At 40.5% G+C, this 288,358-nt stretch overlaps 5 protein-coding genes and 1 long non-coding RNA gene across 8 annotated transcripts; 1 reads left to right on the forward strand and 5 right to left on the reverse strand.

The window, feature by feature from the left end:
- The first annotated feature begins 2,498 nt into the window (after positions 1-2,498).
- LOC124267803 lies at positions 2,499-10,211 on the forward strand. The gene has a single exon (XM_046702791.1). It carries the CDS (start codon positions 2,555-2,557, stop codon positions 3,662-3,664), a length of 1,110 nt encoding a protein of 369 aa, XP_046558747.1. The 5' UTR covers positions 2,499-2,554; the 3' UTR covers positions 3,665-10,211.
- A 2,395-nt stretch (positions 10,212-12,606) lies between these two features.
- On the reverse strand, positions 12,607-93,911 carry LOC124267806 (tensin-3-like). Its single transcript, XM_046702796.1, is given in 6 exon segments — positions 12,607-16,182; positions 19,399-19,485; positions 19,487-19,571; positions 20,669-20,755; positions 75,515-76,050; positions 93,632-93,911. Coding segments are annotated over 6 exon segments (1,128 nt in total). The 5' UTR covers positions 93,761-93,911; the 3' UTR covers positions 12,607-15,978.
- LOC124267805 lies at positions 93,793-194,807 on the reverse strand. Of its 3 annotated transcripts, none has more exons than XM_046702792.1 (8): positions 194,462-194,807; positions 150,909-150,989; positions 145,729-145,803; positions 133,296-133,442; positions 103,488-103,636; positions 101,998-102,181; positions 100,999-101,022; positions 93,793-94,068 (listed from the first exon to the last, which is right to left on the reverse strand). In XM_046702792.1, the coding sequence occupies exons 1-8, from the start codon at positions 194,702-194,704 to the stop codon at positions 93,793-93,795; spliced, it is 1,179 nt and encodes a 392-aa protein (XP_046558748.1). In that variant the 5' UTR covers positions 194,705-194,807. The 3 variants fall into 3 exon arrangements, with proteins under 3 accessions (XP_046558748.1, XP_046558750.1, XP_046558749.1); XM_046702794.1 differs by lacking the exon at positions 194,462-194,807 and adding an exon at positions 154,185-154,457; XM_046702793.1 differs by lacking the exon at positions 100,999-101,022 and having other exon boundaries at positions 194,462-194,806.
- Positions 194,808-199,130: 4,323 nt separating this feature from the next.
- On the reverse strand, positions 199,131-239,107 carry LOC124267807 (phosphatidylinositol 4,5-bisphosphate 3-kinase catalytic subunit alpha isoform-like). Its single transcript, XM_046702797.1, is given in 24 exon segments — positions 199,131-199,729; positions 199,731-199,824; positions 200,382-200,491; positions 200,493-200,534; positions 201,224-201,341; positions 201,958-202,125; positions 202,622-202,700; positions 205,258-205,379; positions 206,654-206,763; positions 207,469-207,628; positions 208,957-209,060; positions 209,832-209,996; positions 212,160-212,241; positions 212,484-212,596; positions 215,242-215,372; positions 215,724-215,859; positions 216,381-216,566; positions 217,142-217,260; positions 218,844-218,928; positions 218,930-218,962; positions 226,835-227,085; positions 234,387-234,599; positions 235,839-236,162; positions 238,805-239,107. Coding segments are annotated over 24 exon segments (3,150 nt in total). The 5' UTR covers positions 238,839-239,107; the 3' UTR covers positions 199,131-199,558.
- A 4,667-nt stretch (positions 239,108-243,774) lies between these two features.
- On the reverse strand, positions 243,775-246,553 carry LOC124267809. Its single transcript, XR_006896131.1, has 2 exons — positions 243,931-246,553; positions 243,775-243,850 (listed from the first exon to the last, which is right to left on the reverse strand). It is a non-coding gene; the product is annotated as an uncharacterized LOC124267809 (long non-coding RNA).
- Positions 246,554-251,584: 5,031 nt separating this feature from the next.
- LOC124267808 (phosphatidylinositol 4,5-bisphosphate 3-kinase catalytic subunit alpha isoform-like) lies at positions 251,585-283,093 on the reverse strand. The gene is given in 22 exon segments (XM_046702798.1): positions 251,585-252,084; positions 253,032-253,081; positions 253,084-253,185; positions 257,643-257,760; positions 258,303-258,470; positions 258,862-258,940; positions 259,770-259,891; positions 260,307-260,416; positions 261,240-261,399; positions 261,768-261,871; positions 262,840-263,004; positions 263,316-263,397; positions 263,950-264,062; positions 264,520-264,653; positions 265,315-265,450; positions 267,805-267,990; positions 268,262-268,380; positions 274,980-275,097; positions 277,095-277,345; positions 278,666-278,884; positions 279,136-279,528; positions 282,961-283,093. Coding segments are annotated over 21 exon segments (3,147 nt in total). The 5' UTR covers positions 279,482-279,528; positions 282,961-283,093; the 3' UTR covers positions 251,585-251,819.
- Between the last annotated feature and the right edge of the window lie 5,265 nt (positions 283,094-288,358).

Below are 288,358 nucleotides of genomic sequence, written 5' to 3' on the forward strand. Positions count from 1 at the left end.
GAAGGTAGTGTAGTCATCTGTTTCCTGGAAGTCTTTATATGCTCTAATCACAATACTCCTGCCACATAGGTCATACCTCCATCAGCTTCTACCATCGGAGTTTTATCAAATACTCTACCATCCATCCATCCATCCATGACATGCTCTACCATACATCATGTACTCTACCATCCATCTATTCTACTGTACCATCCATTCATTTTACTTTTACCATCCATCATCTACTCTTATCTGCTCTAATCCATTCTACCACCCATCCTATACTACCATACATCCATCTGCTCTATCATCCATCCATCTATTTACCATCATCTATTCTGCTCTACATCGATGATTCTCTACCATTCATCCTATTCTATCAACCATCCATTTACTCTCCCATCCATCATGTGCTCTACCATTCTATTCTCTCCACCATCCATTCGATTTCCTCTACTACCATTATCTACTCATCATCCATTTATTCTAACATTCCACCATTCATTTGTTTACTTTACCATCCATCTATTCTGCTCTACCACATGCATCTACTCTACCATCATCCACTCTACCATCCATCATCTCTCTGCCATCCATGATGTGCTCTACCATCCATCCATCTACTCTACCATCAATCCATCCTATTCCACCATCATCTTCCCTACTCTACCATCGATCATCCTCTCTACCAAATCTATTAATTTACTCTACCATCCATCCATCCTATTCTACCATCATCTTCTCTCTACTCTACCATTGAAGATCCGGGTGGGTCTTCGGCAATGTGTGCTTGTCTTGTCGTGGGGATCAGGGATGGTCCAGTTCCATGGCTTCAGTTGGCCATGTCCTTCAGTTCCTGGGTCGGTCTCTTCCACTGGGATTGTTGGTCCATTAGTGTGTTCCTGGGTCCTGTTTACCCACTCTGTACTCTGTGTCCATCTACTCACCATCCATCTATTCCTCCACCATCCATCCATTCCTACTCACTGTCTACTCACCTGTCCATTTGTCCATCCTGCTCCTGCTGGTCTATCCTTCCTATGGTCTGGTCCGTCCCTCCATCTGCGTTGTCTGTTCTCGTATTCTTACTCCACCTTGTACATCCTCTGTGTGTCCATATCTCTCCATCCATCTGATCCTGCTCACTATCTGTCCTTTCTACTCTACTCTGTGTCCGTTTGTCCGTCCGTCTGCTCTGTCCATCCATTCAGTTTGTCCATCTGATTCATCCGTCCATCTGATTCTGTCATTCCTCACCATCCTGTCTGTCCATCTATCAACTGTCATGATCCTATCCATCTGATTCTCCTACTCTGTCCATCTGATCCATCCGTCTGTCTGTCCATCCGTCCATCTACTCTCATTCCATCAATCTGATCGTCGATCCTCTGTCCGTCTGATTCTGATCTATCATTCCATCTATCCATCTCATCCTCCATCTACCATCTGTCCATATCTGCTCTGTCATTCCATCTATCGTCCATCCATCCATCTGATCTCTGTCTGATCTGATTCTACATTCCATTCCATCTGATCCTGTCTCATCTCCTGATCCATTCCGTCTGATTCTGTCCATCCTGATTCTGTCCTTCCATCTGATTCTGTCCATCTACCATCCTTCCATTTGATTCTACCATCCTTCCATCTAATCTACCATCTATTCTACCATCCTTCCATCTAATCTACCATCTATCCATCTATTCCATCTGATCTATCCATCTATTCTACCATCCTTCCATCTAATCTACCATCCTTCCATCTATTCTACCATCCTTCCATCTAATCTACCATTTATCCTCCATCCATCATTCTACAATCCTTCCATCTAATCTACCATCTATTCCATCCACTCTATCCATCTATCCATCCATCTATCTACCATCCATCCATCAAATCTACCATCCTTCCATCTAATTCTACCATCCATTTCCATCTGATCTACCATCCATCCATCTGATTCTACAATCTATCCATCTATTTCTACCAATCCTTCCATCTAATCTACCATCCATCCATCTAATCTACCATCCTTCCATCTGATCTACCATCTATCCATCCATCTATTCTATCATCCTTCCATCTAATCTACCATCTATCCATCCATCTATACTACCATCCTTCCATCTAATCTGCCATCTATCCATCCATCCATCTATTCTACCATCTGTCCATCTATTCTACAATCTGTCCATCTAATCTACCATCTATCCATCTTGGGGCGTTGGGGTAGCCTAATGGTTAAAGCGTTGGCTCGTCACGCCGAAGACCCGGGTTCGAATCCCCACATGGGTACAATGTGTGAAGCCCATTTCTGGTGTCCCCCGCCGTGATGTTGCTGGAATATTGCTAAAAGCGATGTAAAACCAAACTCAGTCAGTCAGTCTATCCATCTAATCTACCATCCTTCCATCTAATCTACCATCCTTCCATCTAATCTACCATCTATCCATACATCTACTCCTCTATCCATCATCTACATCCTTACCCGAGACGCTGTGTTCAGCTGCTGGTATCAACCTGTTGCTCCCCGCTACTATAACGTGTGTTTGTTTCTCCAGAGAGGAAGAGCAAGGTGATGACTGACGACCAGCCGGACGGATACAGCAGCTGTTTCATCACCAGTTTGTCAGCCAGCAAGGGACTGCTTTGGATTGGGACCAATCACGGCTTTGTTCTCACCCTACCTCTACCTCGCTTGAAGGATGGTGTCCCACTGGCCAGTGGGCGGCCCAAAATATCACACCATTCTCATCGGGGACCAGTCAAGTTTCTGATTCCAATTTACTACTCTAGCAGTGTCGCTGAACTGAACCGTAGCAGCTCCTTGTGGTCATCACTTCGGCCAAAGCGCCCCAGTCTCAATGATAAGTTAACCTTGAATAAAAACAAAAGTGAAGAGATTACCTCCCCTGTTAGTGACAGTGGAATAGATGGAGTTATGTCCCCTGATGGAAAGTCCCATACTGAGGCTTGGCAGGCAGAAATTGATGAGCTCTCAGTGACTGGTGGAAATAACACAGTAGTTGGTCAGACCGACACAGAATCAAATCCTGTCCTTCAACCAATCGCTGAAGTGGATTCATCTAGTACTACTGATCAGTCAAAGAGTGCCAAGACAGCTCAGAGTGCTAAGCGGAGGAAAAGTGATAAAGACAGTGAAAGTTTCAAGAGGGAGAAACCAAGACTGAAATCAAAAACACTCTCATTCAGGAGTGAACTCGCAAACAAGATTGCAAAACGAAACTTTGAAAGTTCTGACTCTGAGTTAGCGGAGGAAGAAGAAGATGAGGTCCGCATGTTGTACGAGAATTTGATGGAGACTGACGATGACATTGATAAAGAGAGTGAGGATGATAGTTTCCAAGATGCGACCTCCTCGTTTGAAGAGCTTCCTAGTGACTTAGGATCACCAGAAAATGCTTTGTCAGCACGGAAGGATGGTCAGACTGTTAAATGGGGGTCTGGGGTGAGGCTGAGAGCAACGAGTAGGTCTGTGCGCAGTCGGCACGGGACACTGCATCGTGGGGGATCTGCCCAGACACACAGGACGGCGACAATGAGGAAGAGTCCATGCAATGCTGTGATCGTTGTGGCAGGCGGGGATGGATACGTCGACTGGAACAAAAAGACCAAACAGAGGACATCCGAGGATGCAAGTCTGTTGTTATGGATTTACAAGTTATAGCTCTACTTGTTCCATTGTCATGAAATGGCACATTGAATGGATCACGGATAGCAGATAAACATTATTTTTGAAAATTTGCTGATGTGCTGACATTGTAAACTGAACAATCGCGTCAAATATGTGTAATGAATTTCCATTTAAAACTATTCTATCATCAGACATAAGTGAGAACATATCAGTCTCTGTTGTTGTTGATTTCTGTCATTGCTTTGTAAAATGTTCTGGATTTAGTGTGAATTCTGTGAATTCTCAAAGCATTTTCATATGAAATGTGATGAAATATTTTGTCGCCACAACATCCAGAACAGACTAATGAAAACAAATCAGTGATTGTTGTTATTTACTATTTACATTGTACAGAAAAGTCTTTCACATTTATACATGTTACCATGGTTACCAGTGCTGTTGTTATGCTTTGTTACCAAGGTTACCAGTGCTGTTGTTATGCTTGTAAATCATTCTATACTGGCAATGTGTGTGATGAGAAATGATTACCTATTCTGGTTAAGAGTTATATGTTAGATTATTCTTGTTAATATTATTTGAAGAATTTACTTTCAAATGTAATTTTGAATACACTGTATATCTCTCAGTAGTGTTGAAAAGATGTGATAAATGTTGGTGATTACATGTAAAAATAGTTCAGTTTATTCTCATGAATTTTATTTAAGACATCCAGTTTTCTATTTTCCTTCTATGTTTGGATGACGTGTGTGAAGAAAGTACCACAGGTTCGGTGTTATTATTGACTCACCGATTGACTGAGTTTGGTTTTACGCCGCGTTTAGCAATATTCCTGCTATATCATGGTGTGGGACACCAGAAATGGGCTTCACACATTGTACCCATGTTTAGAATCAAACCTGGGTCTTCAGCATGACAAGCTGAGGCTTTAACCGTTAGGCTACCCCACCGCCCGGGGTAGATAACACTGGCCGTGAGTGCAAGGTTGTGTGTACACATATGGTAGCAACTGGTTTCATGTCAGTAGTTTGACCATATCACAGCAACAGCGATGTTTGCTTGCTGTTGTATACCACAGCAATGTTCCAGGTGTATCGCAGCAGCTTTTGAATAATTGAGGAATCGGTGACTGACAGGCTGCAGCAATGCTGTGGAGTCATCACGTCACAAACCCAGTCCCAACACCAAGCCTTAACACTCAGTCTATCTTCGTCACCAGTTACGAAAAGTTGTAACCAATGCCAACCTTTGTCCCTCATGTGTTAAGGTGGGTACAATGTGTGGAGCCCATTTCTGGTTTCCCCTGCCGTGATATTGCTGGAATGTTGCGGAAAGCAGCGTAAAACTAAACTCACTCACTCATTCACTCATGTGTTAAGGTTGGTTGGGTAGGGTAGTGGGTACAGTGTTAGATACTCACACTAAAAACTGGTTTGATTTCCATTAGTTTCAACGTAAGGAGCTTGTCATCCTCGGGCAATATTGCTAAAAGTGGCGGAAAAAAAACATGTTCACTCTCGTACTATTGCTTGCTTAAACAATGAAGTGTAACTTAATTGTGCATCAAATTCTTGAATAGTTGCACATATTTCTTTCACAATTTGCTTTGTGAATTGATCTGGATAATTTCATGTAGTCCTGGTCAAATGATCATGATCCCGGTAATGTTGTACTAATTATCCAATAATGGTGCTTGTTGTATAGTCTTGTATAGGACGTTTGTACATATCATGTTTCTAATTTATTGTAGATTATGATTTTATGTGTTTATACTAAATATATAAATATTCTATTATATTATGAATATACATATACATAATTCTTTGTACCACATATTTGTTATCACACTTTCATTAGGGGGACCGTGTAGCGAGTGTACTCTGGGGATCAATGGCTACTTAAATGTTGACTTTTTCAGCAATTTTTGGTGACTTTCAGCAACTTTCAGTGACGTTCAGCAACTATAAGTGAATTTGTGACACTGCTCTTTCAGGCTGACCAACTTGAAACGACAGTCTGTTATTAACAAATATGCAATCATATCATTCATTTATATTTGCTTTTGTCAGTACAGATTTGCTCTTTAAGAAAGAGTTTACCAGACAGCTGACTGAATGTATTAGATGAATCAGCTTGTAGTAATGTTTACCTTGATATGCTGTTACCATGGTTACATGCAAATTTAGCCGAAAATTAGTTTGTTTCACATTAGTAAAAACTTAAAGAAATTAGAGAGCTTTCCATTTTGACATGTTAACTATAAAATGATTCTAGTTTATACTTAGAGCAACTGACCTGTGTGTTTACAGCAACTGTGGCATTGCAGTGTGTTTAAGATGTTATGGATATCTAAAAAATACTAAGTTTTAAATGAATTTTCATTGTTTTGCAGATTTTTTACAAATGTATGTGAACATGAAAGATGGTTGATAGGGATTTAGTAGAAAAAAATAATTAAAGTGTTGAATAAATTGTCCTTGAATTTAAACCTTATTTTAAAAAAGCTTGTTTGTATTTGTTTATTGTCTTAATACCACTACTAACACTGTAAAAATATGTAATTTCCATTGACGACTTTAAACTGATTATATTGTCTAGTGGATGTGCTTAGATGAAGGGGAGCCATGGATGGACCAATCATATGTAGTGCCATGATTTGTTGTACAGAGTTGCACCCCTTGGGCCAGCAGGAGCCTGTGATTGTGGGGTCCAAACCTGGTTTACCCAGATTCTGTTATTAGATTTGTAGATATTCATGTAGTAACTGAGACCTGCATCAGTTGACTTTCCTCCAACGTTCAGCTGAGAAGTTGTGATATGTCTGGAAAACTGTTGAAACAGCGTCAAACCCAGCTCACTGAAACTTTCAGTAAGGTTTATCGGTGCAACAATCCCTCTGATTGACTGGTAGTTAAAGCAGGTCGTGCTTTATTTGCTTCAACCTGTTTGTTATGTTTCCATTTTCTGTCAGTTTTATTCAGTTCCATTTGTAGCAAAGTTAAAGCATTGAGAACTGGTTCAGAATCATAGTCTGCAAATGCTTCTAGTCAGTCAGGAATGGCAACATATTGTTAATTATCCTCAGCACAATGCTGTAATCATGAGCTAGCAAACAGAAGTGAAAATTCGCAGGTGTGCTTTGTTAAGAAATTAAAATGCTGCATAAAATAATTAAAACAGTATCTGTATAAGATTTCAAATGGTGAATCTACACCCAGGTGTTTGGAAAGAAGAAAATTTCAGTCAGTAGAGGAAATGGGTGTTATGTTCCTGTCCTAGCTTGTCAGAGGTTATTAGTTGTAGAGAAGGTACATTTAATGAATGTGTAAAATATCTTATATCCTTTCAGTCAGTGTATTCTGATTGACTTAGTTATTTTCACGTTAGCATATGGCAAGATTTGTATGCAATCGGTGATGTTTTGTGTATTCTGATTTTGCTTACGAGCTTAGGTTTGTACATCAGATCAGTGCAATATCCTAGATACATTCCAGCATGTTACTATGACAACCAAATGTTTATTTTCAAAAATGCAGACACTAATATTTTCATTTGACACTTGGATCTATATGGGATCTGTTTAGGATCTATCTGGGTCTGTTTAGGATCTATCTGGGTCTATGTAGGGTCTGTCCTAGAGGCCCATGTTTCAACCTAGTTCTACATCAGTACAAATCCAATGCTAGTGATGTTTAGTGAAGTAACACATTGCACAGAAAATAGGACCAATCAAAGGACCAATATAGAAAAACTTTATTGATATATTTTGTATCAGTGTAATTTTTCCTCAGAATTTGCTAAAAAGGTTGGATAGAATAAAAAAATATTCTCCTTTTGGCTTGCTGAGTGCTGGAACCAACTGTTTAACTCTGAAATAACACTTGTACACATGATAGGTAGGTAGTTAGTTCTCTCAACACCTTTGTTTCAAAATGCAGTTTACTGAATACACTCTACATGAAATGATGAGTCTAAACTAGATAGCTGTATTTGACACTTAACGTCTTCAAAAGCAATAGATAAGTCAACAGCCTTGCAATTTGCCGTATAGAGTTAGGTCCCTTAGTGTGCCAGTATCTGCTTATTGTGTGTTTGAATCTAAGATTTGCTGATTGTAATCATTGGTATGCTTGCCAGTTTCACTAACCAGGTCTACACTTTCTCACACTTACTTTGACATGCTGCTATATAATGATAAATAATAAATTATAAAAAATATAATAATATTTCAGGAAGTGTTTAACCCAGCTCATAAGTTTCCACATGTTATCAGTTCCAAGACTGTATTTCAGTGAGAGAAATGAGTATTGCAATATGTGTTTTATAACTGTAATAGTATGTCTTCAAGAACTGAACCCAACTCACTCACTCACTCACTCACTCACTCACTCAATCACTCACTCACTCACCAGTTTCCACATGTTATCAGTTTCAAGACTATGTCAGTGAGAGAAATGATTATTGCAATATGTTGTTATATAACTAATAATATCTCATCAAGAACTGAACCCAACTCACTCACTCACTCACCAGTTTCCACGCTATCAGTTTCAAGACTATGTCAGTGAGAGAAATGCGATATGTTGTTATATGACTAATAATATCTCATCAAGAACTGAACCCAACTCACTCACTCACCAGTTTCCACATGTTATCAGTTTCAAGACTATGACAGTGAGAGAAATGATTATTGCAATATGTGTTTTATAACTGAAATAATATATCATCAAGAACTGAACCCAACTCACTCACTCACTCACTCACCAGTTTCTGCATTTGTCATCCCTTTAGAGACTATATATGAATGAGATTAATCATTGTCTGCAATTTGCTGTTCTGCGACTGTAGTAATGTATTGAGAAGTGTTTAACTCAACTCGCTCTCTGTTTTGGAGTATATCATCAATATTAAGACTATTATAATCATCATTTTTAAGCCTATATATCATTGAGTTAACTACCCTACTGGAATGTGAATGATTTGTTGTGGTAGAGCATGCTGCCGTTTATACTGACATCCAGACGATGGCTGTGTGTGTACATTATCAGTAACTGAGTGTATTCATGGAAACTTTCAGAGATGGGTTCACTGAAAAGTTCTTCCGTTTTGTCCTAAATCAGAATTTTGTATAGCTTGGAATACATTTGTTATTTTTGTTAAATTTAAACAATTGTGGTATACAATGTACTCCTGTGGGGATTCCAGGTGAGGACAAGCGCCCAGACACCAATGTTGGTTGTATGAAGTGGCCCAATAGGCCTACACTGGATGGATGGTAGGGAGTTAAGTGACTTGTGTTATTATGTCCCAGTAGAACTGTTCCCTGTATCAATCACTGCATTGTCTGGTTCAGACTCTGGGCTTTAAAGGCTGGTATAATATCACTGAAGTACCGATAAGATTGGCTTATGCAATAGACTGTTGTTGGTTCGAAATATTCATTGAACAGTATTTTTCCCCCTTGTATTTCCTGAACAAATTAATTTTTGCCTGAAAATCCAAGCTCATCTCCAAAGTAAATGAAAGAATTATGCCTCAGATGCTTGACCTCAAATAGGTATAAATATTTACTCTTGGCCCTGAATAAAAAATCATGTTTTCAAATTATTTGTTTAACCCTCAGAATGCTATAATCCCTGTTAATCATGTGACAATAATGATTCATTTGCTTGTTGTACATATGGTATATATGGTACATATGGTGATATACCCGTATCGCCCCTTGTATAGTAACCAGGACCCCGTTTCACGTAGCTCTCTTAGCGCTACGACTATCGTAAGTCAGTGTTACAGTGTAGGAGGTATTAATGCCACGAGGAACGTTACGAGATCATCACGAGATCTTACAAGCTTTGTGAAATGGGGCCCAGGCAGGAGAAACGTGTTTTACTTCCATTTTTGATCTGTGGAAACTGAATTAAGTGCTGTGATATTGAAGCAGTTTCAGGATCCTGTTGTAACAGAAGGAAAGGTGTTTCTAGAACAGTACTCAACCCTTCTGATAAATGCTGTTAAATTGAGATCCACCCACTATATATGTGAATGTTAAAAAAAAAAAATAATAATATATATGTGAATGTTATGTTCATATGCACAGTATGTTTTTTCTAATATCTTTTGTTTTTCTCTCCAGTTTTTGTGTTTGTGATGCAACTTGAAGTGTCACTCAGAGCTCCATCTTTATTAGAATTAACAAATATGCTTTTCAATGGCAGTAGGTGCCAAAAAATGTTGAAAGTAATAATACCAGCATTATATAGTATATAGTCTAATATTCTTTTCAAATAAACAGATTTTAATTGAACATTTGCAAATTTGCGATTGGCTTGATACTTTATACACTTTCATTGGAATATGGAAGCATGTCATATCAAGTTGTAACTGTGTTGAAGGTCCTTACTGCTTCCAGAAAATATATAATTTTAACTCTCTAATTGTATCACAACTACATAATCATTCCATTTCACGCAATATTTTCATTTGCTTGGTGAATTGTGTAGGAAGCCTCGGCTGTTATTCTCATGATTCAGGACACATATTTTTTTGTAAAGAATGTAATGGAATAAATATGTTGTTTACTGAAGTTTGGGTTTTGTATTTTTGTGTGCTTCTTGTCTCCAATATTGAGTACATTTCTCCATGTTCTGTATGTAGTGGAGCAGATAAATGCAAAAATGACCCAAAATAGTTCACTTAATCATGTAAGCATAAAACTTGGCACATACATTCTCATAGGACCACTCTTTCATAAAAGGGCGGTAGCCACGCAAAAATCCAAGATGGCTGGCTCTTTTTTCAAGATGGCTTCCATCCATAGGCCAACTGCATCACCATCGAGCATAGGGTTGTTACTGATGCATTTATCATGGTTTATAATCCCATTCAATCACCAGTTTATTCATTTATTGAAGTTAATTTTGTCATGCTTTCAATTCCAAGTACTAAAACAAATATGGCGTCCAAAATTAGTATTGATCTCATCTCAGCATCTGTCACAATGAATGACTTTGTTTCATCTACAGAGTTTGGGGGGTCAGAGATTCTAATTGATCTCAAACTTTTCTCAAAGGATGTAAAAATATTTACAAGGTGTTGGTATACTAACAGAGTGAATGTCGGTGCACAACCAGGGCACACTGGTGACTTCACTGCTGTGTAACTCAGCATGGATTCAGTGTCAGCTGATCTAGCTTTACTAATGCCGCTCCCAGCTTTATTAACTCTATTGTAGTAGAATAGTATCAGGTGTAGTGCAGTAGTCCAACCAGAGCAGCTCTAATTCAACACGCTAAATGTGTAGCATATCAGGCAGGTAGTGTGTGGGCTTCTGCGCCAGCCAGAAGCAGAGAGTCCAGCTGACTGAGTTTAGTTTTACGCCGCTTTTAGCAATATTCCAGCAATATCACGGCGGGGGACACCAGAAATGGGCTTAACACATTGTGCCCATGTGGGGAATCGAACCCGGGTCTTCGGCATGACGAGCCAATGCTTTAACCACTAGGCTACCCCACCACCCGACTGGGGATGGGAGAAGATTGGGGAAGAATGGAAAACCAGAACAGCCAACTCTCCCATTACAATGAGTTTTGAACAGCTCACTCAGTGTGGCTGCAAGTCTGGCTGTCGTGGCCGGTGCAGATGCTACCGGTTTGGTATCATATGCACAGCCTTGTGCAGTTGTAAATGTGAAGTGTAGCATCTTTCTTATTCTGGATGCAGTGGTTAGTTCAGGTACAATTTCAACTGTTTTTTGCTAAAACTGCCATTTTGATTTATGTATTGTTTTGGTATTGTAATAAAAACAACTTCATTTTGTCATACAAATTTAAATAAGTTTAACTTGAAGTAGTTACAACTTATAAAGTAATTATTAGTAAATTTTTGTGTAGATGGTGGCCATCTTGAAAAATGGTAGCCATCTTTGCGTGGCAAATTTCATGCTTTCATCATTAAGTGAACTATTTCAGGCACTTATCTGCTCCAAGTTTAGCAATATTCCAGCAATTTCAAAACGGGAGACACCAGAAATGGGCTTAACACATTGTGCCCATGTTGGGAATCGAACCTGAGTCTTCGGCATGACGAGCCAACGCTTTAACCACTAGGCTACCCCACCACCCGACTGGGGATGGGAGAAGATTGGCGAAGAATGGAAAACCCTGAACAGCCAACTCTCCCATTACAAACAGTTTTGAACAGCTCACTAAGTGTGGCTGCAAGTCTGGCTGTCATGGCAGGTGCAAATGCTACCGGTTTGGTATCACATGCACAGCCTTGTGCAGTTGTAATTGTGAAGTGTAGCATCTTTCTTATTCTGGGTGCAGTAGTTAGTTCAGGTACAATTTCAACTGTTTTTTGCTAAAACTGCCATTTTGATTTATGTATTGTTTTGGTATTGTAATAAAAACAACTTCATTTTGTCATACAAATTTAAATAAGTTTAACTTGAAGTAGTTACAACTTATAAAGTAATTATTAGTAAATTTTTGTGTAGATGGTGGCCATCTTGAAAAAATGGTAGCCATCTTTGCGTGGCAAATTTCATGCTTTCATCATTAAGTGAACTATTTCGGCACTTATCTGCTCCAATAATGGAAATCGACCCAGGTGAAGGATGTTCCAGAACGAAGGTGTCAAAATGTAATGGCAGCTCCTCCACCTTGAAGGGCAGTGGTGAGCCATGATCACATGAAAGACAGGATTCCTCAAATGGGAATATGGTGCATGGCACCTTTTCTTGTATCAACGCTGTTATACTGAACATATCAGGAAGCCATAGCAGTTGAGCGAGTGTTTAGCAATATTCCAGCAATTTCAAAACGGGAGACACCAGAAATGGGCTTCACACTTTGTACCCATGTTGGGACTCGAACCTGAGTCTTCGGCATGACGAGCCAACGCCTTAAACACTAGGCTACCCCACTGCACCCCCCCCTACAATAGCAGTTGACTATCAATATCACAAGAAAACATGATCATTATTTTTAAAAGCATTTATTGCCAACATGTGAGACAATGTAACGATGAGTTGCATGGTTATCATGTAATAATCACAGATACAGGTTATGAACAGTGGTACTCCATGCCCCAACACGAGATTTTATTTCCTGGGTAAACTTTCGTCAAATGCCAATGAGAATTCTTCCTCTTCCAATTTCAACCCTGATGACTTGAGATCAACATGATATACGTTGTAATAGTTCACCCACAAAATAAGGGTTTGGAGAGATTCCAACAACTTCTTTCTTTTGGGAAACAAACAGGTATTGCTAGAGTTGTCTCCCTTAGACTAGTCACATTTGAAAGAAGCTGAGGAAACTAATGGAAAGGATGCATTATGATCCTTCAAGAGAGAGAGGTGAGATTATATTAGGTATATTTAAACAGTAAATAAATATAATATACAACATGTACAAGTTTCTCTGAATCTGTCATCTCTCTCAAAGAATCATGAAGATCCTCACAACTTCTGTTCCTTCAGGAAAATTATGTCTGGCCTCAAACTCTCCTGTGCAAAATAATGTTTATTCTTCAAACCAGAAACTATCCACATCACTTTGAATAGAGTAAAGATATTTACATTATTTTTTGTTAAAACTACAGACTGGTTACTTAGCACTTTGATTAATAGTTTCCTCAATATTCGATATGGAAGCAATAAATGGGGACCGTAAGACCTGCAATTTTGTCTGAATCCAATTTCTTCTTACCATACAAGGATGTGTTTCCCAAATACATGTAATATAGCAGTTATCACCTGGATGATAAATGTCATAACTCTCCTGAATGGCCATTGGTTGTGGATGAATTGTGACAGACAATGAACCCATGCTAGGTGATAACCAGGGGTCAGTCTGACCACACACAGGGGCTACAAGTGACTAAATTCACACAATTCACTCTCATTTTGTATTTTCTTGGTAAGCACCTGATGGTAGACACAAGTGTTCTACACTACTTGGGGAAGGAGGAATGGGCAAGAAATAGCCCTGAAATAGTTGTAGTAACAATATAGAAGAGTATGTAAATAAAAACTTGTACTGACTGAAAAAATTATAATGAAGGTGACTAAGAAATGTTTCTAAAAGTAGATACCAAGACAGAGAAGGGCCAGAAACTATAGTTTTACCTCAAAATGTCAATGAAAAAAGAAATTAAACTTTGGATCTAATTTTCATCAGGCACATATCAGCTTCATTTTCATTTACTACAGTCCATAAAGGCTTGAACCTTTCCCCAAGTAGTGCGTAGTGCCGTAGCTCTGTTAGTGAGTGAGTGAGTTAATAGTTAACGTCACATCGGCAATATTTCAGCTCTGTTAGTGACAGAGGCTGATACTAGGACAGTGTACCACTGGGCAGCTAACAAACAAATCAACAATACTCCCTCCACAGGGCAAGGCAAACAATATCTGCTTCTTCCACTCAGTGGGCAGGTAGCCACAAGCAGAAAACAAGAAATCATCCAAAACTATGGCTGTGCCTTGTTCAAGGCAGAAAAAGCAAACCAGTTGCTGTAAAAACTGACATATTTACCCCTCGAAACATGAATATGGGTAAATAGTGGCACTTTGAGTTTTATTGTTGCATCTTACAGAAGTTAACTTTCATCTATTACAGCCTCCTCACAAGTTGACTCTGGGCAAATATATTTGCCCCATAGGGCAAACAATTCCCTTCGGAAAAGTTCCTTGAGTGAGGAGGGTGAAGCTAGCTGGCAAAGTCTGTGGGGTAAATCTAGACTAGCACTGGCCAATGTATACCACAACTAGGATATAGGTTAGTCTCCGATATGGTCTCAACTCAAACAACGACAATGGGAGGGAAGATGGGTAATATATGAGCATGCTGTTACACCATTACAACATTCTAGGGAATAAACAAGCTGTATCTCACAGGATTCCTTCATACTGGTTACAAACAGATTATTGGGGGTCATGCCATTTGTTTTCATCAAATTTTATACCAAATCTGCCAATGGTTGAAATTAACAATGGCCTGCTACCCTTAGTAGATATATTGTCAAATCTCACAAAGGTCATACCTTTAGGTGTTTTCATGTTGATATTATTCAGGCTTGAAGTATTAAATACATTTACCCTTAATTCCACAGTTTCGAAACTAACAACTTGAACAACCGTCTCGAAATGTTCCAAAGCACTCTGAAGTCTCCCCAAGATGATGTTCCAGGTAGACTATAGATGTCATCGGCCTGACTTGTGTAGGTGAAAGATGCATACATTATATGTACACAGATACAGTATACAAACCTCCCTGGCTATAGTCTGACAACATAACGTTATAGGAAGGACACTTATTGTCAGCACGTGTTGCACGAAGGCCACACACGTTCGTACAAGCGTAATGTACAGAAACACCTCGTAACTATCCCACTACAACATTCACATGACCTCATACACGCTAGATAAATAGTTGATGTCACACCCTGCGATTACACTCGGTATTTCCACGACTATACGTCAGGTCCTCCTCCATTCACACTTCCCATCATGCAATTTCATAGATGGTTCTTCAGCACATTTGTGACAAGTTATTAAACTGTCTGTAGGACATCGGCGACAGACATCTGCCAGCCGACATCATGCGGCAGTGAACACTCGGCTAGCGAAAGACTTGGCGGCATTTACAAAGGGAGATAACCCAGGGCACACTGGCGGTGACGCTGTGACAGAGATATCAACAAGTCACTAAGTCCCCGGAACTTGATGTCACGACGGGGCTTAGTCTACCGCAAACTTTGGAAATCATGAAGTAAACATTTGCTCCGACATGCTTTGACGGTAGATTCTTTAGATTAAACAGTTGAGAAGGGAGAGTTAGAGGTTTATCCACTTGAATGCGATCCTTGTATGGTATGTCAGTCTGTTTCCACATACCATGAACACCACAATACTCCCTCCTCGTCCCGATGTATCACAGAAATAGACGACTGATACTCAGGATGAAAGGTGATCTCAGACGACACAGTTTTTTCGGGACTTTTTCCAGTCAGGATTATGAACTCTTGTTTCTTGTTGTCAACTAGTACACTACAGGTACACCTAACATTGCTGATGGAGCTATTTCTGTAGAGTACACAATTTGTAGAACATAGATTTCTTAATCCAGGATGTCAGTGTCTTCACTGTTTAATTTTCGCCTTTGTGAAAAACTGAAAACGTGTTTCTTGTGTGTGAGAAATTGGAAATCAGCGGCATACAAACAATGTCCACACATAATCCTGCTGTAGATTTCACTTCTTATCACATTCTTGCAAATCACAAAAAGTGCCAGTGTAGCTGTGGTCACATGACCTCTGGGTCAGAGCTCCCGACACAAACATGTTGCGTCTCACATCTTCAGTTGTTCCATCATGTTGGAGAAGTCGGACAGCCTTTGATAGTCTGGATCTTCCTCACGATCGTCTTTATCACTGTCTTTAAACGTGGGGTTGTTGGCCTTGCGGGGCAGCTTGAGAGTGCAGGGCAGCATCTCCCGCATGACTGTATGATGGATCACTAGGGCTGTCAGGTTGGACCACTCCTTGTCTAGGCCCTGAAACAACAGGAACATAAAACAATCAAATAACTCGCCAATAACGGAACAGAAATATAAGATAGAGCTAGTTTAACACTGATCATATCACGGCATGGCAGTTGGTTTTGGGAGGAAACCCGGAGTTGCTGCAGGTTTTAAATGTCTACCACTTTGGTGGAGTGAGTGAGTGGAACCAATAAATATACACATGCACTACACAAATTTACAAACATGGGGCACATGGAGTGAGTGTGTGAATTGGGTTTTACGCCGCTTTCAGCAATATTCCAGCAATATCACAGCGGGTGACACCAGAAATGGGTTTTATGATCAGTTTCTGAGGGACACAAGAGTATATTCGGGGCCACCGATTCCCCTTATTAAGCCTTACAATAAGAGCAGCTTGTCATAACCCTAACTATAAACTGACATATAATTAATGGTGTTGGCAAACCTGACCACCTCATGGATTAGGAAGCCGGTCACAATCAGCAGTGTTTATTGGGGCTCTGCTCCAGCCCCGTTACTTTGGTATGGCAGTTCAGCTATGTTATCATTTTGTGGACGTTTTGGTGAAACCCAATGAAGGTACGGTAATGAAGCCTGTGACTTCATGAATAACAACTTCTTATTTATTGCATAGAGTGACATTTTAATGCAGATTCTTACATCATTATGAAGCTAAAAGTGATAGACATCGTACTGACAACCAAGAAATAAAATCAGGGTGAACCAGGATTGATACCCACAATTATAGGTTACTGGTGTCCCTAAAGGACACAACTCTGTACGGTGCCCTGAATGACTTGGTCATCCATGCACCCAAAGCCCAACCAAAGAACCACTCCATCATGCCTACTTTACTATGTCAACATAGAGTCTTATCCCCAAGCTGGTAATCCCCATGACCTGGTCTTAAGCACTGGCATGTTTGCTGCTAATCACTAGACCTTAGCATTAACATGTAAGCTATGTGGTCTTGCCAGAGATTAAGCACACTTAACCTAAATCCTTGGGATTGTGAACTTGTATATGGTAATACAGCTTATTACTGCACACCAGGAAGATATAACAGTTAGTCAATATCAAGAATGGAAGGAATTTTAAGACGCCAGATTATACAACTATTCTCAGCAGCTTTTCAGCTAAAACGGATGTTGATGGCATAATGCCATGATTTCTGGGATAATAGTCAAGAGATATGTTTCTAAAGACATATTGAACGGTCATTTTGTAACTTAGACTTACTGTCCACAAGAGAACAGAGCAGTCCTTCTAATGTATATGGTCTCACACAGCATGGAACTGGTACTATACTCTTCTGTGTTTGTTTAACATATCAATACAGCTTACACAACCAAGTTAATTTAGTGAGAGGTTGCAAGCTCATTTCGAGGGAACGACATGGCGTGACAGTAAACACCTACTACAGATGTCTGCAATGCATTTACTTTTAACATTCTAAAAAAGTACAGTGATTGTCCTCTTAACTACCAGCAACACTGGTGCTATTTCAATGTAGTAAATGGTTTTCAGTGTCTCTGAAATCTAGTTGGAAAGTGGGCTGGAAATAGAATGTCGATTGGCTTATTTTTTTCTGTTTCACGAAGATTTTTACAAGACCAAGTTGCTGCGAACAAATATGGCAAAGATGCCAGAGCTTCAAGCGACATGTACTCCACGTTCGTGTGTTATGAAGTGGATCAGTGGAAGAAGCAGAGATGATCCAAGTGTCGCTCACAATAGAGCTCACCGACAACCAGCGTGAAGCAGGAATATTCCTTCAGAGTATGACATAGATAATGGGTTGTGTCCCTAAAACCATTTTAATCAGTACTTCCTGTTATAGCTCCCCTGTCTCCCCTGACAAAAGAAGGTTCCACCGCTGCCCGGTGGATAATGGCTGTCTTTTTTTTCCACGAATTCTAAAGGCACATTAATACCTGCCAGGCAATTGTGCTTTGATAAGTGCACAAGAAGTTCCATGGTGAAAGGAGCACTACATTGGCAACTTTTCCATCTACAACATTGCCTGACTTTATAATGTAATCTTCGTTTTGGTAGTGAGATGCTGGAAAAGGTCTACTGATAATCTCCCAATCAGATACCCCAATAACTGTCACTGTAAAACTTATACAGGTAGAAAGCTGAAGGCAAGTAATGGTAATGTTCCTGGTGGTACTCTCACTCTGAACCTGCTTCATTTACAGTTTAACACCATAAGTCTCACAACTGCTCCAATAAGTGAGTGAGTGAGTGAGTTTAGTTTTACGCCCTTTTAGCAATATTCCAGCAATATCACGGTGGGGACACCAGAAATGGTCTTCACACATTGTACCCATGTAGGGAATCGAACCCAGATCTTCAGCATGATGAGCGAACGCTTTAACTACTAGGTTACCCCACCACCCCTGTTCAGATAAGCCTCCATACAGTAAAACCTTGATAATGTGGACTGTGGCAATCTCAGTGAAATTGTGTGGATTCCTATCAATATAGACAGAGGGGATCATAAGCAGAGCGTCTTGTTTGTGTATACATGAAGTGTTCCATTGTGCAGTAATAGTTGGGCAAGCAAGGTTTTGGACTAATGAGGACCATTATATTTAAAGGTCACATGCAACCAAAAAATCAAACATATTTAAAACACAATTATCACTTATTCATGACATATAATATACATTGCTGATTATGAAAAAACATATAAACAAAATTATAAGCGTACAATCGCAAATCAAAAGTGCAATATTTTGTACTTGGGTTTTCTTCCCTAGAAACGAAGCAGCCGGGATACCGAACCCAGTCAGAGCGGGTGGGTGTGCACTCAAGTGTAACGGCTGGTTCATTTGCACGAAAATTAGGGAGTCGTTTGAACTCCGATTTCGCGTGGTTTTTTTCATCGCGTTATTTTTTCACTTCATAAGTTGAATTTGCATTTTTGATGATTTGTTTCAGTAAGTCCATACCGAAAGGTATCAGAATCTGCAAAGTTGTCTTTTACATTGCATGTGACCTTTAACCATAAAACAATGAATTTGAAAACCTGGACAATTCCTTGGAAACCATACAGTCTGTATTATCGTATCTGATGTCCATCCTCATAACCATCTATGCAGCCACACAAGGCATCCATTTTGTCCACATGATCCCCATTCTACTTGCACCTGCTAAAGGCTGTGAAATATTAACCACAGGTCCTTGTGTTGCATAAGACGCTGGTTTTAACAAACTCACCTTTAATTTGACTCCTCGCTGTGTTTTTATTATAAGATAATGTGAAATTCCGCTGGAGTTTTCATACTTTGGCACTCGAACAGACAGAAGCGAAACAGCCGGGGTGTGTGGTGCTGTCCCGCACAATGAAAGACCCCACATCCTCCTGCTGCAGGATCTCCAGGGCGATCTCCCTACAACAACAGGAACCTCATCATGTATAACATGGACAGCAGGACGGACTTCATCAATATATCTGCCATTATAGAAATTAATACAAGCAAATGTTCTTAAACAGAAACCAATGATGCAAACTGGGTTGCCTTGGAAACTTATGCTGCGGGTGACTGGGGTTCCGAACAAATAAGTAATAAGGCTGTGAAATCTAACAAGTATGGACAGAGACCACTTTTCAGTAAGGTTTTTCGCCACTTTTAGCAATATTCCAGCAACACCACGGCAGAGACACCAGAGATGGCCCTCACGCATTATACCTGTGCAAGAATCAAGCCTGTATCACCGACATGACAAGCAAACGCTATAACCACAAGGTTACCCCACTGCCCTTCCAACTCCTGATGCATATAGTTGTCGATTTAATACTCGCCATAATTTTGTCATCTTTTAAAAGTATTTCAAGTTCAGAACAATCTTCTAAAATGTCATGTTCAAGTTTTTCCTGTGTAAGCTCCAGACTTCATCCTTCCCCTCCCACCACAATGGTATATACACATCATATCTCCACACATACAAGGTTCATGTTTTCTTTGGGTTAACACTGATAGATGATGGGGAATTATAATACAATATTTGCCACCTTATATCTCCTCCAGATAACCAGGCCACCCATGGTGGGGATGAACACTGACACCTGGGGCGCTGACTGTACCCTCCACACATACCTGCTTAACAGCCAGATACAACTGTAAGCATACTTTCCAGACCACTCAAATTAACTTAATTAATAACCTACCCAGGTCTGGGCAGTGTCAAAAGATATTAAACCTCCTCTTCAAGCACCCGCCTATGATGTCTTGTACTTAAGTTACTCAACTTTTGATAGGGACTGGATGTATGCAGGCCGGATCGGCTATGCTAGCAGCCTGTTTTACTACAGAAGTAACTTATGAAACATTATGCTACTGATTTTTGTTGTCTGTGTTGCATAAGGCTTTCACTTTTATGCATTGGTGTATGCGTGGGGACAATATAGAAATTAATGTTTATAAACCCACATCAAGCTTTTGAGGTGTTCTAGGATGAGGAGAGGCAATATGACTGGGTATCATACCTGGGTATTCCTGCCTGGTACCAGGGGGCATGCCTCAAGGCCTCATCCTCAATGTGACTGCGATCGAGACACATCAGGGACTCCAACCTGCAACAGACAAGGCACACGTTAGCCTACAGCACAATCCAACATCAAACAATACCACAGGTGATAAGTGATGTTATCACCCAGCACTGACCCTGCGGACAGCTAATGGTCAGGTACAAGTGACTCCCATTGTATGATATCAGATTTACACAACCGGTCATGTTCATGTAGAAAGTGCTATAATACAGATATACCCTGGGGACACACTATATGAGAGAGTAGAATAATGAAATTATCCCTTGTCCTGCAAAGGCCATCCAGGCTTTCAAAGGAAACAATATAAAACAGATGACAGGATATATTGGATGAAAGCTGATCAAAGGCAGCGGCAGATTTAATGGAAAATATCCACTCTTGGTGACATTGTTGCACTGACATGAACATATCTGATGACAACTAGCACAGAGCAATCTTTGTGATGACACTACATGTTTGATGAAGTACAGGAGTTCTAATTGTGTGCATTCAGACTGAGTTTACCTTCCTTTTAGAATGTTATATACTGAATATATATCCTGGGGATTTTATATCAATCCTTTTTAGGGATGCATTAAGACCTTCCACAGAATGTTATATATGATATCCTTCATAAGTCTTAGGGATGGTGCAAGTATGATGCAAAACCTTGACCAACTAATCTTCCAACATCTTTTAACTATTTGTTTTGTTTATATGTCAACTAGAATTGACTCTTTGAAGCTTGAAACAGTCCTTTTAGCACCAAGTTTAATCTGTGCATGATATGTCGGACTTATATTGAATCATTTCATTGCTAGGAGCAAATGGAAAACATTTACTTCGGATATTACTTTTGTACAAACCAGAGGCAACACATAAAAGATCAAACTGTTTCACCAAGACAATTGCCTCCATTAGCCCCAAGACAACCTCCCATCTCCCTGTACTACACTTCAAATATTCACAGCTATAAAGTGATAAACATCACCTATTATGTTTTATATAATTTCAACATTATTTCCCTTAGGTATATAAAATATTAAGCAACAAGTCGGGCAATGGACCTGTCTTCCTAGTTTTGAAACAATTTATTCCTACCTACAACAGGTGGAGCTATTTGACTTCAAACAACGAAACACAAGAATGCAGCATTGACAGCAAAAGGATCAATTGTGACATTTATAAGCTTTCTAAGAATTTCAGTGTAGATCACATAGTTGTGTATACTTGTATCTGACATTCATTTATACATTAAAAAAAAAATTTGAACAGTAGTGCTATGAGAACTGTTGTTCTGAGTGCTACACTGTCAGGAATACCTTCTGAAATACTGGCTCAACAGATTTCCCGTAATCATCTCGGCTGACAGAGACTTTGCACAAACATGCAAAACATTTTATTTGAGGAAATCATCATCTCTTTGTTTCACAACCACAAACACAAAATTTGAATTCAAACAAAGTTTATTTGTAGTCCTGCTCTCAGAGGTGACGTGCACAGTAAGCCGATATCTGGCCTGCTTTGTCACATTATATTTCACGTATTGTAGCAGTCATTGCCGCCTAAGCACCATGGAATTCCGCCACTCAATAAATTCCAGTTAATAGTCCTGTGTTCTAGGGCTTTATTTGAACACAGAAATACAGGAATTTCTGGCTTTGTGGGCCAATGAAAGGTGTTGGAACAAGACAGATTTGATTACCTGCTCGAATGGCAGTAACTATTGTTCCAAACACGATAATTTAGTCTGAGGCAGGAGCATAGTTAGGATGGAATATTATCATTTTATCGATTTGAACTCAAAGAAGCCTTTGAACGTTATTAATCATAAATAATGTCACATAATGAGCCATGTCTATTCTTCAGTACAAATGGAATAACGTTTTATAGATGTCATAAATCTAGAACCATATCGAGAATAGTTATTTCATGGTCGTTTCCATGTCTACTTTCATCATTTATTGTTGTAACTAAATTTAATTATTCTGCTTTGCACAGAATGCCACACAATTTATGACACAGACTGACTCCATGATCAGTGCTGAATATGGCCTTGGTTTGGAATGGCTGGTTGTTGGATGTTAGGCTTTAGTGTCGGGCTTGTTGGTTGTTCATGTTGGTGTTTGGTGTCGGAGATTGGTACGACAATTATGACAATGGCTATTATTGTTGAGAGCCAATCTAGGATTCATATATAAAGTCTCAAGAGTACTTTTTCCCCTCATCTGGTAACGGGGGTGGACTACAGGTATGATGGTGACATGCTTTTGGTTCAGATACATATTTGGTTGTTGTTTGAAGCTGTGCATGTACTGAATTTCAAGAATATTACAACCTATAAATATTCCCCTGGTCCTGATACACCGTAGACTGACATGAAAATGCTGACCACCCAATCCACATATGGCTCTTATGGCTAACATTAGGTTGCTGGGAACATTTTCTAACCCCTCGGTGAGCGAGTTTGGTTTTACACCACTTTTAATAATATTAAAGTAACATTACAGCGGGGAACACAAGAAATGGGCTTCACACATTGTACCCTTGTGGGGAATTGAACCCGGGTCTTCATGATGAGCGAACGCTCTAACCACTAGGCTACCCCCTGCCCCCTAACTCCTCAGTTAGAAAATGTGTGTTCTGGTTTGGACACAGACTTAAGATGCAATTTTATATTAGGTTTGGATCTTTATGTTTAGACTTAAGAGAGGTTTGTCTAATAATGTAAAATGACTTCATTCATACATAGATATATTGTCATCATTACCATATTTCCTTAAATAAAGAGCTGGGCCCCATTCATCAAAGCCACCTGAGCATCAAAGTGATTGTATCTCCAATGCTTTAACATAGGTTTATGATGATCGTAGTGCTAAAATATCTTTGAGACACGTGTTTCTGGGCTTGGGAAATTGAGGAAATATGTTGATCATCCTTAGTCTTCTGATTTAAAGGGGTGGCGGGGTAGCCTAATGGTTAAAGCATTCGCTCATCATGCTGAAGACCCGGGTTCGATTCCCCATGTGGGTAAAATATGTGAAGCCCATTTCTGGTGTCCTGTGATATTGCTGGAATATTGCCAAAAGCGGTGTAAAACCATATTCACTCACTCACTCTAATTTAAAGCTATGACATTTTCACACCACAACAAGGCCACAGACAAATGGCCCAATAATTAAAGACTAAATAACACATACAGTGTTACACTGACAGACCTATCCAGTCAATTCTCTACTGCGGTAGTGATGTATAGTCTTACAGTAACACCATTTATGCAGTACAAGCTGCCATCATCACTCACATCACCTCTGACCCTCCAAGTCCCCAAGTCGGGGATGTAATCAGACACTATTCACCTGACTTGAAATTGGGCACTATTGTGTTGAAATGAACCTGTTTTACATAAATCCTTGAACATCGACATTGCATCTAGGACATTCATAAAAAAACACATTAAATTGGCCATGACTAATTTGTATTATAAGGGATAGATGGAATTCATAGAAACTGAAAATTTCCATATGTTATTGATTAATATCAGTCTGACATGGCTGCAGTAAAACTGTTGACATATGAAAGGCAGGGTTATTTGTCTACAGCTTGAAGTAAGCCCAAACAATGATCTTGCATTAATCTTGGTAAGTAATTCCAGTAAGAACTCTCCCATGACAGGCCTGATTAATTCCAGTCACACTCTGACAAGGCCAGCATGGAAATCAGCTTCAGGTGCAAACTGTCACACCTGTAATCAGGGGACCACTGTGGTCTTGTCAACACTGATGGCAGTGTTATCACCAGGCAATTTTGGCATGATACCGTGCATATTCACATGTATGACATCACTTGTCAACACTGATGATGGTGTTATCACCAGGATGCTTGACATGATGTTATCACCAGGCATGCTTGACACTGATACGGTGATACAGGCATGCTTGACATGATACGGTGCATACATGTATGACATCACTTGTCAACACTGATGACGGTGTTATCACCAGGCAAGCTTGGCATGATACGGTGCATATTCACATGTATGACATCACTTGTCAACACTGATGACGGTGTTATCACCAGGCAAGCTTGGCATGATACGGTGCATATTCACATGTATGACATCACTTGTCAACACTGATGACGGTGTTATCACCAGACAAGCTTGACATGATACGGTGATACTCACACGTATGACATCACTTGTCAACACTGAGCATGAACTGATGTCACTCTGACTTGGAGATACATAACATCACCTCTCACAGGCAGAGCCACAACAAGCCACAGATTCACTATTATATACAAAAGAAACTAGGATCCCCACAGCCAGCAAGATAAACCATGAACATATGATAATGATTCCAAGTTTGGACAAGAAATTGAAACAAATGGGAGTCATCACTACTAGAACAGGGTAAGAAGGAAATAACACTGTCCTTATCAACACATCAAAACACCAAGAGCAACCTGGTCACACACCAATAAACTATGCTTTCACTCATCTTCGGACTATTTCCACCAACTGTAAAGTGTCAAGACAAGTCTTTATGGTTCAAGTCAGACAATAGGGTGATGGATCCCTTAAAACAGGCATCCAGCTGAGTGTGACAGTCAAACAGACTAAATGGGAGGTGGTTTGTTGAAGCCGACCCCAGAGGGTGTCTATGATCCTCCTGAAGATAGGAGGGATATCATTATAAGATCTGTGTACAATGTGGGGATAGCCACTATGCCTAGGAAGGAGAATTCAGGATAGGTCAGGGGGAAGGACACATTTTTTATATCCAAATACGACTATAACAAACTGTTATTGTCTCTTGTCTCCTATAGCTGTTATTACACACTCCAAAAAGAACACAAGTTTTTTCACAAAACTAATGTTAACCTGTCATGGCTGATACAACACACTTGATATGGATATGCAACTTCTGTATTATTTACACACGACGTTTCTGGGCTAATACTTGCCCCTTCATCAATTACCTGATGATTCACCTGATGAAGGGGCAAGTATTAGCCCAGAAACGTTCTGTGTAAATAATAAAGAAGTTGCACATCCATATCAAGTGTGTTGTATTACCCTACCAACTTCTAAATGCCTATCAAACATCTGTCATGGCTGGTGTTAACTCCCCTTTCAAGCTGTGGTTGTTTTTAAACTTGTTTTGAATAGTAAATGTCAAAAGGACAGGTGGCAGAGTTTAATAAATATTTAGGCATGTGCTCTTAGACACAAGTAAACCATGAGGTGACTTAAGCTTCTTTAACCCTGCTGAGACAGAAAAACTATTTTCCACCAAACTGCTCCTGTTAGCAGATTTATGATAAGCTGAAGCCGTCAATGATCAGGATGTTCCTTTGCACTCAACATGAAGAGGGCAAAATGAAGAGTTAATCTAAATCTGACAACAATGCCCACAGTCATGGCATGCAAGAATATTTCAATTATACATGTTTCCTTTGACATCTGGCAGATTTCTAGCATGTTTTCTATGGTTCCTTTTGGCTCGAAATGGCCACCTTAACATAGGCGTATATGGGTTCAAAATACGGTTAATTTACCAGATTTTGACATACATGTACTTCCTTTTTGTTGCTTATGTTAAGCCTCTGGTTATAGTGGACTAGCTGACATGGGGTTGACGTACATGTTTCCTAACTGGGCAGTCCTCCAGAACATAAACCTTCAATGCTAAAATATAGGAGAATTCGAGTAGCGATTTGATGAATCAATAAAGATTGCCAAACACAAAATTGGATGGTACTATAAACTCGGTTGCCTCTTAGATAAGTTTAACATCAAGGAAAGTAATCTTACTTCCTCCTCTATACTGAAGGACCTCCAATTGAAATTTACAGACATGTTCCACTCATCTCTTCAAGATAATCCAAACACATTAAATTCAAGGAACAAACTTAGAACATATAGAAAATTTAAATCTGAAATCAACTTTGAACCATACCTGCAACACTGCAAAATAAAAAAACACCGTATCCACTTCACAAAACTAAGACTGATTGATCACAGACTAAAAATTGAACTGGGTAGGAGAACAAGACCACCTACACCTTTGGAGGACCGTCTGTGTGACAAATGCTCTGTCCTTGAGGATGAACAACACCATTTCATGTGTTGCACGAAATACTCAGATGCAAGAAAGTCCTTATTTAACTCCCTTTCCTCTAAAATTAATAACTTTCTCAGACTTACTCCCACTGAAAAATTTCACCTTCTTTTTAGAAATAATGATCCAAATACTATAGAAATTATTTGCTACCACATGTACAATTTTAAACAAATATAGAAGATCTGATTGTGCTAAGCCATTATTATACTCATTTGTATTATTATATGCTTTGTTGTTCATCATATATATGTGATTCATTATATATCTTGTTCATGTAGTTTATAGATATTGTCACTGTTCCTGTATGGAACGTTTGCACAATAAAATATTTGATTTGATTTGATCAAGAATGTCCTGTAGACAAGGGTATCATGTTGTCCACAGCCCTGAATAGACAGTGGCCCTCATTGTGAGGACAGTCTGAGGGGCGATACGATTCTGTATGGCGTGGGTGGGACACATCCTTAATGATGTGTGTACAATGATAATAATACATCTTATGAAAAGTCTGGCAGCAGAATGTCAATACATGTACATGAAACAGGTCTTTGTGTTGGGGGCAGGAAGCATGGTGGGATGTTTGGTGTTGAGAAATGTGTCGGGGAGCAGTATCTACTACAGGAGCCAGGTGACCGAGGACACAAGGATCTGAAAGGACTAATTGTATCAGATGCTAACATCTCACCACCTCTGCCACAGGAGAAGATCAATGGAAGGGGTTGGTCAGGGCAATTATCTTAGGACATTGCTTGACCCTCAAAGGTGTCATGAGCATAATGAATAGGGTATGTCCCCTCTCAAGATGGGAGCCATTTGGTACAGACTGAAGTGATCTGGACTGATGGAAAGTGTCACCACCATCTTGAAGAACAAACTGGAAAGGAAATGTTTTCACACATGTGAATCAAATTCAATCCAGACTGAATGGATTTGATTTATGGTAGAACCGTGTGTTTTTGGCAACTGTGCATAGAGACCTGATGTTTAAACATTCACCACATGCCAGGTGTCATGTGGCTGGTTCAATGGCACTTGTTTGGATATCACTACAACAGAGAAAACTACAGCTCAAAACACTTGTATTTGTTTTTGTGTTGTTTAAATCCACACACAATATTCCAGGTCAACTAGTCACTCATCTTATAGTACAATGACTCAGGTAAGAAAATTATGAAAATGTGATCTAAATAAGTGAATGAATATTTAAGCTTTATTTAGCAATATTCAAACATGACAACAGCTTGTAAATACCTGGGATAGTCTGGAATAGTTTGAGCATGATCGTGTGCTGATTCACATGATTGCGTACAATGAAACAGGTCAGGTGAGAAATTGCAGCCACCCAATCCCCAGTCCAATCAATCCTTATAACAAGCATGAGGCAGCAGAGAAACTCCGATTATACCCGACAATCCCTTCAATTTGATTGCTAATTATTCTTGTAGAATAATATGGATATGAACTGTGATGAGATTACATTCATGAAGGTCTTTGGGGTCTTTTGATGTTAGTCATTACGATGCCCCAATGAGTGAGTGAGTGAGTGAGTGAGTGAGTGAGTGAGTGAGTGAGTGAGTGAGTGAGTGAGTGAGTGAGTGAGTGAGTGAGTGAGTGAGTGAGTGAGTGAGTGAGTGAGTGAGTGAGTGAGTGAGTGAGTGAGTGAGTGAGTGAGTGAGTGAGTGAGTGAGTGAGTGAGTGAGTGAGTGAGTGAGTTTATATTGAGGGTGTCCTGGGTTCCTTGACATTTCTCCTATAGCATTTGAATCTAGGAATTCCACATATCTTTAGGTTTCAACAATAGACTTTCCTGGTTGGTCACTTTCTTGACACGCAATACGAGACATATTGGGAAGTGTCTGTACAGCCACAGAGATTCCAAGATAAAAATGCATCAAAAAAGAAGCAGGGAAAGAAATCCACCTCAATATTTAACCAGAGATTTCTTAATTTCCTGAAGAAGTCCTAAGAGATGTACAAATTGGGATCAGTCCTCTAGAAAAGGTCAGTGCATCTAATGGTAAAGGTATCCTGAGGGAATTTCAGTCTCACAAAGTACAACATTTCTCATTTACATTCCAACCACTTGGCTCAGCAAATCTTGGAAGTTAATTTCAACATTTGACAGGGAGTGGACACAGGCCAGCTCCCATGGGAGTCTCCATAAAGAATTCATGTAATGCTTCATTACCAACCACAGAGTCAGCTGATTAGTCCAAAGTCAACCAAAATAGATGGGTCTCAGCACAGGACCAGTCAACATGGGAGCTTCTTCAGTCACAAAGCCAACAAGCCTGGGAGTGGACAACCACCTAACGGACCAACATGTTATAACGGTCGAGGAGCTGGAGTGGCCACTAAAGGAGAGTGCAAGAGGCTGGGGCTTTGTCTGCGGCAGACCTCAACCGGCTCGGGGAGGGTCTGGGTGGGAACATTGTGCTTGTTGACCAAGCTTCATTTCCCTGTTATTGTCATTACGGGCTGGGAAAGTAGTTACAGGTGAAATACCGGACTTGTGGACAGGTAAATAATGGCAGGATAAGAGCAAAGACATGGCAGCTTTGAGTACATCCTGAATCTGACAACCTACATGAAAATAAATCTGTTCTGTTGTACTGTCTGCAAATATTTTATGAAAATTCTTATTGGGCTCAGGATCATTTTGAACTTCATTTATTCATTAACTTTTCAGTTTCAGAAACAAACAAAAAAATAATTACAAACTGGCAAACAAAATATAAGAACCCCATTTTATCAGTGTCTGTATGCATATCTTATTGAAGTACAAAAATACCTGTATCTCTTTAAAGAAAGGAAAAACATGAATAGGTTACTGTCTTCAGGTGACAAAACATGAATAGGTTATTGTCTTCAGGTGACAAAACATGAATAGGTTTTTGTCTTCAGGTGACAAAACATGAATAGGTTACTGTCTTCAGGTGACAAAACATGAATAGGTTATTGTCTTCAGGTGACAAAACATGAATAGGTTACTGTCTTCAGATGACAAAACATGAATAGGTTATTGTCTTCAGGTGACAAAACATGAATAGGTTATTGTCTTCAGGTGACAAAACATGAATAGGTTACTGTCTTCAGGTGACAAAACATGAATAGGTTATTGTCTTCAGGTGACAAAACATGAATAGGTTACAGTCTTCAGGTGACAAAACATGAATAGGTTATTGTCTTCAGGTGACAAAACATGAATAGGTTACTGTCTTCAGGTGACAAAACATGAATAGGTTACAGTCTTCAGGTGACAAAACATGAATAGGTTATTGTCTTCAGGTGACAAAACATGAATAGGTTACTGTCTTCAGGTGACAAAACATGAATAGGTTATTGTCTTCAGGTGACAAAACATGAATAGGTTACAGTCTTCAGGTGACAAAACTGATACGGTTTTCAGCATTAGTACCACACATTACCTCATCAAACAATTTCTCTACATGAATATATATTTGTCTATGACAAATATGTTTGCACTTAAATTTTAATAATATCTGTGAAAAACTCAAAATACACCTGCCAACTCAGATAGTCAAAAGATGATCGATAATGATATCAAATACCAACATTATTAGAAAGACATATGTTACATTTTCACACATACCAAGGAGACGAAATGCCAACTATACATATTCAAAGGCTTCTTTCAAGCAATCTGATTGTCTGGCATGCCAGTCTATGAAATACTGTCTCGTCTCATTTTTCATTTAAAAAAAATAAAAAAGAGTATAGACAGATAAATACTGAATATTTCAAATACCTGTGGCAAGAGAATGGTATTTCGGGTATTTGTATAGTATAAAACATGAAGGAATCACCGCATCTGTCAGTGGTGACTGTCACACATGACAATACCTGCAAGAATCACAAACACAGATGAACAATCGATCTTAAAAGTCAAGAACATCCAGTGAGTGGCCACACAAGATAACAATGACTGGAGACTGGTTTTCTTGAGATGTGGATTGATTTATACAGGGCATGTCAGCCTCAACTACTGCTGTGAAACACACCCATGTCACCAAAGTGTGGAATTTCTCAGTCAATTGCCAGGCCTGATATGATGGCTGAACTCTCCAAAGTCACCACAACTTTTGACCTTTCCTTCCTAAACAATCAAATTACAGACACTTTATCTACAATAGAGCACCGTAGGCTTTGTTCTGGTTCTACACCTGGCCAGACGGGTACCTTAAGTTGATACAATCTGACAACACTGCAATAGAGCACTGTAGGATTTGTCCACGGTTCTACACCTAGAAGAAATCAAAATGTGAGTGAGTGAGTGAGATGGGTTTTACGATGCTTTTAGCAATATTCCAGCAATATCACAGCAGGGTACACCAGGAATGGGCTTCACACATTGTACCCATGTGGGGAATCGAACCTGAGCCTTCAGCATGACGAGCAAACACTTTAACCACTAGGCTACCCCACCGCCCCCGAATTTAAAATGGTACCTAACGTGCATGACTACAAGGTGAGAACACTGAACACTACCACACCCAACACTCAAGCACCTGCTGCAACGCCACACCAACCTCAATCCCATCATTACAACCACTAGCCTGAGACCAATATCATGCAACTCTTTAGTTGAGCAGACTAATCTTAAGAGTATGCATTAAGTGAAGGTTAATGGTTATAATAGAAAAGAAGCTCATGTATGAATCATTATGTTTAGTGGTATGGAAATGTATTGCAGTTAACTAGTGCATCACATATGATTACATCCTTAACGTAAGAGAATAATCAGAAAGCTGCATTCCGATTGAGACATCCCGGCTGACAGGTACAGCTACAGGGGTCGATGGCGACATTTCCCTCCGGGCTACGCCCATCCATCACACATCAGTCTGACTCCACTCCACACTAAATCATCAATACCTATGCTACGTTCATTTTGAACAAAGTAGCAGCTATCAAAGATAAAAGTTTTTAAAATTTAGGGGGGGAAGACAAATCAACAATTATCTGTTATAACTCGATCTTGAATATATCATGTTTTTATGAAACAGACCAATGGCCACTTTAAGACCTGAGTCCATCACCGAGACCGATGACTGTCAATATTCCAGTCATTATATAAACAGGTACAGAGGTTAGTCATAATTACATAACACATTAAGTTATTCCATACAGCAGCTCATCAGGAACAGTCTTAACAAATATGACATTTAGTATTAACACACAAGCACAAACTATCAAGGCTGCCTATTTTCTTTAAAATATTTAGACATCTGTGCTAATTTAGAGCTAATTTACCTCATGTCAATATTGACTCAACTAATCATTACAATTAGGACATTCATCAAATGGTAAGACAAAGTAAGAAACAGAATTATTCCATGCTGCCATTAAGATAATAAGATCAATGGAAATTGTCAATTTACCTTTGTGGAATTGCCCATTTACTGTCAAGAATAATTGTCACTTGGCCATAAAATCTCCATTTGCTTGTAAGTTGCAGCAAGCTAGAGGACATGCTGCTTACATGGGAACTTTCAACTCAGTAGTAGGTTCCTTCACTGGCACCAATGGCATGATGCCATGCGCAAATGCTGCCCAATGAACACTTTCCAATTCACCCAGAGGTTCAGAGGAACGTCTGTGTAACGTGGTTCTTACAATATGACAAACAATTCATAACTGTCGAATCAAGAACTGTTTATAAGATTCTGTTTGTTCTAGTGAAGGAGAAAAAGTATTTGATATCAGGAATTTTCAGAAGCAGCAAACCAATAATAGTTTCTAAATCATCAATTTCCACTTTGATGAGCTTTTAATAAATAATTGACACTTCGTATTTCACAAGCACATCTGTTTAAATAAATATACTATTATCCTTACAAAGTAGTATATATTTGAATGTGGATTCAGTTGATGCCCTTGTTGAATCACTTAACAACTGACTTCATCTTGTGTGAATGTGATTATCTACCTCAACAGAGAATTTTACTTACATAAAAACTCTTTCAATCACTTGGCACAGCAGGACTAATTCAAACTGAATGTATCAAATCTGAAGATGACATCTTAAATTTCATCAGGGTGTGGGAAAATTTTCTCGCATGAAAGTTGTATCACAGAAAACAGATCAAATAGCCTTGGGTTAAAGAAAACATTTATGCATAAAATAAAGGTCGAAATTGCTATCCTTTTCCTAAGCTTCGTAGGGTGCAATTACCTAATCTGTAGGTGCCATAAAAAATCTCTGTCCAACAAACAGCCCTGGGGATATTGTTGTAACCTTTTAACAAGATGTGATTCAAGCTGTCATACTGTGTGAAGGAGATGGTTTAATGGCTTAGAAAGATGAGTAAATGTGGAGAGAAAAGCTTTTTAATGTCTCCGGATGCCTCTATCACTGGGGCCGCGGGATCTTGCGGCAATGCGTTTCACAGCGTCACTCTCATAAATATAGATTCTGTTCGCAATTGGACAACTTCTCTATTGTATCTATATTCAAATAATCAAATCCAGGTCAAATTCAATATCTAATTCATGACACTGTCAAAAACATAAAGAATATTCTTAGATTGTTCATGCTTTCTCAAGTCTGTAAAAAAGTATGTATATCCAAATTTAACAATACTGCATAATGCATTTTTTCCCTCTATCTTCCAAAATTGGAATATTAAATGTGAGTCTAATCTCTATCAAATCTGTATTCTTAGCTTGAGTTTGATAAAATTTACTTGTCAAAAGAACAATGTACATAACTGTATATTTGTGGGTCACTGGTTTTGAAAGCATTTCATATATAGATGTATCAACTTTATATGGATGGACAACCCAAGTGATGCAGATCACTCTCATGAAAAACATCAAAATATCAAGTTAATTTGGGATTCAAACACATGATAATTGGATCATTAACACCATTTTCCTGACATATCAATGATAAATATCAAGTTAATTTGGGATTCAATCCCCAAATCATAGCAACATGGAATGAGTGAGTGAGTGAGTGAGTTTAGTTTTACACCCCACTCAGCAATATCCCAGCTATATGGCGGCGGTCTGTAAATAATCGAGTCTGGACCAGACAATCCAGTGATCAACAGCATGAGCATCGATCTGCGCAATTGGGAACCGATGACATGTGTCAACCAAGTCAGCAAACCTGACCACCCGATCCTGTTAGTCACCTCTTACAACAAGCATGGGTTAGTGAAGATTAATTCTAACCAGGATCTTCACGGGTTAGCATCATGGCATGAATAAGGGAGACCACACTGCACATGGAATTGTGAAACGTAAGACAACTGGAACCCACTACTTAAATAAATGGTGGCATTACATGAAGCCAGCCACTACGGAAGTGGTGACATACATGACCATCCAGGAAGCAGCGTTGCAAGGGCCTCTCCTGGCCCTCCTCTTCCAGGCATGACAACCATGTTGACAAGAGCTGAGCTGTTTTGTTTCAAGCTTACAAACTGTTTGGACAAAACAATACCACCAGCACTGTTACAATACTGGCTGAAATTGTTGCTCAGTTACTCACACATTCCATATTCACTAAATACAGCTTGAGATCAATTTTACACCTTAACAGTTTTTTTCAGTAAGTGTCACCAAGACAGTTTTCTCAGTGGAATATTATTAGTGGAAGATTAGTTTAGAAAAATATTATTAAAAATTATGCCCTAAATGCTTAACATAGCTATACAAAAATAAGCATAACAACAGTTGTATCAAGCACTAATCTTGTAGATGTAAGAGTGGTGAGGTAGCCTTGTGGTTAAAGTGTTCACTCATCAGGCCAAACAACGGGTTCAATTCCCCACATGGATACAATGTGTGAAGCCCATTTCTGGTGTCCCCCACCATGATATTGCTTTAATATTGCTAAAAGTGGCATAAAACTAAACTCACTCATTGTAGATATAAGGAGTACCGGTAACAAAGTATAACAATGTACAAAGTTGTACAACAGAGCCTCCTGGAGGCCGTGCCGTGAGAAACACAAGTCAAACATGTGCTGCTCCACGGCCAACATGGCCAGGAACTGCATTTGTTGAGTTGTCTCCAGGATTGTCTGGTATTTATAAGATGAGCTAGACACACAGGGATTAATAAAAACAGCAATGTAGAGGATATGCAGATTTGAGATGAAAATACCACTGGATTATTGGGACACCGGAAACATTCCAAGTAATTTCTTACAGATAATAAACAGTTCTTGTTAAGAAAGGGAAAAACACCACAGCCCTGTCACATACTGTTTAAAACAAATTATTTCATTTTTGTCAACCATACTTTTCAAAACCTTTGGAGAAAACAAAAATCATATTCTTAAAAACAGCAATTTATAATGTTGCTATTTTTATCCTTCAACAAACCTAGCAGTGCTTCCAAAGGAGAAAAAACATTTCAAATTGACAAGCTAAATGTTGATCCCAATAAATGATGCTGTTACAAAATGAAGAGAATGGTATTACATTCCAGCCATATCACCTACGCTGGTAGAGAGCTGGAAATACCTCGACAAGTTCAAGATTAGTCCAGTGGGGAATTACAGACATTCTCTGAGACATTCAACTTGCAATAAAGAGCTGGGGGAAGAGATAACAGTTGTTACAGTGTAGGGCTGTAAAAGCTGCATGGTCTGTGATCTGGGTTACAAAACCCCATGCTGGTATATAACAAGGTTATAAACCAGGGACTGACAAAGGCTAAGTATGTTCTTGTGATGCTTAATGACCATCTGATATGTACCACAATGTAACGAGATTTACAAAGGGCTAACAGATTAGAGGACAGATACTACTGAACTGACCTAACCACAGACACTCCTTTTAACAAGCCTCTGTCTGTCCACAACTCTCCTAAGCATGTGATAAACTTTTTTTCTGACCATTAGACTGTAAAGAAACCTGCAATATATTGTGTATCCTCAGAACAGTCATATGCTATAACTGAGAATATTTTGATCAAATTATTTTGTACTATACAGCAATTTAACCTAATCTTACAATTGTAAGACTACAACATGTCTTTTCTTGAAACAAAAATAAGTTTTTTGCATGACAGAAAACACGGCTCATTGCCAGTTTAACATTCTCAAAAACAATATATACACCAATCCATCTGTCACAATAAACTTATTTATAATTTACATTTATTATTCAACTTAAATGAAATGAAAGTAGACTTCAGGATGTCTGGTTGAACATAAAATTCTTTTTCCAGATACACCTGTAAATGCCACGTTTGATTCACAGCAAATGCAAACAAACCGGGTTTTGTAAACTTCTTTCCCAACTCTGAAATCAATACAGATGTGAAGTGAAACAGATTGTAGTCTGGCCCCAGGACCATTGACCAGGTAAATAAATAATTTCAGTGAAATAGTTTCTCCGCAGCAAACTCATCTATAATTCAGAAACTTCAAACTCATTTAAACATCTGAAATACCTCCAAGCCAGCCACATCACTCTCTGTCCTGTGCACCCTTATCTGACATAAATAACTCATTTCCCCAAGTATTTGTTTGCATTTAGCCACTATCAAATCACACAAAAACTAACAATTGGACAGATTCCCATACACCATGAAGGAAAGTTATACTTTACTGCCATGCACAACATACATTTAGTCATGATGATACTTCACAAATTAAAAAGTTTCTTAGGAAACAGTAGTTTTAACATACATCTCACAGAAAGTTAATGACGAAAGAAAACGAAGACATCACACTTTCAAGCATCATAAACAAATTCCCCCTTAGTTATCTTCACTAAAATCCATTCTGCTAAAATATGCCATTCCAAGAAGTTAAGGAATAAGGACATTAGGGCAGTCAAATAGTTCTAGTTCATCACACCGAAAACCAAGGTTTGATTCCCCACATGGGTACAATGTGTGAAGCCCATGTCCCTGAAATTGCTGGAATATTGCTAAAAGTGGCATAAAACCATACTCACTCACTCACTCAGGAAACACACAATCCATCATATTACTATATAAAACTTGTCATGGCGTAAGAAATTAACTTTCAAAAGAAAGAATTGCGTAGTATACAGATCTTTACCAAATATGACAATGATGCGATACATATAATTCAACATTAAATGACAAATCAGAAGAAATACGACAATGATGCGATACCAATAATTCAACATTAAATGACACATCAGAAGAAATATGCCGAGGATTCCCAAGAATGCTGACATTTTAAGACTCTTAAATCAACATGAATAAAAGAAATATATTGCCCTCAGTATGGAAGTGTGTGTCTGTACATATCAATATTACATAGTCAGCTGGTAGTTGTATTCAAGCTATGCAAGTACAAGTAGTAGTCGAAGGAGGGACTATGTGCAGGGAATGTCAACAATGCTGATTGATTGAACACACTAAACAACGGTCTATCAAAGACAAATTCTTATCAAAATTTCATACGTTGGCACAGACCTATATCCTTTGCACTGGGAAACTATGCAGAGCCATAAACACTACTGTGGAAGGATTACATGTTGAGGTATTCACATATTTCAAAATGTTGAAACGTTGGAATCTGATAATGCTCAAAGATAAAACTCCCACTGATGAAAATTTGATCGTTTCCCAGGTTTCAATTTGAACATTGTCATATACGGAATTCCTTAAATATTTTCAAAGAATATTCACCTAAATAATTGATTGCATATTCGTTACTGGAAGATCTTAAAAGCCCTAGTTTTAACAAAAACATTTCGTTTGATGGACATATGATAGGATGGATATCTTAGTTCATTATTTCAAGAATGCAGGGTTCTTGATATAATGTTAGAACTATAAGCAGAACAGAAGTTTTGCAATAACAAAAAATAAACTGAATTTGACGGAACTCTGATTGCAAGTTTAGTATTGCGTTCTGTGATCTCGTCATTCTTTCTTCATACACATGTACATTAACGTAATTCAATATTTATTTTTTATATCTTTACAAAGAGTAAATGTGTCTGGTTGTCAAATTTTTAAGAGCACCTTATCCAATTACAACTGCTAGGATGATATGTACAGAACCAATAAATTATTAATAAATAATTAACTTTCTTATCACCATCACCATCACCATCATCATCTTTCAAACTCACTCCCATTGTCATCGTCATCATCATCATCATCATCCTCAAAATATATCTATCAACTGACTGACTGACTGACTGAGTTAGGTTTTACGTCGCTTTAACATGTTTAAGCAATATTCCAGCAACATCACAGTGGGGGACACCTGAAATGGGCTTCACATATTGTACCCATGTGGTGATTCGAACCCGGGTCTTCGGCGTGATGAGCCAACGATATCTATCAACATTCATTGTGGAGAGAACACATTTTCTTGCATCATCTTCAAAAAAAACATTACTGTTTCGTACAAATATGGATGCAAAACAAATTTCATCCCTTTCCACAAACGAAAATATGCTATTTATGACTCAATATAAAATACAACACCACATTCAGGAATGCCAAAAAAACCATGAAACACACTCCATCATAAACGTAACCGACTACATCCTTGCTGTTCATTCAGCTGAGGCAAAACTAACTGCCACTATTCCCACAGTATACAATGCAAAGCACTGGGAGAAACTTTGCAATAAAATATTCATCAACAAGATGTCTGTGGAAAGCAAACAACAGTCCCATCCATATAATCATTAGCCATGACAACCGTACCGAGAGGTATTTGGACATCCCTAGACTGTCATGGCCATAATTAAACTCATAGGTATCTATCTAATTACACTGGAACCGACATGACAAACTGATCCTTCCAGCTGCAATGCAGCCACTCACATGGCAGAGAGTCATGGCACTGCTGGGAACAATACAAATTACCTCCCTTGAGTTCACTGGCATTTTTGTATCAATTATTTACATATATGCTATACTGACATTAAGACGCCCCACCTAGAATCAATAATTGGTACATGACCAATATGTAAGTGACAATACAACATTGAGGTATATACGATACCCTGAAGCAACACCTATCTTCCATCAATATACACTCCAGCCATCTTGCTGTTGCTTATCATATATAGCAATATTATAGTTTTCATCGTGACATTCCCAAAGGCTAGTGATGATGTGGGATTAGTACTGTTTCATTCCACTGTCAGTAAAATTCAAGAAATATCATGGCAGGGGACACAAAAATGGGTTTCACACTTGGTACACACATGTTGGAATCAAACCTGGGTCTGAGGCGCGACAGAAGAATGCATTAACCACTCGACAACCACACACCTTGATACAGAAAGAAACTGAACCCCAGTGTTGAAAATTAAGAGCTGACCTTGAGACCTTGCTCCTTTATTTGACTGTAATGTGTGCAGCCCATTTCTGGTGTCCCCCGCTGTGATATTGCTGGAAAATTGCTAAAAGCGGCGTAAAACCCAACTCACTCAATTTGACTGTAGAGACCTTTAAATCCTGAACTCTTAACAATACGGGTAGATAATGGTTAACACTGCTCATGAAGTTAATGTGCAATAAATTTGGAAACATAATAATCTAAAAAAACATTGAGCAAATTTGTCTATTAAAACCATGAATTAATAAATCTATGTAGCTTTAAGCGATTTTGTACAATATTTAATATGAAATTCTTCATAAAATATTAAAGTTGAAATGTGACCTAGATAGGTTTTCCGAGAGCGGAATGTGAATCCATGTGAAAAGTGTAAATGTCACCAGATCAGTTTCATCTCACACAATTCTTAGATGTGAACATACAACAAATATGATGTGTGTAAATAACTGTAGCAGTGAGACCCAGACCAGCCTGGCAAAACACCAATGTTGACGCCATCCAAGTGCAGACAGAAACGATTCCAGAACTAAATTAAATAATTCCCCTCAAAAACATCCCTGTACTTGCTCCTACTGGTATAGTACATAGGTTTATTCCATTGGCTGGTCTACTGTGGAATAACAGTAATAACACACCATGCACCAACCACATGTGTACTATTGCATCGCAGTACTAACAACAATATTATTGTACTTAGAAAATCTCTTTTATTCCTTCCCATGTGTACTATGTATGTTTTCCCAGTGTATGAGTAGTTCCACATTCAACAGTCTGTTGCTTCCAAGGTGTTGATTTTCATCTAAAATAGCACAATGTACATAAATATTTATATCTGTCAAGTAAATCCCCTTCCACAATTTCAAATGAGAATGAAATTTTATTTGAAAGTCATAAATGTATTATTCAGATATTTCCCTTCCATATTAATATGAATTGAATAATATCACAATCTGAAATTATTTTTTGCAAAAAACGAAATGTAATATTGATGTGTTGAAGCAGCGTTCCAGAATGCATTAATATGACCTGTGACATATCTCTGTCATGAACATAACTCTAGTAGCATCAACAAAGACAAGCACACACAGCTGACATGATGACAAGTTTGACAGGTATGACAAACAAGCGTCTGTCACTAACGGCAGGAATGATAATCATTCATTGACATAATATGCATACACAATCACAAGCTATAGTGTCAATACGGAAAATACATCACACCGAGATCTGCAGTGATTATGACATCACCAAGCTTCATGATTAAGACATAAATCACAAACCAGAACTATTAATAAGCATTATACTTAAGAAATGAACACCTGAATTCTAATAACATCAAAGAGTTGAAAATCTCATTATCTCACCTGTATTTTACTTTGTGGCAGCCATAGGAATGAAACTTCTTCTTTCTGGCTTTGAGAAACCAGCGGAATATAGTGGTATCGTAATAGTAAGGCATCTCTGTGTTCAGTGATACATCCTCAGTGGTGGATCACGACATATAAACACTAGCACAGTCGTATCTACCACCTCTCACAAGCATGGTGTGTTGTCCTACTTTAACACTGGTAATGAGCAGACAACTCTGTCAAGTATTTATCGATTTCCCAACTGCCGAGCCAGGCTAGGAAAGACCTGAGAGCTTTAGAACAGGTTTCTGACGGCAAACAATTGATCACTGGGTTTTTTAATCACATCAAATTCTACACATAAGTAGTATCCTTTCCCATCAGATTGTGCTCAATTGGCTTGCAACAAACAGGGGCTGATGGCAAGTCTTCAAGGAATTCACGATGTGATGTTCTGGTAAATAACTTGAGCTGGTCAAAGGCCGTGCTTATTCTCACGGAAAATGTCACAGTAATTTTTACATAATGGCACAATTACGCTTTGCAATAACTTTGACACACACAAATGTCAAAGAGTAGAACCTTGGTATGGTATGCCAGATTCAATACAAAGGTCAGTACAAAATGTCAGTTGGAATAATAATTTAACTAGTTAGCTGGTGACCATACAGGGCGTAATCCATCTGTCGCTGTTGAATATGAATCAATATACAGCTGTCACTGGGATGGTGGAGAACACTGTCACCTGATTTACTGCATGGCTACTCCAGATTTACAACAATGTGCCACAACATCACTCTCTCTGCAGCTTTCTCTTATTCTCTTGTGATCAAATATTTATGACACATCCGATTGCTTATCTGATTTGCAAAAAAGGTAATTAGCAAGGACGTTAGTGTCAGTCAACACAGCTAAGAGATCTTCAGATACTCTGTTGTGCTGGTTTTCAAATCCTAAAAACTGAAGCTCTGAAATGATCCTCAAAACTGATCAATTTCAAACTAAACTCTCTCTCCAGCGATGTCCCTTCATCCACAACTGTAAGTCTACTTGCTTTAACAGACTCTCCTGTTCTGTAGACTACAGAATCCTGTCACCATGTGTTGATAGATTATTATTCTTCAGACTTGTGGCACAGGAAGCACCTCAACATGTGGCATGAACTCCACCACAGCTTGGCTTGTCATTAACTGCATGTCCAGTAGCAGGGTGGACTGAGGGAGGAGAGGTCACTAACTTGTTCCTCATGAAGATCAGCCTTCCACAATCAATGGTCAGTTGCTCTGAGAGTGGGCAGCTTGGAAAACACTGCAGCCAGGCGTTGTGAATACAAAAGTCCCTTACAGCAAACACTCTAATCCTTAAATGTTTCAACAAGCCCGTCACAGAGGTAATCGGCCCTCTGCCCTAACTAGCAAGCTAAATAGCCAGCATTCCATGAATTTCACAGGGGACAGACCATGTGCCTGTCCTTGCTGATTGGCTGATTTGGATGTCTGAGGTCAGGTAGATTGTGGAGCTCTTCCAATTAAAGCTGGTCGCAGTTGAGTGGCCACTATGACAATGGTAGAGTGAGACTGCCTCAGGTACACAATATGAATGGACCTGGACAAGGAGCTATGCTGATGGCAGGTCCATTCAGGCAGTGAAAATATTCAAACTGATTAACTCCCTATATGAAGTATCTGGATGTACAGAGACCTCAGTGAACCCTGGTACATACTTCATAGACGGGTGTGATACGATGTTAGTATTCCCATAGTTAACATCAAGTTCAGAGAGGGGTGTGATACGATGATAGTATTCCCATAGTTCACATCAAGTTCAGAGAGGGGTGTGATACGATGTTAGTATTCCCATAGTTAACATCAAGTTCAGAGAGGGGTGTGATACGATGATAGTATTCACATGATACGATGATAGTATTCCCATAGTTAACATCAAGTTCAGAGAGGGGTGTGATACGATGATAGTATTCCCATAGTTAACATCAAGTTCAGAGAGGGGTGCGATACGATGATAGTGTTCCCATATCTAACATCAAGTTTAGAGACGGGTGTGATATGATGATATTATTCTAGTTCAAAGGGGGATCTTATACAAAGGTATCCACATGATCTGTTTGATTGGCATGTTACTGTTACTGTATATATATCACCAATATCCATGTAGTTGTGATCCCTTTGATACACACCTGTACATTGGTCTTCCTTAATCCCTGTTAGATGTATATAAGTCTGTTCTGTGTGGTATTATTACTGAAGTCTACCATCTACGAAATACACATTATGCTGGAAAGCCCATGTTAAATCTCCTAATCATCATCCTGTATTACTTCACTCTTGCTTGACAAAGGTATAAGAATCTATACAGAAACATCACATCATAACATGATAAAGAATTTGTCATCCATAAAGTATTATACCCTTCTTAGTATTCCCATATTTAACAGAGTTCATGGAAGGCTGTGCCACAATGATAGTATAAATTCCTGCATTCCTACAATCATGAACAAGTGCATGAAGAGAGTTTAATGGTTACACAAAATATTTTACATAGGCATCACACTCAACTGAATGTTATTAATCTCCATCCTCCCATAACCCAGCTGTTGTACGGAGAGACTTCAATGGATCACACAACATAAAGATCCATGAAGGGATGTGACACATTAGTACAGCATTTGAATGACAACCCAAACACAGTCAAAGGATTCTGATTAGTGCCTCTTACAGAATAAAGCTAGATTATGACTCACATTCAGTGAGTCTCGCCATGCTGATCCCCTTACTCAGGGTCAACTTATTGTCATCAAAGATGGAATGCAGCTGCTAAGTCCTGTAGAAAATATACATAAAAGCCAGATGGATTAGTAGAACTTGTTTGTTCCTGCCTTGAACACTACTTCTCTTATATCATACAAGTAAGATTAATGTTGCAGGAAAGGTCGTTCACATCTACTCATCTGTTTTAATGTTGCCCAAGCTCTTTATCATATTTCAACATCATCCTTTACTGTAGACTTGCACAAGTCTCTAAAGTCATATTTACTAGTTTAAATGATCATTTCTAAAAAATTAAATATCCCTCTAACAGACTGGTGTCCTTGTACTGACTGCTTGTCTAGACTTGCCTCTTTAAAGGATAGAATTACTACACATCCATGGGCTCAGCATTGTGTACATATCTACATGTTTTACTTGTTAATAAATTAAATAATGTTATTCATTTGTGTAGCACTTACATCCAATGTAGCACTGCTACGAAGAGCTGAATTATAACCCCAGATAACCCAAGCTGCCTGTGAGGTGATAGAAGGTTAATAGTCACATGACTTATCCCACCAGGTACCCATTTTCTGCTTGGTGAACAGAGGCAATTTTGAACAAACTCACTTTCCTAAGGTGAACCCGCATGTATCACATGTACTTCGTTGTGGGGCAGGACTAGATACTAGATACTCTCAGGTGTCAAGCTGTCAAACACGGTCACTCATCCAAGGACTTTCTGAGCTCAACACTGCTTAACTTCAACTGATTCATGACCTGAGCTCTATGCACAGGACCACACACCAGAATAACATTGATGTACATGAGGTGAGACTTAAACAAAACATCTGACTGTCTACTGTGTGGTGAAACTAATGAGCAAGCAAGACATTGTTCATTCCACACTAAATGCCCTTCACCCTGGGCAATTTGAAAAAAAGAACCCCCCAATATTTTGCTTCATAAAGTACAAGATATTTTGGCAAATTAGAAACTTTGTAATTATAATTTGTGACATTTACAGCAAATTTGGTGCCAAATATCGGGAACTGCTGTTATTACTTTCTGAAACAAGGGTCGTAACAAGTGAGTGAGTGAGTGAGTGAGTGAGTGAGTGAGTGAGTGAGTGAGTGAGTGAGTGAGTGAGTGAGTGAGTGAGTGAGTGAGTGAGTGAGTGAGTGAGTGAGTGAGTGAGTGAGTGAGTGAGTGAGTGAGTGAGTGAGTGAGTGAGTGAGTGAGTGAGTGAATGAGTGAGTGAGATTTTACGGCACTTTACATTTAACATTCCAGCAATATCACTACGGGGACACCAGAAATGCCAGGCTTTACACATTGTACCCATGTGACCCGTGAAGATCCGGGTTAGAATATTGATCATCAGTAACCCATGCTTGTCGTAAGAGGTGACTAACAGGATCGGATGGTCAGGCTCGCTGACTTGGTTGACAAATCATGGTTCCCAATTGCGTAGATCAATGCTCATGCTGTTGATCACTGGATTGTCTGGTCCGGACTCCATTATTTACAGACCGACGCCATATAGCTGGAATATTGTTGAGTGCAGCGTAAATCTAAACTCACTCACTCATTGAACCCATGTGGGTAATGAGCGGACACTTTAACCATTTGACCTGAACTACCTCACAATCCTTCTTCTGTTTAGTAGACATGCACAAAATACAGGATTTTGACCAAAAAACTTAATTCCAACATATGATCTTGAATCATTTAAAAAAATCCCATGTATTTTTCAAACCGCTGTATCGGCGACAAAAGAAAGAATGTATCTCCAAATATATTATTTATTTCTCAGCTAGGAATGATAAGAGTGGTTATACACAACGCGTGGCAATATAACCGTGTGATAACAACATGCTTCCACATTAACCTTTGTAAGTAAGGAGAACAACGCAGTTTTAACAGCAATAATGAACCGATGGATTGCCCAATGAGCTGGCCAACTCTGATAGTGTTCTATACGAGGTAATTACAGCTAGGTCTATCTAAATGTAACTGCTCGTGAAATGGTCTTACTTTGATAACCCACTATCAATACAAAAACTTCACATGGAAATACAGTTGGGGTAATGTTATACATTGATGACTCGTGTAAAAACATCTAATATTTCATTGAAGTATTTAAAAAATGATTTTAAAAAATAATTTGTCTCAGGGTTATGAGGTGTGGGGGTGGAGAGAACCATGAATTTTTTTAAGAAGTTCTTTTCATTTAAATGATAAACAGTATGGATTTGAATATAATTGTTTAGGGCTTAGTTACATTACTATCATTGTTATCTTTGAAGACAACTTGTAACACTTAGCTAGAAAGTCTCTAATCAGTCACATATAATTATACAGGGTTAACAAAGTTCCAACTACTTTCCTGTTGTATTTAAAGCTTCTGTTCTATTGTTGTTATCTTTGAAGACAACTTGTAACACTTTCTAGAAAGTCTCTAATCAGTCACATATAATTATACAGGGTTAACAAAGTGTAACTACTTTCCTGTTGTATTTAAAGCTTCCGTTAACTTTCAGGACATTTCTTATGACCCACGCTAGATTTGTCTTATCCACACAAGCAGTCTTAATTGCAAGGCAAGACAAATTAGATTACTTGTCTCTGAGAGACAACCATAGGGAATTACTAAGAGTTATCAGTGCCCCCAACTGTTCCATTGCTTAGCTCTAAGGAGTCACCCCATTTGATGTAGTCCACCACACAATTATCTCAGCATCATTCACACACATAGATGGTTACAATTGTTCCTGAAAGGCTGAAAATATAACCTGAGGCAATATCCTCCACGCCTTGGGCAATCTCTCCACCCCTAATAGCAATTAAATAGCAGGAAGATTAAACAGTTATTCTCTTTTCTAATCCAACACCTTGTGCTTAAGCTCTGCCTAATGAAGTGTGCAAAACCACAGGCTTACATCACTACTTAATCCTTGACCAAACAGCAAAAAGGGAAAGGCGTTAGTTAACATTGCCCTCATGTGAGTGGGCGGGGTTTGTTTACACCTGGCTGAGGAGAGTACAGGTATGTCTATCAACTTGTTTGTTGATGTGATCACAGGGGCACCTGTTCCTTGAGGACAATGAAGGGTGTTAACGACAGGTAATGAACATACCTATACCCATGTGTTTTGACAAGCGTCATCATTGATTCATGAACTAGGTGTCAGGAGTGCGCCTATGTTGATAAGTACTGTCAGTATACACCTGGCCATGACACTAACACTGTACGCAAACATTTGTCAGAATGTCACTTAAAGATGTAAATACACTTACTGATTTGGTTATAACTTAAGTGTAGGGACCAACACACTTGACTATGTTCGTGTCCTGACAGCTCATTATGTTAAGTCACTGTCACTGAAAACTTGGGAACAGACAAGCATCATTAACCAAAAAGCAAAAGCAAGAGCTCTGTACATCATCCCTACCTAGAAATTAAATTACAAGCAATTTGTCTTTCATAAAACTGTTTCACTACTTAGGATCTAATAATAATAATAATAATAATACAGTAGATTTGTTATGCGCCAAAACTCCAGGCACTTGGTGTCTGCTCATGGCGCTACACAAAATTAAAAAACACTGCAGTAGAGGTGCTATATTTTCACTGGTATATCAATCTTTATAGGATCTATCTAACATCCCCGAATTACAAAGAAACAGTAAAACATTTGTCCAAAACATCTGCATTAATCTTATTTACTTTGTAGTTTATCCATATTTTTTAACGACAGGGTCTCACAAAATGAAAGAAAATTGTTCATTATCAGAAAACTCATGATGCGGACACATCGCTGTAATATCTATATCTCCATCTTGGAAGAGTGAGTGAGTGACTTGTGTTTCACGCCGCTTTAAGCAATATTCCAGCAATATCACTGACTGACTGACTGAGTTTGGGTTTGACGCTGCTTTTAGCAATATTCCAGCAATATCACATCAGGGGACACCAGAAATGGGCTTCATACATTGTACCCATGTGGGAAATCGAACCTGTGCCTGGCGTGACAAGCAAACACTTGAACCACTAGCCTTACCCATCATCCCCCTCCCTGGAAGAGACTGGCACAAGACTGTCCTACACTGGCCATGAGTACGGTACCCGCTGGGCCAAGCATACTTCTTATCCATCAAATACTACATATCACCACCTTGCATCAGAGCTTTATAGCAATTTGGCCCAAAAATAAACATGATTCCAGGAGACAAATTGCCTTTAGCATTCACAGATCAGTATAGACAGAATCAAAGACTCCGAGGATATGTATTACACAGCTACGGGCACAAATCCTGGGACATAACAGCATCAGACCCAATAATTATCTTCACAAATTGTACTCATGTTGTGAATACAATCTAGGTTCTGTGCTAAATAGCCATCTCGTGGTAAGACGGATATCAGGTCAGTGAGTTTGGTCTTATGCTATGTTAAACACAAGTCTAAGTAAACTTAGGCTCAGTATTATCAATTACACTGCTATACTGAGTCTAACAAACCCTAGTAGAGGTCGCATCAGGTAACCTTTTGGATTGACCAATCAGAACACAGCTTTACCAAATCATGAAAGTTAACATTCGCACATACCGTTTGAACCTTTACCTCAAAAACTCAAACGATTACGAATGCTATTTTCCGCACAATCGCTTCCGAGTGATACACATGGACGATGAATGAGTAAACAGTCGCTGAAAATAGCATTTTTGTCACATATTCAAGGATGTCATCTTGCGGAAATATAAGCTAATAGTAACCAGGTCGAATATCTGTGTTTTATGCAGTTTTTCGTTTGTTGATAGATCAGTGTCAGCGACCAGGGAAGAGAAAATCCCAAAACCATTTTGTAAGTCCCCCTGAACCCTAATAAGTAGTTGCTGTCTGATTGGTTAAATCCGTTCATGTGTCTCGCGTTTGATTGGACGGTCATAGGTCGCTCAAAGGTTAGCTGACCCTTCTACTAGGGTTTGTTAGCAGTGTAACGAATAATACTGAGCCTAAGTTTACTAAGACTGCGTTAAACAATATTACACACAGAGTCCCATCAGTTTGATTTGAGAGGAAAGTGGGTGAGTGAGTGAACTTAGTTTTACGCTGCTTTCAGCAATATTCAAGCAATATCACGGCAGAGGACACCAGAAATGGGCTTCAGACATTGTATCCATATGGGGAATCAAACCTGGGTCTTCAGCGTGACGAGGGAACACATTAACCACTGGGCTACCCCTCAAAATGATGAAGGTCTAGGACTTGTAACACTTTGGGGAAACCCACAAGATGCAGACAAACGTAGAAACATAAACATGATGAATGTGAGACATGAAGTCACCATCACAGGATTCTGGCATACCTAAGGGAGGCAACTCTACACAGCACATTAGAGGACCAGGCCACTGAGCCCCATATTTCAATAAAGAAGGAACCATGTTTACCCAATATTGTGTCAACAGCAAAAGATCATGGGACTATATAATAATAAGCCATGTTTCCGAGAGAGTTGTTATCGGGTAAACAAACTGAAGGCTTTATGGGGGAACATTTCCTCCACAAGCGGCTGCAATAAAGGAGTGTACACACTGGTCTACCACAGAACAAACATAGCATTATCACATACAGAGTGCTTATCACTGGGAACTTACTTCAGTGATAGAATCAGATCTTTATAACATTCCTGCACAATAATAACAATCAGACAATATATACATATAGTATATATATGACATTACACCTTGTAATATATGGTATGTTGTATGGGAGGGGTGTTCATAAGCTAAAACAGCTTGTTCACTAATCACTATTCATTCAATGAATAGTGAGTGAGTTTATTTTTACGCCACTTTTAGCAATATTCCAGTAATATCATGGCGCGGAACATCAGAAATGGGCTTCACATTGTACCCATGTGAGGAATAGAACCCGGGTCTTTGGCATGATGAGCGAACGCTTTAACCACGAGGCTACCCTTTCAATGAATACAATAATGTTTAAATCACAAAACTAACATCTCTAATACAAAGTGAGTGTGAGCTTGGTGTTGAAGTGTAACAAACAAGCATGGCAGTGTTGACAAAGTTAGAAACACAATCAGGCCAAATCAATTAGGCTGCTGATTAATGATCCATGCTATCATGGTGTAAAGTTGCTTGGGACCAATTCTCACAACACATATTTTGTTGTGGGCAAACAGAATCCTAGTTTTAACATATGTGATATTTGGGATCATACTTTCTCAGTAAAGTACAGATTCTAGTACTTTTGTTGGGTTGAGTCCCATGCGAGATTCGAACCCACACCCTCCGAGTCAGGCACCTAATCACCAGCACACGAAGTCAGACGTCTAACCAGCTCATCCCCGACAGTGTAATCCCAAATACAGTCGGGCACTGTTGTCTCGATATTCATGGGACCAAGAAAAAATATCGAGTTATCCGAGCTTCGAGACATCGGACCAGGGAAAATCATCGCCTATCACTATGAAAGAAAACAATTCCGCAATTTAGAAACAACTCAGCAATCACATGCTAGTCACGAGATTACTCAAAATCCTTACTGGATTCTCAGTATGTTTTGATTCGAAACAATAATCTGTTATCAGTAGTGTTTAGTCACAACAGTGAGTACTTCCTAATTAATTCCTTCTTAATTAATCCTAATTAAATAACAAATAAGTGACACCTTCAACTCAATTAGCCCTAATTAGTTTACACTACCGCATCCCTTTGATTCATGCCGCACCGTGTGTAAACATGTGGGAATAACCTCAGTTCAGAGGGATACTTGCCCATGAAAGGTAGGTGAATATCAAGCTCCTTTGCAAATATCAAGTTAAAAGGGTAATTTTGCTTGTTGGGACCATAAAAGTATATCGAGATATCCGAAATATCGAGACATTCGTATCGAGTTAAAAGAGCTTGAATAATTATATATTATGAAGCATTTTGCCGGGACCTAGATGTTATATCGACACAACCGAGATATCGAGTTATCAGAGTTCGACACAACGGTGCTTGACTGTATAACTTTTGTATAGGCATTGTGGATTCACAAATCCTAGCTTTGTCTGTAAAGACCTCCTCTACGGACAGAGTGTAAGTCCACAAGGAACTGACAATGCACAAATGCACAATAATTCTTTCTGGAAATGTCAAAATGGGCCAGCATAATATTCTACTTTTCCCATTGGGCACTGACAAAGATTATTTCTACCAGATCAACAAAGCACAACAGTCTCAATACAGGTGCTTGTAAACAGTAGGAAAAACTACTGCATCCCAATAACCTTACATTGTCTTTCTCCCAATCTCTGATGTTTCATCAGGAATAACATCAATCCTTCAAATTCTGATCAATATTGAAGGAAAAAGTCTGTCTCATCCCCGCACTCGTCAGAGACAAATGTTCAAATCAGTCCAAAGAAGTTTTCAGATATTCAAATTTCATTTTTATCTTTCCGAGTGAGAGAAGACTCAAGGCTTGGCATTGATCACCTTCCATATGAAATATCTGACATGCAATCAAATCCGCACATCTGTTGGCAAATCTAACATACAAACCATCAGGTAGTACAGAGAATTCAATACTGCAGCAAATTCTAACCACAATCTCATCCCCTAAGATGAATTGCTAAGAAATGACAGAACAACACAAATATATAGGTCAATGTCTAAGGTCGAACAAATTTCTCCATTTACAATACCACACGGTGAACTTTGTTGCTAGCATGCAAATCGGAGGAATTAGGCATCAGTTGAATTTCACTCCTGTCCTCAAAACGCTGGTCTTCAAACAGACATCTGTTTAGATGAGTGTTTGCTTCCAGCCTTCTTCAATCAGAACAACTAATTCTCGGGGTGTTAAACAATGTCAGACATGACAATAATGTCATCTGGGTGTCTTACATGGTCGAGTAAGATGTTTTCCAGCAATCTGCAGCTTCCCCCATTTCTGACAATGTTTCACCAAATGGATGTACTGTAGCAAGAATATGGCAAGGCCATGGTGGACTGTAAGGTATTGTCAATGAAATTTCAAATTCTTAAAATTGAAAACTGTTTTGTTTCAATTAAGAACATTTATCAAAACTGACCATGAAAGTCTCCGCCAAACTTCCCATCTCTTTTTTGCTTCCTTATACAGGTTTTGACGATCATAGTTTTAACAAAAAAATAGTGACAAACTTTTGCAAAATTCAATCAATGGTGATAAAAAAAATTCAAGTTATACAGCATTTTACAAATATGAATGAATATTCTAAAAAATTCAAAATTTAAGGGCCCGACCATTTAATCCAATTATGTATGTTGCCTCCTGGATCCCAAGGAAGCTGGCTGCGAGATGATGGGATCATCTCTATTTATAGTCAACAAACATACATCGCTTGCAGTGCCCAAGTTGGTCTCCCAGGCTCTCGACCATAAATTAAAAAATGAATCCATCTCTAGTCTAAAATGATTTTCCATGACTTACATGTCTCAACTCTGACTAAAAATTGTTTTGGGCTCCATTTGGAATCTATCTTATTTTATATATTTTGTAGATATAATACAACATGAGAATCTATCAGACCTCTACAACTCCAGTGGAGTTTACAGGAATTGTTCCGGGGTGATCTTATTTTGTAATAAACCTGTCAGCAGACATGCATTAACGGTTCTTCACTGACTGCCCAGTTGGACAAGGTCTGCCCCACAAAGACGTTGTATTCCTTTACCAACGTACAACCTGGTCAACGTTGACCTGCTGTCTAATAGACTGTAACAGGCACTGGTTGCAAACAGGATGGAGCTATACAGTAGAAGAGTTAATTATGGGGAGCTAACGGAGAGAAACATGTTCCGCTACTTGCCTTAGATTGAGACTATTGGGAGAAAACTATATGCATTATGCTTCGCTGGCTCAATAACTTGATTTAGAAAGACCGAGAGACCTCACTGCAAGCTGTGGAACAGATTGGAAGTAGAAGTAGCTTGCCAGGAACCATCAGGAAATCAGGACTTGTCAGGAGAGAATTAGTTTTACGCGCTTTTAGCAATATTCCAGCAATATCACAGCTGGGGACACCAGATATGGACTTCACACAGTGTATGTATGTGGGAAATCAAACCTGGGTCTTAGATGTGATTAGTTAATGCTTTAACCACTAGCATTGACCCTGTACCCCTGGTTGCAAAAGTCTGTGATATACTATGAATATATAAGAAGGGAACAAGAAAATTATAAACTTCAACATATTTAGTTATAACTGTGCCCCAACAAACTTCAACTAAACCTACAATTTCAATTCATATGAACACATTCAGTGTCAAAGCCTCTGAAGTGAGTGAGTGAGTGAGCGAGCCTGACCACCCGATGCTGTTAGTCGCCTCTTAAGACAAGCATGGGTTGCTAAAGATCAATATTCTAACCTGGACCTTCACGGGTTCAAAGCCTCTGAACTAACAGGGTGACTTCAAATATAATATACAATGACTGACTGACTGAGTTTAGTTTTACGCCGCTTTTAGCAATATTCCAGCAACATCACGGCGGAGGACACCTGAAATGGGCTTTACACATTGTACCCATGTGGGGATTCAACCCGGTCTTCAGTGTCAATGAGCTGACGCTTTAACCACAAGGCTACCCTTCCAATCACCAAATAATATACAATGAAGTACAAATAAGTGACACCTTCAACTCAATTAGCCCTAATTAGTTTACACTAATTAGCATCCCTTTGATTCATGCCGCACCCGGTGTAAACATGTGGGAATAACCTCAGTTCAGAGGGATACTTGCCCATGAAAGGTAGGTGAATCAAGCCCTTTGCAAATATCAAGTTAAAAGGGTAATTTTGCTTGTTGGGACCATAAAAGTATATCGAGATATCCAAAACATCGGAGACATTCGTGACGAGTTAAAAGAGCTTGAATAATTATATATTATGAAGCATTTTGCCGACCTAGATGTTATATCGACACAACCGGAGATATCGAAGTTATCAGAGTTCACACAACGGGTGCTTGACTGTATAACTTTTGTATAGGCATTGTGGATTCACAAATCCTAGCTTTGTCTGTAAAGACCTCTCTCACGGACAGAGTGTAAGTCCACAAGGAACTGACAACGCGACAAATGCACAATAATTCTTTCTGGAAATGTCAAAATGGGCCAGCATAATATTCTACTTTTCCCATTGGGCACTGACAAAGATTATTTCTACCAGATCAACAAAGCACAACAGTCTCAATACAGGTGCTTTGTAAACAGTAGGAAAACTACTGCATCCCAATAACCTTACATTGTCTTTTCTCCCAATCTCTGATGTTTCATCAGGAATAACATCAATCCTTCAAATTCTGATCAATATTGAAGGAAAAGTCTGTCTCATCCCCGCACTCTCGCCAGAGACAAATGTTCAAATCAGTCCAAAGAAGTTTTCAGATATTCAAATTTCATTTTATCTTTCCGAAAGTGAGAGAAGACTCAAGGCTTGGCATTGATCACCTTCCATATGAAATATCTGACATGCAATCAAATCCGCACATCTGTCGGCAAATCTAACATACAAACCATCAGGTCGTACAGAGAATTCAATACTGCAGCAAATTCTAACCACAATCTCATCCCCTAAGATGAATTGCTAAGAAATGACAGAACAACACAAATATATAGGTCAATGTCTAAGGTCGAACAAATTTCTCCATTTACAATACCACACGGTGAACTTTGTTGCTAGCATGCAAATCGGAGGAATTAGGCATCAGTTGAATTTCACTCCTGTCCTCAAAACGCTGGTCTTCAAACAGACATCTGTTTAGATGAGTGTTTGCTTCCAGCCTTCTTCAATCAGAACAACTAATTCTCGGAGTGTTAAACAATGTCAGACATGACAATAATGTCATCTGGGTGTCTTACATGGTCGAGTAAGATGTTTTCCAGCAATCTGCAGCTTCCCCCATTTCTGACAATGTTTCACCAAATGGATGTACTGTAGCAAGAATATGGCAAGGCCATGGTGGACTGTAAGGTATTGTCAATGAAATTTCAAATTCTTAAAATTGAAAACTGTTTTGTTTCAATTAAGAACATTTATCAAAACTGACCATGAAAGTCTCCGCCAAACTTCCCATCACTTTTTTGCTTCCTTATACAGGTTTTGACGATCATAGTTGTAACAAAAAATAGTGACAAACTTTTGCAAAATTCAATCAATGGTGATAAATTTTGTTCAAGTTATACAGCATTTTACAAATATGAATGAATATTCTAAAAATTCAAAATTTAAGGGTCTCACCATTTAATCCAATTATGTATGTTGCCTCCTGATCCCAAGGAAGTTGGCTGCTTAGATGATCCCATCATCTCTATTTATAGTCTACAAACATACAACGCTTGCAGTGCCCAAGTTGGTCTCCCAGGCTCTCTAACCATAAATTAAAAATGAATCCATCTCTAGTCTAAAATGATTTTCCATGACTTACATGTCTCAGCCTGACTAAAAATTGTTTTGGGCTCCATTTGGAATCTATCTTATTTTATATATTTTGTAGATATAATACAACATGAGAATCTATCAGACCTCTACAACTCCAGTGAAGTTTACAGGAATTCTTCCGGGGGGGGGGATCTTGTTTTGTAATAAACCTGTCAGCAGACATGCAATAATGGTTCTTCACTGACTGCCCAGCTGGACAAGGTCTGCCTCACAAAGACGTTGTATTCCTTTACCAACGTACAATCTGGTCAGCGTTGACCTGCTGTCTAATAGACTGTAACAGGCACTGGTTGCAAACAGGATGGAGCTATACAGTAGAAGAGTTAATTATGGGGAGCTAACGGAGAGAAACATGTTCCGCTACTTGCCTTAGATTGAGACTATTGGGAGAAAACTATATGCATTATGCTTCGCTGGCTCAATAACTTGATTTAGAAAGACCGAGAGACCTCACTGCAAGCTGTGGAACAGATTGGAAGTAGAAGTAGCTTGCCAGGAACCAACAGGAAATCAGGACTCGTCAGGAGAGAATGAGTTTAGTTTTATGCCGCTTTTAGCAATATTCCAACAATATCACAGCTGGGGACACCAGATATGGACTTCACACAGTGTATGTATGTGGGAAATCAAACCAGGGTCTTAGATGTGATGAGTTAATGCTTTAACCACTAGCATTGACCCTGTACCCCTGGTTGCAAAAGTCTGTGATATACTATGAACATATAAAAAGGGAACAAGAAAATTATAAACTTCAACATATTTAGTTATAACTGTGCCCCAACAAACTTCAACTAAACTTACAATTTCAATTCATATGAACACATTCAGTGTCAAAGCCTCTGAAGTGAGTGAGTGAGTGAGCGAGCCTGACCACCCGATCCTCTTAGTTGCCTCTTAAGACAAGCATGGGTTACTAAAGATCAATATTCTAACCTGGACCTTCACGGGTTCAAAGCCTCTGAACTAACAGGGTGACTTCAAATATAATATACAATGACTGACTGACTGAGTTTAGTTTTACGCCGCTTTTACCAATATTCCAGCAACATCACGGCGGAGGACACCTGAAATGAGCTTTACACATTGTACCCATGTGGGGATTCGAACCCGGGTCTTCAGTGTCATGAGCGAACGCTTTAACCACTAGGCTACCGCCGCCCCAAATAATATACAATGAAGTACAAATATTTTTATTTGTGTCACAGCCCCAAACTAAAAGGATCTTTCTCACATTAAACTAAGCAGCAAAGACATGACACTTTTTACAGAATAGGGTGATGTGAAACCATTAATCAAAACATTCAACTGGCTCAATGGATAGAAAAACAAACACTAAGAGCTAATTCGAACAAGTTCTTGCTTTTCGTGTTCAAGACTTCATGAAAACATCCATTCCATGGGAACTCCATTAGTTTAGCATCCCGAGTCCTGGAACTCTTGAAGAACACGATGCCAGAAGTTGAAGAACGAGTCTTACATTAGATCAATACACATTCAAGAATAACTTAATCGAAGCCAGTATCTAATTTGGTTTAAAGTCAAATAAATTTTGTCAAGACACTGTTTATGGTATCATTGAACTTTTTTACTTGACATCAATTTTCCCGTTGCCATGGTGGTTTCATTCTTTGTGTATATGTAAACACGATGCATCTTCATCGTAACTTGCAGTGAAAATCAATTGTCATTCTTCAGATTTATGATACAGCTATGCAGGGCCACCAATGAGCAATACAACATTTCTCAGCCCGGAACTAGCAATTTTCCAACATGAACCAATGATACAGAAAGCAATGAAATCTCAGGAACATTTTTCTCTCCAAATAAAAAATCCATAAATATTTTATAGCTTATTGATCATAACAGTTTCTTTAAAAGCTGACCATAAATTCGTTGGACTGTGGTTACTATTTCACTGAATCTAATAAAAGAAGGATTTTCAAATTGCAAGATTTTACGAATCTATAAAGTAATCTGATATACTGTCAGAGTTCAGGTGAGCGAGTGAATTAGGGTTTAACCCGCGAAGGAAAGTACTGGGGTACATTATTTATCCCTTTAAGTCAATCTGAAGTGGGCAAGTATCCCAAAGGGATGCCAGTTAGAAATATTTACAACTGTGGTAAAACCCACCAGCACGGTTATATGGTTCATACAATCATCATCATCATCATCATCATCATCATCATCATCATCATCATCATCATCATCATCATCATCAATTCACACAGCATGGCTGTGTTTTAACCCTTCAGGCAGCAATATTATACTGGGCTTAAGGTGACATGTAAGAAACCAAGTCTGGACCAGACAAACCAGTGGTTGATAACATGAGCAATGATCAATACTGTAGGGGTACATTCACACAATGTAGCAGGGACGGCGGGAAGCCTAGTGGTACAAACACTTGCTCATCAGGACGAAGACCCCAAATCCATTTCCCACATGGGAAAAATGTGTGAAGTACTACTTATTCCACTCCAGTCACTAACCAACCCACCCCTCACTCCGCTTTTTCACTCCACTCACTAACTCCATCCACTAACCTCCACTCCACGCTCACTCCATTCCACTCACTAACCTCCATTCCACTCCACTCACTAACCCACCCACTTTCACTCCAATGCACTTCACCACTTCTCCACTCACTACTCCTCACTAACCCTACTCCACACTCTCACTCCACTCCACTCCACCCACCACTTCTCACTCCACTCACTAACCCACCCACCACTCACTTCCACTCCACTACCTCAACCCACCCACCACTCTTCTCACTCCACACCACCACCCTCACTCACCTACCACTCACCCACCTCACCAACCCACCACTCTTTCACCCACTCACTCAACCCACTCACCACTCTATACTCCACTAACCCACCCACCACTTATTCCACTCCAACCCACCACTCTCTCACTCCACTCACTAACCCACACCACTCACTACTCCTCCACTCACCTACTCCTCCTCCACTCACTAACCCACCACCACTCACTCCACCACTCCACTCACTAACCCACCTCCACTCACTTACTCCCACTCCACCTCACTAACCCACCCACCACCCACACTAACCCACTCTCACCACTTACCCACTCACCTACTCCGGCCCACTCACTAACCCACCACTCCTCCAACTCCACTCCTAACTCACTCATTTTCCACTCACTCACCCACCCACCCACCACTCCACTCCGCTCCACTCACTAACCCACCACACCACCTCTACTCCACTCACCTACTCCGCTCCACTCACTAACCCACCACTCCTCCACTCCACTCACTAACCCACCACTCACTCACCACTCCACTCTAACCCACCCACCCTCCCACTCACTAACCCACCCACCACCCACTCACTCCACTCCACTCTCTCACTCCACTCACTAACCCACCACACTCACCACACCACCCACCCACTCCACTCACTAACCCACCCACCCACTACTCCTCCACCCACCCACTCCACTCTCTCACTCCGCACTTCTCACTAACCCCCTCCACTCTCTCACTCCACTTTCTCACTCCATTTCACTCATAGGGACAACAAGAACATGGAGCTGTCTGTATAAATCTGTATGTTCACAACTACTTATTATGGATAATATCTCCTATATAAGTAAAGAATGTGAAAACTGCAAAAGTAGCAGCACCGTTAACTTTCTCAGTGAGTTAGTGAGTGAGTTTGGTTTTAGGCCACTTTTAGCAATAATATTCCAGCAATATCCACTGCTGGGGACACCAGAAATGGGCTTCACACATTGTACCCATGTGGGGAATCAAACCCGGGTTTTCATCATGATGAGCGAATACTTTAACCACTAGGCTACCCCACCACCCTTATTCCTTCAGTTCAATAAACCCTCAACAAACATTCAGCTGTATGTACCAACAAGTGACAAAACTTTCAAACTTGTGATCCCACATGTCGCCAAATAACCCCTCTTTGCCGGACGTGTTCACTCAATAACCACTTTCTTCCCATGAATAAAACATGAGTCACAAATGATCATACTAGTAATCTTTCATCGGCGCATGTTCATCAGCCCTTCTCATTCAAAGGCCGCAAGACGATTGAGAGCAGCGAGACAAAGATTGCGAGTAGAGTGTCTCGCCTGTGTAGGTCCTTTCAAGTCTATCGACATTCACCACATCTCTCCCATGACTGATCTTTAACATGTTGGAAGTCTTGTCACGCTGTACCGACAACTGTTCATTTAAATGCATATGATGACTCACCTGTTTGTGGACAAACGATTGCTTATTGATGTCATTTATATTTTCTAACTCAGTACACAGCGAAATAGCTATTATGCGATAAAAAAAAGTGGGAAGGCAATAGAAAATCAAACAGCAGCTTTCAAGAGCTTATGCTACAAATGCCTGAGTGTTAGCATAAAGGAACATTTGACTCAGAGTACATTAAAAGCAACTTTAGGAAATCCGCCATGGGAAACAGTCACGTAGGGCTTTCACCATCACAATCTCAATGTTAACAGTTCTTACTTTACATATTAGCACTTTAGATGCTCTTCTCGCTCTGTCCAAATCCTTGACCCAAAATACTGTCCCCGATTGACATAAACCTTACCAAGAACACTCAGCCTGGTTCACACTCTTAGATGTTCTTAAACACTTTTTCTGACTGTATCTTAACAACAAAATATATGTTTGACTTGTTTTATTTGAAAGTCATTATATTCTTAACCACTTTTTCTGCCTCCATTTTAGCATCAAAATATATTTGTATGACTTGTCTTGTTTGTATGATGAGATACATCTAATGGACACTAAACCTTGCCGGTAAAAAGCATTTAAGATCTATGTCCTTCCAAGCTGTAGAGAAACTTAATGCCATAATTCCTCCCAAATCTTATATAACAAATCCACCTAACAGTATACACTTACACAACACTGGCAAGAAAGATCGGCTTATTACCAGGAACATTCTCTGGCTTCATCTGTGAAACAGTATAGCTTACTACGTACACATGTATTCATCCCATACAAATATCTCAGGTTATTGTAACAAAATATTCTAAATATTTTGTAAGGTGTGTAAATACAGAAGGTAACAATTCCGTAGCCTCAAGTGTTTTAGTTCAACAGGTGGTACAAGAACATGAGTGTATGTGTTGACAGGGGCTTAGTTCTCCAGCCATACAAGATCTTCGGTAGATATCCCTCCCTGGAATCTAAAGTATTTATCTTAATCCTCTACACCCAATCCATCGCCAATATACATCCAGTGTTTGAAATTAAGGGGGGTAGAGGCTCTGTGATTTTATCACACAGTAATTGAATTGAGGCCCAGACTTTTAATGGACATTTTACAGCCGATCACAGTCACAGTCCCTGAACCACAATATTTTCCCTAATGTCTATAGCCCTCCCTGCAATGCTAAAACCCTAAATGAAGCAAGTCTAGATTTCCCCATGTTCAGGGTCTGTTAATGTCTCCACTCACTGGGGCTCCTTTTCAATTTAAATGGTTTATTTGTTAGTATCATAATTATACATATTCAGGGACTAAGCGTTAGTGTAAGCCGATCTTTTTTTAGTGGCCTGGGCCTAGATTTTCGAAGCTCTCTTAGCGCTAAGATAGTCGTAAGTGCCATTCATTAACATTAACTTACGACTATCTTAGAGCTAGGAGAGCTTCGAAAATCTAGGCCCTGTATCCTACAACTGGAGCATTGCCGTATGAACCAATCATATGTTTTATCTTTAGAGAAGCCACACACCTGTTGGGGTTTGCACCAATTTATCATGCCTGGACGTCAGAAAATAGGACCTGCTTTCAATCAATTCAGCAAGAAAACAATTTAAAACAATAAACTTAAAAAATAAAGCGTCTATTTTGGGTGAATGTTTAAGAACTCAATTTTATTGTGAAAAGCTGAATTATTAGTTTGACTTATGAGAGCAGTTTATAAGGAGCATATCATTGAAGCCCATAGAGCATGGACCTTATGTACAACGAATGGACAAATTAGTTCCAATATTTGAAAATCATTAACTGAAATGATCCAAAAAAGACTTTCGTGTAGTACTTTAGTTGATTTCCAATTCCACAGAGGCCATTAGCTTTAGAACAATTCCTATTACTTTACATAGAATGTAAATGATCACATTTAAACAAAAGATTATTGACAATAACTCTTAGCACAATTTCTCAAAAGGTCGCATTATGTGAAATAATATGCTTGTATCTGGAATCAAGAAACACCTAAGAGAGATATATTTTCTCTTTATTACCAACACACTGCAAAGGCTGTAACACTACTCCGACAACCCACACATACATACGGCAAGCTTACGTGACGACTTCTCATCTATTGTCAAAAGTCTCCAATTGTGTGAAGTGAGATATTGTCTGCAATCTCTAGTAATCAGAGTGAGACTGTTGGGTTTTGACAGCACTCGTCCCCAGAAACAATTCACTGGTGTGACCCTAGCAACTCATGTTGATAGAAATTGATGTTATCGACAAAGTTTCAGCTTGATAGACAAATGTCATGTCATAATTGTCTCCCTTGAGTAGATCTTCTGTTTCCAAACTTTACTGTAAGATATCAAGCTTCCCCCAAGCATTGTGTATTTAGTAGCAGGATCATGGATCAGCTTTCCATGAAGTATCAGCTTTGTGTCCCTATGTACACCTCCACATGATTGTATTCCGGAAGAATGGGATTAATTTAATCTGTGAGTCAAATTGGTACATAGCGAAACCTAGAAAGTTCATGTTACACGAAGAATGTAGCAAGCATCAACTTGAAAATAGCCATGCCTTGCTGGAACTAACTGAGCTAAAGACATTCCTGTGTATGTATACCCTGGGAGAAATGCTAACACCATTTGCTAAAGAGTGAGTGAGTGAGTGAGTTCAGTTTTACGCCACTTTTAACAATATTCCAGCTATATCACAGCGGGGGACACCAGAAATGGGCTTCACACATTGTACCCATGTGGGGAATCGAAGCTGGGTCTTCGGCGTGACGAGCGAACGCTTTAACCACTGGGCTACCCCACCACCCATTTGCTAAAGACATTTACATGAACAACCATTTCAAAATATATGTTTCTGATGCAAACATATCTTTGTTTTGTTCACAAGTAGCATTAAGAAATAAAGAAACCTAAATCAGTTTCCAGCGACATGTTTTGGTCCACGGCAATAGCAAGTTATTTGCTCCACTTTCAGTAGCTTTTCTTCTTCTTTGCCTCTCTAGGGTGGCTGAGTGCTTGTGACCATCTGGAGATGCATCATGGTGGTCCTTCTCCAATTAACATTTCAACAGGTGTTAGGGGTATCTCGATAATTTTCAGCAATTATCAGGGGTATCTTGGCATTTTCAGCAATTATTAGCGGTATCTTGGCATTTTTCAGCAATTATTAAGGGTATCTTGACAATTTTCAGGGGTATCTTGATGTTTGTCAGCAGTTATTAGGGGTAACGTTATATTTTTCTGCAGTTTCTGGGTGTATGTTGATGTTTTTCAGCAGTTACATCAGGTATCTTGACATTCTTTACCAGTTATTGGGGAGTATCTTGACATTTGTGAAAATGCAATCCAGGTCATTTATCGATATTTGGTGGGATATATGATTACAATACAAAGCAATGCTTGAAATCAGAGCATGTCAGAAAGTATGCAAGACCAGGCCCTCATTCATTTTCAGCTTGAATATGATGATCTAGTGTAGTTGTTTTGGCCACCAAGTGTTAAAACTTAAACAAGAATGTAGTCCTTGTTCTATCCTCAGTGTCAGAGGTATTTAAATCTAGATTGCAGGATTCAAATAAAGTTGATGCAAATTTCAAGCTATTAAAAGGACCTAGCCATAAATTAAGCGAACATATATTCCCAATATTTTAGTAAGATAAAGCACAAAAACATTTAAGTAACATATTCATAAACAGAGTTCACATATTTTTCCATCTATTTTTCACCTACTCTTTCTGACAGTACACACTTCTTGCAATTTACCTGAGAGGAATGTGAGCTTTGTGAGGCACCATAGTGTTAATAATGACACCATAAGGAGGTCCTATACCTAAATATTATCAAGGGAAGTCGTAGAAGCCATTTTACAGGTGACTCAACAGATTCTAACAATACCAACCATAGGACATTGAAATAGCTGGAATGTTTGAACATGAAAACACATCACTTGAAGCTCTCCTGTCATCAGGTTCAGACCAGCGCAGTTATCAGATCATCCCGATGCTAGGCTGTCAAATCTCTTTCTGAAACTTGGTGTACACTTCCTCCAACACAATGGCTTGTGCTGTTTTTATGTACAGAAACACACAGTGCTTCTCGGAGCGTAAAGAATTAGAGACAAGATCTGAAGACAATGGGTGTGTCACAACTGTCAACACTTGCGCGATTATCTACGCTGATAATCTCTCGCTTCTTTCCAAACATCCAATTACATGACACACAGTCACGAAGACGTAGGTGGAGAAATTACGGCTGTAAAGGATTTGAAGAGATGTTGCACAGTATTCAGATTGTCAAATATGTCTACTCATAGAGGTGACTGATTACAGAAGAGATTGAGAACAAATGCTCCTTTGATTCCAGACAGGGAAGTAAATCCCTGTAGAAAGGTTACTAGTCAATGAAACATCCATGTATCTATGTATCAACACACATTATGTCTTTCAGACAGTGGTCAAATGTAACACATGTATATGGATGACACTATGTGTACTGTTTTGTACTGGACCAAGTGGGGCGGCGGGTGAGGTGAGGTGAGGTGAGGTGAGGTGAGGTGAGGTGAAATTGGGTTTAACGTCATGCTTGAGAATATTTCGCTCACATGACGACGTGCATGCGTGTGTATGTGTATGTGCGGCTGCTTGTACTAGCCCAGACTGAAGCTGGTTTCATAGTGCTAGCCCACTGAGATACCATGCCGCAGTGAAGCATGAATACCCCACTCAGACACATTATACTGACTCAGAGCCGACCAGTCCTTGTTGTACCCAGTAATGCTGAGCGCCAGGCAGGGATCAACAAGTACCATATTTTAACATAATTTGGTATGACGCGGTCGGGGATCGAACCCCGACCTTCCGCTCTCCAGGCAGACGCTCAAACCACTAAACCACGGAGGCGGTCAGTGGGCGGAGGGGTAGCCAAGTGGTTAAAGTGTTTGCTCATCACGCCAAAGACCTGGGTTCGACTCCCCACATGGGTACACTATGTGAAACCCATTTCTGGTGCCCACCACTGTGATATTGCTGGAATATTGCTAAAAGTGGCGTAAAAACATACTCACTTGACTAAGTGAGTGTCTTCCAAACTATATCATGTTATGTCTATGCATTGATTCAGATTGTCTCTTGATATTTCGTATTGATACATCATAAAGAAAACATCTCCAAATATATATATTATAAACATAGCACATAATATTAATAGAAATCTTTAGAAATCATTGATAATTTAAGGGCACACTGTTTTAATTCCTGTCAACTGTGAATTAAGACGGTGTAGCCTTAAATTATCAATGATTTAAGAATGAGTTAAGAATGTCACTTTGTATGGCATTGTACAAACTGCACAGCAAAAATTGTACATAAACTTTGGTATACTTTCTACTTAGTAGTACTAAAGAATTCACATCTGTCTCCAAACTGAGTTTAAGGTTTCTCCAGTCATAACGGGCTGTTAACATTGATATGGACAATTGGTGCTAACCTTTTTATGGACACCCGTGTTAACATTTTCATGGACATCTGGAGTTAACATTTTCATGGACATCTGGTGTTAACATTTTCATGGACATCTGGTGTTAACATTTTCATGGACATCTAGTGTTAACATTTTCATGGACATCTAGTGTTAACATTTTCATGGACATCTGGTGTTAACATTTTCATGGACATCTGGTGTTAACATTTCCATGAAAACCTGATGTCACCAACTGAGCTCCATACATTTTCATCACTATTTTGTCTTATACACCCAATGGAATCTGGTTCATTATGGGGTAGCCTAGTGGTTAGCACATCCGCTCGTCTCACTGAAGACCCGGGGTTCGATGCCCCACATGGGTACAATGTGTGAATACCATTTCTGGTGTCCCCTGCCGTGATATTGCTGGAATATTTCTAAAAGCAGCGTAAAATTAAATTCACTCACTCATCCACTAGTTCATTACATAACCACAACTGATAACTCTCTTAAAATCTTTTTTAATTCACAACAATGACACATTATTTTGTTTTAACCATTTCATGTTTGGAGAGTTACATTTTTTTCTCACAATTTTTTATTTGTTATTAAAAACTGATAACCATATATTTTTTTATGAGAGGCATTTGGATTTTCCAAACCATGGACATAAAATAGATTCATGGCACTGAAAGAAGTAAAGAATGCCCCTTGCAGTTAATCTTGGACTTATGACTTGACCCTTGACCTGCCTTGTGGATGGTTGACTATTCATGCAAGAAAGGAGATGTAAACAAAGATTTATAACAGAAAATGGACAGAATATGTAAAAAATTCTCATTCCAGGGATCTCTTTCATCTGCCTTAAGGGACCATTTCAAAGACATCTCTGAATCTAATCCATGGCATCTGACTACCAAATTGGAATAAATCTACAAAAAAAACAACGACCTAGTAAGATGATAGTAGAAACAGACAGGATATAAAGTCATCCTTTGGCCCGCTGCATCTGTCACTCCTCACTGATCTATGCAGATCAAATTCTGATCAAATGGATATTCACAGCAAGACAAATAGACTTCTTCAGTATAACTGAACTGACACAGTTACCAAGAAACCCATTTCCAGTCTTTCAAGCCTGTTTTATTTATATATATATATTTTTTTTGATGAAACCAAATGAAAATGAAATTCACTCATTGGGACAGAAAAGCGTTGATGGCCAAGTACAGATCTGCACAGGTTAATCCACGTGGTAAAAGTATACCGTTATGTACAATGAAATAACTGTCCCAATGTCCTTTGTCTAAAGCAAACACAGTGTTTCCTGTAGAATACAGCTGAAAACAATTTCCATATATATTTTCTGACCAGGTAGCTAACCAAAAGCATTTTGTCCACTCTGTTGAACTTGTGTTTTGGAGATCGATCTACACTTTGGACTATTATTTGGGCTCGTATTTAGACCATTAATTGTACCATTAATTGGACTACTGATTATAATATGCAGGGTTCAAGATTTACTCAACAATATCCTTCAACAATAACTTCTTATGATTATCATATATTCTCTGTTCTATTTACAAGACTGAAGGGGCGGTGGGGTAGCCTAGTGGTTAAAGTGTTCGCTCGTCACGCTGGAAGACCCGGGTTTGATTCCCGACATGGGCACAATGTGTGAAGCCCATTTGTGGTGTCTTCTGCCGTGATATTGCTGGAATATTGCTAAAACGGCGTAAAACCATACTCACTACAAGACTGAAATATATGATACTGGTTTTGGAGTTCAGACTAAAGGCTGGCAAGTTCCTGACAAAAGGCAGACTTTGATCTGCCAGTGGTCTGTATTGGACCACTCATTCCTATATACCCTAGGCTCCCTAGAGTGTACTGGGCAGAGTAGATTCAGTGTGCTATCCTTCTCATGAAGCCAGACTAATGAGATGTTAGCAATGACTAAATGTTGACACGGCTGATTGTGTGTCTCTGTAGCGTATGGACATGATTGTATTTTATGCTTGATTAAGTACAGGACCTCATACCACAAATATTGCTGACTGACACAAAGAACATTCCTTCAACACATTGTTAATAAATCGCAAGTGATTCCATGGCATTTGATTGACTAACCAAGCCTCTATGTCTTCAAACACCAGAAAGCATTGAGGTCTCATTCCCTAAGTGACTGCTGTTTCCTGATTGGCTGATAATAGAATAGCGTACACTTGTGTTGTATTGTTGTGTTTAATGTCCTTTACTTTGTCATTGTCGTCTGCAGTGTTTATGATTATTATATATATGTATAAGGGGGTGGTGGGGTAGCCTAGTGGTTAAAGCGTTCGCTCGTCACGCCGAAGACCCAGGTTCGATTCCCCACATGGGTACAATGTGTGAAGCCCATTTCTGGTGTCCCCCGCCGTGATATTGCTGGAATATTGCTAAAAGCAGCGTAAAACCATACTCCCTCACTCACTATGATTATTATATCATTATACTGTAGACATTAGCAAATTCAGAAGGTTTTTGAACTTATGGTAATGTTAAAGGTCACATAAACCCTAGGGGGTACAAATACATAAATCACTAACTGGCATCGTTATAAATGAAACCCCGTCATTAAAACTACTCATTTCGACCTTTAATTGACTTAAATCGACCTTTTTGACAACAGTGCACAATTCTCACCCGCGAACGAAATTTCAACCAATCAGAGCGGCGCGCATCTGTGACGTCATATGAGGAATAGCTTTGAGAGCCGATGCAGAATTCATCTACATTTTAGGGGGTAAATTATCGTGTTTACAGGCTTGTATAAACCTGAAATCGTGACAATTGTTGTGGAAAATGAAGGCTATATGTTCTCACAATCTACTGTCATTTAATTTTGTCTCCTGCTTTGCCTAGTTTCGAGTTACAACTTGTTTTCATAGGCGATTCTGTCAAAATCGATTGGTGTCGTTAGGCCCTATTTGTATAATGACTGATCCAAATTGATCCCATTTCTGTGTTGTTTTACCTCGATATTTAATCATGTCATGTAAAATCTGTTTGTATTCTCAAAACAGTGTCGGCCCATAAGTTTTCACATGCAATACAGCAATTAATACTCCCTCGTTGTAACCCGTGTTAGGTGGTATAAACCTACACATGTTATTTGTCATCATTCACTTGATGGTCAGTTAATGAATTTATAACAGGTATAATTAGTGGTAACACACTTAGATTACCCGACAAAGGTTCCCATTTGGCATTTCTTGTGTCTGGAGTAAATATTCAACATTATAAACATCGATCAAAGGATTAACCGATAACACGCTGATTGATTAATTACTTTTATCTTACACAGCGGAATTGTCAAAGGTAGTGTTTATGTATGTAGATTTACTAATCTATACTGAATACACTCTGTGTCGTAATCGGTGTCTGCGTAAAACAACGTCCTTCTTTCAAAGGATTAACCGGCAATACATTGATTGATTGCCCATTATTGGCTAACTAAATTACTGTTTTTAAAGAAAGGCGGACATTATGCAATTAGTTGCCAGGTGTGCTATCTTGGGTGACCAATGAGACTATACACCAATACCTGAAAAGATTTATCACTTTTTCGTATATTAAACTGTTAAAAGACACATCATTTGGAACAGTTTTGTGGATATTGATGGATACATTCCTCGAACAAGGTAATGGCCTGATATTGTTCCTATAACTTTAATCTGTTTTAATTTTAATATTTGCATTTTGTTTTATTCATTTGTCGTAGCATTCAACAGAATCATTGTTTTAGCCGTGAAGTGTAATGAGACAGACAACATGCACTAGGGTGTGTGTGCGAATTATGATTCACATTGGCAAACTATAAAATGTCTAGATATTACAGTTCTGTTATAAATTCACTATAAGTATCAGCAGATCGTCTGCTTTTATTTAGTTTCAAAATGCATACAAGTGTGATAATAAACTAATTAGGATTATAAGACCAAATATAAAGACGCACATTGACTAGTATCTACATACTGGTGAGTGGACATTAACCATGGGAATGTAGCAAGAAATTTATCGCGCAGTATTGTGACTTCGACCCCCACCTGCGGCTTCCGTGGAAGAAATCGTTATGTTATAAGTTGTGTCATGCAAAATCCGTTTGGTTATGATTCCAATACATATTTAACAAAGCAGTAGAAAGTAGTCTTGATTTTCTAACTTGATGAAAACAAACTATAATCTCATTAATTCTAACAGATTTTTTATTTTTAAAAATAGCCCTGTCGGGAACATCCGCCAGTCTGAGGATAAATGGTATTTAGGTTTGTTTTCACCGAAGTTCTAAAATCAAAACTACTTTCTACTGGTAATAAAATATGTATTTTATTGATAGCCAATAGGATTTTTGCATGACTTATAAATATATCATAACAATTTCTCGTGGCAGCGAGGTGGGTGTCAATATAATACTACTTACAATATTATTGTTACGCCGACCACAACCTCACTTCGAGGAAGAAATCGTTATGTTACAAGTTGTGTCATAGAAAATCTTTATGGTCATCAATCATATGCATATTTTACTACAACTAGTAAGTAGTTTTGATTCTTTAACTTCCGTGAAGCGATCTGAACACAAGTAAGATATCGTTTCAGGCTTCCTAGCGCGCAGCTTCGCACTCACAAACATAACCCATTTTAGCACGAACTGCGCGGGTCCTGTGGAAATCTGTGCATGGGGACACCATCGCCCGACCCTAGGAGCAATTGGCGACAAAGCAGCGATTAGGCATGTCGTCGTTGATGTCGAGAAATCATCAAAATGATGGCGTGCTACACATTTTCTATACAACTAACTGAAAATCGTTCCTCATATGGCGTCACTGCAGTGCTCTGGCGACAGAGTTACGTAACCTGTCTGTGGTTTTCGTTGGGGGAGAGGGAAGCGAAGGCGACTTTTTGGCCACTTTTAATCATTTCGGTATTAATTAACCACAAGTTTTAAAGAATAAATTTGGTGTTCGCATAAGACTAACCACAAATCTTTCATATGTAATGGTTAAAAGAGTAACAAAAACAAAGTTTAGTGGTTCTTTAATAGGCTAAGTCAAACTTGTTGCCATGGAAACGCCAAAAATATTTTATTCAGAATTCCAAAACTACCAAAAGGCACAAGTACACCACCAGATCTATCTATGTGCCAAGTTTGGTGAAGAAATATTGAACAGTTTTAGAGTTCTGCTCCGGAAAAGAGCACTACCACAATTTCAGGCTAAGTCAAACTTGTTGCCATGGAAACGCCAAAAATATTTTATTCAGAATTCCAAAACTACCAAAAGGCACCAGTACACCACCAGATCTATCTATGTGCCAAGTTTGGTGAAGAAATAGTGAACAGTTTTAGAGTTCTGCTCCGAAAAGAGCACTACCACAATTTCAGGCTAAGTCAAACTTGTTGCCATGGAAACGTCAAAAATATTTTATTTATTCAGAATTCCAAAACTACCAAAAGGCACCAGTAGAAATAGTGAACCAGATCTATCTATGTGCCAAGCTTCAAACTTGTTGTGGAAGAAATATTACAAACTGTGCACGGACCACCAGATCTATGGAGTTTGGTGAAGAAATATTACGGACGGACGGACCGGACGGACATACGGACGAAAGTCCATTTTAATACCCCCCGCAAAACGCGTTAAAAAAGAGGTCATAGGTCAATTCTTTATCACCTCCATGGTGATTCCAGGTGAAAATGGCAACCATTGTGTGTAGTGTGAGGTGACTTATGCACTGGGTGGTCCGGCTCTATGAATTAACTGATTGCATGTTATTGTACCTCCACTACAGAGACTGTAGTTCATAATATTAATTAAAGAAATGTCTGGTCCAGACTCAATTATTTACAGCCTGATTGTGTTTTAGACAACAAACAACATAACCATATCTTGCCATTGTATCTTGTGCACGCTATCTTATAATCAATGTACAAGGCCCTATTGTAGTTGTATTGTTCCATGTGTCCACATGCTACAAACTCCACACTCTGCAGGACACTACAAACTCCACACCCAGCAGGACGCTACAAACTCCACAGCCAGCAGGACACAAACTCCACACCCTGCAGGACGCTACAAACTCCACACCCAGCAGGACGCTACAAACTCCACACCCTGCAGGACGCTACAAACTCCACAGCCTGCAGGACGCTACAAACTCCACACCCTGCAGGACACTACAAACTCCACACCCTGCAGGATACCTACCATCTAACTAGAGACACCACTGTGACATGTTGCTGATATACGATAGCATCTATCCTCCTGTCATATTAACAATGACAGCCTCTTGTGGAATGCAGAATGGTAACAGAGATGTCAGACGAAAGCCTGTTTGGTGATAAGAAAATGTCAACAAGCCAATTTTCTTTCTGGTCTAGACTCCAAAATATGTGGCACGTCTTAATCTTAGGTTTAAATTTCACTCCTATTTTATAATTTGCTTCCACCTCGTCCTGAAACCTTATTAATCTTACACTTTGTACATCAGGCAGAAAAATTCACTCTCTATCAGCAGTTGGAAGCATAGTTCTGATATGACAAATATGCAAAGTATTTCAAACTTCTCAAGTTCACTCATTAGTTGGCTTACATTTGAGAAAGATAACATACTGTCTTATAAAACAAAATAGGCTTCATTCCACAAAATAAGCGATGGAAGCATACAAGTTTAACAAATTGAGCAGCATAGTGAATATGGTTTTAATAATAATCATAAGAGTACGTTTATAGCGCTTGATCCACTTCACTAAGGGGCATGGTCTTAGTGCATAAAGGGCCGCTTTTAGCAATATTCCAGCAAAACCACAGCAGGGGACAAATGGGCTGCACATGTGGGGAATCGAACCTCTTGTGTTCAGCGTGACGAGCGGACGGTTTAACCATTAGACAGCCTACCGCCCCTTTAACAGTTTGACATATGATGATTAGGACTGTTAGTAATAGGACCGCAGCTTTCACAAAACAACAACTTAAGTATCTCTTACTTATGAATACTGACGAGTACCAGGGATCAACTCCATGAGCATCACTCTACAAAACTGGGATACCTGACTACCCGATCCCATTAGTCGCCTCTTATCACAAGCATGGCTTGCTGAAGTGAGTGAGTTTAGTTTTACGCCGCACTCAGCAATATTCCAGCTGTTTGGCTGCGGTCTGTAAATAATCGAGTCTGGATCAAACAATCCAGTGATCAACAGCATGAGCATCAGTCTGGGCAATTGGGAACCGATGACATGTGTCAACCAAGTCAGCGAGTCTGACCATAGGATGCCATTAGTCGCCTCTTACCACAAGCATGGGTTACTGGAGATCAATTCAAACCCTGTTCTTCACAGTAACACTTTAGAGAAATCCACGATATGTGCTGACAACCTAGCATCATCACAGGTAGAGGCTATTTAAAAACTTTACATTTTGATATGACAAGGATCCCTGACTTTCATGTTTATATTCAACACAGTGATAGGCCCACAGGGTTAACCTGACATTTAACTTATCCCATAAACACCACAAACACTAACAGCAGGTCCACATTGAAAGTCTATAACATTACCACAAACATGTGCCCAACTAGGCCAAGACATATATGATCTAAACACAAATGCAGCTGAATATTATAAAACCAAATACTGAGAGTCAGCAGTCTTCTACACATCCCCCTGTGTTGACAAACAGCTCTCAGAACATGGAGACAAAAGGCTCTGTATCGCCAGGCATGGTACTGACTTGCTAAATTCTGTTTGTTTAAACTTCTTGATTGTCAGTATTGTCAACATAATTCTTCAGTTCTGAACTCAAATATAAAATTATGAGAAATAACAGGATATGAAAAGCTGTGGGATTTGTCCATGCGGTTCTGTGTAAAGATGTGTAAATAAACTAGCCGCCGTTATGTTTGTTATTTGAAAATGTGATGCACAAAATAGAACAATTGTAAATTTGGATGAAGTGCGATCACACATCACGGGTCTATAAAAATCTATAAAATGGGTAAAATATATCAAATGCAAAACATTCAAATCTTGAAAAATAACAAAGTTTTAGTTGAGTGACCTTTGGCTGAAATACACAAACACTGACAGAATACCAGCAATCACAGCACATTTTTAGACAGAAATTTTTTATTATAACAACCAGAAAATACATAAACCTGATTTCAATGTTTTCCATGTAATTGTAAAACGTAATGAACGCTACTTAAAGTCTCCAAGATTCAAATAAAACATGTTCATATCTATCTTGTCACGACAGATTATAACAAACATTTAAAGAAAAGAAATAAAAAAGAATTTTGAGATTTTAATCTAAAATACAGTTTTTTAAATGATGCTCAAACACTAAGATCAGAGTTGAAATGATGAAACATATTATTGACACAAACTGAACAAAGTATGATTGATTGATTTTGGAGTTTTCTTCAACATAAAACTTTACAGTTTGAAAGCGAGGTCCAAAAATGTTTTTCATCTGAGAACATGCAGATGGATTCACGTTAGTAGAACCACCACTGGTCTTATCGGAGTCTGCAGCTGCACAATAAATGCATCCCCCTGATTTCTGATCAATATATCACTTGTGCCAAAGATTGTCTCTGCAGTGAGTTTGCACGAAACTAAATACTGATCAATATTTCTGTGCCATGGGGTATTTCAGTCACACTACCTACAGTTTCAACCAGCAGACATGACTGTTTGTTTGTTTGTTGCCTAACGCCGCACTCCGCAATATTCCAGCTTGTGGCAGCCTGTAAATAATCATGTTAGGACCAGACAATCCAGTGATCAACAGCATGAGCATTAATCAATGCAATTGGGATACGATGACGTGTCAACCAAGTCAGCCTGAGCACCCGATCTTGTTTGTCGCCTCTTACAAGCGTGGATGGGTGAAAACTCGGATCGTCTTGGGTCAGATATGACAAAGAGTAAGCCGTTAAAGCCTTGGTTAGAAATTAGGTTTAATTTTTACTTGTCTGCAATTATGATCTCCTACAGATCAATTTCAACTGGGAGCTTCTGACAGCACTAACAGTCTAGAGCAAACATGTAATACATTACAATTTCATGTATTTCGAAACATTTGCTGACAGGATAACTGAAAACTGTTTTGTTCAGTTTAATCCATGAGCTACAACAAAATAAATATTAATTCTTTACAGCCTATGAGCTAAAACCAGAAGTGTTGAAATACTAGTGTTTCCAGGAACACCAAATTATGAAGGTCGTAGACATTTAGCAGATTGTTACAACAATGAGGACACAGCGCTAAGTCTGGTGACAGACCAAGGAGACACCCCTAAAGGGGGTACCCATATCTACTATACCCCCAAACTGCAGCATGTAAGAGAGAGGTGACGTGATAAAGGGTTCTATATATTGCCTGTATACTGACTCTGATCTCTATGAGCCTGAAACGAAGGACTTTAAGGCAAGGCTCGATTTAAGAGATGTTAACCTACTTGCATCAGGTGCAACCTAACATAAAAACCTAGTTGCACCAGCCAAATTCCAATGGCACTGCTTTTATTGCAATATGTTATAAAAGAAATATGCTATTGAATTATTTAGATGTTTTATTTAGAAGTTTACCCACACAAAAGTTGACTTGCACCTGGTGCAAGTTAGACTAATAACTAGGTTGCACTTTGTCATATTTGAATGTACTAGTGCAAGTAACAAAGCGCTAAATCGAGCCCTGTAAGAGGGTACCCATATCTAATATACACCCAAACTGTTGTAGTTTAAGGAAAGGTGACGTGAAAAAGGGTTATAAAATTATTGCCTTTATACTGACTCTGATCTGTCTGCTTAATGGCTGGCGAATGAAACCCCCGATCCTCTGCTCTGCGCGCGCAGGCGTTCTACCCACTAGACCATGGATCCTCCACTCTAGCATGCTTGGTTGCAGTACATTTACAGATTGATATTTGGGACAAAAGTTAAGCACAAGATCAATACTCTGCTGTGTTCACTCGGGGCCTGAGGTTTTGTGTGTAGTCAGGATTGTTCCAAGAGATCTATAATCAGCTGTGACTTATCTTTACAAGTAATTTATTTACTGTACAATCCTATTTACTACAATAACATGGATCTGGAGGCACTGTGGCATTACTAAAATCTGCTGTGGTTTTGTTGTTTTGTTTTATTCATTCTCTTCCATGATACACTGTTTCTGAACAACTGCAAAGTTTTTATGCATCAAGGATTTATCTACACCTGCTCCAAGGCTGAAGGGGCGGTGGGGTAGCCTAGTGGTTAAAGCGTTCGCTCGTCACACCGAAGACCCGGGTTCGATTCCCCACATGGGTACAATGTGTGAAACCCATTTCTGGTGTCCCCAACTGTGATGTTGCTGGAATATTGCTAAAAGCGGCGTAAAACCAAACTCACTCACTCACTCACTCCAAGGCTGATATCAAATTAAAAAAACTTTAGTTTAATTATGAATAAAAAAACATTCCCAATTCCTTCGAATTTATGAAAATTAAGAACAGAAAAAAAATCTGCATAATATTACGATTTGTTGCCACTTTGCCTGCCATGGCACTTGGTGTTAAATCCTTGAAAAATCTGTGTGTGACATTTTGTTTATCATCTTGTATTATATCCTGATCTTACTCACAAGATATGTAATGTACCACAAAAACGACAGTCGTTTCAACCCTAGCTTCCTCAACATTTTAGAACAGGGAACAGGGCCACATGACACGCTCAAAGACATATAAATCAAGCACATCGTTTGATGGATATTATTAATAGAATTAATCAAGACAAATCTTAAAAGATAACTGCATTTGCACAGTGCATGACAGTAACTCTCATTTGAATCATTGCCTGAAATACTTGAAACATTGGGCAACATAATGAATTTGACAGATTTTTTAGCAAAAATAGTATGTCACAAAAACCATTGCTGGACATGTTCATTTTTTGGGATGTCATGAGTCTGTGCGAACTACAGTAATCAACTTCATAAGATTTTTCAACAAAAAGAGTTACCTACCCTTTCCTGACACCAGGTGACTCTGAATCTTCCCTCTCACACTGAAAAGGACTATCATTCTGGTAGCGTAGTACAGGTTCTGGAGCTGTGTCGACACGTGACATTCTGGATGTCTTCCCAGCATTCCCTGCCTGGCGAGTCGGACTCTCTGTTCTACGCGGACTGTACATAGCTTGTTGATTGGATACACTTGCGTTTGGCCCATAAATATAGAGCCCACCTGATTGGTCCTCTGGTTTTGGACTTTGACCACAGCCGTTCTGTGGGAACCTGTTATCGTACAACGTGCCAGCAGTTGAAGAAGGAACTATTTCGCTCATAGGGCGTGGAGGCTTACGTTTAGGACTTTCTGATATGCCATTTGACTGAGTTCTAGAGGTAGACTGGATCTGGTTGTCATCGAAACTTCTCCACACCGGAACAGAGGCTCGATGGCGGGGACTTCCACCTTGGTTCCCTGGGTTGTACTCCTGATTACGTGGGACTGATGGTAGCGGGCGATTAGCCATAGAATTCCTCTGCTGCTGGTAGCGGGCCTGAAAACAACATTTACAAATTGTGAAAATCGTGAAAAATAGTGGAAGCAGGACAAATTAGGTGCCAAACGGAAACGGTGGTGAAACCTCACATTGATGCAGTTTTCTGCTTCTGTCAGCAATATTACAGCTATATCACAGCACTGTGACAGGCTCTCTGGATCTGGATAAGGCAGACCAATGTTCGAACTTGATTCGTGAATTCAGACACGAGAGTTAGACCTCCCTCATGACCATCCATACATCATATGGGCAGACATAGTGGCCACCCAATCCCTATTTTAGTCGCACCTTTTCGACAAGGATGAGGAACTGGGGCCTTGTTCTGCCACACAATATGCTGTGGGGAATATCATGCAACTAAGCTGTTATACTCCCAGCACAAGTCAAGTACTTCACAATCGAACTGCACACAATGGAGCCGAGTAATTTTGTCATCTGTCCATCTTGACCACCATATTTATATCAGTCATATATTCATTATATCGAGCTCTTGTATCATCGCCAAATGTTTCCCTTGAGAACAAAGAGTCTGAACAATCAGCAGTGTTGATTTTTCATTTTACATATGTTTGTTGTCAGGCAAGTTACTGTGTGATCTGGCTAATTGGGTGTCTATCATTACACCCTTGCTTCCTGTCCAAAGCCCACGTCCAGTTAGGTTTCATTTGGACTTGACAGCACAGTTTGTGACAGACTATCCTTCAGGCTATCCAGGTCTGGCTACCGAAAATTGATGTCATATGGTGCCATTGTCAAATACAGATAGTCAGAAGATGAAGAGATATATCTTGATGTATCGCTGGTGTTTTGAGGGTATGGGTGCATCCAGGAAGACATGTTTACAGAAAATACTTTTCAAATCTTTTTCACTGGATTAAATCCTTCAATCTAAGCAGCTTCTTTCTCTATTTTACCACCATCTCTAGACTAAAATCCACTAAAACAGATTCAGAAAAACAAGTTCAGAGTAGTAGAGTCAACAGTTTTTGTCACTGACTACCTTAACTGTCTCGACTGATACTCATCTTATTAACTTCTGGAGCAGATTTGATCTCATACTAGTTGTATGACATTAGTCTTTGATTAAGACTGACTTAATTCACTACTCTGAACCCTAAATCTAGAGAAGTCAAATTTAGTCCAGAAAGACCAACTGTCAACAATCCATAAAGTCTCCAAAAATGATGGTTAGATGCATGTTGGGATAGTAGACACTTAAACAATTTAAACACATGCTGGATAGGAAAATAATCACTCATCGATAAAAGAAACTGTATATGGATGAGATGATGGGAACATACCCTTCTTGTGTCAGACCACTGAACACCATAACACAAAAAGACCCCGTCTGAATAAACAAACGGAACACATTAAGCACAGATGTGACGCCAGCATATCCGAATCTGCAGGAAGAATAACCTTTCAGCGCCGACACAAAGCACCATTTGATTGTAATCCAAGACAATGGGAACGTAGAATACAGGTGTAAACAACACACTTGCACATGGATCAGTGACAGCCATTATCAGTCATACATGGTGCCAATCATGCAGAAGTACTGCCGGCCAGGACTCCTCCTTCAACACTGCATAAAGTCATAAACTCCACCATTATGAACACAATCAACATCAAATTATGCAATCGATCTGTTTGCAATGTAACAAGCATGTGTCTCCGAATAAGTCACAGCTAATAAACGCAACCAGCCCATTAAGCTTTGCATGTAAATACCTCCATTAGATAACTTATTCGTGAGAGGCAGTGAAAATCTCACCACCTAGACTGAAAGTGAAAGATTGGATGTCCAGAATCCTCCAATATTTGTCCAGTCTAGGAGACAGATTAAATGATCCTCTAGACACACCAATATCAATGTCAGAATGATCTGTAGGCACCATAACTCAAATGTTACACACAATTTAAGTCTGTATTCATAAAACCATCCCCAGGACATCAATTGAACATCATAGTAGGGTAATTTCAGAAGCCAATATCTATATAGTCAGGAAGCATTTTTTTTATGACTTCGAACACAGACTTATATTGGTGAGCAGATAACAAATTGTTTGTTTTTTTCACTGGAGAAGAAATAATGCCAATAGCAATTGTTTCCTCTTCCATTCAAGCTCTGAACTGTTTGCAAAGGCAGCTCTGTGAAACTTATCATGGTCCTTAACTTAAAAAAAAGAACTGATCATTAGCCTGCCTCTTCCTTCAATCAACCCGTGAAGATCCAGGTTAGAATTGATCTTCAGTAATCCATGCTTGTTGTAAGAGGCGACTAACAGGATTAGGTGGTCAGGCTCGCTGACTTGGGTGACATGTGATCACATCCTAATTACGTAGATCGATGCTCGTGATGTTGATCACTGGACTGTCTGGTTCCGACTCTGATTATTCACAGACCGCTGCCATATAGCTGGAATATTGCCGAGTGCAGTGTAAAACTAAACTCACTCACTCACTCCCATCAATCAAAACTTTTCAAAAGGCTGAGAGAGCAAGAAACAGTATGACATAACTAAAACATAGACATTTCAATAAGATATACTCCATCAGAAAACCCAGATGCTTACCCTTCACACTCACTCACTTCCAGTTCTTATCCAGGGAATCAAATGAAACTGGTGTTCACAGGTTTCTCTAAACTGGCTACCAAAAGGGTGAATTCAGTGTTCACAGGTTCTTCTCTAATGGTTCACATCCGACAGATAGAATCAGAGTTTACATGTTGTTTGAATTGGATCACATCACAAAGATCGAATCAGCCATCTCCACTTACATGAAAATATAATCCATCACGTTATAAATCCATTTTGAACTTCAATGAAAATGTTTCTCTACAGTATTGTCACTTAATTTACACTATCAATGTACGCAATCTTCTTCAAAAAGAACATTAAAATCAGATCCTCACAAACACCTCCGCGTAATGGCCATGTATGTCCTTAAACACAAACTCAAAAAGCTACAAAAACTTTTTCACCAAATTGTCTATTCATTGTGCATGCCTGGGGATTTGAATCCTAACAGACAACTCCCAGTGGACAAGCTATGGCTACCATCATCCCCACTATCATCAGAATCCATCGCTGAAAATCGACGAAATGCATCTCATAGAATTCCACAGAGCGTTTCCATCATGATGAGTGAATAAATAAAAGTGTTAGATATACCACATAAATCAAAGAATGCATTGGTCAATATCATGCACAAAAGCATTCCAAGTTATCGAGACTATCTCCAAGACTGAAATATTCCCGAATTATCCCGAACAATTGGCCTGCTTCAACGATGGTCGTACATCAGACTGCAGTCTCTGGACATGTACAATTATTCTCCCTCATAGTTACGCCAATCTCCCGAGTTATGAATACTGACATCTTTATACACAACTGCTGCCTTATTAAGGTATATTCAACTTCCCAAAGCATGATCTGTTCCAGCCATGAATGCCCCAGTCTCTCAGTCCTGCTGATGATGTAAGCATCTAGCTAGCAGGGAGGGTCCTATAATCTGAGTTGCTGCCAATACTTCATTACAAGATTTCATGCAAATACAAGACCTCCGTGATCTCTGATGAACTTAATCAAGCTCACGATCCAGTCTTAAGATCGTGTAATCTGGACGTAATCTGTTATATTGAATTATTTTGCAAATGACAGACTCTGACATTAAAGATTATTATTAATGTTCGACAATTGTCTGTGGCACGAAAGGGAGTGATATAAAGCTTAAAGGTAGTCAGGGCACTCAACAGTTACAAGAGAAGGAGTGGATAAGATGTTGAGTAAGGCGTGGATGGTTGAGTGAATGGTTGAGTGAGATATTGAACAGATGATTGAGTGAAGGGTTGAGTGAGTGATTGAGTGGATGGTTGAGTGAAGGGTTGAGTGGATGGTTGAATGAGGGATTGAACGAATGGTTGAGTGGATGGTTGAATGAGGGATTGAACGAATGGTTGAGTGGATGGTTGAGTGAAGGGTTGAATGAGTGATTGAACAGATGGTTGAATGAGGGATTGAACAAATGGTTGAGTGAGGGGTTGAGTGAATGGTTATGTGAGTGATTGAACGAATGGTTGAGTGAATGGTTGAGTGATTGAACGAATGGTTGAGTGAATGATTGAGTGGATGGTTGAATGAAGGGTTGAGTGGATGGTTGAATGAGCGATTGAATAAGTGAATGAGTGAATGGTTGAGTGAGGGGGTGAGTGAATGATTGAGTAAGTGGTTGAGTGGATGGTTGAATGAGGGATTGAACGAAGGGTTGAGTGGATAGTTGAATGAGGTATTGAACGAATGGTTGAGTGGATGGTTGAATGAGGGATTGAACGAATGGTTGAGTGAGGGTTGAGAGTGATTGAACGAATGGTTGAGTGAATGGTTGAGTGAATGATTGAGTGGATGTTTGAGTGAAGGGTTGAGTGGATGGTTGAATGAAGGATTGCATAAGTGATTTAGTGAATGGTTGAGTGAGGGGTGGAGTGAGGGGATGAGTGAATGGTTGAGTGGATGGTTGAAAGAGGGATTGAATAAGTGATTGAGTGGATGGTAGATGAGGGGTGGAGTGAGGGAATAAGTGAATGATTGAGTAAGTGATTGAGTGAAAGAATGGTTGAGTGGATGGTTGAATGAGGGATTGAATAGATGGTTGAATAGATGGTTGAGTGAAGGGTTAAGTGGATGGTTGAGTGAGGGGTGGAGTGAGGAGATGAGTGAATGATTAAGTAGTTGAGTGAAAGATTGAGTGAGAGGAGTGAATGATTGAGTGAGTAGCTGAGTGAGTGGTTGAGTGAATGGATGAGTGAAGGGTTAAGTGGATGGTTGAGTGAAGGGTTGAGTGGATGATTGAATGAGGGATTGAGTGGATGGTTGAATGAATGGTTGAGTGGATGGTTGCCTGAGGGGTGGAGTGAGGGGATGAGTGAATGGTTGAGTAAGTGGTTGAGTGAAAGATTGAGTGAGAGGAGTGAATGAGTGAGTAATTGAGTGAGTGGTTGAGTGAATGGCTGAGTGATTGGCTGAGTGAGTGGTTGAATGATTCCAGTTGAGTGGTTGATTGATTAGTCATGTGGCTGAGTAATTGGTAACATAAAATATCATCCAAACATTGACAAAACTATGCCAATGCCCAGATGCAATTTGTAAGAAATCTCTCGTATCTGCATCATGAGAGTATTGATATTTATCGTGTGACAACCTTACACCTTTAACACCTGACCACATAACACAATAACCCTGTTGCTTGTCTCAGCATGTGTCTGACATTCAATTACCTTCCTGATCAAATAGCTTGACATTTTACACAGCAATACAACATTACAATGAAACATCACAAAAATCTATGTAAAGTGTAACATATTTCTCCACAATTAATGTGCTTCCTTTACATGGAGTGTGTATATATATCACTGCCTCGGGGTATAACGAACATATTAATCTTCTCAGATAAAGGCAAGAATTTATGGATGCCAAATTCTGAAGAACATGATGATTACCTATTGGCGCCAAATTAACAACTGGCTTTCCTGCTGTTAACCGCTGTTGCTCACATGCACTTACATATCTATCTGTGTATATTTTTTTCATTCACCGGATGAAAGCGTAAGCATATACTTCAAAGCATCGTGTTATTCAAAATAAAGACGTTGACATGTATAAATTTCTTGTCCTTATCTATATCTCTTCTAAATCTTCTAAGTCTATAACAGTCGATCTACCTGTTCATGACACTCTCAAGTTGAAGGCTACCACTGGCAATGTTACGATACGTTCATTTCACGCTTGTAAGTAAAACTATTTTAATCTAGTTGTGAACACTGAAGACAAAGTAAATGCTTTCCAAAGTGTCTTGTTAATAGTAAAGTTTGAAGCAGGCCAGTGTTCAAGATGTCAATGATGCAAATTTCTGTCCAGATACAATTATTCTCAGATTACCATCACAAAGCTGGAATATTACCAAGCATGGTGTTAAACCTCTCTGTAAAGTCTCTCTGAGAGGACAAATTCTAAATGGCACGGTTGCTTGGGCTGGAAACATTGATTGCAGAGGCAATGACTGCAATAATACTCACTTGCTTCTCTCTGAGCTGGCAAAACTACTTTCACTTTGTTTCATATACCATGTGTTGCAGGACCATTCTTTCTTCAGAATAGCAGACTTGAGTATAATGTGCACCTCAAATTCTTGAGCATAATTTTGAGGGAAGTTGCTATTCGGTACATTGTGTGCAGTTCAAAAGTTACATCATATCAGTTCAAGGGATGAACAGCACAAACAGGGTCATGGAAAATGTGTAATTTGCAATAAAACATCACTTCACATGATGATTTCCCATTTAGATTGTATTTCCTGTTATGCTAGGCGCTGTTTTAAATGCCGAGATGATTACTGTGTGTATTTGTCTCGCAAATTATGTCGGAAGTAGCAATCAGTTCTACACACAGCTTTCACAGCCAGTCAATGTAAAAAATATATAAATAGAGTTTTAATGCAATGAGTGGAAGAAATTGTTTCGGAAACTATATTATTATTACCAGGAACAAATATTTTTGAAAGCCAAGATGTCCTTGTAATAACCCTAATGTTGAAAGTTAAAAATTAAAGGTTCTTCAATTCAGACGCTTCAGCATTGAAATCTCAAGCACCCCAGATTGCCCTTTATTTCAAACACTGTTTGGACATGATATCATACTCAACCAACGTTGAGTCCCATAGATACTTTTAGCTCAACATGAGCACAGCTTAAATCACCGGCGGTGGGGTAGCCTAGTGGTTAAAGCGTCTGCTCGGGTTCAATTCCACACATGGGTCCTAGGTGTGGAGCCAATTTCTGGTGTTCCCTGCTATGATATTGCTGGAACATAGCTAAAAGCAGGGTAAAAGCCATACTTACTCACTCACTCACACTGGACTCTTCATCCTTACAACAGCTGATTTGTAGGCACTGAATGATGCTATTTTGTCATGTACTATTAACTCTGTTCTTTAAAATAAACGTAACATAAACAACTGAAGTAATGATTCAAGGCAATGATTTCAGACACCAGCTGAAGATTAGCATCACTTTCCAGAGTATCTGAGTTATTGTTCAATTCCTGAAAGGCAAAAGGCACTAGTCCAGTGCATGTTTAATGATCAGGTATAATTTCATGATGAAATATTGGATAGCTTATGGGTTATAAACCAGAAACATAAGTTGACAAATGAACAAGCAATACCCTATCCCATATCTTCATAGTTTGTTTTGGCTTAGATAATACATGACAAAACTTATGTGTTTTAAAACAAACATAAAACAAACTGATACTCAGACATCAGTGTGTTGACATCTAGCTGTAAACAACAACAAAAATCTTGGACAACAAAAATCCAGATCAAGCAAAACAAAGCGTAAGAGAAGATTCAATAGTTATCTTCATATCAAATATTCTCCATAGCTTTTCTTGGTATGCAGGAATGTCATACTATTTAAATAGTTTTGTGGCCATTCCAACAATTTTGTTCAGAACACTTAATGCTATGTATGTATGTATTTCAACTGACAGCAGAATAATGTACTGGTACACTGATTGAGTGAGACAAAAGTATTAGATAAGATAGAAACACAACACTGTTTCCTATTACATACCATCATACCTCACAAAAAAACATGAATATTATCTGGTCTGCTAAAACACAAATTGAATAGATACATATCACAAAAGCAACATAAAGAATGGAATGTAGACAGGAAGGTGTGATCACAGCATCTGATAAAGAACACTAAATGTCACCTCTGTCAGTGAAACATGGCTTTCTGTACCACATCAATCAAACTGGGAGGAATGTTTTCTTTCAACAAAATTAAACTGCTCTTTTTACAGAAACTCTTTCTTCATTAATCTAAAATAATTTATCAATTAAAACTGTCATAAATGTAAGGGTTTACTTCAAGAGGTCAATGAAATCTCCTGGGAAAACACGAACCTACCTATCACATTGGGCCATCAAATTTGTGAGTTGGCATTCAATTTCTTTCAAAAGAGCAAGTGAGATGTTTAAGGATGCTCCGGCTAAGCAAAGGGCAAACACAGACCACTTGAAACAATATTGACTTGTGTGAAAGTCAAGACCTACAGAAATCAATAAAAACCAATTTAAGACAATGAAACGACTCTTCCATAAACTTGCCCAACATGTCGCTGCTTCCTCAAGTCAATAAATCATGTCATAAGAATTACAAATCTCGATGCGAAAGGCTGACATTTTTCCAATTATTTTATCTGGGCGAATGAAAAGTTTGTCTCCAAGTGTGTAGCCACTCGGATGACATGGAGTTAAATTGTTTGAAAGGTCAACCTCTAAACTTTGAAGCAGTACCAGTTAACAAACAAGGGGGAGGTAACTCTAGTACATGTGCAGTCAGTGTGTGCAGTGGATGGCGTATGACTGCTAATCATGACTGGACTGAGACAACAAGTGAAGACAGTCAATTATTTGTCAGGAATGCATCAGTAAATATGACCTCTGATCCACCAGTTCATCCTCCAACATCTGGATGAGTAACAAGAAGCAAGAAATGTCCTATCTTCTCACACACAAAACTGTGGTAAAGCACTCATAAATGTTTGTTTCTTAATGCTGCACCGCACCCAGCAATAATCCACACATATGTTGATGGTCTGTAAATATATCTCAAGATCATGCAATCACTGACATCATTAGCATGGATCTATGCAGATGGGATACGATGGGATATACCCCGACCATGAGCATCGATCTATGCAGATGGGATACGATGGGATATATCTTGACCATGAGCATCGATCTATGCAGATGGGATCCGATGGGATATACCCCGACCATGAGCATCGATCTATGCAGATGGGATACGATGGGATATATCTTGACCATGAGCATCGATCTATGCAGATGGGATACGATGGGATATACCCCGACCATGAGCATCAATCTATGCAGATGGGATACGATGGGATATATCTTGACCATGAGCATCAATCTATGCAGATGGGATACGATGGGATATATCTTGACCATGAGCATCGATCTATGCAGATGGGATACGATGGGATATACCCCGACCATGAGCATCAATCTATGCAGATGGGATACGATGGGATATACCCCGACCATGAGCATCAATCTATGCAGATGGGATACGATGGGACATATCTTGACCATGAGCATCGATCTATGCAGATGGGATACGATGGGATATATCTTGACCATGAGCATCAATCTATGCAGATGGGATACGATGGGATATACCCCGACCATGAGCATTGATCTATGCAGATGGGATACGATGGGATATATCTTGACCATGAGCATCGATCTATGCAGATCGGATATGATGGGATATACCCCGACCATGAGCATCAATCAATGCAGATGGGATACGATGGGATATATCTTGACCATGAGCATCGATCTATGCAGATGGGATACGATGGGATATATCTTGATCATGAGCATCGATCTATGCAGATGGGATACGATGGGATATACCCCGACCATGAGCATCGATCTATGCAGATGGGATACGATGGGATATATCTTGACCATGAGCATCGATCTATGCAGATGGGATACGATGGGATATACCCCGACCATGCCATCTCGTTAGTTGCCACATACAAGCATGCATATTTTTTTTTGTGTGCACAATTGCATGCGCTCATGTCTACTCAAGTCTGAGTGCATGCATTTGTGAGTGCATGTATGTGTGTGATATAATTAAGAAATATGTGACTCAAAGTGAAACTAAAGCCTTTACTGACATGGGTCCTAGGTTTAACCTAGGTAAATGGGGGTCGCAGGCTATCAAAACGAATGAACAGGGAAATGTGATCAACTCAATAAAGTACAATTAATATAAAATTACAGATGCACAGAGGATGTCACAAATATATATGGAATTCCCCATATGCCATTGCTATGTTATGAAGCATTCCACTGGGTATTGAATTTTTCAATCACTTTGTTTAGAACATATATTTTCAAGGGTACTAAATAATGAACAGTATTCATATATAACATGTATACACATTTCCTTCTAGATGCATATTTTATCTTTTTTTCAATGTTTATGCGTATTGGATGCACAACAATCAATGGTTGATAGTGTGAACACTGTTTATACAACAGTAAATGAGTGAGTTGGGTTTTACGCAGCTTTTAGCAATAGTCCAGCAATATTATGGCGGGGGACACCAGAAATGGGCTTCATACATTGTACCCATGTGGGGAATCGAACCCAGGTCTTCAGCGTGGCAAGCGGATGCTTTAACCACTAGGCTAAACCAGAGGCCCAAAAATGCATGTACAGCTGACCAAACAGTGATAACATTTAAGGACACATAACAATTCTGAAATTACATTAGCCACTTAAGGTACTATTCACATAACAAAGCTGGTAAGGGAGATTTTGCATCCGGGCAAGTTAATCATCAAAAAGAGAAATATTACATCAATTTTACTTTAGTCAACATTAATCATTTATATTTTATATTCAAACATGGTCTGTCAAAATGCTTCGATCTATTAATGAGTTATGTCAACTTTTCTCCCCCAAAAAGAGAATGTAATATGCAGCTGATGCAATAGCTATGCCTCTTTTTGTTGAAATATAATTTAGAAATACAAACTTAACAAAATCTCGGAACTCTCTATCCTCAAACAACTGTGTTAACATTTGGCCGAACATATGAATGAATTTCATTTGCCACAAAGACATGAAGGTAGAATTTTCCTCCCCCGACACAAAACAAACAATGAGAATACGTCGCATGTGCTGAGTGACCAATGGTGGTGTTTGCAGGAGATTACTGCGAGACTACTCTGAGATTACTGCAGGACTGCTTCCTCGGCTGCACTGCCACATGTGAGCTCACCCACGAGATCATCAACAAATTCCAGCATCTCATTCCAAAAATATAGCCCAAAGGAGAAATAAGGCGGAATTCCATTGATACCTCTATAACCCCATGTTGTTGAGTTCTTGGAATGCTTTATTCTAAGCTATAAAGAATGCTTTGTTAGATTAAAACTACATATTTTGTGGTTCATCTGCTAAACCGGTGAGCTTGAACAACCCAATTCATGACCTCTTGAGCATGAAGTGCATTGGTTCAGGGGAGCCAAAAAAGGGATTCTAATAATTCATAAAATAACATCTGCCTAGGAAATAAGACATGACAGAATGAAATTTTGTGTCTCTTAAGAACAAACAGGAAGTAATATTAATTCAAAAATCTCTTCAAATTGATATTCCAAGCATTTATTCCAGGAACATACAGTTCACTATTAGACAGCATTACGATGAACTTTATAATAACATCTGATCAGCTGGCCCTCAGCTCAAATGGCAAAATTCACAGTTCAAAATTAACAAGGGTTGTAAAGTCCTCGACAGAGCTCCAGATAAGATTTAGCTCATGTGGGTACTGTACCCACTGTATTTTTTTGGAGTGGGTATTATGAATGTTGAGTGGGTATTTCATTTTCCGTTACCCACTGCTTTCAAATATGTGCGTATTTCAGTCATATTACTCACCTAAGTATTATGTCATTGAGTAAGTTTACTAAGCTGGTATGTTCTGCCTTATGTCATACCCAATCAAAACCAAGTTAAATATAATGGAAATGATTTCATAAAAAATCACTCATCCTATACTGAAAGTACAACACTTGTCCTATAAAAACAGTACAACTTGATAGCAATCGATGTCTTTTTCATTTTTATAAATATATTCCGTACGCATTTGTTTTAAACTTTTTGCGTATCTAACATTTTAGATGCGTAATTGGTACGCAACAATTATTTTTCAGTGCGTAATTGGAAATTTTATATGCGTATTTTACCCGGATACGCAGCTTATCTGGTCCTCTGCTGGAGATTTCCCACTCTGGCATTTGAATCTGTGGACTCCTTAAATGTTCTGCTCTTAAGATGACCCCTTGACTTTCACTCTAGCAAAGTATTTACTGATAATGTTAAAGTGAGTGGTTGTGTTTAGTTATGTAACAGATGACCACTGCTGGGATACCACAAAACCTTGCACAGTGTACTTGTGCTGTTGTCGGGAAATGAGACGAAGTCTTCAAAGTGACAGGCCATTGCTTGCACACCAGGTTATACTACCCTCCCCATCACATCAGTGAGTGAGTAATTGAGTGAGTTTAATGTTTCAAATCAATTGTCAGTAAAACTCAGGGATTTTAGTCAGTGGTCATTTTATTCAGCTTTCTCCCCAAACTATGTTAAGGCCTAAAGAAAATATTAAAAAATGGTGTAATTCCAATTACCCGACTGACCCTTGAATTCTGGTTCCGACCCTATTGGTTTTTTTTAAGCGGCATGAATAATATAAGCTTTCAGATACCATTGTATTGTCCAGGCACTGACAGACATTGGTCATTCTGATAAGAAAAGTCGACATTATGGCCTCAAGCTTGATTGAATAAACATTTAATTTCTAAAAAAATATATAAAATATATAAAATAAAATAAAAATCCTACCTACCTACCCTAAATTTTAAAGACGTGTAATCGAACAACATTTTTCTTATTTGGCCTAATGGAGTGAGTTCAGTCTGGGATATGAAATCCACTTTATGTAAATGCAGATAATAAGTTTATTGGGAAGCATGGGAACACCTGATTCTGTTTTCATTTCATTACTGCACATCATATCTTAGAAGTACCATATTACTATAAACAGTAAAGTCTCAGTTTACAGGAATCAAGTATGTGGGTTCTTTTTAGACAATCTTTTACTGCAACAATTTTATCCATCCTACATTTATGACAGTTTTTTAGTTGTTTCATGCAAAAAAGGATACACCAATTCGGATCCAAAGAGACAGGACTATTGCTAAACTCTGCTTGAGCTACACCCACTCACACACAAAATTGGTCATTCCAGGCATCAAAGATCTAAAGGATATTGATTTTCAAACACTACTATGACATCCGAAGCTTCTTTTTTTTGTCCATAGCAACCATGCAATATTCTCTGCCTGCACAGCCAAGTACACAACCTCCCTATGTGTGACCATGAAAACACAAAATAAATAAAAAGCTGGGGAAAAAATGATTGCATTCATTACAACTTCATTATTTCAATCTTTGTAACCACTGCTTTAAACGAGAACTCCAGTCATGCATGGTTCTTCAATGACACGAACTGACAGGTCTAGCTGAGCTGGAGACAGTTTATAGTTATACCGGGAAATAAGCTGTCATCGCTGATGCTTGGAACCAAATTGATATCTATTTGACATTTATTTACAGCTGTGGTTCGAATTGATCCTACAAACTCTGAAAATTAAGAGAATTGTTCCAAAGAGAGGTGGTGGAATTGGGTTTAACGTCGTGCTTGAGAATATTTCGCTCATATGACGACGTGCATGCGTGTGTATGTGTATGTGCGTCTGCTTGTACTAGCCCAGAATTAAGCTGGTTTTATAGTGCTAGCCCACTGAGATACCATGCCGCAGTGAAGCATGAATACCCCACTAAGACACATTATACTCACTCCGAGCCGACCAGTCCTTGTTTTACCCATTAATGCCGAGCGCCAGGCAGGGACCAACAAGTACCATATCTTAACATATTTTGGTATGACGCGGTCGGGGATCGAACCCGCGACCTTCCGCACTCCCGGGCAGACACTCTAACCACTACACCACGGAGGCGGTCTATTCCAAAGAAACCTGTTGAGAGTGTATGATTGAATTATGCTATGGACACCTATTAAGAGTGTGTGTTGCTCAAAGAAACCCATGAGATAGGATAAAGATCATAGACAATACAAGTTAATGTCATCTAGTCACAAACTCCAGATGGCAATAACTGGAATCAAAGCCAACAAAGTAAATGGGTGATTTCTTCAGTTTCTAAAGGTTTTGATTTATCATTCATCATACAGTAATGAACTACATAGTGTTGTGACTAGGAGCCTTTCCCTCCGCGGTAAGTTTCAAACAAATTTTTCATTACACCATTTATTATGCATCAACATTGGCTGAAGTTTGCATTTCACGATGATTTTACAAACGCTTCAATAGCCTGTACCACAGGAAACCCTACTCAAGACAAACCTACAAGAGTTGTCTCCCATAACATTCCAAGAAAAGAAGCTCAGTAAAATCCTCTCCTTGACATCCTTTCATCAGTGCACAGTATGAAGTGAGTGAGTGAGTTAAGCAATATTCCACCAATATCACGGCAGGGGACACCAGAAAAGGGCTTCACACATTGTACCCATGTTGGAAATCAAACCCAAGTCTTTGGTGCGACAAGCGAATGCTTTAACCACTTGGCTATCCAACACCTGCATTGTTTGAGGAAAGACAGTGACAGTTTGCCGTTGGGATAAGCTGCCATGTATGAACCAAGTCGACCACCAAATCACCACAGTTTCTCTTTAAGAAAAGGATCAGTTGCCTAATACCAGTGTGAACAGAGAATTTTCACTGGGGAAAACGGAATTCTGTCATCAATGCTGTCAACATGTCTTTCGACATCACCTCATGGTCATAATTTTGAGAATAACCAACGGGGTACGAGTGATTACAGGAAATATGCCCAAGTTGAAATAAAGTTCACAGTGCCGAGCCTTGGCAAGGCACTGAACATTATTTTAATGAGGGCATATTTCCCGTAATCACTCGTACCTTGTTGGTTATTCTATTTATTACCCATAATGTAATTAAAAAAGAAGAACCTTGAAATAAAACCCACCCGGAGAGACGACTTGTGAACTCAAACAGCTGATTCGTATTCATGCGCGTATTAAACTTCTCCAGGGGTAATAACAAAACTACGCTATGGAAAATAGTACCTTGTACAGTGTTTCCGTTTACCGGCATATGCCGGTATTTTACCGGTAAAAAAATCAAAGGACCGGCATATTTATGGCAAACAAGTCCTGGGGACCGGCAATAAATACACCCGGTTAAATCATTTCCTCCAAATTGGCAATACAAATTACCAGCAACTGTTAGATAAAGGAAACTTCATGTAAATTCGATCTGCACCATATGCGATACGTGTAAGGAATTCCGTGTCTATTTTTAGTAACAGTCCCAAGCGATTATTGTCATTGGCTGGACGTCTCGCTTAGCCTCGATCCAGATGAGAGGCATTTTGGCGTGAGGTTATAATGCATCAGATTTCAATACTCTATCGGGGCCAATAGTAAGACAACTTTACGATGGGGAATGGACATATTAACCCATTCAACACCGCAGGCCGAATAATCGGCCACAACGTTATGAGTCCCCAGACACGGGAGGACGATAAATCGGCCAGGCAGTAGTCACGTCAAAATGAGACATAATTTTAGGAACCTACCTGACTTTTGATTCATATATCAAATCTATCACATTTCACAATGTCTGAAAACACTTATTAAATTTCAATTTATCATATATTATCAGCAGAATTAAAAGTATAAACTATTTTTCGCAATGTTCTTGAAAACAACGATTCTCGGACACATGCTTCGGCAGCGGGTCTACAATAACATTGTCAAAGAGCAAAGTAACGATGTTTCGAGGAAATTATTAAATAAATTGAATAAACTAATGAATAAAATCAACAACAGCATTCATTAAAGTTGTCAAACGTACATATAAAATTACTATTTCCATCTTTTTGTGCGATCATGTAATGCAAGTCAAGTCACTGACAAGTGACATCTCGGCTCTCGCCGCCTCAATCGTCATGCTCGGACACGATGTTTAATGCGAAAATACATACATGAAGCATTTTTGTCACAGGTCATAACCAAGAGCGATACGTCCAATAAGTTCCATAATTTACGTATAGGTAGCGATTTCTTGCTTAATATGTTCAGAATAGCATTATTTTACCCAAAACTTTTGTCAAAATCTAAAAGTTTTCGTTTACGAGGACGGTATCCATTGCTGTAATATGATTGGCTGCCTTAGGTCACGTGTCTGATTTTGACCAATCACGACCCTTATAGCAGACTGTGGCGAAAAAGCGTCATTAGAAACCAATCTTTTTCCAATAAAATCGCTTCTTACAACTGTGAAAATACTCTTGGCAAGGGTACAGTGATATTGTTGATGTTCAGAGCATCCGAACTATTCCGTAAAACCAAGAAAAGAAAAGTGTAATTAACAGTTGATAACTGTACAAGTACTGCCAAACAAACTTGCGGTTTACTAGTAACATGTGACGTCATTTCACATTTCATGTTCGAATGAGTTTGATACGTTTGTTGTTATTAAAAATGAAACACAAACACACACACACATTCTTGTTGTTATCTTTATTTAACATGGAAAAGAAGTGGACTGGTGAAAATAATAAGGGACTGGTATATTTGAGGCTTACCAGTCCCATGGACTGGTAAATTCGAAACTCACCGGAAACACTGTTGTAATATCGCTTTAGAATACGACAAAAATATCTTGTACGGAATAATTTATTAACATTTGTCAATATGATAAAAATGATCATTTAAATACAATATCATTGAACTTAGTAACAGCTAAAACATTTTTTTATCAAGCCAGTGCGCCGGAACATCGTTCATTCACGACTATATCATTGAACTAAGTAACAGCTAAAACGTTTTTTGATCAAGTCAGTGCGCCAGAACATCGTTCATTCACGACTATATCATTGAACTAAGTAACAGCTAAAACGTTTTTTGATCAAGTCAGTGCGCCAGAACATCGTTCATTCACGACTATATCATTGAACTTAGTAACAGCTAAAACGTTTTTTGATCAAGTCATTCACGACTATATAATTGAACTTAGTAACAGCTAAAACGTTTTTTTGATCAAGTCAGTGGACTGGAACATCGTTCATTCACGACTATATCATTGAACTTAGTAACAGCTAAAACGGTTTTTTATCAAGTCAGTGCACCGGAACATCGTTCATTCACGACTATATCATTGAACTTAGTAACAGCTGGGGTGGTGGGGTAGCCTAGTGGTTAAAGCGTTGGCTCGTCATACCGAAGACCCGGGTTTGATTCCCCACATGGGCACAATGTGTTAAGCCCATTTTTGGTGTCCCCCGCCGTGATATTGCTGGAATAATGCTAATAGCGGCGTAAAACTAAACTCAGTCAGTCAGTCAGTAGTAACAGCTAAAACGTTTTTGATCAAGTCAGTGCACCGGAACATCGTTCATTCACGACCATATCATTGAAATTAGTAACAGCTAAAACGTTTTTTGATCAAGTCAGTGCACCGGAACATTGTGTCTAGTGATGGGCGACGGTGTAGTGTTGAAACACTTTGGCAAAAACGCACTCTAATTGCGTAGATCGATGCTCATGCTGTTGATCGCTGGATTGTCTGGTCCAGGCTCGATTATTTATAGACCGCTGCCATATTGCTGAGAGCGGCATTAAACAACAAACAAAACAACTTGGCTCCATCTCTTTAGCAAGCAAATGTTTGACCTTACGTTTGATCTTACACTATTATATATACTGTATTATCATTACATATTGTATTCCTTTTCAGATCATTGGAACTTTCACCAAGGTGTAAGGAAATGAGAATTCAGACAACTTACCCGATCTTCCCGACTAAACTGTTCCGATACTGAATGTCGAAAGCGCACTTCTTGTACATGAGTCTGTGACTTGGGTGTGACCATGCTGACGGGTCGCTCACCATGGGTGGGGGAACTGCCGTTACACATAAACCTCCGGTCTATCTCATCCTTCAAAGCAGTCACTGGTGAACCTTTGAATTTGTTTGAATTATTAGAATTATCCAGTGACTCTCGTATAGCTGCCACCGTGAGGGAGTGATGTGGGGAATTGTGGGATGGCACTTGTGGAGGAGTGGAGTTGCGCTTAGATGCTGCCAGTTGTAAGGCTGACCTCGGTGTTGCAATCTGATTGGTGGAGTTGGATGTTGGGGGCGGGGACTCTGTGCGTCTGTGAACTGGGGACGATGGGTCCGTACGGGTGACCGATGACGTACACGCTCCACGATCTGCTTGGCCTATGAAGACAATAACCATACATGTTATACATTTAAACCAGAATACTGTCAGATCAATTACATTTCTGTTTTTCCAAAGATTTTCTCGTCAGTTTGCAAAAACACGTAACAGAGCTAATTTGATGTTAATTTCCTAAAATTAATTTGAATTATATTTTCAGAAAAACATAAATGTAGGCATATATTGAAACAATATATTCACTTCACTTCTCAAATATTTTTGACAGAGTAGAAGGTAAATACATGGATATTGATAACTTCTATTTTATTCTTTATCATGTGGTTTCAGTGCTAATTCTTGCTCCTACATCAGGTGAACGAATTAGTAGAAAATCAATAAAACTATCTTGTAAATAATCTTCCAAAGGCACCTCATAAACAGTAATTATATCTTAAGGATTCCAATCATGCTATTTATCTCCCATGTAGTGTTTATGAAATGCCTGATATTACAGATGACATGAGCCAGTGATTCAGTGATCAGTCATTAACAGTGATAGTGGTTGTCTATACAGTGTGGAGGGTTACACATCACTAACTGGTGCAGCTATAATATCTCTGATGCATGAGAGGACCTGGTGCCATGCATACTGTCACCCCTTACTATATCCGCTAATACCGTCCCATATATTTTGTATGTACCAACGTATACTGTTACATTAATCTGACAGGTTAACATGGATAATGGCTGTGTATATGGATACATTAAACAGACTGCACTTTAACCGGCCCAGTACATACATTTGGCATCTGTTACCTGAGGGTGTCGGGGTGTTATACCCTTCTCCCTAGGCAATCTGTCTATCTACTCTTGTTCCACTGTCTGGTGGGCCAGTGGTATGCTAGTCTACTAGTGCCAGTTTGACATACTGTATGATAGTGTAGAGTATGATGCACACTGTCATTATATTGTTATATGTCCTAACAATCTGTTATTACACCTGTTGCATGACATACTGTATGACAGTGTAGAGTGTGATGCACACTGTCATTATATTGTTATATGTCCTAACAATCTGTTATTACACCTGTTGCATGACATACTGTATGACAGTGTAGAGTGTGATGCACACTGTCATTATATTGTTATATGTCCTAACAATCTGTTATTACACCTGTTGCATGACATACTGTATGATAGTGTAGAGTGTGATGCACTGTCATTATATTGTTATATGTCCTAACAATCTGTTATTACACCTGTTGCATGACATACTGTATGACAGTGTAGAGTGTGATGCACACTGTCATTATATTGTTATATGTCCTAACAATCTGTTATTACACCTGTTGCATGACATACTGTATGACAGTGTAGAGTGTGATGCACACTGTCATTATATTGTTATATGTCCTAACAATCTGTTATTACACCTGTTGCATGACATACTGTATGACAGTGTAGAGTATGATGCACACTGTCATTATATTGTTATATGTCCTAACAATCTGTTATTACACCTGTTGCATGACATACTGTATGATAGTGTAGAGTATGATGCACACTGTCATTATATTGTTATATGTCCTAACAATCTGTTATTACACCTGTTGCATGACATACTGTATGACAGTGTAGAGTGTGATGCACACTGTCATTATATTGTTATATGTCCTAACAATCTGTTATTACACCTGTTGCATGACATACTGTATGATAGTGTACAATCTGTGATGCACAGTGTAGAGTATGATGCACACTGTCATTATAGAGTGTGATGTCCTAACACTGTCATTATATTGTTATATGTCCTAACAATCTGTTATTATGTCCTAACAATCTGCATGACATACTGTATGACAGTGTAGAGTGTGATGCACACTGTCATTATATTGTTATATGTCCTAACAATCTGTTATTACACCTGTTGCATGACATACTGTATGATAGTGTAGAGTATGATGCACACTGTCATTATATTGTTATATGTCCTAACAATCTGTTATTACACCTGTTGCATGACATACTGTATGACAGTGTAGAGTGTGATGCACACTGTCATTATATTGTTATATGTCCTAACAATCTGTTATTACACCTGTTGCATGACATACTGTATGACAGTGTAGAGTGTGATGCACACTGTCATTATATTGTTATATGTCCTAACAATCTGTTATTACACCTGTTGCATGACATACTGTATGATAGTGTAGAGTGTGATGCACACTGTCATTATATTGTTATATGTCCTAACAATCTGTTATTACACCTGTTGCATGACATACTGTATGATAGTGTAGAGTATGATGCACACTGTCATTATATTGTTATATGTCCTAACAATCTGTTATTACACCTGTTGCATGACATACTGTATGACAGTGTAGAGTGTGATGCACACTGTCATTATATTGTTATATGTCCTAACAATCTGTTATTACACCTGTTGCATGACATACTGTATATGACAGTGTAGAGTGTGATGCACACTGTCATTATATTGTTATATGTCCTAACAATCTGTTATTACACCTGTTGCATGACATACTGTATGACAGTGTAGAGTGTGATGCACACTGTCATTATATTGTTATATGTCCTAACAATCTGTTATTACACCTGTTGCATGACATACTGTATGACAGTGTAGAGTGTGATGCACACTGTCATTATATTGTTATATGTCCTAACAATCTGTTATTACACCTGTTGCATGACATACTGTATGACAGTGTAGAGTGTGATGCACACTGTCATTATATTGTTATATGTCCTAACAATCTGTTATTACACCTGTTGCATGACATACTGTATGACAGTGTAGAGTGTGATGCACACTGTCATTATATTGTTATATGTCCTAACAATCTGTTATTACACCTGTTGCATGACATACTGTATGACAGTGTAGAGTGTGATGCACACTGTCATTATATTGTTATATGTCCTAACAATCTGTTATTACACCTGTTGCATGACATACTGTATGATAGTGTAGAGTGTGATGCACACTGTCATTATATTGTTATATGTCCTAACAATCTGTTATTACACCTGTTGCATGACATACTGTATGACAGTGTAGAGTGTGATGCACACTGTCATTATATTGTTATATGTCCTAACAATCTGTTATTACACCTGTTGCATGACATACTGTATGACAGTGTAGAGTGTGATGCACACTGTCATTATATTGTTATATGTCCTAACAATCTGTTATTACACCTGTTGCATGACATACTGTATGATAGTGTAGAGTGTGATGCACACTGTCATTATATTGTTATATGTCCTAACAATCTGTTATTACACCTGTTGCATGACATACTGTATGACAGTGTAGAGTGTGATGCACACTGTCATTATATTGTTATATGTCCTAACAATCTGTTATTACACCTGTTGCATGACATACTGTATGACAGTGTAGAGTGTGATGCACACTGTCATTATATTGTTATATGTCCTAACAATCTGTTATTACACCTGTTGCATGACATACTGTATGATAGTGTAGAGTGTGATGCACACTGTCATTATATTGTTATATGTCCTAACAATCTGTTATTACACCTGTTGTATGACATACTGTATGACAGTGTAGAGTGTGATGCACACTGTCATTATATTGTTATATGTCCTAACAATCTGTTATTACACCTGTTGCATGACATACTGTATGACAGTGTAGAGTGTGATGCACACTGTCATTATATTGTTATATGTCCTAACAATCTGTTATTACACCTGTTGCATGACATACTGTATGACAGTGTAGAGTGTGATGCACACTGTCATTATATTGTTATATGTCCTAACAATCTGTTATTACACCTGTTGCATGACATACTGTATGATAGTGTAGAGTGTGATGCACACTGTCATTATATTGTTATATGTCCTAACAATCTGTTATTACACCTGTTGTATGACATACTGTATGACAGTGTAGAGTGTGATGCACACTGTCATTATATTGTTATATGTCCTAACAATCTGTTATTACACCTGTTGTATGACATACTGTATGACAGTGTAGAGTGTGATGCACACTGTCATTATATTGTTATATGTCCTAACAATCTGTTATTACACCTGTTGTATGACATACTGTATGACAGTGTAGAGTGTGATGCACACTGTCATTATATTGTTATATGTCCTAACAATCTGTTATTACACCTGTTGCATGACATACTGTATGACAGTGTAGAGTGTGATGCACACTGTCATTATATTGTTATATGTCCTAACAATCTGTTATTACACCTGTTGCATGACATACTGTATGACAGTGTAGAGTGTGATGCACACTGTCATTATATTGTTATATGTCCTAACAATCTGTTATTACACCTGTTGTATGACATACTGTATGACAGTGTAGAGTGTGATGCACACTGTCATTATATTGTTATATGTCCTAACAATCTGTTATTACACCTGTTGCATGACATATTATATGATAGTGAATACTTTTTCAGTTTATTGACAGTAATATCTTGTTCATATCACCTAACGATTTGTTATTACACCTCTACCATGACTCATGTGATACTGAATAATGTGATGCAGTGTGTCATATTTTCTTATGTATTACTTACAATGGTATAAATTGTTTACGAATGGGTTTTCTTAAAACCTTTTCATTTTATTGACAGTAATAAACAGTGTTTTGAGTGTAAAGGTACAGCTAACCAGCTTCAGGATCAGAGATTAATTGTTTGATTGTGATGTCATAGCAACTGATCACGTCACAATGGTCTGCAGAGCACTGTGATTTAATTTGATTATAGCTGTATCTGCCAGGAGTTATTGCCTGATATGAACCTATCAGTATGTCCTGTGTAAGCCAGCTGGATGACAACATGACAAAACACCACAACAGCTTGATATGAACCATAGCCACAGTATGTACCGGTCTAACTCAGAATTATGCTTCAAGCTGGTAAAACTATCTGTGATGGATTATATGGTGTGTATATGTTCAAATAGATAAAGGTTCTCACCAAATTACACGTAAAATATTCTCAAATCAACTCATATACACTGTAACAAAACAACACTCACAAATTAATCATCACTCAAACACTAAATCCAATATACAATATCTAAGTAGAAGCTGCAGAATAAACCAGTGTCACTCTAAAAGCTGTAGCCAATACTGCCATCCATACTCTACTACCAATAGTGGGTGGCACACTGCCATGAACGATATTTCAGTTCTACAGCATCTCTGCTTGATGTTGGAGGCAATCCGAAGTAATATAGGTGCCAGGTGTTAACCACTTCAGTGTAACGTATATGCACTGGGGGCAGTGGGGTAGCCTAGTGGTTAAAGCGTTGGCTCGTCACGCCGAAGACCCGGGTTCAAATCCCCACATGGGTATGTGAAGCCCATTTCTGGTGTCCCCCGCCGTGATGTTACTGGAATATTGCTAAAAGCGGCGTAAAATCAAACTCAGTCAGTCAGTATATGCACTGGCCTTAGTATAGATAAATACAGATCTTGGAGTTGAACCCACAAGCAGCGAATCCTGGTATTCATCAGGGATGCAACTATGCAAAGCAAATTCCATCTTAGACAGTAAGGCAGTCCATGTGTATCTCTTACCCACAAAAGATATCCCACTTGATACTCTGACTGTTTAGTACTGCAAAGCTATTATTTATGTTGAAGTCCAATTCAGCAGTGTAAGCATGGCTACTGACTTCTAAAAAACTTGTATTTGGGTTAATATCTAAAGCTTTTCAACTAAATTCATTATTCCAAACTCAAAATGAGAGTTTCAATCACACACAATAAACATGTTATCTTAATTTCTCTGTGAATATGCACAGTTGGGAACACTTTGTGCAAAAGAATATTCTTAAGTCTAAACAACTAAACAGTATGGACAGTGCTATATGTGTGTGAGTGGGTGAGTGAGTCACAGTACCGCTTCTCAGTACCTATACATTTACTACATTGGCAAAACCCATAGTACAGATCTTACCTGACAAACTTGACATAATCAAGACCAATCTTGGATTCAAACCCAAGATGGCAGATTTTATTGGATCAGGCCAATTTTATATGTATAAAATGTTTCTGAAGCAGTGAATCATCATTTTCTATCACAATATACAATGACATCACTATGAACAGGTGCTTGCTATGTCTTCCATACTGTAGGCATGTTGGTGTAAATCACTAGTCTGATCATACATGTTGACTCTGCGTAACTCTAGACCTTGTAGAAACAGATCTTGTGATCAACTACACATGTCATTTCAGAATTTATTTATTGATGTTTACAGATACCAACAGGTACCTTCTTCAAATCCATTAAAAAAGGCTGAGAAATATATATCATGGTGTGGTATATTACAACATCTACTGGCTTCAGAAAAGTAAATCAGAGTCTTAATGAAAACATAACTGAATCCTTGTTACAAAATATAATTATTGTCAATTGGTCATAAAAAGTAAATAAAATTACAGACACTATCAGCACACACAGACAATAACCAGAAAACATGTATCACAACACATAGGGAAGTTGAGGAGGCGACTAGGTCAAAGGGAGATAACTCTGCTAAAATAAATAAAGTCTGAAAGTCCAGAAATTTAACTTAACCCAGACACAACTTACAAGATCCCCAACAGAGTTTATAGGATATAATCTAACAAGAATAGTAAATAATGACCTACAACGTATAAATATGATGAACAGTTCAATACCAGTTAAACTGGAGAGGCCAATTTTGATTTAAATGAGAAAAGGTTGTGGTGTGGAGGGTGAAAACTGAAAAGTGATGTGAGCAGCAAATTAAAGTGAAGCACGTACATTTATGATCATATATTCATGAAGATATCAGTCATGTGATCATGTGATAATCCCAGGTGATATCAAGCATGTAATATGTATGACATGAAGTATATGACAGAAGCAGATCATGCGATACGGGGAGAGTAGGGAATACGAGGTGATATATACTACCTTCTTAGGACTGCGTAATGAAAGCTGCAATAGAAACTCAACCTTGACAGACACATGCCTAAACAAGGTCACATGACGTCCAGACAACACATGCGCAAACAACGAGTGAACTTCGTGTTGTTTGTAAATGGTTTAATGTGTGTGAATAATTTCAAATCATTATGTGATGTAAATGTGGATTAATTTGTGCATGAAAAGAATCAATATTTCTAAAGATATATTTTAGGTGTAACAATATGATGATGTTAAACAAGTGCAAGAATTGTCAATACAATTGATAGAAACATGGTACAGAGGTAGTTCCAGAATACAAACACGATCTCTGGACTGGAGTATTCATAGTAAGGCATGCTTGAGGGGGTAGAGAATGAAATCATTCCTGAAAGACTGTTTAAGAGGCATTTTGAAGGTGGTGAGTAAACAAAAAACTTAAAGGATAACAACGTGTGTTGTTTTTTGGGTGTACATCAACGTTTCAATGTAGCTTCTAACACTGACAAATCTACTTCATTGGTAAAAGTGTAATACTCCACAACCAAATGTCTAACAATCTAATAAACCAGAAGTTGATATACACAAAATTGTACACTATCTTATGGATTTCTGAATGAATGCATAGCAAGTAGAAATCAAGCTGTCAAAGTTAAACCTCTCAGTTAAATAACAGTATCCTTAGCACCTTCATCAGAAGTGAGTCGTAACGACTGACATGCCCAACTCAGTGAAAATTTACAAGTTTACATAAATCTTTTTCACATAGTCTGCTAATAGATAATCTACCAAAAAATATCTGAATTTTACAAGACTCTGGTTTGGGGTTTAAAATCAAAGGCTGGCATTACTATTTTGGATGAGACAGATTAAACCCCAGGGTAACAGCAAGACTGTAGTACAAGGGCATCTACCTGTGTAACATGTTCAATCTGTACCACATTTCAACATGCTCAGTGTTGGAACTATTCTACAGAAGATATCCCAGCATTCATTGACTCCACCTACCCAGACTTTGTTCTTGCCTACAACATACTCTCGTTCTCGCTCTGCCTGCTGCTGCTGCTGTAGCTGCTGCTGTTGCTGCTGTAAACTTTCGTCGCTGATCTGTCGTCTCATCTCCATCCTCTGAATGGCCTTTTCAGAGAAAGGAGTAGGGGTTGCTATTTCGTTTAGCTTTTGTTGTAAAACCCTGAAGAAGAGTTCCAAGAAACAGGATCATGTTGTGCAACTATCAGCAATACTGCCTCATTACTCATGGTGCTTTTATAGAATCTTCCTGAAGGAAATGAAAGAAATTGTCAACAGTCATGATTCCAAGACTATAAAAGGTCAACCACAATGTTTCAACAGAAATAGAGATGGTCTATTTGCACTTCATGGTCACTTTTTTGTCACTCATTCATTGTGAGACACACAGACCGTCACTCTCTTCTCTAGACTACCAACTAGTCTCTGAAATGAACATATTTTACAGAAAAAAAGCTCATAGCAAAAAAAATTAAAATATAATGAAAAGGAGCCCTGAGACTTTCTTCATTTTGCTTCAGGGTCTGTATGACAGGCAAATCTCTTCTTACTCACTCATTCACTCCCACTGAAATGTACTGTTGGTTGGGAGCAGCACCAACCGTCTCTCTTCTTTCTCCCTCACTCACTCATACTGAGATGTACTGTTGGTTGCACACCAACAATCTCTCTTCTCACTCACTCTGAGATGTACTGTTGTTTGCACACCAACAATCTCTCTTCTCACTCACTCTGAGATGTACTGTTGGTTGGGAGCCACACCATCCTCTCTCTTCTTACTCTCTCACTTACTCTCTCACGCTGACTGTACTGTTGTTTGAGATGTACAACCCTCTGGTCTTTCTCCCTCACTCCTCACTCACTGAGATGTACTGTTGGTGGGAGCCACACAAACCAACCTCTCACTAACCCACTCACTCACACTGACATGTACTGTTGGTTGGGAGCAGCACCAACCCTCTCTCTCTTTCTCCCTCACTCACTCACTCACTCTGAGATGTACTGTTGGTTGGGAGCCACACAAACCGTCTCTCTCTCTCTCTCTCTCTCTCACTCACTCACTCACTCACACTGAGATGTACTGTCGGTTGGGAGGCCCACAAATCTTTCTCTTCTCACTCTCTCTCTCACTCACTCCCTCTGAGATGTACTGTTGGTTGGGAGCCACACAAACCATCTTTCTCTTCTCACTCTCTCTCTCACTCACTCACACTGAGATGTACTGTTGGTTGGGAGCCACACAAACCATCTTTCTCTCTCACTCACTCTCACTCACTCACACTGAGATGTACTGTTGGTTGGGAGCCACACAAACCATCTTTCTCTTCTCACTCACTCTCTCACTCACTCACACTGAGATGTACTGTTGGTTGGGAGCCACACAAACCGTCTCTCTCTTCTCACTCTCTCTTCTCTCTCTCTCTCACTCACTCACTCACTCACACTGAGATGTACTGCTGGCCACTCACCTTTTCTCCTGTTCCTGCACCTCCCGGAACTTGGCCTGCTGCTCCAGAACCTGCTGCTCTATAAGCTCGTGGAAAGTCGGCTGTCTTTCACGCTGCTGAGCATAGGCCATTTTAAAGGCATTTCCAATGATAGTGTTCAACTCCTCAGCCTGAAATGAACAGAAACTGACATTAGAATGGAATACAAAAGTATTGGCCACCATAAATATGTATTTGAATAGTAAACCACCAAACTACTCGGCCACCTAACACCACCTGAGGCATTACATAAATGATCTGTATATGCGTTCCTGAAGTGACTAAGTCAGTAAGTGGGTTAGGCATAACACAGTTTTGAACAGCATTACCGTGATTACATTGAGTATTGATTGAAAGTAAGAACAAATCTCTAAATGGTGCAAGTCTATGATGTTGACAATTTCAAGCTTCAATATCGGGTTGACAAGACAGGGGGAATTAGAATTTGAACCTATAATCAGGTTTCAGGAACATCTAAGGGAGCTGGGTTTTTTATACTGCTTAATTTGTACCCTTTGACCTGTTCCCTCTGACATTTCCATCCCTTCAACATGCAGTCAATATCAATCTTCTGAAGTATAATTAAGGTGCTTGTTCTTCCACAGTTATTTCCTGTACAGGATACACAATGGAAAATTACACCATCAAACGGTCACTAAATCCTCTCTAATAAAAGAAATTCATCATATAGTTCAAAGAAGAATTCCTTTATGAATAATCTATGGATGTAATCCATCATAAGTATTCATAAAGGAGGGTTCTCTACCTTGATCACTGACAAAATATGATCGTATCTCACTCTGAATGGACAAAGAAGTCGACCCTAAAGTTGACAAAGTATTCATATTTCAGGAATGTCTGTCGAAGGACTGCAGTCTGACATATGGCTGTGTGAGACAGAACACAGGGCTTCACCAGGGCCATCAACCAGTGCTGATAGTAAATATTTCATGATTACTGCACATCCTTCTTTGAAGTTGATCAGAATAAAATGCAGGTTTTTATTACAGGTAATTATGGGTCTTGAATACCAAGCTTATGATAAGGTTATAGGGGGCCGAGTGAACTCACTCACTCAATCAATGTGGAGGGGCTAGCTGGCCAAGTCTACTCACTCCTGTAGGACGTGGGGGTTACAGGGGACCCACCCAACTCATTCAGTAGGTTGTGGGGGTTACAGGGGACCCACCCAACTCATTCAGTAGGTTGTGGGGGTTACAGGAGACCCACCCAACTCATTCAGTAGGTTGTGGGGGTTACAGGGAACCCACCCAACTCATTCAGTAGGTTGTGGGGAAGCATGAAGGGTTTAGTCAGCTTACTCACTCACTCAAGATGATATCATCAGAACTAATCCACAAGGTGAGGTGAGGTGAAATTGGGTTTAACGTTGTGCTTGAGAATATTTCGCTCATATGACGACGTGCATGCGTGTGTATGTGTATGTGCGGCTGCTTGTACTAGCCCAGACTGAAGCTGGTTTTATAGTGCTAGCTCACTGAGATTTCACGCCACAGTGAAGCATGAATACCCCACTCAGACACATTATACTGACTCCGAGCCGACCAGTCCTTGTTGTACCCATTAATGCCGAGCGCCAGGCAGGAACCAGCAAGTACCATATTTTAACGTCTTTTGGTATGATGCGGTCAGGGATCGAACCCGCGACCTTCCGCTCTCCGGGCGGACGCTCTAACCACTACACCACGGAGGTGGTCAACACCACACGGGGAGAGTGGTCTAATCCACAAGGAGGGGACAATTTCTATTTCACAAGAAACCCCATAAAATTACATAGGAATCTATGTTTATATATTGAATTAGCAAAATTACATACATCCAAAGAAAAGTTGATTAAGTTGAGTATTTTTCATAATTAAACTGAAAATTAAAAAGAAAAGACCGGCTCCATCCCACAGAAACTCAACCATGATACAGCACAAATCTCACCTCCACCATGCCACCAAACCGGAAAACCTCTTCTCCACTCCATATTCAGTAAAAGCCACACATCTTAACCAATATGAACAGACCTCCTCACAGCATCCCACACAGACAAACCTCCCCATCCAAACTGGTGTCCCTTTCCTATATATCCCCTACCCTACACAAATCACCATTTCTACCCACACAAGGGCAGTGGGGTAGCCTAGTGGTTAAAACATTTGCCCATTATGCCAAACACCTGGGTTTGATTCCCCACATGGGCATTCTGGTGTCCTCTGCAGAGATGTTGTTGAAACACTGCCAAAAGTGGAGCAAAACCTTACTCACTCACTCTACCATCACTTCCACCTCATCATAAATAAATATATCTTATACACACATCCATGCATCATAACTTAATATTTCTATCCATGCATACTTATATCCCTATTTCCACACACATGAAGCCCTACAACAGGTGCTTTCTGCATGTTCAGTTCTAGCACAGCAGTGTGCACCTACATGGCACCATTAACCAGGAACAATCAACATTCCAGGTACATATCAGCAATCTCACACCTACTTACACCTGGGATTTACCTGACAACTAGCCCCTCGTTATCTCAGGTGTGCATGTGCAACACTCAACTATCTCACCTAAGCAACAATGTAGACCTATGTAAGGTATTACAAGGCACATGATCTTCAACACACACCTGACATTCCATTTGGATCAATGTCAGTTCAAATTTCTTTTCCTTCAAATTTTCTTATCAACCATCAAGGTTCCACACAATGGTTTAAAGAAAAATGGAGAATACCTCAGTATATACAGCATGCATCTGTAATTGAAGTAACATACCTGTACACTCCTAAAGATTAGCCAATAATGGCATCCAAAGATTTTCTTAGGAACTTTGCCTCAGGTACATTCTCAAAATAGTTAAAAGTAATGATTTTGAGTATCCCTAGTTTTTTAGATAATTTCAGCACAAACCTGAAGAAAAATGATACAGGACCCCAGTAAGTTTATCACACCTGATATCAATAGGTCCTATTCATCCTCATTACAGGCGAAGGATGAAGAAATGTCACAGTGAACAATAGAATGCTGTGACTAAAGTACCATATTGTTACAGGTACATTTATTGCACACCATACTCTTCACATATACCTACTTTTGATTACTACACAATACAAGAAGGAATAAATGTCATATCAGCACCTGGATCAAACTAACAATACTTACTTATCATACACAATAACATGCAGTTCATATCCAGGAAATACAGTAAATCCTCACTTCATGTTTCTGGTTTCTCACACCACCCTCCCCCAGCGTGAGCACCTGCTCAATGAAACTTATGTTTCCAATACTTCAAGTCGGAGCACCTACTACAGGTGCCACTTCAAAGCTTCAATCTATCACAGTTAAAGAAAGCCGGCTAACCACCAGTCACTACAATACAGTATGAATAATTAAGCCTCCTTACACTGGTTTCTGTAGCTATAAAAGACTTATTACCTTGTCGTCAATGAATGGTCCCTCGTATCGGTCCTCTGACCTCTGCTGCTCACAGTCCCCAAACAACAAGCTTCAAGAAAACTAATAAATCCATACCTTTGGTGCAGTGTACAAAATGTGTGTGGACCCGAACTGATATCTTACCTTAATCAATAATCCCCGTCTACCACCACCGTCACAAACCAGTCACGTTGTGGTCAAAACATTCAAGTACTGTCAAAGCCTGGCAACTGTCATTAACACAATACTCATTTTGTTATAAGTAAATACGATTTACTTCAGTTACATTGGCAAGAGGCTGGTATCCATGTCCGTTGGTCTTGTCGATATCTAAACGAGGTTTTGGGAAGATTTGACTGCTGTAGCCATGAATGAAAAAAGCAGACTGACTATTTCATTCACATATTTGTATCTAGCTCCTCTATCCTGTAGGGACAATCGGGACAGTGGGGTAGCCTATTAGTTAAAGTGTTCGCACATGATGCCGAAGACCCGGGTTCGATTCCCCACATGGGTATAATGTGTGAAGCGCATTTCTGGCATCTCCACCATGATGTTGCTGGAATATTGCTAGACATGGTGTAAAACCATACTCACTCACTCACTGTAAGGACAATCAAATAGAAATCAACTGTTTGATCCAGCTAAATGACAGCTGCATGTAAATATTCAAGACTGAACCAGACAATCCAGTGACTGAGATGAGAACAGCAACAAAAGCTGTCAGGGCTGGCGGAGGGAGGGGAGAAGGAAGCTGCTGCATGAGGGTTCAGTGCATGCAAATGTGCATCCTAGAGTTAGTGAGTGATATCATCTTAAAATATTCTGTATCATGTTCTAGAATTTAGACACATATGACAGACATATTTCTGGCACTGATTCTGACATTTTTGAGAAATTGTTTCCTTTTTTCGTTTACTTTTTCATACCTGTTTGGAATATGTATATTGATATGTATATGGGCCTGTGGCCTTCATACATAATAAAGATTTTGTTGATGATGATGATGATGATGATGATTCAAAACTTATCCAAAGGATCCACTGAAGATATATGTTAATATTCAACAATTTCTGTAACAATTAAAACAAATTACCACAACTGAACCATTCATTCATCAGACACAAAATAAGGAACAATGAATGTATTGACCCGACACTCTCCGACCCGACGCTGTCCGACCCGACAAGTCTGACAGCGGACAAATTGTCCTCTTCCCTGCTTATCAATATCTGCAATCAACACCGAACCTGTCACAACCCAGACAACCACATCTGTCAATACGAGACAAACATGCATCCACAATAGCCACACTGACACGAACACCTATAAGTACCCATGATCAATTATGGGTGACGTCCACACATGCTCACTGGACTCTCGGACTGAAATAGTCATCTTGTATCAAGACAAAGACACTACAATTTGGTTCTGTGCAAGTTGTTTACATGTCTGTTGAGACCATTAGTAGGGAAGACACATACAATGGTAAATCATTGGGGAATAAGTTTATTAGCACTATCGCTGTTAGAAATATTGGACTTTGGTTCTTTGTGAACTATTGATAGCCATCACAAGAACTAGCATCTGAAGGAAGTGGTGAGAGTGGGCTTGCGACAGGTGTATGAAGTAGGGAGTATGATGTTCACTTGATTTGGGAATGTACAGGTGGAAAAACAAGATGCCTTCAACATGTACGGTAGCTGCCTTAATGAGTGAGCGAGTGAGTGAGTGAGTGAGTTTAGTTTTACGCCGCACTCAGAAATATTCCAGCTATATGGCGGCGGTCTGTAAATATCGAGTCTGGACCAGACAATCCAGTGATCAACAGCATGAGGATCGGTCTGCGCAATTGGGAACCGATGACATGTGTCAACCAAGTCAGCGAGCCTGACCACCCAATCCCGTTAGTCGCCTCTTACGACAGCATGGGTTGCTGAAGACCTATTCTACCCCAGATCTTCATGGGTCGCTGCCTTGATACGGATAATAATAATAATAATAATGGAGATAACATGCAATGTACAACTAGGTGGCCACAAAAGTGAACTGATTCAATTCTTCTTATAGAGCTTTACACCATCATAACAAATCGGGAAGACGTAACATTGTAACAAATCGGGAAGACACTGTAACACAATGACATTAATATCCAGCTACACGGGACAATGGACAATGCTGTTGGTGAGGCAAACTGACTGATAAACTTGGTATCATCATCTGGTAAATATACTTGCAAGAACTACTCTGAGTAAACTCCACGAATTATTATTGCTGCAATGTCACCTGTTTTAAACTGTACACTCCCAGTAAGATAAGTGAGGTTTTCTTGTGGACATAGTTGTTTACAAACATGGCACTAAATGATAATTGATAATTCACTCCAGCACAAGGTTATTTCAGTGAGTAAAATGAGTAACCTCTATTACTATAACACAGAATGACAAGGAGATTATTACCCTTGTGGTAAACCAACAGCTTGCATACCACAATTTCTATTCTAATATATGCAATCTGTGATACAGAAACAAACTCGGCTAATAACCACTATGTGTCTGATAATAACAATTCTGTTTTGTTGACTCATGTAATAACAGTCCACTCAATCTGCAGGAAAAGCCATCTGCCGCGCCACATACTTTATGAAGCTCCCATAAAAGGTTCCTTGACCTCCTTCCCCCTTCACACCAGCTGATTGCAAGGCAGGTGAAGCTTGGGTGTGTTTATATAGCTGTTCTCCCACAGTGTAGGTCTTTAGCAACCCATGCTGCTCAAATAAGCAACCTATTCGATCAGGTCCTTAGGGTCATTGACTTGGTAGCTAGCTACTTAGTCATCATACCCAATCATTGCTAACAACATCATTCACTGACATTACAGTCCTGACGATATTTCCAGGGAACCGTCATCAAGCTAGAATAGTGCCGAGTGGCATTAAACAATAATCCATTGTCTTCAGCTGAATGCTCCACCTTCAACTATGTATTAATGCAGATATCCATACAGCGTGTATTCACAAGCGTGACAGGTACCTTTAAGGAATCCTTAAATAAACCTCAGCTGCCCCAGAAGCCTCACGAATATCCAGGAAGAAGGTCCCTAACAGATCTCTAACAAGCAATAGTCACACAGTTAAGTGGCACTTCTGTTCCTGAGTAGTTTATCCATTAGATGTACTTAATGGAAATCATTATAGTGATGGCTCAACACAAAGTCTTCCAGGACGTCCACTGATACCAGCTCATCCTTGAACAAATGTTTCAGCACTTAATTTTCCAAAAGAAAGTTTTGACACATATCCTCTCAGAAATGATCCACCAACATTTTCATGGCGAATTGACTCCATCTAGTGGCTTGTTTTTAGAACACTGACAGGTGAACCCATCTCAACTCGGGATTGATTCTAAATCGTGTCCATTCTTGCAATCCTTCCAGTCATTTCCAAGTCATTCCACTGAAACAAGTCACCTTCCAGTTTTGTCATTCAATCATCCCTGAGTTGTCCACTGATCCTCGTACCCTACAAGACACTGTTCGCTGATCAGTCTCTGTAACCAATGCTCATTGTTGAACAGTAAATTGTATCCTTGAATACACAGCCATCAAATAATTCCCTGAATACATGGTCCAGTGCTAAAATGGTCCACCTATTATTCCTTCCTCGAAACACTGCCCTGTGATGTCCAGAGCATTTTCTTTTTGAACAAATCATCCACCGACTATTCCTTCCTTGAAACATTGCCCTGTGATGTCTAGAGCTTTATCTCCTTGAACAAATGGTCCACCAACCATTCCTTCCTTGAAACATTGTCCTGTGATCTCCAGAGCTGTGTATCCTTGAACAAATGGTTGCATTGATCCTTGAACAAATGATCCACCTACCATCCCTTCCTCAAAACATTATGCTCTGATCTCCAGAGCTGTCTCTCCTTGAACAAATGGTTGAGTATATCCTTGAACAAATGATCCACCTACCACACCTATCTTGAAACATTGCCCAGTGATGTCCAGAGCTGTTTATCCTTGAACAAATGGTTCTTTTCATAAAAATCGCTTATTGTCTGCAATTACCTTTGAACAAACAATTAATTCCCTGAATAGATTGTCAAGTTACATTATCCTTGAGCAAATGGTTAATTCCCTGAACAGGTTGTCACTGTATCCTTGAACAAATGGTCTGGAAATGTTTCACCTTTTTTTGTTTTGCAGTGATAACTATGTTTGAACAAATGGTCCGTAAAGCAACACTGCAGACAGAACATCCAAGTAGGTCCATTCAATTATACATATACCAAGCATAGGTACCCCAACAGATTATCTAACTCAATAGCAGGAACGAACAGTTCCAAAACTTTCCAAAAAACCAATAGAATTGTTTAGCAAGAATATAAACATAAAAATACATTTTGTTTAAGCAAATTTGTTCCCTGAAGGTTAATCTACAGCGAAGTTATCAACAGCAGTGTCTTATAACGTACTTACTATTCACTGATCCTGTTCTTAAGAGACAATAAAACAAAGATGCAGAGTAAAACACGAGACTTAGCATACTGGGCGGTATCTCAACTTACAATGCCCTTACCAACTGTCATATTAACTTGACAACCCCACAAAACACTTTTTAAGACAATAATAAAACTCCACAAAGGAATATGATGCCTCATGCATTATACAATCAAGAACCACTCCCATTTATCTTTGTAATCTATGTGTACTATCATATATAAATGACATCTGTACAGGGAGAGAAAGGCATCCACACTGTTACATCAGAGCTATTCTGGTCACATACCACACACATGATGATGTAGGGACACATGGGTGTTGTCCTCACTCAGACTTGCTGACAATGTTGTACACATGTCATGGCTGTGTAGAACACAGGGATTCAGGGTAAGAAAAGCTATCCAGGATAATATACTTGTTTCCCTGAAGACTTTGGAGCAGGTCTCCTAAATCCTACGCTTATGTCCGAGTGGAGTGGAGTGGAGTGGAGTGGAGTGGACTGGACTGGACTGGACTGGACTGGACTCGAGTGAGTGAGTGAGTGAGTGAGTGAGTGAGTGAGTGAGTGAGTGAGTGAGTGAGTGAGTGAGTGAGTGAGTGAGTGAGTGAGTGAGTGAGTGAGTGAGTGAGTGAGTGAGTGAGTGAGTGAGTGAGTGAGTGAGTGAGTGAGTGAGTGTACACATGCACATCCACATCCACATAATATTATTAATGTTGACATAAAGAATCATTTAGGACTCAAACTTGAAAGCAGAAAATCCGCAGGGTTCCCCAAGCAGACCTTCATGTCAAATCCTGTTATCATATAGTGTAAACATGACCAATACAAATGTCACCATAGATGTGCGATAACTGAAACATATCCCTTTCTCTGAGTGCCTACAATACTTCTATCTCATCATCAGCATATATTCTTAACACAACCTCTTTATACAGATGACTCACTCCCAAAGCAACTGTGTGTACCTTGCCATCAGATCTCATGTACTTCACAGGCCCTATCAAATACCTACATATCATTATGTCTGTATTGAATGCACTGAACTTATGGGTACTTCACAGACACCTAAATGGTGTATAACAGAATATTACCCAACAATAGCAGCGATATACATATGCAATATATCAAGTGTTGCAAAGGGTTTACACAGTGTGTGCTTGTAACCCACGGCACAGTGCCAGCCCTGCTGGCTCCTTCAGCCCACCTGCATGTCAACCTGCATAGATTTCTATTACAGACCGTTTCTATTACAGACAGGCATTACTGGAGCAAACATTCAATGCTATACCAATACTGTGCACTATGTCCATTGTTTCAGTAGGCTATTGTTCTAAGTGACCCAGCATGTGCCGAGGCTGTACAATAGGAATCACAAGAATGAGTGAGTGAGTGAGTGAGTTCAGTTTTACACTGCACTCAGCAATATTCCAGCTATATGGCGGCAGTCTGTGAATAATCAGAGTCTGAACTAGACAATCCAGTAATCACCAGCATGAGCATCGATCTGCATAATTGGGAACCGATGACATGTGATACAAGTCAGCGAGCCTGACCACCCGATGATTCACGAGAGAGGAGAACAAGGCATGTGCATGGTCCATGGTGCAAAATCAAGACAGCAGCACCCTCTGGCAAAATGGACTTCAAAGTACTTGACTGATGTCTTAAGCATTAAAGTCCTATCAATCTCGAGAAGGGTGCTAACCTATTCTAAGTCTAACCACAGTCAAAATGTTATAGCATACTAACCTGTGCTAAATGCAAATAAATTTCTGACAAACACAATCATCAAATGCAAATTCCAGTGACAGGTTCACTTTTATTAAGATTAATCTGTGAAAAACTACTTAAACTGACATTAGTACATGAAAACATGTACCTGAATCATAACTGACAAGGATATTTCCTGTTAAATCTTCAAAACAGTACATAATCCTGACAGACCAATACAAGTTTCCTGTTTATAGGTACTCTTTAACTGAGCAATGCCGACTAAAAACACATGCAGATTAATATAAGGTATACAAAGATAGATTACTTCCTTGGACTTTACAGGAAGACGATTTGTACTTCCTTCATTAAAGAACCCATAACAAGCATTGTAACATTGCTGTTAGTCTGTCTCACAGTCCCTGAACCACATTATTTTCCCTACAGCCTAGCCTTCCCTGTAGTGCTAAAGCCCTAAACGAAGCAAGTCTAGATTTCCCCAGGTCTCCCTAGGGCTCCTTTTCAATTTAAATGGGCTTGTTTGTTACTATCAAAATTATATATATTCAGAGACTAAGCCTTAGTCTACGTTGCTGGGGACCTATTCTAATGAGGAATACAGAGTTGTGTGATACATCACATCAGATAAGCTTACAAAGTTTATTGAGAAATACGGTTTAACGTTATGATCAACAAAATGCAATATTATTTTGAACCTTAGTTTGACTTGTTATTGCCTCAGAAACATGAAATTGAAAATATCACCTGAATAGCAAAAAGAAGCCCAAGCTTAGTACTTGCCTTGTGTGTATCAACAGGATCCTTGCCCTCATATGAAACTAATTGGTTTGGGATCTAGTATATTGGTCAGTAAACATGAAGCTGCAGGAAGTTTCTTGAATGTGGATCCAGCAAACCATAGTTATCATGAGTAACAATGACTGATAAAATCACACACAACTCCACCTAGATGAATGGGCAGACTTCCAAATAGAACTTAAAATACATGGAAATACCTTTCATATCTAATATATATATCATAGAAAAAATAAATCCCTCAAATATTCACAAACATGCCAAAATTCACAATATTTTTAAGAAAACAACCCCCAAAACCACAATTTCCTTGGCACTCAGTATAACATAATATTCACTTCGAGAAGTAAAAACACCTTGTGTTACCACTTTTCCCAGATGGAGCACTTGAACCATCACCAACAAGCACCTGTTGGGGTACAGATACCTCACTCAGCTGTCCTCACCTTGCCTCTCAGCACCTATAGCGGCAGCACTACAAACATCAACAGACACCAGCTGATGGATCGAGAGCCGTGAGTTTCCCACAACCTCAGACACACAGCAGAGGTATTTTTATAGCCATGAGATCAGTGTAGCCTTTATCGTTATCTACTATGAAGTAACTCCAACGCATTTTTCTTGATCCATGGTTGAAACACTCCTGTATATCTCAGTCTGTATTACCTGAGCATGTAAGCAGCCCTCTTGAGTTATATATAGCATGGGTCATCTCCTGATGAACCACAAAATACATCATTGGTGTAAAAAAAACTCCACACCTACGACTTGCTAATTAAGCAGGAGAGTTTGTTACTAACATAATAACTGTAGAAGTAATGAATATCAAAAATGGAATAATGTAAAGTAATCTTTATTAAGTTGTTTACATGAAATAATTACTTGTTCTGGTTACCTAACCATAGTATGCAACTTAAGTCACTGGCCAGACTGAAGTCTACTCAATTGCGTCCTTGTCTAGTTGGATAAGCTTCATACCAAATAATAAACTAAGATTAAACATTTCTGACAATATCATCAAATCGCATGTACAGGCCAGCATACTCAAATGTTTTGGTACAGACAAACCATTCACACACTCCAATCTGTATGTCCTAGAACTAAAAATAGAACACAAACCTAATACCATGCAATACCAATTAATTTCTCATTAAACAATACAAAATATAATAAACATTTATTCAATAATAATAATTTTGCAAAAGTGAGGTTAAAGTGTCAAATGAGGAAATAATTAATCAAGACTAACTAGAGATATATGTATCTGAAATTTATTTAAAATTCCTTCCACTGTTTATATCCTATCACCAAACAAATATATATACAATGCTCAGTGTACACTTCAGATGACAACAGCATGTTGGAGACAACACTTAACAGTTGGGCCCACAATGCTTGGGTCAGATAATTTTAGATTTTCCTACACCTGTTAACCAAGGAAGCATGTTATCATGTCATAAAAAAATATTGGCAACGTGTTTCAATTCCCAGAGAGGGAAGGATTAGATAGGAGCTGGCTCTATCAAGCTACTACAGAAACATATTAGACAGATTTTAGAACACCAGTGGGGTCAAATATGAAAGAGTGATATTTCCTTCTGACGCATTGACATCCAGACACATTATTCCAGCAATATCACGGCGGGGACACCAGAAATGGGTTTCACATTGCACCCATGTGGGGAATCGAACCCGGGTCTTCAGCATGACAAGCGATGCTTTAACCACTAGGCTACCCCACCATCCGAAAACCAATGCACACTTTTCAAACATTTGATTTGACACATTATTGCATGTACAATCAATAAGATAAATATGTTCTCATTTATATAATAAACCAATAATATTTGGACACCTAAACATAAAGTCTTTGGATGTCATTGAAAAGCGATACACGTAAAGAAATTTGTGGATGGCAACTTCTGTAAAATGAAGAACACAACATTTTGGAGTATATTCTGACTCATTCATTAATAAGAATATTCTCCCTAACCTCATGTTACAGAAGATGACATCCATAAAATTCCCCATTACCTAAATGTAGTTTTCAAATTCAAACACACTTCTTGATCAATCACTATGCAGTTCTGATAATGCTTGTTAATTTAAGATCATCGTTATAGAACAAACAAATGTCTTATCACTGAAGAATTTTTATACATAATAGAAAATACATTGACAAATGAAAGCTCTCCATATGGAGAACAAACCATTCTGACAGGTGACTCTGGAAGGACAGAAAATTATGTACAATGTCTTCTACTCACATCTATAGAAGCTGAATGGCTGCCCTTATCCCACTTCAGACTATGACTGATGAACAAATATAACGCCTTTCTACCTGTGTGATATTATGTTGTAACTCCCCGTCTCAAGCCCAGTCCTTAGATCTTGCCCTAGACAGCAACCACAGCAGGTATTCTCCCTTCATGTTCTTAAAGGCTTGAAAAAGTCTCTGTTTTCATTTCGCATTGCATCAAGTGAATGCAAGCCTGCCTCTCAACACTAGGCCAGGTAGAGCACGGGTCTGCTGGGTTTCAGTGAATGATCATGTTTCTGTCAACACCAACACAATAGCCACTACATGCAAGGTGCTGAATGGACGTCTACATGTAATTGACTGGTTTGCACCTAGAAATGTTCACACACAAAAACTCACAATTGTTGTATTATGACTTTGCTGGAGATATTTCATTGTAATGTACAAAAACAGAACAAATACTCTCCATACCAGGCATGTATTTTGTATTGTATTTTCTTAAGTTGACTTGACCTAGAAAGATAGATTGCAACTATTTCACCCAATGTTGAATGCAACACACAGCCATCAGTTACTGTGGTCTAACTTTTAGAAATCTCAAACATCTGACATTCAAATACTACATCTGATACTTTGTCATCATTCAACAAATTTTCATTTTTCAAGTTTTCATTCTCTCTCACTACCTTTTTTTTATCTCAAATCTCATGTTTTAATTCTTACCAAGAATAGCTTTCCTAATCTCCAGACACATCCAAGATAATTTTTCCTGTGAAATCTACAAATATTCAACAATTCAAACTGATGTCAAATATCATTGCATGAATGGAAAAGTGACAATTTACTGTGCAACAGAAAATGTATCCAATACAAATACAAGGCTTTCAAAGACCTAAATCTGTGAAATTCTTGAGGCATTCAACTAGATAATTGTCCACTGGTTATAAACAACAAGTACCTGTCTCCCTATATTGACCTGTCTGATGTCTCCTATGTACAGTGAGAGGCACTCGAGGAAGGCCAGTTCACCTGTGGCATTGGGTAAACAGCACAAGGAGAGTTCCACCCAGGTAAGTGAAAGGTGACATCGTTATCACACCTGAGTTCTGTGTCCCTTGACGAGGATGGGGACAATTGTGTGTGCTAGGGCTCCATACAGGTAACAGGAGTGTGAGATGAGTTGCAAGGGGCTGCTGGCAGGATCTAGACCATGACACATGGTACACTGTATTACACTGTTCAGAATGACACGGTGTCTAATCAAATATCCCATTACACAACATCATGCTTTAATGCTTATCAACAAATGATTCGGGGCTGTGGGGTAGCCAAGTGGTTAAAGCGTTCGCTCGTCACACCAAAGACCCAGGTTCGATTCCCCACATGGGTACAATGTGTGAAGCCTATTTCTGGTGTACCCTGCCGTGATATTGCTGGAATATTGCTAAAAGCGGCGTAAAACCATACTCACTCACTCAACATATGAGACTAAAACTTTGCATGAGGTGGGGTCCCTGTCGTAGCCTTATCAGTAAAAGACTAAGTGAGTCCTCTGATCCAGATATCAATAAAAGGAAAAATCAAGGGTTAGAAAAGCTCCTTCTATTCCAAATGCATTTCTAACTTGGATGCATCAGTGACACATCCCTATTTTGATTTGTACCATTTGTTCCCATATTTGTTCAGGAAAACAATTGACCTGCCTTTGCATGTGTTTGTGACAGACTGGTGGGGATTTTAGAGGCTTTATCGCCAATGTCATGATGCAATAGGGAATTTGAACTTGAAGCATTTTTGCAGTTTTGTCTCTTTTTAAAGATTTGTATCAGCAAACCAATGTTGTAAGAATGACTGACTGACTGACTGACTGACTGACTGACTGAGTTTGGTTTTATCCCGCTTTTAGCAATATTCCAGCAACATCACAGCGGGAGACACCAGAAATGGGCTTTACACATTGTACCCATGTGGGGATTCGAACCCGGGTCTTCGGCGTGACGAGCCAACGCTTTAACCACTAGGCTACCCCACCGCCCCTTGTAAGAATGAGACAAAGGCACCCCGAAAACAGAAACGTTACATAGACGTAATTCAAAAAAGTAACTATCAGCCATTTAAGTTGAGGACAGAAGGGACTTAGTCACGTTCAATAGCATTACACTTATAGAGTAACGTACATGCACTGTGTGTGCCTTTGTGCATGTTTTTGTGTGAGTCTCCTTGTACAAGTCTGGATAGTCTGTCTCACAGTCCCTGAACCACATTATTTTCCCTACTGCCAAGCTCTCTCTGCAGTGCTAAAGCCCCCAAAAAGCAAGTCTAGAATCACTGGTCTCCTTTTCAATTTAAATGGGCTTGTTTGTTACTATCAAAATTATTTATATTCAGAGACTAAGCATTAGTCTAAAGTCTGGACTACCTCTGGTTCTATAGTTCCAGCCCATGGACCAATCCTTGTTTCATCCCTTTAAAGCTGGGTCAGGCAGGGTAGCAACAAGCAGCATCTCTTAATAAAGGTATGAATGAATGGTATGAATTGAAGCACTGAAGCCCTGCTCTCTGGGAAGACATACCATGAACTAGATCACAGTTGCCATCACAAGGGAATGAGTGAGCCAGTGAGTATGGTTTTACGCCGCTTTTAGCAATATTCCAGCAATATTCCAGCAATATTCCAGCAATATCACGGCGGAGACACCAGAAATGGGCTTCTCACATTTTACCCATGTGGGGAATCAAACCCGGGTCTTCGGCATGTCAGCGAACACTTCACCACTAGGCTACACCACCCCCACAAGGGAATAAACTACAACACGAATACTACAGCTATCATGCCTGGTATTAGCAGAAAGGCTTCACATATCATATGTAACCTTGAGGGAATCAAACCCAGGTTTTCAGTGTAACAGGGCAAAGCACAAACAACAAGGCTAACCAAAACAATGAATATCTTCCAACACTCATTCTAAAGTATTCATGGAGGAGTGAATTTATGTATTTAGATAAATGTCAAGGTTTATTAGTAGAGTATGTCTGCTAACCAGTCAACACAGACAGCCCTGTAATGTATTGATTTTACACAAACCAGCAGCAAGTTGAAGTAGCAACAAAGTAAAATCCAGACTGAATTGTGACACCAAACATGCAGGTCAGCCGACAAGGCAAACAATGTCTCCCTTCCCGCTGCATTATTCATGAAACAAACAATATCACACTCTCACCACTGGTTGTGTTGTACCAACATCAACCTGCTCCTTTACTCGTTAACTTAAATAAAATATATCACCATGCTGATGACAATTGTTGGCTTTACCAATAGCTATGCACCAGTGGTTCTCAGTAGTTTTCTCCTGTGAACATCACCATGTTATCCATGTATAGGCAAGGCTCCTGGGTGTTTACATGTTACTGACTAAACCTCTGAAAGAGATCGATATGTATGTCATGATATCTCCTTCTGCTTGAGTGAACTTGGACTTATTTATAGTAAACTAAATAACAAGGGAATATTTGATGAATGTACCCTTTTAAACAGTCAATATCGGAATCAATGAAAGTATACACAAATAATCAGATGTCGTCATGGGTAACCCTGAACTCATAGCTGTGCACAGTTGCCTCCCTTTGGGCATGTCAGGAACCAAAGATTGAGGGTCCAATTACTAAACCCAACCCCAGTACCAACGACAACAGCAGCAACCAACACCAGCAACCAACCCATAACCAAACAAACCCCTGCAACCAACCCTAACAGCCATTCACTCATGTAGCTACTAAACCCAACCCCAGTACCAACGACAACAGCAGCGACCAATGCCAGCAACCAAACCATGACCCCAACAGCCAACCGCTATAATAGTAACTAAACCCAACCCAAGTAACCAACCACAACACCAGCAACCAACACCAGCAATCAACCCATAACCCAACAATCCCTGCAACCAACCCTACCTCAACTGCCATCCCCTCATGTAGCTACTAAACCCAACCCCAGTACCAACAACAACAGCAGCAACCAATGCCAGCAACCAAGCCATGACCCCACAATCCCTGCAACCAACTCAGACCCTAACAACCTCAAAACACACACACCAAGCACATGCCAAGCCTACCTGTTCCAAGCATGAAGAACACAGACTCCTGATAATACATCCTAAGACCAAATAAATCTGTTGAGCAGTAACGAAAAGGCAAAAAATTGACTAATGCTTGGCATTAACCATGTTGATCACATTGATAGGCTATCTCCATTGTTGTTTAATGGGCCATAAATTCAGTCTCACTGACAGCAACTATTTCCGTGTTCTCAGACAAAACCTTTCACTGGGTAATATGACAGGCCAATGCAGGCATAGAAATGCTGCAAGTGGTAGATGCTATTTGGATAACATTGGAGCTGTTAAGGTCATTTTACAATGACTGATTATCATCTGTGTCACGGGGATACTTAACAACTTTAAAATGGGCAAGAATTTTAAATTGGTGTCAAGTGTCAACATAATTAGTGAAGTGGATTGGTTGGCCGGACTTGGTTTCTGTGAATGTCACGTTCCACAAATACCTGGTGAAGAAAAGGCAATTAGGTAAACTTTATGAGATGGGAATATCAATCTGAACTCATTATTAAAGAGTCAGCAACTTAATAAGCAAGGAAACACAATCATTTCACTTAAGGCTTCAAATAGTGGGCCTAGATTTTCGAAGCTCTCTTAGCGCTAAGATGGTCGTAAGTTAATGTTAATGAATAGCACTTACAACTATCGTAGCGCTAAAAGAGCTTCGAAAATCTAGGCCCTGGACTTTACATGGTCCCATTCACATACATGAAAGACAAACATTTCCATTGTTCCATCAAATCAGAAAGCATGCACAAACTTAGATACAATCAAAATCATGTGTTTCCACACGGATTATTTACAGGCAGTGTTACATGCTGATATCATACTGCCATATGCTTATGGAGCCAGTTTTATTCCTTGCTGTAATGTTCTGACCACTCACTCACTCACTGTCTGTAATGGCATTTACCACCAACCTTCCATTCTCTGGGCAAATGGTTTATACACATGACCACAGAGGCGGACAGGGAATCGAGCCATTCCCCATTCGTTCTCTGGGCAAACTCTCAATCCACTACACTACGGAGGCAACAGCACCAATTATACCAACAAACACATTGGGCTCACACCAAACTCAGTAACATAATGTCTCTTGTAAAGCAATGGAAAACAAATGTTTAATGATGCATTATTTATTTTGATGGCAGTAATGATTTCTACACATAAGACCTGAAGTGACACTGATGGTAGAGAAAAGTTTCCATATATTTCAGCCAATGATTTTGTCCCACAATGAACACCGACTAATGATACCATGTACAGGGCACCAATACCTCAGCAGCACAGACAGATATACGAGTCGTATTTACCTACAGTCTGCTTCCTTACATCAGCTGGTGACATTTGAGGAGGAAGAACTCTGGACGTGGACAGAAATATCAAGGTTACAGCACTCATCAATGCATCCTCTAGTGGTGAAAATGTCTCATTTGAACCAGAAATATCCCATCTTGTGTTATTGCTTTTCTCGAACCAAATGTCAAGATACAGAAAAATATATCAAAATATAACCAAAATGTTTCAAAGTACAGGGAATTCTTGGCCATTGGGGAAATATACTGATAGTTCATTCCACAGTGGCTGAAATGTCTTTCAGATCAATATTATTCAATCCAGTTATCTCGAAATACAGTAAACTAGACACACTCATTTTAGTTTGGTATAACCGTGGTTCATGATATGCTACCTGTGAAGATCTGGGTAAGAATTGATCTTCAGTAACCCATGCTTGTCGTAAGAGGTGACTAACGGGATCGGGTGGTCAGGCTCGCTGACTTGGCTGACACATGTCATCGGTTCCCAATTGCATCGAACGATGATGGATTGTCTGGTCCAGACTCGATTACTTACAGATCCCCGCCATATAGCTGGAATTTGCTGAGTGCGGCATAAAACGAAACTCACTCACTCACAATTACGAAATCAAAGCGACTCTCATTTTAGTTTGGTACAACCATAGTTCATGATACGTTTGTTGACTATAGAGCAAATGGCTGGAACCAAAGAGACAGTTTGTTTCATCTGTCAGTTCTGTGTAAGTGTATTTGTTACAAATGTATGTTCCAAGTCTACGTTCAGTGCAGGGCTTGAAGTGTCATGTCCTGGAGGAACTGACGGAAAATATGGCCACACAAACAAGGAAATAGGTAATCAGGTCACCATGACCTATATTCCATGCATGTTCAATCTCTGTATATCAAGCAATCCAGCTCTCAGTTTTTTAAGATCCCACATTACTCTACAGCTATAAAATGTCTAAAAGGTAAACGCATGTATAACACCAAAGCTGAGCCACATAAACTGATTCATAATGATTCACGGTTCATAAACACATGCTTAGAACCTGACAATGGACGCTACTTCTTATCAATATGGAAATGTATTTTTCTTGCACTTGTTAGAAGACAGTAATAAAACAGACATGAAGGCATACGAGGAATATGTGAATTGCTCAATTTATGCTCACAATGAGCAAGTCTGCCATGTTCAAAATAAAACATGGAAGTTACGGTCCTTGTCGTAATACAGATGTTAAACCTGGGATTTTTTTAGAATCCACAGCCCATCGGAAAATGACTCTCATCAACCTTAAAATCTGAGCATGGAAAAATCATTTCAATACCCCAGCTGCGATTTGTTTTCAGTAGTCTCTAATGAGCGTCTTAGTAAAAATATAAACTGTGCCTATCAAACCCATATGTATTTGATTGGATTCAGGCCTTGAACCAGTTGCTAAAGAAGCCAATTGTGGACTAGCTAGTTCCCATGTTCTTGTGTAAATAAGGTCACAGTGACCTACTTCCAAGCTGTGGTACCTGCAGTTGTGCAGTGTTGGCAAACATGATGTAGCGTTGGCAGGGAGCATGGACGGCTTCATCACAGGTAATCCTACACATGTGCTCCTGTTTGTCAAGACGGTCACACTTACACGTCACGTTAACCCTTGCAGCTCACACTGAGACTGAAGAAGTTGGTGAAACACATCTATCAACTTCTGTTGTAAAAGCCAAAGTGTTAACAACTTCAAGCAAGATAACAGGAGGGTTTATTATTCACTCAAATATTTGGTAAAACTCCAGAGTACAAGTATGGTGCACAAAATGACCACACTTCATGTGACTGTGGGATTCAAACCCAGAATCAACAAGTCCTGTCCTGACAGAAGGAGGCAACGCACAACACTGGCATCCATAGGCTGCATCACCTCAGACCACTGGGCCACACAGCAATTTAGTTTCCTTTCATAACATTGCTTACGCTGAAGGTGGAGCAAAACATGCTAACCTATTACTAACGCCTAGGGACATCATTGTTATTCAGTGAGGCACTCATTCAATTTATATGTGCAGACCTAGTGTCTTTGCTATATGGTGGAAACAATGCCGATACGACTTAAAACATCAACTCACTACCTCACACTCACACCCGTATAAATTTCACTGCAGTTTTTCCTTTGACATCCAACAAAAGTTCTGTTTCAGGGGTTTAATCAAATCAATCAAATCAAATATTTATTGTGCAAACATTCCATACAGAAACAGTGACAATATTCTATAAACTACATAAACAAGATATATAATGAATCACATATATATGATGAGCAACAAAACATATAATAATACAAATGTGTATAATAATTATAATGGCCTAGCACAATCAGATCTTCTATATTTGTTTCAAGTTGTACATGTGGTAGCAAATAATTTCTATAGTATTTGGATCATTATTTCTAAAAAGGAGGTTATATTTTTCAGTGGTAGTAAGTCTGAGAAAGTTATTAATTTTAGAGGAAAGGGAGTTAAATAAGGACTTTCTTGCATCTGAATATTTAGTGCAACATGAAATGGTGTTGTTCATCCTCAAGGACAGAACATTTATCACACAGACGGTCCTCCAAAGGTGTAGGTTATGACACAGGCTTGGATATTTGGTTATCTGCATACATATCTGGTGAATACGATTCTATATACCCCAAGGGGACAGGTAATATCTTGCCATACATTCTCTACAACAAACCAAACTGACCAACACTGCCTGACAAAGGCTCAAAGATGGTAGTATTTCCCATGACCTGCATGACCTGTGTGAGAACCTTTAGGGTCAGTACATCTACAACCAGAGGTACACTGAGTCTGCCCCGCCCGCATCTCTGGTACCAGTATGACTAACACAAGAATATCAATTTACTTATCTTTAAATGATTTGGCAGAGCAACCAAACATTTGCATGTGTGGGAATCTTGGAGTACCCACAGACCTGAGATTAACATGGCAGGGATGGTGGGTGTTAATCATTGCTATACTAAATGGGTTCTAAGTTCAGTTCATGACCCACAATAAATAGAGACCTTGGAGTTTGGTTAAAAGCAATTATTTTTCCTTTTCATCCATTCTCTACATTTACACAGCATCATGATGACCTAACAAACAAATAATTTTTTCATCTGAATGTTTCTATTATGAAATCTATTTTTTTATGTACATGTTTACTTTTAACTCTTCAAGCAAGATAAATTTGTTTTAAATTTGCTTATCAAGTGCCAGTTAACATCCAAACTGGATCCAAAGTCCTCATGACAGAAACATTTTTCATTATAATGTAAAGTCCATGAGCATCAGCAATGCATCAAACAAAGGGATAATAGCTTGCAGTGTTTACAATACCATGGGGTATATTTACCCTGGACAAAGTGCAGAGTTTGTAGAATGTACTCTTACAAAACCAGTAATTAATGTTTTGAACATTATAGATTGAGCTCTTTTCAGACCTTTTTATTCAAGGTACATACCATTAGCAAGCCTTATCTGATTTGGAAATGGATCACAAGTGTGTATATATGACAATACAGCAATATTTCACATGACAGGCAGCATTGTGCGTGAGTGAGTGAGTGAGAAAGTGAGTGAGTGAGTGAGGGCAGGGGGGACGGTCAGGAGCGTGCGATGTTTGTAAATATACAAGCCTGTTCAATTGGGAATTTGATAAGTTATAGATAAGCACTTGGTAACAGTATATTTGTCATCAAACACCAAACTCCAGCCATAACAGTCATGATAACAGTCATGACCAAACAATCCAATGATTGATGTTGTGAGGTAGAGCAGCGTTCGAAATACCTGCCTGCCCGACTGCCCGCGACGGGTTATTTTCAACACGGACTGCCAGACGGTCGGGTTAAAATTAGACATGTATATCAAGATATTTATCATATTTCAGGATAAATCATTATTAATTCACTCGCAAAAATAAATGATGAATTCCAATTGGATGATAAACTGCGTCGCTTGTCAAACATAAATTAATTATTTGCGGGCAGGCAGGTTTTGGTCAGGGCTGGCAGGTTTTACATCTAACCTGCCCTGTGGTCTGGCTGAGATTTTTGGGAGTTTCATACCCTGTGTAGAGTGAATTTGTTTATAAAAGAACTGCACATAAATCACCACAGAAATGAACAACACAGGTTACTGTAAACATGTATAATGCTAAGATACATTGGACAACATTGGATATTCAGGACAACAAACTATATTTTGATGACATAAGCCATCCATACAAAAAAGAGGTTTATGGCCACCTGAAACTTGCATACTGGTTGAGTTAATCTGTGATGACAATTCAGATTAACTATAACAATATGAAAGAAATGAGGGAGCCCTAAACATCCCTTCAGTCAAATGTATGTAGCAGCTTTCAAAAGGGTAGGCCACAACAAACATTTATCAAGTACACTTACTAGGTCAAAGCCAGAAGCTAGTACCTCTTCTCGGCCAGTGACAGATCACATCCAGGTTAACATATCCTGAACAGCATGATGCTAAACTCTTAAATGAGTGAGTGAGTGTGGTTAGTTTTACGCCGCTTTTAGCAATATTCCAGCAATATCACGGTGGAGGACACCAGAAATGGGCTTCACACATTGTACCCATGTTGGGAATCGAACCCAGGTCTTAACTTTAACCATTAGGCTACCCCACTGCCCCTATGGTAATAAGTTGATGACATGCTGATCAAAATAGTACCGCTGGCATTATCTCACTAATATCTATAGTCTCTGAAATGAAAACATTATATAGACTCTTATAAAGTCTTTAAAGGTTGGTAACACAAAACAAATACAATATACCTACCATCATGGTTCATGGAGAGTATCCAGGGAGTAACCAGTTGGGTGTGAGTTGATGCAATATATATATAATTCCCTAGCAGTGGAAAGGTGAGTACCAATCTCTCAAGTACAGAGTCAGCAAGTGTAGACAGATGAAGTATGTACCTATACTCTTTATATCCCAGTACTCACCACTCCTGCTGATATACAGCACAATAACACCCATCTCCCAGTATATATACACAATGTTGCATTGCTCAGACGGATGGAACTATGTGATAAGGCCACTGAGTGGGAATATAACAATGTCAAGTACGATTTCAAGTTCTTGTTGAATGCAATGAGCTGTAAAATTGCTTCTGTTCAGATGAATAAGTATTTGAACGGGAGTTGTATAATAATTGGGTGGGAGTAGATGACACATTGTATTTATGGCCACCAGATGATGTTATTGATCCTACAGTAAGTAGAAAGTTGACACATAGTATGACAAGCCAGTGACAGGTGGAAGGAAGTTACTTTCTTGTACTTTTTCATGACATCATCAAATCAATACTTTTGTACTAGAGAGGTCAGTGGGTTTAGAGAAATGAAAGTGTATGAATTGTTTAAGATGTACAACATTTCTCAATGTCTTCATTTATTTTTGTTTGTTGCCATCCAGCAATATTTCAGTAATATGAATCCAACCTGTAAATAATTCAGTTTGGACCAGACAATCCAGTGATTGATACTGTGGGCAATGATCACTGCCATCAGGGTTTGGCCACATACAATCAACCCAGTGACTAAGTCGGACCAACTAATCCATCAGGCTTTCCCACTGAACCAGCTCTGGGTACTGGGAATATATCTTAAATGGCATCTCCAAGAGCCTAATGACTCAAAGGCAGAACCCAATGCTTATAAAAAATGCTTATAAAAAACCTAGCACATGAGAATTTGCAATGTGAGGTGAGGTGAAATTGGGTTTTACTTGAGAATAAACCTAGCACATGAGAATTGGGAAGCAACAATGTGGATCAGACACATTATACTGACTGAATGCATATCACATCTTTGGTATGATCATCCACAACTATCAGGATCATGCACAACTTATGCCCCTTTCAGTGAAGAACTGACCTGCTTGGCCAGGTTTTGATCAATTTCAAATGTTGAACTACAACCTCTACAGTCTCCATCAAGCATTGTGTTCTTGGCAAGGGGAGTTATCTTCTCTTGACAGGTTCCATAATCCTTCTGTTACAGAATACTGGACATTGCAAAAGCTCAATTTATTTTTATTAGCAAGATCAAAGAGCTCACATATGACAAAAACAACCATTTCCATTAATATCTCCAACATAAAAAAATTATTAATGCTCAATAACAAAAAAAGAGCATGACCTGATATGATAAAGAAAATATTATTCATGAGCCAGTTGGTTTGATGCGGACATTGATTATGGATATATTCTTGATTAACTGGTAGAGTGATCTGAGAGGATGCAGTTTTTGGTGGAAAATAAACAGTGGGCAATAACTGATTTATCACACTTGGCATCTGGACCAGCAGCAGCAGCATGGTGAATGTTGACTGCAGTCAGCAAAAGTTATGCTTGTTATCCAACACCACACTCTGCAGTGCTTATGTTTGTAATAATCGAGTCTGGACCAGGCAGTTCAAAGATTTATATTGTGAACAACTTCTTCAGGTTACGATGACAACTGTCAACTGAATCACCAGAACTGACCACCACATACATTTGGTTCCCTTATAGCATTGGCGGATCCAGAGGGGGGTTCAGGGGGGTTCGAACCCCCCCTTTTGAAAATGACTTCAGACCACATTGAAGATTTTGTTTGCGTTGGCGAAGCTAATGGGGGGTTTGAACCCCCTGAACTCTCCCCCCCCCTTTTTATCTCTCTCTCTCTTCAAAATTCCTGGATCCGCCCATGCTTATATCATACACATAGGCTGCCAAAGACCTATTGTAAAACTGAATCAACCCTGGTCAGTAGTTCCGCATTATCCCAGTTACAGCACAGCAGCCTCAATCCTGACTGAGAACAAAACGTTTGAGTCTACTAATAATATTATTTGAAAATCAATAAGTTTGTATCAATACATCTTGATAGCATACACGCATAAATACACTGAAGCATGATATATGACAACATCCCACTTTTAAAGGGTGTACTTGGTGTTGTCACAACTCAGTTGAGGAAACACTTCAGGTTAAATTCTACTTCTGACTAAGGCTGTAACGATTCACTCGCATATTCGGTGAATCGAACCGTAGCCTTTCATGAATTCAATTCGTTATTCGTGGTCACCAGAACCGAATATTAACGAATATTTACGATTTTTTTTAAGGGAGCATGTTTTACTTGAACCCTTGTGTACTTTGGAAAGTGAGATATGCAAGAATTCAATATGTACTAGTCTTGTGTAGCACAATTCATGTTAGTTTGCCAAGACTGCACATGGTACTGTCGATTATAACTATTACATACCAAATTTGAGTGTCATGAGATCACTGGTTATTGCTGTGACAAATCAAAACTGTCAACATGGGCATTCCATATTGTATATCAATCACTTAAGTACAATATTGTATTCGTGAATACATAATCGTATTCGTTACCCACTATTCATGATACGTATCATATTCGCCACATAGTGTATTCGTTGCAGCCCTACTTCTGACACACCAAAATTAGTCAACAAACCAGAAATAAATGTCATTAAAGCTGAATCACTGGTATTAGTGTACTTCTTACCCCTAGCCCTCACTGTACATAAACTGTACATAGCAAATGATTATTTAAATGAATGTCTTGTTACAGTCTGTCTGACAAATACCTGCCAAGCCTCTCTCATAACATAACTGAATCTAAATTAACATAGTTCAAATTCATTTTATTAAAACATCTTTAAATACAATCAAACCATTGTTTGCAACAATTAACCAAGTTTACAGAGTGGCCTAACTTATTTGTTCAGTGATCTCCACGGTTGCCATGTGTTGTGTTAACCTAGCTCTATCAGTGTACAGAGGGTACAGTATTTACCTGACCATATATTTTATCAATACCTCACAAATGAGGTGCCTCATCAGCAACCACTCCTGCAGTAACAGGTGGACTCCTACTAGAGTGTGGGAACATAAAACAGCCCTGAATGCACTGCAGTCTGGTGAGTAATTTGATAGTCAATGTATGGAATGAGTGTTTGACAAATGGTTACAACTCTTTAACAGAGTTAAAAGTTGAGGTCTGGGGCCCTGTCTCAAAAAGTGAACGAGCATTATCAGTATTAACTAAACAAGTGGCACAGCACTAAAACTGCCTTTAAAAAGGGACTGTTGCCATTTTACAATAATCATAAATAAATGTGAAAAAACATTTCCATGATCATATGAAATCTCTACTAACAGCAAAATCCACTGAACAATCTCCAACGTTTACACATGCATGTGTTTATGGATCCCTATCAAGAGTGATGATAAAGATGCTTGAGGAAAGGTCAGTGTATCCTGCCCCGCTGGTGGTGCCCATCACAAACACTTGCATAGGCAAGTCAATTAGTCTGAAAAGAATTGTTGTGAAATATGTTTCTGTCAACTCATGATAGCCAACATCAAAAGTTATCAAAAATGTTGCAAACAAACAGGTTTGGGTCTGTAGACACACAAAGTGTACTTTGTATAATAACCTGCGTCAATCTTGGATTTTGAACCATGATCAGTGGGCATCTTAGACCTCTGTATCTGAATATATCTTGGTGATCAATGTAAAAATGTTTACACTGCCCCATTATGAAAAATGTTAACACTGCCCCATTATGTGACTCCAGGTTTACACTTACAATCAATTGCTTTCCTTGTTAATTTGTTGTTCAGCCAATATTATTACCGGGTCCTTTTTATGTTTACCATGCTTTGGAGGTGTGTCGGCAAGGTCTGGCACATGTGACTCTGCATGCTGATGTTGTGTTATGATGCTGAATGGCACCATTACTGACCCTGCACCATTACCTTCGGAATTGGTCCATTGTCAAGTATGAATGAGTGAGTTGGGTGAGAAACCCATCTGAACAGCATTTCAGTCAAATAACTGAATCAGTTTAATTTGAGGCAAAACATGTTTTAAGTGACAGTACCATCACCAAGAATCCCACAAATGACAACAATTATTAATGCTGAATCTGGGAATCCAGTGAGGGAGTAAGTTCAGATAAACACAGTATCAAACAGTATTTTAATCTGTCATGGCATGTAGGCATGGTGTGGGCAGAAAGCCCAAAGTGATGCCAGTCTCAGTCTGACCTGACCTCTGGAAAACATCAAGTGAGACATACTTCCTTCTGTTTAAAAAGTATTTCATAAATACTACTCAATTAAAGTTAAAGACCACCCTATGATAGAACAAATTAACTATAGCGGTGGTGGATAAGAGATGTTTTCCAACTTCTATTGAATAGCACGTTTTTGCAAGACAGGAAATGGTGCAAACAAACCAAGATCATAACTAAGACATATCTGGGATTCAAACCAACTTTCAGCGGATCCTGGCACAACCACATGAAATACATCTCTGCACAGAGGTCTGGATCATGTAGGACCCCTTGGCCAATTGTGCCCCATCATGGACTTTCACTTCAGTCCAGCAATTCTATCACCTATCAACATTCAGAAATATACAGAAAAGCCAATGGCCATCACTTGATTCAAATGCTGTTGGAGTAACGACCCCTCTTCAGTTCAAATCCTGCCATGAACAATATCAATTATGGCCATGGGTAAAGCACCAAATGAAGTGAGTGAATGAGTGAGTTGGGTTTTACGCCGCTTTTAGCAATATTCCAGCAATATCATCACGGCAGGGAACACCAGAAATGGGCTTCACGCATTGTGGCCATGTGGGGAATCGAACCCAGGTCTTCGGTGTGACGAGCGAACGTCTTAACCACTAGGCTACCCCACCGCCCTAAAGCACCAAGAGTCTCAGAAATCTAAACAAGACTTTCCAAAGCGTACAGACATTCCGCCCTTTAAAAGTCACACTAGTCGCCTATCAATGACTCCTAATTGTGCTGAGGACATGTACAAATTGAAATGGTCATCATTAATTAGCAGCATCTAAAGATTATCATTCGGAGCAATGCTTCAACTTTGCTACAACTTCAACAGAATACTGTTGACAGAAAATGCTAAAATCGAAAACAGCTATGTCCTTTTCAAGCAAGACCAGCTACAAACCCTAATGACAAGAGGAATAAAGTCTCCATCTGGACTAATTTAAAAGCCTGCATTTCGTTCACAGCATCTTACCTTATTCTCAGTGTCAGTCGGAGAGGATAATTCCTGCACATACAAGCTCAATACCAGCTCTAATAACCAAGATACAACTGATGTTGTTAGGGGTCAGTATCATCCACACTGAGGGTTGTGTGATGGTATATACTCATCAGTAAACCATCACAGCAGTATGGGCACAGATATCTTGTGTCTTCACATGTGCTTGTTTTCACATACCGACCCACACTGTGCTGTTTGTTTTGGTTAGTGGATTACTAAGTATTTGTTGATCTGACCAGCTTCTTGGTACAGACAGGGAATCAATTAGCAACAATGAGGTCATGTGGGGACAACATGGATGGGAGGCCATGGTTTCATGTTCTTGAGGAAGGACTGATACATGGATGGTGAGGTTTTATGTTCAGTAGTGAGGAAGTTCATAATTGATGATAGGAACCATTTATGAAATTTGTTAAAGCACAAACAAATAAGGAAAAACATAGTTATTTTGGGGGTTTTTGGCAAAAGTTCACATCTTTAAAGGATGATTAGTATGCTAGGAACATAAATTTCTTGGTGTCTTTAAGATAAATTCAATGATGACTTGGAACGAGCTTGTAGTGCTTATGAAATGTAACAGACAAAACCAACCTTGTGAAAAATATTGTTGATAAAAACAAGTGTTCCAGAATTGTTTTGTGTTCGATTATGAGAAAACATGATCGATTGCTTGGTCGTTTAAGTCACTGCGACCAATCTTCGATTATTTCAATTAATCGGACCACCACTAGATTACAGACAACTTCGTTGGGTGGCATTTAGAAGTTGGTGTGATGAACAACTGGGAGAGTTCTATGGATTTATAACTTCTTTGTTACTAATATGAGCAATGTCTCAGTGTAGCTACTAACACCATTATCAAGCAAGAGTTTGTTGTTGATTATGAATTGACTTTAGTCTGTGGCAAAAGCTTCAGACTCTACTAGTCTATATGTAGCCTTTGTCATCTTTCAAGATGATTCTGATTGAAGTTTTATTATTTTAACTCAGCAACTTTCAAAGAGGATTCAAAGACTTTGACATTCAAAAGACCATCTTTTATGCTATGTGAAAGCCCAAAGTGACTGAGCCAAATTTGAATTGCAAAATCAGTCATCCATGTATATGCAGCTGAGTATGAGAAATTCTGTGCAGAGTCAGGAAGAGAAGTGACATCACATTCAGTAAGAGCTTACAGTGATAAATGTCACAGTTTATATAATACACCAATAATCCAGGAAAATGACTACAAGGTGATGAACAAAGAAGCTCACTACGGCATGTCTGCCCCTTTAACTCGGAAGTCTACGACCTAACATGTCTGACTCACATCCCATCAGGGTGCCTGACAGTATTCAGAATCCATCTTGATTTGAAATCATCCGTTGAAGGTGGAACTGATTTATGGGGACATTAGGTTTTAGAGGATTGGTGGAAAATACCTGCTGTGAAAAAAATGAATATAAAATCTGAAATATATCTGAAGAAAAACACTGACCTCTTCGGAGTTGTTGGTGCAGAATGCATGGCAGTATTGTATGTTGATCTGTCCTTTAGGTTCTCGAGCAAGGAAAGAAAACTGGCAGTAGTCTGGGTCACAAGTTGCGTATGATATCCGTTTTAACGCATGTGCCATATACACACTCTGCAACAAAACAAACAGTATTAGACAGGTGAAGAGCGAGCTAGTTGCCCATATAAATATGTAGCGGCCATAAAATGTCCGAGTCCCGTGCTGGGATTCGAACCACGGACCTTCTGATCCGAAGTCGGACGCCTTGTCCACATGATCAAAGAGGTTACCTTGTCAGCAAGCATCTATGGGATGACACCCTGCCCTGCTACAAATACCTGTACTGTCTGGACCAGATAAGCCAGTGGTTGACATTGCAAGCCATGTTCTACATCATCATCCACAATGGTACACAATAGACCAAGTCACAGATTCTGACTACCAGGGTAAACATAGTCCCCCATATAAATACATAATTGTCAGGACCTATAAAACCAGTGATTGACATTGTGAGCAATGTTACGGGTCATTGGGTTGATGACACATTGAACCAAGTCAGACTCTGGGAACCCAATTAATGTTAATCACCTTTATACAAACAAGTCAGGTCTCTTATTCTCGAAGCGTTCGTAGCCCTACGAACTTCTTAAGCCCATTCTTAACACATTAGCTACGATCAAAGTTAAGAATTCTTAGGCCTACTGAACGTTTCGGGAATAAGGAACCTGGAGAACTAGTGGTTGATGTCATGAAGAACATTCCACACCACTGGGAAAACATGTTAAACAAAATCACCAATTCTCACTGAAAACTGATGTCTTTTCTTTTCAAGAATTCTTTGGTCTCTATGATATATCCAACTATCCCACCACAAACAACACAACTTACTGGGTTTCCTAGCAATCCTTCTGCTGCTTGAGCAAACTTGACTGCTGATGTGATCAAATTTAGATTTACTACAGGGAATAATCAAAACATTTATTACATACTGAAATAGATTTACAGAAATGAGCACTATTTCATTTTTAATATCCATGACATGAAAGGATTTTTTGACAGTTTGATTTTTTTTTTAACTCTGCAATAACAAGATTTAATGGTCACTGGATCACAGCCTAGTGGCAGTGGTGAATCTCATTATAAACATGACTGCAACCAGGCAACGGTAATGCAACCATCCAATGGTAATCCTACATGGGGACTAAGACTGTACAGCACAGCTCTCTGATTGGCCACTCAAAATATACCCATAACCACCATGGTCAGAACCAATCTTTGAGGGAGTCAAGTTTTATGCTGCTTTTAGCAATATTCCAGAAATATTATGGTGGGGACACCAGAAAGAGGCTTCACACATTGTATCAATGTGGGGAATCAAACCTGGGTCTTCAGCGTGATGATTGAATGCTTTAACCACTATGCTATCTCACCACCCAACCAATCTATGAAAGTCAGTGGGTTCTGAGTTCCTTGAGGTATTTCACTCTAGCAACCCCTAGACCTTTATTTTAGGGGCGGCAGGGTAGCCTAGTGGTTAAAGCGTTTGTTCGCTCGTCACGCCGAAGACCTGGGTTTGATTCCCCACATGGGTACAATGTGTGAAGCCCATTTCTGGTGTCCCCCGCCGTGATATTGCTGGAATATTGCTAAAAGCAGCGTAAAACTAAACTCACTCACTAAACCTTTATCCTTTAACATTAGGACTATGACAAGGGGGTTTCCTTCATTTCCAACACGGTATAACCATTCGTACCCCCTGCTTCCTCATGCTATAACTCAGGTTAAAGCATCAACACCTCGGTCCCACTGTCAAACCACCTGTTGACCCACTTGCCCAATAACCAAGACCCAGAATGAAATTTACATTTTCTCATTTCCACACCCTTCCAAAGTTTCACAGCTACACAGAGCCACAAACAGCTGAGAGACACACAAATCCAGCAATTTTTATGGATTAATGAGCCATTCTAGAAAAAATTATTCACCTGTACATAATTTCATCCCCTGGGGCTGTGATAGCATCTGCTGAGTGACAAGCCCTATCTAGATAACACCTTATATGGTTGTTGATTGATCCTATGGGGACACTGCTGTCTCCTTTATTGTGGGAGACCGTTTTGAGTGTTCATACATTTTCTACTGGAAATCTCATCATAATCTCCAAGATCTTTCCTCAGATAGGGTTTGATCAGAATGACATTATACTTTTGTCTTGTCCCGCATGACCTACTTTGTGCAGTGATATAAAGCTAACAACTTTTATGTTCATTAAGGCCTTAAACCTTTCAGGGTCCTATCGCCTTTCCTTTGAAGAGCTTCTCTGTTTATCAACTCAGTCAGTCCTAACATGAATGTTTCCTTCACTAAGGCTTACTTCAGGCTTCATGAAAACTCTAGACATCACAGACATGTTCCTTATCATGTCTTTCAGTGGCATTTAGAAGTTGTACATTGATGTCCAAGATATTTTTATGGATTAAACTTCTTTTTTAATTTCTCTCATGACGTTTCGAGACCATTCCAGATAAAGGGTCCTGGAATGGTATGAAACGTCGTGAGAGAAATTAAAAAAGAAGTTTAATCCATAAGTCCTGGAATGGTCTCGAAACGTCGTGAGAGAAATTAAAAAAGAAGTTTAATCCAAAAAAATATCTTGGATTTTCCTTATCATCTTGCATGGAAATTACCATGTTGTCAGGCAACTTTACTCATGTCTAGTCTCTGAATGAACACATTTTACAGAAAAAAAAAAGTTCCTAAATAATAATCATAAAATATAATGAAAAGAAGCCCAGAGACTTTCTTCACTTTCCAGAAACTGTGGACATCTAGACTTGCTACATATTCTAGACTTGCATGGGCTTTCTTGGATATATTTGTTTCAAGGTCTGTATGACAGTCAAGTAGGTGACCTGCCTGTCTGTATAAACTCCCCTTCTTCGGAATTTATAAATGGAGTTTGGCTTCTAATACCACAAGTTCATTGCCATCATGTACAATCAGTTTATGGAAGAAAAACACGAATACTGTTTCATATTCTTGAATCACCCAAATCATCTGTTTTGCAAGTTTCATCAAGAAATATTTAAAGATTGCAAAATTCTGCTCCAGAAATGAGCACAAACTTAAATTTCAACAGAAGTCCAACTTATCATAATAAACATAAAATTTAAATAGCCAAGATCATCAAAAGGCACCATTTAGCCATTAGACTGATCTATGTCACCGATTTCAACAAGAAATATTCAACCATTTTGGAGTTCAGCTACAGAAACAGAAAACAGACAGTTGATCATTATATCCACATTTCTGAACTGAGAAGATAATAATGTCACATAAATAAGGGATGGTTAAAAACTTTGTCACATCTTTATAGGAAGAGTCCATACTCACATAATGATCATATATACCTTACTGTGTCTCATTTGAAGCACTCAAAACCCATATCCATTCTTTGAAACCCGAAATACTGCTTGTGTTTACTGGAGCTAAAAAAACAGTAATTTTTGCCAAACATTCAACTTTATCTGGCAGTTTGTATGCTATTTCATGAGTGAGTAAGTTGGTTTTGGTTTGGTGAGTGAGTGAGTGAGTGGGTGGAGTGAGTGAGTGGGTGAGTGAGAGTGAGTGAGTGAGTGAGTGAGTGAGTGAGGGAGTGAGTGAGTGAGTGAGTGAGAGTGAGTGAGTGAGTGGCTTTTGAGGAGTGTTATAACCCATCTTTTAATAGCATTCTCCATTGGAGCTAAAAACAGTAATTTTTGCCAAACATTCAACAGCAGTTTGTATGCTATTTCATGAGTGAGTAATTGTTTGGGTGGAGAGAGTGAGTGAGTGAGAGGAGTGAGTGAGTTGATGAGTGAGTGAGTGAGTGAGTGAGTGAGTGAGTGAGCCTGAGTGAGTGAGATATAACCCATCTTTTAATAGCATTTCCAGTATCAAGCATGTCAGCTTATTGTGGGTGGAGAGACCAAAGTGATTGATAAAGGCCTCAGATAGGTAAAACCCATGAGCACTGATATGGTGCTATCTGCCAAAACATAACCAAGGTGAGCCAGGATTTGAACCCATGGTCACAGACTTCTGAAGTTATGTAAATACTCAATAAATGTGATCTTACATGCTTTAACATACACAAAATGTCAAGCAATATCGTACCCGTGACGATCTGGATAGATGAACTTGATTAAACAATATTCTACCTTTCATGAACTTGACATTGAGAGATCAAAGGTAAATCATAAACACTAACATTTAAACTATATTATATTTCTAAAATTAATGGAAAATGGCAAGCCCAAAATGGAGTTGAGTGATTGATTTGGTACACGCTATTTAAGTAACAATATTCCAGCAACCCAATTGAGATCAAGGGGGACACTAGAAAAGACTTCACACATTGTACCCATGTCTTCGACGTGACGAGGGAACGCTCAAACCACTAGGCTACCCACGGCCCCCCAAGGGATAGAAGTTGGCTCAATGAAAGCGATGCCTTTGACAATAGGGCCAGCCACCCTAGCCCCTTTAGAGCCCAATCTCACAGAAGTAGGAAAACAGAGATACTAACAACCATAATAGACATCTTCACAGATCCTTCGTAACATTAATGTAGCACATAACATTCAAGAAGAAGTCACTCACAGATGAAACAGCCACTTCACAGCCTCTTCACAACCTCTCACCAGTGGCATAAAGAACTTGCACCTACTCACATGAACCTATCACACAGCATGGAAATGATGAAAACATTAAATGAAATCACTGTGTGATTATCACAGACACTTGAGTGATTCACAATGAAGAGACACACGACATGAGCTCCCTGATCAAAGACTTAATGCTTGAGTGAACAATGTAACGCAACAAGGCTGGCTGCTGGGATATTGTCTGTTCTGCCCGTGTAATACAGCCCAGGGCAAACTGGTGTTGATCTCTCTGCTGGAGGAATGCACAATATCCAGATAGGAATACAGGAAATGGCCACGACGTGGGAGTTAGAGAACAATCTATATAACAAGGAGTATTTACACAGTGTGATATTAATTTAGCAAGCTGCAAGTGGTGTAAATAATTAATATAGGACGAACTGATAATCCATAATTTTGAGGTTTAAAGAAGCAGGTTAAATTATTCCATAGCCTTCTTCTATAAGAAAATAACAACATTTTCAGGTTGAGTTGACTTAAAGAAACAGGAAGTAGGCAACAAGAAAGGATGGGTATAAGTATAGGTGTTTGTACCTGTACCTAGTACTGTGGCTCTGATTCAGCCTGAAGCACTGAAAGCATCTACATAACTAACCATTCGGTTAATTAAGGATGGTCTACAAGAAACTGTTCAGAATTTCTCTGTTCCATCTAATATGACAAGACCAATAGGTACGCAGAACTAGGCAGTGGAATGTCCCTGAGGGAAATGTTATGTTACTGGGAAGGTAAAAGAATGTGTTCATTATTACCTGCTTTAACAGTATTTTGCTTTTGTCAGTGCAGTTCTGCTCGATGTGGGAGAAAGCACACAGAGATGCAGGTCAAAGCTGTTCACCTATCTGGTGAAATCAGAATTCCATGTCTGGTGCTGACAAAGTAAGTGAGTGAGTGAGTGAGTGGGTGGGTGGGTGGGTTAGTGAGTGAGTGAGTGAGTGAGTGAGTGTTTAGTTTTACGCTGCTGTTAGCAATATTCCAGCAATATTACGGTAGAAGACACCAGAAATGGGCTTCACACATTGTGCCATTGTGGGGAATCGAACCCGGACCTTCAGCGTGACGAGCGAACACTTTAACCACTACCGCCTGACAAAAGTCTTAACGATGCTGGATATACGATTAAACCAACAATCAGCAGATCCATGTAAGAACAAGGTAAGTAACCCTGACAGGGAATTGTGCTGCCTTAAGACCACTGGGCATAAGGCACTTTTCACTGAATCTTATTCTCAATTAGAAAACCTACAAGGTGCCCGCCCAACAGTGGAAAATATTTCTTTAACTTCATCTACTTTATACAGGACAATGTCATCACATCAAAAACTGATGATCAATAAAATCAACCACACTGTGGTCACAGAATTTAGAAATAACTTTTGTTTGAAAAATAAGATACTTCTGTAATGATTAAAGACATGTTGAAACTCTGCCTGCTGTTAGTCACTGTGTTATGTTGTCACTATTTAAATTGGAAATGTCAAATTTTAACTGCTTGTGCGACTGCAGATTTCACATAAATCAGATCCACGGCTGCCATTGTAACTAAGCTTTTGTCTGATGCTTTCTGCTGATAACAATATGGTATTGACAGGTTTGACAAATGACCTACTGAAGATATACAGTTCCTTGACCTCTAAAATGAAATGAGCTGCTACCAGTAAAAGTTAATGAATTTAAGCCTCGTTTACAGTCAATATCGCTGGTCAACAAGATTGGTATGTTGTACATGAACATCAGACAACTGGTTTTCACTCCATTTTCACTCACTGGACCATCAAAGTAGAGACACCCATCCAAAATTGAGACAATTAGTGGTTACACCAGAAATATGGAATCGACCACTGATCAAGAAATGCTTTCACAGTCACACTACCTCCATTTAATTTTGTTCATTTCCCTTAATGCAGGCATCAAAATATGACACTTCACAATGTTGTTTATTCATAAACCTCTTAAGGATATGTCAAAACAAACAGACTGTTTTTGTCTTGTGCAACCTATCAGTAAATATTATGATTATTATGTTGTATTTATTGGACTGCAGACTTGGTAGTTTTTGTTGCAGACTGTTGCAGTTTAACCACATTTTATCTTGAAAACACTGTATATTCAATCTGTACTAAATTTGAGACGACAAGACAGAATATTGCTTTTAGCCTCTAGTCCTTTTTATGTACATTTTACTGTTATTGACTTTAATTCACGAATCATTCTAATCTGAAAGGGGTCTTACTAGACTTAGGGTCTGGACAAGAGTTTGTTTACCGTATATTTCACATTTTGCAAAAATTATTAGAGAATAATCAAAAACAAAAACATCTATAGGGGCTCAAAATGCAAATATGACACAAAACAAAATATTAAGCAGAAAAGCAAAATATCTGACTATATTCACCATATGAAGAACCTTGTATATAAAAACAAGGCAAATCCCTAGAAACACTTCTAATATGTTTCAAACTAACCTTCACAGTATAGTACTGGACCTTTCTGAACTTGGCTATGAAGACAAGCAATCCTCCCTTGTACAGTAACCTTTCTTCCTTTAATCCCCGTCACAGCAACCCCGACACCTACCCCGAACAGGTCTAGACTAGGGAACATCTACCTGGGCAGGCTGCACTTTCATGCTCCAAATATTTCCTCTCACGAACTTGTGAATGAAATGCTTGCATCACACTCCAGTGAACAAAGTCACACGGAACCATGACCTCGACTTACTCACAATTTCTACCTGCTGAACCCTCTTTATCTTTTGAAACAATCAGGCCTTTTTAAAACTACACAACCTTCAACAGATCCAAGCCTGATCCCGGAGTTTAAGGGTTAGCACAATTTTAAACATTTTCAACATTAACTTCAGTTAAAAGCTGTACCATGTTATCTCAGATTACATCTTGATATATGAATTAATCAATACCCTAACACCAGGATTGATGTCTTATACGCATATTTTTGCTTTCTTAATGAACATTTTGATGAAATGATAAAGAACAGTTGCTGTTCTTTTTACTTTTTAATTTCAAGACCTAAGGACCTGAATTTTGGAGACAAAAATCTGTGAACCAAAAACAAAAAAAGAAATCAAGTCTAAAGCTTCTGACGCTATCAGATCTTTCATCAGTACATCTGGCAGCACCTTTACAGTTACTAGCCTCAGGGTAAAATTGTCACAAATGAAGAGACATTTATGTCTTACTTAACTGCATAATACTGATGAATCAATAATCTGAAATCTCCCCTTAAAGTAAAATGTCTGTGCCCTTAACACAAGTCTTTTAAACTGATCAGATAACAAGTGTTTAGAGTCGGTCTTTGCATGCTGTAGGCTCTTTCAGTCTACGTGTGTCTGTCAGTTGTTAGTGTATGGTACAAATAAACCCGTCAAATTACCATTAAAGCTGACTCCTAAGACAGACAGACAGATGGACAAACAGTTAAAGACAAGTGTTTGCCTCTGATGTGGCAATGTCCCCCGCCGCTAAAGAATGGAATATCTATATTTACTACTTTTTTATTTTTGGGTCACATACAAGATGCCTGAAATGACTGGTGTCTGCATAATCACCCAATGTAGGCTGTCAACATACTTGAAAACATTGGGTGCAATGTTTTATGAGATATCGCCTTTAAAAAGCAGTCAAAGTATCGTGGTGGCCTTGAAGATAAGGTCATGGTCACCCAAATAAACTGGTGTCTGTGTAATACCCCAATGTAAACTGTCACCAAATTTGATGACATTGGGTACAACAGTCCATGAGATATCGCGTTAACAAGAGTTTATAAAGTGTGAAAAGTGTCGTGGTGACCTTGAAAATAAGGTCAAGGTCACCCAAAATCAACTGGTGTCTGCGTAATCCCCCAATGTAGGCTGTCACCAAATTTGAAGACATTGGGTACAACAGTCGATGAGATGCCATGTTAAGAAAAGTTTATAAAGTGTTCAAAGTGTCGTGGTGACCTTGAAAATAAAGTCAAGGTCACCTAAATACAGTGGTGTCTGCGTAATCCCCCAATGTAGGCTGTCACCAAATTTGAGGACACTGGGTACAACAGTGCATGAGATATCACGTTAACAACAGTTTGAAAAGTGGTCAAAGTGTCGTGGTGACCTTGAAAATACGGTCAAGGTCACCCAAATCGACTGGTGTCTGCATAATCCCCCAATGTAGGCTGTCACCAAATTTGAATACATTGGGTGCAACAGTTCATGAGATATCGCGTTAACAAGAATCGGGACGGACGGACAGACAGACGGACGCCGCTGAATACATAGTCCCCCGTTCCGCATTGCGGCGGGGGACAAAAAAGACAACTGATTTGTTGTGACAAAGTGAATGTGAGGAACGGTTGAATTCTGCATCCAGTGATATCACCCTGTAACAAAAGTATTGTATGTCTGTCTACCAGGCTGAACATGAGTGTATACATGATTTTCTGTAGATTTTGACATTATCTTTAGTCTAGTAATAGTTTAACTCTTTCAACACCAGTCAACCAGAGGCATTTACTGCCATGACACCGAGTTCCCAGAGACTCTGAGGTCATAGATGAAGCCTATGTTTATGAAGGAAATTATAAGCTTGTAAAACGTTATTGCTACTACATCCCATACACCATTTAAAAGATCTAATCCTACTGTTGATAAATATGAAGTTTATTTTTATAATATTATTCAAATAATACAACTACAACTTAAATAAATTTATATTTGAATGAAAATGCAAGCTTACATTTATAACGTCCAGATAAACCACGAAAGAAGCAAAAACTATGGTGATTTTTTCCATTTGTGACATCTCATAACATGCCCGTGCCTTTTTCTTTTATATTTTCATATTTACGTAATCAGAAAATTATTATAAAAAGATTTCTTAAATAATATGTATGGTAAGCCTATTTCCCGATATCTGTGGCTTTCCCGCCGGTAAAATGACATAACAACTGAAAATACCTCCACTTTCGAAGCTTCGTATGAATAACATGCGCGGCAAATTGTTTGATGTCGGGCATCGTTCAAAAGCTCTGAACATCAACAATATCACTGTATCCTTGCCAAGAGTATTTTCACAGTTGTAAGAAGCGATTTTATTGGATAAAGATTGGTTTCCAATGACGCTTTTTCGCCACAGTCTGCTATAAGGGTCTTGATTGGTCAAAATCAGACACGTGACCTAAGGTAGCTAATCATATTATGGCAATGGATACCGTCCTCGTAAACGAAAACTTTTAGATTTTGACAAAAGTTTTGGGTAAAATAATGCTATTCTGAACATATTAAGCAAGAAATCGCTACCTATACTTAAATTATGGAACGTATTGGACGTATCGTGCTAGGTTATGACCTGTGACAAAAATGCTTAATGTATGTATTTTCGCATTAAACATCGTGTCCGAGCGTGAAGATTGAGGCGGCGAGAGCCGAGATGTAACTTGTCAGTGACTGGACTTGCATTACATGATCGCACAAAAAGATGGAAATAGTAATTTTATATGTACGTTTGACAACTTTTATGAATGCTGTTGTTGATTTTATTCATTAGTTTATTCAATTTATTTAATAATTTCCTCGAAACATCGTTACTTTGCTCTTTGACAATGTTATTGTGGGTCTGCTGCCGAAGCATGTGTCCGAGAATCGTTGTTTTCAATAACATTGCGAAAAATAGTTTATAATTTTAATTCTGCTGGTAATATATGATAAATTGAAATTTAATAAGTGTTCAGACATTGTGAAATGTGACAGATTTGATATATGAATCAAAAGTCAGGTAGGTTCCTAAAATTATGTCTCATTTTGACGTGACTACTGCCTGGCCGATTAATCGGCCTCCGGTGTCTGGGGACTCATAACGTTGTGGCCGATTATTCGGCCTGCGGTGTTGAATGGGCTAACGTACAAGACTGAACAAAAATTTTACCAGATTAAAGCTTTAGTTGCTAGATTCAAAGACTGCAATATTGAAGCTTTATCAGAGCTCCATGGAGACAAGTTTGGACCAGACAAACCAGTGACTGAGCAGAGTTGAAGTAGCTAGTTCCTAACACAGAGTTGTTCTGAGAGACAGGAAGTAGCTAGTTCCTAACACAGAGTTGTTCTGACAGACAGGAAGTAGCTAGTTCCTAACACAGAGTTGTTCTGACAGACAGGAAGTAGCTAGTTCCTAACACAGAGTTGTTCTGAGAGACAGGAAGTAGGTAGTTCCTAACACAGAGTTGTTCTGAGAGACAGGAAGTAGGTAGTTCCTAACAAAGGGTTGTCCTGAGAGACAGGAAGTAGCTAGTTCCTAACACAGAGTTGTTCTGAGAGACAGGAAGTAGCTAGTTCCTAACAAAGGGTTGTCCTGAGAGACAGGAAGTAGCTAGTTCCTAACAAAGGGTTGTCCTGAGAGACAGGAAGTAGCTAGTTCCTAACACAGAGTTGTTCTGAGAGACAGGAAGTAGGTAGTTCCTAACAAAGGATTGTTCTGAGAGACAGGAAGTAGCTAGTTCCTAACAAAGGGTTGTTCTGAGAGACAGGAAGTAGCTAGTTCCTAACACAGAGTTGTTCTGAGAGACAGGAAGTAGCTAGTTCCTAACAAAGGGTTGTTCTGAGAGACAGGAAGTAGCTAGTTTCCTAACAAGTAGCTAGGTTGTTCTGAGAGACAGGAAGTAGCTAGTTCCTAACAAAGGGTTGTTCTGAGAGACAGGGAAGTAGCTAGTTCCTAACAAAACAAAGTAGGTTCCTAACAGAGTTGTTCTGAGAGACAGGAAGTACAGTTCCTAACAAAAGTAGCTAGTTTCTAACAAAGGGTTGTTCTGAGAGACAGGAAAGTAGCTAGTTCTGAGAGACAGGAAGTAGCTAGTTCCTAACAAAGGGTTGTTCTGAGAGACAGGAAGTAGCTAGTTCCTAACAAAGGGTTGTTCTGAGAGACAGGAAGTAGCTAGTTCCTAACAAAGGATTGTTCTGAGAGACAGGAAGTAGCTAGTTCCTAACAAAGGGATTGTTCTGAGAGACAGGAAGTAGCTAGTTCCTAACACAGAGTTGTTCTGAGAGACAGGAAGTAGCTAGTTCCTAACAAAGGGTTGTTCTGAGAGACAGGAAGTAGCTAGTTCCTAACAAAGGGTTGTTCTGAGAGACAGGAAGTAGCTAGTTCCTAACAAAGGGTTGTTCTGAGAGACAGGAAGTAGCTAGTTCCTAACACAGAGTTGTTCTGAGAGACAGGAAGTAGGTAGTTCCTAACAAAGGGTTGTTCTGAGAGACAGGAAGTAGCTAGTTCCTAACAAAGCGTTGTTCTGAAAGACAGGGAGTAGCTAGTTCCTAACAAAGGGGTTGTTGTGAGAGACAGGAAGTAGCTAGTTCCTAACAAAGGGTTGTCCTGAGAGATAGGAAGTAGCTAGTTCCTAACAAAGGGTTGTTTTGAGAGACAGGAAGTAACTAGTTCCTAACAAAGGGTTGTTGTGAGAGACAGGATGTAGCTAGTTCCTAACAAAGGGTTGTCCTGAGAGATAGGAAGTAGCTAGTTCCTAACAAAGGGCTGTTTTGAGCGACTGGAAGTAGGTAGTTCCTAACAAATGGTTTTTCTGAGAGACAGGAAGTAGCTAGTTACTAACAAAGGGTTGTTCTGAGAGACAGGAAGTAGCTAGTTCTTAACAAAGGGTTGTTCTGAGAGACAGGAAGTAGCTAGTTCCTAACAAAGGGTTGTTGTTAAAGACAGGAAGTAGCTAGTTACCTCCCCATCACAGCTGCAGACTTTCAATCCAGACAGAGAGATGACTAGAAGGACTCGCTTGCTCTTGGTCGCATGCTGAAACAAACATGACAATTACCATCAGAGTGAACACCAGCATCAGTACGGCAATGACAGGTGACAGGGATAACTGAATTGGATTTAAAATTAGTATGTGAGATGAAATTGAAAATTTAAATTATTAACATTATTAACATGATGGTATCAGGGTTTTGTATAAAATAGATCAATCTTTGATATTTTATCATTAACATTAACATGGTTGAGTGTGTTTTGTTGAATAAAAGTGCATTTTATCACCTAAACAGTGATCATTGATGGATTACATGAACTTTTAACTAATTGGCTTTTTGAAATGTCTGAAGTGATATCAAATCTAAACAGGTCCAAACTGTTATCAATTCTGGAGATGAGGAACAGTTTCATTTTCATTTGACATTCCCTATTTTATCTCTTGATGTGGTTTGATGTTCTATTTCTTGTTGATTTACGTCAATGGTCTGCTTTGGGCTGCATGATCAAATAAATGTCACTGTCAAAATATTTATTTGGGATAACTTCTGGAGCTAATTTCACTATTGCCATGGTGTTCACCAGTGTCAAGGCTTGACATTTATATTACTGAATGTAATAGTGTTACCAACATTGTAAAAGTCAACCCTATTCCTCCTCCCTGTCACTGCTCAAGCTAAAGGGAAGTTGTAATCCTTTAAATTCTCAACACTTTTGAATATGACAGTAAATGAAATGTGACAGCAGAACTACTGTTTGATTTATAACAAATGTAAATATATGTGAAATTCCCTGTAATACTTCTGAAAACATTATTATATTTTACTTTGTAAATTTTACATGAAATACCCTTGATCAAACTACAACATTAAGTAGGTCATTATGTAAGTTTGCTTTCTATATATTTAGCATTCCAGTTGGAATCGGGTACAGCTACACTGTTTTTCTATATAACACAAATCATGAAAGTGTGAAGACATTAATAATCACAGTGATTAATCTCTGCCCACAGTATTGGCACAGCACACTGATAACCTCTGTCCAGATCCTGCATGATTAATTAACAGGAAACCAGGCCAAACCTCTGTAGCAGGCAGTCAGTAGGGGAACACCTTTCACCTCAAAACATTTGTTACAGGCAGACAATAGGGGCACACCTTTCATCTCACATACATTTGTTACAGGTAGGCAATAGGGACACACCTTTCATCTCACATACATTTGTTACAGGTAACCAATACGAACATACCTTTCATCTCACATACATTTGTTACAGGTAACCAAAAGGGACACACCTTTCATTTCACATACATTTGTTACAGGCAGCAATAGGGACACACCTTTCATCTCACATACATTTGTTACAGGTAACCAATAGGGACACACCTTTCATCTCACAAACATTTGTTACAGGCAGACAATAGGGACACACCTTTCATCTCACATACATTTGTTACAGGTAACCAATAGGGACACACCTTTCATCTCACAAACATTTGTTACAGGCAGCAATAGGGACACACCTTTCATCTCACAAACTTTTGTTACAGGTAGGCAATAGGGACACACCTTTCATCTCACAAACTTTTGTTACAGGCAGCAATAGGGACACACCTTTCATCTCACATACATTTGTTACAGGTAGGCAATAGGGACACACCTTTCATCTCACAAACTTTTGTTACAGGCAGCAATAGGGACACACCTTTCATCTCACAAACTTTTGTTACAGGTAGGCAATAGGGACACACCTTTCATCTCACATACATTTGTTACAGGTAGACAATAGGGACACACCTTTCATCTCACATACATTTGTTACAGGTAGGCAATAGAGACACACCTTTCATCTCACAAACTTTTGTTACAGGCAGCAATAGGGACACACCTTTCATCTCACAAACTTTTGTTACAGGTAGCAATAGGGACACACCTTTCATCTCACATACATTTGTTACAGGTAGACAATAGGTGCACACCTTTCATCTCACAAACATTTGTTACAGGTAGGCAATAGGGGTTACAGGTAGGCAATAGGGACACACCTTTCATCTCACATACATTTGTTACAGGTAAGCAATAGGGACACACCTTTCATCTCACATACATTTGTTACAGGTAACCAATAGAGACACACCTTTCATCTCACAAACATTTGTTACAGGCAGACAATAGGTGCACACCTTTCATCTCACATACATTTGTTACAGGTAACCAATAGAGACACACCTTTCATCTCACAAACATTTGTTACAGGCAGCAATAGGGACACACCTTTCATCTCACAAACATTTGTTACAGGTAGGCAATAGGGACACACTTTTCATCTCACAAACTTTCGTTACAGGTAGGCAATAGGGACACCCCTTTCATCTTACATACATTTGTTACAGGTAAGCAATAGGTGCACACCTTTCATCTCACATACATTTGTTACAGGTAACCAATAGAGACACACCTTTCATCTCACAAACTTTTGTTACAGGCAGCAATAGAGACACACCTTTCATCTCACAAACTTTTGTTACAGGCAGCAATAGGGACACACCTTTCATCTCACATACATTTCTTACAGGTAGACAATAGGTGCACACCTTTCATCTCACAAACATTTGTTACAGGCAGACAATAGGGACACACCTTTCATCTCACAAACATTTCTTACAGGTAGACAATAGGTGCACACCTTTCATCTCACAAACATTTGTTACAGGTAGACAATAGGTGCACACCTTTCATCTCACAAACTTTTGTTACAGGTAGACAATAGGGACACACCTTTCATCTCACATACATTTCTTACAGGTAGACAATAGGTGCACACCTTTCATCTCACAAACATTTGTTACAGGTAGGCAATAGGGACACACTTTTCATCTCACAAACTTTCGTTACAGGTAGGCAATAGGGACACCCCTTTCATCTTACATACATTTGTTACAGGTAAGCAATAGGTGCACAACTTTCATCTCACATACATTTGTTACAGGTCACCAATAGAGACACACCTTTCATCTCACAAACATTTGTTACAGGCAGACAATAGGTGCACACCTTTCATCTCACATACATTTGTTACAGGTAACCAATAGAGACACACCTTTCATCTCACAAACATTTGTTACAGGCAGCAATAGGGACACACCTTTCATCTCACAAACATTTGTTACAGGTAAGCAATAGGGACACACCTTTCATCTCACAAACTTTTGTTACAGGCAGCAATAGAGACACACCTTTCATCTCACAAACTTTTGTTACAGGCAGCAATAGGTGCACACCTTTCATCTCACAAACTTTTGTTACAGGTAGACAATAGGGACACACCTTTCATCTCACATACATTTGTTACAGGTAACCAATAGAGACACACCTTTCATCTCACAAACATTTGTTACAGGCAGACAATAGGTGCACACCTTTCATCTCACATACATTTGTTACAGGTAACCAATAGAGACACACCTTTCATCTCACAAACATTTGTTACAGGCAGCAATAGGGACACACCTTTCATCTCACAAACATTTGTTACAGGTAAGCAATAGGGACACACCTTTCATCTCACAAACTTTTGTTACAGGCAGCAATAGGTGCACACCTTTCATCTGACATACATTTGTTACAGGTAGGCAATAGGGACACACCTTTCATTTCACATACATTTGTTACAGGTAACCAATAGAGACACACCTTTCATCTCACAAACATTTGTTACAGGCAGACAATAGGTGCACACCTTTCTTCTCACAGACATTTGTTACAGGTAGGCAATAGGGACACACCTTTCATCTCACAAACTTTTGTTACAGGTAGGCATTAGGGAAACACCTTTCATCTCACATACATTTGTTACAGGCAGCAATAGAGACACACCTTTCATCTCACAAACTTTTGTTACAGGCAGCAATAGGTGCACACCTTTCATCTCACATACATTTGTTACAGGTAGGTAATTGGGACGCACCTTTCATCTCACATACATTTGTTACAGGTAGGCAACAGGGACACACCTTTCATCTCACACACATTTGTTACAGGTAGGCAATAGGGACACACCTTTCATCTCACACACATTTGTTACAGGTAGGCAACAGGGACACACCTTTCATCTCACACACATTTGTTACAGGTAGGCAATAGGGACACACCTTTCATCTCACATACATTTGTTACAGGTAGGCAACAGGGACACACCTTTCATCTCACATACATTTGTTACAGGTAGGCAATAGGGACACACCTTTCATCTCACACACATTTGTTACAGGTAGGCAACAGGGACACACCTTTCATCTCACATAAATTTGTTACAGGCAGCAATAGGGACACACCTTTCATCTCACACACATTTGTTACAGGTAGGCAACAGGGACACACCTTTCATCTCACATACATTTGTTACAGGCAGACAATAGGGACACACATTTCATGTCACAAACAACTGTCACAAACAACTGTTACAAACAACTAGGGGCATGCATTTAATCTCACATAAATTTGTTACAGGCAGACAAATGGTGCACCTGTTTCATCATGTCCTTCTTTGATGAAAGAGCATGGGTATGGAGCTGTCCGACAAGGAACAAACAATCCAGGGGTATATGTCATGTTAACCCATCCCACACTATTTCTATAACTGTGAAGCTCATGCAGATATTACAAAGAAATCTGAGCAAATCATGTGTCACTTATCAAAAGGCATGTGATACAAAGGTTATAAACATTTGAAGCTTTTAAGTCAAATGGATTATTTCAAATACTCTTGTTTTTTACCCTACTGAATTTGAAATATAACTGAAAATTTGCAGCACATAATCTTGTAGAACTTTTAACTTGAACTGAAGAAACAGTTTATTTTTTCAACTAAAACTCTATATGAACATAGTTGGTTTTTCTGTAACTAATTTGACAAAAATGTGGCATTGCACACGTTGTTTAAGTAACAATAAAGAAAACATCCAATGTTTCTCAAAGAAACTGCGTATATATCGCAAGCATTAATCCGCATTTCCTTCTTTTAACCAAGACTGTCTAGTCAGCAGAGGGGTCATGACATGGTGAATTCATGAACACGACAGCTGTCTAGTCATCAGGAAAATGATTGATAAAGACATCATTTGACAGAAAATACATATATCAATACTCACTCTCATTCCCTCGAGCTGCCCCTGAACATAGTCCACTCTTGATGCCTGATCACTCCCGTTCACCGAAAACGACCCAATGTACTGAAAAGAGGGAAAATCGTGACACTGAGCGTCCAGAAACAACCACAGCGATAGCATACAAGTGAAAATGCATACTACAACTACAGAATGAGTATGCGGCCAGTTTGCACAACGTTGGTTGCACCGTAGAGCGCCGTCAACCAGAGGGTCACCAAACAAACAATTCCCCTGGATAAACTAGTTGGCCATGTTGCTTGTGTTATCTTTAAAGCATTACTCTCAAACAATCAGCCCAAACTCACAGCCGGGTCACAGTCATTTTTTCTAGGAGTTTCATTGTGAAACAGGATGTTTGGTGACAAAAAAAATTAGCTAAGCGACTTAATGCCAGTCAAATGTTGATGAGTGTGATGCTGTTAACCTATTAGCTGCTGCCTCAAACATCTTGGAGACTTTTTATTCCTGAAAAACTCCATCGCACATTGAGTGTTTACTGCAAACCATTCTTTAGCAGGATCTAACTTCATTTAATATAGTGGTTTCATGGGACTCATTTAAGACTATATATATTCTGACGCGAGTGATTAAGTAGCATCACACTGCCAGTGGATCAAAAGATTGCAGACACCACGTAAAATCCCATGCTCATTGGTAGATATTTCAATATATCATCCAGTCTTTTGAGAGAGTTTTTGTCTGAAATTATCTTCCACCATGATTTAGAAGCGTTATGTCTCCTACATGCATGATTAGGAGCAATCTGTTGACTGGTCTCGCAAGTGCGGGCCAGTGATTATCTTTTCTTGATGAGACAACACATGCAGGAATTCATTTTTTTAAAACTAAACGATACTTTGAGAACATTTCAAAACCCTGGAGGCAGATACCAAACTTTTTGAGAAGTGCCCCCAAAACACACCTTTGAACCTATATGCGAAAATGATGACCTGCTCAAAGAGTGAGTTAGTGAGTCTAGCTTTAACCTGCTTTTAGCAATATTCCAGCAATATCACGGCGAGGGACACCAGAAATGGGCTTCGCACTTTGTACCCATGTGGGGAATTGAACCAGGGTGTTCAGCGTGACGAGTGAACGTTTTAACCACAGGCTACCCCACCACCCCACCGCCTCAAAGAAATTTTCAAAAGAAAAACATATATGACTGTAGCTTTTCATATAGTTTGTAAAAACATGCAGATGATGAATATTTTCAGAAAGGAAATATCACATAAGGGTTGGTATCTATTCACCAATGAACTCCTGAAAACATCATTTTGTCGGATGGAAAACGTCTGGTCTGTTAACCATCACCCTGAACCCACGGATTGTTATTTACGGTATCAACCACTGGATTGTCTGATCTGTTAACCATCACCCTGAACCCACGGATTGTTGTTTACAATATCAACCACTGGATTGTCTGATCTGTTAACCATCACCCTGAACCCACGAATTGTTGTTTACAGTATCAACCACTGGATTGTCTGATCTGTTAACCATCACCCTGAACCCACGAATTGTTGTTTACAGTATCAACCACTGGATTGTCTGATCTGTTAACCATCACCCTGAACCCACGAATTGTTGTTTACAGTATCAACCACTGGATTGTCTGATCTGTTAACCATCACCCTGAACCCACGGATTGTTGTTTTACAGTATCAACCACTGGATTGTCTGATCTGTTAACCATCACCCTGAACCCGCAATTGTTGTTTACAGTATCAACCACTGGATTGTCTGATCTGTTAACCATCACCCTGAACCCACGGATTGTTGTTTACAACATCAACCACTGGATTGTCTGATCTGTTAACCATCACCCTGAACCCACGGATTGTTGTTTACGGTATCAACCACTGGATTGTCTGATCTGTTAACCATCATCCTGAACCCACGGATTGTTGTTTACAATATCAACCACTGGATTGTCTGGGCTCAAATATTATCAGACATGCTGCACTACATTCCAGCTATATGGCGGTAATCTGTTAATAATCAAGTCTGGACCAGACAATCCAATGATCAACAGCATGAACATCGATATACGCAATTCTGATGCGATGACATGTGTCAACCAAGTCCACAAGTCTGACCACCTGATCCCACTAGTTGCCTGAAGTTACTGAAGATTAATTCTAACCCTTCTAAAACTCTGATGTGCAAAGCCAAAACACTCCCTGACTAAGACATTGTGCCATTCGAGATGTTGAAACTAATTTCTGCCAAATTACACCATTGTGACTGTGTATTTAGGGTAATTATCAAATACTAGATTATGCATATCAAATAAAGATACTGCCATAGGAGATAAAGAGTTTAATGCCACTTTGAAAAGTGTTCCAGTAATATCCCAGTTCACCCTGATAATGTTATTAGGTTTGTCAGAACTATACCCATGCTCATTGGTTAAACCAAGCTAGTAAGACCTCCTCACTTGGGGCTATACTCCCATATTCACCTGACATACCATGATATAAATAAGGTTCTGAAACCATAGGGTCTATCTAAATAGAGAAATATGACCACATTCAAACATTAAAATCTATGATTTTAAAACATAAACCTCATCGCACAAATCCTCCTAGAAGTTTAAAGACATTTTGGCAATAATTCAACAAAACATGCTCAGCAAATAGAAACATCACAAACTACATTGATTCATGAAATTATTCAGTCAAAAAAAAGTTCTTTCAAATGTAAACTAATATTTAACATTGCATCAGCAAAACCTCAGCCATGTTTACTAAGATTGTTTACAAAAACAAAAAGCAATAACATTCAAGCAACTCCTATATTTTCTACTAGAAAATGATACTTCAATGAATATCAACAATAAGTAGTATCACATCTACATGTTATCATTTTTGTTGTCGTCATCATCATCATCATCATCATCACCATCATCATCGTCATCGTCATCATCATCATCATCAACAGGATTTCTGAACAAACTGATACAAAAACCATCAGTACATCCTTGACAGAATTTCTAACCAAAATCATCACCATCACCATCACCATCAACAGAATTTCTAACCAAACTGATAACATCAAATCTACAGGTAATCATCATCATGATCACCATAAACAGAATTTATAACCAAACTGATAACATCAAATCTACAGGGCGTCACCGTCGCCATCATCATCATCATCATCATCATCATCATCATCATCATCATCATCATCAACAGGATTTCTAAACAAACTGATACAAAAACCATCAGTACATGAAATAATCTTGACCCTTACCTGGACAGGTGATGTGTTGTGTATTCTGCTCATTAGAGATCAAGTACTATCCACATAGGCGACATGTCTCCTTCCGACACCTCCGACACCTCGGCCCCCATGCCGATGACACAACTAACACCACAGTCTCCCATTCCACGACCCAGTGTGAGGAATGCTACGCTCAAGCTCAATAATGTTTGATAGTTTGCCTGTTCTAGCACCCGACTGACTTAGCAACTTAACTCAGGACAGGTGTGGATGAGTGTTGGTTAACAGCCCAGACATCTCACTCTTCACCTGCATCTCAAAACAAGACCCACTAAATCAAATATTTGTCTCCCCTGACAACCGATATTGACATAGTTACAGCAGAATTCACACTTAAACCTGGAGAAATGGTGGTTTATGGTTGACACTTCCACATAAAATTGCTGTCACCTTAGAGTGGTCCTACATTAGAATAAATCAAGTTTGATTGTGTCAAAGTTTTATTGCAAACATGAAGATAAAACACCATGTGAAATTCTTCGAAAGCATTGATGAAATGTACACACCTTATATCTCCATCCTTCTGTTGTCTTGACAAGGGCACTATGACATCACAAGATGGGAATATATATATGCACCACTTTGAACTGGCTTCCAAGGGGAAAACATTGTTACCTTTCAATTTCCATTGTTCCCAGCAAGATATTTGAAGCCAGAACTCAATGAAGAGTTCAAAGGGCATGAAATAGCAAACCTCTTGTCTGCGTTATACACCCAACATTCTCAGTCAACAATGTCATCACTGATAATTCTGCATCGACGCATATGCTAATTGAGCAAATACATTTCTGATAGTTTCTTTACAAATTTTTCATTACATCTGCATTTAAATTACCAAAATACATGATTGAAAAAACATTTAAAAATAAAAAAATTAACCTACAAATATTGAATGTTAATTGTCTTCACACTCTTCTTTAAAATTAAAAAAATACTGACATAGACAGACATGTCACTGAAAAAGAGAGCTTGTTTAAACTACGAAATGACTAATTGTAGATTGCCTTTCAATCCAAATTTGATAATTTGTAATCACACAAACATATGATTAGTTTTGCCTGTTGACACAAATAGAATGACTTCAGGTATACAAATCTCCTGGTACTAAACTTTGTGATGGTCATCAACGTCATCGTTAAGCCCTCCTTCATCACTAAACAATATCTAATGGTTGATCCTTTCACATACACAAGGCTGCTAAACTTCAAAGCAGTAGAATCTGCACTTGTTCAGTCGGTCATTCACTTGCACTTTCCCCTTTCTATTACCAACGGATGGTTTTGAATAATATTTTCCTTAATAAATCTATTATGCCAATCTTTTTATGGCTCTCTTGGGTACTAAAATAGCACTGAAGCATATTAACCTGATTCCGCAACACATTTCCATTGATCAGCGATATATCCAGAGAAAAGTAATCACCAGACTACCTAGCAATGGTAATAACAATCAATAAACTCAGATCTATCATCATTAATATCAACATTGATTAATCAGTCTGCAAACAAACGGGTGATACGTACACGTATCTACCGCTTTGCTAAGGGAGTATGGGGCCAGTATATATAATAGAGAAATCTCCCGAGAAACACTTCCTAGATGTATCAACCCAAATACTGACAAATGTGGGACAGGAAGGTGTAATAAATATCACACACCCTTTCATCTGGGGCATCTTTAAACTAGACATTTTCTAGTTAACTATACTTGCACGATTTTAGATAATACAGAAAGTCCTACATAAATGGACAAACATTTGTCAAGTAACATACTATGGAAATCTTATCTTAATATCTCTCCCACCCATACAAATTAATAGCCCCATAATACATCACCTTCCCATAAACATGCTCACTGCTGTGATCACAGTTCAAGGGAAGCAACTCTGCTACTCCTAGTTGTTTGTCTCTTCAGAGAGAGCCAGCATGGAAGCCATCAGTCATTATTGATACTACATATCCATCAATGAAACAAGCAGAATCAACAACTGACTGTCTTTTCCTCATCTCCTTTTCATATCTTACATTAATGGTCAACATGTTTAATAGATCAGTTTCTGTGACCTTTACGACGGTTAACCTCTCTTCCACCTTTCTACACCGCATTTATTTTTATCTACATTCAGAACTTAAACAAAGTAGTAAAGACGTCTTAATGTGCTGAAGTTGTTCTGTTGTAAACATCTGATGGTACAACTCCCTCATAAATTGGATACAAAACTACAATTACTGCTATGAACCGTTGCAGAACATTGATGCTTATTTTTCTATTAAATGCCATACCCAGCCATGTCTTGGCAATAGGATGGCAGTCAGTAAGTAGCTGAGCTTGGACCAGACAAACCAGTGATTCATTGAACATCATCACTCTGGACTTGTTACAAAAAGTAATGTGTAAAACTCCATAAATACAAAATCGTACTGATGTCAATTCTTATGAATAAATATGCCAACAATATTAACATAAGACGGCTTACTTACTGACTAACATACAAAACTGTAGAAAACAATACAAAATCAGCACCACCATTAAACACAATAATGCAAGGCCGTCCAATTCTATTGTCAACCAGCCGGGGAAACAGTAGTATGTTGGTGGGCAATGTATTTTTGTTTATGTAAACAAACACAAATGCCGCAAAATCACATTACAGTTGACAAAACAGACCAGGTGATCATGCCCACTGACTTGGTTGGTTGATTGCTGGTCACCATCATAAGCCAGATTGGCTCACATGATACCAATCACTAGAGTGTCTGGTCCACACTTGATTATATGCAGATTGCTATCACACTGAATGCCAATTACACAAAACAACCACAAAAACAGAGGGGCAAGGTTATGTTTCAGTTTCCAATCTAAAAAATCCCTTTTATCCTTTTCAGATTCAATTTCGGTACCAAGAAACATTTTTCAACACAAAAACATTATTTTTTTCCCAAGAATTTTCTGTCACACCCCAATAATACAATGATATAACTGAGTTTGAAAGAATGTTTTTGAAACACAATTTACAAAACGTCACATGCTCGTAGTGTCCTAGCTCCTCAATATATGCCTAAGACATTTATAAGAGACACTCCATGTCAAATTACTATATTGAGGGAAGAATTACAGGAATCCGCCACAAGACTGTCTGTCTGCATATTGTGCCTCCAGACATTGCGGCATCTAATGGCATATGAGGGTTGAGTAACATAGACACTAACAAAATCAGCCAGTCAAACATGACCAAGTACGATCAATAATCACTTCTCCCTATATGACTCACTTAGGATACACATCCCCTTTATAACGCTCAATCGAGCATGCAAATATCTATGCAAATGTTGCAACTTCGGCTAAATTACGCAAAATATAATGCGTTGATAATTCAATATTTTTACCAAAGCCTCAGCCCTTGCATATAATTAATTTCAACCATTTTCTCCAAATAGACATTTTGGCAACCTCCATCAAGATCAACCAGTGAATAAGATTACAGTAACTATGGAAACAACATAGGAAAGCCATATTTTTTCGAATCTCCTAATAACAATGAAAATGTTTTTATGCCAAGTAAAAGTTGAATCTCCATTGTTTAGTGGTGGGATGGCACACAACATGTTGATTGAGCTTCCTTCAAAATGGTAAATATCCCCAGACAAACTTAAGTCTGATTGCCTCATGGAAATTTAATGCATAACCGTATGGAAAGACTGCAGCATCAAGCTCCTCAGTAACAGGAAGTGTAAGGAATAGTAAATATGACTGCCCAGCTTCCCAGATTTATGGTGACCATCAACTACCTGCTATAACACTCATAACGCCTGAGTGTAAAATACACCTATAAATAGACCATATGCAATCCTTTGTTCGATGGCATAGATTTAAAGACACATTCTTTGTTGATTACTGAATAGCATTGAAAGGTCATGGTGTTTTTCAATAACAGTCATATATTTCATGAAAGCAAAGACCTATATTTTAATTATAGTGAATTCCAATGAAGTCATTTAGAACTGGTACTAACCAAATTTAAGAACAAAATATCAAACTGTTAACTATCAGTACTTCCGCACATACTAACAGAACATAACCATTCATCTTCCTCATAGAAAATGTCCTCATTATATATACATGTCTTGTAGCAATGCATGACAAAAGTATATCAAGATGAACCAAATCTGGGATTCTGTCCACAAAGCCTTCGTAGCTCTACGTCATTTGTTAGCCAATGATATAGTATAGAGAGTTACAATAGGTCATAACATTACGGATGCTTTGTGGATCTGGACCCTGATTCCTGCATTCTGGGGGAAAAATATTTGTGGTTTATTTATATTTTTGTGGATATTTTCATGGCACTGTTTGATCATTATTTGCGAAAAATATGCCATAAAAAATAACCATGATCTTATCTTCCATTGTACAGCATATTCAACCAATTCATACAATTGTTTCTGGTAGTCTAGACAACTTACTAGCTTAGATCGCAACCAGCTCCAGCTCAGGTTAGTATATGACTTCACTTTATCAATCTGTCTATGAAGCTGCCAGTTGATATGTAATAATATTCAGGACACATCCACTTTTTTCAGATACCTGACTTGAATTGCAGCCAGAAAAGTCCTGAATGCAACACAGCATGATTGGCCTATAAAGATGCTGCTTCCTAATGTGGAGCATGTTGTATTTAACTGGTACACTGTCAACACATATCGGGTAATTCAGACCATGGTCACTGTTCTCCATTTCCGTGTGGTGGTTGTTCAAGGAGATAAGCTGATGGGGTGGTCAGGCCTTGTGACTTGACTGGCTTCACACATTGAACCCATAACGGAAATTGAAGGCAGGCCTTTGGTGTGGTGAGCCAAAGTGTTAACGACATTAACCACCCCAGATTGCTGTACAGTCATATTCCCTGATTGCCCATCCAACACTTTCTTCTTTGAGTGGCATTCGTGAGTGCGACGTTTCGATACAGATTCTTGACATGCATGCTTGACAACGGTACAAGAATCTGTATCGAAACATCGCACTCACGAATAAAAAGAAGTTGTTATCCATAAAGTTTGTTCAATATTGTACAACACTTTCTTGACTACCAAATTCCCAGGTTTATTGAACATAAGTCCCCAGTTTCTTAAAAAGTTTATCTGATCTCTGACTGGGTGATAAAGAGTACGCAACACAACTCAATCTCCACACTTCAGCATTTCGGTCTGTCAAAGGCAGTGAAAGTTGTGTAAAGACTACTGTGTGGCTTCCCAGTCAGATCAGATGTCTCACGGTCCTATCCAGCCATCAAACATTCACATCATCAATGTATACAAACAGCAAATGTGACAGTCTGGTGACAACACGCTGACACAACGGAGGAAATAATGTGACAATCATGACTGACAATGCCATCAATTGTCCAAAACAAACGAGGAAATTTCAACAGTTTACACTAAGCATATTTTTTTCCATGTTGAAATAAGATGCCTCTTCATTTCCCTGGAGAAAACTGATCCTGACAGTGGCCTTTTGTGGTCTGTGGATTAAGATTACTGTGATCAAAGATGGTGGTTTTATTCCATGAGACAACGATGTGATGTATTGTACCCGACTTTCCATGGCTTAGATTGTATTGTGATGTTGTGGTGGTTGCTGGTGATCAAAGCAGGCACTGATGGTGAAGCAGCAGAGGAAGCCTTCTTGACATTTATCAATGCCATATGAAAAGTTAATTTTGGCAAGCAAGGTTACAGAGCACAGCATTTCAAAAATGCTGACGTACACATTCACCAATGATAATCCAGCAATTAGGTCTAACCATGTCATAATGTGCTATATTCCCCACCAAGAAAAATGTATGAATAATTCTGATATTCTTTAGGGCAGTGCATGCCAACTCTAGTTAAGACTAGGGGTAGCACAGTGGTTACAGGTTTTTCTCATCATGCTAGAGATCCAGGTTTGATTTCCCACATGGTTATAATGTGTTATGCCCATGACATTGCTGGAGTATTGCTAAAAGCGACGTAAAACCATTTTCAGTCACTCACACCTCCTGGTGTCGTTATTGGTACATTCATATAATTTTCACTGCTTTTGGAATATGTCAGATAATTGATACCGATTACACTCTATTATCTTTTACCATATTTATGTCAACAAGATTGTATGTTTTGAAACTTACATCAATCAGTATAGCCATCACCTTATTTCAAAGGACTATAGGATGTGCACTGGTCTGTACTCAGAGTATTTTCAGAACAGATAGTTTTAACATCTGCGAGATTTAATCTTACTTCCAAAAGGACAAAGAAGGGGATTAGGCTTTGCATTTACTGCCTTGGATACACAAAACATGCACTGAAAAATCCTTGAATGCAAGAAAAAAACAAACCTACACACATCCACTAGTAGGCCACTAAATCCATTTAATTTTGAAGCATACATCACAAATACTTTATTGTTGTTTTGTTTCTGTTACATCAAATCCAAGTGATGTCGTATATTCGCTGTTCAGATTTTTCAGTAAATTCGGAAATGAACTAAGTATCTCATGACGTCCAGTCTGTAAACACTTCACTGATTGGTTTAGAAAATCAAAGGGTGGTAACAACACAAACAGCTGGTTTACTGTTCAGTGTATTCAAAAAGCAAACAATGGGTGGGTTCATTCAGCAACTGAGGTCTGGTAAATATATGGCTTAAAATACACCATTTCAAGTCTGTATTTATAAAATTTCATGCACCCAAGGATATTCCAGTTATATCCTGCAACATCACCTTGACATCAGGTGTAATGCACTTTGGAACAGACAAACCCAGAAACATAAATGAAGTGAACACAGATTCAAAGCCAGAATCAATGATTTCTGTCATGCCCAAAGGACGAAAGTCTGCACAGCTGGTTGCAGTAGATGACAGTGCCCTCTGTGCCTCCTGACATTTGCACAATATCTAACCATGTATTCATTATTCATCGAAGTCTCACAGATCTATTATCCAATGTTTCCGTAGGGGATAGTCTAGTCAAGCTCTCACTGCACTAGACAGACCAGAGTTTCAGTTCCCATATAGATACAGCTTGTTGTGCCCACTCAGTATCTCCCTAGCCATGCCAACCCTTGCAGGTAAGGCCACTCATGTGTCTCTGCACCCAATCAAATAAGGTCAACATTTAGGGACGTTGCCACACGAAGACATTCTCCATGTTCAATGACTGAGCTGGAGACAAATACGTTTGAAAACTTGTATGGGCTTTTGATATTCTGTCAAATTAGCACATTAGAACAAATAATTTATCCTGTCCAGTAACGTCATGATTGCCTATATTGGACTCGGCCATTTCAGCCACTAGTCGAAAGATGAGTCTTGTAAAACTTATTCTGGTCTAGTAAAATCGGCTTAACTCTATTCCATCCATTAAGACAAGAATATCTTTGGAAAATAATGCCAAAATTCAAGTTGGGTTTGTAGACTCCAAAATAATTATCACAGATTCTGTCTCTCACTTGCCCAAAGTCCAAGTCAAGTTAAATTCTGTTTGGTCCAGTCTGCTCAGATATAATAAACTAGACACGATATAATTTCTATAAAAACTATGCATAGACTGATGTTCTGTCTAGTAGACTCAAAACTTCTTGGTACAAACTGCAGACTAAACGATCAAAATTCAAAGCTGTTGAAAACACTGTCATTGCAAGTCCAGGTCAATGGACTCAAACGTTTCTGGCCCAGACTGAGTGTATAAGGTATATTCAGACAGCCCTACACGGTGGCCAGCCTGAGAGTACCGGTATAAGGTATATGCACACAGCCCTACACGGTGGCCAGCCTGCGGAAGAAGGCAATATACATACAGCGCCAACAACGGTGCAGAGCATCCTTCATGTCTCTTTGATAGTTCCTCATGCCTGTCATAACATGCAAATATAATAAAATCCTGTCTCACATTGCCCTTAAGGGACAGTTCAGGGCAGATCAATACATATGTATCAAAACTACCCCTCCCAAACCTGGAACTGCCTCAGTCAGCTTGCATACAGACAGTGTTGTTGTCTGGACAGATTCGTGTTCCATCATGGTCCCAAACACAAGGCTTCACAACGCTGGGGACTTTTATATACAAAATTTCATAATGGTGTACAATTTACTGTCCCTCGTACTCCAGCCAAAATCTCATAAAAGTCGCACATAACTAGATCTAACAACATATCAATCCGTTTTCGGTATATGCAAAACAAGAAATGCTGTGATGACACACAAGCAGAACCAACTGTCCCATATTTCCATTTAGACAGAAATGATTTCACATGTTATACATCTTGACAGATTGTCCTATATTCTCGTACTCTTAACTATACCAAACATGTTTTTCCATACACAATGCAACCTATGTAGATATGGGCCGATGGCCTTCACTTCTGTAATAAAAGAATTGAAACAGAAAAAAAAAGAATTGAAACTATACCGAAAACTGAACAACTTCTGACAAAAGGATCAAAATTTGACTACCAGCTTGTGACCTTCCCCTTCAGGTCCCCCAAACAACATAGCACATGTGCGATTCTTGTCATGTACCTTCTGATTTTTTCATCACTTCCTGGAGGAACTTAATTCCAGCAACCCCTGAATGATGAACATCAACACATTAATTTTTTTTAAATCAATGCATTTGAGATACTTGAATTTGGCACCTTAAAAATTACATTGCACAAGACCTGTGAAGATCTGGTTTAGAATTGGTCTTCAGCAACCCAGGCTTATCGTAAGAGGCGATTAACAGGATCAGGTGGTTGGTTGACTTGGTTGACCAGATGTCATTGTTTCCCAATTAGTGCTGGAGCGATTAATCATTCAATCTAAGTCAAAATAAATTAGATTACAAATAAACTGATCTGACACTAGCAATTATCGATCTGACTAAATGTACCGATAACCAGCTCTAATTCCAATTGCATTGATCAATGCTCATGATGTTGATCACGGGAATGTGTGGCCCTGACTTGAGTATTGCTGACTTGACTGCAGCATTAAACAACCAACAAAACATTTCTCAACCTCTTAAGGCAAGAGGGAAGTTCTGTTCCTCCAGATGAAGCAAAATTTCTTTTCACTAACCTTGAAATACTTAATAAAGCACATTTTCATTTTGAACACGTCTGATAGCACTTTTTCATTTTGAACATGTCTGATAAATTAATACTTCCAAGAAGTCTAAAAAGACACTTGTCTCATACAAGTTTAGATTATTGGCTGTTATTATTATGTATATAGAGTATATATTCATTGTGTATCAAACATTTAAACTAAAATACTTCATACTTTTAATAGGACACTGAATCTCAGTCTGGATTTATTATACATGATTGTAAGGAGGTTGATTCACCTTGGAAAATATGTCCTATTACGTGGGTGTTGGATAATGAGATAACCATCATCAAACAGTAGTGATGGAGACATGGATCTGTGACTAATTTTATCAAGACAGCCCAAATGATTATTCTTCTACTGTTACATCTAATCTTTATAGAGTGAGTAAGTATGGTTTTCCGCCGCTTTTAGCAATATCCCAGCAATATCATGGCAGGGGACACCAGAAATAGGCTTCACACACTGTACCCCTGTGGGGAATCAAACTCGAGTCTTCAGCGTGATGACCGAACGCTTAAACCATTTACCTACCTCACTGTCCCTAACCGTTAACGAACAAAAGATCAAGTAACTTAAAAATAAAGGCATATTATTTTGAAATAATGATTGATTAAACATACAGATAAGGCTGTTGTAACAGCAGTAATCAGCCTGCTTTCATCTCAATGGGGATGCTGACATTACTTGGTGCCTCCATCATGCGTTACACTGATTCTGTCTCTACCTATCAGCCTTGATTCACTTCAACTTGAGCCAATGTCAGCGTAATTTCCTTCAGCACTGTTATGCATAGTTATTGCATAATGATAGCAGTGTTATACATAGTTATTGCATAATGATAGCAGTGTTATACATAGTTATTAATGATAGCAGTTTTGTTAAATAATTGTATTGCATAATGATAGCAGTGTTATACATAGTTATTGCATAATGATAGCAGTGTTATACATAGTTATTGCATAATGATATTTGATTAATGACAACAGATAATCACTGATGAGGAAGTACTAATAATCAATATGAATGTTCATATTGATTCAGTAAGCCAACACCACAAGAAGGTAGATAGCTAGCTCCTATAAACTTGTACAATATTTGGTTTGGTCTGATGTTTAATGCTACAATCAGCAATATTCCAGAAATACGACAGTGGACTGTAAATAACTGAGTCTGGATCAGACGATACAGAGAGCGAGTGAGTGAGTGAGTTTAGGTTTACGCCGCACTCAGACAATCCAGGGAAGACATCATTGATCTATATAACTGAGATACAATGACGCTTATTAACAAAATCAGTGAACCTGAATACCCAAACAAAAATCTTCTGTAGTCTCTTGCAAACAAGGGTTACTGAAAATAAATAGCTTGTTAAATAAACACAATCAACACTAGTTGTACATCCAACTCTTGGACTTGTACAACAAAGAAAATCTTTGTCTACACTGGTCAGTATCGTGTTCTGTTATCATGACAGGCCACTCAGCAGGGGGCCAAGCTGTCTAGTTTTAAGTTCCACTATCATACTTCCCTACAAAGAACGGAAACCTTTCAGAATACATTTCCCTTTGTCGTCAATGAACAGCTGCCATGAAGCTGCCAAACAAAACTAGAGTGCTCTCACACAAATACCTAAAGGAATTGCTTAAATAAATATGTTCATTATGTCTTAGTACATTAACCCTTTACTGCCCAGTTTTATGCCAAACAGTATCCAAGGTATATTACAGTGGTTGTCAGGGCAGGAACTGATGGTTAATAGCATGAGCACCAGGCCATGCTCTTGGTGAACAATGAAACACTTTCAGCAAGGTCAAATATCGCAAAGGCCAAATTTCGACAGATCCTTAGGCTAACATCTGGCCTCAGAATAAACATTGTAAAGTTGCTGAATATTAGATAAAGGAAAGATGTTCCTTAAAAGCTGCAGTAATGTAGTAATACTTTTCAAGTTATTGGTGGAACAAAATAAAAATTAAGTTCAAATCTTTAAATTGCTGTCATTCTTAGGGGAAAAAAATACAATTTTGCACTGCACCTTAGTGTTAATGAAGAAGGTGGTCGCATCACATTTGAAAACAATCCAACCAATAGTTTTCAAGTTATTGGTTGAACAAAAATATCTTTGGATGGAGGGAAAGGCGGACAGACAGAATTTCTTGGTATAATCAAATACCCCTGACCTTTTTAGGTCCTGGTCTTAAAAACAAATAACTGACTGTATAAGACTTACACAGTTTTCGTGTTACCTGCATCTGACATTAAAATACATGGTTTCATCAAACATTTTTAACATTTGATAAATAATTACAGCATTCTTTTTTCAGTGGAGAAAAGTGCCCCTATATTCTTAGTAGAATATTCCAGTCATCTGGTTCCAGGAACACACACAAGGAGAATGGTTCTATACCTCTTCAAGTAAATTGATGTAAATTTGGTTAACAGTCTGTTCACGACACAGTTCATCACCATAGCAACCATAAACACAATTACTGAAACAGAACCATTTGGTCATGATTATGGAAAGTATGGCAACACGATTACAACCTTATATGTAAACTGAAGTAAAAAATCTTTAACTTTTAAGTTTAAAAACACGAACGGATGTTTCACCTTATGTTCACCATTCTCCACTATGTGCAGGTGAGTGAGTGAGTGGATGGGTTTTGGGTGAGTGAGTGAGAGGATGGGTTTTGGGTGAGTGAGTGAGTGGATGGGGTTTGGGTGAGTGAGTGAGTGGATGGATTTTGGGTGAGTGAGTGAGTGGATGGGGTTTGGGTGAGTGAGTGAGTGGATGGGTTTTGGGTGAGTGAGTGAGTGGATGGGTTTTGGGTGAGTGAGTGAGTGGATGGGGTTTGGGTGAGTGAGTGAGTGGATGGGAGAGGATGGGTTTTGGGTGAGTGAGTGGATGGACTTTTGGGTGAGTGAGTGGATGGGTTTAGGTCAGAGTGAGTGAGAGGATGGGTTTTAGGTCAGTGAGTGAGTGGACGGGTTTTGGGTGAGTGAGTGGATGGGTTTTGGGTGAGTGAGTGGATGGGTTTTGGGTGAGTGAGTGGACGGGTTTTGGGTGAGTGAGTGAGTGGATTGGTTTTGGGTGAGTGAGTGAGTGGATGGGTTTTGGGTGAGTGAGTGAGTGAGTGAGTGGACAGAGCTGCATGTTGTTGTTGGTATTCAGCCATTTCAGTACACTTACAGTCCTGCTGATGACACTGAAGAGCCTGGGTGTATACTTCTTGTGTCATATCAATATTGGAAGGAAACCCAAAGTGATGTAGATATTGACTAAAGTGAATTTGAAAACTGATCATAATTGGATTTTATCAGGGATAAAGTTGATCCTTTGCACCTAAGGGAAATGACTGTACAGTGTGCTGCATCTTGGTCCACTGGCGCCGTCCATGTTGTCTCCAATACAGGTTACTGCGTTCCCCAGAAAAACAAGAACCAAGAAAGTAACTACTCTGATGTTGGATATATAGAAACAGTTGTTTCATGATGCTGACACAAGATAAAATAAATACCAATAAAAATCAACTGTCAACCATGAATCTAAATCAATTGTTCAGAGCTACCAACCACCTTTTGAGTGTGTGGTGGGTTTTTTCAGCTTCCATGCAATATATATACATAAAACTCAACTGTATCAGAAACAAGTTCTTAACTACATTAACATCTCAAGACACCTTTCCATGGCATCAAATTACAAGACAATAATGCCAGACCTTTTGTTTGGTGAAGAAAGATAAATTGTGTGTGTATTTGTTCCGGAGATAGTACCAAAGTAGCCACCTCAGTGTAATGTATATATAGGCAGTGACTCAGCTGATCGTATCGATCTGTCCACAGCCACCACGTTCCAACACAAGTAACTTTCATGATAAAAAATGTCAGAAAAATCAATGTGGTTGGTCTGAGATGTCTAGATGGGACCTGTCTCCCCGCAGGCTGATGGAGTTGGAGAGAGTTCACACAAGCCCAGTGATTACATGATAAAGTTAAATGTCGTCTTATTAATTGCCTATCCTGTTCTTGCATATTTCAACCTATTGATCGCAGATGTGCCGACACACTTCAAGCAAATTATTTGATGAGATTTTCAAATTATTTGATGATGTTGTAATAAGTACCTTAATATGTTCCACAAGCAATCTGATGTCCGTTGTCATTTACATAGAAGTGACTGAGAGAAGCTGTCAAGTGTATATGTTTAAAGAGTCTGCTTGTTTAGCAGCTGACAGACTGACTGACTGACTGAGTTTGGTTTTACACCGCTTTTAGCAATATTCCAGCAACATCACAGCGGGGGACACCAGAAATGGGCTTGACACATTGTACCCATGTGGGAATTCGAACCCAGGTCTTCGGCGTGACGAGCCAACGCTTTAACCACTAGGCTACCCCACCGCCCAGCAGTTGTCAGATGTTATTGGACAATGTGCATCTATCTACTTGGAGCAGATATAAGATTTGAGATATAACATGCTAATTTAGAATACTGAAAAACCCTTTGAGATATTTGCTCATCCAAATTCATGAATATCATCACATGAAACTGACGGAAAGGTCAACCAATGTCCTTCAAGTGTCTTCAGTTAAAGTTTCATGAATTTCTTTCCAGTTTATCTTCAAAGGTTTCTGGAAAAGTTCAAATCAAAGAAACCAAATGCATCAACAACGGGGAAAACGAGTCATTTTATCAGCAATCATCTGCGTAATTGGAATATAAGCGAAGTTTCAAGAGCGATGAGAAAACCTTTCATAGCACAAGTCCAAGACCCGGTTTCACAAAGCAATCCTAACTGTAATACTGTAACTCAGACTAAACACAGTTATAGCAGTTTGTTGCTTTGTGGAAAGAGGTTTAGCTTTATTTAGGTCAAGTATATAGGCATGACATTTCATCTCATCATGGGGTGGGGTAGCCTAGTGGTTAAAGTGTTTGCTCTTCAAGTCAAAGACCCAGGTTTGATTCCCCACATGGGTATAATGTGTGAGGCCCATTTCTGGTGTCCCCCGCCATGAAATTGCTGGAATATTGCTAAAAGCAGGGTAAAACCACACTCACTCACTCACTCAGTGTGGGATGTAATCCATCAGAAGACTAGCCTGTGCAAGGTGATGGTGCAGGATTATCAGCATGTTTGTAATTCTAACCAACCCTTCAGCTACTGTACAGAAATCCACCAAGCATTCAGACACTGTTGTAAACCTCTAGAGTTAAAAATAGTCATAGAACAAGCACTTATTGCTTTCATCCCTGGAGGCGAAAAAACAGGGTTACAAATATGAAAAGCAAGTTATTGATCACATTAACTCAATCCTGCCAAATCACTAGTTTCGGACCACCTGATTTTTGTCTGTCTAGTCAACTCTAAAGTGACTGATTAATGAGAAGATCTGGTCAAATTATTTTTCATTCAGCAATAATCTGGTTACATCAAGTCTGTCTTTACATACTGAGGTCTGGAACAGACAAGCCAGTGGTTGATAGCACGAGCAGTCACCTACACCAGGAGGGGTACTGGGGAACTACTAGAATCACCACAGGGACAGAAACAGCGCACAAAGGAACTGAGCGTATATCATGGTGTTTTCTTTATATTGTCCATCTTTTTTTCCACAAATAAATCTTTTACCATGAAACTCTAGGGCATATCATTATCAGTTTGAAAATTGCAGTCATGGTTTATATTTCTTAATATGGGGTCGGTGGGTAGCTTAATGGTTAAAGCTCGTCACACTGAAGACCTGTGTTCGATTCCACACATGGGTAAAATGTGTGAAGCCCATTTCTGGTGTCCCCCACTGTGACATTGCTGGAATATTGCTAAAGGGGCATAAAACCATACTCACTCACTCCAGTTTCAAAAACATTGAACAGACTGGATACCATTATCCATTTTCACTCACTTTGACATAAACAATGTGAGCTTAAGTTTTATAACCTGTCATGGAGACGTTATTAGATGTACAAAAGACCCGTGAAGGTCCGGGTTAGAATATTAATCTTCAGTAGCCCATGCTTGTTGTAAGAGGCAACTAACGGGATCGCTGACTTGATTGACACGTCATCGGTTCCCAATTGCGCAGATCGATGTTCATGCTGTTGATCACTGGATTGTCTGGTCCAGACTCGATTATTTACAGACCGCCGCCATATAGCTGGAATATAGCTGAGTACGGTGTAAAAGTAAACTCACTCACTCAATCATATGTACAAAAGAAACTGTGGACACAGAACACCATGTGAATGTATCTCCTCCATGCAAGAGTTGATACAGTTATGCATGTATTAACACCATATCTGTCTCAGCTCATAACAGCCAGGTCCTCTCAGTGCAGAGTTGGTTACACAAAGGACCTTGACTCTGCTGTCCCACTGCCAACATTGCCGTGGCATAACATCAAAGTGATACACTGTAATACTAGATACTGCAGGGATTACCACACATAACTATCTAGCTGGTGTGTAATGATGACTTCATCTACCGTATTTCCCATAGTATAACTACTATCAGAGTGTCATCAGCCGTCCTCAGTGGTCCATTCATATATACCTAAAAACCTCGTTTGACTTTTACACCAGGTGGACAGAAATCTATGAACAGTCAAGACTGGGTATTCTTGTGCTTACCCTTTGTATATATTTAAATTATATAATGACACACTCAGTATATTCCAGCAAATATGACAACTATATTACGTTTTGACTGTATGAATATATTTGAATATATTTAAAACCATATGGGGATTGTGGGTTTGATTCAATCCCATGACCAGGTTCCGTGCTTGCATGTCATTGTACATTGCCTACTGCTGGAAGATACATAAGTCTGCAAGTCGGCTACTATTTTCTTTTTAGACAAAGATTTTCTGTATATTTCACTCTGCCACTGCCAGTGATATACATGCTTGAACCTCATCCAAACACCAAATTCACGTTCTGACAGATATTATTGTATTAACCAAAGAAATCATCATATTTTACTCGTGATACTTCATGTTCATTCCTTCTCTGATCTTCAGCATAAATTTCTCTGATCGGTACCAGATAACCTTTGATAACCCAATAATCTATCCCATCCATTCTCCATGGCCCATGGCAAGCACAAGCAAAGATGAAGTCATCACGTAAAGAAATTAATTCCTTTTCCTGATGAAAATAGTTCCATGCATGACCATGAATACAGAATCATGAAAAAATCTCTGCTATGCTATTCAACAACATTGTTTTCTCTTCTTCTAGGCGTTTTCCCCACGATAATCGTGATGGGGCAGTAACCGTGGTGACCTACTGACATACACGCCATCTGGTGTTGAGTTTCTCTAACAAGGGAACACTCTGTAGGTAAGGTGTTCCCCATCCACTCACTGGCATCACAGATGGTCGGTGTACTGGGTGCTTCCTGACTTTGGGAAGAATGCTGCCTCGCAGATGGCATAAGAAGCTGCCGACATTGTCAGCATTATTCATCAGCATTGTTCACAAAAAATGCTCGAAGGATCATAAATGTAATGCAAACTGCAGAAACCAACATTACCTTTTTAAAGGCGTTACATTAGTGAGTCATATCAAACCAATTGTTCCTATTTTTTCAAATCATTTAGAAAAAGTCTGATGTATGGTTACTGAATTTCAGTGACCTTGACTTTCAAGTATCACAAACATGACACAAGGGTCGGCATCAGATTTATCACAAACAATAATTAGCAAGTCATATTATACCAGAGACCATACAATAGATTATATGGTCTCTGGTTATACTACATATATTTTTTTGTTTCCAAAATTTAAATTTATTGGCAATAAGAAATGATTTAACGCAAGTTTGTGAATTTTAGCTACATGTAAACGTTAAAAAAATAAACAGTGGTAATGGCTCATTTCAGAGTTCACTGGGCACCTTGACACAAACTACCATGATACAAAAACACACAGCAGAATCGATCCAAGTTTAGATAGCCAAGCTGCTGATGTTGGCATCAAAGTTTAACTAGATAGATCCAGGTACAGTTAGAATTAGGCTTGTAGACAGCAGCTCTATTTTGCAGCCTTGAGGTGAAGCAAATTTCAGGATAACAAGGAGTTGACAGATTGAGCTCTACATACAACACCAGGGCATGACTACACACCTGACCAAGAAAAACACATCTAAGGCTACTTGGACAAACAGTTTTTGATGATTTTAATCTCAACAGGAAGATGAAGATTATTATTAAGGAACTTATGAAACAAGGATAGATCATCCTATCATCTTCAGAAGTGGAGTGTCTGAAATCTGGTGATGGAGAATCTCATTTGTTTCCAAACTTATCGCCTCTGGCGTTGAACTATTATGGCTTTAAGGCTGTTTATGGCACCGCGGCAATCGGCAATATCAGGATGTCTGGCAGGGGTTGCCCATATTTAGGTGAAGAGAGATCTGATTTACCATCCAATATATACAGTATCTCGAAAGATGCACAGAAGAAATGATGAATTTCCTATCCCAGCATACTGATGAGGAAGTTATGGTGGCGTATTTCCTATCTCTATTAAAAAATAAACAGTGGTAATGGCTCTAGCAGCGGAGTCGTGTTGGTGAACTCTGCGTCAGAGTTCACTGGGCACCTCGTGTTGACACAAACTACCATGATCACGAGAGGCTTCGTGAGTCCTGGCCCAAAATCGCACTAGGGATGAAGAAACCCACAGCAGAAGGCCCCTTCCAGCGAAGAGCTGGCCATCTAGAGTCCAGTGGTATGATTTGGCCCTCCATCGCAAACAAGGCTGAGCTGCGGCGATGGGATGTCACCATGGGGAACAGGACCTGATTTTAATCTAGTAAACGACTAAATATCAACAGGAAGATGAAGATTATTATTAAGTGAACTTATGAAACAAGGAATGATTTACAAAAATGAGGCTTGAAAAAGTGAAAGTTGAAAGTGGGGTATTCTGTCTCACAGTCCCTGAACCACATTATTTCCCCTACTGCCAAGCTCTCCCTGCAATGCTAAAGCCCTATATGAAACAAGTCTAGATTTCCCCAGGTACTGAATTTCCCATCTCACTGAGGCTCCTTTTCTATCAAATTTATATATATTCAGAGACTAAGCGTCAGTCTAAAACCTGGGCCCCATTCCTGAAAGCAATCATAGCGTTAAGGTGATCGTAACTCCCATACTTTAACATAGACTTACGACTGTCGTAGCGCTACGATCGCTTTGAGGAACAAACACAACAGCCACAGCATTTTCTGTTAAACGTTTGGATCCAATCACACCCTCTGTATCACCAGGAAGGAATCAAAATGTACACATGCGTTACATGACTGTAGAGAGTAAACAATCAAGTTAGACCAGACAAGCCAGTGATGGGCATCTCTAGTCTGAGCAATGATCCCTGTTGTCAGCAAGCCATCAAACAAATCCACCTGACCCAGTGAGTGAGTGAGTTTAGTTTTACACCTCCCTCAGCAATATCATAGCTATATGGCGGCAGTCTATAAATAATGAGTCTGGACCAGACAATCCACTGATCAACAGCATGAGCATCAATCTACGCACTTGGGTTATGATGACATGTGTCACGAAGCATGGATTACTGAGGATCAATTCTAACCCACATCTTCACGAGTCCTGACCCAGTTAGTACGACAACATAATCACAGGTTCCTGGATACCTGTTCTAATCCAAAATCCAAAACTACCAGTGAAACAGGTTCCTAGCCGATCCATCTATATATAGTAATGGCATATAATAAAACCTGATGTTGACATTTATAAAGCATTGAGTAACAGTATTCTCCTGACAATGACAACATCCTCAGAGACGACACTATTCAGCAATCAGTATCTAATGGCTCTGGACACATCACAACCAATATGCCTATTATCCAGACTGATTACCCTGACAATGACAGGCCCTCAGCAGGATGAATATCGTTTATACACCAGGCAGTAATAAACAACAATTCTCCAACAACAATCAAACCAAACAGAAAGAGGATACTTTACTGCAATAAATCAATTCTGCTTATCTTCGCTGATGAGGAACACCAACAATTCCCTCCAAAGGTTGAAGTTTTATGTGACACTTCTCATTACACTGATATTACAAAGTCCGTTCCAATTTGGCACATTTTCTAATCTAGTGGTTATTGTGTTGGTTCATCATGCTGAAAATCAGGATCATTATTGTTTGTGTGCCTAATCCACTCTCAGATGGCTGAATTATAAGCATAAACAGTAAAACAAGACACTCACTCAGAGTGAGTGAGTGAGTGAGTGAGAGAGTGTGTGAGTGAAGTTTTACCCGCACTGAGCAATATTCCAGCTATATGGCAGCGGTCCACAGACTCCACACGGTCGGAAACTGTATGGGGTAATGTCTGAAAGATTCATGTTATGTGGACTGCAAATAATCAAGTCTGGATCAGACGAGCCAGTGACTGACTATATGATCATCCATTCGATCTCCTTTGAACAGCACACATAAGATGCTGGGGACCAATTCTAATGCTGGATTCCCCAAGAGCGAGGGTATATGCCTTCACAATTATAACTCTGGGATTGAAATAGTACTTACTTTGCATGGCACGTTAAATATTGAAATGGCATGGATGAAATATTTTCAATTTGTCCTACCTGCACGACAAAAATTATAAAAATAATAAAGGTGTGACTATACAGAAATTTCACGATACGATACATATCGCGATATCTTGGAACAATACAATTCGATTCGATGCATATCACGATATGCTTTCTTTAGTTATTTTCTCTAAAAAATCATATTTTAATAGCAAGAAGTTTTGACATAACCGTCAATATCTAATGAAAATTAACAATTTTAAGGTCAACGATACATATCACTTATCACATATAAAAACGTATCCATATATTTATCGTCAGATAAAGTATCACAATTATCGATACTACGATATATCATCACAGCTCTAAAACATAATACACACCATGATTTGTTTAATGAAAAATGTGATAAGTTTGATAATATTCAAGGCCTATGTTTGGCCCCCATCAAACTGTGGATCGGTGGCACTCTCAATGTCACTGCTTAATGTGGGCGTGGCCAATTTGAATGCCAGTCCGCATTACAGGAAACCCTGTGGATTGGAAGATAACATAGTTTGTGGGTTAGCTTAAGGAACCAGGAGAAATAAAGCTGTACTATTCTTGCAGTCTTGCTAGTGTCTAGGATCTAGGAAATCCAGCTCTCAAGTTTACAGGTTTACATGATGTTTACCTATTTTATTTAACAATCATTGAATGAATTGAAATGACACAATTGTTGCAATGTTTTAAGTTTAATTGGATCGTCAATAGGTATGGGCAAGCTTATTTCCACGAAGGCACACATGAATTATCTGTCTGGTGCTCTATGGCACCTTTAAAACAAATTGCATTTCTATCACTTTAAATATATGAATTCAAGCTCAGTAAAATCTCACTCACTCACTCACTCTGATATAATCATATCAGCTTTCTGAAACAGTTCTTCTGTTATATTTACCATTTTATTTATCATTGTGTGCTATCAAATGCAGTATGTGTCACCGATGTGAATATTTTCCACTGAAAAAAATACAACCCCATACACATTTTGCTTTGACAAAGTACCTATGCAAATGCCACGGCACAGAAAAAAAAATTGCCATTAACTTTCATGTTAAACTACAAAAATCAGATGTGCTGATCTAGTGTTCAGCTTGTTCATAATAGTGACAACTTGTAAGCTTCGACAGTGATTAGTTGATTGCTAAGATCATCTAATGTGACCTTCTAAAGAAGGTCTGTCAGATCTTCACACAGATAGGTGCTGAATCACAGTATAAAAGACGTCATTTTAATTAGTGTTGGGAATTGGTTAAAATCTCACAATTGATGATTGGTTCAATACCAACGACCAATCATCGAAAAAAATTGGTTAGCGTCATTTTTTAGATTTTCCTATTCAGGTTGTAGTTGCAGATAAGTATAAAGAAAAAACATTTGGTTCTCTGTTGTTGTTTTTTGTCTTATTTAAAAGTGCACAAATTACATTTGCATATTTCACATCCAGTGTAAAATGATTCAGTTCTAGTGTAACATAAACTTCCCAGATTCTTAAAGAAATATTCAGTCATGACTTTTCAGAAAGTGAAGTGAGTTTTCTAAGAATTAAACACGTTTTCCGGCCCTGACAGCATCCTAGATATGTTCCATCATCAAGTATTTCAAATTGTATTACAGCGGTTCCAAAATTGTTTGTGTTCGATTATGAGAAAATGTGATCGATTGCTTGGTCGTTTGGCCACTGCGACCAATCTTTGACTATTTAAATTAAACGGAACACCACTAATTTCAATGTTCCTTGTCAGCAAGTTCACAGATTTAATGAAAGGCTCACATCAAGAAAAGAGGTACTAACTTTCCAGGATAGTTTGATTGGAAACAAAATACAGCTATTCCATCTTATAATGTTCCAAAAGAATTCTGGTAAATACAAAATAACCATGTAAGGGCATATGTTACAAAACTATTTTCAACACAGAGTAGAAGTTAAAGACTCATATTTCTGTCTTAACATTGGGAATTAAAGTTGAATACCACATGTGACAGCTGACTGATGCTATTTCTTTGTGGAATGGTTTTGGAATTCTAATCAAACGTATGACAAGAATTACCTTTACAAAAACTTTATGCCTGAGGACTATTTTTCCTTTTATAAGTTTGATTCTGGTCACATGTCACATTATTCACTTCCAAAATGTTCAATGTTCTCCCAAAAGAGGTAAACGAAAAAGAGACTTAAACCAACTTCTACAAGTCAGTTCACTCCAACACACTGAAGCTTGAACATGGAGGGTAATGTGAGTGGAGCAGGTGCCCCCTTCATCTTCCCAGCATGCACCATCCATGACTAGCATGCCTTAAGCTATAATCAATATGCTTCACACATACCACCTACTACATGGCCAGATTTCACAATGCTGGGATGAGACCTAGATCTGGAGAACCCATGTCAACGGATGTCATATATTCCCGAACGGAAAGGATGGAGCTCCTTATGGCTATCTTGGGAAACCAATATTGTCACACCGTTATCATGGCTATGCTGCAACCTTTAAATATCTACGTTGATAAATCCTTAAGTTCCCTAGTAACAATTCCCAATGAAATCAAATATTACGATTTTCTCATCACAGGCTATTTTTGAGATTAGCTAAAGTAAATATTTTGAATATCTTCTCTTAAAGGAAACCATCCTTTTTCTCAAACAGGGCGTCTGTCAACCTTTCAAGTTTTTTTAAGGGCACTTATTTTTTTTAAACTGTTATGTCAGTAGGTCATATTTTAAATACATTCTTTATCAGAATTTGCAACATGTATTTCTGTTTACCAACATTTCATACCTTCTTTCAGAAACAGGTATTTGTTTTCATGGTTAACTTTGACCTCATGCATATTATGATTCTAAAATATTTCACAAAGCATGTTCAAATCACACTATTTAAAGAAGTATTGATTCTTAAACAAAATCTTCCAGAAAGTGCTCCACAAATCTCATCCAGGTGCCACTTCATGTGAAGATCTTACACCTTTTAAAGGAGATCTCTCTTGGGGTTTTTCCAGCAAGCACTGTATAGAGGGTCTTATCCAGTAGACATTTCTTAAAGGAGATCTCTTTTGAAGATCTTCTTAAAGGGTCTCATGTAGTAGACACAGCTTACAGAAACATCTTTGAGATCTTCCAGGATTGACCGCTAAAGGTGACAACTCAAACAGTACTTGCAAATAGGTACTTCTTAAAGGTCTTTCAGCAACACTTGATAAACATTGTACAGTAAGGACTTCAAAAAGGATCTCCTTCCATTGACTCCATTTAACTTATTAAAAAACCTTTCTCATTAGGATTCATCCCTGACAGCCATTTTGTACAGTACATGTCTACGCTCCATTACAGAAGTGCTCCCTTAAGAAATAACTGAGATGGAATAACTTCATTGCACTGGTCCCAAATCAAGACAATCACGTAAGAGGTTCCACTGGCCAAGGCATGATTGTGCCTTTATCCAAGTCAGGGCCAGAGTATCACATGTTCTTCTGTCTTGGGTCTCAATTTCATCTCAGTCACTACTCAAATATCAAAAACACACAGCATGATACTCATCAGAAAATGTACCAAAATTACTCTGAACTTCAGCTAAACTCTGATAAGAATTGGATACACATGTATAGGGAACAAGCTTCATTTCTCACAGCCTTTGCCGAATGAAATATAGGCATACTAATGAAATAAAGTCTCCTTGCCCAAATTATACCTTTACCATTGCACAGATTGTTTTTCCGGTATAGATTATCCGTACAGAGATTTTACCCTTGAACATTCACAAGTAGTTCTAGGATTGTCAGCATCTTATTTTTCACCCTTCCCAAATCTTATATCATGCTTACACACACGCACGCATGCACGCACGCACACACACACACACACACATCCCTAACTTCCAAAACAAATCATACATTATTGATTTTTACATCTCTCTTTCCCTGCCAAGACTGACTAATCCTAAACAATGTTGAAATTTAAAACTCTGATTTAGGAAGAAATAGAACTTTATCTTGGCATTGAGCCCTCTTCTACCCCAATAAAGTTGTGAAACAGTTTTGCGATATCTCCTGTGCTTGGTCATTTTTTCATGACACCATCCGTAATCTCATTGGACCACCCCTCCTTAGAATAATTACCAGTCTCTTATCTAAACTGCATATACATGTCTTCAAACTTGCACGACACAAAACTGACATGATTGAAAGGACCCTGTCTTTCACTCTTTTGCAGTTGAATAAGAAAAGAAAAGACAAGGAAAAATATAGCTGACATGAATAACAAAAACAAGAAGCAGAGACGAGGAGTTCTAAAACACTAAAAGTGAATCACGTCACAAAAGAATGCATATCAAACCAAGATAACCTGACACTGTCAAAATGCAGCCATGTAAAAAATGACATGTGCCAGAACAGTGTTGATCTATACCAGTGGAAACTGTTCCGACTATCCTGCACTGGCTCTCACCATGAGAAATGGTTGGGTATTGTAATCCCCTGACAACTAGTGGTATCCTCCCTACTTGAGTCTTAGCTGGTCAATTAGCTAAATGGAGGTGGTCATGTTACAGGGACGCTGTGAAAACACAGCATGAGCTCATCTGGGCTGATGTGTAGCCTCCCTGCTGATGATCAATGCATTGAGAAACATGTCTGTGAATCCATGCTAATTACCTCCCTTGGGGATGTGGTTGGACCAGACCAGCTTCTGTTGGGCCAAATAAGGGGTCAAGCTACATTCGGGGTCCATGTCTTCAACTTTACTGTGGTAGATGATTCTGGATGAATTTTAGACCTGTCTTTTTTCACAAAGTGATCTTACTCGATGGCTAATTCCCATAATTGATGTCGTACAAACTAACAAGTTGTTTGTTCCAGTGCTGAATTACAAAAGAAAACCTTCCCAATTTCAGGATTTTGCTTTTTATTTTCATGTTTGACCCTACACTTAGCCATATTCCAGCTTTATGATCGCACCCAGTAAATAATTCAGACTAGACCTATCCAGTGACAGTAAAACTTTGAGTCATTATGTACAAAGTTGGGGTAGTACCCCAAGTCAACAAGCCAATGTAGGTGATACATTTGGTGACCTTTTTACAACAAACATAGGTTGCCCATATTATATGAAGTTCTACATCTCAGAATTCATAAAATTAGGTTTAGGCAGCTGGATTAGTGTCTTTTGTTGATGTTAACTGACTGACTGACTGAGTTTGGTTTTACGCTGCTTTTAGCAATATTCCAGCAACATCACGGCGGGGGACACCAGAAATGGGTTTCACACATTGTACCCATGTGGGGATTCGAACCCGGGTCTATGGCGTGACGCGCCAATGCTTTAACCACTAGGCTACCCCACCGCCCCTTTGATGTTAACATTAACATGGCCCAAAGCAAGTGGCCTAGGCTAGTTCTTTGTCTCTGAATATAGATCAGTTTGATAGAAACACATCAACTGAAAATGAGCCCCAGTGAGATGGGAATTCAAAACCTGAACCTGAGGGAATCTAGACTTAGCATTGCAGAGAGGGCTGAGCGGAACGGAAAATAATGTGGTTCACGGACTGTGAGACAACAAGTGGTCATGCATTCCTCTGTGTGACCTGCTGGGTGAAATTCTGATCATTTATTGTTTTCTTCCAATACTGACAGGACCCGTGAAGATCCGGGTTAGAACTGATCTTCAGTAACCCATGCTTGTTGTAAGAGGCGACTAACGTGATCGGGTGGTCAGACTCGCTGACTTGGTTGACACATGTCATCGGATCCCAATTGCGCAGATCGATGCTCATGCTGTTGATCAATGGATTGTCTGGTCCAGGCTCGATTATTTACAGACCGCTGCCAAATATCTGGAATATTGCTGAGTGCGGCATGAAACTAAACTCACTCATTCCAATACTGACAGATCAGGAATGTTTGGGAACAAACTTATGTAATACTGCATTTCCTCATAGTTGTAAAGATAAATCATGATTATGAACTCTGGATAAAAGTCTGAATTAATTATCTAACACGTAATGATAGTAATTTTAAAATTATAAGATTTTGAAAGTCACTAGATTAAATTGCCACAGCCATATACCTGATGGGCACAAGGCTAGCCGTATCTATAACAACAACAGTGACTTCAATGGAAAAGAAATAAACCTTTTCATCACACTCATTTGCTATTGGTGGCCTATTCTTTTCCACCACTGACTTGACAATGGTGTTACTGCTACGGTAACATCTTGGCCGACTTAAGTGTTTGGAAAACAGAAAGGAACAAAGAAAACAAAGCCTACATTGAGACCCAGTGAATCCTATATTTCTTATCTTGGATAAGACGCCAGAGATACAAGTATTGACCCACTTGTTAGCTCAGGTTCTCAGTAAAATGTTTTTCCTTCCTTAAGGCTGCTGGTGCCAAAATGTTGGTCTACATAGAGCTTTTATAATTAGACTTTTTGTTGTGGTTTACAGATCCACCTAACAAAAATTCCTAATCAGTTGGTAAAAATAACTATATTTTCTAAGAAACAAATATTTTCAGATAATGTCATATTTTTGTTTCCTCAAATATTTTATCTTCAAACAAATACAATCCCAATGTATGCAAATATATTTTGATATTAGATGTTCTAAAAATATTAGGAGGGGGAATAAAATAACATTAACACTTTACATATATCATTGTTAGATTTCAATTTAAAAAACCCAGAAAAGCACATAAGCTGTGACCTCTTTTCATACACATCAAACATATATTCAAGTCAATACATTTTTTCATGAATTATTGATGTCTCACTAATGCATTTTCCAACTCGGACAATTCAGAATGGACAAGAAAATCAGTAAAGACCAGCATAAAAAAATGTGTGTGGCCTATCAACAATGTTGGTATTAGTTGTGCTGGGTGAAGTAATAATTAAGGCTAGGCACTTACAATAAGCAGCTCAAATTTGATACATGATACAAGTACAAGTGTTCAAGTATCTCAACCAGATACTTCATGGAGAGAATCAGGAACAGCATGTACAGGATGTGTTAAACAGGAAGTGAAAATCTGTAAACATAATCTAAATACAAAATGTCAATCCTCATATTGTTTCCATGTCATTATACTGCATGTTTTCAAAATAATATAACAATAATGTACTTTATATATATATGTGGATGTATCTTTGCATTTCTAAATTTTGTACCTACTGTGTTTATATTTGTAGTTTATAGAATATTGCCACTGTTCTTTCACGGAATGCTATGCCATACATATCTTCATACTGATCATATCTCACACAATCAGATCTGGCCGTCAGCTCTAATAATGAACATGATGACACAGTTGTATGCTTTAGCTGGTATCGAAATAGCCTGGATTACAGTCACATTTGTCAACTGTCAAATCAAAGATGTCTGGGCCAAAACCACCCCCAGGCCTTTTCTTATCACCTACAAAATCAGATTAATATCAAAAATAGGGAAAAAAAATGTTGAGGTTTCCACTGATACCACTGCAATATTATACCTAACTTCTAATAACAGTTTAAAAAACAAACCACACTAAGCATACACCAATTCAGAGTGTGTTTCCATGTCAATGTCCAAACTGCGACCTGGTTGGACATGGACGGTAAGGCAATGCCCTTACGGCCAATCACAGTACAGTAATTAATCCCCTGAAGCTTGCAGTGGCTCCAGACTGTCTACACACGACACAAATGCAGACAAAATTGATGAAATATTGACTCAGAATCAACTGCATCAGTTTAGAGACTAAGCCGTTTTGCTGGTGAGGTAGTACCAGTCACATGCTGTTGGACAGCAGGCTAAGAAAGTACTTATCGACCAACTCATGTGAAAGCTCAATCGCTGATCAATAAATGAGTGCAGCACTGCATATCACATTAGTCTATCTAATTTCATAGCCTCCAGAAAAGCATCCCTGTACAGTCTATTGGCTATAATCATGGAAGTAATATTACCACCGATTCCTGGAATCACGCTTAAATTGCTGATACATCTCCCCAGGCTCTCTCTTGACCAAGACTCTATTCAGACATACTGCCAGCCGGCAGACATTTAAGTGAGATGAATGACATTTAATGCTAATCCGACAATACTACAGAATCTCAGTGCAGTACGCTGTCCTCATAGTCGCTTTCATTCTCCAAGCTGGGTATAGCTCAACACACCATCATGAAATGTAACTCAGCGTTTCAGGTGGTATCAAATGAATGGTGTTAGTTTCAGCAATGTTGCGCTTTGCTATGATGAAACACCACACACAGCAGCCATGTAACTGGGATCTGCATATTGACTGTCTGGACCAGGCAATCCAGTGATTGTATTATGAGCAATGATAGGAGTACAATGACATTATTTTATATACACCCCATGGTACCCACAGCTGTTTACTGATTGACTGAGTTTGGTTTTATGCCGCTTTTAGCAATATTCCAGCAACATGACGGCGGGGGACACCAGAAATGGGCTTCACACATTGCACAGCTGTTTAAAATGGGAACAGTATTGTAATTATCAATCCAATGAGGAACAAACAGGGATTGGGATACAGAACTTTGACAATGGGCGATTTTCAGGAGTATTAGCCATTTTCTGAATTTAGAATGGGCCACTGCCCTTGTATCTATAGTAAACTTCAAATGTTTAATGGGCCATTTTTTATTCTAATGTGCAAAATGGCCCCTGGCCCAAGGCCCCTAACTTTACCAATCCCTGAACAATATTCATTAAAATAGAAATATCTTCAAATCAAAGTTTCTGTACTAATATAATATTAATCCTTCCAGCTCACGCCCTGCATACAAAACAGCAGACAATATCCTCCATTATTTAGCCCTGAGTTGAAGTGTTCGTGAATAGGCTTCACAAAATACCTTGACACGCTTATTTTTCACTCTATAAATAGTGATGACTAACATCAGCTCCTTGTGAAACTTAAACAAGGCATATTGCAAAGACATTGCTATCATTTGTGCTTACGACATAAAAAAACTAGTATTTTTCTCTCCTCAATGACGAACGTAAGTTACAGCTCCAGACAGGTAAAGTCAAGGTGAGCGGGTGCTCAGACAGTGATAAAACATGCAAAACATTCCTGTCTCATCAGGAGCATATACATGCAGGCTCCTCACAGCTCCTCGCACCTATCTCTTACATGTGCTTGTCTATAAATAGATACAGCTATCCCCAAACCGTCTGTACTCCAAACACTGCCTCAAAACAGTGTCCTGGGAATTCTAGACTGATGTGAGTGAGTGAGTTTAGTTTTATGCCGCTTTTAGCAATATTCCAGCAATACCACGGCACGGGGACACCAGAAATGGGCTTCACACTACTGATGTGAATGGAGCAAGTAAACCATATTCTGTGTCTGTCAGAGTGAGTGAGTGTGGTTTGGGAACCATAAAACACATTATTGCATTTATATCACCTAATAAGGAACAGAGGCACAGGTGTACCACTTTGATAAATCTAATGAACACATGAGTGAGTGAGTGAGTCTAGTTTAATGCTGCTTTTAGCAATATTCCAGCAATATCACGGCGGGGGACACCAGAAATTGGCTTCACACATTGTACCCATGTGGGGAATCTAACTCGGGTTCAACCACTAGGCTACCCCACCATCCCAATGAACACAAGAATGGTGCTGACAGAGCTGATCGTCAATGAACAGGACAAATCTGGGATTCAAACCCAGTCAAAGGATGCAGCTTGAAGATGCAGGTAGTTGCTTGGAGTATCAAGAAACTGCACAGCCTTGGTCATGTTGCGTGTTTTTAACAGTGGTTTTACCTGACACAAATAGCCATGGTGCAAGTCCCTGTGTTCACAAGTGACAGTGCGTATTTTCTTAAATCTCCTGGTACAACAACAGAATACTGTTCAGGAGGTTTTGCGCGCCAAAACGTGACAGATGAGATTCCGGGTGTGATGTGGTAAAAACACACCCTGCTTTGCGGAAACCATGTGCTTCTGTGGCGAAATTGTTGACGAGGGGACACGTCACTGCCCGCGAGGGTCAGTTAGATAGCAGAGCTTGTCAACGTAAGACCTTATTTTGAGACAGGCAGAATAAAGTATGAAACTAACATGACATTTTGGCTTTTCCTTCTTATCAGTCCCATAGCATGGAAGGGAAGCTGGACAAGAAGTATAGGTATACACATGTTAGGCATGTTCGATGACCTAGACTTGTTCTGCAAGGAAACAGACAGACCAGAATAGCCAAACACAACTAAAATGCTGGAGGAAAAGAGGGTGTTACAAATCAATGCTGAAACCTGATCTGCTAATGAACAGCAGATTTAGCTTTGGCTAGTGAATTATTTATTGTCAAACTCCGGTCTTACCAGACAAACTTTATGTAGTATGACAACAATACTACAGTGTGATTGTTTCAACCGTTATCAGCAATACTCCTAGTCTGTCTCACAGTCCCTGAACCACATTATTTTCCCTACTGCCTAGCCCCCTCTGTAGTGCTAAAGCCCTAAATGAAGCAAGTCTAGATTTCCTCAGGTTCTGAATCTCTGCACTGCCTTGGGCTCCTTTTCAATTTAAATGGGTTTGTTTGTTACTATCAAAATTATACACAATCAGAGACTAAGCGGTAGTCTACAATATTCCATGTCCACCTACCTACTCACACACTCCAACACCCCACCCCCCTCCCGACACACAAACCCTCCCAACACATGCATGTAGCACGCACACACACCACCACCCAACACACCCCACACCCCTCCCGACACACACACTCCACCACCCACACACACCCTCCCACAACCTGCATGCACGCACACACACCACCCAACACACTCCACCACCCACACACACCCTCCCAACACATGCATGCACGCACGCACACAAACCACCCCACCCCCTCCCAACACACATACTCCACCACACACACACACCCTCCCAACACGACGCATGCACACACACCATCCAACACCCCCACCCCCTCCCAACACACACACTCCACCACCCACCGACGCCCTCCCAACACTTCAAGAACTTCACCATAATAATATTGTTCAAATAAATTATTTTTGGTTTATGGAAATGTAAACATATAAAACAGTTTACAATACCACAATAATATTTTTCAAACATATTTTTGGCTGTTTATGGAGATGTAAACATTAAAACAAGATTACAAACTGATTATACCTCCATCAACCCACAAAAATATTAGAAGTCAATACTTATAAATAGATGATGACAACAGTGACTCCAATGATTGCTGATTTAATCATTAACATAAAAAAGGTGCAGAAAATAAAAAAACTATTAACATCAATAAGCACAACAGCACAACACCATGTCAGGAAATCAAATTTATTTATAACATATTATTCCCAGCAATATTCTTGGAAGAGAGTAAACCTGTTTGTTTCTGCATTGTTCAGCACATCAGCAATGTTTAAGGGCTGTAGCAGTGACCATACATGATCAACTCAACACAAACCAGTGGTCGAAGTTATGAGCAACAATCAGGTTATGTTCATATAAAATTAACATATTCATTACGCTTAACCAACCAAGCAAAGGTTGCTGGGGAGTTATAACCCAGAATTCCCATGTGAGTTATGAGTCGTATTAGCCCAGATAATTGTTTGGTCGGTATTAACCATGATAATCTCTATGGCATAACAATACATCACTGCTAATTTGTTTGCTTATTTCGTTTCCTTAACACCAAACTCCGATGTTCCAACTGTATGATGATGGCTTGCAGATGATCATGTGTTGCATGGATCTGTGTTCACAGTATCACTCACTGGATTGTCTGGTCCAGACCATCCAGTGAGTGATACTGTGAACACAGATCCATGCCATTGCAGTACGTTGATGAGCTATCTACATTGAGCGTTGATCTACTTGATCTGAACACCTGATTCATTGAACACCTCTGAGGGCCAGCATCTGTTGCTGGGGACTTCCTCTTGCCTGGGATTTCCACAAGCCACATCACTGCTGTTAAACACTGTGATACAGAAACAACTCTAATACTGTTCCATTGAAATGAATGCATTAACTCCAAGTAAGATTAAACCTATTGCCACACAGTCAACTGACAGTCATAACAGTCATTGGATGACTGTGTCATTGCAGGTGCCCCTAACAATCCATTGCAAGCTCAAGGAAGTTCCAGCCCTAACAATCTCTGATGTTTATTGAACTTACAAATGTAACAATCCATTGCAGGTGGGGTTTCCTACTGCAGGTTTAAACTCTGATCATACATGCTCCAGGCATATGCTATATGGGCTATATCAGCTGAGCTTACTTAACAAAATTGAAGATTTGGGTCTGTATAAGTGGCTGGAGTCTGGGTGCATAAAGTCATGTAACTTTTATCTACTCAGGAATTATCTGATAAGCAAAGAGGAAATCTCGTACATAGCAGTAGTAATTACGGGAGGGTTCCTGGGGTCCTCTTGGTTTCCTGAATTAGTATCTGAATCTTTGGGCTCAGTAAATCTTCATTTTCATCACTGTGAATTTCATGTCCAATATTCTGTGATTATTGATTAACTATTGGTTTGGCAATGTATTCATTTCATTAATTCAAGCACATACTTAAAAATAGTGACATACTTAAATCACTTGAACAGGAGTTGAAAGTTTTTTCAAAACTCCACTGAACAGTAAACACTGGTAAACTTTCAAAATCCACTTGAGCAAATATTGATTCTGTCATTGTTAACTCTTAATGACACTGTAACTTGTCAGAGAATTAGATCACATTTCCTGGTCATAAGGAAAAAGATTATCCAGGATTATATAACTGGGAAATAATAACCTTTCAGTGGTCATTTCAAATTTACAAGAGACAAACTATTTTGAAAGGACAACAATGTCTCTGCACCTCTATCAACCAGGGCCTAGATTTTCGAAGCTCTCTTAGCGCTAAGATAGTCGTAAGTTAATGTTAATGTATGGCACTTACGACTATCTTAGCTTAGCTAAGAGAGCTTCGAAAATCTAGGCCCAGAAGTTGATACTTAAAACAAGTGCTGCAGTGGTTTTCACTGTTTTCTTTTTACATGTAAAAAGAATTTAGGAACTTATTCCTGTTTTCTCATTGTTTATGACAACAAATACTTTCAAATATGTGTTGGTTGGTTTTAAAACAAATACCTACAGAATATTTTGTATAAAGAATTGTTTTTATTTTTGCCCACATTAAATCATGTCAAAGCCTCGAAGGTCAATATTGTGCCAGTGATTTATATCTCATCGTGTAATGTACGTTAAGGGATTAACACGGGGCACATTCGTGTAGGGTGGAGATCAAGAGTGATTGACTGACTATAATCCACAACCCTGTAACAATAGACAGACTTATCAAGTGGCAGGTCAAGGGTTCCTACGACATCACTCCATGGGTATTACACCTCCAGGGATTGCTGTCTCAAATCTCACAACAAGGAGACGGACACCAGCCATGGTTTCAGTGCTTTACCGCTCCTATTTCAACACAAGCCTTCCTAAGTGACACAAACGACTCTACACGACAACGGCTCAACAAATCATGATAAATGAAAATAAGATTACCAGCCAGAAGGACCGATACTTGTAAGATTATCATTTGCAGCATGTCTCTGTAAATCTCACATAAGATGAATTTTGATATTAATCAGAATCATGTTCTTCATCAGTACCCTTTTATGAAAGGTTTATGGTTTATCAGCTGAATAACTTACAGTAATTTATTGCATCACTGCACTAGGTCTATTACATTAATGAGTACCTCCACAGTTGATACTGCTTAGTAATGCTCACTTATTCAATTTGTGTTTCCATGGCGATTGAGTCAGTTTCAGATTTGATAAAAGTAATGTACAAGACATCAATTCTGGTAATGAATTTGATTTCCTAGCTAACCATGCAAAAGGTGAGATTCTGATATGTGTGTTGTCGTCATGCAGGATCTTACTAATCTAGGATTCCGACCAATGTGTTGTTGGCAGGTAAATTGGGAACATTATTACTTTGTTAATTTCAGGGGTACTTATATAAGTTTTAAAAATTGCATGAAACACTGCATTCATACATTTACATGAAATGGGATGTTACTGTTCCAAATTGGGAATTCTTACATTTGCGGTACACTTCAGTGTTCACGAATAGCGTCTGACCCTCTGACAAATCCGGCAGATTCGCTAACGGTCAGGCAGAAGTCTACAACCCACCGGCCCCAGTGTCTGACTGTATATTTCACAATGACTTTCACTGAAGTTGTTTAATGTGACACGTGACACTTGTTTGCTGTTTATAAATCTTATGTTTGTTAATAATTTCAATGTCAATTATAAGAAATATTTAATCTGAAATGTGTGTATAATTTTATTCCATAGGTCCTGTGCATTTTCAATGGGTCAGACAGACATCTGAAACTTACAGGACCTAATGTCCTGTGACTTTGAAACACCATTCGTGAACACTGCACTTAGGGCAAGACATCAGCTGGGAAGACAACAATATAATCGGATTAATGTCTGCACTCAGTAAACATGGTCCCGTTTCCAATACTTACTATAATTCTGTCATTTACTATTGCAATACACCACAATACAATGCAGTGTTGGAAAGTAAGCATGAAAGTCAATATGTCCTTGTGGGTAAAAGATTTAGGGTCCCTAGTTTCAGTTACTATTGGAGCAAATCTCAAAGACCTCTCTTCACAATTAATTCTCCGAGTGAGTGAGTAAGTGAGTTTAGTTTTACGATGCACTCAGCAATATTCCAGCTATATGGCGGGCCAGACAATCCAGTGATCAACAGCATGCGTCATCTATCTGCGTAACTGGGAACTGATGACATGTGTCAACCAAGCCAGCAAGCCTGACCACCCAATCCCGTTAGTCGCCTCTTACGACAAGCATGGGTTATTGAAGATTCATTCTAACCCGGACCTTCACGGGTCAATCAATTCTGAAGATTGCAATCTTCATACTTGACAATACTCATCCATACCAAGCACCCATCCCGACAAATCTACAGTTCAATGTGCCCTTCAGAATAAATGCAAATCCCCAGCACTTCACGTATTAAATATTCAGTTGCCATGGACTGATTACTGTTCATTTTCACCAAGTACAATTAGGTTGGAATCAAGTATTTTTGTGTACCTCGCAACCCATGATTGTCACAGCCTGTTGTTTTATATCCAGTGTTCAAAATTACAATGTGTAGTGTGGATATTGAGATTTCCTTCTGTAACATGCACAGAATTATAAACTAGGAATGCTCAGTTTTTTTCCTTTGGTTATTCTATCGCTCTTAGTGAATATGGATTGGTAGACAAGCCAATACTGGCTGTTGTTGCTCTGTATGTCAGGTTTTACATTAGGTTAGAAATTCATTCTAATTCTCAATTGTGCACAATAACGATGTGCAACAGAGGTGCAATCAACCTATAGGTGAACAGGGATTGGGATAGAGAACTTTGACAATCGGTCATTTTCAGGATTATTAGCCATTTTCTGAATTTAGAATGGGCCACTACCCATGTATCAATAGTAAACTTCAAAGTTTTAATGGGCCATTTTTTATTCTAATGTGCAAAATGGCCCATGGCCCCTGCCTTTCCCAATCCCTGGGTGAACGTGGTAGTCCACAAGGAAATGGCATTGGTCCTTCCTGAATCTTGCATGCCTCAGACAAGTTAACAAGTGATGTATTCAAACACTATAAATGAAACATATGTACAGTTTGACTGTTTGTTGTTTAACGCCGCACTCAGTAATATTCCAGCTATATGGTAGTGGTGGAAGATATCAAGTGTGGAACAGATGATCAACTGTAAAACAGTATGAGCATCGATTTATGCAATTTGGACATAATAACATGTCAACCAAGTCAGCAAGTCTGACCACCTGATCCCGTTAGTCGCCTCTTACAACAAGCATGGGTTGGTGAAGACCAGTTCTAACCCAGATCTTCACAGTGAGTGAGTGAGTGAGTGAGTGAGTGAGTGAGTGAGTGAGTGAGTGAGTGAGTGAGTGAGTGAGTGAGTGAGTGAGTGAGTGAGTGAGTGAGTGAGTGAGTGAGTGAGTGAGTGAGTGAGTGAGTGAGTGAGTGAGTTGGCTGGGTGCTTGCATGAGTTGTGATTTGGATAACACCGCATTCAGATGTATTTCAGTGGGATCAAAGGGGCAGATTAGACATCTACCATATACAGAAACAGTAATGACGGGTATGACAAGGCAAAGGTTATAACAATTATAACCATCGTAACTCCCATACTTGGCTGATACCATCGTAACTCCCATACTTGGCTGATACCATCGTAACTCCCATACTTTAACATATTTAACACAGGCTTACTATGAGTCAAGGAGCTAACAGTAAACTGTATTGTACATTGTTTAATGCCACAATCAGCAATATACCAGCTACACTACTAGTCAGTAAATAATCTAGTCCTGACTAGACAATCCAATGATTGATATAAAGAACATCAATCTATGCAATTGAGATACTATGACATGTAAACAACCAAGTCACAGAGAGTGAATGAGTTTGGTTTTATGCTGCTTTTAGCAATATTCCAGCAATATCACGGGTCACGACACTGAGTGTGACCATACAATTCATTAAGTTGCCTCTCGTGACTAGCATAGGTGCTGGGGACATACATTCCGACACAGGATCCCATCAGGTCGCCTTTGGTAATATAGGTCCTGATCTATGTAATTCATTGTGATACTGATCATGCAGTCATGGATGCTCTTAATCTATAGGTATTCATACTAATGGATTTCTTATTATTCCACCAACAGTACATCTGAAATTGATGTAAAAGCAGGTCATAGTTGGGAGAGTGAGTGAGTGAGTGAGTGAGTATGGTTTTACGCCGCTTTTAGCAATATTCCAACAATATCACGGCGGGGGACACCAGAAATGGGCTTCACACATTGTACCCATGTGGGGAATCGAACCCGGGTCTTCGGCGTGACGAGCGAACGCTTTAACCACTAGGCTACCCCACCGCCCCATAGTTGGAAGATAAGGCTAAATAAGTGTACCTGTAAACTAAGAAAATATAAGTTAGGTCTTGTGTAATATTACAGTTTGGTGCTACGACATTAGAAAATTGAGAGGCCAATTACATATTTCCAATGCACAGCTGTGACAAGAGCCCATTAACCATTCAGGTTTGATTTGGAAGACAACATCTAACTAGGACAGACCAATGGCAGTATGTTTTGTAACAGCTGACTAATTAGGTCAATTAACGATCTGTTGTGATTCAGTCTACAGAGATACAGGGGTGGAAATAACCCATTGCCCGATGCCCCAGTCCAGTGTTGTTGTTTTTGTCGGGCTAGCAAATTTGTATGTCACTCTGTACCGGTGTCCAGTTGACTCCAACTGATTTTACATGTGCCACTGTACCGGAGTACACTAGCAATTTTAAAGTTATTTCCACCCCTGAGACCACAAGCAGTCTGACATGAAAGCAGCAGCCTCCGCAACAGGGTTGTCTATCTTCACTGTGTGCTCATGGTGTCAGATCAATGACTGGTATAGCCCTAATCGATAAAACAATCATACACAGTAACACAGACATGTGCAAATCTTGCGGCATTGTGTCGTGGCACTCACAGCTGATGCTCCCATCTGCTGAGTGGGCATATCATCCATTCAGGGACTTTTACATTAACGAACATGCATCCAGCTAGGGCACAGAAAGTAAACAGGACACAGAGCTAAACTTACTCAACTTCTGAGCTTATAATCGGGTAACACAGAAACGTTAATTCCATCCATGTTTGAAATATCTGCGGTCATAAATCAAAATCCATTCAGAATACAAGAGAATCATAGAAGATATGCTTTAACTTGCACACACACATAAAACCAAAGTTTATTAATACTGCAAGTCTGACTCCTCAAATGTTTTTTCTATGAAGTGTTTTTCTATTCTTGATACCAATCATAGTTATGGCAAAGAACTTTCCATGTTTCCAAAATATTACCATATTTGCTATAATAATCACAATTAACATAATACTGGTAAGTTAAAGTAGTTGTCAGAGATAGAGTGGAAGAGCACCAATATAGTTCAAATCTCAGTGAAACTTCACCATTTTTTATGGCAGGGGTGGAAATAACTTTAAAATTGCTAGTGTACTCTGGTACACCGACACAAGTAAAATCACTTGCCCTGATAAGTTTTCCACTATACCGGCCGTTTTCTTGTTGATTTTTTAAATAAACAACATTGTTAACATTGGAAAGTCAATTGACACCGGTACAGTGTGATATACAAATCTGCTTGCCCAACAGAAAAAAACACTGGACTCGGACGTCGGGCAATGGGTTATTTCCACCCGTTATGGTTATTCCACAATCATATTATATTATTTGTAAAACCCTATGAAATATACACACATAATATCACATCACAGACATTTTTTACCTCAGTACAAGGCACACAAAACGTGTCATTCCTTACTTACAAGATGCTCAAAGGTCATTATTAAAGAGTGTGAAAAAGTGAGTTTAGTTTTATGCCATTTTTAGCAACATTCCAGCAGTATAATGGCAGGGGACCCCAGAAATGGGTGTCACACACTGTACACATGTATTCAATCAAACCCGGGTCTTCGGAATGATGAGCAAACGCTTTAACCACTAGGCTACCCTACTGCCCTTGAGATATTAAGAGGGGAGCATAATACAGGATATTTAGAAGAATATTGTCAAAAAAATAAGTAACATGCACATGAATTGGTACCAAATACTTCTGACACTACTATCCTTTAGTTGTCACCATCAACTTCTATAAAAGTTACAACTACATTTTACACGATTCATACTCTGGACTTGGTGGTAAAAGTCATTCATAAATGAACACAAGGAAATGTCCTTTTGTAATTGTTCCATGTCATAAATGGTTATCTGTACATTATACCTAAAGTAACTCTTTCTCCATCTGTTTAAGAATGGCTTATCAGGAATTAATTATTACACAAGTCCTAACTCAAAGACATTTTATCACTTGGTCAGCTAATGCCACCCATGGGGTAGGCTTAACACTGTAGACCATAGATTAATGTATGTGAACCTTGCCCAGGGCTTACAGTCCTGATTGCCAGCAAGAGTGTGTATTCAGGGTCAAACAGCTGCCAGATCCTCAATTCACTTGGGGGCCTTATTGAATATCTGATGAGATTACAAGACCATGTGGCTATTTGCAGAATCTTTTGATAAGTAGCAATTGTCAGTCTTTGTTTCCCAGTTGATCTTATTAATGACAAGTTGGGTTCAACAATGGATGTGGCCTTTGTAAGTGTGTCAATAGGGTCAGCTATAAAAAGAAAGCCTGGAAAGATCTCTGATAACCTAATCTGTAATCAGTGGATAATGGGTGAGGGTGGTGGTTTTGCTGATAACATCTTGTCAGGAGTGAAAAAGGAAAGAAAATTCAGAAAATATGATACATTTATCAAAAAATATTCATCACAATTCAAAATATTGTTAATGGGTAATTAATAAATAATGTTCATATATATACTACTCACACTTTGCAAAGGATCACAAAAATTCCCAACTTTACTTCAACATAGATTCATAATTTGAAATTGTATTCATTTAAATTTGGATAAATAATGATATGGTAACCCCTCTTTAGGCAAACAGCCACTTTAATCTAACCTTATGCACCTGATACAGAAACCATAAAAATAGTTTTCATGGCACCAATCAACCATTTTGCAAATCATGGAATGAGTCATTGACAAGTACACAACACCTGTCAATTGCAGGTATGGGATCCACAAAATGCAGTGATATACTAAAACCTAGGATCCATGCTTACAATATATTTACACCAAATTAGACCCCACATCAGAGTTTTCTGTTGAATCAATGATTTGATCCTTAGCAAAGTGTGAATAATATATAATAATAACAAGCAACTGATGGAAAACATTTTCTCTATAAATTACAATGTTATTTCTTAAATATCTCAAACAAGTTAGCCATTTCTATTTAGATTCATCTTAATTTGTCATAGTTTAACAAATCTTAAGCTTTCATTTAAAAAGGTTTATTATGAAATTTTAAAAAAATAAATTACAATGATATCATAGTTTAATAGCCAAACACCAGGTATTATCCTGAAGTTCTAATAAATACAAAACAGAGCACTTTGGTAACATGTGTAACTTGCCGACGCAAACAACCCTTCAGCTGGTTAATAATCAATATTTTACTTGATGCACCAACATTAAGTCCATCTGACCCATATTGCTCTGTAAATAAATACAGCCAAGCTACCGGCAATGTTGGAGTATATTTTTTAAATCCATTTCAATTAAATTGAAACGCTTAAGCATGTTTGTGTAAAGTGAAGTGTGGATACATCAACATCTAAACACAATAGGCCTATCGACTTCGTAAGTTGACACCTTTCAAACCGTAAACAAACAGTTTTATCCGCCATCCAAAAGTAATTCACAGAATAAATCTATAAAATTAACATATTCTTACCTCAGCAGGTCGCACAGCGGTATCGCTGCTTTTCTGGTCGCCCTGTAAGACATTTTTGGGTCTAAAACAGGCACCATCAGGCAAATCATCAAGTTTGAGTTCGGTAACTTTTTGCACCCTATCCGGTATACCAGACGTGGAATTGGACCTCTGGTATCCTCGCTCGACATGGCGATCCCGTCGTTCCTGCAACTCTTTTGCATCTTGTTGCTCGAGCTGCTTCTTTGCCTTCGCCAAATACATCTTGAGGAATTATCATGCTACCAGCAGTAACAAAGTTTGCCGACAACTAGTTGAACACCAATCTTTGTTTTGCCACACCGCCATCTTTCTTTGACAGATGCGCGTGCCCGGTCAGTGCTTCCGGGTCAATGGGTCACATCTTCACTTATTGACATAGGGTCAAAGGGGGCGGGGCACATTACACGCGTCAGGGATCAAAAGCGACTTGTCACTTGAAGGTGTCGGTTGAAACAGGAAACCCGTGAATACTCGACATACATTATGCAAAACGACATTCTGTATTGCTGTGTAATCGGTATCTCCTCAACAGTCGTTAGAACATGCATCGCTGGAACCTTTAATTGAACCGATTGCATTTTAATAAAATCCATTGGTCATACAAAATGAGCAACTCTGTACAAAAGCAGGTCGAGTGGTGAATATAATCCTGTGGTCATTGTAGGTACGGGAAATTTTCACACTACAATTACACACGTATCTTTTTCACAAACCGAGACGGACAGACCGTGCATGCTTAGAATTTTGATTTTGTATGTGCCAAGTTCTTCCCTGTCACCGTGTTCATGCATAATTGTGGACCCAATACAACATTTCAGATTGGCTCGCTAAGTATTCGATTTATGAAGGAGGTCATAGCGTGTTCAACGTTAATAATACTCGACTGCACTGTTTCAGTTACATTTCAATCAATGAAAACGTGTGGCAATATTTGATTGTGTCGATAGATGGCGAAGCGGTTTTGAAAAGAAGGCACGGTATTCTTCGTTACTAGTAAGTAAACCATTAAATAATAATTTCATGTTTATTTAATTGCATTTATTAAACTTTGAACTTTAATTTTTCAAAGCAATTATCCAATTCACCGAAACAGATTTGACGTATAAAGATTCAGATTTGGGTCTGAACGTGCTGCACACAGTCCCGTTCAAGACTTGGCATTTGTGTGACTGGTTGGAGTGGTGTCAAATGTGATGCATTCAAATAGGGGTCGTATCATAAACGATTTTTTCCGTTATTTATCACTTTTATAATAGGTTTTTACTTTACCATTAAGGGATGTTTTAAAAAGACAGTTTTAATGGATGTTTGTTTTATGTATCCTGTCACTGTTTTATACCTTCTCATGTATAACAGGACACATTTTAAACAAAGTTCACATTCAATTGACCTTTAATTTCGTAAAACGTAGGTTGTGTAGCACCCTATCCCTAATTTGTTCATTAATACTAAGAGGATTAAACTAAGCTACACATAATCTAGATTTACGAATGAAAATATAATCTAAACACTAAACTACACACAATACACATGTAACTGTAGGACTTTCCGACAATCGGAATGTGTTGTCGGGGTCAATAATACCTCGGATTACATTTTAAGCACGAACATTTTGCATTAGCTAATTCATAACTCAGGACATAATGCTATTGTTGGCACAAATATATGTCACAATCATCTCTAATGACGTCTTTACACGTACTTTATTAATCCAATGTGTCCCATATATGGAAACTCTTTGATTGTGGGTGTGAATAGCACGGTATCCCACGCTTGGAGAGGTGGGATTAGCAGTTGGCTGATCACGTGTCAGTGTACTCAGATGGTGGGGATCGTGCTGATGCTAAAAGTCACTGGTTTGTCTGATCCAGCCTCGATATTTTACACACCACCGTCAAATAGCCGCAATATCTACGGCGTCAAACAACATTTATTCTCAATAATGCCCGAAGCGGATTTCTCTACAAACACACACTGTATTAGTATACTGTTTCAAAATGTTTCTGAGCAGTATAAACGCACAGAAACACCCACAATTACAAAATGAATACAAAACCATTTTGTAAAGGAGACCAATTTGAATGTCTTTAACTAGAAAGAACCTTGGAAAGCAGCATAACGTTTTAGGCTATGCAATAACATGATTATATAAATAAATATATCACACGTGTACTGGGGCTTTAAACGTCATCCGACATGGTCACTAAACTGATAATGTAAAACAAATAATAAAAACATACGCTTTTCCTGGAAATTGATATTTGTTTATTGTTTTGAGTAAACACGGAAAGGTTTTACATTTTTACAAAGTTCTAAGCAAATTAAAACAGGACAGTGTCGGTCTCTGGTGTGGGAATCCAATACTCGTCCCAGATGAAGACTGTGATCAGCCTCGGATGTTTTCACAAAGAATTACATGCGTGAAACAATCAAATCACGGTTAACAAGTCAAATAATTCATGGCCACTTCCGACAGTGACTTATTAACATAAAATCCCCCTTTAGGCGCTGTCACGATACGGTGTCCGTGACTACGTGACAAATCCCGCGCCTGTTCTCTGCTAGTGCTAAGTAAACAGCACACCATAGGCCTTGTCTTCAAGCAAAGCATTCCTTCGACCTTGTAGATACACAATCGTCCTGCCTCTTGTCACGGAGGGGATTGTTTGTTTCTGATGCGGTGCTAGGTCAGCTTGACCTGTCAACACCTGGGATGAGGCTGTTTGCCAAATCAAATAACGTGTATTGAGACAGGTTATCCGTCGCGCGACATGGAGTAATGGAGATTATGCGAGCGCTTCAGGCGTTTGTGTCGATAAGCAGTTTGTTCAGTTTTTGTCATGCTAAATATTTTGTGCAGAGTCAAATCAAATTAGTGGTTCAGCTTTATGAAAATCACTATGTATTCTTAATACCATGCCTTTTTCTGGTCCTCTGAATCGGCCATCACTTGAACTTGGTAGGCAACACCATTCTGCACTAAAAAAGATGCAAGAAAGTCCTTATTTAAGTCATTAATAATGAACTGAAAAATTTAAACATCTTATAGAAATTATTTATGGATAACATCAGTTTGTTAACTTTACCAATAATATATTGCCCTATGTAATTTACATTGCTGGGATCTACCTTCTGGATCGGGGATTTCCGTCAAGTTGTATGTTTTGCATGTTATATAGCTCTATATCTAAATCAATATACACCTGAATAATGGCTGATTGCAGTGTTAAGCAACAACCAAGCCAAGAGTAAAGAGACATGTGACCAGGAATAGTGTATCACAGGGAGGAGGAGGATTTGTATGGAGAAGCAGACAGACAGACAGACAGACAGATTATTTATTAGAGTCTCGCCTCATGGACATAAAATAATACAGCATAATATACACAAATAATACATGAGCCCCTCCATTTGGAGTTATGAGAGACTATCTGTTAAAACCATGTACAATGATAAAATACACTATGATATGAGAAGCATAGATATGATAATAAGCATATACATACAGACATAGGGAACATATTAAAAGCATAAAATATATAACTAGGAATTGTACAATTTTTCCATTCGTTTGTCTAAAATAAGTTTACATGTTTTGGAACATAAATTGGCTATCACAGTGCAAGATAATATAAAACTAGTTTTAGTGATATCATCAGCAGTATTAAACTCGGGGCACACTTCAGCACATCCTTGCAGTAAAACCTGTCGGACATCATTGTAGAGAGGAAATCGCAGTAACACATGGGTTTCGTCTTCGGTACAGTCATTACAGTTAAAACAAACTCGTTCTGCAACAGAGAGGTTAACATATTGCCCAGTTTATATCCTGATAAGGGCGACTCCACATCTAAAAACGTCTAACGCTCTTCTGTGAGATTTGGCCATAGGGGTAATGACGTATGCCTCAGCGCCGAACTCCGACTTGAAACAACCGTAAACCGAAGCATGTACAATGTGAATGACAGCCCCTTAAATTTATATACAAAGTAAGTGGCCCCTATGCATGTCGTACAAAATCAATGACACTCCCCTTAGTACATGTGTCCAAAATTGATGACACCCCTACCTTCCCAGAACAAAATCGGTGACACCCCCAATAAAATCCTCATCTCTGTTGTAAAACACCTCATCCTCTGTTATAGATCTCATAAAGATGGTAAATAACCAATGGGAAAGGTACATGAATGTTAAGTAGACATGTGATATAACCTATTTATTCCCATCTCAGGGATGTATATAAGGTGTATACAGATTTCCTGCCTATTTTCTTCTCTGAAAATAGCTTAGAAGCCCACAAGCTGTATGGGTTTATTCACATCAGAGCCTCTCGAGATAACACCCATTGTAAACCAAAAGTCACTGTGTTCTTTAATCTGATTGGTTGATAAATGTGATCAAATGGTATTCGATTCCCGGAAATTCGCTGCGTATTAATACATACAAACATCGCTCACACCATTGTATTGTTACGTCGTCAGCTGAGATGACGTCATTCAAATCATATTGTGACGTAAAGTCCGAATGACGTCACAAATGAGCAGTTCCAGATGCTACCATGGGAAACAGTCGTAACGGACGGCTGATGACATTTCACTGCTGTACCCGTACTCGATGTCAATGAGTGCAGACACAAAAACGTGTGTGGACCTTTTGGTTTACATTTGTGTTTACAATGTCGATAAACATCATGTGTTGGCCAATTTCCGGGTGTTATTGAGTATTTGAAGCACGGGAATGTTTCATTTGAAACCTCCAGCTGACGGCGTCGGTTCCAATTGAATTCCCGTGTTTCAAATACTCAATAACACCCCGAAATTAGTCAACATATGATGTTTATCTCCTAAGTAGATAAAAACTAAAAAAAGATAGATAGCTAATGCTGACTTCTTGTTTGTGGTTTCACTCAAAGTTTGTGACAGTTTGTACTCAAGACACATGGACGTCTTTGGAGTGAGTGAGTTAAAATTTATAGTCACATGGACAATATCTGAGCCATATCGTGACTATCTCAGCAGTGACAATTAAGACTTCATATCACGGTGATTGCACTCAACACCAATAACACACATGTTATCACCACAAGCCCTTGACGTTATGACAGAGCCAGTCCACTTTGGTTGTCCACTGGCCTCCATAAGCCTTCTGGAGCTGTTCAATGAAATATTCAACAGCCTCCTTCTCAGTGTTCTCCACAGATAGAGCCTTCCTGATGTACTCAATGTCGTCCAGAGATTGCAGCTCGGGGGATGCCACAGGACAACATCAGCGCGAACAGTGTGATCAACAAACGTTTATTGTCTCGTAAGACAACAAAGGCAGATACACACATCTCCTGGAAGCTGAAATAACAATCACAAACTGTGAGAGGGACAGGCTGTTCATGTGTGCATGTGTAGGTGTATCCATATGTGCATGTGTCGTGTGCATGTGTGTGTGCATGCATGCGTGTGGGCGCGTTGTGTGTCCGCCCATTTGTGTCCATTCTATCATTGCCTGTGAATAATTGAACTTGACCCAGATGAACCAGTGATTGATATAATGAGCAACTATAGATGTCACTGAGGTTCGGTGACACCTAGGCAACCATAATACTACTCGGACCACTCAGGTCATTGCCACCTAAGACATGCATGTGTGGCTGGAGACATATTCTAACCAAGAACACAACCGAGAACACTAGGTCTTAACATCATTGCTATGAAGTATTGCTCATGTGATTCACAGAAACATTTCAGAACAGTATGTCCAAAGGCTGAAGAGCGCTAGGAAGTAACAGATTCCAAATTTAGATAATCTTAAAATTTTGCAGAGAATATCTTTTCATGCTTTCAGACAGGCAGATGAAAAAGATCACACATACTATGTATAGGTAAGCTAATACTTTTATTGTATTTACCGTTCATATTCCTTTTGTTTGGAAGGCTGGTCCGCACCCTTAGCTATCACTCGGAGGAAGTCCTCAGTCAGGACAAATGGAACTCGTTGTCTGTTGATCCCAAACTTTTTTCTTTCTGTGGTTTAAGAAATGTCCAAAGTCTATATGGAATACCTGAAAAATATTTTGATCGTTTCAGCACTATTTTTATAAAATGCTTCCTCCATGTCAAGGGCACCTGTCACCGGTTAAAGCTATGCAGAGTTGTCTTCCTTATTATTGCCATATTATTATTGTTATAACCATTGCCATGTCATACCCGTCATTTCAGTTTCTTTAAAACGGTAGATGCCTAATCTGTCCCCTTGATCCCCCTGAAATACTGCTGACTGTGGTGTTATCTAAATCACAACATACTCACTCATTCACAAACTCACTCACTCACTCATTCACACAACTATCCCACCCCTGAAGATCCGGGTTAGAATTGGTCTTCAATAACCCATGCTTGTCGTAAGGAGCAACTAACGGGATCGGGTGGTCAGACTCGCTGACTTGGTTGACGCATGTCATCATATCCCAGTTGCGTAGATTGATGCTCATGCTATTGGTCACTGGATTGTCTGGTCCAGACTTGATTATTTACAGACCGCCGCCATATAGCTGGAATATCGCTGAGTGCAGCCTTAAACAACCAACCAACACAACCATCCAGGCAGTTACTTCCAAATCCAACTGTACCGAACTTTAAAAACTGCCCAACTCAGACCCCTCTCCCATTCCCCCATCCCCCACTACTTTATTGAGAGGGGCAGGTTTCTGGAGGCAGTTGTCCAGGTTAATTACGTGTCTGTGTCTCTCACCTGTCCTTCTTCCGTCACCATGATGTTTCCTGGATGCCGGTCGGTGATGCCCAGCACAAACGTGGCGACACAGTATCCAGCACATGATCTGGTGAATGTGTCAATGGCTTGGTCATACCTGTGAGAGTGACCAAATTGTCGTGTAAGTCACATGGGAAATAATACAAATTCTGAATATGAAGATGGTTGAAGCTATTGCTTGTCATGTCAGGTTCACTTTCCCACATGGTTGGAATGCATGAATCTCATTTCTGTGTTCCCCACTGTGAAATTGCTGGAATATTGCTAAAAGTGAAGGAAAATCCTACTTACTGACAGACTGACTCACTCAGTTTTTCTTAAACTCACTCATTCTCACCAAATGACCATAACACTTCAACAACTTTGGGCAGTTCAGGGCGGTGGGGTAGCCTAGTGGTTAAAGCGTTGGCTCGTCACGCCGAAGACCCGGGTTCGAATCCCCACATGGGTACAATGTGTGAAGCCCATTTCTGGTGTCCCCCGCCGTGATGTTGCTGGAATATTGCTAAAAGCGGCGTAAAACCAACCTCAGTCAGTCAGTTGGGCAGTTCAAGTGACAAAGTTTTCTATAAAACGTGTTTAATGCTCAGTGTAGTCTTTTCAACATTCAAACGGTTTCTGTGATGAGTTCTCAGAACCTATTCTTTAGCCACAACCCTCTCTTCTTCAGGCTGCAAATAAGTGAGTCCCCATTGGTTGAAACCAAGAAGTACCTGTCTGCATTCTTCTCCTTGATCCACCGATGAAGCTGTGATGAGTCCATCTGTATGGTGGCCCTGGCGCCCCCTCCAGTTTGTATCGATGTGATCGTCTTAGAATTCCGAACAACCTGAATCAGACCTACATCCTTCCCTGTTGCCAAGCATCCATAGGGAATCATCCTGAAATCAAATACTCTTACTTTTCAGTTGTTTAGTTAAAGCTGCACTCACCAATATTCAGATATATGATAAGGATCTAGCAACAAGCCAGACTGGATCAGACAATCCAGTGATTTTGATCAAAAGTGTCATTGTTAATCGCCTCCTTGGCTGCTGAAGACAAATTCTAACTTGGATCTTCATGGATGCAATTATTTTGTTAATGTTTCACCCGTTCAACAGAACAGTACCATATAACATAACCGCAGTACAATGCAACATTCCGTGGTGGTGCTGGGAGACTGGTTTGTGTTTCATCGGTTGTAATGATTTAAAAACTTTAGGACAACAAATATATTTCAATTTTTTCTTCTTTAAATGAATACAGAACTAGAATGTTGATAAATGTATCCTTGTCCATCATTTCTTTATGCTTTTGAAGTTGGCAATTTACAAGCGCTAATTGGTCATAGCAGCTTCAGTTTAGGTGGTCATAGGCAGATATCTGTGGACCCACCTGAGGTCCAGGCCTTCAGCCTTCCAGATGGTGTCCATCAGCCGTATCACCTGGAGAGTCAGCATGTCCTGTCTCAGATCTGGGACAACAATCACGATTAAAGTACAAGCAGTTTCATCCTTGTCTGGCTAACAAGGACTGTAGCTCACTGGAATATTTGCTTCATGATTTCACAAGGGTTGTTATACAATGGTAAGCACGTCCTGTCTCAGATCTGGGACAACAATCACGATTAAAGTATAAGCAGTTTCATCCTTGTCTGGCTAACAAAGACCAGGGGGTACTGTAGCTCGCTGGAATATTTGCTTCATGATTTCACGAGGGTTGTTATACAATGGTAAGCTTGTCCTTTCTCAGATCTGGGACAACAACAATCACAGTGATTAACAAAGACCAGGGGGTACTGTAGCTCCCTGGAAAGTGACAAGGGTTGTTATACAATGATAAGCATGTCTTGTCTAAGATTGAGACAACAATCACGATTTGTACAAAGTAGTTTCATCCTGGCTAACAAGGACTGTAGCTCACTGGAATATTTGCTTCATGATTTCACAAGGGTTGTTATACAATGGTAAGCATGTCCTGTCTCAGATCTGGGACAACAATCACGATTAAAGTACAAGCAGTTTCATCCTTGTCTGGCTAACAAGGACTGTAGCTCACTGGAATATTTGCTTCATGATTTCACAAGGGTTGTTATACAATGGTAAGCTTGTCCTTTCTCAGATCGGGGACAACAATCACGATTAAAGTACAAGCAGTTCATCCTTGTCTGGCTAACAAGGACTGTAGCTCACTGGAATATTTGCTTCATGATTTCACAAGGGTTGTTATACAATGATAAGCATGTCTTGTCTCAGATCTGAGACAACCATCAGGATGAAAGGAGGAGTTACGATGGCTAACAAAGACCAGGAGGTGCTGTAGCTCACTGGAATGTTTCTTGAATATTTCCAACATTATTTCATCAAGCTCATAATAGTGATTCATGTGCAGAAAAGTAAGAGATATATCCAACGGACACTCTTCATGTACATGTACTATTACATTACATGCTGGTTGAGAAGGGGACCAAGTTACAATATTAATATGATTGTCAAGACAGTCAAACTTCCATTAGAAATTAGACTATCATCAAAAGCTTCAAACTACCACCGTAGGGGGTGCAGAAATAGCTTCACACAATGCAGCACTATGTGTGGAGCAGTGGAATATGGACTAAATTAACTAAATGTGAATTTTCCTTACTGTTGTATACAGTGAACTAAACATGAATCTCTTGATAAATTGATAAAGTAATTGAGGTAATAATTTTGAAAATCTTTGAAAATACGTAAATGTGAAGTCTGTTATCAAACCTAACAACAGTCTCACGCTATTGTAGCCAGCTCGGTGGTGGTTTATACGATGACAGGATGTCATGATTTGTTGCACTACGTGTATCCTACCTAGAAGAGCTCTCAAATGATTAAGTTCTACAACATGTCTGATTGTGATATCAACCCAAGCTCTCACCTAGCTCAAGTGAGTGGGTATGGCATGGTTGTTCAAGTGGTCAGACAGCGCGTGCCAAATCACACTTTTGTCTACTTGTAATCTCAGAGAGCCATAAGCCTTCGTTTCCATATTACAAGCTTTCAGCACATGAGTGTAGGCAGGTTGGCTATACAATGAAAATTAAAATATATTTTATTGCTGTAACTATTCTCGCCAACTGAAAAGGTTAAATTGTATATATATGGATTTAGAGTTTTTGTCAGAAAAAAATACACATGATATGTATGTGCGGCTGCTTGTACTAGCCCAGACTGATAATGCTAGTATGAATCTTTAGGATAGAAACCTGCATGTGCCATTAAAGCCTGACAGTACCATATATACCACTGACCTTGCTGATACCCAGGTCACACATGATTCCAGGATTCAGTATGAATCTTGAGGTTGTTATCCCCATTATATACCACTATGCGATTTGCGGAGGTATTAAAATGGACTCCGCCCGCGGGGGTATTAAAATGAACCGTCCGTCCGTCCGTGCACATTTGTCTTTTCCGGAGCAGAACTCTAAAACCGTTCACTATTTCTTCACCAACTTTGACACATAGATTGGTCTGGTGGTGTACTGGTTCCTTTTGGTAGTTTTGGAATTCTGAATTAGATATTTTTGGCATTTCCATGGCAACAAGTTTGACTTAGCCTGAAATTGGTGGTTGTGCTCTTTTCCGGAGCTGAACTCTAAAACCGTTCACTATTTCTTCACCAAACTTGGCACATAGATTGATCTTGTGGTGTACTGGTGCCTTTTAGTAGTTTTGGATTTCTGAATAAAATATTTTTGGCATTTCCATGGCAACAAGTTTGACATAGACTGAAATTGGTGATAGTGCTCCTTTCTGGAGCAGAACTTTAAAAACCTTTCAATACTCTCCTTCCACTTTTCTATATACACACCTAAATATTTGACATAATCATAACTCGTAGACATAATCATGAAGAGTATTTTGCCATTGCGGGGGATATTGATGACTTTGTCTTCTTGTTGAGAGTTTCTGTGAGAACTAAGGGAGACAACAGTGTACAGCAACATCTGGCTTGTTAAACAGCTGCCTGTGACACTTTATCATAAAGAGACTTACCATCACCATTCTTGAACATGACGTTGTGAGCGGATTCATGCATCTCTTTCATGGGGTTAGGGTTACTCCAGACCAACCACAGGGGGCGCTTCTTGGACATCATAACGCGGCAGTCAGCTTGTCTACAGGACATGACGGCAGGAATGAGCTGGTTGTAAAGACATTTTGTATGTGAGGGCTGCAGTTGTGGGGGTTCTTTGTGCTGGGGATGGGCGTTGAAGGTGTGGCTTGTTACAGTGGAGTGCAGAATGTGGTTGGCATGTGGGTCGGATGTGAGTTTGGGGTGCAGGGGTTGTTGGTGCTGGGGGTGGGGGTTGTTGGAGTGGGTGGGGGTTGGAGTGGGGTGCAGAATGTGGCATGTGGGTCTGATGTGAGGGTTTGGGGTGTGGTGGTTTTTGGATCTGGGGGTGGGGGTTGTAGGTGTGGGTTGTTGGAGTGGGGTGCAGAATGTGGCATGTGGATCGGATGTGAGTTTGGGGTGCAGGGGTTGTTGGTGGTGGGGGTGTAGATGGTGGGGGTGTAGGTGTTGGAGTGGAGTGCAGAATGTGGCTAGTATGTGGGTGGGATGTGAGTGGGGAGTGGTGGTTGTTGATGAGGGCTGCTCATGTGCTCATAGAGTGGAAAATGGTGGCCATGTGGTGTGGAGCGTGCTGTGTGGGGTGTGGAGCAGTTAATAAGGACTGCACAGCATGGAGTGTGGTGGGTGCAGTACAGGGTATGGGTTGTTGGTGGGTTTGTGGAATTCTGAGTGTGGGGTGCAGGGTGCAGTACAGGGTATGGGTTGTTGGTGGGTTTGTGGAATTCTGAGTGTGGGGTGCAGGGTGCAGTACAGGGTATGGGTTGTTGGTGGGTTTGTGGAATTCTGAGTGTGGGAGGGGTGCAGGGTGCAGTACAGGGTATGGGTTGTTGGTGGGTTTGTGGAATTCTGAGTGTGGGGTGCAGGGTGCAGTACAGGGTATGGGTTGTTGGTGGGTTTGTGGAATTCTGAGTGCAGGGTGTGGGGTGCAGGGTGCAGTACAGGGTAAGGATTGTTGGTGGGTTTGTGGAATTCTGAGTGTGGGGTGCAGGGTGCAGTACAGGGTTAGGGTTGTTGGTGGGTTTGTGGAATTCTGAGTGTGGGGTGCAGTACAGGGTTAGGGTTGTTGGTGTGTTTGTGGAATTCTGAGTGTGGGGTGCAGGGTGCAGTACAGGGTATGGGTTGTTGGTGGGTTTGTGGAATTCTGAGTGTGGGGAGCAGGGTGCAGTACAGGGTATGGGTTGTTGGTGGGTTTGTGGAATTCTGAGTGTCGGGTGCAGGGTGCAGTACAGGGTGTGGAGTGGTCTTACATGATAAACCACCCACCCCTCAGGATGTGGGCTGTGTTAAGGGGGAAGGGAGTGCAGCGTGGGAACTTACATGATCTCCCCCAGGACCTGGGACGTGTTGAGAGGGGAGATGACGTTTTGCAGCGCCTCCTGGTAGTCTGGCTGCTGCAGCTGTTCCTGAAGGAACTTCACTTGCTCATCCTGAAAGAAAACTTACAATGTAATGACAAAATTATGACGACAACATTCATTCATTGTGGCTCAAAGAACAAGTGCAGCTGTTTCCTTCCAGCATCAGTCATATGCGACTCACAGACTGGAAGTGAGTAAGTGAGTAATACGCTACTTTTAGCAATATTCCAGCAATATCACGGCGGGGACACAAGAAATGGGCTTCACACATTGTACCCATGTGGGGAATCAAACCCGGGTCTTCAGCGTGATGAGCGAACGCTTTAACCACTAGGCTACTCCACCGCCCCTTTCAATTACTGAAGCCACCAAAGAGCACATATAATATAACACTTCAGCTAACAATATTTCAGTTTCAATAATGAAGGTGGAACCAGAAGAAAGCAGTGAGCAATAACGCATGCTGACTATGAAATGGATTGAGACAATGATTTTATCTCATGAGAAGCAAAAGGTTGGATTGTTGGCTGGTTGGTTGTTGTTTAACGCTGCACTGTAAATAAAAATGTGAAAAAGGCTGGACCAGACAATCCAGTGACCAACAGCATGAACATCAATCTACGCAATTGGGATTCAATGACGTGTCAACCAAGTCAGCGAGCCTCACCACCCGATCCTGTTAGTCGCCTCTTACGACAAGCATGGGTGAAGCAGAAGGAACAGGGGAACAAATATATCCTGTCCTTAATGAGTGGCCATATTTACATCTCTTACATCTTTGATCTCCTCCTTGAGCATGTTTGTGAGTTTGGTGAGTTTCTCCAGTGCCTCCACCTGCTTGGTTAGCTTCTTCAGGAACGACCCACATCCTCGACAATACGCCTCCAGTATCAGCCCAAACCGCAGCCGAGATGACGTCTGGTGCATCTCGGATCTGTAGTGATAAATGAGTGAGTGAGTCAGATTAGAACAGTGTTTCAGTTATATCACAGTGTGAGGTGTAATGGGTTTAAATGTCATGTCCAAGATTATTGCACATTTTTTATCAAAATGTATAGTGCTAATATTTAGTCGGGACTGATGACGTTTTTTGAGATGGTGTGCTGCAGAAACTCAGCTCAGACACAGTGTACTTGATTCCAAGACTATCCATAATTGTTTTATCCACTTATTGTTGATCAATATGCAGGGTAAAAAGAACAAGTTTTAGTTGAGCGAGTAGGATACCACAGTGTGACAGCTTGATGTCGCAGGACATTCGACAGGGATTGTTGAAGATGTTTACTACCGGTACTTCAGTGAGAGCATGGAATAATACAGCGCTGACCGATCAAGGATCATAGTCTGGTCAAATCTTATATCACTGGCTGCCTCCATGGTGTAGTGGTAAGAGCATCTGCACAGACAGCAGAAGGTTGTGGGTTCAATCACCGGCCGCATCATACCAAAACACATTAAAGTATGGTGCTTGTTGGTCCGTGCCTGGCGCTTGGCATTAATGGGTACAACAAGGACTGGTCGGCTCGGAGTCAGTATAATGTGTCTGAGTGGGGTATTCATGCTTCACTGTGGCATGGTATCTCAGTGGGCTAGCACTATAAAACCAGCTTCAGTCTGGGCTAGTACAAGCAGCCGCACATACACACACATGCACGTCATCATATGAGTGAAATATTCTGAAGTACGACATTAAACCCCGTTTCACCACACCTCACCTCAAATCACTGATCAGTGGATCCTTGCACGATCAGTATGTAGATGCCTTGTAATTCCCAACACTTGATTCTAAACCACAGACCTTATGATCTGAGGTTGGATACCTTGTCCACATGACCAAAGAGGTCATCCCTGTCACCAAGCTGGATGTCCACAATACATTCCCACTTTGCCAACTATCAGACATTTAAATACCAAGGGGATGTACTTCAGAGGTGAGGTGAGGTGAAATTGGGTTTAATGTCGTGCTTGAGAATATTTCAATCATATGACGACGTGCATGCGTGTGTATGTGTATGTGCGGCTGCTTGTACTAGCTCAGACTGAAGCTGGTGTTATAGTGCTAGCCCACTGAGATACCACGCCGCAGTGAAGCATGAATACCCCACTCAGACACATTATACTGACTCCGAGCCGACCAGTCCTTGTTGTACCCATTATGCCGAGCGCCAGGCAGGGACCAACAAGTACCATATTTTTGCGTCTTTTGGTATGATGCAGTCGGGGATCGAACCCGCGACCTTCCGCTCTCCGGGTGGAACGTACTTGAGATGCCAGAAGAAGCAGTTTCCTATCCTCTGGGACAGAAGAGCTCTCTTCAGTAGGAAAGTTGTCAGATGATTGTCCAAGTATGGTTCATACTTGAGGGCCTGAAAACAGAACACAACTCAGTAACACGATCACGTCACAGACCACTCCAACACACATGTCCCTGGTTCTCAGCACAACCCACAGAGTTGTCACAGACCACTCCAACACACATCTGCCTGGTCCTCAACACAACTCACCGACTTTTCACAGATTGACAACACTGAATTCAGTATCACACATCTCCCTGGCCCTCAACACAACTCACCATCTTGTCACAGGCCAACAACAATGATCACAATAACATATATCTCCCTGGTTCTCAGCACAACTCACCGAACTGTAATTAACAAGCAAGACTGAACTGAATGGAGGGTTCACAAGTCTGTGCATTACAGAGATAATACCATGGTTGAAAATCACAATTGCATGGACAAACACATCCCACAGTGTCAGGCATACCAAACAATAAATGTTCTTTGAGATAAAATTGAGTTTGTTAGACTAGGCAATATTACAGCTACAAGACATCCAGTAAAAAACATCCAACCTGTGCCAAACAAACTAGAGCATGATATAATGTCAAACTTTCTATGTTGTCAAGGCAAAAAGAGGTGACAAGCCCATTTACTGACACCAGAGTCAACTGTTACCAACTGTAACCTAGAATCTCCCGAGGGACAAAACAGAATTTGTTCAGACTCACAACCTCAGAGGCCTGCTTTCTTGTACTGACTGACAACACACCTGAATAACTGAGATGATCATCAGCAAATCAAAGACCAACAGGACAGTCAAGGATAAACTTTAAAGGGTGTACTGCGAGTCCCTACCTGCACAAGCTGCAGAAGATACTGCGACAGTTTGTCGTCACGGAGACCGCGGTCCAGACATTCCACGGCAAACTGTCGGACCCTCAGATCGGAGTAGGAGCAGTCCAACAGTTCCAAGGCCACCTCCGGCACGACCGAGGGCCATCTTCTCAACAACACATACAGCTGAAATAAATGAGAACTACAGTCAAACACCATTGTGTTGTAGTTTAACATCCTCGATAATCTCCAAATGGATGCATCTACGACTCGGCCCGATAATTTTTTTACCTCCCTTTGCTAGCTCTGCATTCTCACAGTAACCAGTCAAATAAGCCGTTCCAACCGAACTTGCCAGTGTCAACAAAGATAGTGTCTGCAGCCACAAAGGTTTACTCATCGTGTGATTCAGATGTAGGGGAAAATCATACAGACAAATTGACAAGTCTGAAACCTTAAAAAAATATACTGAACATCATTGAAAACGCACCACTTATAAAACTTCAGATTATTAAAAGCACGTGTAAGGAATTGATATTTTTTGAATGGATAATAACAGATGGACGACTGACAAAAACAACAACACAGAAAAGACGCTCATTCATTTAAATGTTCCACAGTCAGAAAGGATCAAACACACGTGGGGTCAAATCGAAAAGTCAATATCGCGTGTGACCGCCATTTGCATTGACACATGCAGTTCAACGTCTCCTCATTGAGTCAATAAGCATCCGAATAGAGTTCTTGAGGATGGCATTCCACTTCTGCAGTAGTGTAGCCCCAAGTTCCCTGATGTTTCGCATCTGTTGTCGCCGCGAAAGACTTTGACCAATTGCGTCCCACAAGTGCTCCATGGGGATACATCTGGCGACTGTGCTGGCCAATGAATAACCTGGATGTGTTGCTGGGCCAGATACTGCATGGAAAGTCTTGTTGTGTGTGCCTGTGCATTGTCCTGTTGAAAAGTATGGATATCTTGGTGGTGATTGAAGACAGATACGATGTGATTCTGAAGAATCTGCTCACGGTAATAAAGGGCATTAACTCTCCCTTGACAGACATGAAGGCAGTCCTGTGATTGTAATTTATTCCACCCCAGACCATGACACTCCCACCACCCAAAGTCTGTCTGAACCACACACTCATCAGCATAACGTTCACCACGTCTCAGCCAAACACATAATCGTCCGTCAGCATTACGTAGATGAAGACGTGACCGTCAGTGACTACCACACCATGCCATTGTTGTAACCTTTACTGAAAATGCCTGCTAGCCCATTGTATATGCTCATTACGGTGTCTGTCAGTCAGAATTGGTCCAACGTAAGGACGTCGAGCATGGAGCCCTGTAGCGTGTAGACGGCCCCCACGTCAACCTTGAACTAGTGCAGCAGTCTTTGCAGTCGGCAGTGTTCAATCACTGATATGGACAAGGTCAACATGGCGATCCTGATGGAGCGTCGTAAGACGTTGTTGCCAAGGTCATTGAAGGTCACGGGTGCTGCCTGTCTACTGATGTCAACTATGAAGCCTAACGATGGTGGACAGGCCAAGTCCAAGTTGTCAACCAATATCCCTGCTGCTGGTGCCAACGTGAATCATGCCTAGTGCACGTTCTCTTTCGTGAGGTGTTAACCTCGGCATCTCTGTCCTCGTTTCACAATCGTTAGTGAAGCAATGAGAAACGGTTCTCATACACCTGCTTTTAATGTCACAGTCAGTATCATTTCAGAATGAAATTCACGCTTTTTTCATGGCGTGGCTGCATGTTGATGCATTTTGGAATTAAGAGTCATACTGTGGACAGGAATTTGTTTCTAAAGCATTTTTTCAACTGGACATGTCCTTCGACTTCATGTTAGTTATATTCATTGATCATTGTCATGCTGAAATCCATCTTGATGAAAATACGGACAATTTTAGACTGGTGCATTTTCAATGATGTTCAGTATATATGCAAGAACTCCTTCTACCTCTTTCAGAGTACCTATGCAACAATTGTGTTGCCAAGTTTAATCGGTTAGATATGGGGAGGAGGAGTGCAGTGAGTTATGATAGAAGCCTTGTGATTGGTACACTCAACTTCCCAGCGCAGACGCCTGATAGGATAAAAAGCCAGCCAAGGGAGGTAATAAAATGATCGGGCTGAGCTGTAGATGCATCCAGGTTATAGTGGAGGTTTATCGGAAGGTATACGGTGGAGACTATTCCGGATGTAGTTTAAGGGACGTAGATATTTCAAGTTATCCAAGGTTTGAACAAATGAGGAACATGACATTTTAAGTTGATCAGACTTGGCTTGTGAGGACTTGGCGCTATAACTGGACACATCTTAACACATACACTAACCTGTGCTACACTTTCTCTTTCATTCCACTTGACCGCATGCAACAACTTGGGAAGAGATTCAGGTATCTTTAAACAAAGTTCCCTGAAACAGTGAATATCAATGAAATCATGCCTTGACATGAGATGAAGGTCAAATGAGCTATGGCGTTGCAGTTTTGTATAATAGAATTAAATTCACTTATTTAGAGATTGGGGTGAAATACAGACTACTGTATTTGGAATATTTTTTTATATCCACGTTAGGAATCAAACCAGGGACTTTTCTGTGATGATCAAATGTTTCGACACATTAGCCACCGCCTGACTGTACTTGTGTTTCAATACCTCCTTTTCCACAAGAGTTCCTTGTCCTGTTCTAGCAGGTCTGACAGGGGGTCTTTGCTGATGATATCTTCCAGTATCATCCGGTCACGATCCAAAACTTTTTTCGTGTCTGACTGAAAAAAACCCATCTTTCTATTACCCAAATTGAATAAAATATGTATCCTGAACCATCACAAAGTTTCTCTGTTGTTTTGCCAGTACCTATCATGTCAAGGCAGCCATATGTAATTTGTAATGTCTGAGTTAAATTTACCACACTTACTTGCATAATGTTAAAAAAATGAACCTGTCAACATGGCTTTATTGTTGATAAATTTCCAGTGCTTATTGGAGGACATGGTTCTCCCATTTTGGGAGGTCATATTTCGTTATGTGTAATCCCTGATTGGTTGATTCCTACAAAACAATAGTCCAGCATTTTTAAAGCTCAGAAATAATTATCGTATATGTAGCCGTGTGGTATTTATCTCTCGTTAAAACCTTGTTCTGGAGTGTATGTGAATGTAGATGTTTGTGATGCATTGACTGTCAGTGAATCTACATCATCAGGCCTACCATACAAACAGTAAACAAATCATCAAAACTGATCTCATATACACCAAAACAGAACAAAAATCACCAAAATAGGAAAATAAACTTCCCAAACTGCAACAATATCCTCTAAACCCGAAACAATACATCTGTAATGGAAGACTAATCGTTTGAAATGGAAACAAAACTCGCATATCAGCTACAAGAGCGCGCGAAAACAGTCGTCGAGCGTATAAAACGGCAGTCAAAGCATCCCAACAAGGCAGTCACAGCATCCCGAAACAGCTTACAAATTGTCAAAGATGGCGGCGAGGGGAGACGATTAGGCTTTGGTACATAATGTTTTTCGTCACTATGAGTCTAATCTTGAAAATTTGATATCGGAATGTAGTGCATAAACCCCCTATTGTAGTAAGCTTCAAACCTATGTCCATACTTCTCAGTGTCAGGGTTACAATTCTGCACAATGTGGTCCCTCGTTCGACCGAATAGGATTTCTTGTCAACATGCCGTGCTACTGTTTCTCTTCAGTTTCGTAAATAAAGAGGGGCAGTGGGGTAGCCTAGTGGTTAAAGCATTGGCTCGTCACGCCGAGGACCCGGGTTTGAATCCCCACATGGGTACAATGTGTGAAGCCCATTTCTGGTGTCCCCCGCCATGATGTTGCTGGAATATTGCTAAAGCGGTATAAAACCAAACTCAGTCAGTCAGTCAGTCAGTCGTAAATAAAGTATTCATAGCGTCACATTCAACATTTCTATATTTTAGTTATTTAAACAGTTTACAAAAACTTTGTTCATTCTCCGTGAATTGCATATCTAAGTGATCATTTTTAAAGTGGACGAGTGCAAACTCAATCCACTGATTAGGGCAGGGATTTCTGTTTAAAGTCCACAGGTGGCGACTTCTTGAGATTTACAAGAGCAAAGACGGACGCATGTTTGTACCTCAATTTAAGCTATATTTTTTGTTAAATGATGTAAAATGTTTGGTATTGCATGGAATAGTTTGAAGTACATGGAAATGATAAAATTGCAGAATGATAAAATCTTCCTGAGACACAATTCACAGTTGAAATTATAAGCAAGTTCATGTTTGCTTCTCTGATGAGAACGCAATGTTACCCGATTTTTTAACTTCTTTTAACATGGCATACACTCAAACGTTGGAATTTTCGGAAGGTTCGGTATCTGAAAGAAATATGTTCACTTAATGACTTCATAAAAGTAAGATGAAACTAGAAGATCTTTGTCTGAGAACATCACTATACATACAGTGTGAAGCGGTGGCATACAAACATACAAAATGAGAAGAATATGTCTGAGGACACAGATGACGAGAGCACTGACACGTCCCTCTCAGGAATCTGTGAATACAAGTTTGAGAAATTTTAAGAAAAGGCAATTTGGGAAGTCAAAGTTAAAATGATCACTTAGATATGCAATTCACGGAGAATGAACAAAGTTTTTGTAAACTTTTTAAATCACTAAGATATAGTAATGTTGAATGTGATGCTATGAATACTTTATTTACAAAACTGAAGAGAAACAGTAGCACGGCATGTTGACAAGAAATCCTATTCGGACGAACGAGGGACCACATTGTGCAGAATTGTAACCCTGACACTGAGAAGTATGGACATAGGTTTGAAGCTTACTACAATAGGGGGTTTATGCACTACATCCCGATATCAAATTTTCAAGATTAGACTCATAGTGACGAAAAACATTATGTACCAAAGCCTATTCGTCTCCCCTCGACGCCATCTTTGACAATTTGTAAGCTGTTTCGGGATGCTATGACTGCCTTGTTGGGATGCTTTGACTGCCGGTTTGTACACTCGGCAACCGTTCTTGCGCACACTTGTAGCTGATACGCGAGTTTTGTTTCCATTTTAAACGATTAGTCTTCCATTACAGATGTATTGTTTCAGTTTTAGAGGATATTGTTGCAGTTTGGGAAGTTTATTTTCCTATTTTGGTGATTTTTGTTCTGTTTTGGTGTATATGAGTTCAGTTTTGATGATTTGTTTACTGTTTGTATGGTAGGCCTGATCATTGGGTCACTCTTCTCGAAGTATGAAAAAGCATCAGAATGATGACGATTCTATTCGTTCTATTTTGGAGCTTGTGTCTTTCTCAAGACATATACAATACTTCCATCCCACAATATTGCTAAGTGCAGTGTTCACGAACAAAGAAACAAAGTGTGGCATGATCCAGGCTACCTCTAGGTACTTGTCCGTGTCGGTTGTGTCGGCCAGCTGCTGGAAGTGAGTCTCGGGAGGATACTGTACGGGATGGCTCAATCTTATGAATTCGAATTCGAGACATGGACAGTCTTTGTCTGGGTTGGATCCTGGAACAGATGTGAACATTTAGTCTTGAAGTTTTGTCTTTATTAGGTTGTCATATTGCTTGTAACTGATTTGTTCCTGGGATTCAGGTCCTTGGAAACCCATGCTGGTGTACTGTGGGAATTCTGGGTTAGAATTAGTCCTTTGAAACAACCAATCAGTGCAGGATTGCTGTCCACACTATCAACAACGGGATTGATAACTCCAGTCTCACTGATGGTGAGGTTACTTCTGTAATGAATTTTAACAAATAGATCCGCATTATTTATAATTAGTTTTAGACTTTATCTTGTTACTTTAACTTAAATACACCATTTCTAAAATACATGGACTGTCTTGCTTGGCTCTATGACCTGGTGATCCAATGGGATTAACCAAGTCGTCCATTCCTTGGGGCATGGGCCAGAGGTGGAGGCTGATCTTCTCTGACAGGAGACGGTCGTTGAAGTCAAACATCTGAAGGTTGCCCCACGCCAGAGCCAATGAATCCTAGACGACAACAACAACATCATTGAATACATGAATACTACTGCCTTTTAGAATGTGATCAAATGAAATAAATGTTAGGGATAACACTTTCTCAGTAAAGACTCGGTGTGTCAATTAGATGTCAGCTTTCATGTCCCACAGCCTGTATATCCCACCCACCCAATCATTCAGAAAGCGTTTAGTTCCAGTAGACAGAAAACTATTATCCAGTAAGATGTCAGCAATTCTTTACTGCCTTGATTCAGAAATCTTAGCTGAAAAGATGATAGATATACTCTCTGCAGTACATCGTTTGAGTACAGATACCCTGGCACTCAGACACAACAGGATGTATCAACTATAAAGAGCAATAAAATAGCATAGCTTTTTTCATTACCATTACAAAGACCCCAGTTACATTCACTGTTTTAAGACTGTTCATTGGCTGTTTGGAAAGTTCGCCTGCCATGCTCACATCTTCAAACAGGAGGGTATTGAAGTAAAATATGAGATTTAAAGACTTCGTTCAACAACTGATTGACCTTTTTGTTCTTTCTCTTGGAGACGGAGCAAATTGAGAGACAGAGACGAGCACTGCGAGGGATATCTGGAATGGGCAGGAACTCCAGCCACTGATCCCAGCGTGGATTGGTCGAGTCCACCTGCTGGGTGTTACGTGCTTCACAAAGTGGCTCCGTCCCGTGGTACACGCATGCTTTCACGTAAATCTGTAGTAAGAACAGAACCAATGATAATGATCATGTATAGTTTTTAAAAAGAAATATTTGGCACAATTATTCCTATAGGGAGGACATTGTATTCAACTCACTCACTTACACATTCACTCAGTAGTTAAGTGTTCTTCCTATATCACTCGCCAATACTTCATCAATACTATTTCTGGTGTCCCCTACCATGATATTGCGGGAATATTGCTAAAAAGTGGAGTAAAACTAAGTCACTCACTCATCAATACAACCCCTGAAGATCTAGGTTAGAATTGGTCTTCAACAACCATGCTTGTCATAAGAGGCGACTAACGGGATCAGGTGGTCAGACTCGCTGACTTGGTTGACACATGTCATCGTATCCAAAAAGCGTAGATCAATTTCTTATTCGGTTGATCACTGGATTGTCTGGTCCTGACTCGATTATTTTATCATTATCATATAGCTGTAATATTGCTGAGGACGGTGTTAAAGAAAATTAAAAAAAATCATCAATACTTCTCAGGATTGTATCCACAAGTTAACGTGTTACAGAGTAAGCATTCATGGACGAAGGAGGTGTTAGAGGCCCCTACCTTACTGAGCTCCTTGACGTTGACATACGTGGCACAGTTCATCTTTATCCTCAGCATGGCCTGAACATTCCAGAGAGACACAGTCTGCTGGTTGTTGATCTCATTGAGAGCCTCGATTCCTGCAACAATAAGGGGAGATTACTCTCCATCATTCACAGCCTGAATACCTGCAATGTCACATAAGGCAAACATAACTGACTTCTGAATACAGGTCTCTCACGACTTGACGTTTTTCGTAGAAACAAATAATTTTATTTAAACTGAAAAGGAGCCTCAGTGAGATGGAAGCTTAGGATTGCTTCACTTAGAGGTGAGGTGAGGTGAGGTGAGGTGAGGTGAGGTGAGGTGAGGTGAGGTGAGGTGAGGTGAGGTGAGGTGAGGTGAGGTGAGGTGAGGTGAGGTGAGGTGAGGTGGAGGGTGAGGGAGAGGAGAGGAGAGGGAGGGAGGGAGGGGGAGGGAGGGAGGGGTTGGTTGGGTTGGGTTGGGAGTTGGGTTGGGAGCTGAGTTGGGTTGGGAGTTGGGCTGGGTTGGGCTGGGTGGGGTGGGGTGAGGTTGGGTTGGGTTGGGTTGGGTTGGGTTGGGTTGGGGTGGGTTGGGGTGAGGTGAGGTGAGGTGAGGTGAGGTGAGGTGAGGTGAGGTGAGGTGAGGTGAAATTGGGTTTAACGTCGTGCTTGAGAATATTTCGCTCATATGACGACGTGCATGCATGTATGTATGTGTATGTGCGGCTACTAGCCCAGACTTAAGCTGGTTTTATAGTGCTAGCCCACTGAGATACCATGCCGCAGTGAAGCATGAATACCCCACTCAGACACATTATGCTGACTCCGAGCCGACCAGTCCTTGTTGTACCCATTAATGCCGAGAGCCAGACAGGGACCAACAAGTACCATATTTTAACGTCTTTTGGTATGATGCGGTCGGGGATCAAACCCGCGACCTTCCTCTCTCCGGGCGGACACTCTAACCACTACACCATGGAGGCGGTCGCTTCACTTAGAGATTTTGCATTGCAGAAAGGGCTTGGTGGAAGGGAAAATAATGTGGTTCAGTGACTGTGAAACAGACTATGCTTGTCATAAGAAACGACATGATTTATCAGACACTCAGGCTCAGTGAGTTCGTTAACAGCATGTCATCATATCAGAAGGGATCATCTCTCAAAACATCAGGCTAGCTATTCTTGAAACATTTGTAGCCCTACAAACTTCTTAAGCCCATTGGGGCGGTTGGGTAGCCTAGTGGTTACAGCGTTGGCTCTTCACGCCGAGGACCCGGGTTCGAATCCCCACATGGGTACAATGAGTGAAGCCCATTTCTGGTGTCCCCCGCTGTGATGTTGCTGGAATATTGCTAAAAGCGGCGTAAAACCAAAACTCAGTCAGTCAGTCTTAAGCCCATTCTTAACACATTGCCTACGATCAAAGTTAAGAATTCTTAGGGCTACGAGCGATACGAGAATACGGGCCTATTTGGCTCAGCCAACTGTTATGTACCAGGGCCTAGAGTTTCGAAGCGCGCTTAGTCCTAAGATAGTCATAAGTGCCATACATTAACATCAACTTATGACTATCTTAACGCGATTAAGAGAGCTTCGAAAAATCCTAGCCCTGGAATATTGCTGAAACAAGGACAAAGAAACAGACACAGACACACAGACAGACATACACTAGGACACACATATTCACTGACAGAGACGTACCTCGTACAGAGTATGATGGCAGGACGAACTTATTCTCATGCAGGGAATCAAACACACTCTCCTTCAGCAACAGCATCAACTGGGGGGATCTTCTCATTGGCGATGCACTCACGGATCAGCTGCCAACAACATACATTATAACGTAATCAGGTCTCCCCATAAACTGTATGCTGAGTAAATAATAACCATATATTGACATTAAATAATTTTGAGTTGATTGATTATAATTAAACAGGAAAAATGTGAAATAAGCAATCATATGACACCTCTTTGCATTAGTACCTAAAGGTAAAAACTGGCCCAACAAGTTTCGTTTATAGCAAAATCAATGGGTGCTTAAATTCTTCTTTTTAGAGTATCATAGCTGGAACATGCTACCTCTCCCCACCCACCCAAACCCCATGAATTTGATGACGTCACAATGCTATGACTTCACGAACTTGATGACGTCACAATGCTATGACATCATGAACTTGATGATGTCACAGTGCTATGACTTCACGAACTTGATGATGTCACAGTGCTATTACATCGCTCCACTGCAACTCTAATGGCAGTACCTTGTTCAGAGATACACATTTTTCATTGAAAACTAATAAAGAGTGATTTTGGATGATAAATAGAATCTCACCCTCGTGTCTTCTGATATCAAATATATCAACACTTGTTGATAAAAGTTAAAATATCCTTGGCAAGCCTCAGATATTTGCAACTTTATCAACCCGTGTTGATATAATTGACATCAGGAGACACTTGGGTGAGATACTCTGTGTCTACAATGCTGCAGTTGGCAAGTTACTGACCTTATACTGGCTGATGGGACAGTCCTCCCCCCACACAACTGTATCGTCAACTGACCTTATACTGGCTGATGGGACAGTCCTCCCCACACACATCTGTATTGTCAACTGACCTTATACTGGCTGATGGGACAGTCCTCCCCACACACAACTGTATTGTCAACTGACCTTATACTGGCTGATGGGACAGTCCTCCCCCCACACAACTGTATCGTCAACTGACCTTATACTGGCTGATGGGACAGTCCTCCCCACACACAACTGTACTGTCAACTGACCTTATACTGGCTGATGGGACAGTCCTCCCCACACCACTGTATTGTCAACTGACCTTATACTGGTTGATGGGACAGTCCTCCCCACACACAACTGTATTGTCAACTGACCTTATACTGGCTGATGGGACAGTCCTCTCCACACACAACTGTATTGTCAACTGACCTTATACTGGCTGATGGGACAGTCCTCCCCACACCACTGTATTGTCAACTCACCCTATACTGGCTGATGGGACAGTCCTCCCCACACAACTGTATTGTCAACTGACCTTATACTGGCTGATGGGACAGTCCTCCTGTATTGTCCACACAACTGTATTGTCAACTGACCTTATACTGGCTGATGGGACGGTCCTCCCCACACCACTGTATTGTCAACTGACCTTATACTGGTTGATGGGACAGTCCTCCCCACACACAACTGTATTGTCAACTGACCTTATACTGGCTGATGGGACAGTCCTCCCCACACACAACTGTATTGTCAACTGACCTTATACTGGCTGATGGGACAGTCCTCCCCACACCACTGTATTGTCAACTCACCCTATACTGGCTGATGGGACAGTCCTCCCCACACAACTGTATTGTCAACTGACCTTATACTGGCTGATGGGACAGTCCTCCCCACACAACTGTATTGTCAACTGACCTTATACTGGCTCATGGGACAGTCCTCCCCACACACAACTGTATTGTCAACTGACCTTATAGTGGCTGATGGGACGGTCCTCCCCACACACAACTGTATTGTCAACTGACCTTATACTGGCTGATGGGACGGTCCTCCCCACACACAACTGTATTGTCAACTGACCTTATACTGGCTGATGGGACAGTCCTCCCCACACACAACTGTATTGTCAACTGACCTTATACTGGCTGATGGGACGGTCCTCCCCACACACAACTGTATTGTCAACTGACCTTATACTGGCTGATGGGACAGTCCTCCCCACACACAACTGTATTGTCAACTGACCTTATACTGGCTGATGGGACGGTCCTCCCCACACACAACTGTATTGTCAACTGACCTTATACTGGCTGATGGGACGGTCCTCCCCACACACAACTGTATTGTCAACTGACCTTATACTGGCTGATGGGACGGTCCTCCCACACACAACTGTATTGTCAACTGACCTTATACTGGCTGATGGGACGGTCCTCCCCACACACAACTGTATTGTCAACTGACCTTATACTGGCTGATGGGACAGTCCTCCCACACACAACTGTATTGTCAACTGACCTTATACTGGCTGATGGGACGGTCCTCCCCACACACAACTGTATTGTCAACTGACCTTATACTGGCTGATGGGACGGTCCTCCCCACACACAACTGTATTGTCAACCGACCTTATACTGGCTGATGGGACAGTCCTCCCCACACACAACTGTATTGTCAACCGACCTTATACTGGCTGATGGGACAGTCCTCCCCACACAACTGTATTGTCAACTGACCTTATACTGGCTGATGGGACAGTCCTCCCCACACACAAGGGGGTTAGTGCCAGAACACCTTAAGTAAATAATTCTGTCAAATTTAGGTAAGGGTATTAATGCACTCACACACTGATATGTTACTCATAAAAAAAAGCCCATAGCAATCAGGGGCTTAATTAGGTGGTTATGCATTAGAGTTCAAACAACTTATCAATTATCTCTCCTTTTGGTATAGACCAGGTTATGCTATGTTAATATACACCGTTCAGTCCTGCTCAACTGCTGTAGCCACGCTTGATATTCTCATGCCATAAACCCTTAACTGGCAGCAGTCGCCTCTGGCAGACTGTGTGGTGTCCATCAAGAATGTCCCTTACCGGTTAAAACAACTGATATGCTGAAGGAATGTTCTGGCTCTATAGACTTACAGCTGATAAGCCACTAGCCAAGGTTAGTTTATTTTGAACCTTGGGAGAGGAGCTATTTTCTAAAGTGTGCGTTTATATTAGGAACATTTACAGTACGAAAATCCCACTAAGACACGACAGCTAAGTCATATTTGTAAATAGAAAATAAGTACTTGTTAAATTTAACACACATGAGTGTGGTAATATACTTGTATTTCACTTACGAGATTTGCTGTCTGTATAAAAGTTATTTGCCAGCACTAATTAAAATTGAAACTAAATTGCTTTGATTATTGAATGTTATTGTTATCAAATTCAGTGTGTGATATTAGCCAGTCCCTTAGTTTAGTACTCTGGTTTTAGGTCTTTGCAAGATGTCTGAATTATGGTCCGACGCAGATGAAGATGAATTATTACAATCTGACTTTGCCACAGCCACAAGTTGGTCACTTGCCACTAATATGTCAGCCAATTCTGATTATATTCAACATGAACCAAACCCATGTGGGGAGTGGCTGGATACCCCAGCACAATCTGATAAACTATCGGATATGCCAATACAGTATGACGCAAATGATGAAGAGGATGAGTCAGTGGATATACCAGCACCAGTTCATACCACTGAGGATAATCAAACCCAGTTTGTATCAATACAGCGTTATGTGCCAAGAAAGATGGATACTACTCCCAGATGTTTACCACAACAGTGTGCAATACCAGTACAGAGTGATGCGCCTGCAGACATACCAGTACAGAGATGATGCGCCTGCAGACATACCAGTACAGAGTGATGCGCCTGCAGACATACTTGTACAGAGTAATGCGTCTGCAGACATACTTGTACAGAGTAATGATGAAGAGGATGAGTCAGTGGATATACCAGCACCAGTTCATACCACTGAGGATAATCAAACCCAGTTTGTATCAATACAGCGTTATGTGCCAAGAAAGATGGATACTACTCCCAGATGTTTACCACAACAGTGTGCAATACCAGTACAGAGTGATGCGCCTGCAGACATACCAGTACAGAGTGATGCGCCTGCAGACATACCAGTACAGAGTGATGCGCCTGCAGACATACTTGTACAGAGTAATGCGTCTGCAGACATACTTGTACAGAGTAATGATACTACAGACACAATAGTAAAGAGTGATGCACATATAGACATACAAGTGCAGTCTGATGCGTCTATAGACATACAAGTGCAGTCTGATGTGCCTATAGACATACCAGAACAGAATGATGCACCTATATACATACAAGTACAGGGTGATGCACCTATAGACATACCAGAACAGAGTGATGCCCCTATAGACATACAAGTACAGTCTGATTCGCCTATAGACGTACCAGAACAGACTGATGCGTCTATAGACATACAAGTACAGTCTGATGCGCCTATAGACGTACCAGAACAGAGTGATGCGCCTATAGACATACAAGTACAGGGTGATGCACCTATAGATATACCAGAACAGAGTGATGCGCCTATAGACATATCAGAACAGAGTGATGCGCCTATAGACATACCAGTACAGACTTATGCACCTATAGACATACCAGTACAGACTTATGCACCTATAGACAAACCAGAACAGACTGATGCGCCTATCGACATACCTGAACACACAGATGCACCTATAGACATACCAGTACAGTCTCATGCGCCTATAGACATACCAGCACAGAGTCATACGCCCGTACACATACCAGTACAGAGTGATGCGCCTATAGACATACCAGCACAGAGTGATGCGCCTACAGACTTATTAGTACAGTGTTATGGGCGCGGAGGAACATCATCTCTGAGGGATAGTGACAGTGACTTTGACAGTTCAGATAATGAACTATTGTCAACACTAAGGAGTAGGAAAGAACTGGTCCCTGACAACGACCCAGCATTATCGCCAGGTGAAGAATATGATCCAGATAAAACCGCACTCGATTCATCAGACTCAGAATTTTACTCCATGTATACACCATGCTCACTTGTCAGTGAACTTTTCTACATGAGGAAATTGAACTGTTACAATTTTACAGTGTACGATTTAGCCACAAAAGGAGGCACATGCTTTGTATGGTCGGAAGTGGATGCCAAGAGGGGATCATGTGAAGTTGCATCATGCTTGCAAATTCAGCTGAAGGCTTTGCCACCAACTGTCAAGCATGTAGTTCTGTATTTAGATACCTGTTCAGGACAGAACAGAAACCAGTATGTCGCAGCCTCCCTATTACATGCTGTGACCATTATTGAACACATCAGTACAATTGACCACAAATTTCGAGAGCTAGGCTACACACAGATGGAGTGCGATGCAATTCATTCCACCATTGAATTTGCCAAAAAGAAGACTAGCATCTATGTACCAAGCCAGTGGGACACTGTTATAAGAATGGCCAGAAGAAAGGACCCTTATATTGTCGTCCCAATACAGTTCACCGATGTGATGGACTTTAAGAAATATGCCCATGGTAGACTGAAAAACACCCAAATTGATACAGATGGTGGTCGTGTGAACTGGTTGTCAATGTGCTGGATGCGCTACATTAAAGGCAACCCAGAAAACATCTTCTTCAAGACTGAGCACAGCAATGAGCCATTCAGAGAACTGAAAGTGTCTACAGGCAGCCACCGGGGATGACCTCTGAGTATCTGTGGACCTCTGACCCGAAGGTACTCGGGAAAACAAGCAATTTCCTCAGCCAAGAAAAAGATCTCATGTCACTCTGTCGGTCGGGTATTATACCCAGAGAGTATCACAACTATTACAAAGAACTCCTGACAGATGCTGACAAAGTAGAATGCCTCCCCTTCCTGGCTTTGAGCAGGATACAGACACCGATACAGACTAAAGCAACGACACTGAAACAACAGTCGTTGCTTTGTGCTATTACATGGTGTATGTTATAATATGATTGTGGACATGGGTGAGGATAGTGTAATAATCATAGTGTCATAGTCTGGTTTTAAACATTTCTTAGTCACTTTCATTCAAATGGCATGCCATGTTTCCAAGAACATGTTATGTTGTATTATTTCCTGACTCCTCATTTACTGTAAAGTGTTCTGCTATATATTTCCTCATTTTGCAAATTTAACTTGCACACATATTTCACACCAATCACTTTTTTCCACCAGACCACATAGTTATATAAACCTTTTCCTATAAGTTATTTAACAAGTTTAAAGAGTATGAACAGTGTTAAGAGGTGGATATCAATATTAATTCTCAATTCAAAAAATGACATTTACATTTTGAGACGTCATCAAATCATTAACGAAAGGAAATACGACTGATTATTATATCTAACATGTCACATATCTAACATGACATATCTATGTCATCAAATACCTAATGTGATTATTCAGTGTTCTATCTAATCTGTGTGATGTAATCTTGATTCACTTATAACAGACTTAATTTTTAGTATCAAAAGTCTTTAGCCTTCATCTATGTCATAGTCTAGTGTCATAGTTCTATTAAGTTTTATCATCCAAAACTGTGTTCCACAGGAGACATTGCTTGTGTGAGATCAGACGATATCTCCTAGGACATATCGTTTTGAGAGTAAATTTTGCACAATGCCCTGACAATGACATGACGTCATGAACTTGATGACGTCACATTGCTATGACATCGCTGCACTGCGAGTTCAATGGCAGTACTGTGTTCAGAGATGAACATTTTTCATTGAAAGCTAATGAAGAGTGATTTTTGATGATAAATAGATTCTCACCCTCGTGTCTTCTGATATCAAATATATCAACACTCGTTGATCAAAGTAAAAATATCGGCAAGCCTCGGACATTTGTTACTTTATCAACTCGTGGTGATATATATTTGATATCAAAAGACACTCGGGTGAAATACTCTATATACCAAGCGGCTTAAATTATCCCTAAGTTGACTTAATATGCAATGGGCTTATCTGTGGTTGTGTATTATGTGTATGTTTGTGACTGTGCTTGATTTTCTTCTATTCAGTAATTTGAAACTAATACTGTTTATGAATTTCTGTTTACATGCAATATAATATTGAAATAGTTAAAAATACTGAAACACTTACAATGTCTTATAGTAATTGGTTTTATTCTTCAATAAAGAAGTACACGGTAATGATGCATTGTGGAACTATGTTGAAAGTATTGAGACGCTGTTGTCATCTAACAGAAAAGTCAAAAAGAAAGTCTTGAAGGTGGTTTAAGCAATTACTGATGTCTTCAGTGATAACAACACGTGAAGATAAAATCTCACAAGCACAATTTAAGGCGAGCTATAAGTAAAATGCATTCAATAACAGAAAGGCAGTTACTGCTGGTTAATGGTTCCAGCCACCAGCTGAGGGTGTGGGATACTGCCTAAAGCAGCTTTACCGCAGGATATGGTTACAGGGCTTAAAGGAAACAGTGGTTGGCGGCTGTGATGATATGGGTGATCTTGAGATCAGGTGTCATTGTTTTTAGTTGGCTTCCGCATTGATACATATGTTGGGGCAAAGATAATGCTCCCCGAGTTAGTGGAAACTGCGACACAGAGAAATCGTAGCCGCAAACTATGCCACAATCCCCTGTTTAAAGATAACCGGATTCTTGACTCGGGGACAGACATATTCTCAACATATTCTTAACTGCCATACACTGTGTTTCTAATTTAACTGGTTCTCGCTCTCATGTTTACAGAGCCCAGAGTGTTTTACATTTACGCCAGAACAAGCTAAAGTTTATTTTCGTCATACCTATTTAATTAGGCTGATTATATTTATGGTTGTATAGTAACATGAATGCATCAGCATACTCTGTCACCTAGTCACAAAACAGTAAACAAGAATTGATTATTTTATTTTTTTATAACTGTCCAAACATTTGAGTGCTGTTTCTCGAAATGTGCCTGTGTGGTTATAAGTGGTTCTGGCTCTAACCCCTCGAGTCAACTGACCTTATACTGGCTGATGGGACAGTCCTCCCCACACACAACTGTATTGTCAACTGACCTTATACTGGCTGATGGGACAGTCCTCCCCACACACAACTGTATTGTCAACTGACCTTATACTGGCTGATGGGACAGTCCTCCAAAAGCAACTGGTCACACCCACACACTTTGAGAACATACGTATGTCTGAATTCCAAGATACATCTCTCTGATTGTTCCTTGGACAAGTTCATGAGATGACTGCGATGCTGGATTGCCAGTGAGATCACATCTGTTGGTGATGCATTGTGGGCCACTTTCAAGCAGTATTTATTCCGATTCCCCGCACTGTACACAACCCAAATACAGATTATCAGAGTATTTCCTGAAAATGAAAAAACACCCAAAAGTGACCTTGGTCTCAGATGTTTATCATCTAAGCAATAAAATGCTACACTATATTATCTTTGATCCAACCCATTAGCATAAGCATGGTGCCTAAAACCTCAAGTAAACAGAGTGATCCAAACTGAAAGGTACAATGTCACACCACACTTCTCTAAAAAATACATAATGCATTTCTATCAATAATACTAAGTATCAGTCCTCTTGGAAGCTACCATATAATAAATTAAAAAAAGAATGACGTATTTAGATTACAATATTGAATTAAAAGGTTCGGATGAATTAATGCAATGTTGCATTGAATCGACTCTCGCGCCCCCTACCGGCCTAACATTACCCCATTGAGTTATGTCCCTTGGAGCGCTCTTTACGAAGATCCTACACACAACTTGTAATTGAAACCAGTTCAGCAAACATTGACAACACCGCGTGTGACAGTTTTCGATATATGGACCAATTGTTTACATTCCATATATGGCAAGTGTTCCCTGTTTGGAAGCTGTTCGCCTCGAAGTTTCAATTATCGATTTCAGGCAAGTCGTAAGGGATAATAAGTCTTTTATTGCATCAAAAGGAAGCTAAAGTGGGTGCATATGCCCCAATATGTAATTTTCTGAATAAAATTGATATATTATACTTATCCTGACTCATGCTATTTTGCTTGTCTTCTTCTTCTTGCGAACACAGTGGAACACTTGTATCTCCAAATTGAAGCTCCCTTCAATGTAAAATCACTAATTAGTACTCACCAAGAGTTGTCTCCTTCCCAACCATTTGCATGGGAACGAGGGCGCCACCTCCCGCCACATGCCTCACTCTCTCCTTATATAGCGAGCCCAACACTTGAATTTTCAGGGAAATCCAAAGTGTTATGTGGGGAGGATGGGAGGGCTTACCTCATGAGTCAGGATAAGTATAAAATATCAATTTTATTCAGAAAATTACATATTTTTCCTTATCCTGACTCATGCTATTTGCTTGTAGAATCCTACGGATACGGAGGTGGGAATACAGAATACTTTGGATTTAGATAATTAGTGATTTGATAACTGTAATAACTGTAATAACCCTTATGGGAACTTCATAAAGGCACTGAATTGATAATTCCTGCTGTTAAGCTTATCAGCTGCCATATATGGGTTACTACAATATATATATATATTATGATAAACATAAATAAACTACTCCTAATGGAGAAGTTAACTAAAGTATTTACAACATGAATACTAGGCTTAAGACTAAGATAGACTTAAGCTTGATAATATAATAGCATAAACTTCATATAGTTGTTAGCTAATGATACTGTTATGATATAACAGACATAGTACTGAGCATAAGATTATGATTGGACTTAAGCTAAAATATATAATAGCGTAAACTTCGTGGAGTTATTAGCTATATAGTACTGTTGTGAAATAAGCAGTAAAAATCTCGTAAGAACGACTTATCTTCTCCGAGGGACTGTCCACTGCTGTGCGAGGACCATGGGACCGAAATGGTGAATACCTGAGACGTCCTCGGTGGTGATATCTCTCAGATAGTGGTTGGCAAACACCATATCGGATCTGCAGAAGCAGCCCTCCATGATGGTATTCAAAGAGCAATTGCCGTGTAGAGCAAGTGTTGAAGCTAGCGCTCTAATTTCATGTGGATTAGATGCTCTTGGAGGGTCGAGTCCTGCAGCCTTGTAGGCGCGTAGTATGACAGTTCTGATCCATATCGAGATACTTGTACGTGAGACTTCAGTCTGTGTAGCTGTTGATAGAGGGATGAATAATCGTTTGAGTTTTTGTCGCCTCGGTTTGGATCGCTGTAGATATATTTTCAGTGCTCTGACTGGGCATAATGATAGTTCCAGTGTATCATGAGGTCCGAGAATTGATGAGGGAGCTGGGACGTGGAATAATCTGTCTGGTTGACCTGGCAACTGGTTCTTGGCGATGAAATCCCAGCGTAGTCCCATATGCACGATGTTATGATTGTCATCAAAGCGTGTTCTCTCGTAATCTAGTGCGTGAATCTCTGACATCCTGGCTGCTGTTGCTAGGGATAACAGGAACAAAGTTTTCTGTGTCAGAAATTCGAATGATGTTGATTCCAGTGGTTCATATGCCTCACTTGTGAGGTGTTGGAGCACTATATTTAGATCCCAAGCTGGAGCTTGAAACTTCCGCTTGTGATCTTCCAATCGGAATGCACGTAGTAAGGCCAGTAACTCTGGGGTCTTCGTCAACTTGACACCCGTTCTCATAGTTATGGACGGAGCTTAAAGCTGCGAGATATGTTGATAATGTTGAGCCTTTTAGACGTTTAGTCTGTCGTAGGTAACATAAGTAGTCAGCCACTTGTGGATGTGTAGCATATCTAGCTTTAAATCCTTTCTTTGCAGCATAATTTTCAAAACTGTGCCACTTGTCATCGTACAAGTTGCGAGTGGAGTTGCGTAATGCAAGCGTGACTGCTTTTGCCGCTCTGGCTGAATAACCTCTCTTGTTTAGACACGCCTTAATACAGTCCATACGTGAAGTTGGAATGCTTCTGGCTTTCCGTGCGCTTGTTTGGTGTGAGGATGTATTAGCAGATTCGAGCGCTTTGGAAGTTGTAGTATTGGTTGTCCGATTTCTTGAATAAGAGTTGGAAACCACGTTCTCGCTGGCCAGTAGGGCGCGACCAAAATCATTTGGAGGTTCCGAGTTAGCTTGATTTTCTGTAACACCTGTGGGATTAACGCTGGTGGCGGGAACGCGTACGCGTTGAGTCCTTCCCACGATATGCTTAGTGCGTCCGTTGCCCATGCTAGTGGGTTTGGGACTGGCGATAGGAATATTGTCAGCTGATTGTTGAAGCCAGTGGCAAATAGGTCTATTAGTGGAGCTCCTATTTTCTTGATAATTTGTGCGAATATCTCTGTATGGAGCATCCATTCTGTCGGCGATGGTAGGTGTGGCCGAGAGAGAGCGTCTGCTATTACATTCTTTGCTCCTGGAATGTGACATGCTCTGACATGTATGTTGAGATTGTCGATTAAATCGAACAATTGAAAACATAGAGTCAATAGGTTCGGGGACCTGGTTGAGCCTTGTTTGTTCACATAAAACGCCACTGTTGAATTGTCTGTGTGAATCATCAATTGGGCATTCTTTAGTAAGTTGCTCCAATGATGTATGGCGTTTACTACAGCTTGCATTTCTAGCAAGTTAAAGTGTAGTTTGCTCTCTTGTTGGCTCCATAACCCTGATGCCGTCCTGCTGGCGAGGTGTGCTCCCCAACCTTGGAGCGACGCGTCTACATAGAGATGTGTTTTCAATTCCGGCTCTATTAAAAAGATTCCATCGCAAACATTCGATCTCTTGGTCCACCATAGTAGGTGAGGTTTGACGTGATTCAGTAGACTGAATGGTTGAGGGTCGTCGAGATGAGAGTTGATGAGGACCTGTAACGGACGTAGCTGTAGTCTGCCTCTGACTGTCATGTCTTGAGCTGACGTGAGTAGACCCAACAGGCTCTGCCATTGTCGTAGTGGTAGCGGAGAGAGTAAGGCTTGAGGGATTGTCTGTTGGATCTTGATCCATCGGTCCTCCGGTACGACGATACGATTCTGCGCCGTGAGAAATCGAATGCCTAGAAATTGCAGATCTTGCGTAGGTTCTAGGTCCGACTTGAGTAGATTTACTAACCATCCTAGCTGTGTTAGTAGCTTGATGATGAAGTTTAACTGTAGTCTGAGACGTTGTACATCTGGATCCACTTGTATCCCGTCGTCGAGATAGAACGCACTGCGTAGTCCTTGACGATGTAGGTAAGAGACAATAGGTTTCGTCACTCTTGTGAATAACCAGGGGGCCGATGAGATTCCGAAAGGTAGTACTTTCCATTGGTAATGCAGCCCGTCTAGTGTAAACCGAAGGTATTTCCTGGAGTCGGGATGTATTGGGATGTGTAGATATGCATCTTGCAGATCTATGCTGGCCATGTAGTCTCTGGGATGAATTAAGTGCTGTAGTTGTGGTAGGTGTATCATGCGAAACGCTGTCGGTTTGCGTAGATAGTCTCTGTTGAACGTGCTCATATTGTAGATGAGACGAAACTTTTCCTTGGAATTTTTCTTGGGCACTAGGAAAACTGGGGAGTAGAAGCCTGGTTCGATGTTTACTTGGTCCAGTACTTCTATGGCCTGCTTGGTTAGGAGCGTTGATACCGCTTCTCTTAACTTTGGTAGTTGTAGAGCCTGGAAGTCGAACCTCGGAGGGATGACTGTCAGCGGGGGCGTGGCCTGTAGTTGTATTCGATATCCGTGCTGTAGGATGTTGGAGACATATGGGTCCTCTAAGAATCCCCAGTTTTCCCAGTGCAGTTGAAGGCGTCCACCAACTTGTGATGGTTGTACTGGAACGGCTGGGGGTGGAAGACTCCAGTCGTTCCGAACCTGTCCTTCATCGTTTATAGTTGCGGGAGCCTCTGGATGACCTGCCTCTTCCAGATCCTCCTGTAATTGCCGTATGGGTGAAAAGACTCTTTGCTCCTCTTACACTTGCCATCTTCCTATCCCGTGCTTTCTGTAGACCGGAGAACTCCGATTTGCCTGAGTACCTCTGTGAAGTTTGTCTGATGACGCTTGCTAGCGTATCCATAGACTTTATCATGAGTACCTCTCTTGAGTCTTAAGAGACTTCTTTAGAGACTTTGTCTATGTTTCCATCGAAGATTGACGGTGATGACCACGGGGCTGTGTGGAGTGGTGTGGTGAAGTGATCACCCCAATTACAGGAGGCGAGGAGACCTTGAAGACGAGCCATAGTTATAGCTGCGGATAGTGCTGTCAAGTGATCCGTTAGGAACTGCTGGTCCTTCTTCTGCATGAGGAGGGCTGAGTAAATCATCCTGTCGTCCTCAGATGTAGAGTCTCTGAACTTCGTGAGGAGAGTTTCGTTGACTGTTCTTGATCTGTTCAGACCAAAGAACATCCTCCTTGCCATGGTTTCCATCTGGACTAGCTTGCGGTCATCTATTCTGTAAGTCTTGGACTTGGCATAAGCTGATCATCTTATAGTTATCATCGATATCTTGTGCCTTGTAAAAGGGTCCATGTTGTGACCTGCAAACTTGTTAAGCGTTGAAATGCGGCACATGTGGTGTCTGTGATTTATTGGCTTTACTAAAGGCTGTATCCAGATTAGCTGGCACGCTGCTGCTATCGGGTCAATCGGAAGTAAGGTGATTGTGTCAGCATCATCTTCCTTCATAAGATATGTGTGGGCTGAGTTCTCGTTCTTAGGCGGGGAGGATAGTTCCAGACTATTCACCATCAATATCTTATTTCTGCGTCGGAAAATACGATACCATCTTCATCTTCAGACATCGGGTCACAGATAATGTGTTGATGCTCCTCCGATAGTGACTGAGGTGGAGTCCTTGATGATCTGTGCGTGGATCGGCGAGGTGATCGATGAGGCGATCGATATGGAGATCGGCGGCGAGCAGAATAACGTGGTGAAACGGACTGGCGAGTGGCGTCTATAAGGTGACCTTCCGCGGAGACTTCCTTGGCGAGCGCTGGTAGCTTTTCGCGAAGCTCTCGGTGAATCCCTTAATGATCTTCTAGATGAGGATGACTTGGAGCCACTTAACCTTGAAGGTCTTCGTGAAGGTTGAGAGTCTGAGTCGAGTCATGGGATGAGAGGATCTTGCCATGAACGTCCTCTCTCATCAAGGTCGAGGTAGGTGATATAGTCGTCCCCGTGAAGCCTTCCGTGAATGCTGAGGATCAGGGTCCTTCATGGAGGCGGGCTGGGTAAAGCCCGCCGGGAGGCTTGGAAGCGGGCTGGGTAAGCCCGCCGTGGAGGAGGCGTAAAGCGGGCTGGGTAAGCCCTGGCGAGGAGGCGTGCAAGCGGGCTGGGTAAGCCCTACGGAGGTATGGGGGTGGGCTGGGTAAGCCCTTGGCTCTAAAGGCCTCTGTAGACCGTGGCGATCTTCCATCAACTTCATAATGTGGTTCATCAGGTCGTCTGGGGCGGTCTCTGCTGAAGTAGTTGCTGCCTTTTCTCACGATGGTAGCGGCGGGACCCTCAGGAAGATTCTCTGACATCAGTGTAGGTGCCTCAGACTGCGTGCTGATCTGTGCTGATGTTATAGTTGCCGACACTGGCCGCTTCTTCCGCCGTAAGTCTGGTATGATGATCGGTTGATCAACTCTACAAACCCAACTCAAGCGGGAACAATCTCGGCTGAGAGAGTACTGCTGGACCGTTGATTTCCCCTTAGGCGTGGATGTAGCCCTGGGGGTCGCGGAGTCTGCGTTGTGGCGGCGTGGAAGCCCTCCTAGTCTTTGGCTGCGGCGGCCGGGATGTCGGGGATGCAGGTAAGCTTCTTGGAGATAGCGGACTGCATCCCGCCTCTCCTCGAGGGTAACTCTAGCGGAACACCAGGCGGGAGGGTAGATCCGACAGTAGTTGACAGGGTAAGGGCTCTGGTGTATTAGCCATGGCTAAAATCTGTTTCACGTGACCTATCTGCTGCGGCGTCTCAAGATGCAAAATAAATATTTATCAAAGGCAGAATTGGATAAATTAGTACAATAATTGCAACGTGAAACAGTAGAGCATGGCGTAGTACAACTAGGGCATATTAAATGCGGGTCAGCAGCAGAAAAACGTAATTTACAAATAGTGCAGATTTTCATCAACGCAATCTACTGAACAAACATGGAGTCCCGTGAATAAAACAGTAGAAACACGAATAAAGATCAATGCATTATGTTGAAGGATACTAGCTACACCTCTATAGAAGTCTGTGAGAGGTAAATAACTAAGAATAAACAAAGGATATAATGTGTAGGGAGACACAGGCGCTCTCACATCCTGCTCACTGGGCGAAGAAGGAGAGAGTGAGGCATGTGGCGGGAGGTGGCGCCCTCGTTCCCGCGCAAATGGTTGGGAAGGAGACAACTCTTGGTGAGTACTAATTAGTGATTTTACATTGAAGGGAGCTTCAATTAGGAGATACACGTGTTCCACTGTGTTCGCAGAAGAAGAAGAAGACAAGCAAAAGAGCATGAGTCAGGATAAGGAAAAATATGTATAATATAGGCCAAAATATTGTACAAAATGTGTGACGTGCCTTTGATAAAATATCATGTATGAACACACAATGCCATTCTAGAAAGTGGTCAAATGTAACACACGTTTTATTTGGAATTACACTTTCTCAGTGTAGTACAGATTCTTGTACTTTTGTTGGGTTGAGTTCCATCTGGCATTTGTGTGGATGAGTTATGACAATTACCAGTTTTCTTGAGTTTTTCAGTCAGGTGCGGAGGCAGGGCTGCGCTTGCTTCAGTGTCTGGAGGATATTCATATAGTGCTCGACTGACCCCACCATCCTTCTCTCGCTGGTCAATTGTCTCCTTGCACACTCCCAGAATGTTCCAGCGAAATGTCATCACCTCCAGATCCTTCATCTCATTGAATTCAGTCACAGGTTTACCAACCAACATGCCTAGAATTATAGAATAAGGCTTTGTAGCTCACCTTTTCTATACTGGAATAATGGCAAATAGGATAAGCTATTACATGTCTACAGAAACAAAACAGGTTTCTACATGTTCCTTACAGCCTAAACTATTTCATAATGACAGGTATGAGAACAAATGTTACATTAGGGACCGTTCATATGGCTAGGGTGGGGGTGGGGGGATGATGATGATTAGGGGTCACCCATTTTGTTCTGGGGAGGTAGGGGCTTCATCATAAAAATATTTCAAAATTATGCTTTCAAACTTTGAAAAGGGGGAGGGGGATAATTGACTTTGTACATGACATGCAGGGGGGGGGTCACTTCCTTTGTACATACATTTTAGGGGGGGTCGTTCACATTGTACATGCTCCTCCATAGAAATCATCATCACCCCCCTAGCCATAAATTATGAACCATCCCTTATTCTGTATGCTCTGCATGTTGAAAATAGCTGCCTGGTCTCATCTTGACCAACCAGATGGATGATACAAATGAGCGAGTTTAGTTTTATGCCGCTTTTAAAATATATCAGCAATATCACGGTCGGGGACACCAGAAATGGGCTTCACACATTGTACCCATGTGAGGAATCGAACCCGGGTCTTCAGCGTGACCAGCGGACGCTTTAACCACTAGGCTACCCCAACGCCCCCAGAGTGTACAAGAGTGTACCAGTTAATAAAAACTAATATGAACTTAATATTTATGAATTACAAAAGGCATGAATTAGATCCTAAAAAATGGACGCTTAGACTGATAAAAGATTGTGAAACAAAAGGAAAAACAGAGAGAAGACAGAAGGAAAATATAGAAAATAATAAATTACCATATGTACATGTGTGAATAAGTCACACCTTTGTCTTTAAAAATATTTTTGTGTAGAGGGGTGTGCGTATGATATACTTCTGAAAGAATTGGAAGAACACACATGGTTTGCTTGCTACTGCAATGATCTCCAGCCAGCACAAATTAATGGTAACCATGGACACCAGATGTATAATCAGGTCTTGTTTTACTTCAGTTGTGAAGTATGTTTGCAGATGATAATTTTGTATATTTTTTTTTCAAAAGTGAAGTATGGCAGTTTGTTGTTGCTTCTGGCCTCAAGTTCTGATTAACTTGGTCTAAAATTGTTTCATTGTCAAATGTTCACAGTAGGGCAAAATCTTTTCTATAAAACTGTTTCAAGTTCTTGGTCTCTATCGTAATCACCTTACGTACCTATTTCGTAATTCAACATTTTCTCTTCACCATTTCCAACCCGTTCCATCACTTTGAGAATGGTTTGAAACAATCGCAAGTCACACAGTCTCCGAGTTTCATCATAGAACTCCTCTCGCTCGGAATCTTGGGTAATTCCTATAAAGATGTACGACTCTGAACTCAGGAGAAGTCGATGGAGGGGATAGTTCTTGGATTCTATCCACAGATCCGATTTGATTTTGTCCAGAGTTGCGTCCCTGCTGCAAATCATCGGGACAGTGATGCCATTGGGCAGGAGACAGTCTACCGGCAGCATGGGGGGTTTCATCTTGCAGGACCATGCTTCAAAGGAGTTTCCGAAGCATATTGGATTGTTACATGTATGTAATGGGCAGCACCTGAATCACATGGAACACAAGTTCAGGATCAAATTACAGTGTCACCTTAAACAAACCTGGAAAAAGGCATGTCTTTACAATACATTTCCAGTCATGTTTTTACAATTATGACACAAATTTGTTTTGGTTAAAATATTGACACAATTATATTGAAATACCAGAGCTACAGATAACTTTTGGGGTCAATGAGTTATGTACTCGCTTGTGTTCATCTCAATTGGGTATCCTAATTTTTCTTTGAGTAACCAAATAAATTGTACCCACCTCACTCAAACTTTTAAAAATACTGTTAAAATATAATAAAGTTCAAATGTTGGTTTACACGTTTGTTATTTGTATTTGATCTCTAATATGAGAAACGATAAGAAAGGCTGCAAGTTGCCAAGTTCATGTGCTGAAATAGAACCTCTCAATATACCTGTTATTCTATCCATGTTTGTGTGTACACATTTAAGATCACATTTATTGAGTATTTACAAAATTTCAAGCGTACTTGTACGCAATGACTTAATAGAAATTGAGTTTTCAAAGAATTATTTGCGTCATTTACGCAGATACGCAGCTTATCTGTTCCTCTGAATACATAAACTGACAGAGTGTTTGTGTCCATTAGGAGATATTCACTGACGATACAGCCCAACATTAATAAAATAACCACTTTGGCGGTCTTGTACAGTTTCTCAAACTACCTGCAACCACACTGTGTGTAGAGATTATCAGTTCACATGTATGGTACACCATCCGAACAATCATTAACAAAACAATACCAGTAAAATGCACGCACGCACTAGGGTGCATTTAATCATGTTTACAGCCTCAGGGGAAAGATTGGATGCACTTAAGCATGTTTACAGATTTGGGGAACAGACTGGATGCACTCAAGCATGTTTACAGGTTTGGGGAACAGATTGGATGCACTCAAGCATGTTTACAGATTTGGGGAACAGACTGGATGCACTCAAGCATGTTTACAGGTTTGGGGAACAGACTGGATGCACTCAAGCTGGATGCACCCAAGCATGTTTACAGATTTGGGGAACAGGTTGGATGCACTCAAGCATGTTTACAGGTTTGAGGAACATGTTGGATGCACTCAAGCATGTTTACAGATTTGGGGAACAGACTGGATGCACTCAAGCATGTTTACAGGTTTGGGGAACAGATTGGGAGCACACAGTTGGATGCACTCAAGCAGCATATTAGATGCACTCAAGATTACAGATTTGGGGAACAGACTGGATGCACTCAAGCATGTTTACAGGTTTGGGGAACAGATTGGATGCACTCAAGCATGTTTACAGATTTGGGGAACAGACTGGATGCACTCAAGCATGTTTACAGGTTTGGGGAACATATTGGATGCAACATGTTTACAGAAGAACAGACTGGATGCACTCAAGCATGTTTACAGGTTTGGGGAACAGATGCACTCAAGCATGTTTACAGATTTGGGGAACAGACTGGATGCACTCAAGCATGTTTACAGGTTTGGGGAACATGTTGGATGCACTCAAGCATGTTTACAGATTTGTGGAACAGACTGGATGCACTCAAGCATGTTTACAGGTTTGGGGAACAGATTGGATGCACTCAAGCATGTTTACAGGTTTGGGGAACAGATTGGATGCACCCAAGCATGTTTACAGATTTGGGGAACAGACTGGATGCACTCAAGCATGTTTACAGGTTTGGGGAACATGTTGGATGCACTCAAGCATGTTTACAGATTTGGGGAACATGTTGGATGCACTCAAGCATGTTTACAGGTTTGGGGAACAGGTTGGGTGCACTATAGCATGTTTACAGGTTTGGGGAACAGGTTGGGTGCACTCAAGCATGTTTACAGGTTTGGGGAACAGGTTGGTGTACACTATAGCATGTTTACAGGTTTGGGGAACAGACTGGATGCACCCAAGCATGTTTACAGATTTGGGGAACAGACTGGATGCACTCAAGCATGTTTACAGGTTTGGGGAACATGTTGGATGCACTCAAGCATGTTTACAGATTTGGGGAACATATTGGATGCACTCAAGCATGTTTACAGATTTGGGGAACATGTTGGATGCACTCAAGCATGATTACAGGTTTGGGGAACAGGTTGGGTGCACTCAAGCATGTTTACAGATTTGGGGAACATGTTGGATGCACTCAAGCATGATTACAGGTTTGGGGAACAGGTTGGGTGCACTCAAGCATGTTTACAGATTTGGGGAACATGTTGGGTACATTATAGCATGTATGGAGGTTTGGGAACAGGTTGGGTGCAGGTAAGGAACACGTTAGGTGGACTGAAGGAAGTTTACAGGTTGGATGCAATATAAAAAGAATATATATTTGTGAAACAGGTATAAAACATATTTTCCAATCCTGTTGTAGGAAACTGTTTATTATCAACAATAACCCATAACAAACACAATATCTTCATAAGAGAGTTTGTTTCCTGAAGTTATGAAACTGTCAACTATTTCAAGTACTGTCACGACTGACTTTGTCCTCCATTAGAGTTTCCCCCCTGCTCAGGTACTGCTCCACTCAAACTACAGGCCACACATGGACAGTTTCAATAAACTCAAAATACATTACCTTTAGATATAACACTGTTGACAGAGAAATCCATGTGACCACTGGGTTTCCCACTGTCTGGACTTGTGTCCACATAGTTGATAGCAACACATCGCTAATATAAACGCATGTAATCCAGTTATTTTTAACAGTGTGAACTTCCTGTTAGATATGACTACTTTGATCGTCCTGTGAATGATAACAGAAATGTTGTGTCGGTCAGTAAACCCTCTTGTGCAATAGCCAACTGACGTCACTGTAATAAAGACAAATACATGTTTACCCACTGACAGTGAGTGAGTGAGTGAGTTAGTTGGGTTTTTATGCCAGTTTTATGCCAGCAATATCATCACAGGGGACACCAGAAATGGGCTTCACACATTGTACTCATGTGGGGAATTGAACCCGGGTCTTCAGTGTGACGAGTGAACGCTTTAACCGCTATTCTACCCCACAGTTGTAGTGACAAAACAGCACTTGATTTGAGAACGTCAGAAGCCATGGTTACATTGCAGTGACCAGTGGCTGTCCTGTAGTATAAGCACAGCAACACTGGAATGATGACTTCCCAGCAAAGTTGCAAGGTGGCCTCCCTACACACTACTTCAGGATCAGGCAGGGGCCAAGTCTGGGACAGATATGACTTGCATGATTTATACATAGACTCCTTCACTACCATGAAGTATTGCATGCTGGTCCTCCACATACATGGGTACAGGAGGAAGGGAGTATATATACTGGACAAAAATAGTTAGGGATATATGTAAATTTTGAAATTATGAATAATGCAGGCGTGGAAATAACCCATTGCCCGACGTCCGAGTCCAGTGTTTTTTTCGGTCGGGCAAGCAAATTTGTATATCACACTGTACCGGTGTCCAGTTGAGTTTCCAATGTTAATTATGTTGTTTATTTAAAAAATCAACAAGAAAATGGACGGTATAGTGGAAAAATTATCAGGGTAAGTGATTTTACATGTGCCACTGTACCGGAGTACACTAGCAATGTTAAAGTTATTTCCACCCCTGATAATGATCTATTTATTAATTGACACACTGATAAAATATCAATCATAAAAATACCAATATCCCTAACTTATTTTGTCCAGTATATATGAAACCGTAAGAATTGAGAAAGTATTCGTGGGCGATGGAAGCACATACTCACATGTGATGGAGAAACACAGAGTATACAAGCCTATAAACAGCTGGAAAGATATGTTTGTTAAATGCTGCACTAAGCAATATATTCCAGACATATGATCTACGCATATGGGATACGATGACATGCATCACTGAGTCAGTGAGTGAGTGAGTTTAGTTCTACACCGCTTTAAGCAATATTTCAGCAATATCACGGTGGGGGACGCCTGAAATGGGCTTCACATATTTTACCCATGTGGGCAATCGAACCTGGGTCTTCCGCGTGATGAGCTAACGCTTTAACCACTAGGCTACCCCACCGCCCCGAGATGCATCAATGAAGTCCGCGAGTCAGACCACCTGATCCTGTTAGTCACCTCTTACGATAACCATGGGTTGCTGAAGACCAATTCTAACCCAGATCTTAATGATCTGTTGAGTAAGACAAAAACAAGACACAAAGGGACAAAGATTTACCATTGGTTTATTAAATAAAATCATTTGTTGAAAATTGATGTATAAAACAGTGGACAGAGAATAAGGTCACAACTTTGACATGAGTACAACACAACACCTGGACATAAAGGCATGTTTCTACATTATTTACAATGAAAACAATCCCCCTACACTGGAACCTCACTAATCCAGACTGCTGAGATTTTAGGAATATAATTACATGATCACAGGAATGTCACTAATGCTAGTCACCAATATTCGAGCTGACTTACAGGTCAGGGGCCCGTTTCACAAAGAGATCACAGAGCTATGACTGTCATAAGTTCATGTTAAAGTATGGGAGTTACGGTCACCTTAGCACTATGATTGCTTTGTGAAATGGGGCCCAGGTTAGCAATTACTGAGTTAATAAACATCGTACGTGCACTATGTACGATGTGTCCTAAATGCAAACTGTATGACATAAACAATGATTTCCTGTGGCCCGCTCCACAAAACGATCATAGTCGTTACGACAGTGGTAAGTCTATGTTAATGTATGGGAGGTACGATCACCTTAGCGCTACAATTGCTGTGTGGAACAGGCCACAGGAATTCAGTGTTTACGTCATACAGTTTGCATTAAGTCTAATTAACATAACTAAAAAATAAATAAATAAAAAAATAAATAAAAAAAGGAACCTATGTCAAAGCTGGTGTCTACTGATACACTATGATAATTATGGTTTTCTGACATTCTGAAACAATATTCATTATCATATTTGTATATACTTCGTAGAAAGGTGAAGAAATAATTCATATATTATTCTCAACCAGGAAACACAAGTATTCTGACATTTGTTTTGTAAAAGCAGACTGATACTCTTGCTTGTACAATTTCCATATGTCAGGGGCATATGTATCTGACTGAAGTGTGGGTTGGACAACAGCAGATCTGTGGGAGAAGTCATACGACTGCTAACCGGGGTAATAATGTCTTTGTGCTTTGAGCATGCACAAGTGCGTGGATACAAGCGCTTCATAAATGTCCATTATTATTTTATTATTAACTGAAGGTTGTGATGTCAGAATCTGTCCATACATGTGTGATACACTGACTGAATAATCCAGCTTTATCACAAAGACCTGTAATTAATTCAGTCTAAACCAGGAAAGAAGAGAACAATATGAATTTATTCTACAGCTGAATGTGTTGGCAATATTCCAGCTATAACACAGTGGCCTGTAAATAATCCAGTCACAGCCAGACAAACCAGTGGTTGATAGCATGAGCAAGTCATTGTTAGCTGGGTATAATACAGTCACATATTGTCAACACAAGTTGTAGCATTGAAGATAAGCACTGGAGAAAGGACAGCTATTTTCCAGATGGATATTCAAGTTTGAACCTGGACCAGACAAACCAGTGGTCAAACAGAAAAGGGCCGTATCGGCGTATGTACAGATATAAAATAAGTACAATACAGTAGGAAATAATTTAGAAAGCGTAGCAGATATGTACCACAGTAATGGTGTACGGTCTTAGAATCATTTACAGACGTATTTATCTGAAAAAGAATTGTTTTATTGTTTATTGACCTGTTTACACAAGAGTAGCAATGTTGTGGTGCATATAAGAAACAAAACACAAGATTACTGATACTCCATTAAATTCCATTCAGTACTCTAAATGTACTCTTATTGTTTTCCAGTACTCCTATACTGAAAAAACCAAAACAAACAAACCTAGGGAGTACGTACTCCTGATCATGAAAAATTATCTGGAGCCCTGGGCCAAATATGCCAACCGTTGTTCAAGTTTTGTCATAAACAGTGGGATAAATAAAACCCATAATTACATGTGAGAAGGGGTAGCAGTATCAGTAACTTCCTGCTTGCGCTTCCAAGGATAGATAAATACACCTGAATGTGTTCCAACCTATCAGAGACCTCATATCACTCAGTAACGGACATTACACACAGAATGTCCCGTAAGTAAGGACAAATAAGGTTCCAGCGTATGGTGGGAAAAAGTGTGATAGTCTACCACTGATGTCAGGAACCATAAAACATAAAAACACTGAAAAGAGACGGTGACTGTTTAATGATGCACTCTGCAACATTCTGGCAATGTGTACTAATCTAATGTTGGGTAGGCAAACAAGTGGTTGATAGCACGAGGAAGAATCCTCTGACAGACACAAGATCAGCCAGACATAATTTGGGTTGTCTTCTATTCAAGAACTTGACAAAAAGCCATACTTGCGTTTCTTTTGCTGTTCAGTATATAACAACCCAATCATCATTCACCTCATGCATGGAATTCTACAGTTCCATTTTAGTAAACACATAATTTTTTGACTGATTGACTGACTGATCCTTTGCATTTAGCCATATACCAGCTTTATTGGGCAGGTTATCAAAACATTCAGTCTGGACAAGACAATCCTGTGACTAAAATCACGGGCACTGATTGATATGGCAATGTGATACAATGACAAGTATCAACCATCTGACTATCAGCAACCACCAATCAAGCCATAGTTATCATCCTGCATAATTCTATGAATACAAAGCAACTGCACTTAAGCAATACAGGAAAATGTTGCTTCTTCCTGGTGTGTCCAGATGTAAAAATTAATTTACTTTCGATACAATGACAAGTATCAACCACCTGTTGAAAAATCTAAAGGTCTTATACTCTGATTACAGCCCAAACAGGAACGTCTTATACTCTGATTACATCCATGACGTGCTAGAAGTAAGTATATAGAGGGCTCCACACACTGCTCCAAGGGGACTGAACAACAAGCACCTGCTTCAACCACTTGGCTACCCCACAGCCACTAATCTGAAGGCTCCACACACTGCTCCCAAGGGGACTGAACAACAAGCACCTGCTTCAACCACTTGGCTACCCCACAGCCACTAATCTGAGGGCTCCACACAGTGCTCCCAAGGGGACTGAACAAGCACCTGCTTCAACCACTTGGCTACCCCACAGCCACTAATCTGAGGGCTCCACACACTGCTCCCATGGGGACTGAACAAGCACCTGCTTCAACCACTTGGCTACCCCACAGCCACTAATCTGAGGGATTCACACACTGCTCCCAAGGGGACTGAACAACAAGCACCTGCTTCAACCACTTGGCTACCCCACAGCCACTAATCTGAGGGCTCCACACACTGCTCCCAAGGGGACTGAACAACAAGCACCTGCTTCAACCACTTGGCTACCCCACAGCCACTAATCTGAGGGCTCCACACGCTGCTCCCAAGGGGACTGAACAAGCACCTGCTTCAACCACTTGGCTTACCCACAGCATCTAATCTGAGGGCTCCACACACGGCTCCCAAGGGGACTGAACAAGCACCTGCCTCAACTACTTGTCTACCATACAGCATCTAATCTGAGGGCTCCACACACTGCTCCCAAGGGGACTGAACAACAAGCACCTGCTTCAACCACTTGGCTACCCCACAGCATCTAATCTGAGGGCTCCACACACGGCTCCCAAGGGGACTGAACAAGCACCTGCTTCAACCACTTGGCTACCCCACAGCCACTAATCTGAGGGCTCCACACGCTGCTCCCAAGGGGACTGAACAACAAGCACCTGCTTCAACCACTTGGCTACCCCACAGCCACTTATCTGAGGGCTCCACACACTGCTCCTAAGGGGACTGAACAAGCACCTGCTTCAACCACTTGGCTACCCCACAGACACTAATCTGAGGGCTCCACACACTGCTCCCAAGGGGACTGAACAACAAGCACCTGCTTCAACCACTTGGCTACCCCACAGCATCTAATCTGAGGGCTCCACACACTGCTCCCAAGGGGACTGAACAAGCACCTGCCTCAACTACTTGTCTACCACACAGCATCTAATCTGAGGGCTCCACACACTGCTCCCAAGGGGACTGAACAAGCACCTGCCTCAACTACTTGTCTACCCCACAGCCACTAATCTGAGGGCTCCACACGCTGCTCCCAAGGGGACTAAACAAGCACCTGCTTCAACCACTTGGCTACCCCACAGCCACTAATCTGAGGGCTCCACACACTGCTCCCATGGGGACTGAACAACAAGCACCTGCTTCAACCACTTGGCTACCCCACAGCCACTAATCTGAGGGCTCCACACACTGCTCCCAAGGGGACTGAACAACAAGCACCTGCTTCAACCACTTGGCTACCCCACAGCCACTAATCTGAGGGCTCCACACACTGCTCCCATGGGGACTGAACAACAAGCACCTGCTTCAACCACTTGGCTACCCCACAGCCACTAATCTGAGGGCTCCACACACTGCTCCCAAGGGGACTGAACAACAAGCACCTGCTTCAACCACTTGGCTACCCCACAGCCACTAATCTGAGGGCTCCACACAGTGCTCCCAAGGGGACTGAACAACAAGCACCTGCTTCAACCACTTGTCTACCCCACAGCCACTAATCTGAGGGCTCCACACACTGCTCCCATGGGGACTGAACAAGCACCTGCTTCAACTACTTGTCTACCCCACAGCATCTAATCTGCCAAAACTTCCTGAAGGTTGACATTGTGTGATTCTAAGAACATGACTGGCATATTGGGTCTTTTCATACAAGGCATATATAAACACATAACTGACATCACTGGAAGAAGACAGCACACAAAAAAAAAGAGTGAAAGAAAAGTAAGTCAACATGGGAGGACAGAACACAAAGATGAGATGACATGTCTTACAATATTTTCAGCAATTTTTCAGCCATTATTTGACAACAAAACTTGTAACAATGTGGTGTTGAATTACATATGAATGACTTGTGAAAACAAGGCCGTGAAACGAGTGTGGTTCGTACAAGGAAGGATACCTCAACATATGGGTGTGTTCAACAACACAAGCATCAGTATGTACAATCACAAACAAACTGTGTATCATATCCGGTTCCAAAACTGGAAACCAAGGTCTTCAAATGTGTGGTCAGTGTACAAATAATACTTAACATCACACATACAATTATGTGTAAGGTACGAGGGTCAGAGTGACAAAAATACTGTAAATCTGGAAAGTTTTGTTACCCCATTGATATGACTATCAACGATCTTTGCATGTGTTATTCTGTTATCAGTAGACGATATAATTAAGTGTCATTTTAAAGTAGCATGTGTTGTAGTTCAGGAAGGTTGGCTGGCATGTTTATCACGGTACGGACAGGTTCCTGCCCGGTTTAAGATATTCAGCGTGACGAGGTGTGGTAGGTCAGTACACATCCCTGATTGGAAATTGTGTAATCATGCATTTTTAAGGAAACAGGAAGTCAAGGAGAATTTTTTTATGGGTTGCCAATGTGTGGCAGTAAATAAAGGAATATAGTTCCTTATGTCATTTGTTTGTTTTTGGTCTGGAAATAGCTGTGCTAGGAACTACTGCCAGGATGTGTGTCACTTGCACATTCCACAATACTTTCCTGTTTGCAACGTCCTCCAGATTTACAGTACTTGATGTCAGGTTTGTATATTCTACACATAAAACAACCATTCATGAAGACTACATGATTATTCAGAAATCTGACAATATGTTCCCATAGCCTCATCTGATCCATAAAAAATGTAGCACATGTTTAACAATGTAACAAAGTTCACAGAACCAAGACAACAATGATTGTGAAGATGGTGGTATAAATGTGATACCAACCAAATGGTCAATACTGGTCAACTGAACCTTTGAGGTCAAACTCAGACTGATATTATGAACATTATTCTCATTATGAACTAAGAAAAAATAAATTCTTTCACCAAACAAAAGTTTCATGATGACATTTTGTGCACAAATATATTTCAGTAAATCCTAATTTGACACCCTCTTAAAAAGTTACAATGCAATATGTTTTGGCTTATGTTTTCAATCTAGAGTGAGTGCACAAAATGATTTCAGAAAGTCCAGGTTAAAGTGTGTGAGGTATGACCATCTGTAAGATCCTGGACAAACAGTCTATGAACTATATAAGAATGTATCCCTCTATGTGAAGTCATGTGACAGTCATGTGCACAGCAATAGTTCCACAAAGTATTGTATTCCCAGTGTTAACTCAGGTGATCTCAGACTGAGTTAATGAATCATTTGAATGAAGTTATGTCCTTTCAAATATGTGGCGAGTGGCTGTTTTTACCATCACTTTTTAGCTTAACGCTCATCACCTATCACGGTCAGCCACATACAATCTTGGAACCATGCCATACCAGTATGACCAGTGCAGTGTTTCCGTTCTCCGGTATATACCTGAAAATCGCCGGTAAAATTTGTTAGGAACCGGTAAATTGAAAGCCAGCCGGACACTGTGTGCGGTAAATAATCATGTATTAAAATAAAAACATCATGGGTAAGCGAAATGACAGTCTTGGCTGTGCTTTCATGGTCACAAAAACTGTTATGTTTTGGAAATACCCAGGCGAAAAATAACTTTAAAATGAGTACTTACAGTATGGTAATAGGATATGACCGGCAAATTTCATTCATGACCAGTAAAATTTTAGGTCACCAGACACAGTGTCCGATAAATAATGAAGTCATCGGAAACACTGCCAGAAATTAATCAGTCTGTTTCAGTAACGGTTTGTTCAGAAATGTTCTTATTTTGTACTTCTTATTGTGGTCAACTTAGTTTTAATTACCTCAGTTTTCCTGGACATTCTTTTTCATACTGCATCATTTGTTATTGTAACTATGCAACTCACTCACTCACTGACCACTGACAGAGGAGTAAGCGTAGCATGAAGACTTCTATGAGATATGGACCAATAATGCAGAAGATATATATGAGATGCCCTCTTTGTGTATTTCTGAAATTCTTACAACCGACAGAATCCAATGAGTAAATACAAAATACGATAAAACGATGTGAGGTGAGTATCCTCAGCTTCCCACAACCAGGAAGCTGCTCCAAGCCCAGCATGAAAACCATGGCAAGATGGGTTGGTCTCGTGTATCTCCATCTTCCCACAACCAGGAAGCTGCTCCAAGCCCAGCATGAATACCATGGCAAGATGGACTGGTCTTGTCAATCTCCATCTTCCCACAACCAGGAAGCTGCTCCAAGCCCAGCATGAATACCATGGCAAGATGGACTGGTCTTGTCAATCTCCATCTTCCCACAACCAGGAAGCAGTTCCAAGCCCAGCATGAATACCATGGCAAGATGGGTTGGTCTTGTGTATCTCCATCTTCCCACAACCACGAAGCTGCTCCAAGCCCAGCATGAATACCATGGCAAGATGGACTGGTCTTGTGTATCTCCATCTTCCCACAACCAGGAAGCTGCTCCAAGCCCAGCATGAATACCATGGCAAGATGGACTGGTCTTGTATCTCCATCTCCCACAACAACCGAAGCTGCTCCAAGCCCAGCATGAATACCATGGCAAGATGGACTGGTCTTGTCAATCTCCATCTTCCCACAACCACGAAGCTGCTCCAAGCCCAGCATGAATACCATGGCAAGATGGACTGGGTCTCCATCTTCCCACAACCATCTCCATCTTCCCACAACCATCTTCCCACAACCAGGAAGCTGCTCCAAGCCCAGCATGAATACCATGGCAAGATGGGTTGGTCTTGTGTATCTCCATCTTCCCACAACCACGAAGCTGCTCCAAGCCCAGCATGAATACCATGGCAAGATGGACTGGTCTTGTGTATCTCCATCTTCCCACAACCACGAAGCTGCTCCAAGCCCAGCATGAATATCATGGCAAGATGGGTTGGTCTTTTGTATCTCCATCTTCCCACAACCACGAAGCTGCTCCAAGCCCAGCATGAATACCATGGCAAGATGGACTGGTCTTGTGTATCTCCATCTTCCCACAACCACGAAGCTGCTCCAAGCCCAGCATGAATACCATGGCAAGATGGGTTGGTCTTGTGTATCTCCATCTTCCCACAACCACGAAGCTGCTCCAAGCCCAGCATGAATACCATGGCAAGATGGACTGGTCTTGTCAATCTCCATCTTTCCCACAACCAGCATGAATACCATGGAGATGGACTGGCTGTCAATCTCCATCTTCCAAGCCCAGCATGAATACCATGGCAAGATGGGTTGGTCTTGTGTATCTCCATCTTCCCACAACCACGAAGCTGCTCCAAGCCCAGCATGAATACCATGGCAAGATGGACTGGTCTTGTCAATCTCCATCTTCCCACAACCAGGAAGCAGTTCCAAGCCCAGCATGAATACCATGGCAAGATGGGTTGGTCTCGTGTATCTCCATCTTCCCACAACCACGAAGCTGCTCCAAGCCCAGCATGAATATCATGGCAAGATGGACTGGTCTTGTGCTACACAAGGACAACATGTCTATCACAACACACACACAAAATATACTTAACATACTACACTCAATAACAAAATCATAATACAAATGGTCGACTCCTCAACCCTATCCATCACAGAAAACTATTTAATACACCAACTCAAATTACAGTTGCTAAAATAACTAACTTTCTATTTGAACCTGGATATAAAGAAACAGGACAGTTATATGTCTTCACCTTTGGTCATATAAAGGTTTATAGAAACACCTCCAGCATATTCATCTCACAAACAATACGAGTATATAACGCCTGCTTCAAGTCTTGCCAAACAAAGAATTCCTCACAACAAAGCACTCCTAAATGCCAAAAGATCACAACTCTCTTAAAGTTAACGTATCTGAGTTAGTGAGTAGTTTAGTTTTACGCCGCACTCAGCAATATTCCAGCTATATGGCGGCGGTCTGTACATAATCGAGTCTGGACCAGACAATCCAGTAATCAACAGCATGAGCATCGATCTGCACAATTGGGAACCGATGACATGTGTCAACCAAGTCAGCGAGCCTGACCACCCAATCCCGTTATTCGCCTCTTACGACAAGCATGGGTTACTGAATATCAATATTCTAACCTGGACATTCACGGGTCTAACGTATCTGAACTGGGTGACACTTACATCATTTTGATTGTGTGGTCAAAGTTCAGTACAAGTCAACATGATGTAACCGTCTATAGAGATGTCCCTGTACCTTCATATATCTTAACTCACTCACTCATACAGAATGGTAGCACATCAGGACAAATCTGATTTCAACAGACATTCTGAAACAGTAGTGTTTTGGGGTTTTTTTTGTGTGAATCAATCACAAGTGTTAAACAAGAGGACCATTATCCAAAAGACTCACTGTTAATAAGCAGGCTAGCTATTTCGAAACGTTCTTGGCCATTACTTAACTTCTTAAGCCCATTCTTACACAGTGCATACATAAAGTTACGAATTCTTAGGGCTACTTAACGCTTTGGAGAATAAGGGCCCAGGTCTATACATAAATGTCAAGCACAAGTGTTAAACAAGGGCCATTTTTTGACAGAATCACCATAAACAACAGATCTGTACATAATGCCTACACAAAGTAAAGTAGAAAACCTTACCATGACCATTCAGCCATTTAAGCTTGAAATGTTATGATAACATAAGAGCTAAAAGAGAAACACTAAAGATATCATGCCACTTGTGTTGTTATTCCATATAAATCCATATACCCTCGGACAATATTATCATCAAAAACACTTTCTGAACCATTGTGATGTCATCATTACCATGACCTCACAATCAAATGACATGAGTAATCGCGCTGCACTGCAACTGTTTACACTCAACACACTGTTATTACTCTTTCTAAACAGAAAATACTTAGAAGAGTGACTTGTTTAAAACTCTGAAATAAGTCTTAAGACCACCATATTCTGAGGGAAATGTTTGCCAGGAATTTAAAAAAGAAATAAGAAAGAAAAAAAACATGAACAGAAAAAGAAATATTACTTTGGTCAGTTCATAAATATTGCCCAGCTACAATATGCTGGCCTACTACCTCTCAGGCTACATGTAAGGGCACGATGAGATCCTATTGTGTGTAGTCACACCAACATACATGTTCAGCTGGAGATTAGTTTAACAGCAGTTTACAGCATTCAGCTACATCTTGGGGTCTGCAAATTTGGCTGACTAAATTAAACTGCACTGACAAAACCAGTTTGCATCATGGTCATACATTTACTAAAGTTAAAGACATAGGCAGGTCTGCCGTCAGTTAATCAATGACATACATGCTGTAAAACATAATGGGAGTAACACCAGGTTGATGATGTGAAACCCACGAAGGTATGACAATTACACATAACACAGAGTAGTCAGGCCAATAAAGGTAATGTATCATTCACGGCAAATGGTTCAATAATTTGCACACGTGGATGTCTTATAAGCTACACTGAGCCTGTGGATAACAGGACCTCCTCTTTGGATCAACTAAGGTCTGTACTGAATACTTTGATTTGACTGTTCTGCCAACTATATGTGGTTGTTTTATTACCTGCATATCATTTAACAGTAGGTTCATGTATGAAGGTTAAACTCTGCTTCTGCTAAGTCTTAAGGTTGGAGAGTAAGTGAGTGAGTTTAGTTTTACGTCGCACTCAACAATATTTCAGCTATATGGCGGCAGTCTGTAAATATTCGAGTCTGGACCAGGCAATCCAGTGATCAACAGCATGAGCATCCATCTACACTACTGGGACAAGATGACATGTGTCAACCAAGTCAGCGAGCCTGACCACCCAATCCTGTTACTCGCCTCTTTTACGACAAGCATGGATTACTGAAGATCAATTCTAACCCGGATCTTCACGGGTCAAAGGTTGGAGACAAAGAAAATGATTAAAAAGTCCATGAGTGAAAGAACACAGTTGGTATATGTCCAATAAATAAAGCGTCACAGACAATTCTGGCAAAGTCCATGACGATAGGAGAGGAGGTTTGATTGATCAGATCGAGATATAACAGCCAATGGCTGAAATTTTGTTGACACCATTAGCAACACAACACGTGAGCACACAGGTATTTACAGGGTGGACAATCGGTTTGAGCTGACTACATGTCTTACAATATGATTACCAATGCGATCTTAGCGCCAAGATAACCATAACTCTCACAAATTCATATTAACTAATGAGTGAGTGAGTGAGTTTGGTTTTACGCTTTTTAGCAATATTCCAGCAATATCATGGCGTGGGACACCAGGAATGGGCTTCACACACTGTACCCATGTAGGGAATCGAACCCGGGTCTTCGGCGTGCTGAGGGACACTTTAACCACTAGACTACCCCACCGCCCTCCTACTCACATATGAGACTATTACCCTATTAACTAATGACATTCATAGCACTAAGATTGCTTTGTGAAACATACCATAGAACTAAGATCATTAACATTGGCTTATGACATTTATAGTGCTAAGATCGCCTTTTGAACAAGACTTAGAACTAAGATCTTTGTGCTGAGAAGATTGTGACACCCCTTTTTCAACACTGAATTACGACATCCATAGCGCTAAGATCGCATTGTAGAGCAACAGGATCCAGGACAATGATCCACAGGGTTAGAGCCATTGCTTGATATTGTGGAAAAACCAGTCAAACTTTGTGGTCCATGAATCTCCATATGCATTCCCGAATTGTTCCATGAAGTACTTCACAGCCTCCTTCTCAGTCTTCTCCACTGCCAGAGTCTTTCGAATGTAGCCTATGTCATCTAGAGACTGAAGCTCTGGGATTCCGCACGACAACATCAGCGTGAACAGAGTGATGAACAGGTGGGCATGTTTCCGCAGGAACACGTAGGCAGATATACACAGCTTCTGGAACCTGCAATCAGAACAATAATAAATAAACAAAATAAAACAAAACCCCAATAAACAGGAAGTGGGAGTGTGACCTTTAGTCAGGATACCATCAGGGTGCCGTTGTACAAAACAACCTTAGCGCTGAGACTGTCGTAAGTCTGTGTTACGATATGGGAGTTACGTTCAAGTCTGTGTTACGATATGGGAGTTACTAAGATGGTCACCTCCATTACATTAGGGTTGTTTTGTACAACTTCCAAATCCTGGACAACAAGTGTGAACATACCCTACTCCGACGGATGGATTACTGACTGAGACAAAGCCTTTCAAGTTTACTCTTAACAAATACTGACATATCTCTCTTAGTAAGAGGGCTCCTTTCCACAAAGTGATCTTAGTCCTATGTAAGTCGTAAATGTATGTAAAGAACAGGAGTCATGACTGTTTAAGCAGTAAGATCAGTCCATGGAATGGGACTCAGAGGTAATTCTACTCTGGCTACAGAGTCTTAGTTGAAACTGACTACTAAATCTTCATATATTACTCAGCAGGTACAAGCATAGAGTAATCGGGACATAGTTGGTTCCTGGTGAGTGAAAGCATGAATAACATATACATCATCTTGGCATGATGGCACAAAACATGATCCTGACCACCTGAAAATCAGCTGTTACAACATCCCTCAGATCGGTCAATTTTAATTACACTGCTTACATACTATATCACAAACCTAACAAGAAAACCCTTTATTTTTTTCAAAATGGCTGCTATGATGGCCATCTTGAAAATCAGAAATATAAAAATCAAAATCAGAAAACCTCTTTGGAGAAATCATGATGTCATCTATGGTTGGAACAAGAGTGTGAAGTTTCAGCTTCATTGGTCTGGTAGATTCCAAGGAGAATATGGATAAAAAAACCCCAAAACCAGGCTACAAAACAACCCTACTCAGGACAATATCTTTCTTACCGTTCATACTCTTCCTGTTTTGATGGCTGGTCTGCACCCTTAGCTATCACACTCGGATGAAATCCTCAGTCAGGACAAATGGAACACGTTCTCTGTTGATCCCAAACTTTTTCTTTTTGTGATCCAAAAAATGACCGAAGTCAATGTGGAATACCTGCAAAGTAACAGAAACAACAGCTATTTACAGTGTTATTGTTGGAGGACTATCAGAGTTGTTAAACCTTCAAAGTGAGTGAGTGAGTTGAGTTATTCCACTTTTATCAAGGCATGTCAGGGTGAGCATGTGAGTGAGCATAGTTTTAAGCCGCTTTTAGTAATCTTCCATCGATATCATGCCAAGGAACACCAGAAATAGACATTGTGGGGCATCAAACCCTGGTCTTTAGTGAGTGAGTGAGTGAGTATATTTTTACGGCGCTTTTAGCAATATTCCAGCAATATCACGGCAGGGGACACCAGATATGGACTTCACACATTGTACCCATGTGGGGAATCGAACCTGGGTCTTCTGCGTGACGGGCGAATGCTTTAACCCATAGGCTACCCGAGTGAACACTTTAACCACTAGGCTACCCCACTGCCATCCCCTGGTCTTTAAGCATGAGTGAACACTTTAACCACTAGGCTACCCCACTGCCACCCCCTGGTCTTTAAGCATGAGTGAACACTTTAACCACTAGGCTACCCCACTGCCACCCCATGAGTGTAGGCTACCCCACTGCCACCCCTGGTCTTTAAGCTGGTGAACACTTTAACCACTAGGCTACCCCACTGCCACCCCCTGGTCTTTAAGCATGAGTGAACACTTTAACCACTAGGCTACCCCACTGCCACCCCTGGTCTTTAAGCTGATGAGTGAACACTTTAACCACTAGGCTACCCCACTGCCACCCCTGGTCTTTAAGCATGACCCCTGGTCTTTAAGTGAACACTTTAACCACTAGGCTACCCCACTGCCACCCCCTGGTCTTTAAGCATGAGTGAACACTTTAACCACTAGGCTACCCCACTGCCACCCCCTGGTCTTTAAGCATGAGTGAACACTTTTAACCCATAGGCTGCCCCACTGCCACCCCTGGTCTTTAAGCATGAGTGAACACTTTAACCACTAGGGCTACCCCCTGGTCCATGGTGAACACTTTGCCACCCCCTGGTCTTTAAGCATGAGTGAACACTTTAACCCATAGGCTACCCATAGGCTGCCACTGCCCCCCTGGTCTTTAAGCATGAGTGAACACTTTAACCACTAGGCTACCCCACTGCCACCCCTGGTCTTTAAGCATGAGTGAACACTTTAACACATAGGCTACCCCACTGCCACCCCCTGGTCTTTAAGCATGAGTGAACACTTTAACCCATAGGCTACCCCACTGCCACCCCCTGGTCTTTAAGCATGAGTGAACACTTTAACCACTACCCTACCCCACTGCCACCCCTGCCACCCCCTGGTCTTTAAGCATGAGTGAACACTTTAACCGGCTAGGCTACCCCACTGCCAGCCCCTGGTCTTTAAGCATGAGTGAACACTTTCACCCATAGGCTGCCCCCACTGCCACCCCTGGTCTTTAAGCATGAGTGAACACTTTAACCACTAGGCTACCCCACTGCCACCCCCTGGTCTTTAAGCATGAGTGAACACTTTAACCCATAGGCTACCCCACTGCCACCCCCTGGTCTTTAAGCATGAGTGAACACTTTAACCACTAGGCTACCCCACTGCCACCCCCTGGTCTTTAAGCATGAGTGAACACTTTCACACATAGGCTACCCCACTGCCACCCCCTGGTCTTTAAGCATGAGTGAACACTTTAACCACTAGGCTACCCCACTGCCACCCCCCTGGTCTTTAAGCATGAGTGAACACTTTAACCACTGGGCTACCCCACTGCCACCCCCTGGTCTTTAAGCATGAGTGAACACTTTAACCACTAGGCTACCCCACTGCCACCCCCTGGTCTTTAAGCATGAGTGAACACCTTTACCACTAGGCTACCCCACTGCCACCCCCTGGTCTTTAAGCATGAGTGAACACTTTAACCCATAGGCTACCCCACTGCCACCCCCTGGTCTTTAAGCATGAGTGAACACTTTAACCCATAGGCTACCCCACTGCCACCCCCTTGTCTTTAAGCATGAGTGAACACTTTAACCCATAGGCTACCCCACTGCCACCCCCTGGTCTTTAAGCATGAGTGAACACTTTAACCCATAGGCTACCCCACTGCCACCCCCTGGTCTTTAAGCATGAGTGAACACTTTTACCACTAGGCTACCCCACTGCCACCCCCTGGTCTTTAAGCATGAGGGAACACTTTAACCCATAGGCTACCCCACTGCCACCCCCCTGGCCTTTAAGCATGAGTGAACACCTTTACCACTAGGCTACCCCACTGCCAGCCCCTGGTCTTTAAGCATGAGTGAACACCTTTACCACTAGGATTCCCCACTGCCACCCCCTGGTCTTTAAGCATGAGTGAACACTTTAACCCATAGGCTACCCCACTGCCACCCCCTGGTCTTTTAGCATGAGTGAACACCTTTACACACTAGGCTACCCCACTGCCACCCCCTGGTCTTTAAGCATGAGTGAACACTTTAACCCATAGGCTACCCCACTGCCACCCCTGGTCTTTAAGCATGAGTGAACACTTTCACCCATAGGCTACCCCACTGCCACCCCTGGTCTTTAAGCATGAGTGAACACTTTAACCCATAGGCTACCCCACTGCCACCCCTGGTCTTTAAGCATGAATGAACACTTTAACCCATAGGCTACCCCACTGCCACCCCTGGTCTTTAAGCATGAGTGAACACTTTAACCCATAGGCTACCCCACTGCCACCCCCTGGCCTTTAAGCATGAGTGAACACTTTAACCACTGGGCTACCCCACTGCCACCCCCTGGTCTTTAAGCATGAGTGAACACTTTAACCACTAGGCTACCCCACTGTCACCCCCTGGTCTTTAAGCATGAGTGAACACTTTAACCACTAGGCTACCCCACTGCCCTCCCCTGGTCTTTAAGCATGAGTGAACACTTTTACCACTAGGCTACCCCACTGCCACCCCCTGGTCTTTAAGCATGAGGGAACACTTTAACCCATAGGCTACCCCACTGCCACCCCCCTGGCCTTTAAGCATGAGTGAACACCTTTACCACTAGGCTACCCCACTGCCAGCCCCTGGTCTTTAAGCATGAGTGAACACTTTTACCACTAGGCTACCCCACTGCCACCCCCTGGTCTTTAAGCATGAGTGAACACCTTTACCACTAGGCTACCCCACTGCCAGCCCCTGGTCTTTAAGCATGAGTGAACACTTTTACCACTAGGCTACCCCACTGCCACCCCTGGTCTTTAAGCATGAGTGAACACTTTAACCCATAGGCTACCCCACTGCCACCCCCTGGTCTTTAAGCATGAGTGAACACTTTTACCACTAGGCTACCCCACTGCCACCCCCTGGTCTTTAAGCATGAGTGAACACTTTAACCACTAGGCTACCCCACTGCCACCCCTGGTCTTTAAGCATGAGTGAACACTTTAACCACTAGGCTACCCCACTGCCACCCCCTGGTCTTTAAGCATGAGTGAACACTTTAACCCATAGGCTACCCCACTGCCATCCCCTGGTCTTTAAGCATGAGGAGTGAACACTTTAACCACTGGGCTACCCCACTGCCACCCCCTGGTCTTTAAGCATGAGTGAACACTTTAACCCATAGGCTACCCCACTGCCACCCCCTGGTCTTTAAGCATGAGTGAACACTTTAACCACTAGGCTACCCCACTGCCACCCCCTGGTCTTTAAGCATGAGTGAACACTTTAACCCATAGGCTACCCCACTGCCACCCCCCTGGCCTTTAAGCATGAGTGAACACTTTAACCACTGGGCTACCCCACTGCCACCCCCTGGTCTTTAAGCATGAGTGAACACTGTAACCACTAGGCTACCCCACTGCCAGCCCCTGGTCTTTAAGCATGAGTGAACACTTTAACCACTAGGCTACCCCACTGCCACCCCCTGGTCTTTAAGCATGAGTGAACACTTTAACCCATAGGCTACCCCACTGCCAACCCCTGGTCTTTAAGCATGAGTGAACACTTTAACCCATAGGCTACCCCACTGCCACCCCCTGGTCTTTAAGCATGAGTGAACACTTTAACCACTAGGCTACCCCACTGCCACCCCCTGGTCTTTAAGCATGAGTGAACACTTTAACCCATAGGCTACCCCCTGCCACCCCCCTGGCCTTTAAGCATGAGTGAACACTTTCACACATAGGCTACCCCACTGCCACCCCCTGGTCTTTAAGCATGAGTGAACACTTTAACCCATAGGCTACCCCACTGCCACCCCCTGGTCTTTAAGCATGAGTGAACACTTTAACCCATAGGCTACCCCACTGCCACCCCCTGGTCTTTAAGTATGAGGGGTGAACACTTTAACCACTGGGCTACCCCAGCCTATGTCAGTTTGATGTTGGATAAAAGCCTGGCAAACATTAAGAGAAAGAAAACATCATTAACAGTTTATATATAACAATGTAGTTGCTAAAAATGATGATGTAGTTGCCAAAAGTAATGGTGTAACAATATCATGATGCACACCTGTCCTTCTTCTGTCACCATGATGTTTTCAGGATGCCTGTCGCCGATGCCCAGAACGAACGTGGCGACACAGTAGCCTGCACATGACCTTGTAAATGCGTCGATTGCTTGGTCATATCTGTAAGGAAGGCAGTGATATAAACATGCTATGCAGACATAACACAAAGCTTCTCTTTGTCAAAATGATATCCAAGAAAGTGATTCTGTTTGTTGCCCTCTTCAGGAGGTGAGGTGAGGTGAAATTGGGTTTAACGTCGTGCTTGAGCATATTTCGCTCATATGACGACGTGCATGTGTGTGTATGTGTATGTGTATGTGCGGCTGCTTGTACTAGTCCAGACTTAAGCTGGTTTTATAGTGCTAGCCCACTGAGATACCATGCCGCAGTGAAGCATGAATACCCCACTCAGACACATTATACTGACTCCGAGACGACCAGTCCTTTTTGTACCCATCAATGCCGAGAGCCAGGCAGGGACCAACAAGAACCATATTTTAACGTCTTTTGGTATGACGCGGTCGGGGATCGAACCCGTGACCTTCCGCTCTCCGGGCGGACGCTCTAACCCCTACACCACAGAGGCGGTCCCCTCTTCAGGAACTTTCCATGATGATGTACATGACGATGAACCTAACCGTGGAAATGAAACCAAGAAGTACCTGTCTGCATTCTTCTCCTTGATCCAGCGGTGAAGCTGTGAAGAATCCATCTGAATGGCGGCCCGAGTTCCTCCCCGAGACTGTATCGATGTGATCGTCTTGGCATTCCGAACAACCTGAATCAGACCCACATCCTTCCCTGTTGCCAAACATCCATAGGGAATCATCCTGAAATTACATGAAAGTTTGTGGTACATATGGCATGTATTCAAACCTGGATCAAAGCACACAACAATTGGACTTGATTTCAGAGTGAGTGAGTTTATTTTACGCCACACTCAGCAATATTCCAGCTATATGGCAGTGATCTGTAAATGATCAAGTATGGACCAGACAATCCAGTGACCAACAGCATGAGCATCAATCTATGCAACTGGTATACCATGACATGTGTCAACCAAGTCAGCGACCCTGACCACCCAATCCCATAAGTCGTCTCTTACAAAAAGCATGGGTCACTGGCGACACATGAACATGACATAATTTTGAGCAGTTCCTACAAATTATCACAGAACACTGAAAATCTGTGTTGACCATATGCAGATATCTGTGGACCCACCTGAGGTCCAGGCCTTCAGCCTTCCAGATGGTGTCCATCAGCCGTATCACCTGGAGAGTCAGCATGTCCTGTCTCAGATCTGGGACAACAATCAGGATATTCTCAAAGAATTTGTTCATTTGCAACATAAGCTGTTTGTGAGATGCTTGTTAGATGTTGTATATTTTGTACTCAAGCTTTATTACATTAGCCTCTAAATGATCAAGTCTGGATCAGACAAACCAGTGACTGATGTTACGAGCAACGACCCACTCCATTAGGATATCAAACTTGCAACGATGTCACTGGACCCGACAACTCGATCCATTTCGTAGCCTTAAACAACAAGCATAGGTTGCTGTGGACCTACCATATTTCCTCTAATAACCTGGTGTAATTCAGCCAGATCCAGCCTAATAGTGTTTATTAATTCAAGTTTCAATGGAAATAAATATAGATTCTCCATTGGTTTATTTATTATTGATTTATTTCATTTGAAACTGCATTGGAAACATGTGGCACACCTATCACTGTGAGTTGTTTACTCACAGCGCTTATTAGAGATCCGGTGCTTATTAGAGTATTCTAAACAGGAATTGCAGTAAGCCTTAAACTGAAGTGGACCCAACAGGATGAAGCTCACACGTTCCTTATTCCAACTCTGCCATACACTAACACTGACTGACTGACTGAGTTTGGTTTTACGCCGCTTTTAGCAATATTCCAGCAACATCACGGCGGGGGACACCAGAAATGGGCTTCACACATTGTACCCATGTGGGGATTCGAACCCGGGTCTTCGGCTTGACGAGCCAATGCTTTAACCATTAGGCTACCCCACCGCCCCCATACACTAACACAGCTTATTAGGACTTGTTAGTTTTAATGAAAATATCTGGCCAGATCTGTCATCACAAATAAAGGCTTACCATCACCATTCTTGAACATAAGTCTGTAGTCCGCCTCATGCACGTCTCTCATAGGGTCAGGGTTACTCCACACCAACCACAGGGGGCGCTTCTTGGACGTCATGACGCGGCAGTCAGCTTGTCTAGAAATGGTGGTATCAACAATAAAACCTATATCATACATGTACATGGGGTGAGGTGTGGAGTGCAGTGTGGGGACTTACATTATTATCTCCACCAGGATGTGGGCCTGGTTAAGGGCGGAGGGGGAGTGCTGATGGAGAGAGAGAGAGAGAGAGATAGAATGAGAGCGAAAGAGAGGAGAGTGTGTGAGAGCGAGTGAGAGAAAAGAGAGAGAGAAGCGTGTGTGAGAGGGAGAGAGAGAGAGCAAAGAGAGAAGAGTGAGTGTGTGTGAGAGAAAGAGTGAGAGATTGTGAGCAAGAGAAAGAAAAAGGAGAGAAAGAGAGAGAGAGAGAGAGAGTGATTGTGTGAGAGAGAGAGCAAGAAAAAGAGAGAGAGAAAAAGAGAGAGAGAGAGAGAAGAGAGACTAAGACTTACATGACCTCCCCAAGGACATGTGCCGTGTTGAGAGGGGAGATGATGCTCTGGAGCGCCTCCTGGTAGTCGGGCTGCTGCAGCTGTTCCTGCAGGAACTTCATCTGCTCATCCTGAAACACGACAACTACGTAACAGAGACAAACAAGGAGCTTCTGAGCCAAGACACGGCTAACCTGGAGATGCTTCGACTGATCAAGCACAACTAGACTTTCTTTTTTTCCAAAGCCTATCCCTAAAATCAATCTTTCTGTCATCAATTTCAATGTATACTTATTTTACTATTTTATCCTCTGTATGCATTGTATGTATGCTTTTATGTAGCGCCTTGAGCATGTATCAGTGGGTGGAAAATGGCGCGCTAAAAAATGAAATTTTTAGAGTAAAATTAATATTTTTATACTTATCCTGACTCATTATTATTATTATTATTAACTACCAGACTACCGGGCTAAGGTCAGCCTACATATGTTGGTTTTCTTATTCCATGCCACACACTATTCACTCTAGTCCACTAGCTGGGTCTACCAACTTGTGCTGAGGAACAGTAAAACTACAAGGATGGTTATCCTCATACACAGGTGTCACTTGAAGTAATAATTTGGAACCAGTTCTCAATGCTTTCAGTTTTGATACAAATAGCAACTGATTATAACTCATACAACAGAAAATGTAAAACAATGTCCGCCTTTTTCTAACATTCCAGGTAGAATAGCTTTAAAGCATAGCCAGTGGTTCACTGAAATAATGACCAGTGTATAAATTACACCCAAGTAACTAAGTCTCAGTTATGTTTAAGTAGATGTTGAAGATCTACAGACAAGTCAAGGGTAAATATAATGGCTGCCCAAACCAACAAGTATCAGACCTTTAACATGGTTTGTATCTAATTGAACACCTTTGACCATCACCAGAAGAGACTATGGGCATACTTACATCTTTGACCTCTGACTTGAGCATGTCAGTGAGTTTAGTTAGCTTTTCTAATGCCTCCACCTGTCGACTCAGTGTCTTCAGGAACGACCCACATCCTCGACAGTACGCCTCTAACATCAGGCCAAACCTCAGCCGAGATGATGTCTGGTGCATCTCAGATCTGTAGTGAGAAGTTTGATTGTCTATGTGCCTACATTCAACTCCACAACAATGCAGGAAGGTTAGACACACACACTTCAAATATGATACATTAGTTTAAGAAAGTACCCACTATTTTCAATTTCGTTTAAGGGAATTTTATAACAATATTTTGGGGGATGTGTGGGATTGGTTATGGAAGGGGCACCACTGACGACATATTTAACATTGTACCCATAAATATGAGCGGGATTCAAATCTGGGTTCTCATGCAGAAGACATTAGGCCATAATTAAACTAATAATTGTTTCATTTTCAGTCTCTTCATGAGAGCCAGATTGTTCCTGAACTCTTCCCACTGCCAGGTCAATTACACCGTGGTGGACGTACTTGAGATGCCAGAAGAAGAAGTTTCCTATCCTCTGGGACAGAAGGGCTCTCTTCAGTAGGAACTTTGTCATTGGATTGTCCATATACGGTTCATACTTCATTGCCTGAAACAATATTAAAGTACCAAGATGAAAAATAACAAAACAAACCGTCAACATTCGTGGAGTGTCCGTTTCTGGATACACTCATCCATATTCCAGCTTATGACTGCAGCCTGTATAAAATCTAGTGATTGATATAATAAGCAACGTCCCACACTGTCCGGTTACACGTCACACAATCAACAAAGTCACAGAGTGTGACCTCCCCATCATTCAGTCAGTTCACACAACAAGCACTGTCTGTTGTGACCACACTCTGAACCAACATTTAACTTAACAACGGAAATTCTGCACATTAGTGAGTGAGTGAGTTTAGTTTTACGCCGCCGCCAGCAATATTCCAGCTATATGGCGGCGGTCTGTAAATAATCGAGTCTGGACCAGACAATCCAGTGATCAACAGCATGAGCATCGATCTGCGCAATTGGGAACCGATGACATGTGTCAACCAAGTCAGCGATCCTGACCACCCGATCCCGTTAGTCGCCTATTACGACAAGCATAGTCGCCATGAAGGTTACTTACTGCATCCAACAGCAGTGGGTGAGTGAGTTCTGATAACACCACCTTTGAACAGTTTTCCAGTTACATAAAGATGTGTCAACATGTTGGTGGAGAGCCTGAAGTAATCCTGGCCTTCGATGTTCACCAGTTACCATAGTTACAAATAGCTAATAGTCTGTGACTATTGAAAATCTACTGAGACTAGTTGTTCCCGTCAATAGTCACGTTATATAATGCAACCAGTAGAAATGAGCCGTGGATACAACCACTGGTGTATATGGTGGCATGACTAAGGGAGGCAACTCTGCACAACAGTCTCTCTGGGGATTGTGTGACCATATTCCCTTCCAACAGTCTAAGATAACATGAGAATGAGTCCCTACCTGCACAAGCTGCAGTAGATACTGCGACAGTTTGTCGTCACGGAGACCGCGGTCCAGACAGATAACATGAGAATGAGTCCCTACCTGCACAAGCTGCAGAAGATACTGTGACAGTTTGTCGTCACGGAGACCGCGGTCCAGGCATTCCACGGCAAACTGTCGGACCCTCAGGTCGGAGTAGGAGCAGTCCAACAGTTCCAAGGCCACCTCCGGCAGGACCGAGGGCCATCTTCTCAACAACACATACAGCTGAAATAAATGGGAACTACAGTCAAACACCATTGAGTCAAAGTTGAAGGGGGCTACATAGATATTTCAAGTTATCCAAGGTCGACCATCTCCTTATAACACATAAGCAGAAATAAAGAGGTACACCAGGAATCATACCAACAGTCTGGACTACACTGAATGCATGGTGCTGATCATGTTCTGAAACTTTTGGTAAGCTAACATTTTGTGTGCAAATAATCATCTGTCACAGTCTCCAATTTTGCATGAAAGAGCCCAGATGTATCCCAGGAAAAGGCTTATTTAACAAAACTGTCACCATGAAGACCAACCTGTGCTACATTTTCTCTGTCATTCCACTTCACAGAGGACAACAGCTTGGGCAGAGAGTGGGGCATTCCTAAACAAAGCTCCCTGAAACACAACCGCATATATTGAAGACACTGATACATACAAAAAACTTTAAGACACATGATGTCCAGCTGTACCTCAATGGACCTAAAATAATTTTGGACCACACAAACCAGTATAGGAGATGTTTAATGCTACTGGGCCATTATGACATACAAGTGCGTGAGTGAGTGAGTTTAGTTTTATGCCGCTTATGTGATGGAACAGCAGAAATGGGCTTCACACATTATATCTATATGGGATATCAAACCTGGGTCTTCATTCTGACGAGCGAACGCTTTAACCACTAGACTACCCCACCACTCCTTATAACATACAAGCACCACAAAACCTGACTTGGTCAACAACAAGCACGGGATGTTTGGGGCCTATTCTATCCCCACTGGGGCTCCTGGCACATGACAGTTTACAGATGACAATATCATCTTCCTTGGTCAGAAACCTGCCGAGTTGAAAGTAATCACTAACTTGGCAGTACTGTTTTAAAGGACATAGTTATGGAGATGCTCTTTCCTAATATCACATGGTCAGTGTGAATACAGTCGTATTACCTACCTCCTTTTCCACAAGAGTTCCTTGTCCTGCTCAGACAGATCTGACAGAGGGTCTTTACTGATGATGTCCTCCAGCATCTTCCTGTCACGTTCCAGCTCCTGTTTGGTGTCAATCTGAAACATAATTAACAGGTAATCTCCAGGTGAGGAATGGGCTGTGCATGAGTAAAGTGTTTTTGAAGCTGGAAACTTTGTTATAGAGGCATTTCAACATTGAATGGAGAAGGAATATATATGCAGTGTGAGATGGGATAAGTTTAAATATTCATTTTGTTGACATTTTTTAAACAAATTCATGTGATTACAGTCAAATAACATTACATGTAAAGTTTCTTTCTTTCAGAATTATTTGTAAACATAAACAAATGCTTTCATAAGTTTTACAGAACCACTTCAATTTTGTTAATGCTGCAAGAAATTGGCTCAATATTTCCAACTTCCTATGATGGTTTACAGAACCATGGATATGAAAACGTTCAATCTTAGAGTTATTTTCTGTTTTTATAACTTTATGGTTATACGCTGACACAGCCTGATTAGTATCATTGTAGGTGAAGGTCGTCTCGAGCACCTGGCTGTATGTATCCCGATGTGTGATGTGATTGGCCAGCTGTTCGAAGTGTGAGTCAGGGGGGTACCGTACAGGATGGCTGAATCTGTCAAACTCCAGCTCCAGACACGGACAGTCTTTGTCTGGGTTGGATCCTGGAATAGTGAGCCACAGTCAGCTACCTGATCACCTTACAGACGGGCCATTTGAAACAATTTCCACTGATTCCATACATACACAATCCTTTCCCTGAGGAGCTGAACTGGTACTTTTTGTTCTTTTTACAACCCTGATTTTTAATATATATTGTTCCAGTATGTTCTGGAAGACAAGGAGGAACATTAACGCACTGAAGAACAACAAATATCACTGTGAGAATCAAAGCTAGGTTTTCAGAATGACACGTAATCACCTTCAGTCACTTGCAGCCCCAGCCCCCAGTCAGCAGCTAGATAACTACCCCACATATATCCCCATTTTGTATGCCTGTCTTAGATGGTATATGAACATATATAACAAAACGTCTATGGTATTGATGGTAATGCTCAACATCTCTGAACTGAAAACAACTTAAAGATACTTTCTATATAAAGTTATTAAACCTAATTATGCTTCTTTTACCATCTTTACGAGTTACGAGTGTAAGAACACTCTAAGCCTAAAAGTTTCTACAGTATAAGTTATGGAGATCCTCTTTACAAGGGAGATACCAGTTCTCACAATGTTGCACCTGTCTTCATGTTATTCCCCAGTTGGTGCTAACCAGTTAACATGGTAGGATAACGTTCAAAACATGGAACCAAACCACTGATATACCTGGTGATCCGATGGGGTTAACCAAGTCGTCCATTCCTTGGGGCATGGGCCAGAGGTGGAGGCTGATCTTCTCTGACAGGAGACGGTCGTTGAAGTCAAACATCTGAAGGTTGCCCCACGCCAGAGCATAGTGGACCTGTTAGAATGTAGGGATATTAGTAACAGTTTTACAATATCACGGCAGGTGACACAAGAATGGGCTTGACACACTTGGATATCAAGCATGTTTAATCCACTAAGCAACCCAACATACATCTATTTACATATGACATTAAATATTAACTCACTCACTCACTCTATTTACATATTCCATCCCAGATCTTAAGTTTTACAGTCAGGAGTTGGATTTAAACTTTTTAAACAGTATTTCATCAAAATAATCTTGGAGGAAAACTCAAAGTGCTGCTGGTCTCAGATGTCTAGCAGCTTGGTTAAACCAATGAGGTGTGGGGGGTGTGGAGTTGATACTGTAGAATCATAATCAGAGCAAATGCAGCATTGGACCCTTAATCGTTCCAGCATCCCTGAGGGCTCAACTCTGCTCAAGACACAAATGGGAAGGGATTTCAAATTTGAAAGCTAAATGCTATCGAACTACGTGTTGACAAAAAAAAAAGGTGGCAAAGCTAAGAGTTTCCTCTGAACACACAACCCAGGTCTAACTACCATGCGTACAGCTTCACATGGTCTGAATACTTATTTTACTGATGTAGTTCAAAATGGCCGCTAATTTTCCCATTTTCGGGTAGTCATGATATAGATTGACTTCCGTAGACCTAACCGTTAAAGATAACGCCGACATGTATCGATGGAAAATTATTAGCTATGAATTTCCTACAATTTGATATATGACTTATGAGAATTGGAGAATTTTAAAAGAAGTTATGATGAAAAAAGTAGAAAAAATGATTTAATTTCTCACTCCTCCCCCCCCCCCATTATGAAAAATACAAGAAGACAAAGTCATCAATATCCCCCGCAATAACAAAATACTCTTCATGAATATGTCTACGAGTTATGTTTATGTCAAATGTTTTGGTGTGTATATAGCTAAGTGGAAGGAGAGTACTGAAAGGTTTCAAAGTTCTGCTCCAGAAAGGAGCACTACCACCAAATTCAGTTGAAGCCAAAGTTGTTGCCATGGAAACACAAAAAAACCCATTTTATTCAGAAATCCAAAACTACCAAAAGGCACCAGTTCACCACTAGACCTACCTATGCATGACTTTTTTTTTAAGATCTGCTCCGGAAAAGAGCACTACCACCAATTTCAGTCAAAGTGAAACTTGTTGCCATGGAAATGCCAAAAACACTTTATTCAGAAATCCAAAACTACCAAAAGGCACCAGTTCACCACCAGACCTATCTATTTACCACATTTGGTGAAGAAATAGTGAACGGTTTTAAAGTTCTGCTCCAGAAAAGAACACTACCACCAATTTCAGTCTGTGAAACTTGTTGCCATGGAAATGCAAAACATATTAGATTCAGAAATCCAAAACTACCAAAAGGCACCAGTAGACCACCAGATCTATCTATGTGCCAAGTTTGGTGAAGAAATAGTGAACGGTTTTAAAGTTCTGCTCTGTAAAAGAGCAGACCGCCTCCGTGGTGTAGTGGTTAGAGCGTCCGCCCAGAGAGCGGAAGGTCGCAGGTTCGAACCCCGGCCGCGCCATACCAAAAGACGTTAAAATATGGTACTTGTTGGTCCCTGCCTGGCGCTCGGCATTAATGGGTACAACAAGGACTGGTCGGCTCGGAGTCAGTATAATGTGTCTGAGTGGGGTATTCATGCTTCACTGCAGCATGGTATCTCAGTGGGCTAGCACTATAAAACCAGACACATACACACGCATGCACGTCGTCATATGAGCGAAATATTCTCAAGCACGACGTTAAACCCTATTTCACCTCACCTCACCTGTAAAAGAGCACTACCACCAATTTCAGTCTGTCAAACTTGTTGCCACGGAAATGCAAAATATATTATATTCAGAAATCCAAAACTACCAAAAGGCACCAGTAGACCACCAGATCTATCTATGTGCCAAGTTTGGTGAAGAAATATTGCATGGTTTTAGAGTTATGCTCTGGAAAAGACGCAGTCCATTTTAATACCCCCCGCAAAACGTGTTGTGGGGGATGATAAAAAATCTGCAGGTCTCTTGATCTTTATTTAATAAGAAGTGTATAAGCTACAATCATGCCAAATTTCATGCTTGTAACACAAAGTGCACAATTCAGTGAAAAAACTGCACTTATCCGCTAGGCTATTAGTTACACTAAAACATGCAGTATGTAGAAACTGTTTCTTGGCATCAGCATAACAAAGAAACAAAGGAAATTAGGCCAAATCTTACCAGGCAAGGCTGGTGCAACTGCTAAGTTACAGAGTGAAACATTCCCCTCGACAACTGTTTTCGTAAAACCCTTGGCTGATGTTAATGTTTGGACATTTTAAACTTTCCCTTTAGAATAAAATAATCCAACCTTCTTGTTCTTCCTCTTGGAGACAGAGCAAATTGAGAGACAGAGACGAGCACTGCGAGGGATGTCTGGAATGGGCAGGAACTCCAGCCACTGATCCCAGCGTGGATTGGTCGAGTCCACTTGCTGGGTGTTACGTGCTTCACACAGTGGCTCCGTCCCGTGGTACACGCATGCTTTCACGTAAATCTGACGAAAGAAGAAACAGGCAATAATAAGAATTGTCGAAAAAGAAAACCTGGAGCTTAGTTGCTGGGTTGGTGAGTGAGTGAGTATGATTTTACCGCGATTTTAGCAATATTCCAGCAATTTAACGGCAGGGGACACCACGAATGGGCTTCACACATTCTACCCATGTGGGCAATGGAACCCAGGCCTTCAGTGAGACGAGCCAATGCTTTAACCACTGGGCTACCCCACTGCCCCTGCTGGGTTGGTAAACTTGACAAAGCATGCATACCTTGCCCAGCTCCTTGACGTTGACGTATGTGGCACAGTTCATCTTTATCCTCAGCATGGCCTGAACATCCCACAGAGACACAGTCTGCTGGTTGTTGATCTCGTTTAGTGCCTGAATACCTAAAATTTAACCAAACCTGAAGAGGTTTTCAATTCTTCGAAGAGAGTCGTCCTTGGGGTACATATTATGCATTTTCCAAGCTGAAAATGTCCTGTGACAGTTGTATCAATGTTTTTTGAATAAAAAGATTGTACAATAAATAAACCCTTTTATTTACTATACGGCCCCTACCTCACGGAGTTACCTCCCGTTGCGCATGCGCACCAACTGGGTAAGCTCCTAGACCCGTATCATCATTCCTTCTGCTGAATATATCAGTGAACAGAATTGCGGGAGTATGGAGGCCCTACCCCAAGGATCGACTCTCTTCAAGAATTGAAAACCTCTTCAGGTTTGGTTAATTCTTCTTCATAGAGATCGCCCTTGGGGTACATATATTATGCATAAACACAGACTCCCAAAGACCGGAGGCCAGGGAGGAGGGAATTCTGTCCACGCACACACAAAATATAGCGATCGTATCATGGAAAAAAATTGAACAGACGCCATAACACTCACCTGTCACTTGTCCCAGTTGCGCTTCCGCAAGATGCATTATGGGAGAGGAACTGACAGGGAGGATTTGTGCTCAAAGACGACCTCCATACGTTTAGCATAGGCAATCGCGACATGTAATTAATGTCAACAAAACCCCACCCACCCACGTCGATTAGTGAGCACCGTGAGAGGGGAATGTCAATACCGCCACAATCGACTAATTACTCCAGAGAGAATCGAAAGGGGGTAGTTAGCTCACAGTAGCAGACATGTCAATAATACACAATTATTGTACAGCACCGTCAATAAACAAACCAATAAACCAAGACACACTCGGTCAGGGTGGCAGGACACTGTCCACTGGAGAGAACAGAACGCCAAAGCTCGCACGACACGGAATGTGTATCGAGCTGGTAGTGCCGTGATAAACGCGTTTTGGCCGGCTCCAAATAGCGGCAGAGCAGATCTCTTCAATGGGGAGTGCCGATGCAAAAGCTTTTGATGCGCTACTGCCCTGACCGAAAGTGAGCCTTCAACCCCTCAGGGGAGGCTTGCCCTTAGCCTGATAAGCGCACAAATAGTAGAAACTAGCCAGCGAGACAAAGTCTGCTTGCTCGCTGGCAGACCAGCCTTCCCGCCACCGTAACAACAGAACAGCTGGGTACCCGCACGGATTCCCCGCGCTCGCTTGATATAGACTTTGAGCGCCTCCACGGACATCCAACGGGTGAGTGCTCAGAGGAGTGGTCCCCGATGTGGAAGGCTGGGTAAGAGTGGGAAGTTCGATAGGAGCTGTCACATGGAAAGCGTGATCGACCTTCGGGCGTAAGTATCCGGGAGGCTTAATGCTGACACGATCAGTGTGAAACACAGTCAGCGCCGGTCGGACGACATAGCATGTAAATCGCCAATCTCTACGCCCAGATGTTACCGCCACCAGAAAACAGCCTTCCAAGTTAACAACTGAATGGAAATAGCCGATAGGTGTGAGAAAGTTGGATCGACAGCCAATCGAGCACGATTGACAAATCCTAAGGTGGACTGGTTCGGCCTGAGAGCAGGTCGAATCCGCTCCGCCAGCCAGCAAGAAAGCGCCAGACGAGAGGGTGCTGCCCCAGAAGAGCACCATCGACAGGGGTGTGAAAAGTGGAAATAGCGTGGAGTAGCCACTTAATGGTCGGGCCGCCAGGCCTTCTTCCAAACGAGCTTGCAAAACTCCAATACTCGACTAAATCCGCAGAAAAGGGATCTGCAATCCCCCTATCTGAACACCAGCGCCAAGATAGCGGGACCACCTATCCTCATACTGAACGCTTGTCTAATCCCGCCGAAGCCAGAATTGTGTCTGCAACTGCTGCAGGAATTCGCGGCCTCGAGGCTAGACCTGACAGAGGCCAAGCCACCCACTGAATCCGCGGATTTGGGTGGGGCCCGCTCTGAGTGAGAATGTCGGGTCGTAAAGGTAATAGAACAGGAGGCTGAGCCAGAAACCTGAGAATTACCGAAACCAGCTCTGTGACGCCAAAGCGTGCCAGTAGCACAAGCAGCCGAGCTGGCTGGGTGGACAGCTGTGAAAGGACACGGGAATGAGTGGTAACGGGCGGAACGCCCAGAGCACTTTGCCCGTCCAATCCAGCAGGAAGGCGCCGGCAGCCAACGCCTCTGGGTCCGTATTCGAGCAGAACACGGTGTCTGATGCGCCCGCCGACGCAAACAGATCCACCTGGAACGCAACCCGCATAACTGGGAGATTACTCTGAAAATCTGCCTGTCGAAAGCATCCACTGCATGGGGCCAGGATCCGCGAGAGCGATCTGCTCGCGACGCTCTCCAGCCCCGGAGATAAACAGGGAGTACCTGACAGTCGCACTGGTCGCATTCAGAGGAGAAAGTCCCACGCCCCGGAGGAGCTGGGGACACCGCGTCGCCTCTGCTTCAGGATGTACGACATGGCCGCCTGGTTGTCCAACTGAAGACGGACTACCTGGCCACGGACATGCTCTCTGAAGCCAAAACCAACCGCGACAGCTCTCAGTTCCAACACGCTGATGTGAAGGTGGGCTTCGCTTCGACCAGAGTCCGGACGCCGACAGACTGCCCAGAACACCCCCAGCCCGTGAGGGACGATCGGTCTGAACTGTGAGAGCTGGCGCCGGGATTTCCAAGGGGATCCCCTGGTGAGATTCCCCGACATTTGTCCACCACTGAAGGTGAGGTGTCAACCACTGGGACTGTGAGACTGCGCCCAGATCCTCCGCGGTGAGCCCACAGCCGAGCCAAAGCTTGCTGTATAGGGCGATCCTCAACCGCCCGCCACACGACAGAGATCGCCGCCGCCATATGGCTCCAGTAGACGGAGCCAAGTCCGTGCTGGTGCCTGGGGCTGGGAGAGGAACGAAGATACCATCTCCCAACTCTGGTGATCCGTCGGGCGACAAGGAAACGAGATCCTTGTTTGTTTGAATCGGCGCCCAAGAAAACCAAGTCCTGGGTGGGTACCAGGTCGGATTTCTTGAGGTTGATTATCCACCCCAGTCGAAGTTAGAATGTCTATCACTGTGTGAGTAGCATCTAGACTCGCTGGCTGTGTTAGTGCTCCGAGCAACCAGTCGCCGAGGTAAGGGTAACAACGCCTTCCTTGCTAACGAAAGCCAGGGTAGCTGGGACTAACATGAGCTTGGTGAACACCCTTGGGGCAGTCGATATGTCAAGGGGAGCACCCTGAATTGGTAACACATCCCGTCGTAAGAGAACCGGAAGGTACTGCTTGAACGATGGATGTATGGGCACATGCAGATACGCATCCTTTAGGTCGATTGACGTGAGCCAATCGCCGGGCTGAACAGATGAGATCACCGAGCGCAGTGTCTCCATCTTGAAGGATGGTACTTCTAGCATGCGGTTCAACCCCTTGAGGTTGAGAATGGGACGGAACCCGCCGTCTTTCTTCGGGACGAGGAAGTACGTGGAGTAAAATCCCGCCTGTTCCTCTCCCCGTGGAATGCGCCGATTGCGGACTTGTCCAGCAGAGCCTGAACTTCGTCGCGCAATATGTCCGCCCTTGCCTGACATGACGGCACCGGAGTGCGGCGTATGCCGGTGAAGTCGGGCGGACCTCGCTTCCACAGTGGTAAATGGCCGATGCTGACGGTGGCCAGCACCCAAGCATTGTTGGTAGCCTTCTCCCATTCCGGCAGGAATAGAGAGAGGCGGCCTCCCACTGGGATATGGGGTAGGAGCGCGTGCGTTGTCCCGAGCAGCGGAGCTGACTGGGCGTGACACACGGCTTGAGCGACAGCCTGATGGGTTAACGGGAGGTCGGGCAGACCTCCCGCCGCCCGCGAAAAGGCTGGGAGCTAGTCGAGGACTGCTCCTTGCCCCTACCCTTGGCGGACCTGTTCTCCTCCGCCTACCCCTACCAAGCGCCGGCCAGCCGGCAGACTCGGTGTAGGCTGCACCCCGGGCGGAGGAAGGTGGAACGGAGCTGGGCGAGACACCCGCTGGTGCTCCAACAAGGCCTTAGAGTCCTTGAAGGAGGTAGCTGCAGCGGCAGCCTCCCGAATGACCTGCTGTGCCCCTGGAAAGAGGGTCGCCCCAGACGGAAGGGGAGGGCCAGCAAGGTCTGCTGCGCCGCTGCCGAAAGTACCGAGACGCCGACAGCCACAGCTTGCGATCCCCATGACTCGCGCACATCACCGCCGACGCAGCAGACCGCAAAGAGTCGCGCGAGGTGGGCCTGTACTTCCGAGAGAGCTGACGGAGCAGCACGACATGCGTGGCTTAAACGCCACCAGCATGCCCTCCGCTTCCAGGGCCGACCTCTGAATCGAGGAGAGGTAGGCCTCATGGACCACCACCCTGACCTGCTGCATTATGCCCGTAGACCTCCTCGTAGGTCCGCACGCATGCCTCAGGGGCCGCCAGGGCAAACGGTGGAGTAACACGCCTCTTTGCCGAAAGCAGCCGGAGCTGCTCCGAGGAAGCCGAGCCAGCCCCCCAGGGCGACGGAAGTGAAAACACACACTCGCCCACGATGGGAACCACTTAACAGGATTCCTCCCAAAGCTGGTATCTCCGCATAAGCCCGCAAGTCGAACCGACACGGGAACCAGACAAGAGGGGATCAACCACGCCCTGGACCAACGAGGGCAGAATGCGGAGCTGCGCTCTGCGTAGGCTGCCTAGGGGCAAACGCCCGCCTGGCAAGCGGAACTCAGCCGAAGTCCGAGCTGCCAACAGGCACCGCTGCCTGGGGTAGGCCCTCGCAATCCTTTGCCGGACCTCCCGCAGAGCCGGGCAAAACGAAAGCACCGCCATGCTCCTCTACCTCCCCAAGCTCCATCGACTCGGCGCTCGAGCCCGAAGTCTGAGGCTGGGTCTCCTCTGAAAGAGGACCCTAACCCCGACCCGTGGGCTGCCTAGCACTAGGAACCACAGAGAGGGAAGAGCAGACAGAGTGCCCCGTGATCAGCCTGCAAGCTGCACGACCTCGTCCCGAGACGCTGGAGGCAGACCAGGCAGAACTGGTGCCTCCCGCCTCATGGGGCGGGAGGGCGAGGGATCGGAACCCCAGGAATACTCAACGGTCCCCGCGCCAAACTCAGAGGGGACTGGGAGCACCTCCCTCCGGGCAGCCGAGGCGTCCGACCCGGCCAGAGGCAACGGGTCTACAGACGCCTCAAGGCTGAGGGATCGAGCCGAGCCCGGCGATCCCACCCCCTGACTCTCCGCCCCCCGTCCGGAGTGAGCGAGGAACTCCTGCCGGAGCCCTCCAACAGACTCACGGACGAGGGACTTCACGGAGTCCATATGTTGCTGAAACAATTTATCCATTAAAGACATGTCAAACCCACCAGTAGAAGCAGGAGAGGGGGCTTGGCTTTGGGATTTTTTTCCCTTACGAGACCGCTTTTGGGCCTTAGACGGGGACCTGGGTCAGTTCCCCACCCGCCTCTCGCATCTCTTTGTAAAAGAGAGTGTCAGCCGCCCTCCTCTTTTGGGCACGGGGGGAAAACCCAAGACATATTGGACACACTTCGGCGTCATGGCCGGTCTTTTCCAGACAGGCTACACATTGGTCATGCCTGTCGGCCCGTGGAATGCTCTGTCCACAGACCGAACAGGACGAAAAGGCCTGAAAGCAAACACGCAAGCATGTAGCTAACGGCGGACCAGCAACATATATACACGTAGAAAACATTGAAAAATACGTGAAGGCTACCACGGGAAGTAAGAGTTGGTTCAATACGCAATATTACGACCACATGGCACGCTAAACTTCCCGCCATGGCAGAGCAACATGTGCGTAAACCACGGGAAAGTTAGCGTATTAAAATTAATACAAAGTCACAATTATGAAACAACCAACTGTAAAGCTTTACTGTTCCTTTCATAGGCAAATAAAGACCATACATACAGGTGGTGTAGTATCAGACATAGTTTTCTTATTCAGAAAGTTCAGCGCTGTACGGCTCATGGACGTCTGTTCACGGCAGTGACAGCAGAAGGAATGATGATACGGGTCTAGGAGCTTACCCAGTTGGTGCGCATGCGCAACGGGAGGTAACTCCGTGAGGTAGGGGCCGTATAGTAAATAAAAGAGTTTATTTATTGTACAATCTTTTTATTCAAAAAACATTGATACAACTGTCACAGGACATTTTCAGCTTGGAAAATGCATAATATGTACCCCAAGGACGATCTCTATGAAGAAGAATAACCACACAAGGGAAGTAACTCTCTATTTTCAGTGAAATGGAAAGGAGGGCCTCTAAAAAAAAATGTGAATGTTCTCTTATTATGAATGAATTAAACCTTATGCATCAATTTTACTGCAATAACATAGCAAGGGACACAAGAAATCAGCTTAAAATATTGTGCATGTGTTGGGCATAGAACAGGCAAGATGAATATATACTTTAACCAGTAAGCTGCCTCATTCACTATTATGAAAAACATCAAATTACCATGTGTTTATACCATATCACAATCATTACTAGTGATACCATTAGCCATGGTTTGCCTAGTCCATGTCCACACATGGATGTTCTAGGTATGGTAGAATTACACCCAGACTACTACTGAAAGTCTCGTCACACAGACTTCACCGACAGAGACGTACCTCGTACAGAGTATGATGGCAGGAAAAACTCATTCTCATGCAGGGAATCAAACACACTCTCCTTCAGCAACAGCATCAACTGGGGGATCCTCTCATTGGCAATGCACTCACGGATCGGCTGCAGGCATCACAGAATTAAATAAGTCGTCATTATTACATAATTAGCAGCCGCAAGACAGACCCAATTATTCCAACCTTGTATCGGTTGATCTACTGTAACAAAATACTACTGAAACATATCACTTGCATGAAGTGAGTGAGTATGGTTTTACGCCGCTTTTAGCAATATTCCAGCAATATCATGGAAATGGACTTCCCACATTGTACCCATGTGGGGAAACGAACCCAGGACTTCAGCGTGACAAGCCAACACTTGAACCACTAGGCACCCCACCACCTCGGCTTGCATGAAGGCGTCCTTTGCCCACTAATTCTGTATACTGATCTTAAACCAGTGAATACAAGCTGATGGGTCTTCCCTTATTTAACATGGGTAGAATTTAAACTGGTACTTAATCTGTTTTGCACACTGTTTTACATATAAGTGTAGCACATTTGTGATGAAACATAGGTTCATATTACGATGAGCTCGTCACGCCGAAGACCCGGGTTCGAATCCCCACATGGGTACAATAAGTGAAGCCCATTTCTGGTGTCCCCCGCCATCATATTGCTGGAATATTGCTAACAGCGACGTAAAAAAACCAAACTCAGTCAGTCAGTATTAGCATCATGTGTACAAAACACAAAAAAAACTGAAAAGATGTTTCATTAATGCATAGGTTTGCTGCACTGTCCTCCCCACACACAACTGTATTGTCAACTGACCTTATACTGGCTGATGGGACAGTCCTCCCCACACACAACTGTATTGTCAACTGACCTTATACTGGCTGATGGGACAGTCCTCCCCACACACAACTGTATTGTCAACTGACCTTATACTGGCTGATGGGACAGTCCGCTATTGTCAACTGACCTTATACTGGCTGATGGGACAGTCCTCCCCACACACAACTATTGTATTGTCAACTGACCTTATACTGGCTGATGGGACAGTCCGGTATCGTCAACTGACCTTATACTGGCTGATGGGACAGTCCTCCCCACACACAACTGTATTGTCAACTGACCTTATACTGGCTGATGGGACAGTCCGCTATTGTCAACTGACCTTATAATGGCTGATGGGACAGTCCTCCCCACACACAACTATTGTATTGTCAACTGACCTTATACTGGCTGATGGGACAGTCCGGTATCGTCAACTGACCTTATACTGGCTGATGGGACAGTCCGGTATTGTCAACTGACCTTATACTGGCTGATGGGACAGTCCTCCCCACACAACTGTATTGTCAACTGACCTTATACTGGCTGATGGGACAGTCCTCCCCACACAACTGTATCGTCAAATGACCTTATACTGGCTGATGGGACAGTCCTCCCCACACACAACTGTATTGTCAACTGACCTTATACTGGCTGATGGGACAGTCTGGTATTGTCAACTGACCTTATACTGGCTGATGGGACAGTCCTCCCCACACAACTGTATTGTCAACTGACCTTATACTGGCTGATGGGACAGTCCTCCCCACACAACTGTATTGTCAACTGACCTTATACTGGCTGATGGGACAGTCCTCCCCACACACAACTGTATTGTCAACTGACCTTATACTGGCTGATGGGACAGTCCCCTCCCAACACAACTGTATTGTCAACTGACCTTATACTGGCTGATGGGACAGTCCTCCCCACACACAACTGTATTGTCAACTGACCTTATACTGGCTGATGGGACAGTCCTCCCCACACACAACTGTATTGTCAACTGACCTTATACTGGCTGATGGGACAGTCCCCTCCCAACACAACTGTATTGTCAACTGACCTTATACTGGCTGATGGGACAGTCCTCCCCACACAACTGTATTGTAAACTGACCTTATACTGGCTGATGGGACAGTCCTCCCCACACACAACTGTATTGTCAACTGACCTTATACTGGCTGATGGGACAGTCCTCCCGACACACAACTGTACTGTCAACTGACCTTATACTGGCTGATGGGACAGTCCTCCCCACACACAACTGTATTGTCAACTGACCTTATACTGGCTGATTGGACAGTCCTCCAGGAAGAACTGGTCACACCCACACACTTTTAGAACGTATGCATGGCTGTACTCCTCTATGCACCGCTGGGTGTGCTCCTTTGACATCATCATCAGTCTACGTCGTCGACGGATGGTTTCCGCAATCACATCTGTTGGTGTTGCATTGTGGGCAACCTTCACGCTGTATTTAGATCTATTATTGTCCTCGGCCACAACCCACACACAGATTATCACAGAGTTATCTGAAAACAGTTTTAACTCATAATTCATAAATTGTCATCCTAACGTCATAAGTACACTTGTCCCCTTCCTTCTCCACTTGTGGAATCCACATCACATACAATTATTTTAAAAAAATATAATAAAATATACAACACAAAGAATACAAGTGTTTGCCACTGATATGGCAATGTCCCCTGCCGCTAAAGAATGGAATATCTATATTTCCTATTTTTTATTTTTTGGTCAGGTACGAGAAGCCTGAAATGACTGGTGTCTGCATAATCACCCAATGTAGGCTGTCAACATAATTGAATACATTGGGTGCAATGTTTTATGAGATATCGCGTTTAAGTAAGTTTGAAAAGTGGTCAAAGTGTCATGGTGACCTTGAAGATAAGGTCAAGGTAACCCAAATCAACTGTTATCTGGGTAATCCCCCAATGTAGGCTGTCACCAAATTTGAAGACATTGGGCACAACAGTTCATGAGATATCACGTTAACAAGAATCGGGACATATGTACGGACGCCACTGAAAACATAGTTCCCCCAATTTAATATCTGAGCATTTGGATGAAAATCACACAAGAAATTCATTTTGACTATCTGACTATCATCAATGGCACATTTCTGTAATTTAACTACAAGACAAGACAAGACAGGAAAAACAGCTGACCTATGACCTATCCTCTCAATTCACTCACATTTTTATATCCCAGCTACCATGGCAACCCATTCTTGTTACTTTGCTTGTTTATTAACATGCTTAATGCCGCACTCAGCAATATTCAGACTGTATGAAAACAACCTTAGATAACAGTCTTGACCAGACACTCCAGTGATTGACATCATGAATATCATTCTACGCCATCCTCAACCAAGTGACTGACGCAATCAACTAAACTAATCAGTCATCACTTGTATTTGTCTAAACACACAAAAAGGGGGAATTCATGGAAGTGATGGATTGTCAGGCTCACTGACTTGACAGGACATATTCCATCGTTCACCAACATGGGAGATGTTCAGTCTAGATTATTTACACTCCTGTATCCTATAATAGAAGTGAATGAGTTTAGTTTTATGCAACTTTTAGCAATATTCCAGCAATATCACAGTCGGGAACACCAGAAATGGGCTTCACACATTTTACCCATGTGGGGAATCGAAACTGGGTCTTCAGCTTGACTAGCCAACACTTTAACCACTAGGCTACCCCACCGCTCCCCTATAGCAGGACTATTGCAGCACAGCTTTAAACAACAAATAAAACATTGAATATTTTTTCAAAAGACTAAACATGCTAAAGATGTTGCAAGTGAAAGGCAGGAGCTACACTCACCATCACCAAATTTTTTCAGTTTTTCAGTGAGATGTGGTGGCAGCACTTGATTTGATTCAATATCGGGTGGATACGCATACATAGCCCGACTAAGTATGTTGTCCTTCTCCCGCTGGTCAATTGTCTCCTTGCACACTCCCAGAATGTTCCGTCGAAATGTCATCACTTCCAGATCCTTCATCTCATTGAATTCATTTACAGGTTTACCAATCAACATGCCTAAAAATTGCAAGAAAATAAATTATTTTTAAATTTGTTTCACCATGCATGTTTCCCACATAATTTTTTTAAATCTTGAAAGCATGTGGACTACATTCATATACCAGTAGTATTGAAAACTAGTGAAAAAAACGCACCAACAGTTGGAATATTTGTCGCCAGCCAGGACAGATTAAATGCAGTCAAATGAAATTTTTGTTATTGGGCATGTTCAGTTATATGAATGATGTATAAAAGAAAATTTAACATACCTATTTCATAATTTAACATTTTTTCCTCTCGGTTTCCAATTGGTTCCATCACTTTGAGAGTGGCTTGAAACAATCGCAAGTCACACAGTCTCCGAGTTTCATCGTAGAACTCCTCTCGCTCGGCATCCTGGGTAATTCCAACGAATATGTACGACTCGGCACCCAGGAGATGGCCATGAAGGGGATACTTCTTGGATTCTATCCACAGATCTGTTTTGATTTTCTCCAGAGTTGCGTCCCTGTTGCACAACATTGGGACAATGATGCCGGTCGGAAGGAGACAGTCGACTGGCACCTGTGAGGGCATCAAGTGATGCCCCCATAATTCCCCTGAGCTTGGTGGCATCACTAACACATGAACCTCAGCCAGGAAAACATTTGGGTGCTAGGTCCCTGTAATACAAACAAGCAAATATTAGAGGATGGTAACAGCAATGGTAAATCAAAACAACTTTCTTCTAAGATAAAAGTTGTGCTACCTGTCTTGAAACAAAAACATTGAAATAATAAATTCAACTGCAAAATTTTCATCTCCACAACCCCAATTTTCTCAATACCATCACACTGTATGTCCAATAGTACATACATAAGAAGAAAATAACTATGAGTGGTCTGGTGGATGAAACATCTACCTGTAGACAGGAAGGTTGGTTGCTCATCATCATACCTGCAAACGAATCAAACATTTTTGGGGGATATCAACTTCTTTATCTTTATGTTTATTTGTTAAACATGACATTTCTGGGTTTATTCTTCCGCCATCTCCACAATCACTGACTAATGTTGATCACTAAGTAGAAAAACATACTGTGTTGGAAAATCAGAGATATATAACGAAATTATAATGGCTCTAAATTTGACTTAAAACCTAATGCGTATCAGGTTGGTTTGGAGAATGAATACAGTGTCCGAGTCTGTATCCATGTTAACATGTGGTATGGTATGTCGGTGGTCTAGCAGTTATATTAACAATTATATTTACCAGTTTAACTTTCTTCCCATAACCACATGATGACTTAAACTGATGCATAAGGAGGAATAATAGAATATTACAAATCATAATGAATTGTGAGATGACTACATTTTCATTACCCAATATATTATGGCTGTTCTGTTCTGACTCAAGAATGATGTGATGCAAGTGGACAATGGTTACCATTTGGGCGAAAACCATGAGTTTGAGCATGCTGATGATAACAAATGATGACAGGCATGGTAAATCTACAATCTAACCCAAAGATCACTGGATCCTTGCATGGCAAAGGGATACAACTCTGCTGTGCACTTCCAGCACATTACAGCTCTGACCCAGCTATGCACCCTGTATCATAAGAAATCACATTAATGTGTATACACTTTGAATGTAACACATGTTATATTTGGGATTACACTTTCTCAATAAAGTATAGATTCCAGTACTTTTGATAGGTTGAGTCCAATCTGGGGTTTGAAACCACACTCTCAGAGTCAGGCACACAAAATCAGCCATTCAACCCACTCAGCCATGGCACCTTCCACAGCAAAGGAAGATGGACAACAGGTACTCTAGATCAGAGCTCCAGATAAGATTTAGCTCATGTGGGTACTGTACCCACTGTATTTTTGGGGAGTGGGTATTATGAATGTTTAGTGGGTATTTCATTTTCCGTTACCCACTGCTTTCAAATATGTGCGTATTTCAGTCATTTTACTCACCTAAGTATTATGTCATTGAGTAAGTTTACTAAGCAGGTATGTTCTGCCTTATGTCATACCTAATCAAAACCAACTTAAATATAATGGAAATGATTTCATAAAAAATCCCTCATCCTATACTGACAGTACAACACTAGTCCTATACTAACAGTACAACTTGATAGCAATCCATGTCTTTTTCATTACGCAAGCGATTTTTATAAATATATTCCGTACGCATTTGTCTTAAACTTTTTGGGTATCTAACATTTTAAATGCGTAATTGGTACGCAACAAATATTTTTCAATGTGTAATTGGAAATTTTCTATACGTATTTTACCCGGATACGCAGCTTATCTGGGTCTCTGTCTAGATCACCGACTTTGTGTACACCTCTGACAAGTGAAAACAGGCTCGCTCCCACTGCCCAAAGCTATGAATATATAATGCCATTTAGAAAGTGGTCAAGTGTAACACGTTATATTTGGGAATACACTTTCTCATTAAAGTACTGATTCCAGTACTTTTGTTGGGTTGGGTCAATTCCATACCAATAAATGTACATCAGGGCAGTATTTCAGAAGCTTGTTGTCCCAGCAAACGTATTGCAATAAATGTCACAAAAGTACAATCCAGGTAAAATGTTAACAATACAGAAATCAAATTATCTCAAGATGTCAAAGGTTTCTTGTTATTGTATCCTTGTGTCATGTAAGTTCGATCACTTAAGAACTGTAGCTGAATTTTCAAAGTTATATTCATATAATCTTATTTTCAAATCTCTTACCTCTAAACTTGTTTATTTATGTCAAACATTTCCGAAATCCAGGTATTTTTACTGCTTTTCACAATCGCGGCATGGCCGCCCTCTCACTGTCAACACAAGCGACCCAGAAAGCTACGTCACATAAATTCGATCATATGATTGGCTGGCTTGTCACGTAAACAGGATGACTTGTAAGGACGATTTTCTTGTGTCAAATTCAGAGTTAGAGCAGTCCCAAGTAATTTTATGGTATTTAAGTCCATGTTCATTTTATGTTTCAATACTTCTAAAAACGATGAAACGTCACAAATATTCAGCTTATATAGAAGTATTATGCAGGGAATTATTCTTCAGGCGCATCGTGACAGGCATCAAACCTCAGAATGTAGACAAACACCACGAACTGGCTTGCAGAAACGTAAATGTGTTCTGTGCTGACATGTAGGGCGGGTACATTGTGCCAAGGTTGTATTTATCAATGAGGCAATAGCTCGAACTTCATCAGGTACAAATTCACGGAAATTCTCATAAAGCATTAAGTTTTCTATAAGAAATGGCCCTTACTTGTTTCCAAAGTTTTAAATTTTGACAAGGAGATCACGTGTCTGGTCATGTGACATTTAGACCAGCAACGTAAGCAAACAGAAGACAGGGGTGCTGTCAATTTACAACGTGTGAAATAAGTACTGTTTACATTTTATTGGAGCTGATAAAGTTACATTATTGATCTAGGGTTAAAAAGTATTTGTTTGGTGAATATGAGCTATAACTTACGTTTGGTAACTTGACACGAAACATTTTTCGATCCAAACGAATAAAAGTGGTGTCACCAGAAGATCAAAGCTGCAGATATCGTAAGTTATCGCTACGTTTTGCGACAATTACCATTCAAAATGGGCGATCGAAGTTATATGACGATCGAACTTATGTGACTTGACGATATTATATATTTGATTGTTTCATATAGCCTAACATTTATCTTGTGAATATAAACTAAGAAACGGGAAAACAAGCACCAAACAGTATCAGATAAATATGCTGACAAACATATAAACAAGAATATGACATCAACTTGACAATAAATACAGCAAAATGTACACAATCACCTCACCATTTCTTGGTTTCTGAAAAATCTGCTCATTTGTTGAGCAGTAACATATATTTCAGTAACACAGATACAACACACATGGCAATCACGTGACACTACTGAGACAGTTGTTTGTGTCTCTGAATGACTAACTTAGACACTCCCGCGTACTACACGCAAGAAACATCAAACAAAATAAGTCTGTTTTGGTAAACAAACGAGCGCGCTCCAGCCAGTGCGTGTGTAAAAACGATCCACATTGACCGATTTCATGGGTTTACAATCTACACAACTTACGATGTGAACCACCCGGTGCAATTAAAAGAATGTACAAGGATGACATCTTAATGGCAGTTGTCACGGGATATCACATGGCCAATTTTTGCTCCACTTTGTCAAATTCTGGTCTGTGAACCAAATATCATTCAGACTTCCGTTCTAACAGCTACTATACACGTTACGACTAACTTCGTTCAACAAGTCAATACGAAATACCACTTGGCATTCGTTTAGATTTATATTACTCTTGCACACGTACATGTAAACAGTAACACTTATTAATTAAAGAGATTAATTTCAAATGTTGGTACTCAATATACAATTAATTTTTGTATTTTTAAATATTGAAACAGAAACAGTTTTCATACATCATGGTTTTGGTGAATGTATTTGTGACAACCGGTGTAACATTTAATTACGTCTCCTATAAGATCATGGCTTTAGCGACAATGTTGCCGTATGAAATATTGAATGCGAATGAGCTAGAGAATGTTATTCAGCGCCGCCGCTAGTAATAGTCCAGCTATATCACGACAGTCTGCAAATATTCGAGTTTGGATCTTATAAACCATTCATTGACTGAACAACGACCCACACAGAAGCCGTCACCGTATGTTTTACTGTACAACCAATATTTACTGGGAGGTTAACTAAAATGAATGAGTGAGTATGGTTTTACGCCGCTTTTAGCAATATTACAGCAATATCACGGCGGGGGACACCAGGAATGGGCTTCACACTGTGTTCCAATGCATGGGAGTCGAACCAGGGTCTTCGGCGTGACGAGCGAACGCTTTAACCACTAGGCTACCCCACCGCCTCTTGACTTAAGAGACGGTTATTAATTTTGGTATCCTTACTTCATTGCAGCGACAAGTTAATATCAGAATAGTTTACAGGGTGCAGCACAAAGATATAGGAGTAACGGTACGGGGATACGGTAATAGCAGCCACATACGTGGATCGTAACTGCGGTAACGAATTAATGAAATATTTTAAGCACGCTCTTGCTCTTAGCACGCCTGGTCATTCAGTAATTGTGAACATCCCAACTAAAACTAATTTACCGTATTTCCTCTAATAGGCGCCGGGGGTAAAGCGGCTTACTAACAATTACGGTAATTAGACCCAGTAAGCGCAAAAGCGCAGGGCCTCTAATTAGCGGGCGCTTATTAGAGGAAATACGGTACTTGTACCAGTTGCACACTAATAGAAGGCATCTTAAAATGGATGCCAATACGTATAAGGTGATATGCCGGATGCATGGAGTAGGGTATCAAATCTGAACCTCACGACAAGCATGGGTCACACAAGACCAGTCCTAGTTCGGTTCTTCACTGGTGAGAGAGGTTAGTGGTTGATAATATGAGCAACGCTCAACTATTTCACGGTGCCCTCCATGCTAATGGAACTGATAAGGACAAACTAGGGATCAGTAATGAGAAGATAATACCACGGCGGCCCATAGGACGGTCGACAACCTTCCCTCCCCTTCTCTGAACTAACCGTTCAAAAGAATATCGCCATAACGCACTGCACCATAGTGGAACGATGGCATCATATGAATTCAGATCACCAGTCAGCATTAGGGTCACCTGGCTTTATTGGGACATTTCCACGATCTTTATTTGACATAATTTTAAAAAAACCCATCTGTATTGCAGCCACCATAATGGACTTCTTCGGGACGTATATTGGACTTACTGAACTGAAACGTTAAAACTGCAAAATTGGTTTCAGTATTTCATCATGGCGACCCATAATTGAACCGGAAACAACAATATGCAATAATACTGACTGACTGACTGAGTTTGGTTTTATGCCGCTTTTAGCAATATATCCCCCGGCGGGGGACACCAGAAATGGGCTTCACACATTGTATCCATGTGGGGATTCGAACCCAGGTCTTCGGCGTGACGAGCCAACGCTTTAACCACTAGGCTACCCCACCGCCCCATATGCAATAATATAACACGATTATACACATGCACTTAAAACATCGGGGACTCCTGAAATATGAATGCTAACACAAAGTATTAGAGCAAAGGTAAGTGTTGACAATAGAAGTCCTCTTACAATGTCTGCTAAACGTTAAACGGGATAATTTGCAGTGCCTCGCGTTTCCGATTTGGACACTTTTAAGGTAGGTAGATTAACCTCTGTGGACCATTATTCCTGTCAATCTTATTGATTCTGCAAATCATGATATTGTGATTACCTGCTGATTTCATTCATTGTTTACGTATGAACTAACGACGCGGTGTCTGCAGCGCTGCGGTGGCTTCTTGGAAATTGGCCAGTCAGCAAGATTATAACATTTCTGAAAATATATATATATATGATAATAAAACAAGTAAAGCATATAAAATTAAAATGAACCCCAGAAATCACGGAAATACAGAACCTGAAACTGAAGAAATCTTTGGTTCTTCATTTAGGGCTTCAGGTATTGCCGAAGGGCTGGGCGGAAGGGGTTGTGACGTAGACTTGGAATCAGTTTGCAGTGACGACCAGTGCGTCTAGTGTTTCACAGGCTGCGATTAGGAAACAATGGACCATCCAAAATTGGACGACTGACAAAATCTATAAATTGCTATGGCCCAGACAAACAACACACACGCACGCACGCACGCACACACACACACACACACACACACACACACACACACACACACACACACACACACACACACACACACACACACTGGAAAACGTGTTACAGGGAGACGTGTGCGTCAGCGTCATTTGCTTCCAACCATGTTGGGTAAGACCAGACGCTGCAAGAGGAGAGGGAAGGACACCCTTAAACACGCCAACGGGTGGCTATAAAATAATGTCTCATTGAGTGAATGGATACTTTACACATTACTGATCCAACGTCAACTTTGAATTGTTACTTCTTACACCTGTTGTCCTTCAAGATCGTTAATTATAGCGGTGGTATCATCTTCCGTCATACTTTACTACAGGTTAAAATGTGCTGTAATGTGCCCCTCTGGCATCACACAATAATTGCAAGAAACTAATACCTCTTATAATATTGGAAATTTGGAGCTATTTTCACTTATATCCCTTACTGTTTTATGTCACGTGCAGATGTGACACGTCATTGTCCACCAAAGTAACGTGAGCTGTAATAATTACGTGTGCAACCCCATAACATATAACACGTGCAGGTATTGTGGAAGTCAGGTTGCGCCTGTTTTATAATGTAGACAGGTGTGTGAGATAGGTTTCAGTTATGGGCTCTCAAGCAGGTGCTTCTGTTGCTGTGTTGTCCTTATGACAGCACGATATGTTCCAAGAAGAGTCACAACTTGGTGTAAACCCCATAGTCTCTTAATGGGGGTAATAATCAGTATATATATCACCGGGCTTATGTGTTAGTGACAGCAGTGACGTCACTGATAATGAGTGTTTATACTTGGATCATTGTCGTGCCACCCAGTCATAATCATTGTTTATTCTTCAGTTGTTTGTAGTTGCAATAGTGTCAAGGCTAATATATATTTTGGTGCTACTTTAGTGCCACGGGTAAATCAACAGTGTATATTCTTGTATCCAGGGAGACACGAGGTATTAAGGCTTATTTGTTTGTAGTTGATAAGATTGGTCAGTTGGTGACACACGTCACTACAAAGCGTCACTACAAAATACAATAAGACTTATAGTCGTGGTGGGCGAGCTGGCTTAGGCGCCAGGCTGGTGATCCAGCGAGCATGAGGTGCCGGGATCGAGCCCTCCTGTGATCGGGTGTAAAAACCTTGTAGTCAACTTTGCAGACTCTTTCAGTGTTGTCACAACCCCTAGTGTACAATACACAACCCTGTGCACTTAGAAGAATCCACGAATCCGATCGTATATGACCCCATGGTGGCCATATGAGTACGTGCAAACATCAAGTTGCGGTTACAGCAACGTGCAGTGAACTTGGACAAAGTACTGTGACTATGTGTCCCAGTCCACCCAGCTGTGAATGGGTACCTCGTAAGGATAAGAAAACCGCAATAACTCGGTGCGCCTTGTGGCAGCAAGGGTTGTATGATCTCAGGGAGTTGAGATTGATAATACGATGTGACGTTGAGATTGACATCCAATGATCGAGGGTACAAATACAAGCGCCTTGAGCATGCACTAGTTGCCTGGATATGTGCGCTATATAAATATCATATAATGATGATGATGATTATAGTCACGTTTCATGACGTCTTATATTGATAACGCTACGTATACATTGACATCATCGATGTTTCTTAGTGGGTTTGTATATTATACGCTTTTTCCCTTTACTTCTTTAAAGGACAAATATGTATCCTGATATAATATGTAAGATGTAACACACCTGGAACTATGGGTTATCTGTCATTCGTTAAAGAACTGACTGACTGAATGACTGAGTTTGGTTTTACGCCGCTTTTAGATATATTCCAGCAATATCACGGCGGGGGGACACCAGAAATGGGCTTCACTCATTGTACCCATGTGGGGATTCGAACCCGGGTCTTCGGCGTGACGAGCTAACGCTTTAACCACTAGACTACCCCACCGCCCCTCGTTAAAGAAACGTGTAAGTGACTCGATGAAGGGCCTGACTGGGACAAATAAGCCTTAATACCTCGTGTCTCCCTGGATACATCTAACTATCACACAAATAAGCGTTGTTGTATTTTTTGTGAAACGAGCGTCTGGCTGTTTGTTGTAAATAAACAGTTCAGAGACAAGTTTCTTAAAATCATTTGGATACACACAAGGAGAAATCCTACACAGAATTGAATTGGGAGTTTACTAATCTTTTACCAATATTCCAGCAATATCACGACGGGGTACACCAGAATTCGACTTCACATATTTAACCAGAGACCATATGGTCTCTGATTTAACCCATATGGTGAATCGCTCCCCAACCCGGCGTGGCGAGCAAACACTAGAAAAATAGACTATCCCAGCATTTAGTAAGGAAATGGCAGTAAGTAGAATTCTTCTTCTTTTCATTAAACGTACTATCAAATGAGTCTAAGTCTTCGTTTGGGGGGACATCGTCACGACACCTAACATATACAGAGGATGACCACTGACCAGTATCTTGAATCAGGGAGACTTTATAACGTTGTAGATTATCCCTGCTTGAATACTGACGGAATGTCTGCTGTTCCATAGAAGGCATCATTTTCCTTCAAAGTTTCGTCCTTAATTTTGTACCAGATGTGTAGCCCGTTTTAGCCACTCATGTATGTCAGTTTAAAATCTGAAAAGAAAAGAAGAAGCACACAAACAAAGTTACTGCATGGTCTAGAAAATATGTACAGAAAAGAATAGCGGAAAGGTGTTAACCTGAGCAGGACACTTTTTCATGGGGAGTTTTATCATTAAGCACCGGACAATCCAACATGGCTGCGTTTTGTGTTTGTTTCTGACA

This window comes from Haliotis rubra, unplaced genomic scaffold (genome assembly GCF_003918875.1).
Source record: "Haliotis rubra isolate DU_JTF1 unplaced genomic scaffold, ASM391887v1 Scf134, whole genome shotgun sequence".
Lineage (NCBI taxonomy): Eukaryota > Metazoa > Mollusca > Gastropoda > Lepetellida > Haliotidae > Haliotis > Haliotis rubra.

Coding starts and splice junctions, on each gene's coding strand:
- LOC124267803 (XM_046702791.1), top strand. CDS start 2,555: ATGACTGACGACCAGCCGGACGGATACAGCAGCTGTTTCATCACCAGT.
- LOC124267805 (XM_046702792.1), bottom strand. CDS start 194,704: ATGTATTTGGCGAAGGCAAAGAAGCAGCTCGAGCAACAAGATGCAAAA. Junction 150,990..194,461: donor CCGCTGTGCGACCTGCTGAG/GTAAGAATATGT, acceptor CCCTCTTTTCAG/TACATTGGGTCGTTTTCGGT. Junction 94,069..100,998: donor CATTACGCAGTCCTAAGAAG/GTAGTATATATC, acceptor TTGTCTTCATAG/GCCAAGCAGATCGTGGAGCG.